Raw genomic sequence first — 251,623 nt, 5'->3', positions numbered from 1 at the left:
AAAGGGCTTTAAAAGCCTCCTGTGAAAAACCTCCTGCAATCAAACTTGACTGAATTTGTTCAGAATTCTGAGAAAACAAACATAGGCTCACCCTGCATGGTTGAAAGTCTCCTTTGCTAATCTGCAGCGAGGGGCCCATTTTAATAATTCATCTTTCTAGTGTGTCCTAGGCATTAAAAGTAATACAAATGTATAGTATTCAATGTATATCACTATATATTGTGATGTGTGTGTGTGTATTCAGTGAAATGTATTTGCAGGCAGCATACTTATTTTGGAATATCAGACTTAAATCCTTGGGGGCCTGGGGTGTGCAGAGGCCCTGGACTTTGGGTGGGGGGGCATTTTAAAATCTTGTCTCTGGGCCCACTCCAAACTTGCTACGCCCCTGCATTCCACCCAAACAATACGAACTCCCAGCATCCAACTTTTTAATACCAAAAAATCTGAGGAGGCCTGCTGAATGATGGAGAGCCTGGTCCACTGACTCAAATCATTCTCCCCCAAATGAAGCACCAATATGTCCGGTGGGGGCCTCCTGGCTAAATAATCACCCAACGCAGAGAGCAACTGATCCCAAAGCATCCCGCGCCTTCCCAGCCAGTAAAGACGGGCCCGCTGCCCCAGACCCAGTTGAGTGCCAAACTGGGAAGCGCTAGGCTTCTTGAAGGCCCAGAAAACCAGCGAGTGGCCGCAGATACGAACTCAAACCATAGCCACTGCTCCCCCAGCACCTGCCAAGAAAACACAGGTTGAGAAACCAGCCATGACCATCCCTTAGCCCACATGGCTTCCATCACGCCACCCCTGTGTGGGTAAGCACAGGCACAGGCCTGGGGTGCACAGGGGCACTATGGCCCGAGCTCCTAGTGCACATAGCATAGGAAAACCTTCGACTGCCAGCGCCCAATCTGCCTGACCACAGCCTCACGTCGCTGCACCAATCCTGAAGGAGTGCAGACTAATCTCACCTACCGGCTCCCCCAGGGATGAGAGCACCCTCTTCAGCACAGACCACAATTGATACTGAGTCAATGGTCCGCCATCGACTCAGTAGTTTTTGGGCCTAATGCACAAAAAAGCATCCCGTGGGGCATGGCCGTAGAGCCACATAGCACCGAAGCACCAACACAGGGCACACCATGGGGTCGCTGGCCCCAGATAACCCAATTACCTGTCCCCTTGCCAGTCTTAGAGGAACACAGGCACAGTCGCACTTCCCTGTCCTTAAGAAGCAGATCCCCAAACTGAAGGCAGTGCTGCCGAGATGCCCCCATGCTGCAGGGCAGCACCTCACTAGGCCTGAATGTGCCAAAAACGGAAACTAAAGTGGCAGCCTGAAAAAGGACAACCTCCCACTCAGGATTAGAGGCCACGGGAAATTCCCTTACCAGTGAACAAACTAGTTCAAGTGTCAGGGGGCGCCTCTGATCAGAATATTTGGGCAGCCCCCTAGCCCACCCATCAAGCATCCTGCGCACCCAAGAATCGTTGGTGGCATCGGGAACCCCGACGGCCTACGCCTCGAATGACAAGGCTGAAAGGGTGGAAGCTGCCCTACCTGCCACGTGCAGCTGCACCAAGAATCACATAATATGTGAAACAGGGATGGGCCACTCTTCAGGAAGGCCCACACCCTGCCTAAAAACACCCAAAGCAGCTACCTTGGCCGAATAGCTAACCCTGGTGCTGGGTGCTAATGATGCCTCAATAGCCCACCGGGCCTCTACTTCCCAAGCTGCCACAGGGCCTCTGGCATGGGCTCTGCTTCTGCCAAGGACTCGGGGGCCAGTTCCCTGAACCTGGCCACCTGAAATCGAGATAGAGTGCGGCGATGTCATTTTGCAACCCAGGGACATGCCGAGCCACAAAGAGGATGTTAAAACTAAGACACCGTAGAACAAAACCCCGCAAGAGGCGCATTACTCGCAGAGGCCGAGAGGTCTGTGCATTGACAACCTGCACCACTGCCTGGTTGTCACACCAGAAACGCAAAGTGGAGTTGGCAAATTCGGGAGTCCATAGATGTACTGCCACTATGATGGGGAAAAGCTCTAAAAAAGTAAGATCCTTAGTAATGCTCTGGACTGCCCAACTCTGTGGCTAGCATGCAGCACACCACCGTCCACGAAAATAAACACCAAAACCAACTCCCCCAGCGGCATCGGAATGGACTTGAAGGTCGGTTTCCAAAAGCAGCTCATTCCTCCAAAAGGAGACCCCATTAAACTCCCTAAGAAGGCTTTCCCAGACAGCCAGGTCCTCCCTAACGCCTAGCGTGATCCGAACCCTGTGCCGGGGGGACTGAAGGCCCCCCATTAAGTCGCACATGCACCGCAAGAATGCACGACTGGGGGCTACGACTCTACAGGCGAAGTTAAGATGCCCTACAACAACTTGCAAGTCCCGTAAGATGGCCTTGCGGGCCTGCCCCAATGTAACTACCAATTCAGGCAAAACCTCCAATTTTTCCCAGGGCAAGCGGGAACAGCCTGCAACAGTGTCTAGCTCGATACCCAGAAATGACAACTTAGTGGCCGGCCCTTCTGTTTTGTCCTTTGCCAAGGGGACCCCCAGCTCCCCGGTCAGCTGTATAAAACAGGTCAGGAGGAGCTGGCATTCAGAAGATGCCGCCCTCCCTATAAAAAGAAAATAATCCAAAAAATGAGCCATAGACTGCAGTCCAGACTGCCACCTTACAGCCCATTCCAAAAAGGTGCTAAAGGCCTCAAATGCCACACACAAAATTGAGCATCCCATAGGGAGGACCCTATCAAAGTAATACTTACCATCAAAAGAAAAACCCAAGAGATCAAAATCTGCAGGATGCACCAGCAAGAGGCAAAAGGCCGACTCTATGTCGCATTTCGCCAAAAGGGCGCCTACCCCACAGGCGCAGACCACCTTAGCCGCTTCATCGAAGGAGGTGTACCGCACTGAACATAAACGATCAAGAATACCATCATTAACTGAAGACCCCCTTGGGTAAGAGAGGTGGTGGATAAGGCGGAACAACCCCGAGGGGGGTTGTTCCCTTCTTAGGAACAACCCTGAGGGGGGACACCCTCAAATTGGGAAATGGGGAGGGGGTGTCCAAAGGGCCCAGAACCCTGCCTGCTGCCACCGCCTTGCTTATTTTCCGCACCACCACCACCTCCTCCATGCCCTCCACGGACTTCAAGTTCCCCGCCATGATGGCCATCCTCTCAGATTCCGATGGTATCCGAAAACCATCAACAAAACCCCTAGCTATGAACATGGCCGCCCCCCTATCGGGATAGTCTCGCAACCAAGATAACAACACAGACAACCTAACTGGGCTGGGGCCATTTTCCCACAGGCGGTGGAGGGGGGGTACCTCTTCTGCCATTACCCTGTTTGCTTCTTGGGCAGGAGTCCCACCCACTTGCCCTGGGACAGGTCGAGCTCGGGGGCCTGGCACCACACAGCCCGCAAGCATGTCGGAACTTACAGGGAGACCTTGCGCGCTGCCCTCCATTATTGAATTCCCAGCAGACCAGGTGGGGTTGAACCCACTGCTGGCCCCCACTGGGCTGGGCCGAGGAGGCAGAAGACCAGGGCAGCAGATGCCCGCTGTCGGACCGCTCTCCTTCAACAGGGCACGAAGGGGACCTTATGAGGGGCCAAGACTCCTGCAAGGGAATGTCCCAGGGCAGTGAGGGGTCTAATGCCGCATGCATATGAAAATTTCCATCGTAGCGTGGCCAGGCAGATCCGGCGAAGTCAGACACCACCCTATGCACAATGTCCAGGTACTTAACTAGAGACAGGCCCCTAGCTGGCTTGGCCCACAATATAACTCCCATGTATATGGTATAACCAGATAATCAGTTATTCCATGTCTTCTCCAAGGGGTTCCTTTTGGTAGCCTCATGGTCCTTACATGACTCCCCCTCCTTATGTTTAACCTCGGGCTCGCGGAAAAGCAGACTAAACATATCAACATATTCCCCCAGCAAAATCTTTTCCTTAGTGGTGGGCAACAAATGATTCCCTAGTGGAAGCCCAACTGCTCCATAGGGTGCATGCTGTGGGGAGGGAAGCACCCCCATTGGGTAAAACCCCTGACCACCTGAAGAACTTACCATAGCTGGTGTGCCAGGAGCCACTATCGCCCCCCAAACCCGTTCAGCTACCCCCTATGTGCTAGCTGCAGGAGCAGAAAAACCCGAGAGAACTCTGCCCTGCCATGTGTGTGCCAACGGGGCCCAACAAGGGGTGCCCCAGCCCTCCAAAGGAGGCATCGGCCAGGGCCTTCAGGGGGTGTAAATGTCATGTGATCACCTGACAACAACTGTGGTGAGCCGCTTCTGCCAGTAGCATCTGCTGGTGCAGGAGGGCTGGGTGCTGGTCCATCCAAAGGTGTAGGAAGAGGCAAACCACCCGGTTTCGCATGCGTAGGCTCCTCCATGATGCTGGGGACAACAGGGGCCGCTCCACTTTCTAGAGATGCTAACCTGTTGGATAGAGACTTCAGTAATTGTGCCTTAACTGCCCCTCTGGTGCGCTTACTAGGCCGGGCCGGCACACCGGATGGGCCCGCTCCCTTATCTGAAGAATCCTTTTTAGCCCGATCGAGGGCCTCCGTTCTTTGAATCAAGCCCCTAATTTGCACCATATCAGCGTCATCCTCATCCGAGGAAGAAGGTTGTGGTGCAGGTTGGCATGGGGGCCTAATAGGCCGGCCCCCAGACTTAGTCTTGGCCCGCTTTGGAGGCATGCCTAATACCAGTGGGGGAGGTGATTCAGCAAATCCCCAGGCAGCAACGCCAGGCCAAGTTGAACCCACAAACAGCTAAAGGCTGTATCAAAAACCCCAGCAGGGGCCCAATCAAACAAACGGGCCAGTGAAGCCAGAAAAGCCTAACCCACTGCAAGCTGCATAAGGGGAAAGCAGGCCACCAGAAAAAGGGGGGGCACAAACCCAGGACAGACCCAGCTAACCAACAGCCCACAGAGAGAGGCCCCCAGCGCTTCAGCCGCAGTCTGAGCCCCAGGCCCAACCCGGGCTAATCTCCCCTGTGGGGTGGTGTCCCCTCCCTGGCCAGTCCACAACGCCCTCGCCCAAAACCACACACCCGAGGATGAGAAAAAAGGGCCGAGGCCCCAAACCCAGGCGCCGCCGCGCCGCCGCTACCACTGTGAAAGCCGCCTCACTCCTTCCATGCTGGCAGGCCCACCAGGCGAGAGCCATGGGCCCAGGATGGTGACCCGCCCCCGACAATGCCGACACTGCTAAAATGGCCACTAATGCAGCCACCGATACTGCCGCCGCGGAGGCCACAGAGGCCGACCACCAACCCCCTCCCCAAGCTGGAGCCCAGGAGGAGCCATTCCAAGCTCCTCCTGCTTCCAAAGCCTGGCTCCAACTGAATGTTTGGGGTGGGGAGCAGCTGAGCTGCTGCTTAAGCCCCACCCCTCCAAACAAGCCCACCAATGGGCAGTCTTCTGGGGCTCGTCCAGAGGCAGGGCTGGGACAAATCACCCTCCCTGCTGCACGAGTCCTTGGGAGGGGCATTCTTATTTTGATCTGTTTATAGATACAATTATATTTTAATGCACATAGTGCTTTTTCCTTGGTGTGTTATCCATGCTTAGCTTGATTTTGTTTACAGGTGATGGATCTTGAGGAAGATAAATTTGTGTAGACTGGTTGTACCATGTCTGGTTTCCCCCTTGGGAAACTTTCTTTCTTTCTTTCTTTCTTTCTTTCTTTCTTTCTTTCTTTCTTTCTTTCTTTCTTAGCATATTGTTTGTTGTGAACCGCCCTGAGACCTTGGGTTAGGGCGGTATAAAAATGTGCTAAATAAATAAATAATAAATAATTTGTATGCTGCCCAAAACTCATGTGTCTGGGTGGTTTGTAATAAGACAATACAGATTAAAAACAAAGTTAAAACATTAAAACAATTGAAAACAGTGATAGATTCCATCAGTCTAATTAAAAGTCTGAGTGAATAAATGTCTCTTAATAGCCTTTTTTAAAGCTATCAGAGATGGGAAGACTCCTTTTTCAACAAGGAGCATACCAAAATGCCATGGCAGCAATGGAGAAGGGTTGTCTCTGAGAAACCACCAGATGAGCTAGTGGCGGCTGCAGATGGACCTCCCCAGATGATCTCAAAAGGCAACAGGGCTCATAATGGAGATGGCATTCTCTTAAGTATCCTGGGCCTTAGGGCTTTATAGGTTATATAACAAACACTTTGTATTTTGCCTGGAGACATATTGTAGCCAGTGTAATTCTTTTAATATAGGTGTAATATGATCTCATTGAGATGATCAGAAGACCAACCTGGCTGCCACATTGTGTACATTTTGCATATGTACTACTGTTCTGAGATACACACACACACACACACACACACACACACACACACATCATTTAAAATGTCACAATGGGAAACTGATGGCTTCAAATTCAAATTCAGGCAAGGAGGAGTATGTACTGGCCCTCTCACAACCGAGGACAACTCCACTGGACAAGACCTTTGCGGATGCAATGTGGACAGAAAAGAATCACTTCTTTGACTCACTAAATTATAGTACTGTAATATTAGAGAACGGTAATGAAGGATAAGTAATAGGATTGTGTTGAGAATCAACTACGATAAAACAACAGTGGTAGTTTTTGGTACCGGTAGAATCAAAAAGTGGCCAGCAGGGAAATGCTTGATTAACAAGCAGAAGGTTGCCGGTTCGAATCCCCACTGCTACTATATCAGGCAGCAGCAATATAGGAAGATGCTGAAAGGCATCATCTCATACTGCATGGGACCCCTCCTGTATTCTACCAAAGAAAACCACAGGGTTCTGTGGGCACCAGAAATAGTCAGTCAGTCTTTATTGTTACGGTCACTGACCAGAACAAGAAGTCAACAAATGAAATTTTTAAAAATAGTTAAGATACAATGTATCATTATCAATAAAATGGATATTATAAACTAAAACAATAAAATTCCCTTATTAATCATCCATCGACGAGTATTAATGGCAGCAGCACAGAATCTAGCAACTCCAAATGTAACTTCAGACTCCGATAGGGATGTGCAAACTGGTTCGGATGAGAACCGGGGGCGGTTCGGCAGTTCGGATCCGAACAGAACCATCCCCGGTTTGGTTCAGATTCGAACCGAACCGGGGGTGGTTCTATTTGGACCAGTTTGGACCAGTCCAGACACCCAAAAATTGCTAGGATGGTAGCTGGCACCCAGGGGTACCTGTCACCCAAACCCCAAAGCAATAGGACACTCGTACGATTTTTTATGATTTTTTGAAAATTATTTTTATTTTTATCTCATAGGATATAATGGGACTCGAATGAGATTTTCAATGAGACACCATGAATCCACTCTAATATGCTATCATAGAATCCACACTCAATACCTCAGAAACAAGAGAACCCTGTACCCCATGGGTTAGAAACCCATGGGGGTGGTTGGCACCCTATGTGCACTACACCACCACTCGCTCTGGGCCACCCCAGCACCCCCCAAGTGCACTTATGGGACTACTGAAAGCTCCATTATAACTTATTATGAGGAAAAACCTTAAAGACGCATAAACTTCAACAATTAACCAAAAATCAGCCCTCTGCCCAAATCCTTTGAAAAAATTCAGGTAGCTTCCTTGCCCCTACCTGGCACTACCACCAACCCCACACTGCTCTAGACCACCCCTTTGCCCCCGACGTGAAGCTATACATTTGCTGACACCTCAATGCTTCTTTATGGAGAAAAACCTTAAAGACGCGTAAACTTCAAAAATCACTTAAAAATCACCCCTTTGCCCAATTCCTTTCAAATAATTCAGGTAGCTTCCTTGCCGACCCTAGGAACTACCACCCACCACACTGCACTCTACGACACCCCTTTCCCCCCGACATGAAGCTATACATTTGCTGCAATCCTCATTATTCTCTATGAGGAATTCAAAAATAATTTAACAATTCACCAATAATCAGAGGAGTGTCCAATTGCCTTGGGATTTTTTGGGTGGTAGGCACCCCTGTCTGTATACCACCCACCCCACTTTTGTGCCCCTAGGTGCTCCACAATAGGGGATATGGACTGGTTTGGGTCCCATTATACTCTATGAGAAAAATAATTAAAAATATTTCAAATATTCATAAAAAATCATCGGGGTGTCTGATTGCTTCAGGGTTTGCATGGTTGTTGGCACCCATGGGTGCGCCACAATAAGGAATAATGGCCTGGTTCGAGTCCCATTATATCCTATGAGGAAAAAATAATAATAATTTTCAAAAATTCATTTAAAAAAATCGTACGAGTGTCCGATTGCTTTGGGGTTTGGGTGACAGGTACCCCTGGGTGCTAGGTACCATCCTACCAATTTCCGGGTGTCCAAACTGATCCAAACCGGTCCAAACCAGTCCAAACCGGTTCGGATCCTAACCAAACCAAGGGGTGATTCGAACAAAACCAAAACCGAACCACCCCCTCCTGGTTCGGACCCGGTTAGGATCCGAACCGAACCGGGTGAACCGGTTTTGTGCACATCCCTAGTGTAGATTTAGGAGGGCCCCTTATTTGGAAAGATTGTGTCCTTGTGGGAATGGTGTTGTTGAAACTGTTGGTTATGTGCTTTTGTATTGCTCTTTTTATCATGATTTGCATCTTAGATTTATTTCTCCTCTTGTTTTTAGATAGCCAAATTATTCTGATGATTTTTATATAAACTTATTTCTTTCTGATACATATACCAATGTCTCGCCTCTGGTGGCCAAATTCTTTAAGGCTACAATTAAGATGTGCACATGGTGTGTTGGAGATGATTAATACAGGCTCTTAATTGGTTTTTTAAAAATCTTATTCCATTTTATATTAATTAGTTCTTAACTGTATATTTTATGTGTATATATACACACACACACGTATAGATATTCATATTTAAGGACCCTTATATCTGGATCTGAACTGTATATAATGATCTATAATCATAATAAACAAACTCACCTTCATAACAATCATTCTTATTAAGTCTTACATATTTTATCCTCATCTAAGTATATATGCTTCATACACAACTTATATTCTGATATACTCAGCACTGAGTAGCTAATATTTGTTAGTTTGTTCCTATTTCTTTTTGGAGAATCCTGAAAACATCTCAAGCTACCAGAAGGGTAAATATGATCACTCTCAGGGGTATTGGTTAAGCATTTTAGATCCATTTAGTCAGTAAGCTTTATTACAACATCACTCACAACATCACTCTTAATAGTAGCTTCAAATGCCACCCATTTAACATTTTTTTGCTTATTCTTGTATTTTGATGTATCTTTTGCCATGCATTTACATTTCATGTGTCTTTTGCTACATTTGACCATCCTTTGATTTGAGCCAGTGTGGTGTAGTGGTTAGAGTGCTGGACTAGGACCGGGGAGACCCGAGTTCAAATCCCCATTCAGCCATGAAACTAGCTGGGTGACTCTGGGCCAGTCACTTCCCTCTCAGCCTAGCCTACTTCACAGGGTTGTTGTGAAAGAGAAACTCAAGTATGTAGTACACCGTTCTGGGCTCCTTGGAGGCAGAGCAGGATATAAATCCTATACCATAAAAGCCTTCGGTGTGTGGCCATGCTGCCCGTGTCTTTTTGGGCCGTTCTGGGCATGCACAGAGCGCATGCCCAGATCGGCCCAAAAAGATACGGCTGCCCAGAGATGGGCGGCCATGTTGGAGCAGGAGAAGCGGTGGTCTAGGAGAAGCGGCTGCCGCCAACGGGAGAAGAGTGCTGGCGAGGCGGTGGCAGAGCCGCGGCCTTGGCCAGAGGTGGTGGTGGCCGCGGCGGGGCGACTGGCCCCGATGGCGGCAGCCGCCGCCACAGTGAGAATGTGGGTGAGGCGGCGGTGGCCGCAGCGGGCGATTGGCCCCGATGGCGGCGGCCGCTGCGGCGGCGAAAATGCGGGTGAGGCAGCGGCGGCCGCGGTGGGCCAACTGGCCCCGACTGGTGGGGGAAGCCAGAAAGGGGAGGCCGAAGGTGGCGGGGCGGACTGGGAAGGACTGGGCCCGCTGGCGGCCACACTCAGGGGGGCGGGGGTGGTCTACTAGCGCCCGTTAATCTAATGGGCTGAAAATTGCTAGTGTAATAATAATAATAATAACAATAATATATGCCTCAAGTCTGAATAAAACTTTTAAACTTTATAAGGTGTGGTCATTGGGCTCTGGGGTTTCAATCATACAAAAAGCCTATTGAGGCAATAAAAGAACTGGATCATTTTAGTATATTTTCACTCTTCATTAATAGAATTCATAGCTGTATCAAAAAGCCAATCTAACCTAATATACATTCTTTATTCAGTCACTGATCAAGAGAAAAAGATAATACATAAAAATCAGAGCATAACAAATTACATCCAACAACTACAGAGAGGTTAAGAGGCTGTAGAAGATATCATAACTTGCAGAGAGGAGAGCTGGTTTTGTGGTAGCAAGCATGATTTGTCCCTTTAGCTAAGCAGGGTCCACCACATATGAAAGGGAGACTTGATGTGTGAGCACTGTAAGATATTCCCCTCAGGAGATAGAGCCGCTCTGGGAAGAGCAGAAGGTTCCAAGTCCCCTCCCTGGTAGCATCTCTAAGATAGGGCTGAGAGAGATCCCTGCCTGCAACCTTGGAGAAGCTGCTGCCAGTCCAGAGTGTAGACAATACTGAGCTAGATGGACCAATGATCTGACTCGGTATATAGCAGCTTCCTATGTTCCTAATCCTATCAGCAGTCTGAAGAAATTTGGCCACATTGTATGTAACCTCAACATCTTGATCTGATAGTAAATAATTAATACAGGATTCATCTGAACAACCAGAACAATATTTTAAATATGGATCAATAAGAACAACCCAGAAATCATTATAAGATATATAAAAGGAGTAATTCACTCAACCACTTTATCTCCACATGGACAAAAGCGTGCTGAATAAGGCACTTCTTTGTACCTGCCCTCCAATACTGCCAATGGGAGTGCATGGAAGCAAGCCAAAGAGAATATTCTCCTACTATTATATTAATTCTCGTAGACGTGCCTCTGTAGGGATGCGTCCCGGCAACCCAGCGGATTGGCTGGGCGGTGGAGGCGCCGGATTGGCTGGTTGGCCGCGTAGGGAAGTGGCCGTTTGGGGAGGAAAAGGAAGGAAGGAAAGCAGGCAAGTGGAGAGGAGGCAAGTGGAGAGGAGAACTGAACGGACTGGGGCAGAAGGGAGGGGAGAGAAAGCGGGGGAGCCTGGCTCGGCAGAGACAAACAGTTGGCCGCTTTGGAAGATGCTCTCTAGAGGGAGGGCTGCAGGAAGGAGCTGGCTGAAGGCTTGGCGGCCCGACACCAGGGACTGGAGGAAGGAGGATGCAGCAACGGCCAGCAGGGAAAACACAAGCAGGCTAAAAAGCGGAGACGGCCGGGGGGGGGGAGCACGAATGAGAGAGAGAGAGAGAGGTGGAAACGGAGAAGGGAGCAAGCTAGGGCAGAAGGCTTGGGGGGAGGGGAGTAGGAGAATTGGCCGGCCCACGCTGGCGGGCCTGGCCTGGCGACCGGTGGTGGCCGCAGACTCTAGCGATTGAGAGAGGTGGGGGGGCGAGAGACAGAGCGAGCGACAGAGGCGCGGGGGGGCGAGAGACAGAACGAGCGAGAGAAGAGCGCGGGGGACAAGAGACAGAGCGAGCGGGAGAGGCGCGCGGGGGGGAGAGACAGGGCGAGCGGGAGAGGCGCGCGGGGGCGAGAGACAGGGCGAGCGGGAGAGGCGCGCGGGGGGCGAGAGACAGGGCGAGCGGGAGAGGCGCGCGGGGGGCAGAGACAGGGCGAGCGGGAGAGGCGTGCGGGGGGCGGCAGCACGAGCGGGAGAGGCGCGTGGGGGCAGCAGCGCGAGCGGGGGAGGCGCGGGGGGGCCAGAGACAGGGCGAGCGGGAGAGGCGCGTGGGGGGCCGAGAGACGGGGCGAGCGGAAGAGGCGCGCGGGGGGCGAGAGACAGGGCGAGCGGGAGAGGCACGCGGGGGGGCAAAGACAGGGCGAGCGGGAGAGGCGCGCGGGGGGGCGAGAGACAGGGCGAGCGGGAGAAGCGCGCTGGGGGCAAAGACAGGGCGAGCGGGAGAGGCGCGCGGGGGGGGCGGCAGCGCGAGCGGGAGAGGCGCGCGGGGGGGCGGCAGCGCGAGCGGGCGAGGCGCGGGGGGGCAGAGACAGGGCGAGCGGGAGAGGCGCGCGGGGGGCCGAGAGACAGGGCGAGCGGGAGAGGCGCGCGGGGGGCGAGAGACAGGGCGAGCGGGAGAGGCGCGCGGGGGGCAGAGACAGGGCGAGCGGGAGAGGCGCGCGGGGGGCAGAGACAGGGCGAGCGGGAGAGGCGCGCGGGGGGCAGAAACAGGGCGAGCGGGAGAGGCGCGCGGGGGGCGAGAGACAGGGCGAGCGGGAGAGGCACGCGGGGGGGCAGAGACAGGGCGAGCGGGAGAGGCGCGCGGGGGGGCGAGAGACAGGGCGAGCGGGAGAGGCGCGCTGGGGGCAAAGACAGGGCGAGCGGGAGAAGCGTGCGGGGGCGGCAGCGCGAGCGGGAGAGGCGCGTGGGGGCAGCAGCGCGAGCGGGCGAGGCGCGGGGGGGCCAGAGACAGGGCGAGCGGGAGAGGCGCGCGGGGGGCCGAGAGACAGGGCGAGCGGGAGAGGCGCGCGGGGGGCAGAGACAGGGCGAGCGGGAGAGGCGCGCGGGGGGCAGAGACAGGGCGAGCGGGAGAGGCGCGCGGGGGGCAGAGACAGGGCGAGCGGGAGAGGCGCGCGGGGGTGGCAGCACGAGCGGGAGAGGCATGTGGGGGCGGCAGCTCAAGCGGGGGAGGCGCGCGGGGGGCGGCAGCGCGAGCGGGAGAGCCGTTGTCAGGGGGCAGAGCAAGTGAGAGAGCTGTGGGATGAACAACCCAACAAATTCTCCCATCTAACCGCCAAAAGGAAGTGAACTACCGCACAGATGCTCTCTGCGGGTTCAGCTAGTATTTAGGAATTACATGAAGCTCACTGAGTGACTCCGGGCCAGTCACTTCTCTCTCAGTCTAACCTACCTCACAGGGTTGTTGTGAAAATAAACATAACCATGGCCAAGTGGAGACCAGTACACATTCAATTTTACACTGTGATTTTTTTTAAGGAAGCCCACTTGAGACTAATCTCCCCCTTATTGTCTAAGTTTTTAGGACACTGACTTTTATTTGAAGTTTTTATTACTTAACCCAGATGAAAAAATTATTAATATAGTTGCCAGGTTTTGTTTTATAATCTGCAAAACTCGATCTGAACTTTAGCAATGCATTTCATAAGTAGTTTATACATTTATCTCCTTTTTTATTTTATTTACATGATGCATTGTTTGTATTTCTTTGTATATTGGTCTATGACCGTAATATAGTTCTGTTCTGTTCATAACCATGCACACAGTACTGGGCTCCTTGGAAGAAGAGTGGGATATAAATTTAAAATAAAATACTGTCAGGAAGTGGCTCATCTGCCTCATCCTTATAATCTACCTGTTCTAGATGGGGTCACGCTTCCCTAAAGGTTTGCATTCTGGGAGTACTTCTGGATTCACACATCTCCCTGGTATCTCAGATTGAGGCAGGGGCCAGAGGGGCTTTTTATCAGCTTCAGCTGATACATCAGCTGCATCCATTTCTTGAGATGAACGACCTAAAAACAGTGGTACAAATTTTGGTAACCTCCAGACTTGACTTCTGCAATGCACTCTATGTGGGGCTGCCTTTGTACGTAGTCTGGAAACTCCAGTTGGACTTCTTTGCTTATAGAGCTAAACTGGCTGCCAATAGGTATCCGAGCAAAATACAAAGTGCTGGTTATCCTCTATAATAAAACCCTAAGTGAGTGTCCGTGGCTTTAGAACGTTGGGGATCTGCGTCCCTGTCTCCCTGGGCTGTTCTGGGCCTGCGCGAAGCGCCGACCCACCAGGCGTCTGGGGAGGGGAGGGAAAGCAGGGGCCTGGCAGGAAGTAGCCTCGCAGCTCGACGCTCCACCACCGCCGGTGCAGCAACCTCTGCCTTCAGCCAGCTGCAGCTCTTCTCCTGCCGTCGCCCCTTCTGAGCGAGCCCTCTCCAAGCTCTACCTTCTCCGGCCGCTGATTGAGCAGACGCGACCTGAGGGAAGGGAAAACGGGCGGCCATGCTGGGGAGGGAAGGGAATAATCCAGAATAATCCAGCCGCCCTCCTCGGTGCCTCCTTGCTTGAGGAGCCCGAAGCAGAGTGTTGCCTTCCCAACCCCGCGCGCCCCAGAGGAGTCCTGATGGCTCCTCTTCAGAAGCCAGACAACTTTGGGCACCTCCCCTCCTGAGCGACGGCCGCCCGCGGGGAAGGGGGGCGGCAGCTCTCTCAAGGTGTGCGGGGAGCGGGGCTCCTAAAGCATGCGCTCCTGCGCCTGTTGGAGCGAGACAGAACAAGTATGTAACGTGGCGGCTGGTCGCTTGGCGCGTGCCAGAGGAGGAAACAGCAGCAGCAGCAGCATCGAGCGTCTCATTACAAAGTAATGAATATTTCAGCGCGAGCTAAACAGTCCCCTTAGCTGATGTCACGGGACTTGCTGCTTTGGCGACTCCACCAATCCCCCAAAGAGAAAGCAGGAGCGCAGGACGCAAACCGCGAGTTCATCTGTGGCAAAGAAATGCTCTTGAACGCTGTCACAGCTGCCCGGGCGAGCCTTTCCTTGCACGAGCTACCTTCAGTTTTTACCTCAGAAAGCACCGGGAAATAGACAGACACCTGGGTTTTTAACTGTATTGCGATTTCCTTTGTGTAAGGGACACATTCCTTCCGCAGGCTTCAAGCGCCCCCTTCCTGCTTTGGGATTATTATTATTATTATTTTTAAAACCCTCGGGGTTAGTAGAGCGCACTTCTCCACAGGCAGAACAAGAAATGTATTGCTGCTCGCACTATTGCTTGCTATCTCACTTCCCTAAAACCAGGCTCTTTTCCAAAAAGGTGTGTACCAGTTTGGTTGCCAAGATTTTTTTTTAAGACTTAGACCTTTAAGGCTTAGTGTGAAGTTGGCCTCAAGCTTGGAAAGAAAGGATATTGGATCTGGGGTTGGAGGACAGAGCTTGCAAACAAGTTTGTGTGTCTCATTTTAGAAATTAAACACTGCTTGATTCTTTTCCTGTGATAATGACTACATTGACTACTTGATTTCTGTCTCACCCCAGTGTAAGGATCCATTGACTTTTGTTTAATCATTTCTGTTTGTCCCTCTTTGCCTCAAGTGTGCTGAGGAAGAAATAGCAAGGTTATCTACTCTAATGGCATGTGGAATACGTTATATTCCATATATATTTTATTAATGCTCTGCTTAATTATTTACTATTTGTGAAGATGACTGTAATGGTTCAAAATTATAGAACTTTCCAATACTACTTTGCATACTGCGCAGAGATCCACAGCTCTGAGATGTGCATGTACTGCTTGCAAGCCACTCCAAAGTGCAGCCACTCTGGGGCCACTAAGCAGTGCATAATTCTAATTGTGAAGGTACTCTCATTTTTCCCAATGGGTGTGCAAAACAAAGACAGAGAGAAAGAGAGAGAGAGAAAGAGAGAGACAGACAGACAGACAGAAAGACAAAAAAATAGACAGACAGCAAAAGACAAAACAAGGAATGAGGGAGGGAGACAGAACAATAGAGAAAAGAAAAGAAATAAAGAAGGAAAAACAGAGAAAAGAGAGAGATGGGAAAGAAAAGAACAAAATAAACAAAGAGAGAGGAAGGGAAAATAAGAGAGATAAAAGTGAAGAACAAAGGGAAAAAAGAGGGAAAAAGAGAAAAAGTGAAGAACAAAGGGAAAAAAGTGAAGAACAAAGGGAAAAAACAAAAGATAGAAAAAGAGAAAAAGGAAAACACACACACACACACAAAAACCAACCCCACAGAACACACCCATTATAGAAAGAAGAGAGAAAAAGATAACGAAGAGAATAAAACATGTAAAAAACAAAACAAAAAAAAGATAGAAGGAAAAGGAGAACAAGAAAAGGAAGGAAAGGAGAGAAAGGAAGAGAGACAGGGGAAAAAATAAAAGCAATAGAAAGGAAGAACGCTTAAAGCGGGCGGGAAAGCTAGCGCCCGTTATTATAACGGGCTTAAAAATACTAGTAAAATACAAAGTGCTGGTTATAACCTATAAAGCCCTAAATGGATTAGGCCCTGGGTATTTGAGAGAATGAGACTATTCACACAATGGCAGAAAATCGCTCCGCAAACCCAGTTTTTGCAATCGTGAGTTGCTGCGCCGCAGCTCAGCACTGCAGCAACTCAAAAGCAGGCCCCTGACCAGGAGGCTGAAAAGCAGCCTCCCGGCTCGGGGGTCTCTCCAGCATGCCCTACATGCTCGTGCAGGGCATGCTGGAGCTTCTGGGGGCCATGTGTACCCCGATCCTCCCAGCCCCCACTGGCTCTGTAACGGAGCTGGCAGTCATGTGGGCAGCCGGTTTGGCTGCCCAGAGCAGGCTGTCTGCTCGTGTGTGGGAAGAGTGGACTAAGCCTGCTCTCCCCGCTCACCACCCCCAGGTGGCTCCCACTGATTGTGGGAACCGCCTCTATGTCTTCTTCACCACCACCACCCATAGAGGTCGTCTGGAGAGGTCCATCTCCAGTTTGCGCTAGCTCAGCTGGTGGCCACACGAGGACAGGCCATCTTGGTTGCTGCCCCGAGAATGTGGAATGCGTTCCCTATGATCGTCCCCATTTCTGACATTTTTTTTAAAAAAGCATTTGAAAACCCACAACTTGAGCCAAGCTTTTTCAGCTTTTTAAATTTTCAGGTTTTAATCTGTGGTTCATTTTTAAATTGTTCAAATTGTTTTAAGTTTTTTGTATATGTGTTTACCTTGTTTTATGTTATTGTTAACCACCCAGAGATGAAAGTTTGGGGCAGTGTACAAATTTGACAGATAGACAGACAATGGTGAATCAGTGTTGAAGTGCACAGGAGGTTTGCAAAGTTTAGCAAAGTGTCCCCCTTTATTTACACCTGTTGCAAGTGAGCAAAATTGACTTTGTCTGCAGAGTCTCCAGATTGGTAGCTGCTCCTTTCCTGCCATTTTCTGGGACAAGCAAATTTAACTATTTGGCAGGCAAAAACTCAAATAATTGCAGAACATACAGATCTATCAGACAAATGTGTATGTTCTTCTTGATAAGCCACATCCAGTATCCTCTGCTTAAGAGCAAGCTTAGCTCACTCACAGCCCCAATCCAGTAAAAGCGTAGGAGAAATACCAAAATGATGCAATTTGTCCTCAATAGAAAGAAGAAGCCTTAACCAAAAACTGCAGGTTAAAAATCCAAGCTCTAAATTCCACCCTGTGCATACCTGCCTCCAAACGTATAAGAGGATTGGATGATACACACCGGGGGACCTGGAACAAACTCCTCTCAAAATTTGATTGAACAACTTCAAGAGATTCCAGGTCCTGATGAGGCAGAAACTCAGGTTGTGGTCAAGAAATGGTTAATAGGGTTTGCAAACTGCTTAATTGCAAATTGTTACTTGCTAGAAGTCATAAATCTCACTGGCCGGAATGCAGGGCGAGAGGCCCTGTTTGGGATCTGGAGATAGCTGGGCACTAACTATGACACCTTCAAGGACACATCATCTGGCTAAGGAAAAGAGTGAATTAGCTGGAACAAGATAAAGGTAGGGATGGAATGCCCAATTATAAGCTAGAGAAAATACTGCCAAATTGTAATATGAGCATGATTATAATAATTGTAATATGACGGATAAATGATGCTAACCAATGAAGATTGTATTTACTGAATGTAATTGAGATGGATATAAAAAGATGGAATCACGATGTAATCTTTATCTCAGGTTGGGAGCGATTCCACTGAGATCAAATTGCCTGGCAATAAATCTGTTTTTTCTCAACTGGTGTCAATCTTCGCACTCCGAACCCGGGCTAGGGAATTCTGCTACACTGAGAGAGGGAAATCTGAAATTCATAGAGTAACTGAGCAAGAGCCTGAGCTTCAAATCATCTAACTTCATGTAGCTAACTTCAGTTGTCCCCCTTTAGATCTACAAGAAGCCAAAATGGCTAAGGGACTTTTTTGCACATTCAGTTTCATGTATTCTTTATGGGGGTTCCAGCTACCTTTAAAATGAAAAATTACACCCAAATATTTATTTATTACTCTGAGAAGAGCAAAAGTGGATTCAGGAGGTAAGCAAGCTTTTCTAAACAAACAAACAAACAAACAAACAACATCAAGCCTTTATCCTTCAAACTAACTAACAAGAGGAGGGGAAACTTTGAGGGACTGATTTCTCTTTAAGGGAGAAGTTCTAGTATGTGTGGCTGTGTTTCTTTCTTGCCAGGGATAGCATTTGCCAGGGCTAGCCTTGGGGCTTCTCTGGCATTTAGTTGTTGTTTCTCCCTGCCTGGAGGGGGAAAGAGGAAGGAGTCAGTTTGGGCTGTAGTGAGTCACAACTGGTGGGAGGGCCCACATTCCTGTGAACTACATTCCTGTAGTTCACAGGAATTGTAGTTTGAATCCTACTCTCTATATAAGAGGTGAAGGCCCGAGAGCTTAGCAAACACGGCATTGGAGTTTTGCGTGGAGTTTAACGGGGATTTAGCAGGGTTTAGTGGGGAAGTGTGCGGGGGAGCCTGAAACATGTCCCCTTGATCACAAGGAGCCCAGTGGGAAGAGAAGGTAAGTGCTACTCCCTCCTTCATATTCTTGAGAAAGGAAGTTTGAACAGTTAAATAGCTGACCAATGGGTACCTACCACCCAACCCAGTTTTGGAGGCTCAAACCAGTTCAAACCAGTTTGAAATGGTTCAAACCAGGTTCAAATTCAAACCGAACCAAAGGGGCGTTCAAGCAAAACCAAAACCAAACCTCCCCACTCCAGTTTGAACCTGGTTTGAATTTGAACCAAACCAGGCAAACCAGTTTTGTGCATATCCCTAAATGGCTCTGTGGTAACCAGGAGATGACACCAACTCAACAGCACAACTTTACATTTAAATACTGTAAACAGCCAACAAAACTAGTTATGAAGACAGAAAGCCAGCAAGGGAGAGGGCACTTCCCAGTGTATTGCACAGAGTGCCAAATGTGTAACTATTTGCTCCGTGGGCAAAAGTCATGGTTGTGTGCTCAATGCAAGTTGCTCCTGGCTCTCAGGGAACAAGTTCATTCCCTCAAGACCAAGGTAGTGGATCTGGAGAAGCTCAGAGAGACAGAGAGGCATGCGTATGAGACCTTCAGGGACATGGTAGAGGCATCCAACTCCAAAGCTGATAGTTCCTCTGCTTGTCAGGGAGTATGAAGGTCTCAGAGAAGGAGGACATCAGTCTAAGAAAGAGGGAAATGCTCCTTTAGAAGGGACCTCTTCCATGGAAGATGAGTCCATATCCTCTCACACAGGGGATACTCCTCCAGGGGGTGGGGGCCTCCTTGTAGTGGGTTATTCAATCAGAGGTATAGCGAGATGGATTTGTGACCCGCGTGTTGACTGCCTGGTGACTTGCCTGCCTGGTGGCAATGTTGCGGACATCACACAGCGTCTAGATAGGCTGTTAGGCAACACTAGGGAGGAGACAGCTGTCATGGTGCACATCAGAACTAACAACGTGGGGAAATGAAAATCAAATCCCCTTGTTGAATAACCTTGGCTGAAGAGACCCCCGCTCCCGCTGGGAAACAGCTCACTGGCTTGGGAGGCCCCAAGAAGGCCACAACCGCAGCGGCGCAGAAGAGCGCAACCTCATAAGGAGACTGGCATATGGCGTCAAATTGCCTCGCCGCACCCTGTAAGGCTTGTGGTGTAATCGGCCTTCACTCATCCTGCTTCAGGGGGTGCTCCTTAGACCAAGCCTCCAGCATTCTCCTAACCCTGAATTGTGCTGTTGGGAAAGTCGTGCGCCTTGGTAAAGAAAGCAAGGGCTGCTAAATGACCTGCCATGGCCCAAGGGGATAGACCTTTAAACTTGATTTGCACTAGATATTGAATAATGTGTTAAGTGGGCAGAGGCCATATCTGACCAATTCCTACCTGTTCCCTAAAGTCCTGGAAAGCCCTGAAATGCCTACTATAAACTGCCGGAGTGCTTGGTGCTAAAGAGGCTAAGACAGCTCTATGCTCTTCTACGTGCCAAGATTCCACAGCCAAGAGGGCATTGCGTCGGGGTATGCTTCCACCTCTGGTTCCAGTTGATGAAAACTGTGCACCTGAAAACAAGACTGTGCATCCACCAAGCTGTTCTGCATCCCTGGCACATGACGGGCCACAAACAGGACGTTATGGGACAGGCAGGCCAGTACAAAAGACCTTACTAATGCCATAACCCTGGGGGATCTAGACATTTGCCTACTGATGACGTGCACCATGGCCTGGTGGTCGCACCAAAAATGTACTGTGGAGTCCCACAGCAAGTCTGTCCAGATGTGCACTGCCACAACTAGGGGTGAGTCCGAACCTGTCCGGCGGCCATTCTAAAGAATGGCTGAACTGCCGGACCGGTTCGGCTCTTGCTGGTCCGGGTCCAGGTGGGGGGTATTGCTTTAAGGGTGGGAGGGCTTGCTTACCCCTCCCGCCTCTTTGCCCCCTCCAGTGCCCGTATTTAACAGACAAACGGGGCGCTGGAAACCAGCCGCCCCCCCCCCCCGCCGCGAGCAGATTTACCCTTCAAAACTGCCAATACCCCTGCCGTCGCCCGCCAGCCCTCCCTCCCTCCCTCCCTCCCTCCCTCCCTCCCAGCTGCCCGCCCGCCCGCCCGAGGACTCACCCAATGCTTTAGAAAAAACAAGAGGAGCTACCGGACGGAGCTCCTCTCGTTACAAAGGCCTGCTGCATACTGAAGGCGCTTTGAGCTCGCGCACATGCGCGCGCCACAAAGCACGCCGATCGCCGGAGGCCCGGTCTACCTGCCGGGCCGGGTAGACCGGGCCTCCGGCGATCGGCGTGCTTTGCGGCGCGCGCAAAGCGCCTTCAGTATGCAGCAGGCCTTCGTAACGAGAGGAGCTCCATCCGGTAGCTCCTCTCGTTTTTTCTAAAGCATTGGGTGAGTCCTCGGGCGGGCGGGCGGGCAGCTGGGAGGGAGGGAGGGAGGGAGGGAGGGAGGGCGGGCTGGCGGGTGACGGCAGGGGTATTGGCAGTTTTGAAGGGTAAATCTGCTCGTGGCGGGGGGGGGGCAGCGGCGGGGGCGGCTGGTTTCCAGCACCCCGTTTGTCTGTTAAATACGGGCGCTGGAGGGGGCAAAGAGGCGGGAGGGGTAAGCAAGCCCTCCCCGCCCTTAAAGAAAGGCCCCCCTTCGGTGCCGGTCCGGACTGCTCCGGACCGTGCACATCCCTAGCCACAACTATTGGGAAAAATCAGCAACGTAAGGTCTCTGGTCACACTCGCAGCGACCCAGGCATTAGGCCACCTTTCGGCGCAGCAGCAACCTTTAAAATAGACCCCCAAACCCAGACCTCCAGCAGCATCAGACTGAACCTAAAGCTCAAACTCTAACAGCTGCAGGCTGCGCCAGAAGGACACCCCATTGTAAGACTCCAAGAATGAGTCCCAAAAACCCAAGTCAGCCCGCATGGGGCAGTGACCCTGAAGTGATGATGCAGTTCCCTAACACCTGAGGTGGCAGTGCAAAGGTGTCTCAAAAAGGCCCGGCCTGGGGCAACTACCCTACAGGGAACATTAAAGTGACTTATTAGCTTCTGGAGCTGATGAAGGGTAATCTTACGAGCCTTCCTGCATGCATCCACCAAGCCCCTCAACACTAATAGCTTTTCCCTGTGAAGTCAAGAGCCCCCCACCTGCATATCTAACTCAATACCCAAGAACGTGAGGACATGGGTGGGGCCCGCTAAGGACACCACCCAAATCAGAACATAATCCCTGAAAAGACTCCAGCAAGTGCGTGCATTGGCCAGTCCCAGAACTTCCTGCAAAAAGGAAGTCATCTAGAAAGTCAGCCACTGTCCCTAAGCCCACCCTGCACCAAACTGCCCATTCCAGCATGGAGCTGAATGATTCAAACGCAGCACAGGAAACTGAACAGCCCATAGGCAAGGCACAGTCGATGTAATATTGGCCCTGAAAGGCAAAGCCAAGGAGATCAAAATCATCTGGGAGCATGAGTAGCAGGTGAAAAGCAGACTCAGTGTCACACTTTGCCAACAGAGCTCCCCACCTGCAAGACCAGACCATTTGAACTGCCGCATCAAACAACATATATCTGACTGGACAAAGCTCGGCTGGAATCCCGTCGTTCACAGAAGATCCCGGAGGGAAAGACAGGTGATGAGTTAGTCTATATTTCCCCAGGGCCTTCTTTGGCACCACACTGAACAGAGAGACCTGCAGGTTGGGCAGAGGAAGTTCATCAAATGGGCCCAACACCCGACCCAGGGCTACCTCCTTCTGAATCTTCCTCAACACAATGTCCTCCATACCTAGCACCAATTTTAAATTTGGGGCTGCATATTACACTCTCAGGAAAGAGCAAGGAATCCTAAAACCAGAACTTAAACCAGCTAACAAATAACCCACCAGCTCCCTTGGGGGTAGTCCCCCAAATTTCGAGCCAGCATGAGAAGCCTAACTGGGCTGGGGCCATTTTCCAGCATTGTTGCCCTGCTGCGCATCTCCTCCTTTCCTGTTGCCAGATGACTGGTCCTTGAGGTGCCCCCACCCCGCCAACCCAGAAACCCTGGCTCACTGGCAGAAGACACTGGCATGCTTTCCCCCACAAAACTTGGGGGAAAGCATGTGGCAGCCTGATTGCTGCCCTATTCCATCTGTGCCTTCTATCTGAGTGCTTGACTTGTTCCACCTGTCCCTAAGGACCAGCGATCTCTCTTGAGAGGAGAGATTTCTGGAGTCCTTGGCAGCATATATTGGAGGAAGGCACTCTAAGAGCATCTGGGAGGTTGGAGAGGATGAAGAGAGGAAGGGGGTAGATTTTGTCAGCTCCCTGACTTCTCATGACAAACAACAGGGTGCTGAGAGTACAGCTGCATTTGCTTGAGCTCTTACTGAAGATAAGGAAAACAAATGAATTAGAGAGACAAAATAGAACCCTAAAATTAGATTAGGACTATGTTTTCCTTCCTCTAATCTTCATTTGTTGGCTGCCGTCACACCCAAAGGTTGGTTTATCTATGTTTGTGTGGACTTACTATTGGAGACTTGAAGAGCTTTTGTTTTATTTTCTTTCATCTCCTTTTTAACATTGCAGTAATTCTCAGAGTTCTAGATAACCCTGCTGTTTTTTCAGCTGCACTAGAGAATCTTGCATTAGCAAACAAATGCTCCTTTTTTCTGAGAGATAAACTGCTAGTATCTCTCCTTGGAAACGGTTCTAACTAGAGCTACATACCATATTCTTGGCATCCTGCCAGCTGCTGCCAGAGTAGTTTTCAAGGAGACAGAAGAAGAACAAACAGGCTTCTATTATTGACTTTTTTCCATTTACAAAGCCCTCTGACTCTTTAATGAGACCCACCGCAGAGATTGAGATTGCCGTTACTTTACAATGGAGAGGAGCTTGTGTGTTGCAAGGCAGAAGGAAGGGAAGAGAAGGGAGGGAGGGAGGAAGTGGCTGGAAGGAAGGAAGTCCCTAAGATTAGCAATCTACATGTCAGAGGGATAGTGTAAGAGTAGTAGAGAAGAGATGACCAATGTCTTGACCCTCTAGCCCTCTGACTCACTAGTCTGTCCTCCTATGTCACTGAGACAAGAGACAGTGCATAGTCCTTCACTTCCAACACCCCCCTCGATGTCTCATGACTCAGTTCACAAGATTCATTTTCTCTCTCAGCTTTTCAAAGCAGCGTCCTGGTAGTGGCTTAGTGAGTAGATCTGCAAGCATTTCATTTGTTGGGCAGTAGATCAGCTTGATTAGCCCATCCTTTTGCAGATTTCTGACTACATGATACTTCACATCAATATGTTTAGTACGCCTCTTTACATCTTCTTGTTTGGAGAGTTGAATGCAGCTTTGGTTGTCTTCATACAATGGAATGGGCTGTGGGACATCTATACCTAGATCTTTCAGTAGCTGACACAGCCATTGTATCTCGTGACAGCCCTGTGCAGCTGATACATATTCTGCTTCAGTGGTTGATGATGCTGTTATGTCTTGCTTGGTGCTTGACCAGCTTATGGCTCCATCTCCATAGAAAATTATGTGAAGGCTGGTGGACTTCCTTTCTGTTAGGTCTCCACCCCAGTCTGCATCTACGTATGCTTCTAGTTTTGGTTCACTGTTTGCTGGCAGCTTGAGCTTAAAGTGTGCAGTACCCTTTAGGTACTTAACAAGTCTCTTTATCATATTCCAGTCCTTGACTGTTGGTGATGCAGTCTTTCTGCAAAGTAAGCCAACTGCTGTACTAATATCTGGCCTAGTAAGTGTACTAATGTATAAAAGCTTACCCAATGCTTCATGATATCTATGATTATCAGATAGTGGCTCAGTTTGATCTTCTTGCTTTATGTAGTTCACTTCCATTGGAGTTGGTGTAGGATTCGCATCTTCCAGTCTGAGCAGGTTTATCAGGTCTTTAATTTTCTGTTGTTGGTTGATGAGGAAACTTCCATCTTTCTCTCTTTGTACTTGAATGCCCAAGTAGTGTGCAATGTTGCCAAGTCACTTGACTTCCACATCTCTGTTCAGATGATGCATTATTTCCTTGCTGTCATCTGGATTCTCATAGGCAAAAATCAAATCATCAACACATGGCAAAATGTAAGTCCATTTGCCATCTCTGAATGTCGTGTACAGGCAGGGATCAGCTTCACTTCTTTTGAAGTTTGTTTGAAGCAGCATATCATGTATTTTTGTGTTCCATGCTCTGGCAGCCTGTCTTAAACCATAAATACTCTTTTGCAGTTTGCATACAAGGTCCTCTTTGCCTTTCTCTAAGAAACCTTGTGGTTGTTGCATGTAAATGTCCTCTTCTAGTTCACCATAGAAGAATACAGTTTTCACGTTGAGGTGTTCAACATGCGTTCCTTTGCTAGCAGCAATAGTTAACAGAGTCCTTACTGTGGTGTGTTTGACCACTGGTGAAAATGTTTCATCATAATCTTCTCCATATTTTTGTGAATATCCTTTTGCTGCTAATCTGGCTTTGTAGCGCTGAATTTCACCATCAGCATCATGTTTGAGTTTGAAAACCCATTTGCAGCCTATAACTTTCCTCCCTTGAGGTAACTTGCAGCCTATAACTTGAGGTAATTTGCAGCCTATAACTTTCCTCCCTTGAGTCCAGGTTTTGTTTTTCTGTAGAGCCTCAAGCTCTTCAATTGCAGCTTGTTTCCACTTTGGGGCTTCTGGTTGTGGTAGCTGGGATATTTCCTCCCATGATGAGGGTTCTTGTTATTCCACCATTCTTGTGAGATAGGACAGTCTCGGGGCTGGAACACCTCTGGTTGAGCATGTTGATCGCCACACTTCACCCTCTGTGGTCCCCTCCATTATCTCAGGTGCGTCTGGTGGATCGCTGGGGGTCTCAGTGTCGAGCGTGATTGGATCTGGATCTGCTGTCTCCTCCTCTTCAATTCTTCTGAGATCAGGAAGCATAATCCAGTCTCAGGGTGTTTGGTCTGGTTGCTTGCTTCGATGTAGCCCCCCTCTGAAGACGTAGCTCTTTCATTCTCATCAAAATACACCAATCTGCTTATGGTTATCTTGTTGGTGTCAGGATCCAGAATTCTGTAGCTTTTGGATTGCACTGAGTAGCCTACAAAAATGCCCTTTGTGGCCCTAGCCCCTAACTTAGTCCTTTTTTCCTTTGGGATGTATGAGTAAGCCGTGCTTCCAAAGACACGCAAATGCATCATGGAAGGCTTATGACCATGCCAAAGTTCATATGCTGTCATTCCTAGAGGCTTTGTGTGCATTCTGTTTTGTATGTATGTAGCAGTCATGATGCCTTCTCCCCAGCGTTTCTGTGGGAGGTGTGCGTCAGCAAGCATGCATCTTACCATATCTAGGAGGCTTCTATTCTTTCTTTCTGAGACTCCATTCTGCAATGGATTGTAAGCTACCGTGGTTTGATGCACAATTCCATGTTCTCTCCGGAACTGCTGTGTGACACTGGACATATATTCTCCTCCATTATCTGTGTGCAGGATCTTTGGCTTCCGCCCAAATTTGTTGTTTGCCATGGCCACGTAGTCCTGGAGTTTCTCGAGCATCTGTGATTTCTCCTTTAGTAGAAAGACAACCATGTATCATGGGAAATCATCGATGAATGTGAGAAAATATTTGAAATTACCTATGGTTGCTGGTAGTGGACCTGTTATATCACTGTGGATCAGCTCCAGGGGTCTTCTGGTCTTCCTTTCACTCTGCTTAGGAAATGGCTTGTTAACTGCTTTGGACTCAAGACAACAAACACAGTTAGTCACAATATCATATGGTACAAAATCAGTGCCATCAGCTAATCCCCTTTCCTTCATGTTCTGGATTGACTCATAGCTCCTGTGTCCCAGGCGTCTATGCCACAGTTGCAAGCAGTTTTCATGCAAGCATGACTGAGCAAAGTTCACTTCATTGGGCTGGCATGCTTCAGGTTTGGACCAGGCTGGGCTTTCTCTGTCTGTCTTTGACACAGGTTGCTCCTGCATGCTGTACAGGCCTATGCATTTAGAGCCTACAAGGCAAACTTCTCCATTCTGGGTAACAGCACATTGTCCATTTCTAATATACCGTTCACAGCCTTGTTTTTCTAGCTTGGATATTGAAAGCAAGGAGCTTGAGAAGTCAGGGATATACAAAACATCCTTCACAAAAAATTCATTGATCCATCTAATAACTTGCAAAACAAAATTCCTCTGCCTTTCTTCTTTGCTTTAGTTGTAGTATTATTGCCCAAATGAACAATCTCTTCAGGAATATCAAACAGTTCAGTATAGAAATTTAAATGATTTGAAATATGGACCATTGAACCTGTGTCCAGAATAAATTTTTCATCGCCTTGCATCAGGCAAACACTGGAATTCTCATTTGAATCTCTTTCTGTAAAGTCAGCTTTCTTTGTCTGATTCTTGGGACAGTTCACCACCTTGTGGCCAAATTGGTTGCACAGAAAACAACTAAAGGCATTAGTCCCAGTTGGCCTCATTCCAGGAGCAGTCTCCCTGCTGGTGGTCATGTGACCTCTCTCTCTCTGGACTGAGTTCCCTTGGCAATGGAGCCAGACCTCTTTGTATGCGTAAGTACATATCCCTCCCTCATATCCCTCATATTCTTGGGAAAGGCTGTTTGGACAGTTAAATAGCTGACCATTACAGTTGAGACCTATCCTAACAAAATATCTAATAAACGGACAATAAGCTCCCTAAATACTGTAAAGAGCTAACTAAAACAGTATGAAGATAGAAGGTCAGCAGGGGAAGGGGCACTTCCCAGTGTATTGCACAGAGTGCCACATGTACGACTATTTACCCCATGGGCAGAAGTCGTGGGTGTGTGCTCGGTGCAAGGAGCTCCTGGCTCTCAGGGAACAAATCCGCTCCCTCGAGACTATAGGTGGCAGATCTGGAGAAGCTCAGAGAGACAGAGAGGCATGTGGATGAGACCTTCAGGGATGTGATAGAGGCATCCCACTCCAAGGCCGGTAGCTCCTCTGTTGTCAGGGAGAATGAAGGTCTTGGGCAAGGAGGACATCAGTCTGAGGAAGAGGGAGATGCTCCTTTAGAAGGGACCCCTTCCGTGGATGATGAGCCCATATCCTCTCGCATGGGGGATGCTCCTCTGGGGGGTGGGGGCCTCCTTGTAGTTGGTGATTCGATCATTAGGGGGATAGAGAGATGGGTTTGTGACCCGCGTGTTGACCGCACGGTGACTTGCCTGCCTGGCGCGAAGGTTGCGGACATTACGCAGCGTCTAGACAGGCTCCTAGGCAGTGCTGGGGAGGAGACAGCTGTCGTGGTGCACGTCGGCACCAACGATGTGGGGAAATGCAGTCGGGAGGTCCTGGAAGCCAAATTTAGGCTGATAATTAGCATTTTGAAATCCAGGACCCCCAAGGTAGCATTCTCAGAAATGCTACCTGTTCCACGCGCAAGTACAGTGAGACAGGCAGAGCTGAGGGGTTTCAATGCGTGGATGAGACGGTGGTGCCAGGAGGAGGGCTTTAGATTTGTTAGGCACTGGGACACATTTTGGGGCAAGCAAGGCCTGTACAAAAGGGACGGGCTGCACTTGAACCAAGATGGAACCAGACTGCTGGCTCTTAAAATCAAAAAGGTTGCAGAGCAGCTTTTAAAATGACACTTGGGGAACAGCCGATGGGAGCTGGGCAGTATCCTGTTTGGCAAAAGCCATCCTTTAAAGTGTGAGGCTGCAAAGAATGCAAATAAAATAGAAGGGGATGGAGCAAAACCGCATAAAGAGCAGATGGGAGCCTGTGCCAGCAGGTCAAAGAGTCAAAAGAGTAGCATACATCAGGGGAGAGATTCAGCGTATAGGGGCTTGTATGCCAATGCCAGAAGCCTCCGAGCCAAGATGGGTGAGCTGGAGTGCTTGGTTGCTAACGCAGAAATAGACATAGTGGGCATAACAGAAACATGGTGGAACAGTGAGAACCAGTGGGACACTGTTATTCCTGGGTATAAACTCTACAGAAAGGACAGGGAGGGGCGCCTTGGAGGAGGGGTAGCACTGTATGTTAAAGAAGGGATAGAATCTAATAAGCTAGAAAACCTAAGTGGACTGGAGTCCTCCACAGAAACCCTGTGGGTGACTATACAAGATCGGAAAGGAAACGTGCTACTGGGGACGTGCTATCGCCCTCCGGATCAAAATGATGACAGTGACAGGGTTGCAGGAGGAAATCAGGGAGGCGTCAAGGAGAGGCAGGGCTGTAATTACGGGTGATTTCAACTACCCACACATAGACTGGGTAAATTCACATTCAAGTCAGGACAAAGAGGTCAAATTTCTAGATACACTAAATTACTGTGCCCTAGAACAGTTGGTCATGGAACCAACCAGAGAGAAGGCGACCTTAGATCTAATTCTGAGTGACACCCAGGACCTGGTGCGTGATGTCAGTGTCATCGACCCTTTAGGGAACAGTGACCATAGTGCCATCAAATTCAGCATACATGCGGGGAGAGAATCACAAAGGATGTCTAAAACGGACATTTTGAATTTCAGAAGAGGAAACTTCTCCAAAATGAGGAGTATGGTGAAAAGAAAGCTGAGGGGGAAAATCAGGAGAGTCACTTCGCTCCAGAGTGCATGGAGTTTACTCAAAACCACAATACTAGAAGCCCAGTTAGATTGTATACCCAAAAGGAGGAAAGGTACCACTAAGTCCAGGAGGATGCCAGCATGGCTAACAGGTACCATCAAGGAAGCCATAAAAGGGAAGAAGACTTCCTTCCGAAATTGGAAGGCCTGTCCAAACGAAGAGAACAAAAAGGAACACAAACTCTGGCAAAAGAAATGCAAGGTGACAATAAGGGAGGCAAAAAGAGAGTTTGAGGAACATTTAGCCAAAGTATCAAGGGGAATAACAAAAACTTCTTTAAGTACATCAGAAGCAGGAAACCTGCCAGGGAGGCGGTTGGGCCATTGGACAATGAGGGACTGAAAGGGATTATTAAGGAGGATATGGAGGTTGCAGAGAAACTGAATGAGTTCTTTGCATCTGTCTTCACGGCAGAGGATACTGAGCACATACCTGTTCCTGAACCAGGCTTTTTAGGGATGGAGGCTAGAGAGCTGAGTCAGATAAAAGTGACAAGGTATGATGTTCTAAACTGTCTGGAAAAACTGAAAGCTAACAAATCACCAGGGCCGGATGGCATCCATCCAAGAGTCCTCAAAGAACTCAAATGTGAAATTGCCGACCTTCTTGCTAAAATATTTAACTTATCCCTGAAATCGGGCTCTGTACCAGAGGACTGGAGAGTGGCAAATGTAACACCGATTTTCAAAAAGGGATCCAGGGGAGATCCGGGAAATTACAGGCCAGTTAGCCTAACATCCGTTCCAGGTAAATTGATGGAAAGCATCCTCAAGGATAAAATTGTAAAGCACCTAGAAGAACAGGCCCTGCTCGGAGTGGGCCAGCATGGCTTCCGCAAAGGTAAATCTTGCCTCACCAACCTTTTGGACTTCTTTGAGAGTGTCAACAAGTGTGTGGATCAAGGTGATCCAGTTGACATAGTCTACCTGGACTTCCAAAAAGCTTTTGACAAAGTTCCTCATCAAAGGCTCCTGTGGAAACTTAGCTGTCATGGGATAAGGGGACAAGTACATGTGTGGATTGCTAACTGGTTGAAAGACAGAAAACAGAGGGTAGGTATAAATGGAGAGTTTTCACAATGGAGGGAAGTAAGAAGTGGGGTCCCCCAGGGATCTGTACTGGGACCGGTGCTTTTTAATTGATTCATAAATGATCTAGAAGCAGGGGTAAGCAGCGATGTGGCCAAATTTGCAGATGATACCAAACTCTTCCGGGTATCGAAATCCCAAACGGATTGTGAGCAGCTCCAAAAGGATCTCTCCAAACTGGGGGAGTGGGCGACAAAATGGCAAATGCAGTTCAATGTTAGCAAGTGTAAAGTGATGCACATTGGGATGAAAAACTCCAACTTCAAGTATATGCTGATGGGATCTGAGCTGTCGGTGACGGACCAGGAAAGGGATCTTGGGGTTGTGGTTGACAGCTCGTTGAAAGTGTCGACTCAATGTGCGGCAGCTGTGAAAAAGGCAAATTCCATGCTAGGGATCATTAGGAAGGGGATTGAAAATAAAACGGCTAACATTATAATGCCCTTATACAAAACTATGGTGCGGCCACACTTGGAGTACTGCGTACAGTTCTGGTCACCATATCTTAAAAAGGACATTGTTGAACTGGAGAAGGTACAGAAGAGGGCAACCAAGATGATCAGGGGACTAGAGCACCTTTCCTATGAGGCAAGACTACAACACCTGGGGCTTTTTAGTTTAGAAAAAAGACAACTGTGGGGAGACATGATAGAGGTCTATAAAATCATGCATGGTGTGGAGAAAGTGGAGAGAGAGAGATTCTTTTCCCTCTCACACAACACTAGAACCAGGGGTCACTCCATGAAATTGATTGCCAGAAGGTCTAGGACCAACAAACGGAAGTACTTTTTCACACAACACGTGATCCACTTGTGGAACTCTCTGCCACAGGATGTGGTGACGGCCAACAACCTGGATGGCTTTAAGAGGGGTTTGGATGACTTCATGGAGCAGAGGTCTATCAATGGCTACTAGTCGGAGGGCTGTAGGCCACCTCCTGCCTCAAGGGCAGGGTGCCTCTGAGTACCAGTTGCAGGGGAGTAATGGCAGGTGAGAGGGTTCTTATGTTCTTATGTTCTTATGTTCTTATGCAAATGTGGGGGGACCATGTGGTTTCCTCTTTCAGCATTTCCTCCCCACCTTGGGTTTCCTCTGGAATGGCCAATTGTTGCCTTAAGAGCAAAGTTATTTGCCAATTCAGCTTCATAATTGAGAATTCAAAACTTGTCTTCTGCTTGCTTCAGAAGATATAGTTTCCTCAGCTCTCTCAAAGGTTAGAGCGATGTGGACTTCCAATTGGCCGATTATATTGCTGTAGCTAGGCGGCATGCTTAGGAACAGAACTTCCAATTTCTGACTCTCTGTAAATTCCTCTCTTGCAGATTTATTTTTATTTTTTTAAAGTCCCATAGCAGTCCTACATGCGTGGCAAAACAGTCCCCGTCTTTATACTGGAGATTCTGCATTTTCTTTCTCAAGTTAAATCTGTATGCCCACCCCTTTTTCATATGCAAGGAATCTAGCTTGCTTAGCATTTCCTTTGAGGTCACATATGAGCCATTTTGGAAGAGCAGTATATAAATCAAATAAACAAACAAACAAACAAATATGGTAGAAAGATAATTTTTACTCACAGAAGCAGCTATCAAAGCTTGAGCTTTTGCATCGTTGAGTTGCCACTCCTCCTTAGCAGTTTTCTTAGCAGCTGTGGTTCCATCTGCGGGGGATCTTCTTCAGTGACTTTCTATAGTCCTTCAGCTCACAATGAAATCCTCAGTCTAGTTTTCCATTCCAAGTAATTGTCTGGGTTCAGGATAGTCAGCCTGAGCTTTCCCTCTAGGTAAGTAGCCATCCTCACTGAGCTCCAAGAAAGGGCAGCTGCTGTAGATCAGCAATTCAAAGTGTCCACGGCTAGATCTCACTGGATCTCCTGGAACAGACTCAACTCTTTAGTTGCAGTACACGCAGCTCAAAATACTGGGCTCCCATAACCTGTTGGGAATTCTCTCTGGTAAGGGAAACACTTTTTTTAATTATAGCAGAGGCACAACACAGCAGAATTTAGTTAGGCATGCATGTATGCTGAGAGTAAAGTAACTTGGAGCCAGTTCATAGTTTCAAATCAATATAAATGATATTTATTAGAGAACTCCATTCTAGATAGGAAAGTGAGGAGTTAGGATCTCTAATCTAGCTAGCTAGCTAGCTGGATGCAGATGGATTCTGCATCTCTGCACACAAGGTGCAGGGAAGAGGAGCTTGCATGTTGCAAGGCAGAAGGAAGGGAGAGAAGAAGGAAGTAGCTGGAAGGAAAGAAGTCCCTAAAAATAGCAATCTACATATCGAAGGGATAGTGTCAGAGTAGTAGAGAAGAGATGACCAGTGTCTTGACCCTCTAGCCCTCTGACTCACTAGTCTGTCCTCCTATATCATTGAAACAAGGTTTGTAGATAATGTGATAGATTTGGCCTCCTCAGAAGCCCCCCAAATACTTCAACGACCCCAACGGTGTCAGGGGCCGGCCGAGGCAAGTGTAATGGTGGCCTTAGCATTCTGGTGGCCACCGCGTTGCGAGCATCTTCGAGACTACTCACACCACTTAACCAATACACTATGGCGGTCCTGGTCCAATTTAGCCGACATAAACTGCTGATTATTAATATTTACCTTCCACCGGAGAAAAAGAAAATTGCAGATTGGAGTAATATGGTCTGAACTGGAAAATTATCTTGTAGATCTTTTTTTGTCCTTTTCAGATGCTTTTGTGTGATTGGTGGGGATTTAAATGCGAGGATAGGTCCAGATGATTCTACTTTATATATACAACAGAAGGCTTTTCCCAATAGAAGTCCCTTTTACACCAGCCTTATACAGAGATTTTGTACCCTCTAACTATTGAAGTTAGGGGTTCATTCTGTCTAATAAGATGGTCATCACATTTGGACCAGGCATTAAAGATCTGCTAGCCTCCAATTATTTGAAGGATATTCGTGCATCCATCCTAAATAATGATTTTTGATTTGCCCCTTTAGCTCTTTATAATACCTTAGTTTCTGAACTTCAACAGTTTTTAATCAGTAAGAAACGTGAGCCCTGTTTGCAGTGTCGGATGGGCTCTCAGCATTGGTTTGACTGGGAATGTGTTAGTGCTAAAAAAGCCCTTATCAATAGCTACCAGACCTATAAAAGTAATCCTGGATTGCAGGATGCACAGAATCTGCTTCTTCAAAAAAGGGACTATAAGTCCTTGCTGGCCCACAAGAAAAAAGAGGCAAGGGGAGAGAGCTAGAAGAGATTCACCCAGGCGGTAAGAACTAGAGACACAACATTATTTTGGTGACTAATTAAACATTCTCCTAGATACGGTCTTAGTCTCCTAAGTTGTCATATTCACCCTGAAATCTGAAACAAACATTCCATGATTTGCATAAATATATGAACGCTGGTTGCAGACATACACACACACAACCCACATGATAGCGAGACCACTCCTCCATGGCCCCCGGTATCGATCTCTGAGATTCGTTGCCTTATCGTTCAACTTAGACCTGGCAAGGCTCCTGGGGAAGATCTTATTCCCCCAGAGGCAATAGAAACAAACCAGACTGGTGGGCTCCAATTTGGGCCTCGCTTATTTTATTTATTTATTTATCACATTTATATACTGCCCAAACTTTCGTATCTGGGCAGTTAACATAAAACAATTAAAACACAGTTAAACAATTCAACAATTGTTAATTCAACAAAGTAAAAACAATTCAACAATTTAAAATCAATCACAAAATTAAAACCAACAACTTTTAAAAGGCTGAGAAACCTTGGTTAAAAAGAAGGGTTTTCAGATTTTTTTTTTTTAATTGCCAGAGATGGGGAGGATCGTATCTTAGTAGGGAGCGCATTGCATAATCTCGGAGCAGCAACCGAGAAGGCCCGTCTCTGTGCAGCCATCCCACGTTTTGGCAGTAACTGGAGACGGACCTCCACAGATGACCTCAATGGGAAGTGGGGCTCTTCTAGTGAAGTGGGGCTCAGATTATTCTCTTTCTAGAAAATATAAGAGATCTGTCGAGCCAACATATACTGTAGCAAATCTTGAATCCAAGAAATATAGTGCCATAAGATTCTAATAAATTTCTATGTAAAAGTAAAATATGGGAACCTATGTGACAAGTCCTATTTCTTCTCTCATCCCATTTCAGGATAGCCCAGTTACGTTATATTACTTGTAACTTAAACATTTAAATTTAACTGGCACACTAGGAAGTGAGTGATAGGATGTAGAATGTTGTAGAGTTCATGCACCACTGTCAGGTTTTTGTCAATATCAAATCTTGTGGTCAACGTACTGAATTCTTTAGAATATGAATTAACAGCCAAAGAAAAGGGTTAAAACAAAAGTGTAACTTCAAACAAAAGTGTAACTCTGCCTTAATGCATTCTTTCTATCCCTATGAAAAAGAATGGCTGAGACCAAGAGCTAATGTGGACCCACCCAAGAACTCCCCCTCCCCTCCTGTTCTTTAGATCCTGTGGTCTCTTGGCATACTGCATCTGATCAGGCCATTTTGGTGACCTTAGATGTAGTATCTCTGTATACCAGTATACCTCTGGAACAGGCACACAATGTTGTGGAGTCTTTATTACTGGCACGACCTGATCCTAATCCCCCCACGTATTTCTTTCTTGAACTAGTGGACCTCCTTTTTTGAAAAGAGCTATTTTAGGTTTCAAGAACTATTTTATAGTCAGATTAAAGGCTTAGCTGTGGGCTGTACATTGGCGCCCAGTGTAGCGTGTTTGTTTATGGCGATGCTGGAAGATAAGTGGATTCTGAATCAGAGAGTTAATCCCTTTTATGAAGATCTGGAAGTATTTAAGCGCTTCATTGACAATGTCTTTACTGTGTTCAAGAATAGGGATAGATTTATGGAATTTGTTAACTGGTTGAATGGTCTGCATACAGACATTAAATTCACCAGCTATTGAGATGTTTAGCAGGTTCCGTATTTAGATACCTGGGTCCGGATGGGCCCGGGGAGATGTCTCACGTTTGCCCCGTATAAGAAACCACTACATAAGAACGCTTATTTACACTTTAAATCTCATCATCCTAGACATCTTAAGCAAGGTTTGTCGTATGGCCAGTTCTTACGTCTTAGACGTAATTCGACTTGGGATGTAGACTTTGGGAGAGAGGCTGAGACTCTTGAGCAACAACTGATCCAGAGAGGATACCCCCCGGGTGTGGTTCAAAATGCTAAAGATCGGGCCAGACAGAGGGACTGAACAGAACTCCTTAAGGGTCAACCTCAGGAAGGAACACATAGAGTCATCTGGTCTATTGACTATACTCCCTGGGCTTTTAGGATCCAAGGGGTCATTCGGAAGCATTGGCATATAATAAATGATATTCTGGGCTGCCAATCCCCACCCATTATGGCTTTCCGTAGGACCACAAGTATTAGAAATATACTCACTAGATCAGACTGTTCAGTCACTCATACACCTTTGCAGGTCACTACAGGTTTTTATCCATGCGGTGGCTGTTCGCTATGCCCTCTAGCAGTACGTACTAGGGGTGTGCAATTCGGGTTTTCAGTTATTCGGTTCAGGACCCAAACCGAATCACCCCCGTTCTGTTCGTGCCCAAATCTGGGCTACCCAAATCACCCCTGATTCAGTTCGGATTTGGATTAAATCCGACTCGATTTAGGTAAGAAAAACGGGTCATGGGGCAAAATAGTGGGGTGGGGTGGTAGTGCCTAATGGATGGAGGCTACCACCCAAATTTCAGGGGAATTGGGCAAAGGGCTGATTTTTGGGGAATTTTTGAAGTTTTAGTGTCTTTGGGGCAGTTCGGGGGCATAGCATGGGATCTGGGCAAAAAGAGTGGGGTGGGGTGGTATTTCCTAAAGGGTGGAGGCTACCACCCCAATTTCAGAGTGATTGGGCAGAGTGCTGATTTTTGGGGAATTGTTGAATTTTACACATCTTTAAGGTTTTTCCCCATAGAGAAGCATTGAGGTGTCAGCAAATGTATAGCTTCACGCGGGGGGCAAAGGGGTGGCTGAGAGCAGTGTGGGGTTGGTGGAAGTTCTAGGTAGGGTCAAGGAATCTACCTGAATTTTTTCAAAGGATTTGGGCAGAGGGCTGATTTTTGGGGAATTGTTGAAGTTTACGCGTCTTTAAGGTTTTTCCTCATAGGGTATGCATGGAGCTTTCAGCAGCCCCATAAGTGCACTTGAGGGGTGCTGGGGTGGCCCAGAGCGAGTGATAGTGTAGTGCACATAGGGTGCCAACCACCCCCATGGGTTTCTAACCCATGGGGTACAGGGTTCTGTTGTTTCAGAGGTATTCTGAGTGTGGATTCTATGATAGCAAATTAGAGTGGATTCATGGTGTTTCATTGAAAATCTCATTAGCTTGATCTAGGTTTGATCTGCGTTGCAGGGCTTTACGTAAACAACTGCTGAGTATCTATAGAGAATACAGATCGGGTACAGAACAAACAGTCCCATCAATCTACTATCAGATTTAAAAGGCATCCAAAAGTAGTCTTAACTATGCTAAACAACAAGCATTGCGAAATGTCTGGAACAAGCTTATCATGGCCACTGCTAATAAAGATAGCCACACTTTTTGGAGATTGGTTTCGGCAACCGGACGGGTTAATATCCCTTGTAAAATTCCGGCTAGATCGTGGGAATCTCACTTTTTTGCTGTCTATAATGATGCCCAGCCTAGCCAGATCTTTGTTCCCCCTCTGATTGGGGTGTTGCCCCGTTGGCCTCCTGTTACGCCCGCTGAAATAACGGATCTAATAAGTCACCTTAAAAATGGAAAAGCTCCTGGTCCTGATCTTATTCTTCCTGAACTATTAAAATCTAATATAGAATGGTGGGCTTTAGTTCTAGCTAATTTATTTACATCGATCAATAGTTCAGGCGTTGTTCCAGAGCAATGGAAATCAGCAATAGTGGTTCCCATATTCAAAAATGGTTCCCATTCAGACCCATCCAATTATCGACCCATTAGTTTGCTGTCAGTGGTTGGCAAATTATATGCTCTGTACCTTTTGGATAAGCTTGAGGCATGGATCTCAGAAAATCAAATTCTCGGGATTGAACAAGCAGGCTTTAGAGCAGGCCGCTCTACTCTCGATCATTGTATGATCTTGCACCATCTAGCAAAGAAATACTCTAGCAGCCCCAAATGTAAATTTTTTGTTGCCTTTATTGACCTAAAATCCGCGTTTGATTCTATCTCCAGATACTTATTATGGTCCAAACTTGAAAAAACAACAATAGATAAGAGATTGCTATTTTTGATTATGCAGCTTTATTCCAGTTCCTCATTACGGGTTAGATATGCTATCAATGGGGCCCTAACTGATTCTATCCCCTCTACTCGAGGGGTTAGACAGGGCTGCGTCTTGGCCCCGACACTGTTCAATCTCTTTATCAATGATTTGGCTCCATTTCTGGAGAGTGTGGACTCCCATGCCCCAAAGCTGGCTAACAAACGAGTGCCCATTTTACTCTATGCCGATGACGCAGCCGTGCTATCCCAGTCCAGATTAGGTTGACAAAGACTGTTGCGTGCTTTTGCCGGCTACTGCAATGATAACAAACTAACAGTTAACTACAAAAAAACAAAGGTCCTGGTTTTCTCTAAATCCAGGAAACTATATAAATGGGTAATAAATCAGAACCACATTGAGCAGGTTTACAACTATAAATATTTAGGCATATCATTTCAATATAATCTAAATTGGAAAACTCAAAGGCTGTCTTCAATTCACAAAGCCTGCAATACCCTCAGTGCCTTTTTGCGATTTTACTACTCTAAAGGGGGCCAATTTGTTCCCATGGCACTCCAGGTATTTTGTGCTAAGATCGTGGCCCAACTGCTTTTTGGAGTTTCGCTATGGATCCAGGGTGTAACATCTGAACTGGAGAGAGTACAGTCTATTTTTCTGAGAGCAATTTTTGCAGTGCCTAGATGTGTGCCTTATTCTGCTCTATGTTTGGAATCTGGGTCTATCTCTATTGTCTGTAAAGCCTGGGAGCTTACTTTCACTAGATGGAGTAAACTCTGTTCTGAGATTCAGGAATTTTCTTTTTTTCAACATCTATGGGTGCATTCTTATCCTAACCCTTGGCTAAAATTTGTAAATAATAAAATTATTCAGCTGGGCCTTTCTCCTTCAGAACTCCTCACTTGGGAATATAATAAGGTGAAGGAAATATTATTTCTCTGGTTGCATGATATTGAACGGCAGGAACTTAGGTCTTCGGCCAATAGGACTTGCTCCCCTTTACATTTTGGGATTTTGCCACCCTGGGGAGATAGAGGTGCTAGTTATTTGACAATGCTACATTTTTCCAAATTTCGGGCTGCATTTGCCCGGGCCCGGTTCAATGTGTTGCCCTCTTCTCTTTTGGATCGGAGGTTTGCAAAAGATAATCCTGTTGCAGTTTTCTGCCCTTGTGGCGTTGGCCTTCTGGAAACTGTCACCCATGTGTTGCTGTACTGCTCGTTGTATTGGGACGCTAGAGAAGAGCTCATTTCCCCTTTGTTACTTAAATTTCCCGGAAGGTGTGATCTCTTTTAAACTTATTACTGCCTCGCGGATTCGAGCCCTGGGACTACAGCAGTTGTGGCTAAATTTTTCTATATTGCCATTAGGTTGAGGTCCCTATTAAGTGCCTAACTGCGAGAGCTGTTTGTTGTTTTTAAATAATGTATTATTATTGATTGTAATCTGTCATATTGTGTTATAGCATTGTTTTATTGACGTATTGTGTATATTTGTTACTACCATTTTTGCTGGCCAATGGCCGTAATAAAACTGATGATGATGACATATTTAGTCTTTTATTTTGGGAGCCAGAAGTCAAGCATAAGGAGGGAGAATCGTGTAAGGAACATGAGGCAACTAAGCGCAAACCAGTTGAGAAGACATGGAACAATTGGTTGTCAGGCTTCACTATTTACATGGGAGTAATAGTGCAGGCACAACCAGCCAGGGGCCCAGCGCTTTTAAAATACATGGGCATCATTCACAGGGCAGTTTCTGACTTTGCGGGCTCCTCCTGGATCTGCTACAATGAAAGTTTCCACATGCGGGCTGCCTTGGACCCCACCTTACCATGGGATGCACCCCTACAGGAGCTCTGGCTGGTGATTATGTCTCCGGCTCGCCCCGTGGAGGGGGACCGGTCGGATAGTGGGCATTTGCTCTCCAGGCCACATGGGATCTCACCATCTCAGCGGCAGGCCCACAGTGGATTCAACCCCACATGGTCTGCTGGGAATATAACAACGGTGGTTGGTGTTCTAGGGCGTCGTGCTGATTTAAGCATGCATGTGGGCTTTGCGGTGCCAAGCACCCGAGCTCCACATGCCCTAGGGCCAGGGTCGGGAGTCCCGACTCAAAATTCAGGCCAGGTAGCAATAAGAAAGGAGGCCCCCCTCCACCCCCTGCGGGTAAAGGGTCCCAGCCCCATCAGGCTTGAGGTGCTTGGGCACTTGCTGAGGACCTATCCCAATAGGTCCATTCAGATGCTGCTGGGGGGATCGGCTTCGGGGTCTATTTTAGGGGGTGTTGGTGCGCTGCCCGCTGGCTGGTAGATTGGGCGCAGCGGGGGGTAACCAGGGACCTGACATTCCTGGAGTTGTTTCCCATAGTGGTAGCAGTGCATCTCTGGGCTGACGAGTTTTCTAACTCGTCAGTCCGGTTTTGGTGCGATAACCAGGCCGTGGTTCAAGTCATTATTACTCAGACTTCCCACTCCCAGAGGGTTATGGGGCTCATTAGGGTCTTCGTGCTGCAATGCCTTCGGACCAACATCTTGTTTCAGTCTTGCCACGTGCCTGGGATTCAGAATGATATTGCTGATGCCCTGTCTCGTTTTCAGGTGAACGGGTTCATGGAGTTAGCACTCGAATCAGCACTGCACCTGGAGCCTATGCCTGCCTTTCTGTGGCATCTTGGCAGGTAGAAGCCCAGCTTGCCATAGCGGCTTCATGGCGCCCAGCACTAGGGCGAGTTATACGTCCAAGATTGAGGCTTTCCCCGTTTTTCGGAGGGTGGAAGGCCTGGCGGAGGTTTGGCCGGTACCGGTTAGTCACTTACAGCAGTTCCTGGTGCTCCTCCATAGGGCGGGGCATGCTGTGTCTACCTTAGGTGGTTATTTGTCCGCTTTGGCATTTGAGGCCCAATCCAGAGGGGTTGAAGATCACTCTGGTGACCCCCGGGTTAGACGTATGCTGGAGGGTTGGTCTAGAGAGTGTCCTGCGGGAGTTGACGCTAGACGCCCATTTACCTTGGATTTGATAGCTGTCCTGCTCGGGCAGTTGCCAGGCTGCTGCAGGGCCCCCTCGGAAGTCCCGCTTTTTCGAGCAGCAGTACTGGTTGCCTTTTTTGGCGCTTTCCGGTCCGGTGGGTTATTGCCAAAAAGCAAGGGTTCCCCCAGGGGCGGTTGCCTGAGGTTTTCAGAGCTGTCCTTTTTGGATGGAGAGGCGCGTTTGCTCTTAGGCCGTTTTAAAACTGACCAAAAGGGTAAGGGACAGGTCGTCCACCTGGCGGCTGGCGGCAACTCTTCACTTTATCCGGTGACTGCCTTATGGCATTACCTGGATTTAGGGCCCTTCCCAGGGGGCTGTTTGTTTGCGCATGAGGATCGGGGTCCCCTTACTCAACATCAATTTCTGGCCATTATTCGGAAGGCCTTGATTGCAGCCAGGGTCCCTGTGGAGGGACTTCCCTTGCATTCAATTCGGATCGGGGCTGCCACCACTGCTACTCGCATGGGATTGCGAGAGGACGCTGTCCAGAGGATAGGGCGATGGAAATCCACAGTAGTCAGGCGCTACATGCGCTGAATGGGGTGTGTGTACCGGAACTGATACACTGTTTTTCTTGGCAGGCGCTGGGGGAGTAGCGGCTCCCGTTCGGGTCCTGGTGTGTGGCCATTTGTTGGTCTTTTAGGCCTTCAAGCGGACCAGCATCTCCCACTGGGGCACTCAGTTGGGATTTAGAAGGAGGGCCTCGGTTTACTGGTTGGGCATGTGGGGTATGCTGTGGAGCCAGCTGCTCCCGGCTATCCGGGACCATTTAGCTAGGTTTCCTGAGCCTGATATTATTGTTCTTCATTTAGGTGAGAATGATCTAGGCAGGTGGACTGGCCTCTCTATCGTTCAGCAAGCCTCTTCTGATCTTGCGATCTTGCAGGGTTGGATACCTGGGGTTCGCATATTATGGATTAACTGGCTGCAACGCAGGGTATAGTGGGGGGTGCAGAACGTGCTGGGCATTGAGAAAGCTCGGCGTAAATCTTCCACTGCCATAGGGAAACTGGTGAGGGCAGCGGCGGGTGAGGTTCTGCTACAGCCTGGGATGTCTGCCCGTTCTCCTGAGTTGTTTCGCCCTGACGGAGTTCACCTTTCTGAGGTGGGATGTGACCGGTACCTTAGCAACATTCGGAAGGGGCTTGCTGAGTTTGTGGAGAGGTATGGGGCAGAAAGGTCGAGCTAGGCTAACCTCCCTGGGTGGCAGTAGCAGTGGGGGGGGGGATGTTAATTTGAGGGATAAAACATTAGTGAGCACCCTTGGATATTTAAGAGGTGGATTGGTCAATCACTCCTTTGTGGTCTGTGTGGCAGGGGGAGAATCGATTGCCATGAAACCGGCTTCAGGACTTCACCAACCTTTGGGCTGAGCGGTCCGGGGGGTGGGGGGTTGAAAACCTTGAAGTATCCAGATCCCCTCTTACAAAAGGGGGGGTTGGCTTTGAAGGAATTGGGCCGGGTATACCTGCCAGTTTCCCGAGACAGGGTGTGTCGCCCAGTAGGGCGCTGGGTAGGACCTCAGAGTCCTAACCCGGTCCTAGTAGGCCCATACTGTTCTCTAAGGGTGATTAATCACCTGATGTTCCAGTCCGCCATGTCTTGTTGATCCATTTAATAAAGTTGTGGCCCTCTTACCCATATTAAGTCTACGTGTCTTCTTGGGCTGGGGTCTGGAGACAAGCTTCCCTTATCTTTGCATACCAGACGTTGGAACCGTCTGGGCTTAACACCAATCTAGACCTGTCCTGCTATTTATAGGGCTACTCCATCTTGATTCTTCTGACCATTGGTTTTACATCTATCCAGTTTTGCCCTGTCACCCCCAGGATTCCCCTATCCTGAATGTTTTGATTTCACATTAGGGATAGATGCCCTGCATACTCAATTGAACTGCCTATTATAGATCAGGATTTACCATCTCAGTTTCCCTCTGGCCTTTGTTTATGAGACCTTTGGTTTAGTAATGTATGCTCCCTTGTTTCCTCTCCATTCTGAGTTATATTTGAGTGCCTCCCCTTTTCCTCCCTTCTCACTTATGTTTATACCTGGCTTTGTCAGGTTGGCTTGTTGTTATTGATGCAGGATGTCCTCAGCTTCCTGAAGTGTAGTATTGTGGGCTCTGTTCCTTTAATACCTGAGGTTATTTACAGTGTGTCAATCTGTGCTAATTGATTTACTGCTGAGTCATCTATCTGCATGCACACATGCTTGATTGATGACGTCATATACAGCTGTGGAAAATCCTTTCTAGACAGGTATAAATTAGAGAACTTTTCACAAGCATATATACCAGATAATATTGTAAGGCTTTATTTAGCTCTAGGAATGTTTTGGAATGGTATTAGGAATGGTATTAAGGAGGTTTGTATGTAATTTTGTATAAGGGTATCTTCTTTGTGACATATTTATTGTCGAGATTCACTATCGGCTGATTGTATTTATGTTTATTAACAGGCTGATGAAGCTTTGCCCGCGAAACGGCAAGTATCTGGAATAGCCGTTCGACTTTGTCTTGTTTAGTTTGCGTTACTCCACAGGGCATGCAGTGGGCTTTATCTTTGATTTATGACATCTTTTGAAGCCACGCTCGACTGGTCTATACAATTTGCATGTTTGTTATTGGGAATTTTCACTCCTGCAAATGATACTGAGCATTCTCAAACAAGCCAGCACCCCTCTTTTTTTTGCTCTGCTCAGCTACATCTCTACACGTTCAGTTTGTATTCTCCTAAAGGGTGTGAGGGTTAAGTTAAGTGACTGATGACTTCCACGCCCTATTGAAACTATGTTTGATGCGGCTTTTCTGCAATTTGGAACTTCCACTATTGTATGGATGACATTGAACTTTGCCCATTTTATTCAGCAGCCCTATTTTGCCTTGCTGGTCATACCTCCTCTGGAAATTTTGGACTGTTATTGTACATGTTTATATTCTTGTATTTTGTATTATGTGATGGTTTGAATATTATTGTACATATCATTATTCTTGTTCAAATTTTGTGTTTGGATTTATGACTTATGGTTCATGAGTATCGGTAATTAGAGATTATTTTACTATTGGTTTATTGTTTCCATAGTTTAGTTGCTTTATATCATTTGTATATATGTTTGCCACAGTCACGGTGGGATTTCCCTTCCCTCTCTTCCTCTTTTTTTTTTCCCGTAAAGTATGAGCATTCTGCCTGTTACCATGACATCTTATGAACCAAAATAGATTTCCTCAGATGCAAATGATTGTTTCTGGCAAAGCCATCAAGGGCACTGTTCCTTCTAACTTAATACTGCAAATTTTAGGTAAAAGTACAACATTGGGAGCCACAAGGTAAATCTCTCTGTTCCCAAAATTGTTTTAAAAACCCATCTTTCTCTGCAGTCAATGGTTTCCCCTCACTTTTCCTCACTGGCCTGAACAGCCCAAGTACTGTGTAACTCTTCAATTTGTCCCAGGGTAGGTTCCTTTACAGGATAGTTTACTAAGATCCCTCTATCAGCTTCCTTTTGTTTAATGTCGCTGATAAATGGCAGTAAATATTGTGTTTCTTCATGAAGCAAATAGTAGCATTATGTTTGTCCAAAAGTAACCTTCTTTACATTCTGCTAGCTGAAGGGCATGCAGTGTGCTTAGCTAGCTGCTGAGGGTGTGGCACACAGGGTGTATTTCAGGCACACCTGGAGCAATGCCTTGGCAGGAGGAAGATCTTTTTAGGCCATCTTTTAAAGCCACCTGTTTATACTTTAATTAAAAAAACAAAACACCACCATATTTCTCCCACCGTTTAATCCACTTTGGAATTGTCATGATGAAAATAAAAACATATATACCAAATCTATGTTTAATACATATTATATGTGCTAAACACACACACACCCCTAGATTATTTGTTGAGTGCATCATCACTCCACCTTGTGAATGTCAAATGTTGTGTATACCTGAAGGAGATCAGAGCCGTTGAGTGCACATGTGGGGTATAATGCCCCAATATGCAGCACTTGACACTTTCTTACTTTGAATTGCAATTTGCAAATTTTGCCACTTTGATGGTTACTCCAACCTTTGGACCACTTTGTTGGCTACTACAACTTCTTGAACAATTTGTGAACAAGTAATGGAGCACTGGCCCTAATACAGAGGGTAATCAGGCTTAGTGTGTACTAGTACAGTGATAAATATCATAAGCAATCACAGTATGGCACTCTTTGGTCAGTCAAACTGTTGGAAAAGAAGAGCCCTGGCAGAACAACAACACCTGCCGGAGAAGAGGTGCCAGCAGCTGGAGAGGACCATCTTTGGGATAAAGATTTTTTTTGTGGGGGAGGTAGGAAGTTTTTGGATAAAGGTATGCACAGAGAAATCTGTTGGTTCAGAGAGTTGCCATACTTGCAAAAGCCACATGTTCAAAAGCAAAAAATAATAATAGTAAATTTAAATGGAATCATGGACAGAAATCAAAAGTTTCAAAGTTACCAAACACAGGAGTAGAGTTAAAAATGGAGCCTTAATGCAGGGAATGTGAAATAGCATGTTGTTTTGACTAGTCAGGCTTATGGGGTACTAACCTACAAAATATTTTTGAGCCCTGGCAGAACAACAACACATTCATTTATTTTATTTTATATATACCCCCACCCAAACTTATGTCTCTGGGCAGCTTCACATGCCAGAGAAGGTGTGCCAGCTGCTGGAGAGGACCATCTTTGGAATAAAGTTTATTTGCAGGGGAGGTGGGAGGTTTTTGGATAAAAGTTTGAACAGATAAATCTGTTGGTTCAGAGAGTTGCCATACTTGCGGAAGTCACATGTTCAAGAGGAAAAAAAGATGTCAGATGCAGGGATGTGTCCGGGGAGCTTCGAGACGCAGCTCCTGAGGGTGGCAGCCCAGGTTCTTTGAAACCATTCACCCAATAGTGGCCCAACCCTGATGCTAGTGTTGCAGCTGCTTAAAACATCAGCCTGCCTTCCCCCCACTTATCAGCAGTCATTTGTTATTACTGCCTTGGGTGGTGAATTCCTGCAATTCCGAGTCCCTGGTGTGCCAGCAGCAAGCAGTCCCATGCAGAGCAGTTCTTTTCAATACAGTTAGAATACTACCAGTTTTCTGTTGTGTGGTGAATGCCTGCAATTCAAAGTCTGTGTCTGTGTGGGAAGGGGAAAACGAATTTGAAAAATTTGGTTGAGAGATCTTCTGCTTCGTTCTGTCACACACTGTCTTGGATGGTTGCTGCAGAGATGCCTCAATATGGTAGTCATCGAGATGGCCCTTTCTGGGCCTTTTCTGGACCTTTCCCAGCTCTGCAATCTGCTTTTTTCAGATGCAGCAGCCATGAAATTCCCTGGGTGATTCTGGACCAATCGCTTCTATCAGCCTAACCTACCTCGCTGGGTTGTTGTGAGGATAAACATAACCAAAGATACTATACTGGACTCCTTGGAGAAATAAACATGTAAACAAACAAACAAACAAACCAAGTGCAGCTGGACCATCAATCTCTATAAGGGCGCTGTGATTCTGGTTGCCTTATTTCCAATCCCTTTCCTAATGATCTTAATGATCCTGAGCATGGACTTGGTCTTTTTCACAGCTGCCACACACTGGGTTGTCATTTTCATTGAGCTGTCAGCAGATCAGAAGTCATGATAATATGCTGGGGGTACAAAACCTCGTGGGGCCCAGGGTAGTTTGCTCCCTTGCTCCCCACCTGCTCTGCACCCCCCACAGCCACCACCCCCCACAGCCACCACCCTGGCATGTTTCTTGCTCCTAGTGCATGTTTCTTGCTCCTAGACAAAACATATCACCCCTGTGCTCAGTTGCCCAAATTCAGGTACAAAGCAAATCACCCCAGATTCTGAACCAAAAGTGGGTTGTGTGGTAGTGCCCAATGGGTGGAATCTACCACCCAGGTTTCAATGAAATTGGCAAAGGGGTGATTATTAAAGAATTTTTGAACTTGGTGTGTCTTTAAGCTTTTCCCCTTAGGGAATAATGGGGATTCCAGCAGCCTTAGATATAACTCCCCATGGGGGGGGGCACCAGGGTGACACAGAGTGGGTTGTGGTAGGTGGTAGTGCTCAATGGGTGCAAAGAAGCTACCACCCAGATTTCAACGCAATTGGGCAAAGGGGTGTTTCTAAAAAAAATTTCAAGTTGGCATGTCTTTGTGGCAGATTCAAGGCAGAAAAGGGGTGGGGGGGGGCAGAAGAGTGGGTCAGGTGGTAATGCCACAATGGGTGCCTGCTACCACCCAGATTTCAAAGAAATTGGTGGAAAGGGTGACTTTTAATTTTTTTCCCCTGAATTTTGCACGTCTTTAAGCTTTTCCTCCATAGGGAATAATGGGGCATTTCAGCAGCCACATAACTCCACTGTCCTCCTCCTGCTCTCTGTAGTCTCTCTCCTCTCGCTGCCTTACTCTTTTTCTCTTCCTCCTTCCCTTCCCTTTTCCCTCACAGCGCCCGCCAGCAGTCACACCACCTGCCAGCCTTTTATATTTATTTTTAAAGTATTTTTTATTTAATTTGTTGCTGCTTGGGGGTGGGTGAGTCACTGCTGCAACTAATGGCTCATTCTGTGCTCACCCTTGCCCCTAGCTGTCTGCCTCCTGTGCCGCCCTCCCTGTGTGGCAGGCAGCCCACTGGTATTCCTGGTTTTCATCTTCTGACCAGTGTGGGGCAGGAGAAGAACCAAAAGAAGAGGGGTGCGTGTGTGCAGACCTTTTGTTGTCCCCACCCCTAGTTGGTAGTTTTAAATAGGGCCTCATTTATTTTGCATTTGGGTGTAGGGTGGGATATATTTTGTGTATTGTTGTTGTTTGCTTGCTGCTGCTGCTGCTGCCTTTTCTCTTGCAGGTTGTTTCTTTTCTGGCAGGTTCTTCTCCTTTTACAGGTTCCCCCCAGGAAATTGTTATTGTTGATTGCTTGCTTGTATTATTGTATTGCTTGCTGTGGGTGGAGTGTGTGGGTAGGCTTTTGTTAAAGGGGTCATTTTAAATAGGCTTATAAAATGTTTTTCAAAAAAAACCCAAAAAATCCCTCCAGATTAAATAAGTATTTTGTTTTGATTTTTAGGTTCCCCAAGATTTGATTTCCTCCTGGTAGGTGGGTGCTCCATAATTCCCCGCCCCATACTTTTTCCCCAAAAAAGCTTTCCCCGCCCCGCTTCTCCACCTGGTTAGAGTGTAGGGTAATTGCCTGCAACCCAGGAGTCTCCCCCTTTTTCACTTTCCCCCTCCATTGGCTTCCCCCCCCCACACACAAAAAGGTTCCCCTCACCTCACCTCAGTTAGCCTTTTTTACCTGCTAAAAGTCTTCCCTTCCCCCCAATTGGCTTTTTTCCCTAAAGAATCCACCCGTTCCAATTAATTGGCTTTCCCCCCTTTTTAAAAAAAAACCATTTTGCCTCTTTCCGGCCTTTCTCCTAAAGTCTCCCACCCTTAATATGTCTGAACACTGTGAGAGCCGTGTTCAGGCCAGGCCTCACAAAAGGTTGCCAGGCAGAGGTGGGAGAGGCTGGGGGTGGGCTGTGCCTGTGGCTGTGGGGCAGAGAGGGAGAGGATGTGGGGAAGAGCCTGATGATACCCCAGTCCTCCCTACTGAGGCATTATTTGCCCCAGCTGAGGCGTTTGTGCGCAGGCATTTGTGCGCAGGCGCTGGATGAGGCCAAGGCCGAGGCACTAGAGCTGTGGTGGGTCCCTCGCTGCCAGGTGGTGGTGCATCATCAGTGGTGGTGGAGACTGGTGGTGCAGGGGAGGAGGCAGAGGGCAGAGAGGACGTGACGGCTGCCAGCGATGCTGCCAGATTCTCCCTCCCTCTTGGGGCCCTTTCTCCTATTATTTCACCACTCAGTGCCCCCCCCCATGAAGCCTGGGGCAGTCATGTCAGGGTCTAGTTGTTGGTCCTCCCAATCTGGCTCTGATGAGGAAGGGTCTGCTGAGGTAGTGGAGAGGCCTGCCTCTCCTCTGCCAGTGGAGCTGGGCCATTCCTCCTCCACACAGGGCAGAAGGGGGTTGGTTAACAGCAGTGGGCAGGCAGTGGCAGCCGCCCCCTCATAGGACTGCAGTCACCCAGGATCAAGAGGACAAAGAGGGCACCCAGGGCGCAGGAGGCCTCCCAGAGCAGCAGTGTCTGGCGGCATTTTGAGGTGCTTGAAAATGCCCCGAACAATGCCCACTGTGTCCACTGCAGGGAACAGGTCAGTTGGGGCAAGGATCCCAAGTGCCTAGGTACGATGCCCATGTGGTGACACATGGAGTGTCATCACCTAGCTCTCCTTGGCCTCGCTGGCAGTGCTAGTGCGCCTGGTGTTCCTGCAACTAGTGCAGACAAGGGTGGTGTGCCAGCTGCAAAAAACAACAACCAGGCAACACTGCCAGTCCAGTGGTGGACGCAGTTGTAGGGCAGCAGGCATGCTGGTCAGGTGGACCATTGTCACCTCACCTGCCTCACAGGGGAGATAATATCAACCGACAACCAGCCTTTTCAGGCGGTCGAGAACTCCGACTTCTGCCAGATTCTCCAGTACCTTGCTCCTGAGTACAAGATCCCCTCAAGGACCATGTTCAGCCAGAACGTGGTCTCCTCCCTGTACCACCTGTTCAGCGAGCTTGTATCAGCCAGGCTGTGGGCAGCACCTGCTGGCACCAACGTGCATTTTATGACTGACCTCTGGACCAGTGTCAGTGGAATGCACGCTGCTTTGCCCACTGGTGGGGCCCAGAGAGAGAGGGGACCTCCGTGGGCACTGCCTCTGGCTCCAGCATGTCTTGCACTACACTACGGCACAGGTGGGCCATTCTGCATGTGGAGACCATGGACATGAGGTACACCATGGAGGAGGTGGCAGCTGTACTCTGCCGCTGGATAGAGAAGTGGATTGTCCACTCCTCTCCACACCTCTCCTGGTGTGTCCACACCTCTCCCGGAGCTTCATATTTACAGACAATGGCGCCAACGTGACCGCCGCTGTCGAGATAGTTATGGGCTGTGTGAACATACGATGTATGGCACACATGCTCCATCTGGCTGTCAGGCACGCCCTCGGCCTTAAGGATCAGAAGGTGTCCTCCCAGGCCCACCCCCTTCAAGGTGCTGTTGCTGCCACGGCCACACTTGTCGAGAAGGCTCGCAAACTGGACGGCCATTTCCACCGCAGCGAGAAGTCCAGGAGCCTGCTTTGCAAGAAGTAGGCTGACCTCGAGCTTCCCCGCCATCTCATCCCAACGGCTGTAGAGACACGGTGGAACTCCAACTTCCTCTTTTTCCAGTGCCTGCTGGAGCAGGAGAGAGCACTTGTTGCCCTGGCGATGGACAAGTCCTTGGCTGTCTGTGACCTCTCGAATGCAGAGTGGAAGCAGATGTCTGAGGCAGTGTTGGCACTTGAGCCCTTCCAGCTTGCCACAAAGGGCTTGTGTGCTGACACCACTCCCTTGAGCCAGGTGCTGCCCACAGTCTGGAGAAGCTGATGGGCCAACTCCAGACTTCTCTGACCATGCCAGAGGGTTGTGCTCCAGTGGCCCAGGTGGAGGGACCTCGTAGTCCAGAAAGTTAGGGAGGAGGAGGTCATTAGGACCAGGAGAAACCAGGAGGGTGGTGGTGGTGCGGGTGCGACTCCCCCGAGTGACCCGCATCCAGCGGCAGTATGGGTGGCCAGGCGGCATCAGCTTCCCCTTCCTAGTCCAGCAGCGTGGCATCCCAGACAGCGGCGCCAAGGCAGCAGGTACTTCCTCCCACCACGAAATCCGCCCAGTTGTTTCAGCGGGTGTGCCTTGGCGCCTTGCCTGGTCTGCAGGAAGCTCAACCTGCCAGGCGCTCCAGTGCTGAGCAAAATGTTGCTTAGTACTTGGAGAAGCCTGAGGAGGAAGACACCTTGATGGACAGCCCAAAGTTCTGGGTGACCCACCGCCAAGTCTGGCCGGACCTGGCGGTGGTTGCTGTGCACCTCCTCTCCTGCCCACCTTACATACTTACATTCTCTTCTCCACCAGGCTCCTTGTGGAAGGCTATTCTCTAGATCCTTTCTTATAAATTGGCACAATTATCAAAATGCCCCAGTCATCAGGAATTTTGGCAGTAGCACCTATGTAAGTGAATAATGCGACTAAAAGAGGTGCCCACCACTCCATGTAATTACAGGTAATTTCTACTGTAATACAATCTGACCCTGGGGCCCGGTTCATTTTATATTTCTTGACCAGGGCCTCAATTTCAGTAACAGTGACCAGGCACCAGGCTGGCAGTTGATCAACATCACAATCTAAAGTAAGAGTGTGAGGTCATACTTTTTTGTACAATGCCAAAAAATGACGCTCCCATACACATGCTGGAATAACCAAATTAAAGTTAGAAGGGGCCTTCCCTAAGGGACACAAAACCAGATGCCAGAATTTTGCCTGGTTTCTAAGTTTTGAGGCACCAATGAGTTCAGCCCACTCAGCTTTTTTAGCCTGGCATTTCTTCTTTCTTAATAAATTCTTATATTGTCTCTTCAAAGTTACTAAGAATTGGGCTTCTAAGGGTGTTAGGGCGTCAAGCCAAGGCAACAAAATAGAATAACTATTAAGGAAGCAGCAGCAATGTTGTTTATGCATTTTCACTCTGAATATGTCAGCACACTTTTATTGCAACACATAATCACATGTTCTATAACACACTTACCTCGTTCCTCTAAAGGGGTGGAGGAGGCCAGTTTGTCCCCCTCCTGAGGAGATGGGTGAGGAAGCACTGGATTTGGTTCAAGAATGTGTTGCTCTTGAATGCACTGGCAGGGGAGGGGGCGTTTCCAGCTTGGCAATGAAACGATTTTTTAAACATGCATTTTCAGACCAATAATTTCTCATTGATTCTTGATTATCTTAGGCATAATATTTTCAAATGGACACAACTGGAAGCAGCACAGGCGTTTTGCACTAGTTACAATGCGGAAACTTGGACTAGGGAAGAAAGGCATAGAGCATCGAATAAAGGAGGAAGCCCAGCAGCTTGTGGAGACTTTTGCACAAGCCAATGGTATGTGATGCCAAGTGTCAAGGTCCAGGCTGTCACAGCCCCTGGTCCCATTAACAACTCTGAGTCAGATGAAGAGGAGGCAGGAGCAGGACCAGCACTGGATCTTGATGCCAGCCCAGAAACCGAGATAGCCCCAGAATTGGAGCCCTCTGAGGCAACCCCTTTGGTGCCTGAGCCCCTTAGGTCAGCATCTTCAGAACCCAAGCCCACTATACACCATCATGCCTACCAATATCTGCACCCCAGCACCAGCCACAAGCAGACAGAGTGAAAGAGGATTTGCCACACTCCAGAAGACTGACCCTTTAAGGCTTCCACTCTCCAGGCTGCGAGGAAGAACCCAGGAGGGGCATCCTGAGCTCAGAGGTTCTTAAGGGCTCAGTCTGCCTCTGGCTGCTGTCAAGTCGGCTTGCTCTCTGGTTCTTCTCCAAGGTCCCGTGGACAGGCCTGTGCCTCTCCTCCTTGCCTCTGCCTCACCTTATGGCCAACCAGGATTGGGCACTAAGAGACTATGGCCTGTTCCACACTGTCATTTGAATCTAGGTTTAATGTGGGTTACTGACATTAGTGGGATTTTGTGGACCCACACCAAGGAGCAGAAAGCACTTTGGCATGGGATCACACAATCTCACTAATGTCGATAACTCACATTAAAGCTGGATTCAGATGAGTGTGTGAACCAGGTCTATGATGCCACATGTCCCAGGCTGCAGAAAGATTCATGTACATTCTCTGCATTTTGGAATTGAGTTTGATGCATTTCCTCTTGTTCTACAAAATGAAATACAAATCATAGGAGATGCCAATAGCATTCTAAGCCCAATAATTGTACCTTCAGTAGAGGCATGATTAATATTGATATGGGTGCAATTACCTTTATTTTTAGGGCAGCCTCTTGATCCTTCATTACCCATCACAAATTCACTCTGCAATGTGATCAGTCTCTTAACTTTTGGACAGCGGTTCTCTCCTGAAGATGAAGACTTCCAGAAACTGGTGAAAGCCTTTGATTTTGTTCTAAAGCTTGTTGGTACCTTCTCGCATATTGTGAGTAATATTTTAATTTCCTTAACAGTTGAATGGGTCACCCAAAGACCCAAATTTATTATTAGTAATTAGAGTGGGGATTGAAAACAAGTGGTTAGAGCTGGGACTTAAGAAAAAGAAGACCCAGGACTAAATCTCTGCTCAGCCTGGGCCACTCCCTGACTGATGGCCTAATTTACCTCTCAGGGCTGTTGTAGGGATGGAAGAGGACAAGGCCATATATACTGGACCCATGCACAGCCCGCAAAGTCAAATCCAACCCAATCTGATATCGATATGGTTGGTAAGGGCCTTGTCCACCATTCCCAACTGGCAGCTCAGATGACCAACAATGTTATGGGACCCTCCACTGTCACTACTGACTCTTCCATCTCTTTCCCCCTGTTTCTCCTTTGCCTCGCCTCTGCAGCACTGCACCCCGTCTCCTCTCCTCTGTCACCTCCCCTCTCTCCACCCTCACTTACCGAACCCCCATGTGGGAATGGAGAACAGAGCCTGGGACCGGATTGGGGTGGAGAGGCTAGGGGACAGGCTGCAGTATATGATCGTCATTCAAGAAGGTGCATGCAAAGAGCTTCCAGGTATTCTGCAGCTTGCATTTTAAAAAGAACAGGAAATATCCTCTTACTTTCCCTCTCATTCCACTTGGAGGCCCTAGAGAAAGCAAAAGGGCTCTCCACCGCCGCCGCCCCCATTTAAAATGCAAGCTATGGAGAACAAGGTAGCTCATCAGATACTCCTTCCAGAATGAAGATCATGCATGGCAGCCTGTCTAGTGCCCCCACCTGGTCACATGCTGTGTTTTGCATTCAGGGGTTGTGGTTTGGTGTGGTGGGGCATGGGGGGGGGCAGAGAGTAGAGGTGGTAGAAGGGGAGATGTTGTGACACTGCAGAGGTGAGGCAGAGATGAAAGAGGAGGAGCAAGGAGCCGGAGAGGGCAGCAAGGGGGGTTGTATCAAGGAACAATGGTGTATCCTTAAGATCACATTGAACCAGCCTCTGCTTTTTCTTCTCTGTTTCTATAATTTAACAAGGCAAGAGCATAAGAAGAGCCTTGCAGGATCAGGCCGAAGGCCTATCTAGTCCAGCACCTTGGTTCATACAGTGGCCCACTAGATGCCTTGGCAAGCCACACAACCAGGATATGAGGGCCTGCCCCATATACTGCCACTGCTATTCTGCAACTGGTATTCGGAGGCATCCTAACTTTTAACATGGAGGGTAGCCTATATAGCAAGGTCTAGTCACTATTGATAGACTTGTCCTCCATGAAATTGTCTAAACCCTGCTAAAAACCATCCAACCTAGTGGCTGTCACCACATCCTGTGGCAGAAAATCCCATAGTTTAATAATGTGCGGTGTGAAAGAATACTTCCTTTTTCGGTCCTAGATTTCCTGGCAATCAGTTTCATGTGATGACCCCTAGTTCTAGGGTTGTGAGAGAAGGAGAATTTCTCCCTTTTCATTTTCTCCAAACCATACATAATCTTATAAACCTCTGTAATGTCTCCCCTTAGTTACCTTTTTTTCTAAACTAAAAGGGCCCAAATGAGGTAATAAGCTTACCTCATAAAGAAGGTGCTCTAGCTCTCTCTTGGTTATTATTTTATTATTTTTATTTTTACATTTCTATCCCGCTCTTCCTCCAAAGAGCCCAGAGCGGTGTACTACATACTTGAGTTTCTCTTTCACAACAAGCCTGTGAAGTAGGTTAGGCTGAGAGAGAAGTGACTGGCCCAGAGTCACCCAGCTAGTTTTATGGCAGAATGGGGATTTGAACTCGGGTCTCCCCGGTCCTAGTCCAGCACTCTAACCACTACACCATGCTGGCTCTCAGTTGCTCTCTTCTGTGCCTTTTCCAGGTCTACAATATCCTTTGTGATATATGGTGACCAGTACTGCACATGATATCCCAAATGTAGCTTCATGGATTTGTATAAAAGCATTACAATATGAGCAGTTTTACTGTGATCCCCTTCCAAATAATCCCTAGCATGGAATCATTAGGAAGCACAGTCTTGATCTTAACCTAGATGCAAAACTGTAACGTCTTTTTTGTATTGGGTACTTGCTAAGAGCAAACAGCAGGTGAGCTATGGAAGATATTCTTTCTACACGTTCTCCATCTCATATCAATCTCTACATACACAGAAAAACTTAAATCCCATACTACAAAAAAGCTTTGTCAAGTTTTAGTGGAAACTACTTAATGAGGCTATTCACACACGCATGCAAAACTGGGTGATGGGAGCCCAGCACGGCTTTGCAAGTGTGTGTGAACCTCCAGGATCGGGCCTGATCCCAGCGGCACTATGGCGGCAAACCTGCTAGTGGAGCCTCCCTCCAAAACGTGGTTAGGAGAGCGAGTGCTCTCCCACCTTCATTTTGTAAAATCTTCTGTCAGCTGCGGCTGCTTCCAGCCATGGCTGACAGACTGTGGCACCCTTGGGTACTAGAGGGGGAATCTCCATAATGCACCGCGCACTCACACACTGCTAGGGATTTTTTGGAGCTCCGGTGGGGAGGGCAATGTGGGGCAATGTGCCCTGGCACCCCAGCCCTTGGATCTACTGACAGCAGCTGGTGCTCATCCAAGGGAAGCCAATGGATCATCTATAGGGAGGGAAGCTTTTCAGGGCTTCCTCCCTGAAAACCCTATTGCCGTTTCTTACTGCTCATGAAAAATGGCTCATAATGAAGCTTTGGTATGAAGGAGGAAGGAAGGAAGAAGTAATAATAGACAAATCACCACTTTGTATGGGTCAGATTCATAGCCTAGTCTTGACTTCTCAGGGATGGGGTACCTATTAAGATGACCTGCCACAGAAGATTATGGATCCAGATGGATTCCTGATGTCTCTGGGGATTTTTCTGCTACTAGTACCAACGACTTTGTCAATGCTCTAGTAGACCTCTGGAATGGGGAAATGGCTGGGTAGACACAATGGCACCTAAACATCCCACTTGAGGCTTAGGCAAATTCTCCAAATAGAAACCTTTATTACCCTTCCTGTTCCCAAGAACATCCTTTGGACATGGCCAGCCCAGGACCTGAGAGCTCTATGTTTTGGCAAGGCTGTTGCAGTTTGACCATCAGCCACACATGGGGATATGTATGCAGAGATGAAGTCTCTTGGCCTTAACCCAGACAATCTGGACTCCTATAGTTGAATCTGGTTGAATCAACAGGTCTGGTTGGATCTACTTGTTGCAGCCATGCCTACCTTCAATCTTAGACATAACTTACTATCTTTTAATTCTATCTTGTCTGCAGAACCTAAACTGGAAATGCTGCACTGAATGGATTGATTTTCCTATATGTCCACTGGACATAAAACATGATAATAATCTGGATTAGTTCTGTGGGACCAGAGGTAGTGAAAGGTCTTATGGAAATTATTGTTGTATTTATTTCTTTTGTCCAGTCTGGGAGGACCATAAATGCCATGTTTCTTTGAATACCATGAATACATAGCAGCTGTAAAATTGGAATAGGGGATGATCTTGGCTGCACACTCTCATTCAAATCTTCCACTGGAGTAATTTCACAGGATCCAGCCGATGTGGGATCCAGAAGAAGCTGTTGAGTCCCGGCTTTGATCTCTCAATGAGTGAAAAATAAATATGCTAGTCTTCAAAAATGATCTATGCCATTATTGTTTACTAGGGATGTGTGAATCGATTCATATTTGAATCAATTTGACTTGAATCTGGCCAATTTGAATGATTTGACTTTGAATCGAATCAGTCCTAAAAGGGGTGATTTGAATTGAAGAAGAATCTAATCAGCCCAATTCGGATCAAATCTATCCAAACTGATTTGACATGTACTGCATGTGGGGATGAGGGAGTGAGGAGGAGTAGAGTCTCTCCTTTCAGCCTTATATTAAAAAAGAGGTGCTGGGGAGCCCAGAAAATACTTTCATTGTGCAGAGCCCACAGCAGGGAGGAGACGGCAACCTGAACCACCATCCCCCTTCAGCCCACCAGCCACTGCTCTTACAAACAAGAGATACAAATGTGCTTTTGAACCACTCCTGGTGGGAACGGTAACTGCAGACCTGGCTGCGGTGGGGAGGCAGCGACCTGATCCACCATGTGTCTTTGCAACCAGCTGGGCAGGCCACTCACATAAGAACATAAGAACAACCCTGCTGGATCAAGACCAAGGCCCATCTAGTCCAGCATCCTGGTTCACACAGTGGCCCACCAGATGATGCTGGAACCCTACGGGCTGGAGTTGTGGGCATGCCCTCCCTCCCGCTGTTACTCCCCTGCAACTGGTACTCAGAGACATCCTGCCTTGGAGGCTGGAGGTGGGCTATAGCCCTCCGACTAGTAGCCGTTGATAGACCACTCCTCTATGAAGTTATCCAAACCCCTCTTAAAGCCATCCAGGTTGTTGGCTGTCACCACATCTTGTGGCAGAGAATTCCACAAGTTGATTATGCGTTGTGTGAAAAAGTACTTCGGTACTGGGCTAAGCCTTTAAATCGCTTCTAAGCATGTGTGGGGAGGCCATTTAAAGGGGTAGCCAGGTGTATTCTTAGCTAGAACACTAGTGTTTTTGCAAAACTAAAAACCACTGGTGTGCTAGTGAAAGAACACCATCTATCCGCTACTATGTGTGGAGTGAAAGAACAGCTATCCGCTACTATGTGTGGAGATGTTTCAAGGGGATTTTCTAGGAACACCTGACTATTGCTTTGAATGGTCTCCACGTATGTGCGGGGTGGCGTATGTACATATGTAGTGGATAGCCCGATGTTCTTTCACTAGAAAACCAGTGGTTTTTTGGTGGTGTTGTCAAAACATCAGTTTTTTACCGAACAATACACCGGGCTATCCCTTAAAATGGCCTCCCCATGCATGCGCAGAAGCCATTTAAAGGTTTAGACTGGTGTGAGAGGCTGGACCAGCCAGCCTCAGGGAGAGATGGCCGGTCGGGCAGCCACCTCCCCACTGCTGACAGTTTATTTATTTGATTGATTGATTGATTGATTGATTGATTGATTGATATACCACCCTTCCAAAATGGCTCAGGGCGGTTTACAATTAAAACAAACCACTAAAACAAATAAAGAGCTAAAACAAATTAAAAACAATATAGCAACAATTAACAATTTAAAAGCATTTTAAAACAACAATTAAACAATTACAGTGATTAAAAGCCCCCAAATCGGGTTAGAATATTAAAAAAGATTTAATATTCTGCAGTAATATTCTGCAGAACAGTAAAGTTCTGCAGTTACCGCTCCTGTCAGGAGCAGTTTAAAGGCGCCTCTGCACCTCTTGTTTGTACAAGCAGAGGCCAGTGGGCCGCAAGGGGGTGGTGGGTCAGGTGGCCGCCTCCCCATGCTTCCCACCACTGCGGGCTCTGCACAATAAAGGCAATTTTTGGGCGCACAAGCACCTCTCTCTCGCTTTCTTTTTTCAAAAAATGCTGAAAAGTGAGGGGCTCCTATCCTTTCTTCCCCCCTCCAACATTTCCCATACAGTACAGGTCAAATTGATTCAGATTCAATTTGAATCGAATCAAGTCTAAATAGAATCAGCTTGTTTAGGGCTGATTCAATTCATATTTGAATAGAAGCAGCACATTTTGATTCAAACTCAAATCAAATCACGATTTTCACTACACGAACACATCCTTTTTGTTTACCTAAAGGAGTTGTGGAGTTTGTTAGTTGAAACTTCACCTGATAATAACGTTTTTCTTTTTCGTGTCTGCAGCTCTATGAACTGTTTCCATGGTTAATGGAACATCTCACAGGGCCTCACAAGAAGGCATTGTCCTCAGTGGAGATTGCAAGTTTATTTGCAAAGAAGGAAATAGAAAAACATAAAGAGTATCAGACACTGCATGATCCACAGGATTTCATTGATTTCTATCTACCTGAGATGGAAAAAGTAAGTATAGGCTTTGTATGTAAATACAGTTCATGCAACAAACCATTACATTTCCTTCTCTGATACAACAGCAACAGTTATGGGGTCATCAAAAAGATTTTCTGGGGCAATATTTAAGGGTATTATACTGAAGAGTGTTAAATAAATACTTTTCATTTAAGAGTTTTGTTTGCTTTTATTCCTCTTTCTTTTGAGATAATGAAGGTTCACTTGGTCTGATGGGTGCAACTGGTAACTTCCATAACTTTCCAGTCAAATGTGGCTTTGGGTACAGACAGGGTGGCTATATAGTCCCAGACAAATCCAACATGAAGAAACAGAATCTACAATCTAATACATACACAAATATCATCTGTTCAGCCTGATGGATGCTCTCCAATTACGAATGGACAGAGGGAGTGTGGTCCTCTTGGATCTCTTGAAGGTTTTCAATTCCATCGACCACAGTATCCTTCTGGACTGCCTGAGGGGATTGGAGGTGGGAGCACTGCTTTGCACTGCTTCTGCTCCTATCTCTTGGGTATATTCCAGATGGTCTTGCATTGAGATGGTTGCCCTTCAAAGCCAGAGCTATTGTATGGAGTTATACAGGGCTCCATTCTTTCTCTAATGCTTTTGAACATCTACATGAAACCACTGGGAAATGTCATCAGATGATTTGAAGTAGGGTGCTATCAATATGTTGATGACATCCAGATCTAAGTATCAACTATGTCAGGAGATGGCTTAACCTCTCTAAATGCTTACTTGGAATTGGTAGTGGGCTGGATGAGGGAAAACAAACTTAAGTTGAATCTAAACAAAGAGAAGGTATTCATGGGAGGCAGGAAATTGTTTAGAACTGCCTGTTCTGGATGGGGTTACAGTACACTCCCCTTGAAAAATCAGGTATGTGGCTTGGAAGTACTTCCTGATCCACACCAATCCCTGATATCTCCGGTTGAGGCAGTGGCCAGGAATGCTTTTTATCAGCTTCAGCTGATACACCAGCTATGTCCATTTCTCATGACAATTGAAAATTAAAAATTAAAATTAAAAATTAAAATAGTGGTGCATATGCTGGTAACATCCAGGTTCAATTACTGCAAAGCTCTCTACATTGGGCTGCCTTTGTACACAGTTTGGAAAATGCAATTGGTGAAAAATGCAGCACCCAGGTTGGTCTCCAGGGCCACGTGTAGAGACCATATCTCTCCTATTTTAAAGGAACAACACTGGCTGCCAATAAATTTCCGGACAAAATACCAAGTGCTTGTTATTACCCATAAAGCCCTGAATGGCTTGGGCCTAGGGTTTTTAAGAGAGTGCCTTCTTCTTTATGATCCCAACCAAATATTAAGATCATTGGGAGAGGTCCCATTGCATTTCCCACTGGCCTGTTTGGTAGTGACCCAAAACCATGCCTTCTCCCCGTGGCTCTGGAACACACTCCCAAATGACCTCAGAATCTCCACATCTCTGACTGTATTTAAATGCCTTTTCCCAAGCTTTTAGTTTATGATGTTTTCAAGTTTTATTTATGGTACTTTTAATCTATTTTATGTTTTTAGGTTTTACTTGCTGTTTGCTGTTTGTTTAAATTGTAAAACCTGAGATTTTATATAGGGCAAAGTATATATTTGTGACAACCAAATAAATAAATCTAGATGCCTCATGATCCAGCTAACACCTTGGAAGAGAGTCTTCTAGCTCTTCTAGCTCTTCTCACTCTTCCCAACCTTCCACACTCTTTCACCAGCACCAGATGGTCTTCTGCCATCCTTCTCATGCAATTTTAGATCCATGACTGCAGAGTCCATTGGCAGCTATTTCACTATTTATGTTGTTGAATCTGGCCTTCAATACCCATTCCCTTTCTTTCAAACACTATTTCTGGGGCCCTTGATTGTGTTCTAGTATTAATAGTAAAATGCCAGTAATTGATTGTAAGAAACATTTCAACTTTCCTATTGTCAATTGCAGACCACGAATGACCCTAACTCTACATACAATGAAGAAAACTTGGCTCACTGTATTATGGAATTTTTTGCCACAGGGACAGAGACAACTGCCACTACCCTGCAATGGGCATTGCTCCTGATGGCGACTCATCCAGATATCCAAGGTGAGAGAGATGTATGAAATGTGAGGAAGGACCGGTCCTGATCCCCATAGGGGGGAAAAAACTTGATCTGCTGAACAGTAGATCTGAATTCCTCTAAGATTTCAGACACATTTCAGATGACCAAGTCCAAAAACATCCAGTAGAACACCAGCTCCAAAATGCTTTTTAGGAAAACTTTTATTGGGTGAACTCAGTTTTCTCATGGAACCACTAACATTATCTGGCCTTGGTTTAGTCTAGGTTTAACGTGGGTTGCTGACACTAGTGTCATTGTGTGAACCCACACCATGGTGTTTATTGCCAAAAATGAATCCAAGATACCTGCCTTGGCATGGATCACACAAACATGTTAATGTCAGTAACCCACATTAAATCTCAATTAAAACAATTGTGTGAACCAGATTATTACATTTTGTAACAAACCTAGATTGGCACCACCAACAATCATTCGATCACAGATCTATCTATTTATCAATCACAGATCACAGATCTATCTATTTATCAACAGTTTCTCCAGCAGCTCCTGGCACAGTTCACAGCAAAAAGGGTTGATCCTGTGCTAGCCTCACCAGCTGCAGTTGCTCGAGCATAGTTAACCATTTCCTGCACACTCCACTGTTTAACCAATTTCACCCAAAGTGTAGTTTTAAGCTGTGATTTGCTGCTGTAAACAGCATTGCCTGCTTCCCCTCTGGGAATCATTTTAACACCTATTGTCCAACATGTGACTCTGCTTAGTAAATGTTCAATTGTTCAATGGTTGCAAACACAAATATAGATATAGTGGGCATAACAGAAACATGGTGGAACAGTGAGAACCAGTGGGATACTTATCCCTGGATATAAACTCTATAGAAAGGACAGGGAGGGGCGCCTTGGAGGTGGGGTAGCACTCTATGTTAAAGGAGGGATAGAATCTAACAAGCTGGAAAACCTAGGTGGACTGGAGTCCTCCACAGAAACCCTGTGAGTGACAATAAAAGGCCTGAAAGGGAACGTGCTACTGGGGACATGATATCGATCAAAATGCTGACAGTGACTGGGAGTTGCAGGAGGAAATCAGGGAGGCATCAAGGACAGGCAGGGGTGTAATAATGGGTAATTTCAATTATCCACACATAGACTGGGTAAATTCACAGTCAGATAATGACAGAGAGGTCAAATTTCTAGATACGCTAAATGACTGTGCCCTAGAACAGATGGTCATGGAACCAACCAGAGAGAAGGTGACGTTGGACTTAATCCTGAGTGGCACCCAGGACCTGGTGCGTTTTGTCAATGTCATGGAACCTTAAGGGAACAGTGACCATAGTGTGATCAAATTCAGCATACATGCAGGGAAAGAATCACGAAGGAAGTCCAACACAGACATTTGGAATTTCAGAAGAGGAAACTTGTCCAAAATGAGGAGTATGGTGAAAAGAAAGCTGAAAGGGAAAATCAGGAGATTCACATCACTCCAGAGTGCATGGAGTTTACTCAAAACCACAATACTAGAAGCCCAGTTAGACTGTATACCCAAAAGCAGGAAAGGTAACACTAAGTCCAGGAGGATGCCAGCATGGCTAACAGGAAACGTCAAGCCATAAAAGGGACGAAGAATTCCTTCTGAAATTGGAAGGCCTGTCCAAATGAAAAGAACAGAAAGGAACACAAACTCTGGCAAAAGAAATGCAAGGTGACAATAAAGGAAGCAAAAAGAGACTTTGAGGAACATTTAGCTAAAAGTATCAAGGGGAATAACAAAAACTTCTTTAAATACATCAGAAGCAGGAAACCTGCCAGGGAGCCGGTTGGACCATTTGACAATGAGGGAGTGAAAGGGATTATTAAGGAGGACATGGAGGTTGCAGAGAAGCTCAATGAGTTCTTTGCATCTGTCTTCATGGCAGAGGATACTGAGCATATACCTGTTCCTGAACCAGGCTTTTTGGGGATGGAGGCTAAAGAACTGAGTCAGATAGAAGAGACAAGAGATGATGTTCTAAACCAGGCATCCCCAAACTGCGGCCCTCCAGATGTTGCTGAACTACAATTCCCATCATCCCATTATGTTTTATGTTTTAATATGCTATGTTAAGTCTGACAGTCATGTCAAACCTGATATGTGCTCTGTTGAGCATTCTCAGAAGGAGTTCTCTCAAGACAGCAAACCCCAACAATCAGAACAGAGACAGATCCATGTCAGGTTAAAACTCTGTGGGAGTTGTGTCATGGCTGTTGGACCCCTGCTCTCTCCTGTTCTCTCCTCACTTTCCTGGCACCAGGTGGGGGTCAGGAGACACCATATATGATAGCCTCATGACTTGCCTTCATCTCACCCATACAGTTCAATGCGTATTCAGGTTTCTTTAATAGAATCTTAGAGATAAATTTCATTAATTTCCTAGTGATTGCCAGAATTTCTTGAGATGGAAATGAAGCTTCTTTTTCCACTGTTTTCCTCAGAGAAAGTCCACAAGGAGATGGAAGATGTGTTTGGTTCCTCTTGCTTAACCTACTATCAAGATCATAAGAAACTGCCATACACTAAGGCAGTAATTCATGAGATCCAGCGTTCCAACTATGTCTTCTTATGTGGGATTCCTAGACAAACTGAAAAGGATGTGAACATGCAAGGTTTTCACATTCCCAAGGTATTGAAGATGGTCATGGCTGCACTCTGAAAAACCGGTTCATTTGTCCCCAGACCCGAGCCCAAGAAGACACGTAGACTTATTATGGGTAAAAAGGGCCACAACTTATTAACAGGAACAACAGACATGGCGGACTGGAACGCCAGGTGATTAATCACCCTTAGAGAACAGTGCGGGCCACTAGGCCCGGGTTAGGACTCTGACGTCCTACCCAGCACCTTACTGGGCGACACACCCTGGCTTGGTAAACGGGCAGGTACGCCTCGCCCAATTCCTTCAAAGCCAACCCCCCCCCCCTTTAGAAGAGGGGATCTGGATACTTCAAGGTCTTCACCCACAGCCCAAAGGTTGGTGAAGTCCTGAAGCAGGTTTCATGGCAATCCATTCTCCCCGTGCCACACAGGCCACAAAGGAGTAATTGACCAATCAACCTTTTAAATATCCAAGGGTGCTCACCGATGTTCTATCCCTCAACTTACCCCCCAACCCGCACTGTTACTGCCATTGTGACCGGCCGAACTCTAACTAAACACCTGGGTACAGAACGGAGTAGGCGGAAAAAAACCCAACAGTGGCCAATGTGTTGGGAGCAAAAAATTCCTACTCGGCCCCCTTGGGTGACCAATCACTAGACCCACTCTGCACCAGGGAAGGGAGGGAGGGGAATGCCCAGGCCGAACTGAGGAGCCTGGGGCATGGATCGGCCGATCACGGCCGTAACCACGCCCCCAAACCTAAAGGGCCAATCAGCCCATTTCTTGGGCCTCATGCAGGGCAGGGCTGGGACAAACTCCCTCCCCTCTGGACGAGGCCAAGGGGAGGGGGATTCTTACCTCAGTAGGTTTTTTTGTATGATCAAACCCCAAACTCAATGACCACACCTTTTTAAGCTGAGAAGTTTTATTCCAAGACTTAAGGCATACAAAATGGTAAATGTGTGGCAAAAGATATATCAAAATATAAGCATAAGCAAAGTATAACATTTTAAGAAGCATAAAACATGTGGCATTTGAAGCTATTATTAAGAGTGAAGTTGTAAGTAATAAAATCCACCCCAATGTTCCCTAAACCTTTTCTATACTAAATGAATCTAAACCACTTAACTTTGACCCCCTAAAGTGAAAGTTATGTTTACCCTTCTAGCACCTTTAGCTATTTTTAGGCTTGTGCAAAAAGGATTCAAGAAAAGACTGAAATAAGAAATTTCATAAAGAATCAGCTGTTCAGTGGATTGATAAGTATATAGGAATGTAATAAGTTACATAGATGAAGTTTGTATACTAGAAGAGAATACTGTTGTTGTGAAGGAAAGAAGGGAAGAGGAAAAAAATAGTCTGAGCAATAAAGCATCTTGGACAGAGATGGGGGAGGTTCAAGAGGATAGTAACAAAGGAGAGATATGCCAGAAGGGAAGGTAAAATATATAGGAACAAAGAAAGATAATAGGCTATTTTCCTACAGACATCATATTTTATACCCCAAAAGTCCAACTTCTCTGTCCATCCACTCAGACCTTGTATTGGTTTCCACTTTTGAACCCAGGATTCTCATTAGCTCTTTGGGTTCCTCATTTCCATACTTATTAGAAATGTAATATTCTGTGTTGATCATGTCAACCTGGATCTTATAACAATCCAATCTCCCACTTTTGACAGGGCTTGTTTACTTCCGCAATAAACTGCTACGATCAGGCCTTGTAATTCTTCTTCTTCATTCCTTGATAAAGTACTAGAAACCATATACCAACCTGACAAGGCACAGGTGGAACTGGTCTTCCAGTCTCCTCCTCACATACATTTTATTATTTATTTATTTTATTTATTACATTTATATCTCGCTCTTCCTCCGAAGAAATCAGAGTGATATACATGCTTATTTTTATCCTCACAACTCCCTGTGAGGGAGGTTAGGCTGAGAGTTACATGACTGGCCCAAGGTCACCCAGTGATTTTCATGGTTGAATGGGGATTCGAACTCAGGTCTTTCTAGTCCTAGTCCAACACACCAACAAGAATTGTTGGGCTTGTTTTCAAACACTCCTTGGCTAAATGGTGCCAAGTTGCACCTTCTCTTGCTCAGAGGCCCTTTTTTCAAGCCAGGTTAGCCTAAGTATCGCCTCTCTGCTAGAGTCTTTCATAGCACATAGCAAAATGTTAATTTTCCCTTTATTAGTCTTCATGTGGTTAAGATTCTGCTCCATTATATCTGTTCAATATGAACTTAAATAGTCCAACATAATCCAAAAATAGGCCAAAGTAACACACTCCTGTAGGCCAAGAGCATTAAGCATCGAAACACCAAAAGTGTTCTTAAGCATGTACCACACTGAATAGTGCTACAAGTGTGTGTGTGTGGAATGTTTGCTGTGATTCGGTCTGAATTCAGAAAGAACCGTGGGTCTATGATCTGGTTTGCTCAAACCAATTGACTGGGCAGGTCAGTTCAATGAATCAGCTTGAACCTTTTCAAATTGGATTGCAATTGAACCATTCAAGCTGACCCACTTTGCCACAGACTCGAGGCCGTAGCCACCATTTTGTGAATGAGTTCAAAGAACCCGGGCCGCCAATGAAAAGGGCGGCCGAAGCCCCATAGCTTGGGCTTCAGAGAAGCCCAGTGTGAACTCCCCCTCCCACGTCCGGGCTGCCCAGAGCCCGGGCAAACTCTCTGTTGGTTATTTCAGGCAGCAATGGTAGCCTGATAGGATGTTTCCCCCTTTCTCTCCCTCCGGGCAGCTGGCACTGCATGACATGACAAGCTGAAAGCTCACTTGGGCTCTCGGCAGCTAAGGACACATCCCCTTTGTGCATGACATCACACACAAAGGGGGTGTGGCCTAGGATACAGAGAGCCTGCGCGAGCTCTCAGCTTGTCATTTCAGGCAGTGCTTGTTGCCCTATTGGACGTTTTCCCCTTTCTCTCCCTCTCTGCCTCCTATTGGGCAGCCAGCACTGCCTGAAATTTTTTAAAAAAGAGCTCGCCTAAGCTCTTGGCAGCCCAGGCGGGAGTGGGGAGTTGATTGTGGGCTCCTCCAGGCATAACTGGAGGGGGCCGCCAAGCGGGGCCAGACCCAGGCCACCATTCAGCTGGCTCTGTGGCTGCACAAACTGATTCAATTGTGAACCAGTTCTGTGCATGCCTACAAAGGACTTGGTGCAGGGTAAGTGACACCAGCTGTATCCTACGTTTGCATATAGGCTGAGTGGTTTCTAGTGATGGGCATCCAAGGAGACCCCAAACAAGTTCTTATATTTAACATGCTTCTCTTGCATTTGCTTGCACGCAGAAGTTCCCAGCTTCACTCCCTGACATCTCTAGGGTAGAGCTGAAATACCGTATTAAGGATGAAAGCAAAATGTACATCTCTGCATACATTCTGAATCAACGGTTTCTTCCTTTCAGGGGACCCTTATTGTTCCAGATCTGCACTCTGTTCTTCTTGATCCTGAACAATGGGAGACACCTGAAAAATTCAACCCAAATCATTTCCTGGACATGGATGGAAGGTTCATGGCTAGAGAAGAATTTCTGGCATTTGGTGCAGGTAAACGCAGAAATTATCGACCCTGTTTATGGGATTGTTTCAGTGAAGTAGAGATCTGTAGTAACCTTTCATTTCCAGAGAACAAGTGGTTGTGGCTATTAAATAATCTGTATTATTTCTTGTTTACACAGTCAGACCGGTGTTATTGACTGGTTTGTTTTATCCAGACATTGAGTCCTTTCCAAGGACCTGGTATGGCTGAATTTTATCATTCATTCATACATTCATTCATTCATTCATTCATTTACACAGACAGGTGTTATTGACTGGTTTGGTTTATCCAGACATTGAGTCCTTTCCAAGGACCTGGTATGGCTGAATTTTATTGTCAGTGTTGTTGCTGTTGTTATAGATATCGTCGCAGAATATAGGCTGTTCCCAGTAAAGTTGCTTTTTGTAATTGGCTGATGGTGATTTCTGTGGCCCCTATGGTGTTGAGGTGCTCTTATTATTATTATTATTTACATTTTATATCCCGCTCTTCCTCCAAGGAGCCCAGAGCGGTGTACTACATACTTAGATTTCTCCTCACAACAACCCTGTGAAGTTGGTTAGGCTGAGAGAGAAGTGACTGGCCCAGAGTCACCCAGCAAGTCTCATGGCTGAATGGGGATTTGAACTCTGGTCTCCCTGGTCCTACTCCAGCACTCTAGCCACTACACCACACTGGCTCATAAAACATGAACTCTTATTATTTCTTAAATGGCACAACTGAAGGCAACGCCTCTCTTTTTTTCACAAGGTCATACAGTCTCCTACTGAGTCAAACCGCTGACCTTGTTCAGTTCAGTGATTGTCTTGGAGGTCTCTGCAGGGGTCTCAGGCAGGCCTGTTTTCCAGCCCAGCTACTTAATTGAGATGCTCATAACCCACCATGCCCAGGACTGAACCTTTGATATTCAGAAGGCAAAGCTATGACTCCTTCCTAATGGCTCCTTCCAAAGCAGTGTTCCACTACCATGGGTCATGTTTAGATGACGGGGGTGGGGGTGGGAAGAGTGAATGGATCGCTCATCAGTGTACATTTAGGCTGTGGCACTTGAAACTCAATGCTCCATGCCTACTTCGCCTATATTAAGGCTCCATACAGACAGACATAGCTTGAGCAGGAGTCTTTCCAAACAGTGATGGAATGAAGCTTTGCTAAACATGCTGGGGGTTGTTTCTACAAGGGGACCATTTACAGCGACATCAGGACAGCGGCAGAAGGTGCCGTTCATACAGCCAGTAGCAATATTCAGCTTTCCCCCCTGACAATTCACAGTTACGGCACATTATAGACGTCCTTAATTCTTGCAGTGTGCAGAATGGCACTTCCTGTTGCAGTAAATCCACCTGTCTGGGAAATCTCCCAGGGATCCCATTCTGGAACTGTAGTCATCCAAGTTTGGATGGCAATCCTGACTTCCAAACTGTATGGAGCATTGAACCACCTATTGTCCTTATTTCCAACAGTAGCAGGAATCCCCCTCCCCTTGGCCTCGTGCAGAGGGGAGGGAGTTTGTCCCGGCCCTGCCCTGCACGAGGCCAAAGAAGCGGGCCGATTGGCCCTTTAGGTTTGGGGGCGTGGTTTCGGCCATAATCGGCCGATCCATACCCCAGGCTCCTCAGTTCGGCCTGGGCATTCCCCTCCCTCCCTTCCCTGGTGCAGAGCGGGTCTAGTGATTGGTTGCCCAAGGGGGCCCGAGTAGGAATTTTTTGCTCCCAATGCATTGGCCACTGTTGGGGTTTTTTTCGCCTACTCCGTTCTGTACCCAGGTGTTTAGTTAGAGTTAGGCCGGTCACAATGGCAGTAACAGTGCGGGTTGGGGGGTAAGTTGAGGGATAGAACATCGGTGAGCACCCTTGGATATTTAAAAGGTTGATCGGTCAATTGCTCCTTTGTGGCCTGTGTGGCACGGGGAGAATGGATTGCCATGAAACCTGCTTCAGGACTTCACCAACCTTTGGGCTGTGCGGTCCGAGGTGGGTGAAGACCTTGAAGTATCCAGATCCCCTCTTCTAAAGGGGGGGGTGGCTTTGAAGGAATTGGGCGAGGCGTACCTGCCCGTTTCCCGAGCCAGGGTGTGTCACCCAGTAAGGTGCTGGGTAGGACGTCAGAGTCCTAACCCGGGCCTAGTGGCCCGCACTGTTCTCTAAGGGTGATTAATCACCTGGCGTTCCAGTCCGCCATGTCTGTTGTTCCTGTTAATAAAGTTGTGGCCCTTTTTACCCATAATAAGTCTACGTGTCTTCTTGTGCTGGGGTCTGGGGACAAGTGCTAACTGTGCAGGATAGTGATTTCCACAAGGGCCAGTCACAAAGGCACTCCTACACTCCAAGAGAAATGTTCTCTCTTAATGACTGACTTGTGTTAAAAGGTACTAGATAAACACTTACCTGGATAAGCATGCTGAACATCCCCACACACACACAAAGCAGTTTTTAAAAAGTTAATAATTGGAATAGGTGGAATAGGTTATTATTTATGTGTTGCATTTCCTCTTCAGGAGATCGTGTATGTGTCGGGGAGCAGCTGGCACGGGTCGAGCTCTTCATCTTCTTCACCAGCCTGCTGAGGGCATTCACCTTCCAGCTGCCAGCAGGAGTCAAAGAACTCAGTCTAGTACCTGCATTAGGAATCACAACACATCCCCAGCCTTATAAACTCTGTGCCATTCCCCGCTGCAGTACATAATAAACCTTATACATGAATGGCTTATAGGGATGTGCACAGACCGCAGAGGCACAGTCTGACGCCGGGGGAGTGTTGCTTTAAGGGCGTGGGGATTGTACTTACCCCTCCCACCGCTCTTCCCCCTCCAGCGCTCCATTTTAAAGCTATATCTTCGGGGCAGCAGCGTTCCTCCCTGCCGCTCCTGCCCCCCCGTTGCCTGCTAAAAGCAGAAGTAACTTCCACGCATGCGTCATCTGCGCTGCCCGTGTGCACACCGCCAATGTACACGCGCAGCGGCGGGCGCATGAGCGGAAGTTAATTCTGCTTTTAGCAGGCAACAAGGGGGCAGGGGCGGCAGGGAGGAACGCTGCCGCCCCGAAGATTTTGCTTTAAAATGGAGCGCCAGAGGGGGGAAAGCGGCGGGAGGGGTAAGAACAACCCCCCCACCCTTAAAGCAACACACACACACCGGCGTCGGACCAGCGAACCAGTTCGCAGGCCTCTAACATGGCCTGCCAACTGGTTCATGCACATCCCTAATAGCTTATTTGCAACTTTAGATTTTACAACTTCCTTATTCCTTTCCCCCTGTGCACAACTTCTGCCTTGATTTGCTCCAATTCACCTTATCCCGGAATGTATCCATTGTCAGATTCATCTTTACAGAGGGAATTCAGGCATCTAACTGCCATCTAATTGCTTGCCAATTCAATCCCTATCCCCTGAGACCTGTAACTCTTCCTAGCTTATTTTCTTATGCAGAAATGCCCAGTACTGAGTTACTGCATTGTATAGCAGTAGATGTGTCTCATTCTGTGCCTTTCAGAGACCAAAAAAAAATCTACTTCAATAAACTCTTTGGTGAAATATACTTTCTCAGCTTTGGGTATATTATGTATTGTATGAGGAGAAGTGGACTGGATGCTTAAAAGAGAAAAGTACTTGTTGTGCCCCAGCCTCCTCTCCTCTGCTCGCCTAACCTCTGAAACAGCAGATCCCTCCACTTGGGAAGCTGATCAAGGGTGACCAATTTGCTCTTACTATAGGGCAAACATAGGGTCACATAGACAGGACAAACATGTGCTGCCGATGCACCAAAGGTTTTGCTGAACCACTCCACCACTCCAGCCCTCAGATGGCCTGCCTGGGCGATGGCTTCTTCAGTGGACAGAGTGGTCTCGAGCTCACCCACCATCTTCTCAAGGAGAAGAGCGGTGGCCAAAGCATGGCTCAGCATTGCTGTCTTGGCACACAAGCTGTTCATGGTGCTAAAGAATGGCTCAAGTGCCAAGTCAGCTTCTGAAAGTAGTGCCCAGTCCAGACTGTATAGGTTGCACACTTCCAAGCCTCTCCTTCTTGCCAGCACGTGGATGGTTGGCTCTTGCTCCTGCAGTTTCCAGAGCAAGAGAAAGGTGGAGTTCCACCAGGTTAGAACATCCTGAGAGAGCAGTTGAATTGGGCTGCATGACATCATCACAAACTATGCCATTGAAGTGTCCCTATGTGTCCCTACAGACGTAGCAAATTTGGTTTAAATCGATTAGGTGATTCACAAGCTGGCCCACTTGAGCCTCAAAAGTTTATACATCTGCCATATTGAATAGGGTGGGTGACATCATCACAAACTATGCCATTGAGGTGTCACTACAACTGTACCCGCTTTGTTTCCTATTGGTCCAGGCATTGCAAAGTTCATGGTGGGAAACACACACACACACACACACACACACACACACACCAGAGTGATCTTATAAGTCTACTGAAAAGTAAACCAAAAAAGAAAAAAGAAAAAGAAAATAAAAGCAGTTGTTGGCACTGCAAATTAAAAGGATTTTAAAATAGACAGATAAGCCAGCAGGCACTTTCTGGTCACATTCAGACGTAACGTCTAATGGCAGTCAAAGTTGGCCAAGGTTCCAATTAACACCAATTCATACCACAGATGTTCACCAAACTGCAGACAGCAAGATAAAGGTTGTGGAAGAGTGGAGCCCCTCCCTGCTGCTCAGCCTCCGAGGCTGAGAATGGGTATGCAGAGTGCAATCTTGCATTTTTGGAGCATTCCACCCACCCTTGGCTCTGAAAGGGCAATGAAAGACCTTTAAACTCTAAACACTACACCACGCTGGCTCTCATGCATCTAGCATGCCCAGATTTGGACCAAGGCATGCACAGGCGTCCCCTGATAGACAAAGTACATAGACAAGCAAAATGATCTCTCCTTCCTAAGTCTGCATCTGCCATTTTTTTCAGGACAATCTAAGCACTTATGCATGTGTGTCCAACTTTGCTCTTCTCCTAATTGTGTTAGGGCATCAAGACAAGGAAGAAAAATGGAAGAGATATTAAGGAAGCAGCAGCAATATTGTTTATGCATTTTCATCATGAATATGTAAACACACTTTTATTACAACAAATGATTACACGTGCTATAATATAATATATGTTTGGAGGATGGCATTCCTGTACAATTTGTCTATGACACCAGAAGCTTTACTTGTCTTTCATAACTGGAACACATAAAAAGATGTAGAACAGTTCATGGTGGCAATATCTCTAATAAATGAAATTATACGTTTATATAACTCACGCGCGAGGTGAGGGGTGGGGACCACACACATAAAATGGAATCTTTAAACTAAGGGCTAAACACTGCAACTGAGTCAGATCGAAACAAGAGATGCAAGACTTCTAGTAAGCAATAGCACATCAGCTTGGAAATATATAAATATATATCTATTAAAAGCTTCACAGCAATCAAAAGGGAAATTAGCAATACAGGAACACTCCGAATGACAAATGTTCAGCTTACAAACAACTGTACTTACAAACAAAGCTCCATTATGTATCACATTAAGGAAGTCCTCAACTTACAAACGCCAACCCAAACATACAATCAAGTCATAGCTCATGCAGACTATACATGTTCTGAGTTATGAACATCTGGCTTAAAAGCAAACTTTTGGAACAGAACTTATTTGTTGGTTGGGGACTTCCTGTAAGCTTAAATTCCAAATAATTCATATAATTTCAAAATTAAAAATAAAATTAAAATACACAAAACCACAGGAAACACATGAGTAGCTACCAAACACAGGATTCTGAATAAGTGCCATGTGTAGGTCAGACCTGGGGAAACCTACATACAAGATGCATCATGTTATAATGAAAGCAATGGTACAAAGACAGGGAACATAATAAGAAACCACCAGTCACCATACTGAGAATTCCATCAGTCACCTCTAGATTTGCCAACCATTCAGGACTGGCCTGAGATCTCCAGCATCAATCTCCAGGCCACTATTGAAAGCAAGCCTGCAGAGCTTATGCCTTGATATTATTAAAGCTTGGGGGTGGGGGGAATCTTCAGGAACAGCTGCAGTCAGAGTTGGAATCTTCATATTCTTTAATGGCAAGTTGATAAAAAGAAATTCAGGCTCTTCACTCAGAAACCAAAAAGGAATCCAATTTCTACTTCATATCACACATTACAGAAGCCAGTGGCATCCTCTCCAACATTTCACAAGTGAAAAGATAAACATGCCTGTCCATAAGTGGACAGAGTCCAGCCAGAAGGTCTGGCAGACCACATTGGAACCCCCAAAACCGAGATTCAGATGTAGCACTAGCAGAATAAAGAAACTAAAAGTGTATGGAAGCTGAGGGTGACAAAAGCAGTGAGGAGAGTCACATAAGACAAGACAAGCCCAATACACAAATTAAATACAAATGCATTATTTAGCTTCTTCCCCTCTGAAGGAATCAGTCCCCATTTACAGCTGAGGAATACTGACATACGGCAAGCGATTATCCAAAGGGCAGGCAGGCAGAGAGCACACAGACAGGCAACACAATAACAACCCATCAGTTTTAGTTACCATAATGAGAATGCATCACTCATATGTAGGTTTGCCAGCCATTCAGGACCGTCCTGGGATCTTTGGGAATCAATAGCAATCTCCAGGTCACTATTGAAAGCAAGCCTGGGGAGAGCTTATGCTTTGATATTACTAATGCTTGTGGGGGAGGGGTGGTCTTATTTCATATTCTATCATCGCAAACTGATAAAAAGAAATCCAAACTCCTCACTCAGTAACCAAAAAGGACTTCAATTTCTCATTGTATGGAAACTGATGGTGACCAAAGCAGTGAGACAAGTCACATAATACAAGACAAGCCCATTATATGGAATACATGCATACATACAAAACACATTATGTTGCTTCTTTGCATCTCGTGGTATTAGTCCCCATTTAAAGCTGAGGAAGGAGACTAGCCAAAGGTCAGGCAGGGACACAAAGAATCTTGAGAGAGAACATCTGAGGAAGAGAAGAGACAGCCTCTGAACAGATGCAGGGTGCTGTTCCCTCACCACTGGCAACTGCAGCTTTTCACTTCTAAAACCTTTAGAATGGAAAAACAGAGCACTTCTGAGCATATCAAGAGTGCTTTCCACTTACCACTGGACTTCTGCAGCCTTCCCTCCCCTCCATGCAGAATTAAGAATAAAAAATTACAGAATGATGAACTGTCTCCCGCAGATGACAGCAGCAGAACTTTCTGTTCTCACTTTGATAGACAAGTGTATGCAGTTAGGTTACCTTCTGTTCCGCTCCCCCCAACTTTTAATGCATTCCTCACTTTCCTTCCAAGAAATCTTCACAAAACAGGTTCCCCTTGAACAATTCCCTCCCTCAAATTCAACTTCCGTACTAGTGCGCTCTCTCTCTCTCTCTCTCCCCCCCCCCACCACCCCGTACTTCCCCAGCAGAGATTCCTCAGTGCTCCACTCCAGAGTCGTTTACTATCAGTTCTGAGTCTTGGAATGCTCTCTACAGGATCTCAGGGCAGAGGGGTAGCCACAAATTGAGGAGTGCAGGTGCTCCCCCATAGTCATTCCCATTCCAATGGACATGCTACCCACTTGGATAGGTGCAATAATGGGGGAGGGTGGGAGGTTGTTCCTCTTACAAGAAGTTGAAGATAGTCTCCTGATCCTACAGAGCTAGAATCTCAAGTGTTTATCATCCAGAAAGGTGTTGTATCTGAACTCCCAGTTCAGTTGGCCATGCAATTGGCCACACAAATTACCTCTGCGCATATGCAGAGGTCACTGAAATGGCCTCCATGCATGCATGGCGGTCCAAACCAGGCCGGAGAATGCCTGAACCAGGCCACCACAAACCCTGGCTACTCGGGGGGGCGGCCGGCAGGGTGGGGGGAGCCACCACTGCCACCATGCCCCCCATGGCTGCTGCCTCAGTCACCTATGCTGTCACCAAATCTGTTGAGCTGAGCCAGTTTGACACTGAGCTTGGCTGAAACCAAGCCAACTCACACATCCCTAGTTTCTTCTACCATCCCAGTACCTTAAAGTTTAAAAGTTTAGTAGCAAAATGAAAGAAGGAACTTTTCTGGGTTTTTAAATATATATATATGAAAAAAACATTAATATCTGACTGTTGTAGTACATCAGGAGAGATGGAGGACAACACAAGCCTTCATTTCATTTATTAATTATTATTTCTTGTTTACACAGTCAGACTGGTGTTATTGACTGGTTTGTTTTATCCAGACATCGAGTCCTTCCCAAGGACCTGGGATGGCTGAATTTTATTATCAAGATTGTTGTTGTGGTGGTTATAGATATCGTCATATAATATAGGCTGTTCCCAGTAAAGTTGCTTTTTGTAATTGGCTGATGGTGATTTCTGTGGCCCCTATGGTGTTGAGGTGCTCTTCAAGTAGTTTTGGAATTGCACCTACGTCACCAATTACCACTGGAATTATTTTGGTCTTCTGCCACAGCCTTTCAATTTCAGTTTGTAGATCTTTGTATTTTGTTATTTTTTCTATATATATTTTTCTATTCTGCTATCACTTGGCATTGCTATGTCGATTATTTTAACTTGTTTTTCTTTCTTCTCGACTACAGTTATATCTGGTATATTATGTGGCAGATGTTTGTCTGTTTGTAGTCTCAAGTCCCATAATATTTTTGCATCTTCATTTTCTACAAACTTTTCAATCTTATGGTCCCACCGATCTTTGGCTATAGGTGTTATTATTGTTGTTGTTTACACAGTCAGACAGGTGTTATTGACTGGTTTGTTTTATCCAGACATCGAGTCCTTCCCAAGGACAGTGTTGTTGCTGTTATTATTATAGATATCGTTGCAGAATATAGGCTGTTCCCAGTAATGTTGCTTTTTGTAATTGGCTGATCGTGATTTCTGTGGCCTCTATGGTGTTTTAAGTGCATCTTCTTCACTGTCCTTTATATATTCTTCAAGGCCGCTTTTTTCCTCCTCTACTGTTTGATGGACTTGCAGCATTCCTCTTCCACCTGAGCTGTGAGGGAGGTATAGCCTATCTACATAACTGCGGGGGTGCAGAGCATGATTGATGGCCATTATTTTCCTGGTCTTATGATCTAGCATCTCTAACTCTGCCTGGGTTCAGTCTGTTATTCCTGCACTGTATCTGATAATAGGTATAGCCAGGTGTTTATGGCTTGTATGGTGTTCCCGCCATTGAGTTTGGACTTTAGGATTTATCTAACTCTCCTGATGTATTCACTTCCATTTTTTCTTTTAACTTCAGTGTGTGCGATGTTATCAGCGTGGAGAATGCCCAAGTATTTGTAATGTGCTCTCTCTTCCAGGTTCTTGATCTTGCTTCCATTGGGCAGTTCTATTCCTTCTGTTTTTCTTATTTTTCCTCTTTTCATTATTAATGCAGCACACTTGTCTAGTCCAAACTCCATTGCTATATAGCTACTGAATATATGGACAGTGTTTAGCAGTGATTCGATTTCTGACTGGGACTTTCCATACAACGTCAGATTGTCCATGTACAGCAGATGGTTGATTTTACTTGATGTTTTAGATGTTTGGTATCCGAGGCCTGTTTTCTTTAGTATTTGTGAAAGTGGGGTCATGGCGATTACAAACAACAGAGGGGATAGTGAGTCCCCTTGGAAAATACCTCTTCTAATGCTAACCTGTCCAAATGTCTCGCCATTGATTGTTAACTGTGTACTCCACATGCTCATTGCTTTTTTTATAAATATCTGAATGTTTTTTCTGACACCAGTTGTTTCTAAACATTTTAGTATCCATGTGTGAGGCAATGAGTCGAAGGCTTTCTTGTAGTCAATCCATGCAACACTTAGATTGGTTTTTCTTCTCTTGCAATTTTCTAAAATCATTTTGTCAATCAGCAGCTGATCTTTTGTGCCTCTGGTGTTCGGGCAATTTCCCTTCTGTTCAACTGGAAGCTGTTTGTTAGTTAATAAGTGTTGCATTACTTCATCTGCTATTATTCCAGTTAATAATTTGAACATGATTGGCAGGCAGGTTATTAGTCTATAATTACTTGGAACTGTACCTTTTGCTGGGTCTTTCATGATGAGATGAGTTTTCCCAGTTGTTAGCCATTGTTCAATATCACCTCCTTGCAAAATGTGATTGAACTGTTTTGATAGTTGTTTATGAAGCCTTGTTAGGTGTTTAAGCCAAAAGCCATGCAGTTCATCGTCACCTGGAGCAGACCAATTTTTAATTTTCTTTGCTCTTTTACTTATTAATTCTGGTGTTATTATTAGACCTTGCATTTGTTGGTTACATTTTTCGACCTCTTTCACCCAGGCTGCTTTTTTATTATAATCTATTGGATTGTCCCATAATTTCCCCCAGAATTGCATTGTTTCTTCTTTATTTGGTGTTTCGATGTTTCTTGCAGTTTCTCCTCCTATGCTTTGGTAGAAACGTCTCTGATTCTACTGGAATTGGAGATTCTGCCCGTGTTGTGTAATTCTGGCTTCGTATCTGCTAATCTTCTTTGACACTGCTGTTATTTGCTGCTTTATTATTTCCAGGACTTCTCTAATTTTCCTTGAATCTAGATGGTATTTTTGGATCAGATACTGTTTGGTATTTTCATTCTTCAGCTTGTCTTTCATATCGTTCAGTTTACTAGCATCTGATCTAAGCCTGGCGATTTTATTTTCTAATCTATTCTTCCTTTTAGGTGATGTACTACTTTCTTTTTTTACAGGTCCACTGATCTTATATCCGAGCTCTTGTGTTATTGTTGCTGCACTGTACATTAGTTGGTTTGTTTCTTGCAAATTCTTGGTTGTTATTTCTGCAAGTGCAGCATTGACATCTTTTAATGCCTGAGCAAGTTGTTTTTTGGCAACTGTTTTTAGAGCTGGAAGTTGAACCCTGGTGGTTGTTTGGTTCATGTGCTCAGTTAATTTTTGCTTTAGTTCTTGTTGCTTTTCTGTTAAACGGCATTCAGGTTTTTGAGGTAAAGGCAAAGGGGAGGTTGCCTGGTTTGATTTTGAAACAGTTCAGCAACAGTGACATCCTCTATTTCCAACACCTTCTCCATCTGTGCCTGAGCAACTTCTTCAGTTGGTGGTAATTCTTCTTCCATTTCTTGAGCCTGTGTTGCTCTTTTCAGTTCTTCCAGCTCAACTTCTGTGAATACTTTATTACTTCTGTGAATACAAATAAGATGGAATCCTGTCCCCAAAGGGCTCACATTCTAAAAAGAAATGTGAGATAGACACCAGCAACAGTCACTGGAGGTACTGTGCTGGGGGTAGATAAGGCCAGTTACTTCCCCACTGCTACATAAAGAGATTCACCACTTTAAAAGGTGCCTCTTTGCCAAGTTAGCAGGGGTATCTTCATAGGGATTCATTATAAGAAGAAGTTGGTTAACACTAGGAATGTCCAAATTGGTTCGATAACGAACCAGGTCAGTTAGGATGTTAGACCTTGAACTGAACAGACCCAGTTCAGTCAGAGGCTGAACCAAATCTTTCAGGCCAATTTTGGCCCATTTCAAGGATAGCAGGTGTGTGTGTGTGTGTGTGTGTGTGTGTGTGTGTGTGTGTGTGTGTGTGAAAATAGTGTAAAATAATGAATTTCTTACGGCAGCCAACAGCTGCAGCAGCATCCGTGGATGAGGTGGCATCTGTGGGGAGGGTCTCCGGTGGTTCCCCCTCCTCCTACGGCCTCCCCCTCCCCAAGTCTCCTGGGCCTGTTCCAGGGCTGTTACAACACATACCACGTTCTTCTAAAGGGATGGAGAAGAACAGTTTGTCCCCTCCTGAGGAGGTGGGTGAGGGAGCACTGGTTTTTGTTCAAGAAGCTGTTGCTGTTGGGTGGCTATGGGGGTGTTTCCAGCCTGGCAACTGAACAACTTTTTAAACATGCAATTTCCGAGCATTAATTTCTCATTGATTCCTGACTATCTTAGGCATAATATTATCAAACAGACACATCTAGAAGCAGCAGAGGTGTTTTGCACTAATTAACCTGCGGAAACTTGGACTAGGGAAGAAAGGCATAGAGCACCGAATAAAGGAGGAAGCCCAACAGCTTGTGGAGACTTTTGCACAAGCCAATGGTATGTGATGCCAAGTGTCAAGGCCCAGGCTGTCACAGCCCCTGTCACAGTAGCAACTCTGAGTTAGATGAGGAAGAGGCAGGACCATGACCAGCTCTGGATCTTGATGCCTGCCCTGGAATATACCTGAGATACACCTAGTGTTGGAACTTCCTGAGGCAGCTCCTTCTGAGCCTGAGCTCCTTTGGTCAGCATCTTCAGAACCCAAGCTCACTACAGAGCTAGCCTCTCACACACATCATCATGCCCACCAATATCTGTACCCCAGCACCAGCCACAAGTACAGAAGACTGCCCCTTTAAGGCTTCCACTCTCCAGGCAGCAAGGAAGAACCCAGGATTGCGATACTGTGAACCCACAACATGGAGCAGAAAGCACTTTGGCATGGGATCACACAATCACACTAATGTTGATAACCCACATTAAAGCTGGATTCAAATGAGTGTGTGAATGAGGCCTATGCTGGCACACAACCCAGGCTGCAGATAGATTCATGTACATTCTCTGCATTTTGAAATGGAGTTTGATACATTTTGTCTTGTTCTCCAAAATGAAATAAAAATTATAGGAGATACCAATAGTATTCAATTGACTTTTGGAAAGCGGTTCTCTCCTGAAGATGAAGACTTTCAGAAACTGCTGAAAGCCATGGCTCTTTTTTAAATATTTGGAGGTACCTTGCCTCATATTGTGAATCATCTTTTAATTTCCTTAATAGCTGAATAGGTCACCCATAGACCCAAACTCATTATTAGTATATAGAGTGAGGATTGAGAACTGTGGTTAGAGCTTGGACTTAAGAACAGGGAGACCCAGGGATAAATCTCTGCTCAGCCTGGGCCAGTCACTGACTGATGGTCTAATTTATCTCATGGGGTTGTTTTAAAAACCTAAGAAACATGAGAACAGCCCTGCTGCATCAGACCCAAGAATGCCTATCTAGTCCAGCATCCTGTTCCACACAGTGGCCCACCAGATGCCGCTGGAAGTCACAGGCAGGAGTTGAGGGCATGCCCTCTCTCCTGCTGTTACTCCCCTGCAACTGGTATTCAGAGGCATCCTGACTCTGGGGCTGAAGGTGTCCTATAGCCCTCCAACTAGTAGCCATTGATAGACCTCTCCTCCATGAAGTTATCCAAACTCCTCTTAAAGCCATCCAGGTTGTTGGCTGTCTCCACATCTTGTGGCAGAGAATTCTACAAGTTGATTATGCATTGTGTGAAAAAAATACTTCCATTTGTTGGTCCTGCATTTCTTGGCAATCAATTTCATGGGATGACCCCTGGTTCTAGTGTTAAATGAGAGGGAGAAGAATTTCTCTCTATCCACTTTCTCCACTCCTTGCATGATTGGAACAACCAGCTCGGAACATTTTGAGTGTTAGTTGCTGAACTAATTTTTGCATTGGCTTCCGATTGGCCTGTGATCTCCTTGCTTCTTGGATGGCCTGTTATCATACAAATCAACAAGAAACAAGGAATCTGAAGCATCAGAATCTGTCCCAGAGACTGCCTCAGATGAAAGAGGGATCAGACCCACAGTCCCTGACAAGTCCACATTCTTTGGGAATGGAGTTTGTTGCCAGTTACAGTGTTACATGTTTCATAAAGTAGTGCCATTTCATCCAACATTATTGCATTTACACATTATTTATTTATTTTTTTATTTTATTTTATTTTTTAATAGCAAGTGAATGGTTAAGTCCACTGCTTTTTCCTCTCAACATGTACTTCTCCCTTTTAAGCATTCAACTCACCACTCCTCATACAATATGTAACATACTCCAAGCTGAGAAAATATATTTCATCCAAGAGTTTACTGAAGAAATAGATCAAATCAAATCAAATCAAATCTTTAATGTTACAGTCATTCGACCAGCAAACACAAAGTGCAAAAGCTTTACATAAAAGTGCGCTTTACATAAAAGCGAACGTGGTCAAATAAAGTAATAAACTGTTAAAACATAAAACAGAACCATAACACCCAAGTTCATCCATTACATAAAACTGAGGGATCCATGGATTATAATAATCTAAAATTTAATTCAATCCAACCCAATATCTCGCTTCTCAACATTTCTTATCCTAGTCTTATCAGCCAGAATCCCCCTCCCCTTGCCTCGTGCAAGTAGGAGGGTGTTTGTCCCAGCCTACGTTCCACAAGGCCCAGGAAGCAGCCCTATTGGCTGATCGGCCTTCGGTGGGCCGGGCTTCGGCCTTGACTGAGTGTTTCCCCACTCAGCTTCTCAGTCCGTTTTTCGGCTTCCCCTCCCTCCCTCCCTGATGCAGAGCGGGTCTAGTGACTGGTCGCCTTAGGGGCCGAGTAGGAATTTTTTGCTCTCAACTTATTGGCTGTTGTTGGGGTTTTTTTCGCCTACTCCGTTCAGTACTCAGTTGTTAGTCAGGTTTTTAGGTTGGCCACGTTGGCAGTAACAGTGCGGGCTGTGGGGGTAAGGTGGTATAGATTATCGGTGAGCACCCTTGGATATTTTAAGGTGGATTGGTCAATCGCTTCTTTGTGGCCTGTGCGGCACGGGGAGACTTCAATTGCCAAGAAACCTGCTTCAGGACTTCACCAACCTTTGGGCTGTGCGGTCCGGGGGGGGGGGAGGTAAAGATCCGAAGCTGTCCAGATCCCCTCTTTTAAAGTGGGGGGTTGGCTTTGAAGGAATTGGGCGGGATGTACCTGCCTCTTTCCTGAGCCAGGGTGTGTCGCCCTTTCAGGTGATGGGTAGGACGATGGAATCCTAGCCCATGCCTAAGTGCCTGCACTGTTTCATGTTGGTGATTAATCACCTTATTTTCAGTCCGCCATGCCTGTTGTTATATTAATAAAGCATGGCCCATTTCTCCCATTATAAATGTCTCTGTGTCTTCTTGGGCCGGGGTCTGGGTACAAAACAATACTTCACCACGTTATAAGATACTACATTCCAATGGTCTGTCAAAAGTAATTCCAGATAGAACTGCTCAGAACAACTGGTATGCTGTTAAAAAAGGACTTATATATATCTCCTGCAAAGTTTGATAAAACTGACAATTCAAGATAAAATGGGCCGTTGACTCTAGGGGTGTGCAATTCGGGATTTCGGGTGATTCGGCTCGGACCCGAACCGAATCACCCCTGTTCTGTTTTGTGCCCGAATCTGGGTCACCCGAATCACCCTTGATTCGATTCGGATTCGGATTTAATCTGAATCCGAATCCGAATCGATTCGGGGGGTAAAAAGGGGCCCAGGGACAAAATTTTGGGGTGGGGTGGTAGTGCCCAATGGGTAGAGTCTACCACCCCAATTTCAGGGGGATTAGGCAAAATCCTGATTTTTGGTGAATTTTTAAAGTTTTAGTGACTTTGGGGCAGTTCGGGGGCATAGCATGGGATCTGGGCAAAAGGAGTGGGGTGGGGTGGTATTGCCTAATGGGTGCAGGCTACCACCCCAATTTCAGGGGGATTGGGCAAAGGGCTGATTTTTGGTAAATTTCTGACAATTTCATGTCTTTGGGGCAGATTGGGGCATATTGGGGCAGAAAGTGGGGCCTGGGGAAGAATAGTGGGGTGGGGTGGTAGTGCCTAATGGGTGGAGGCTACCACCCCAATTTCAGGGGGATTGGGCAGAGGGCTGATTTTTTGAGAATTTTTGAAGTTTCGGTGTCTTTGGGGCAGATTGGGGGCAGAAAGTGGATCTGCCCCAAAGGAGTGGGGTGGGCTGGTAGATAGTGCCTAATGGGTGGAGGCTACCACCCATCCCCAATTTAAGAGTGATTGGGCAGAGGGGTGAATTATGGTGAATTTATTTGTATGAGGTTTGTCTTCATAAGGTGAAGTGTGCTAAACTGATTACTTCCTCATATTATTCATTGTAAAGGAAAGTGTGAAAAAGTGAAAGTGGGGTCATGAGAGTTGTTTAATTGAAAAATATCTCATTTGCTATGATAGAATGAGAATTCACACCTCAGAAAAAACTTATGAGATATTTTTCAATTAAACAACTCTCATGACCCCACTTTCACTTTTTCACACTTTCCTTTACCTATGAATAATATGAGGAAGTAATCAATTTAGCACACTTCACCTTATGAAGACAAACCTCATACAAATAAATTCACCATAATTCACCCCTCTGCCCAATCACTCTTAAATTGGGGATGGGTGGTAGCCTCCACCCATTAGGCACTATCTACCAGCCCACCCCACTCCTTTGGGGCAGATCCACTTTCTGCCCCCAATCTGCCCCAAAGACACCGAAACTTCAAAAATTCTCAAAAAATCAGCCCTTTGTCCAAACCCCCTGAAATTGGGGTGGTAGCCTCCACCCATTAGGCACTACCACCCCACCCCACTATTCTTCCCCAGGCCCCACTTTCTGCCCCAATATGCCCCAATCTGCCCCAAAGACATGAAATTGTCAGAAATTTACCAAAAATCAGCCCTTTGCCCAATCCCCCTGAAATTGGGTGGTAGCCTGCACCCATTAGGCACTACCACCCCACCCCACTCCTTTTGCCCAGATCCCATGCTATGCCCCCGAACTGCCCCAAAGTCACTAAAACTTTAAAAAATCGCCAAAAATCAACCGTGAATCGAATCACCCGAATTTTTTGTGCCCGAAATTCGGGTGATTCGGCTCATGCCCGAAAAATATCGGGGGACATCGGGGGTGATTCGGTTCGGCCCCGAATCACCTGAAATTGTTCATTTCAGGCACAGATCGTTCTGTGCCCGAAATTTTTTGCACATCCCTAGTTGACTCCACTTCCCCAGAACCACAAGGGCAGACACACTCCTTATAGGGGATCTTACAGTATCTCCCCTCCCGGACAGCCATTTCTAAGGCATTACACCGGGACAGCATCAGATGAAGAAGTAGTCTTTTTGTCTCTGAAAGTCACAGAAGGAGACGCATCTACTGATATAAATTGCATAATTCAGTACTGAGCATTTCTGCTTAAGAAAGTAAGCTAGGGAAAGTTACAGTTGTCAGGGGATAGAGATTGAATTGGCGAGCAATTAGACAGAAGTTAGATGCCTAAATTCCCTCTGTAAAGATTAATCTGCCAATGGAGACAATCTGGAAAAGGGTGAATTTGAACAAACCAAGGCAGAAATTTGGGGAAAGGAAAAAGGGAGGAGGGAAATCTACAGTAACAAATAAGCCATTCATGTATAAGGTTTATTATGTACTACAACAGGGAATAGCACAGAGTTTATAAGGCTTGGGGTGGGTTGTGAACTCTCTTACAGATTCTTGATTGAGTTCTTTGACTCCTGCTGGCAGCTGGAAGGTGAATGCCCTCAGCAGGCTGGTGAAGAAGATGAAGAGCTCGATCCGTGCCAGATGCTCAGCCAAACATACATGAGCTCCTGAAAAGGAAATAAGGAACGGCAACTCATAAATAGTAACCTACTAGCTGAACCTGCACAGAGCATCTGTGTACTCTTTGGGGCTGACGGTCCCCGTCCCCCCCCGCCGCCTTCTGCCCCAGTCTCTCCTGCCCTCCTCCCGCCATGTGAGCCAGTCTCTCCTGCCCTGCCCCCACCTTCTGGACATCTCTCTTGCCCCCACCTTCTGCCCCAGTCTCTCCTGCCCTCCCCCGCCTTTTGCCCCGTCTCTCCTTCCTGACCCCCCACCTTCTGCCCCAGTCTCTCCTTCCCTCCCCCACTTTCTGCCCCAGTCTCTCCAGCCCTCCCCCCACCTTCGGCCCCAGTCTCTCCTGCCCTCCCCCACCTTCTGCCCCAGTCTCTCCTTCCCTCCCCCACCTTCTGCCCCAGTCTCTCCAGCCCTCCCCCCACCTTCTGCCCCAGTCTCTCCTTCCCTCCCCCACCTTCTGCCCCAGTCTCTCCAGCTCTCCCCCACCTTCTGCCCCAGTCTCTCCTTCCCTCCCCCACCTTCTGCCCCAGTCTCTCCAGCCCTCCCCCCACCTTCTGCCCCAGTCTCTCCTGCCCTCCCCCACCTTCTGCCCCAGTCTCTCCTTCCTGACCCCCCACCTTCTGCGCCAGTCTCTCCTTCCCTCCCCCACCTTCTGCCCCAGTCTCTCCAGCCCTCCCCCCACCTTCTGCCCCAGTCTCTCCTTCCCTCCCCCACCTTCTGCCCCAGTCTCTCCAGCCCTCCCCCACCTTCTGCCCCAGTCTCTCCAGCCCTCCCCCCACCTTCTGCCCCAGTCTCTCCTTCCCTCCCCCACCTTCTGCCCCAGTCTCTCCAGCCCTCCCCCACCTTCTGCCCCAGTCTCTCCTGCCCTCCCCCACCTTCTGCCCCACTCTCCAGCCCTCCCCCACCTTCTGCCCCAGTCTCTCCTGCCCTCCCCCACCTTTTGCCCCAGTCTCTCCTTCCTGACCCCCCACCTTCTGCGCCAGTCTCTCCTTCCCTCCCCCGCCTTCTGCCCCAGTCTCTCCAGTCCTCCCCCACCTTTTGCCCCAGTCTCTACTGCCCTCCCCCGCCTTCTGCCCCAGTCTCTCCTTCCCTCCCCCACCTTCTGCCCCAGTCTCTCCAGCCCTCCCCCCACCTTCTGCCCCAGTCTCTCCTGCCCTCCCCCACCTTCTGCCCCAGTCTCTCCTTCCTGACCCCCCACCTTCTGCCCCAGTCTCTCCAGCCCTCCCCCCACCTTCTGCCCCAGTCTCTCCTGCCCTCCCCCACCTTTTGCCCCAGTCTCTCCTTCCTGACCCCCCACCTTCTGCGCCAGTCTCTCCTTCCCTCCCCCGCCTTCTGCCCCAGTCTCTCCAGCCCATCCCCCACCCACCTTCTGCCCCAGTCTCTCCAGTCCTCCCCCACCTTCTGCCCCGTCTCTCCAGCCCTCCCCCCACCTTCTGCCCCAGTCTCTCCAGTCCTCCCCCACCTTTTGCCCCAGTCTCTACTGCCCTCCCCCGCCTTCTGCCCCAGTCTCTCCTTCCCTCCCCCACCTTCTGCCCCAGTCTCTCCAGCCCTCCCCCCACCTTCTGCCCCAGTCTCTCCAGCCCTCCCCCGCCTTCTGCCCCAGTCTCTACTGCACACCACCGCCCACCTCCCTGGGCCTGGCCAGGGCAGGTCACCACATCCATTTCGGCTGCCGCTGCCACCTCCCCCGCTGCTGCCACCTCTCCACCGCGGTTGTTGCCAGGCTGCTCTCTTTTGTCCCCAGCTGCTGGCCGCGTTTTCCTTCCCAGTCGGGCATGACTCTGCCTCCCGCCTAGCCGGGCTGCTCTCGGCAGCACAGCTCTACCGCCTCCTCCACTTCCTGGTGGCGCAGCTGCCTTCCCAGGCCGGGCCGCCACCACCACCTCCATTTCCTCCTTTCCCCTGACTCTGCCTTTCCTCCTTTCTTCCTCTGTTCCCCCGAGTCTGCTGATTCCCTCCTGCCTCCCTCACTGCTGCTCCCTCCCAAGGCAATGGTTCCAGGCACCCAGACACATCTTGACGCAGTTCCCTACATGGTCGGCTGTAAGATAATTAAATATATAGATTCCACCTGATTGCCAGTTGGCCACTAGATAGGAAAGGAATTTGGACTGGTGGGTCAAGATAACCTCAGAAAGTTGCCCCCAGCAATTGCCACTGTAAGAACCATTATTTCATCCATAACTCCACTATAGCCCCAAGATTGGCATCCCTCAGGCAACCAAAGGGAAGCAGCAATAGCAGGCCCCAAGTGTAGACAGTTTTTCTAAAAGAAAACCCTAGAGTTTGGCATTCAGGATGTTCAGACAATACTGGCAGCTGCTCAGCTGAGCAATGGTAGGGATATCAGCTGCCACAAAGGGGGAAATTGAGAGATGGAAAAGTGGTGTAGGGACACCACTGGCAGACACAGTTCAGCTCACCACCCTAGCCACACCTGCAGCATATGACATCAGATGCACCTGCGCCTGACTGAGCCATCAGCTCCACGTTTAAGAAGCTCCAGCCAGCGCTGGGTTCACAGCCTGGCCAGGAACGCATCTCTCCGCCTTTCCAAGCAGGGAAAGGAATGCCTGACCATGCTGCAAATGTGGCACTGGCCAAATCTGACTTGCAAATGGGGTGTGCAGCTCCATTTCAGCATATAGCTACACCCCCTGCAACTGACATCAGAAGCAAGGGACATGGCTTGGGTGCCAAGGTTGGCCCCAGGGCCATGTCGGTCTGGATTCTTTTAACCTGTTTGCTCAATAGTAGCTACATCCCTGGCCATTACAATTCCTCATTTTATTCTATTGTGGCACTGAAAATATTTGTTCTAGGATGGGGGAGGAAATCTTTAGGTCTCACAGTCATTTATTCCAAATCATTATTCATCATTCCGGGACACCTGGCTATTTATTTGTTTATAGTTAGATTTCTCTTCTGCTGTTCATAAAAATTATTCCCAAGGTGCTTACAAAGGTAAAAATAAAAGAATAACATCCACAATAGTCAAATCAAAATGACATTAAAAGCAACAATATAAACTTTAAAATGCAGATAGCAGCATCTGTAAAACACACACACACAGAGAAGGGGAAAGGGAAAGACCTGAACAAACAACAAGGTCTTTCAAAAAGTTGCTTTCAAAAAGCAGTTTTTAAAAGCCAGGAAATGGAAAACCAACAGGAGAGCATTCCCAAGTCTGGGGGCAGTGACAGAGAAGGCCCTGTCCTAAGTGCATGGCAATCAAGCCTCTCTTAGTGACAGTACACAGAGCAAAGTCCTCACTGATGACCTTTTCTAGTGAGCAGAACCATTTGGGAATAGGTGGCCCTTCAGGTGTCCAGGCCCCGAGCTGTTAATAGCTTTAAAGGTGAGGATCAGCACCTTGAATTGGATTTGGAAACAAAATGGCCGTCAGCTCAGCTCAGCTCTTGCCAAACTGGTGTAATATGCTCCCAGCAAGCGGCTCTGGACAGAATTCTAGTTTCCACATTTTGCACCATCTGAAGTTCCTGAATATTCTTCAAAGGTGTTATGTACAAGACATCACAGGAGGGAGGATGTGTAAGCCAGCGGAGAACATGTAGGTTATGCCCGTCAGGCCCCTGCCCAACCAAAGGAATGCCCATGGTGCTAGGCCAGGGATTGTTCCAACAGGAAAAAAATAAATGAGGAGAGGGATTCTGTTCTCCCTAATATCTCTTTTATTGCTTAAACAAACAAACAAACAAACAAACAAAACAGAAGCAGCTCAGTCATTGATATAGACGTCAAGGCACACACTTGAACAGGTTTCGGTTTCAGAAGACAGTAGAAAGCCCAAAATAGACCAAAAGAGCAAAGACTAATCAAGCCCCAGAACAATATGCTCTCTGCACCCAAAGGCTTGCTAAAAAGCTTTCCAAATAGATCTCTCCATCCTAGATGTTTTCAAACCCACTTCAATATCCACTCAAGGTGTTGTCCTTCTGTGCTGAGAATACGGTTTCAGGCCTCAGATAAACGATTTGGCTCACTTCCCCTACAATTCAATACACTTCCCCTACAATTCAAAACAAACCAGAAGCTCATGAGCTCACAGTCACAAGCCCAATTTTGTTTTGCCCAAGTTTTGTTTTGACTAGGAGCGAAGGCCACAGCTGATGCGCTCTGCACAAAAAAATCAGTGCAACCTCCACCCAAAATGGCTTTTCTTCGGTCAAAATGACTCTTCTCTGGATGTTTGCCAATTTAAAATCAGACACTCACCAAAAATTGAGTTCTGTCCATAATAAAGGGAACCCATGTAGAGTGTGTTGCAGTAATCAGTCCATGATGGTGTAGTGGTTAGAGTGTTGGACTAGGAACAGGGACAACCGAGTACAAATGTGCATTCTGCCATGAAACTCACTGGGTAACTCTGGGCAAGTCACATCTCTCAGCATAAGCTACTTCACGGGGTGCTCGTGCAGATAAACAGATCCCTGCTCTGGTTCAATGCTCCATTAAGTTTGGAAGTCAGGATTTCTATCCAAACATGGATGACTATGGTTCCAGAGTGGGCTACCCTGGAGCTTTCCCAGGCAGGCTTTAAAGTGGCAGGAAGTGCCATTTTGGGCATTGCACCAAAGTGCTGCTTTTAAAGGATGCATCTAATGTGCAATAACTGTGAATCAGAAGTGGGGGAGCTGAATAATGCCAGTGACTGTATGAACAGCACCTTCTGCCGCTGTCCTGATGTCACTGTAAATGGCCCCTGTCCAGCTACACATCCCTGTTCCCTTTACCAACCTGGCTAGGGTTACCAGGTACGGCCTCAGTTATGCCATTTAAGAAATCATAAGAGAGTTCATGTCTTATGCAAGTCAGATTATTTAACAGCTACAACCACTTGTTCTCTGAAAATGAAAAGCTAATACAGACCTCTACTTCACTGAAACAACCCCATAAACAGGATAGATAATTTCTGCATTTACCTGCTCCAAATGCCATAAATTCTTCCCTAGCCATGAACAGTCCATCCTTGTCCAGAAAATGATTTGGGTTGAATTCTTCAGGTGTTGCCCATTGCTCAGGATCACGAAGAGCAGAGAAGAAATCTGGAATAATAATGGTCCCCTGAAAGGAACAAATGGCTCAGAAAGCATTCAGAGATGTACATTTTACTTTTATCCTTTTTGCAGATAAAATATCTTGTATTTCGGACAAACTGGATTCCACAATTACCTCAAAGACTACTGTGGAGAAGTGTTTCCTCTAAGGCATGTGTGTGTGCACGCAATCACGCTTTTTGGTGTCCGCTCAGTTAATTTTGGATCCCGCTCAGGTTAAATCAGGAAGGCCTCACTCTGAATGGATGTGCATGCACACTGCCTTGATACTGCCACCCAGAAAAAAACCTCATTCTGCACACAGATGAAAACACGTTGTCTTAGTAAGAACTAATCAGGCTACTTTTCTTTCTCTGTCTCTACAACTGGACTAAATTTGGTTCAAATCGAGGTCCACAAGTTAGATCTCTGGCACCTCAAATGTTCATGTGTCCACCATCTTGGATTGGGTTGGATGACATCATTACAAACTACACCACTGAGGTGTCCCTGTGTGTCACTCACAGCAACTGTACCTAATTTGGTTCAAATTGGTTAGAAAGTCCACAAATTAGCCCACTTACACCTCAGATGTTTACATGGCTGCCATCTTGTATTGGAGTGGATGACATCATCACACACCATGTCATTAGGGCGTCCCTATGTCTCCCTACAGGTGTAGCAAATTTGGTTCAAATTGGTTAGGCGGTTCAAGTTAGCTCACTTGTGCCTCAAAAGTTTATGCATCCGCTATCTTGTATCGGGGTGGATGACATCAAGGTTGACTCAGCCTTCCATCCTTCCGAGGTCGGTAAAATGAGTACCCAGAATGTTGGGGGCAATATGCTGAATCATTGTAAACCGCTTAGAGAGCTTCCAGCTATAGAGCGGTATATAAATGTAAGTGCTATCATCACAAACTACGCCGTTGAGGTGTCCCTATGTGTCCCTACAACTGTACTCGATTTGGTTCATATTGGTCCAGGCGTTGGGAAGTTGATGCGGGGACATACACAAAGAATGCCGAGTGATCTCATAAGCCTACAGGAAAGTAGGCTAAAAATTAGAGAGAATTGTCCAGCAACTCCTCTTATGGGATTAGAATGCATCACGATCAGTTTGTGACTCCTGAGAATGTGAACAAACATCCAATCTCAGTTTATTAGCCCACATTCAACCCATCACTGCCTCCAGCCCCCAATTCAGGACATCCACTACCTCCTTAGGCTCTGGTGACAAGAAGAGTTAGAGCTGAGTGTTCAGGGGTGTATCTAGGCAAAATAATGCCTAGGGCAAGCACGGAAATTGCACCCCTATCCAAACATCTGACACCCATCTTTCCGATAACCTTACCATAATATCAGCTCAAAAATACAAGTTCAGACACTTTCAGGAGAAACAGGTTGTAAGCAACACACACATACGACCACACATGTGGTACATATGTGCCAGTCGCCTTCCCAAGGAAGCACAGCACATCCATGTGCTGGGCATGCCTCCATAGAGCTAAGCAGTGAAAGCTTTCTTTAGTCAATGCTCTGCCACTTCAGCACACCTCACTACAGGTTGCTGCCTCCAAGAAATTCAGGGATGGGTTTTTTCTGTCCAAACAGCCTTTGCTTTAAAGGGAGATGGTTGCAATGGGAAAGCCTAGGGGTCCCAAACAATCTGAAATTACCCAGCAGCTTACAATAGGCTTGGATCCAGCAGCCTGATCAGGAAGAAGGTGAAAGTTGCAACTAGCCACAGAACAGCAAAATAGTGAGCCGGGTCTCATGATCAGTGAGAGCCGGTTCGTAAGAGTGAGCGGGGAGAGCGGGCTAAGCCCGCTCTCCCCGCTCACGATCAGAGTGCAAGCCCTGGGCGGCTGGCCGGATTGGCCACCCACACAATTACCGGCTCTGTGATGGAGCTGGCAGGGGCTGGGGAGTTCGGGGCCCGTGCGGCCCCGGAAGCTCCAGTATGTCCTGCGTGAGTGTGCAGGGCATACTGGGAAGACCCCCAGAGCTAGGAGGCGGCTTTTCGCCTCCCCTCCGGGGGTCTACTCATGAATAACCACAGCGTGGAGCCACACCACAGCTACTCACGATCTTTAAAACCAGGTTTGTGGAGCGCTCGCTCCGCAAACCTGGTTTTAGGGCAGGGGTAGTTAGGTGGGTTACCCGCCTAGGAACCACCGGGCTCGCAGCCAAGCCTGGTGGTTCACACGATGGGGCGAAATCGGCCTAGCCTCCGCTAGCTCGATTTCACCCCATTGTGTGAATATCCTCAGTGTGATATTCGAATCAGAAAAATGGTGTGTGTGTGTGTGTGTGTGTGTGTGTGAGAGAGAGAGAGAATTTATAACAGTAATCTACACATTTTCTGTCTCTGCCACACTGCAAAGGTTTGGTAAAAGGTTGCCCCTGCCCCATCCCCTCGGGTTCCTGGGTCTAAAGGTAAAAACAAAACAAAAACCCCAATTCTATTGCACACATATTCCATTTCCTATCTGTCACTGTGACAGATACTAAGGTAGTAAGAGCATATGGCCTGTGATAGTGTGTATTGGATGAAGGACACCAGCCACCTTCATAGCATTACAACCCTTTCAAAAGTGAGCTCTGCCATAAACGAACCAAGTAGGCACACAAATATGGTGCCTTGGATAAGTTACACCTCCCTTGTTCAAGACAGAGGCAGGCAACAGGCAGACTGGACAGTAAACTTTATGTCTAGTTTAACAAATGCACTAGTCAATCAATATCACAGCATGACTATTCAATGTGTCTTTTAAAAATAATTGTGTTCAAAGTAAAAAGGGAGTTGCATTGATTTTTTTAAAAAGACATTCTAAAATATAACTTTTTTAGAAGGCAAGGAAACTTGAGCAAATCTACTTGGGATGCGCACAGGCAATAAAAACCCGAGTACAACTCACTAAATTGAAGGAAATAATTTGCAGCACGTTAACCACTTATTTCAAAAGACAAGCCATTTCTCAGTATGGTAAGACTGCACAACACAGAGATGGCAATACATTGCAAATGCAACATTTCTGGGTGTGAATTCTTACAACAGGGTTTTTTTTTAAGCACCACACTAGTTAAAGTCAGGCACTTTCCAAGTTTAAAATCGCACAAACCTTATAATCAGATTGCTAAATGAATGTGCAGATAAAGATAGAGCTCTGTAGAGAAAATTAAACAGCATGCGAGTGAATATTTCAATTTTATTCCTTGCCTCCCCACCCCACCCTTCAGTTTTGCCAGCTTACAAGGTATTAAACCAACATCTTTTTAAGGGATGTTTTGTCCACTTACTTTTGTGCCATTTATATCTGTTTTTAAAATGCTCGGGTCCCTTGCCAACAACTTTATATACTTCTGACTCCCTAGATTAGTACCCAGAATGTTGGGGGCAATATGCTAAAATCATTGTAAACCGCTTAGAGAGCTCCAGCTATAGAGCGGTATATAAATGTAAGTGCTATTGCTATTGCTATTGCTAGATCAGGGAAAAATCTAGACTTGGGTCTCATAGAGGCCATTTGAGCATGTGTGGTGGCCATTTTTGTTTTCAGCAGGCTTTTTTATATTTTAAAAAATGGCCACCACACATGCTCAAATGGTCCCTGCAAGGTCCTATGCCTTGCCAGGCCTTGCAGAGGCCTTTTGAGCATGTGCGGCAATCTCCAAAATGGCCACCCCTCTGATGTTTGTAGGTCTGAAAATCTGCCTGGGATGGGCTGTAGCAGTGATCTGAGAGGCCAGTGGGGGGGGGGACCTTTGCAGACACACACACACCCCGCGGCCTTTAGAAAGCCCCCCAAAGGGGCTACAGGTGTTATATATTGGAAGGGTGGTATAGAAATTGAATTAATTATATATATATATATATATATATATATATATATATATATATATATATTCCGTGGATTTGGGAGGGGGTGGGGGGCAGCATAGCACCGGCACCCCCCCCCAGTGGCGCCTAGGGCATGTGCCCTGGCTGCCCCCCAAACTAGTTTCGCCTAAGTGAGTGTCATCTGCATATTGCAGTCAACTCAGTCGAAGTCCCCAGGTGACCTCTCCTAGCGGTTTCATGTAGATGTTAAACAGCATGGGGGACAAAATCAAACCACAGGCCATAGAGCTGAGCAGTACTCCTCCAGCACCACCTTACATAGGAATATAGGAACATAGGAAGCTGCCATATACCGAATCAGACCATTTGTCTGTCTAGCTCAGTATTGTCTTCACAGACTGGCAGCGGCTTCTCCAAGGTTGCAGGCAGGAACCTCTCTCAGCCCTATCTTGGAGAAGCCAGGGAGGGAACTTGAAACTTTTTGCTCTTCCCAGAGCAGCTCCATCCCCTAAGGGGAATACCTTACAGTGCTCACACATCAAGTCTCCCTTTCATATGCAACCAGGGCAGACCCTGCTTAGCTAAGGGGACAAGTCATGCTTGCTACCACAAGACCAGCACTCCTCTCAACCTTCCAGACCCTTTCCCCAAGAAATGACTGAAGCCACTCCAAACTGGTCCATCTCAGGTTACCACCGGTACATCTGGTGGCGACTTGCAGCCGGGCCTTTGCTGTAGCTGCTCCTGGCCTATGGAATGCACTCCTGGCAGATATCTGAAGTTTAGGCTCGCTGTCAGCCTTTAAGAGAGCCCTAAAAATTTGCTTGTTTAGCTTGGCCTTCCAAGGTTTATAATTTTTTAAAAGTATTTTAATTAGTTTTAAATGGTTTTTAATTGTTTTTAAATTGTTTTTAAATTGTTTTAGCACTGTTTTAAATTGTGCGTGTTTTAAATGTCTTTTTAAATTTGTTGTACACCACCCAGAGCCTTTGGATGGGGTGGTTTATAAATGTAATAAATAAATTAAATAAATAAATAAAGCAGTGCCTCCAATTCCTATACTCGAGAGGTGGTCCAGAAGGATTCTATGGTCGATGGTGTTTAACACCACTGAGAGGTCCAGCAGAACCAACATGGACACACTGTCCCTGTCTAGCTCCCTGCGTAGGTCATCCACTAGAATGACCAAGACAGTTTCAGTCCCATATCCAGTATGGAAGCCAGATTGAAAAGGGTCTAGACAAACTGGATCATCCACAACTCTCTGCAGCTGGGATGCCACCAAACACTTTATCACCTTGTCCAAGAAGGGAAGGACATCTACACGAACATCTACATGAAGAAACCGCTTGAAGAGATCATCAGGAGGTTTGGTGCAGGTTTATTACCTATAAATCCCTCAATGGCTTGGGTCCAGGGTACTTAAGAGAGTGCCATCTCAGTCATGAATCCTGTCACCTATTAAGATCAACTGGGGAGGTCCAGTTATGGTTGCTGACAGTTCGTTTGGTGGCAACTCAAGACCGGGTCTTCTCTGTGGCTGCCCCATGGCTTTGGAATATGTTCCCTATTAAAATAAGAGCATCTCCTTCTCTGTTTGCTTTTAGGAAGAAGTTTTCTCAGGCTTTTAACTGAAATTAATTGTACACTGTTTAATTCTTTTTATTCCATGAGACTGTTTTAACTTTTTATTCTGTGAAATTCTTTTAATTCTTTAATTAAACCTTTTAATTCTTTTTAATCTGTTTTATACTTGTGCTTTAAATTGTGTACACCACCTAGAGATGCACATATCAGGTAGTATATACATATGGTAAACAAAACAAACAAACAAAAATACTGTCTTCTAACCCTACCTAGAGATCCCAGGAATGAAACTGGGACCTTTTACATACAAGCAAATGGAAGAAAAGCATGCTAAATATAAGAAAAGCATGTTAAATATACATTTTTGGGTCACTAGAAGCCACTCAACCAATATGAATATGCATATAACAAATATTTATATACTACTTCCCAACAAAAAGTTCCCAAAGTGGTTTACATACAAATAAATAAATAAAAATGGCTCCCTGTTCCCAAAGGGCTCACAATCTAAAAATGGAACATAATGCTGTGCTGGGGATAGATAGGGGAAATTACTCTCCCCCTGCTCAATAAAGAGAATCACTACTTTTAAAAGGTGCTTCTTTACTCAGTTAGTGGTTAGTTACCTATATTAAAAGTAGTATACAGATAGTGCTGCTTTCTTTTGTAGAGAAAGGTGCTCTATAAAGTAACTGGACCTAAGCCATTTGGGCATTAAAGTAAGTAACTTTTTTACAATTGTAGATCAGACAGTACAACAACAACAGAAAAGAGGGGAAAGAAGAGAGAAAAAAGAAAAGAAAAAATACTACATGAGACTACAACGTATAGTACAAACAATGTAGCAAAACCTAGCCACATTGAAGGTAATCTCTTTACAAAAATTGGATAGCAAAAACTCTAAGTAAAATACATCAGAGTGCCCTGGAAACTTCCCCAGGAGAAGAGAAATTAGTTTTAAACGAGCATCACTGTAAAATGTACAACCCCTGCTAACTGGGCAAAGAGGCACCTTTTACCGTGGTGATTCTCTTTATTTAGCAGGGGGAGAGTAACTGGCCCTATCCACCCCCAGCACAGTACCTCTCCAGTGACTTTTGCTGGTGTGTATCTTATGTTTCTTTTTAGAATGTGAGCCCTTTGGGGACAGGGAGCCATCTTATTTGTTATTTCTCTTTGTAAACCGCCCTGAGCCATTTTTGGAAGGGCAGTATAGAAATCGAATTATTAATTATTAATTATTATTATTATTATTAATATAAAATAACATGAGGGGTAGTTTCTACAGCACCCATTCCACAGGGCAAATCCTTAAGTTAAATGGAATCCCTTTGTATCTACCATCCCTAACAGCCATCGGAAGGGCGTTTAGGCAGGCAAGAGTAAATGGGCGCCTAAATTTAGGGATAAGAATATTATCTAAATATGCTGCCGGTTTGGAATTAAAGTTAATAACTAGCGCGGAAACATATTGGCAGACAATGCAACTGGCTCCAGGATATCCCATAGACCAGGGATTCTCAACGTTGGGTCCCCAGGTGTTATTGGACTTCAACTCCCATAATCCCCAGCCCCAGTGGACTTTGGTTGGGGATTATGGGAGTTGAAGTCCAATAATATCTAGGGACACAATGTTGAGAATCCCGGCCATAGACCAATCTGGCTGCCGCATTTTGAACTAACTTGAGTTTCTGAACAATGTACAAAGCCCTTCATAGAGGGCATTGCAGTAGTCCACCCTAGAGGTTACCAGTTGCTGTTCCACTGTTTTCAGGTCATTCTCCTCAAGAAATGGGTGAAGTTCTCAAATCAATCAAGAAATGGGTGAGGTTCTCAAATCAAGCTGCTAAAAACACTACTGGCCACAGCATGAGCAGTGTGTGTAGCCTGGGAGGGTTCAGTGGGGAGAGCGGGCTTAGCCCGTTCTGCCTGCAGACAATCACCTGCAGAGCCCTGGGTGGCCGGATCGGCCACCCACATGACTACTGGCTCCACCATGGAACCAGTAGGGGCTGCGGGAATCAGGCGCCACCTGGCCCCCAGAAGTCCCAGGATGTCCCACGTGAGTCTCCTCATGAGCTGCCGTGGTGCAGAGCCATGTCTTGATGACTCATAATCGCCAAAATGGAGTTAGTGTAGCACTCACTCTGCTAACCTCATTTAAGGGGAGGGCTACTTTGGCAGGCTAGCCACAAGAGAACCACCGAGCTCGGCTGCAAGCCCGGTGGTTCTCACGATGGGGGGAAACTGGGCTGGGCTCCTTTAGCCTGGTTTCCCCCCATTGTGAGAATATTAATATTTCAATATTTCCTATCCCCAATTCCCTGAAGCAATCCAGATGAATACCATGATCAATGGTATCAAAAGCCACTGCAACATCCAAAAGAATGAGCACAGTCACACTCCTTCTGTCAATTCCCTGGTGAAGGTCTTCTATCAGACCGACCATGGACATCTCAACCTCGTAGCCTGCTCTAAAGCAAATTAGAAATGGGTCTAGATAACAGTTTCCTCCAAGACTGCTTGGAGCTGGATCGTGAGACCCGGCTCAACATCACACTTAATTTTAGCTTCAAATGCCTCATATTTTATGCTTCTTAGAATGTTATATTTTGCTTATGCTTATATTTTGATATAGCTTTTGCAACATATCTACCATTTTATGTATTTTTTGCCACACAGTTACCAATTTGGATGCCTTAAGTCTTTGAATAAAACTCCTAAGCTTTAAAAGGTGTGATCATTGAGTTTGGGGTTTGAACATACAAAAAGCCTACTGGGGCGTTAAAATAACTGATTTTTCAGAGTGTTGCTGCCACATCCATCTTCTGTACCTTTGGAATGTGAAAACCCCGCATATTGATATCCTTTGTAGTTTGTCTAGGAGACCCAAATAAGAGCAGAACTCTGGTACGCTGGATCTCATGAATTACTGCATTGGTGTATGGCAGTTTCTTATGATCTCGATAGTAGATTAAGGAAGAGGAACCAAACACATCTTCCATCTCCTGGTGGACTTTCTCTGAGGAAGAGGGTGAAAAAGAAAGCTTTATTTTCATCTCAGGAAATTGAGACAATCATTAGGAAATCAATAAAATTAATCTCTGAGATTCTATTACAGAAACCTAAATAAGCATTAAACTGACAGGGTGAGATGAAGGCAAGTCATGTGGCTATCATATATGGTGTCTCCTGACTCCCACCTGGTGCCAGGAAAACAGGAGGGATACAACGAAAATTACACATAGGGTGGAGAGGGTGGACAGAGTGAATTTTTTCTCCCTCTCTCACAACACTAGAACCAGGGGTCACCCCATGAAACTGAAGGTCGAGAAATTTAGGACCGACAAGGAGAAGTAAGTTTTCACACAGTGCATAATTAATCTATGGAATTCTTTGCCATGGAATGTGGTGATGGCCACCAGCTTGGATGGCTTTAAAAGGAGCTTAGACAGATTCATGGTGGATAGGTCTATCAATGGCTACTAGTCTGGTGGCTGTGGGCCACCTCCAGCCTCAGAGGCATGATGTCTCTCAATACCAGTTGCAGGGGAGCAACAGCAGGAGAGAGGGCATGCACAAACCTCTTGCCTGTGGGCTTCCCAGAGGCAGCTGGTGGGCCACTGTGGGAAACAGGATGCTGGGCTAGATGGGCCTTGTGCCTGATTCAGCAGGGCTGTTCTTATGTTATATTCTTATGAATATCATATACTGCATTTCAAAAAAAAGTTCCCAGAGTTGTTTACATAGATATAAAATAAATAAAAATGGCTTCCTGTTACCACAGGGCTCAAAATCTTAAAAAAGAAACATAAAATAGACACCTTCAACAGCCTGGAGGGATGCTATGTTGGGGATAGATAGGACCATCCCCACCACAGGGGAGAGGAGAGAGCAGGAGATGGCAAGGGTCCAACAACTATGTCACAACTCCCACTGAATTTCAGCCCAACAAGGATCTGTCTCAGTTCCAACTGCTGGGGTTTCCTGCTGTCTTGACAGAACTCTATCTGAGAATGCCTAACAGAGCGCATATCAGGTTCGACATGACTGTTGGACCTAACACAGCCCTATTATTTATCTTTTCATCAGCATTCTCTAAAAAGACTATGAGCCGGGTCTCATGATCAGTGAGACCCAGTTTGGGGAGCTAAGTGGGGAGAGCAGGCTAAGCCCACTCTACCTGCATACGAGCAGGGCGGGAGCCCTGGGCAGCCGGATCAGCTGCCCACATAATTGCTGGCTCTGTGACGGAGCCAGCAGGAGCTGGGGAGTTCGGGGGACGCGTGGCCCCCGGAAGCTCCAGTATGTCCTGCGCAAGCATGCAGGGCATACTGGAAAGACCCCCAGAGCCAGGAGACAGATTTTCGCCTCCCCTCTGGGGGGGTCTACTTGTGAGTAGCCATGCCACAGAGCCACGCTGCAGCTACTCACGATCAGAAAAACCGGGTTTGTGGAGTGCTCACTCCGCAAACCCGGTTTAAGGGGAGGGGTAGTTTGGTGGGTTAACCGCCTGGAAGCTACCGGGCTCGCCTGCGAGCCTGGTGGCTCCCACAATCATCCAAAATCGTGTTAAGCTCCCCAGCCCGATTTCGGCTGATCATGGGAATAGCCTCTATAAGTTAGTGTGGCAAAGAAGTGATCCTTTTCTGCCCACATTGTATCTGCAAGATCACTTCCAGTGGAGTTGGCCCAGGTTGTGAGAAGGCTAGTAAATGCCCCTCCTTCCCTGAATTTGAATCTGAAACCATCAGTTACTCCTTGTGACATTTTAATGAGTATTTTGTGGACCACAGAACGGTAGTGCATATGCTGGCAACCTCCAGATTTGGTTACTGCAATGTGCTCTATGTGGAGCTGCCTTTTTATGTAGGGGTGTGCACAAAGTGAAAAATGTGGTTCAGTTCAAATTAGAATCAAATTGAACTTCTCTGTGTTGCTCCAAAGTGGTTCGGTCGAACCGACCAGCTGGTCCAGTTCATTTGACCGAACTAGTTCAGCAGTTTGGACGACCAATATACTTGTAAATGGAAATTCAGGGAGGATTCTCCTTTACAACTACAGCGGGTAAGGGGCCCTTCCAAAGGTAATGGGCAGCTCGGCGGGGGCAGCAAGAGAGGTAAAACCTGCTTACCCAGCCACCGCAACTGCGGCACAGCTGCTCACCGCCATTTGCCCTTCCTGGCATAGCCCCAACAAGTGTGCTCCCCACTCCTTTTCCAAGCTTCTGGCTTGGCGGCAACTCGTTCTGGCCTCCGTGCAGAATCAAGCAGCCATGCAACCTTTTACCTCTCTCACCACCCCACCTGGTTACCCCTTACCATTACCAAACCAGTTTGCCCAAACCAGGTCTGGTTCTGTTCAATCATGGACCGAACTGCCCCGGGTTCAGTCCATGATCAGACCTTCAAACCAGCCCTGGTCCGAGGCAAACCAGTTTGCAATGAACCATTCGTCCATACCCTTATTTGTATGTAGTCAGGATGTAGTCATTGTATGTAGTCACCTGGTTCAAAATGTGACAGCCAGGTTTGTCTCCAGGTCATATTAAAGATATTATATGGCACCTATATTAAAAGAATTACACTGTACAAAATACATAGTGCTGGTTATAACGTTTACAACCCTAAATAGCTCAGCAAGTTATATCACCGCTTTCTAAATAGCAGAGTTACTTCACAATGTGGCAAATGTTTTTAGTGCTGTAGAATGCAACTCATATGCTCCTTGAACAAGTACTATGCAGAGTCACATGTTGGACAATAGGTGTTAAAGTGATTCCAGGCAATGGTGTTTGCATTAGTGAATCACAGCTTGAAAGTACACTTTGGGTGAAATGAGTTACACAGTGGGAGTGTGCAGGATATGGTTAACTGAGCTTGAGCGACTGTAGCTGGAGTGTGTAGCTGCACACTCTTTGCTGTGCCAAGAGCTGCCAAAGAAATTGGAGGATAAGTACTGTAGGTAGAGCGTGTAGTTGGGGAGTAGCTGACAAAGCCTTGCCACTAGTAAGGTGGGACTAAACAGCTTGAGATTGTATCTAGGGACTACATGGGAGACAAAAAGAAGAGGTGGGACACAAATCTTGATTCTGCAAAATCAAGATTGGGTTAGCATCAAGTTTGTTTCATAAAACATAATCTAGCTTTGTTTCATAAAACATAATAGTCTGGTTCACACAATCTTTTAATAGCGGTTTAAGGCGGGTTACTGACATTAGCATGGTTGTGTGATCCCATGCCAAGGAAGGTATCTCGGATTCATATCGGGCCTAAAACACCGTGGCATGGGTTCACACAATGATATTAGTGCAACGCACATTAAACTTAGACTAAACCCAGGCCAGTTAATGTTAACAGAGAGGCTATTCACATGAGTGTACAAAACCAGGCTAAGAGAGCCCAGCCTGGTTTTGCACACTCATGTGAACCTCCAGGATTGCAGCCAATCCCGGTGGCCACACGGTGGCAAACCCACCTAAGCAGCCTCTTTGTTAAATGAGGTTAAGGGAGCAAGCACTCCCTTAACCGCATTTTGTTGATCATGTGTCTGCCATGTGTGTCTGTGTGGCAGGCACACTCAGGGGGGAAGGGGGCTCCCAGTAATGCACCACACACTCACACAGTGCATTATTGGGGCTCGGGGTGGCACCGCACAGCGGCGCTTCCCTGCACCCAACCACTGGAGATGCTGAGTGAACCACAGACAGACTGCAGGCGAAGAGTAAGTGATCGTCTCTAGGGAGAGTGGGTCTAATCTGCTCTCCCCGCAAACCTCCTTCTGGAGCTTCACACTGCTTGTGTGCAACACCTCACCGGTTCCCATGTGACAACTGAGTTCACTCAATGAAAGTTGCTTCTAAGAAGCATTTTTGGAGCTGGGGTTCTACTTGATGTTTTTGGACTTGGTCATCTGAGATGCGTCTGAAATCTTAGAGGAATTCTGTTAAGAAAATCAAATGTTCTTTCCTATGGGGATCAGGACTGGTCCTTCCTCACATTTCTTGTCTCTCTGACCTTGGATATCTGGATGAGTTGCCATGAGGAGCAGTGCCAAAAGCAGAGTAACGCCAGTTGCATCTGTCCCTCCAACAAAGAATTCAATAATGCACTGAGCCAAGTTTTCTTCATTGTAGGTAGAGTTCTGGTCATTCTTGGCCTGTTGTTGACAATAGGAAGGATGAAAAGTCATCTACAATGAATTACTGTCATTTTACTGTTATTACTAGACCGCAACCAAGGGCCTCAGAAATAGTGAGGCGATTCTCACAATCAACCAAAATCAGGCTAAAGGAGCCTAGCCCAATTTCAGCTGAGCGTCAGAACCACCAGGCTTGCAGGTGAGCCCGGATCCTCCAAAGCGGGTAACCCACTTTTGCAGCCCTCCCCTTTGGGACTAGCCATGCTCTGCTAACTGTGTCTATTTGATCGTGTATTGTCGCGGTGCAGCAACACATGAGGAGACCCTCACCGGGAGGCTGAAACAAGCCTCCTGGCCCTGGGGGTCTCTCCAGGATGCCCCACGCACTTGCATGCCGATCCGGGATTCCCAGAGGCCAGGACACATCTTCCCGGCCATGGAGCGGTGTGCCATGGAGCGCTGGTCCTCTGGGAGTGTGGTTCACACTCCCAAAACAAGAACTTGCTTAGCTGGGAAGAAGATGAGTATACCTAGCCTCTCTCCCCACCCGCCCACTTCCATGCCCGCCCAGTCATTTGAGTTACCTCACAATTTTATCATGCTGTATTTGCAGAGGTGATTTTACCCCTGGACTTCCAGACCCAAAACCAGGGCCTCCACACCCCCTGTGGGTCTCTAAATTCACCTTAGTCTGTCCTGGGTGGTGCCCGCCCACCCGCCATTGTGCCTGGTGGCCAAGCATGACCTCTGCTTTGGGTGGGTGTGGGGGAGTGGAGAAAGAAACATATGGGATGGGAGTATGCTGTCTTGTGTGTTGAAATGTTTCTGCTAACGCATGTTTGCATCAATATACCTGTTTTATATCACTACATTCAAAGGAACATAGGAAGCAAAACATCAGCCTAAGAGAAAATTGATATAAGACATCCTTTCATTGGTATCCTTTCATTGGTATACCACTCTGATGATTATTAATAAGATGGATAACAATTACCCAGGAGACTGCTGGAAATGCAAACACCATGCGGGCACGTTTTATCACATGTGGTGGACTTGCAGTAAAGCCCAACAGTTCTGGAAAAAGAATCATTTTAAGATGCAGCAAATCCTAAATATAAACTTATCTTATTTACCAGGGCTCTTTTTGTTAAATGTGAAAACCTAGTATTCTCTCCAAATACACAGAACTATCTTCATATATGATTACTGCTGCTAGTATCCTTTATGCTCCAAATTGGCGATTACTGATAACTCCGACCATGGACAATTGGCTATTGAAATTATGGGAATATGTTTCAATCACCAAGGTTACAGCTTATTAGCGGCATAATTCAGATGATTCATTTGTGTCAACTTGGGAACCTTTCATAAATTTCAATATTTCACAAGTTCGCCACCCACATCGGAAATTTGGCTTCTTTTTTAAAAATGAGGTTAATCCATATTACTCAAACTTTCCTGTTTCTCTTTAGCTTTGTTATTTGATAATGGTTGATAACAGAGTGGAAGAGGTTTCTTTTTCTCTTTTCTTTTTTGGATTGCTATTTTTAATTCATACACAAATTTTGAAATCTGGAAATTCAAGAGATGTAATCATGTTCTTTTTTTCTTTAAAATAAAAATTCTAATTTTTAAAAAAAGGAACATAGGAAGCTGCCACATACTGAGTCAGACCATGGGTTCATCTAACTCAGTATTGTCCACACAGACTGGCAGTGGCTTCTCCACTTGGCTGCAGGCAGAAATCTCTCTCAGCCCTATCTTGGAGATGCCAGGGAGGGAACTTGGAACCTAGGTGTTCTTCCCAGAGTGGCTCCATCCCCGAAGGGGAATATTCTTGTGAGTTCAGTTGCTGTTTATGCCCTCAACAATCTACGTGTTACAAATATTGTGTGTGGGCCCTCCAAAGCAGGGCGGGGCTCCAAAAGCCTTTAGGCCCAGGCTCCAAAATTAACTAGGAGCACCTCTGTGTATTTGTCTAGGACAAATATGGCTTTTGTACCCAAAGGCACATGTGACTGGAAAGTTATGGAAGTTACTAGTTGCGCCCATGAGAGCAGGTACTCTTTCATTCTCTCAAAAGAAAGGGGAATAGACCAATCAGAACACTTAAGAGAAAAGTACTTATTTAATAATCTTCAATTTAATACTCCTAAATAATGCCCAGGAAATCTCATTAATGGCCCCATAGCTGTTGCTGTTATATCACTGCAGGAAAATTAATAATTTATTGAATGACTGTATTTACATAAAAAGCCAACACATACTTTTTCCATCTCAAGTAGATAGAAATCAATGAAATCCTGAGGATCATGCAGTGCCTGATGCTCTTTATGTTTTTCTATCTTCTTCTTTGCAAATGAAAGTGCCTCCTCCAGTAAGGACAATACCTTCTTCTGAGGTCCTGGAAGATGTTTCATGAGCCATGGCAACAGTTCATAGAGCTGCAGGAAAGATAAATGCAAAATGTTGTCATTATCAGGTGAAGTTTCACTAACATGATACATGAGACAGTTCCTTTGGGTAAACAATAATTGTATGGATCATTTTTGAGGACTAGTGTATTCATCTTTCACTCACTGAGAGACATAAGGTGGGACTCAACAGCTTCTTCTGGATCCCACATCTGCTGGATCCTATAAATTTACTTCAGTGAAAGATATGAATGGGAGTTGAGAGCCAAGATCATCCCCTTGTAGCAGAAATCCCCGGGTTCTGAGACAGAGATTGACACCCACGGTGAGAGAAAACAGATTTATTGCCGGCAATTTGGTCCCAGCGGAATAAATTCCAAAGGCTGAGACCCTGTTTACATTGTGTCTTCACCTTTTATACACATAGCAATTTACATATTGTGGATTCAATTCTCATTAGTAAGCATCGTCATCTTACAATTATTACCAATCAGACATTTCCCTACTAACTATAATTAAGCAATTCCCTCCCCTCCTTCTCTCTGCATTATTGCTAAAACTATTTTCACTCCCCTACAGCTTGTGGCCTTGAGAGACTGCTGGCCAGCGGTTTGCTATCTACAGATAGCAAAGGGGCGGGGGGGGGGCTGTCTTACATACCAACAGGAGTTTATTGTGCTGTTAGCAAGTTGTAATTGGAGCAGCTTGGCTTATGCAGACCCTTTTAACCATTTCTTGACCATAAAACTGAGTCTGCCTCACCCTCATCCAATATGTTTTCACTTATGGTCCCACAAAATTAATTCAGATTGTTATCATGTTTTAAGTCCAATGGACAAAGAGGAAAATCGATCCTTTTTACTGCAACATTTCCAAGTTAGGTTATGGGAAAGAGATTTTTATTTTTTATTTTATTTTATTTTACATTTTATCTCCCGCTCTTCCTCCAAGGAGCCCAGAGCAGTGTACTACATACTTGAGTTTCTCCTCACAACAACCCTGTGAAGTAGGTTAGGCTGAGAGAGAAGTGACTGGCCCAGAGTCACCCAACTAGTTTTATGGCTGAATGGGAATTTGAACTCGGGTCTCCCCGGTCCTAGTCCAGCACTCTAGCCACTACACCACGCTGGTGTACAATTAAGATACAATTAAGATACAATTAAAAGGAGGAAGTAGTAGGCTGAGTCTAAGGTTGAAGGTTGGCATGGCTTCAATAAGTAGATTCAGCCAGATACTGTTGATTCAATCAGATTCCATTACAAAAGTCCTGGACTGTCTGAGCTGAGGTAAAAAGCCTTAATCTCTGCATACAGATTCCCCATGTGTGGCAGACTGCTGAATCGCAACAGCCATCCCAAAACATAGAGCTTTCAGATTCTGGGCTGGCCTTGTCCAGCCCGGCTGTTCAATGGATCTCCTTTGGAACAGGAAGGGTATGAAAGGTTTCTATCTGATAAAATTCCCTCAGTGTCAAGGATCTTTTGGTCTTTGTGTGTTGTTTTCTTGACCCCTGGCTTCAGCTTTGACGTCTCCTGATTATGGCTTGGATCCCTGGCGTTGACCTCCTGAGTTGTTTGCTAATCCCAGTTCCTGGTGTATTTCTTTACTCCTGTTCAAGCTCAGTCCTTCCATTCCAGACTTTGGACTTTGAGTTACCCTCTCTCCCCATGGCCCAGCCCTGACAAGGAAGGATGTGGTTTGAAACAATACCCAGAAAGACAGGTAGCAGAAGGCTTATTTCTAGACCAGCCATGACTCTTAGTTAATGTGCTACTACATGAGAAAACTCTCATAGGAACATAAGAAAATAAGAACAGCCCAGCTGGATCAGGCCCAAGGCCTATATAGTCTAGCTTCCTATTGTACACAGTGACCCATCAGATGCCTCTGGGAAGCCCACAGGCAAGAGGCGAGGGCATGTCTTCTCTCTTGCTGTTGATCCTCGGCAACTGATATTCAGAGGCATCTTGACTCTGAGGCTGGAGGTGGCCTATAGCCACCAGACTAGTAGCCACTGATAGACCTGCCATCCATGAATTTGTATAAGCCCCCTTTAAAGCTATCCAGGCTGGTGGGTGTCAGCACATCTTATGGCAGAGAACTCCATAGATAAATTATGAGCCGTGTGAAAAAGTACTTCCTTTTGTTTGTTCTAAATTTCCGGGCAATCAGTTTCATGGATGACCCCTGATTCTAGTATTGTGAGAGAAGGAGAAAAATTTCTCTCTGTCTACTCTCTCCTCCATGCATAGTTTTATACACCTTTATCATGTCTCCCCATAGTTGCCTCTTTTATTTATTTTATTTTATTTATTTATTCAATTTCTATACTGTCCTTCCAAAAATGGCTCAGGGCAGTTTACACAGAGAAACAACAAATAAATAAGAACTAAAGAGCCCAGATGCTGTAGGCTTGCCTCATAAGGAAGCTGCTCCAGGCCCCTGATCTGTGTTGCCCTCTTCTGCACCATTTCCAGTTCTACAATGTCCTTCTTTCGATGTGGTGACCAGAATTGTTTGCAGTACTCCAAGTGTGGCCGCACCATAATTTTGTATAAAGAGCCCCTGGTGGCGCAGTGGTAAAACTGTCGCCCTGTAACCAGAAGGTTACAAGTTTGATCCTGACCAGGGGCTCAAGGTTGACTCAGCCTTCCATCCTTCCGAGGTCGGTAAAATGAGTACCCAGAATGTTGGGGGCAATATGCTAAATCATTGTAAACTGCTTAGAGAGCTCCGGCTATAGAGCGGTATATAAATGTAAGTGCTATTGCTATTGCTATTGCTAAAGGCATTATAATATTAGCAGTTTCATTTTCAATCCCCTTCCTAGTGAGCCCTAACATGGAATTTTTCTTTTTCACAGCTTTCTGCACTTAGTTGACACTTTCAACAAGCTGTCCACCATGTCCCCAAGATCTCTCTCCTGGTCAATCACTCGCATCTCAGATTCCATAAGTGTATATGTGAATTGGCGGGGGGGGGGGGTGTTTTCCCAATATGCATCACTTTACACTTGCTTACACTGAACCACATTTTCCATTTTGTCGCCCACTCACCCAGTTTGGAGGGATCTTTTCTGAGCTCATCACAATCTGCTTTAGATTTTGCTACCCTAAATATTTTAGTGTCATCTGCAAATCTGGACACTTTGTTCCTTACCCTGACTTGTAGATCATTTATGAATCTCAGGTACTACAAGCTGAAAGGAATCTGTGAGAGACTGAAAGGGTGTGTGTGTGTGTGTGTGTGTGTGTGTGTGCGCGCATGTGTGTGCACGCGTGCACCCAAGGTCACATTGGTCATAAACCTTAATTCAGAATGCATATGAGAAAAATGTAAAGCAAACTGGTTACTACAGGCTACCAAATCATCTCTTGCATTATGTTGCAATCCAGATGCTGTTAAGCTCTGCATGACTTCTAGTAGCTCCACTGGCCAACAAGGAGCAGAAGCAATGGTGTTGGAAAAGTCAGATTTCTTCCCTGCCACCACCACCAACTAATCTCAAAAATAAGTTCGAATCTCTGTTAGGCTGGACTTATCACAAGATTTCCTCCAATGTCAGTCTCGTTGTCCCAAACACTTCATTCCTCTAACATCCACTGAAAACCAAAAGTCAGGTTAGGCCTCACCTAGTGGGATGTTTAGGTGCAATTGTGTCTGCACAGGACATTTTCCAATTCCATACAAGAGCATTGATAAAGTTGTTGGTCCTAGTAGCAGGAAAATCCCCCAGAGTCATTAGGAATCCCTGGTTACATAAACCTCTGGGACAGGTCATCTTAATAGGTGCCCCATGCATGAGAAGTCAAGACTCGGCTATGAATCTAACGTCTACGAAGTGGTGATTTGTCTATGATTACTTCTTCCTTCCTTCCTCCTTCATACCATAGCTTCATATTAAGTTGTGTGCACTAAAATTTGACAAAGCTTGATTGTAGTATGGGATATAAGTCTTTTCGTGTATCTCCTTACATTAAATGGAGACTGTCATGAAATGGAGACTGACATGAAATGGCGAATGTGCCAAAAGAGTATTTTCCCCAGCTCACCTGATGTTTGCTATTGGCAACCACCAAGCTAAGTACTACCCAATACACAAAAGAGGTTACAGTTTTGCACCTGGGTTAAGAACAGCAATCATCTTCTTTATGATACCTTGCTGGGGATCATTGGGAAGGGGATCAAAATAAAACTGCTAATATTATAATGCCTTTATACAAATCTATGAGGCCATATTTAGAATACTGTGTACAGTAGTGGTACTCCTATCACACAAAGGATACTGTAGAACTAGAAAAGGTACAGAAGAGGGCAACCAAGAGGGGGCTAGAGCACCTTCTTTAGGAGGTAAGCTTTCAAAATGTGGGCCTTTTTCATTTAGAAAAAAAGGTGACTAAGGGAGATATTATAGAGGTTTATAAGATTATGTTTGGTTTGGATAAAATGGAAAGTGAAAAGTCATTCTTCCTCTCTAACAACACTAGAACCAGGGGTCATCCCATGAAACTGATCACTCGGAAATTTAGCATCGATAAAAGAAAGTGCTTTTTCACACAACACATAATTGATCTATGGAATTCTCTGTCAAAAGCTGTGGTGATGGCCACTTGCTTAGATGGCTTTAAAAGGAGCATAGACAAGTTCACAGAGGACAAGTTTACCAATAGCTACTGGTCCTCATTATATAGGCTACCTTCCATGTTCAAAGGTAAGATGACTCCGAATACCAGTTACAGAGCAGGAGTGGTAGAAGAAGGGGCATGCCCTCATCTCCTGGTTGTGTGGCTTACCAAGGCACCTAGTGGGCCACTCTGTGAACCAAGGTGCAGGACTAGAAAAGCCTTGGACCTGATCCAGCAAGGCTTTTCTTATGTTCTTATCTTGTTACAATCATATAAACAGATCAGAAAAAGCAGATGCTAGTTCAATTTGATCTCTCAGAGCTTAAGGATACATCATTGTTCTTGTGAATTGTTGTTAATTACATGTTACACCCCAGTTCTACTAAGAACCCCTCTGTAGTATATAAGGGATGTACATTGTGTAGGATGCAACAGAAGTATCAACTTTTATTTGTCGGGAATTGCTAAATGGAATTCCGCCAAAACAGCCTGAACTGCAGGGAGACTCCCTGCTGTTGTGAACATAAGAACATAAGAATAGCCCTGCTGGATCAGGCCCAAGGAGGCCCATCTAGTCCAGCATCCTGTTTCACACAGTGGCCCACCAGATGCTGCTAGAAGCCACAGGCAGGAGTTGAAGGCATGCCCTCTCTCCTGCTGTGACTCCCCCGTAACTGGGACTCAGAGGCATCCTGTCTTTGAGGCTGGAGGTGGCCTGTAGCCCTCTGACTAGTAGCCATTGATAGACCTCTCCTCCATGAAGTTATCCAAACCCCTCTTAAAGCCATCCAGGTTTTTGGCTGTCACCACATCTTGTGGCAGAGAATTCCACAGTTGATTATGCGTTGTGTGAAAAAGTGCCTCTGTTTGCTGGTCCTAAATTTCCTGGCGATCAATTTCATGGGATGACTTCTGTGGCAGATCTCTGTTGAAGTTCCGATATCTCTGTCCAAGACCCTCCCACTTTCCTGTCCTCTCCTGCTCTTTCTTCCTCTCTTTCACCTCTGCCACACCTCTGCAGTGACACAATATCTTTCCTCCACCACCTCTGCTCTCTGTCCCCGGACACAGACACACCAACCCAAAATCCCAGAATGGAGAACCCAGCATCTGATCAGGTGGTGGCACTAGACAGGCTGCGGTCCATGATCTTTATTCCAGAAGGAGTATCTGATGAGCTGCCTTGTTCTCCATAGCTTGCATTTTAAATGCTGGGCGGGGGGGAAGAGCCCTTTTGCTTTCTCTAGGGTCTCAAAGTGGAATGGGACAGAAAGTTGTGTTCTCCATTCTGGCATGGGGGTTTGGTATGGGAGGGTGGAGAGAGGGGAGATGACAGAGGAGAAGAGATGCAGTGCAGTGCTGCAGAGGCGAAACAGGGGGAATGAGCTGGAGGAGTCAGCAGTGACAGGGGAGGGTCCGATAAAATTGTTGGTCATCTGAGCTGACAGTTGGGAGTGGGAAACAAGGCCCTTCCTGACAGATTGGGTTGGAATTTGGCTTTTGGGGTTCTGCATAAGTCATATATATATGACTTTTATATATATATATATATCCTTGTCCCCTTCCATCATTACAACAATCCTGAGAGGTAAATTAGGCTATTAGTCAGGCTGAGCAGAGATTTAGCCCTGGGTCTCCCTATTCTTAAGCTCTAATCACTTGTTTTCAGTCCTCACTCTGATAACTAATAACAAGATTGGGGCTATGGGTGACGCATTCAACTATTAAGGAAAGTAAAAGATGACTCACAATATGAGGGACACTACCTCCAAATTTTAGAACAAAAGTGATGGATTTCAGCAGATTTTGGAAGTCTTCATCTTCAGGAGAGAACCGCTGTCCAAAAGTCAAGACACTGATCACATTGGAGAATGAATTTTTGATGGGTAATGAAGGATCAAGAGGCTGCCCTACAAATAAAGGTAATTGCACCCATATCAATATTAATCCAGCCTCTTCTACTGAGAATACAATTATTGGGCTTAGAATACTATTGGCATCTCTTATAACTTTTATTTTATTTTGGAGAACAAGAAGAAATATATCAAACTCCATTCCAAAATGCAGACACTGAACATGAATCTTTCTGCAGCCTGGGACATGTGCCAGCAAAGGCTTGGTTTGAATCTAGGTTCAATGTGGGTTACCAACATTAATGTGATTGTGTGATCCCATGCCAAAGTGCTTGCTGGTCCTTGGTGTGGGTTCACACAATCACACTAATGTCAGTAACCCACATTGAACCTAGATTCAAATGACAGTGTGGACCAGGCCATGGTCTCTTAGTGCCCCATCCTGGTTGGCCATGAGGTGAGGCAGAGGCCAGTCCATAGGACCTTGGAGAAGTCCAAGGTAGCAAGTTGACTTGAGCCAGAGACAGACTGAAGCCTTAAGTACCTCATAACTCAGAATACTCCTCTTGGGTTCTGCCTCTCTACCTGGAGAGTGGAAGCCTTAAGGGGGCAGTCTTGTGGAGTGTGGCAACTCCTCCTCCACTCATTCAGCTTCTGTACTTGTTGATGGTGCCGGTGTGCAGATATTGGTGGGCATGGTGGTGTGTGAGAGGCTAGTTCTGTAGTGGGCTTGGGTTCTGAAGATGCTGGCCTAAGGAGCTCAGGCACCAAAGGGGTTGCCTCAGAGGATTCCAGTTCTGGGGCTATCTCAGGTTCTGAGCTGTCACCACAAGATGTGGTGAAAGCTAAAAACCTGGATGGCTTTAAGAGAGGTTTGGATAACTTCATGGAGGAGAGGTCTATCAATGACTACTAGTTGGAGGGCTGTGGGCCACCTCCAGCCTCAAAGGCAGGATGCCTCTGACTACCAGTTGCAGAGGAGTCACAGCAGGAGAGAGGGCATGCTGTCAACTCCTGCCCGTGGGCTTCCTAGCTTCCCAGCGGCATCTGGTGGGCTACTGTGTGAAACAGGATTCTGGACTAGATGGACCTTGGGCCACCAAAAACCTGAGGCTTGGCTGCTGAAGCATTATGTCAGCACGCAGATGGCAACATAATCATGGTTCCGTGTAGTTTTTGTAACTGCAGTCATAGAGATGGGACCCATATGCACCTGGGATCGTGCCTGCTCTATTCCTGTGCTGCTTCTCACTGGCGGCCTCTCCAAGCACTCACCCTGCCCCTCCTGTCTCCGATCCAACAAAGCAGTTGCCCATCCCATTCCAAGCTTGTCAGCCTATCACATGGCAAAATCATACATGGGCATTCCCTCTTCTTACTCTGTCCTTTGCTCCCCACTCTTGGCAAGCAGGAGGAAAACGGAACGGAATAACAGGATGGGCACTAAGTGCTTTGCTCCTAGAGAATGAAGCGACAATGCTGTATGTTCACAAACACTGCAGGTGGCAACATAAGCAGGGCACCCAATTAGAGCATCAGGACGGAAAGATGTGGCAGGGCAGGGATCCCCAGGTTTAAAAGGAAGCCCCAATCAGGGATTATTGAACAGCCCATTTCTATTTTTCATACAAAAAAGATGGGGAAGGTGGGCCCAACTCCTTCCCCTTGAGGGTACCTGTGACGTCCCCTAGACTTACTCATGAGAAGGGCTGGGCAGCAAGAACAGCATTGACAACACTGAGAGGAGAGATTCCTCATATGTGAGTGTAAGCCCATGGGGCCTGGAGGGCAATGTAACCCAGCCCGTTTGCTCTATATAGGAAAGCCATGGGGACGGATACCCCAGCAACTGCTCTCCCTCTCTTGGTGACTACAGCCAAGCAGCTGACAAATTGTGCGCTCTGCCAACCCATCTGCTCATTTGGACATGTCCACCCTTGCTTGCGCTGCCAAATGGTGACCCTGGTCTCCTGGGGTAGCTGGAAATCCATCCCATCTCCCGTGATTCCCCATGGTGGCAGTTTTGCATACGGTGCAATGCCACCTAAACCTAGGAATTTTAAATGAGAGTAAAGTTCCATCCTCACACCTAGTATTCCCCCTGTCTGCACTTGCACCTATGCTCTGACACATAGGAAGCTTCCATATACTGAGTCAGACCATAGGTCCAGTATTGTTCACACAGACTGGCAGTGGCTTCTCCAAGGTTGCAGGCTGGCAGGAATCTCTCTCAGCCCTATTTTTGGAGATGCCAGGGAAGGAACTTGAGACCTTGATGCTCTTCCCAGAGCAGCTCCATCCCCTAAGGGGAATATCTTACAGTGCTCACATTTCGAGTCTCCCTTTCATATGCAACCAGGGGAGACCCTGCTTAGCTAAGGGGACAAGTCATGCTTGTTATCACAAGACCAGCTCTCTTCCCATGGAGCATCAAAATCTCCTTTGGATCCCTGCAAGGCTTCCCAGGGTTGGAGGGAGTTACAGTGCAAAAATGAGAGTAATTTGATAAATAAATGAGAGTTGCTTAGATAGATAGATAGATAGATAGATAGATAGATAGATAGATAGATAGATAGATAGATAGATAGATTCTGTCATTAACCAGAGAGAGTGGGAGCCCTATGCAAGCAGGGGCCTCTTTACTGGGTTAGCTGAACTCATGAGCATGCAATCCAATGGAAGACAGAGGGTGTTCTACCCTATGGTCATCCCCAGTAAACTGGCCCTCTCATGAGAATACTAGCCTGCCGGCAGCAAGCTGCCAGGGGAACAGGAGTATATTTTGGATGGCATAGACTGCTTTGCTGGGGCTAGCCCTCTCAAGAGCATCCTAGTTCACAGTGGGACAGACACACACACACCGGATCTTTGCCCTCCCTCATATACATATCCCCTCCTAGGAAGTCATCGTGTCCCCTTCCCTTTCCTGAGTAACAGGAAAATAGTGCCTCCACCAAAATCCCTCCTCCTGAAAATGTGCTTGCGTGGGACACTTTTGTTGTGGGGCGGGGCTCTTTGGAGGGTTGCAGTGCAATCGCTGTCAGAAGTGCTGGCATGACATGGCGCTCAAAGGGATTTAAATGCCCCTCCCATGCTGTGGGAGGGTGGCCCATTCCAAAAAGGCACAATCGTGCTCAGCATGCCCCCTTTAAGATCATGGCCAATGGCAGCCGCTCTGGTGACATCCTGATGCCTTGCCCACAGTCTGGTGATGCAGGCACTATGGAGCTTGCTTGGATGCAGACTCAGCAGACCACGAAGAGGGAGAGACTCCCCTCTCCTGAAACCAAAGGTTTCCAGACCATGGTTGGAACAACCTCTGCAATGTGCTTTAGTTTAAAACAGAAACCACGGGTGCATCATCCTCCAGTTTTGAATTAAATGTGAATACGGCCAGAGTTACTACTGTGACTTCCTGAGCCTTGACACTTGGCATCACATACCTTTGGCTTCTGCAAAAGTCTCCACAAGCTGTTGGGCCTCTTCTTTTATTCGGTGCTCTAAGCCTGTCTTCCCTAGTCCAAGTTTCCGCAGGGTAACTAGTCCAAAACGCCTCTGCTGCTTCCAGGTGTGTCCATTTGAAAATATTATGCCTAAGATAATCAGGAACCAATGAGAAATTATTGCTCTGAAAATGCATGTTTAAAAATTGTTTGGTTTATTTATTTATTGTTAAATTTGTATACTGCCTTTTATTAAAACAATCCCAAGGCAGTTTACACAAAAATTAAAACAAGACTATAAAAATGACAATTAAAATATTAAGCTAAAATATAAAACAGGCTGGAAACACCCCTTCCTCCCAGTGCATTCAAGAGCAACACATTCTTGAACCAAATCCAGTGCTTCCTCACCCATCTCCTCAGGAGAGGGACAAATTGGCCTCCACCCCTTTAGAGGAACAAGGTATGTTTGGCCCTCAGAGAGCGGGCTACAGGAGGCTTAGCTGACTGAAGGTGGCCATATCTCCTACCAGAACATATGGTTAGCAGCACAATGGCAATTGCCCCACCCAGACAGCTTCTGGAAGCAAAGAATTATCTGATATCTAGGCTCCACGTTCCCTCCCTGGCTTCTCCAAGATAGGGCTGAGAGAGATTCCTGCCTGCAACCTTGGGAAAGCCCCTGCTAGTCTGTGAAGACAATACTGAGCTAGATGGACCAATGGTCTGACTCAGTATATGGCAGCTTCCTATGTTCCTATGTTCCTGGAAGCAAAGAATTATTTAATTCCCAAGTAGAAATGTTTTGGTCCTACGAAGGGAGCCTTTTTTGCCAACTTTCATGAAGCTTTCAATAATAATTCACATTGACCTTGCATCCGTTTCCAGTAAATAGGCCACAACTGGCACATTCAATGCAAGTCCCACAAATAAAAATGGTTGTTAGAATGGGATTGGACAACTCTTACCTTTCTTATGACTCAACTGCTCTTTGTTTCTTGCCCCATCACCACCCTCCTTTGTCAAATGCATGGAGTGGCCATTTCTCTTTTTTGTTTCAGAAATGTCCTTTCCTTGGAGAGGGCAAGGTAAGGAGGCTTGGACTCTCTTGGATCCCCTGACCTTACTCAGACACTGGACAGCTGGCTCCCCTCTGCTTGGACATTCCAGATCCATCTCCCTGCCTCAGACAAGGGAGACATTCTGCAGCCCCTGCCCCTCTGAAGAGTGGCCAGTTATCTTCTTGTTTTGCTTCTGGCAGGCCCCTGTTTCAGCCGTGCCTTCTTCCTTGATTGCCAGATGAGCTCCACCTGTCCCCTGAGCCCAGAAATCTCTCGTGAGACAAAAGGCTCTGGAGCTCTTGAGGGCATCAAAAGGAAGAGGGTGCACCAGAAGCACAGCCATTGGTGTGGCCAGTGGACCACCTGCAGGTAGTCACCAAAGCCAGTCACCATAGGGGGCTGGCCTTTGCTGCCAGGCGTTCAGTGTAGGGCTGAGGACTGTGGTGGGAGGAGGTTATATTAGTGCAGGGCTGGAGGTCTGGGTTAGAGTTGGCAGCCCTCTTTCTTTATTGGGTTATGTCAGGCCATTTGCTGATACGTGTTTGGGCTCTCTTGAGAGGGATAGTGCAGGGGGTGCATCTGGAAGCTCTGGGGCAGCTAATACTGAAGTGCTGGGCAACAGAAGAATTGGCTCTGGCAAAGCAGTTGACCTTTACAGGGGAAGGGGAACTAGTAATTTAGTAACTTCTGGCTGCTCTGTCACCTCTCAGGCCTTGGGTTTTTTTTAAAATAAAAATAAAAAAATTAAAACCACTCACTGCCAGGTCCATCAGTCTCCAGGGGTGGTGCTGCAGCCATGGAGTGGTCTCTGCCATTTCCGCAGGCCTCCACCTGAAAAAGGGATGTTTCTTCAGATTTCCAGGCCATTCCAGCCCTTTTTCCAGAGGTAGTGGCCAATTTGGAGGCTGCTGCTCAGCTGCCCTGGCCATTTGCGTGACTGGGTCTGGCAATGCAAATGCACAGTGGCCTACCAAATGTCCAGTGTCATGGGAGAAAGGGCCGGAATAGCCCTCGGAAGAGTGAGAGGCTGGTGGGGGAGGGGGGAATGGCAGAGGCCCCTCTGCAGCCGTGGCAGCACCCCTGGAGACCACCACTTCATCTTTGTTGTCGTCATCGTCATCGTCATCATTGGAAATAGCACTCATTCCCAAAATGTCTACCTATAGGCAGTAATGGGCTGGATGAGAGTTAACAAATTTAAGCCGGATCCAAGCAAATCGGAGGTGCTCATTGTAGGGGATCAGAATTTGAGGGGTGTTTTGGGTCTTCTTGTGCTGGATGGTACGAAGCTTGGGAGTGTTCTTGGATCCAGGCCTCACCCTGGTATCTCAGGTAAACATTATAGCCAGGAACGCCTTCCATCAGCTTCAGCTGATTGGACAGCTGCATCCATTCCTTGAAGAGAATTATCTCAAAACAGTTGTGCATCAGCTGGTAACCCCAAGGCTTGACTATTGCAATGCACTCTACACTGGGCTGCCTTTGTACATAGTTCGGAAACTTCTCTTAGTCCAAAATACGGCACCCAGATTGGTCTCTGGAGTAATCCAGAGAGACCATATAGGTTTTCAGGCCTATACTTAAACATTTGCATTGGCTGCTCATATGTTTTCAGGCCAAAAAAAAAAGTGCTGGTTACCTTTAAAGCTCTGAATGGCTAAGGTCTGGGTTACCTTAGAGAGCACATTCTTCTGTATGATCCCCACAGCATGTTGACGTCATCTGGGGAGGTCTGTCTACAGTTACCATCCTGGGCCGTGGAATGCACTCCCAGCAACAATTCGTGGTTTGGCTTCATTGTTGACCCTCAGGAAAGCCCTTAAAACTTATTTGTTTGGTCTGGCCTTCCAAAGTTTTTAAATTGTCCTTAAATGTTTTAAACTGTTTTTAAATATTGTGAGCTGCCCAGAGAACAATTTGTTATGGGGTGGCTAACAAATTTGTTTCATTTATTTATTATTATCTGGTTTTAAACATTTGTTTTTATATTGTTTTAAGCTTATTGTTTTAAATGATTGTTCATTTTTGTTTTGTTGTTGTGCACCACCCAGAGCATCTGGATAGGGTGATATTAAAATGTGATAAATAAATAAACAAATAAATAAACTATCTCCTCAAAACCCAAGTTTTCTACAATGACCTTTAGAAGACCACAATAGGCTCATACCTCCTTGGTCATCTTCTGAGTTCATGTTAAAGCTTTTGTAATAGAAGAAGGGCATTCTGTATACCTAACGAACATAGCTGGTGTAGTGCTTAGAATACTGAACTGTGTCTGGAGAGACCTGAGCTCAAATTCCCATTCAGCCATGAAACTAACTGGAGGACACTGAGCCAGTCACATATCTCTCAGTGTAATCTACCTCACAGGGTAGCTGTGAGGATAAACAAACAAACAAAAAAATCAGCATGCACATCACTCTGGGTTCCTTGTAAGAAGAGAAAGATATAAACGTTAAAATAAAATAAAATAAATTTCTATTAATTTTCCTGAGCCAACCTGCTCTACCTAAAAATTCTCTACTGAAATCTCTACTGAAACATTCAGATTGGTTTGCTCTGGGTTTTTTTAAATTGTTTGAAGCTTCTTTATGACTTCTCTGGAGACAAGATTACTATAATTTCTGACTTACCCCCCAAACTTACCTCGTTCTTTAAATGCAGCTTTTATGAAAGGGGTCTCTGGTCTCCCACTGAAGACTTCTGAATTCATGATCAGCGCTTCTTTCACAGCTTGGAATCCTGAAAGTACTACCATGGGTAAAAGACCTATCCATATGGTGTAAATCTTCCCATATTGCTTTGCCAGCTGCCATTTGGGTCAAATCAGAGAGGAGTCATGTTACATACAAAGTTGATTACTTCAAGTTCATATAGTCGTATGACACTCTCCTGTATATACATTTTCCTTCCTAGTTTTCCTCTCCATCTCAGAAGGAAAGTATCTGGACTTTTGATTTTCCTTCTTCCATGCTTCCAAGTGTGCCCCCCGCTTCTAATCCCATCCTGCCTCTTCTACCCCATCCTAGGATCAGGGCGGCAGAGCCAATTTCTGCCAGAAGCTCTTCTCACTGTTCTAGCATTGCCTTCTGATGGCCCAACACCTCATACAGGCAGGCAAACCCAGCATTCCCACCACCAAATACCTTAATGCCTTGCAATATTGGTGGCTTAGAGACAGTTGGTGGGTCTTTTGGTATGCTCAGGATTGAGGGTTTATCCTGAAGGCCTAAAGAGAATATCGTATCTATAAGTCTGAGAAGACAAGGCTCAGATCAGAGGAGAGAGAAAACTTTTGTTTTCTTTCTTAAAGAAAGGAAATAAATAAACACACAAGAAAACAAGGAGGAAAGGGCAAGCTAAGATTGTTAAGGCTAATCTTTTCTGCAGTTTGATTTCTGGCTGGCTAGAGGTTTGTTCTTGACAGGGAAGTTTTTTCAGTTTTGCCTAGAGAGACAGTGAGGCATTAGCTGCAGGTGCATCACACAGCTTGTGGGAGGGGCCACATTTCTGAGGTGTTTCAGTTTGAAAGCACCTCTTCAGAAGATAAGGCTCAGACAAGTGAAGCTTTGCTCCCACATACTTTGCAAACAGGAGTTTGCAAACAAATACTGAAGGGGTTTTGCATGGAGTATAGAGGGATGTGTGCAGGGAGGCACACAAGCGGTACCCCTTTATCACAAAGGAGATAGCACAAGGAGAAGGTAAGTACTACCTCAATTTTATAATTTTCTTGGAGGACAGAGCTTAAAACATTTAAATTAGCTGACAAGTGCAGCTAGCTTTCAAGTAAACAAGCTCTACATATTGTAAATAGCCAATAAAAACAGCTATGAAGATAGACTGCCAGGAGAGGAAGGGGTGATTCCCAGTGTATTCCCAGTGCACAGAGTGTTGCATGTATGACTATCTGCCTAAGCAGCAGAAGTCGTGGGTATGCACTTGGTGCAAAGAGCTCCTGGCTCTTAGGGAACAAGTTCTTTCACTCAAAGACAAGATGACTGACCTGGAGAAGCTCAGGGAGGCAGATAGGTATGTGGGTGAGACCCTGAGGGATGTGACAGAGGCATCACACTCCCAGGCTGACATCTCACCTGCTGTCATGGAGAATGAAGGTCTCAGGGAAGCAGGACATAAGTTTGAGGAAGAGGGGAATGCTCCCTTAGAAGGGATCCCTTCCTTGGGTGATGCGCCCATAACTTCTCACACAGAGGATACTCTTCTGGGAGTTGGGGGTCACCTGGTAGTGAGTGATTAAATTGTTAGGGGATTGAGAGATGGGTTTATGACCTTGTGTAGACCTCATGGTGAGTTGCCTGCCTGGTGCAAAGGTTGCAGATGTCACATGTCATCTAAATAGGCTGTTAGACAGTGCCCAAGAGGAGTCAGCTGTCATGGTGCACGTTGGCACCAACAAGGTTGGGAAATGCAGTTGGGAGGTCCTGGAAGCCAAAGGCTGATAGGTAGCATACAGGGCAATATTCTCAGAAGTGCTACTGGTTCTGCTTGCAGAGCCAGTGAGACAAGCAGAGCTGAAGGGTCTCAATGTGTGAATCAGATCGTGGTGCCAGGAAGAGGGGTTTAGAATTGTTAGGCACTGGGATATATTTTGAGACAAGCAAAGACTATAGAAAAGTGACAGGCTCCACTTGAACCAGGATGGAACCAGAATGCTGGTGCTTAAAATCAAAAAGGTCACAGAGAAGCTTTTAAAATGACACCTGGGTGATTGCTGACAGGAACTGGGTAGCATCTGGTTCAGCAAGCAAAATTCCCTAAGGTGAGAGGATGAAAACGTTTCAGATAAACCAGAAGGAGACAGAGTAAAACCAGGAGTAGAACAGATGGACAGCTGGTCACAAAAATGACAAAGTGACAGTAAGGGAGATAGCACACGCCAATGCCAGGTAAGAGACTCAGCATATAGGTGGTTTATATACCAATGCCAGAAGTTTCCAAGCCAAGATGGGTGAGCTGGAGTTCTTGGTTGCTAATGAAAACATAGATATAGTGGGCATAACAGAACCTGGTGGAATGGTGAGAATCAGTGGGACACTGTTATTCCTGGGGGGGGGAAACTACAGAAAGGACATGGAGGAAGGGGTTGGGGGTGAAGTAGCAATGTATATTAAAGAAGGGATAGAATCTAACAAGCTAAAAAAACCCAGAGGCCCAGAGTCCTCCACAGAATCATTAGGGGTGACAATATGAGGACTGAAAGGATATGTATTACTTGGGACGTATTATCACCCTGAAGATCAAAATGCTGAGAGTGACCTGGAGTTGGAGAAGCAAATCAGAGGGGTGTCAAAGAGAGACAGAGCTATAACAATGGATTACTTCAATTACCCTCACATAGACTGGGTAAATTCACATTCAGGTAATGACAGAGAGGCCAAATTTCTAGACATGCTAAATGACTGTGCCTAAGATCAGTTGGTCTTGGAACCAACCAGAGAGAAGGTGACCTTGGACTTAATCCTGAGTGGTGCCCAGGACCTGGTATGAGATTTTAGAGTTGGAGAACCATTGGGGAATAATGAGCATAGTGTGATCCATTTCAGCTTACATGCAAGTGCAGCAAAGCCAAGGAAGTCCAACACAAACAAATTCATGGAGGACAATGAATTTGAATAAGGATAATGGCTACTAGTTGGTGCCAAAGGCCACCTCCAGAGTCAAAATGCCTCTCAATACCAGTTGCAGGGGAGTATCAGCAGGAGAGAGGCCATGCTCTCACCTCTTGTCTGTGGGCTTCTCAGAGGTATCTGGTGGGCCACTGTGTGTAACAGGATGCTGGATGAGATAGGCATTTGGCCAGATCCAACAGGGCTGTTCTTATGTAAGTATGTGTGCTGATAAGGGCTGTTTATTAGGAACAGAGAGAATGGAAAGTATGTTGTGCTTTAGCTTGTCTGCTCAAGCTTCCCACAACAAGCTACACATTTATCTCTACACTGATGAGGAGACATTTTGAGGTGTTTGGTGCCAGATGAGAGGGAGATGTTATGGTGCAGCAGAATCTAGGCCACATTGCACTAAGCACTCAGTCATGTACCAGGTGGACAGAAGAATATGTGGATAGAACTGTTAGAAGTGAAGGACTATGCGCTGCCTCATGCCTCGGTGACAGCGGGGGACAGACTAGTGAGTCAGAGGGCTAGAGGCGTCAAGACATTGGTCATTCCTCCTCTCTACTGCTCTGACACTATCCCTTTGATATGTCGATTGCTACTTTCAGGGACTTCCTGCCTGCCTGCCTCCCTTCCTTCTTCTTCCCCCTATCACACATGCTTGCCTTTCTCTCTGCACCATGTGTGCAGAGATACAGACAGCATCTCTCTGCATCCAGCTAGCGAGATAGATTAGAGATTCTATCTCTCCACTTTCCTATCTAGAATGGAGTTCTCCAATAAAGACTCCTCATATTGATTTGAAACTATGAACTGGCTCCAAGTTTCTTTTACTCTCAGCAAACACGCATGCCTGGGCAGACTCCACTGTGTTTTGCCTCTGTGCACTCTGCTGTAATAGAAGGGTATCTCTTACCAGAGAGAATTCCCAACATGAACTGTGCTGTTTCCTTTCAAAGAGAAGTGCAACTCTGATGCATCTTTTTAGATCATCAGCTATTGGAGGACATGTGCCCTCTGAGACATCACTCTTAATGCTCAGGAGTGCTGGAGCAGAAATGGACTTGTGACTTAAGATTTTGGGTCACCTTACAGGAAGTCATGAGGAACATCATCCCATAGATTGTGAGTCGTAGCTTTGTGAGCACTTTTGCTTTTGACATTTCCATTTTGCAAATAAAGCACATTCTGCATTAAAGCTTGAGAAATGCTAACAGACAATGCAGTGCTATTTTTGCTTTCTGTGTCTTTCATGCAGGGGAGGTTCTCAAGATGGGAGAATCAGGGTAGCAGGGCTCTTCTCTCCTTCAACTTCAGTAAAAAGCTGGATAGCTCTGCTGGGAACAACTTGGGCTGGAGGGGAAAACAAGGGGTTCTGATTATCATGAAAATCTTGGTAGACCAATTTAAACAGTCATGTACCAACCTGTTGTCTGTCTTGAGAAAGAAGGATCTGGTATACTAAAGAGCAGTCAGCTTGATGTCTTTACCTGGCAAGATCCTAGAACAGTTTATTAAGAAGATGGTCTGTGTGAGCTTTTAGAGGGAAAATCTGACAAGGAGTCCGAATGTATTTGTGAAGAACAGATTATGCCAGACTAAACTTAACTCCTTTTTCTATTGAGTTATTAGTTTAGTAATGTAGATCATGGGAATGCCAGGATACAGAGTATCTTGATTTCAGCAAAACACAAGTCTCCTGCAAGAGACTTGACAAGCTGATGATACAAGGCAGGCTAGATGATTCTCCATTAGGTGGATTCACAGTGGTTGAACTACTGGACCCAACATGTGCTCATGAATGGCTCTGGGTCAACCTGGAGGGAGGTGCCAAGCAGAGTAGAGCAGGGCTCTGTTCTGGGGTCCTGACTGTTCAATGCTTTTATAAATTATTTGGATGAGGGCATAGAAGGGCAACTTATCAAATCTGCAGACAGCACAAAGCAGGGATCAACTACATAACGAAGGTTCAAAATTATTTTGACAGGTTCAAACCATGGGCTAAAGCCAAGATGAAAATGCCTTTGGTGAGTGCCAATACCATAGCATGGAGGGGGTAAGCTCTAACACCAATGAAAAACCCAAATCATGTGTGAAGTTCTCCCCAATATCTCACACAGACTTCAGAGCAAATCCAGACAATGTGCAAATGCACACCCTCCATTCTGATGAATAAGCAAGCTAAAAGCCCAGTCTGGAAATGCTCCTGCACTTCTGAATTTGTGACTACACTTCTGCCCAAAGGTCCTTTAGAGAGCAGTTCAAGACTCAGAACTGATATTGAAAAAAGTCTCTGGGATGGAGCACCGAAGAATCTCTGCAGGTCACACACTGATGCTGGAGGGGAAGTATGGTTGGGGGTGGAGCGGGGAGAGACAGAGAGAGAGAGACAGAGAGAGAGAGAGAGAGAGAGAGAGAGAGAGAGAGAGAGAGAATTTGCACAAAAGTTGAATGTGGGGGAAAGAATTGTTCAAAGGCAACCTGTTTTGTGGAGATTTCTTGGAAGGAAAGTGAGGACGACATTAATAGTTGGGTGGAGAGGAACAAAAGGTAACCAAAACTCACATAGACTTTGCTACCAATGTAAGAGTGCAACAGGGAGTTCTGTGGCTGTCATCTGTGGGAGTCGAAAGTTTATCATTCTGTAAGCTTTGATCTTAGTTCTGCCTGGAAAGGAGGGAAGGCTGCAGCTGTCCATTGGTAAGTGAAAAGCATTCTTGATATTCTCAGAAGTGCTCTGTTTTTTCCATTCTAAAGGCTTTAGAAGGGAAATGCTGAAGTTGCCTGCGGTGAGGCAACAGCAACCTGCATCTGTTCAGAGGCTCTCTCTTCCTTAGAAGTTCTCTCTCAATAATTCTTTGCCTGCCTGCTTGACCTTTGGTTAGTCACCTTGCTTGTGTCAGGGTTCCTCAGCTGTAAATGGGGACTAATGACTCTAGATGGGAAGAAGCAACATAATGCATATGTATGTATTTTGTGTATTAGGCTTGTACATAGGAAGCTGCCATATTCTGAGTCAGACCCTTGATCTATCTAACTCAGTATTGTCTTCACAGACTGGCAGCGGCTTCACCAAGGATGCAGGCAGGAATCTCTCTCAGCCCTATCTTGGAGAAGCCAGGGAGGGAACTTGTCTTATCTTATGTTACTCTTCTCACTGCTTTTGTCACCATCAGCTTCCATACACTTTTAGTTCCTGTTTTCTGCTAGTGCTACAGTTGAACCTATCAGTTGTTGTTTTTTAAATTCCAATATGGTTTGCCAGGCCATGTGGCTGGAGCCTGTCCATATGGCTGGAGATGTATGCACAGGCATGCTTATCTTTTCACCTGTGAAATGTTGGAGAGGATGCTGCTGGCTTCTGTAACATGTGATATGAAGTAGAAATTGTAGTCCTTTTTGGTTACTGAGTGAAGAGATTGGATTTCTTTTTTTCAGTTTGCCACTATAGAATATGAAGTTTCCATCTCTGACTTCAGCTGTTCCTGAAGACTTTCCCCCCAAGTTTTAATAATATCAAAGCATAAGCTCTCCAGGCTTGCTTTCAGTAGTGACCTGGAGATTGGTACTGATCCCCAGAAATCCCAGGCCAATCCTGAATGGTTGCCAAATGTAGACATGACTGATAAATTTTCAATATGGTGACTAATTGATGGTTTCTTATTGTGTTCCCTGTCTGTGTACAATTGCTTTCATTATAATATGTTGCATCTTGTCTTCAGCTCTGCCTTGAGGGGGAATACCTTACAAATGCAAAATGGTAAAAGCAAATGACTCCGCAAAGCTCCAATTTTCTCAATAGCTAAAGCATGCAGGATTCTCCACCTCTCAATGGGTGATCAATGAATGGATTTTTAAAGCAAAAAAGTATGAAACAGAGCTGCAAAGTAATTGGTATATTAAAATTTAAGGGATCTTTTAAAACAAACAGAAAGAGACTCTTCACTTGTTCTTACTTGTATGCAGAAGAGCAAAATTGTTCTTACTTGTATGCAGAACGTTCTTACTTGTATGCAGAATGTTCTTACTTGTATGCAGAACAAGTAAGAAAAATTGTTCTTACTTGTATGCCCTCCCCCCTGAGCACTTGGGGGGGGCACCTCTCCCACACGTGCTCTCTCGCTCTCCCTCTCCCTCCCTCTCTCTCTCTCTCTCCTTAGCATACAAATTGTTGCTTAATTAGCATGGCTGAGTCTACTTAATTAGCAAATGGCTGAGTCTACTTTGAAAACAGCCTTTGTTTCTGCTGCCTGAGTGGAAGGCTGTAACATGATCTGCAAGGGCGGAAGGCTCTCAAAAGAACATAAGAACAGCCCTGCTGGATCAGGCCCAAGGCCCATCTGGTCCAGCATCCTGTTTTGCACAGTGGCCCACCAGATGCCTCTGGAAGCCTACAGGCAGGAGTTGAGAGCATGCCCTCTCTCCTGCTGTTACTCCCCTGCAACTGGTACTCAGAGGCATCCTGCCTTTGAGGATGGAGGTGGCCCACAGCCCTCCGACTAGTAGTCGTTGATAGACCTCTCTTCCATGAAGTTATCCAAGCCCCTCTTAAAGCCATCCAGGTTGTTGGCTGTCACCACATCTCGTGGCAGAGAATTCCACACGTTGATCATGCGTTGTGTGAAAAAGTACTTCCGTTTGCTGGTCCTAGATTTCCTGGCAATCAGTTTCATGGGATGACCCCTGGTTCTAGTGTTATGGGAGAGGGAGAAGAATTTCTCTCTATCCACTTTCTCCACCCCATGCTGTTGGGGCACATGTACCCCAAACTTAGACTCAAAGGTACCAACCCAGAGGTATGTGGAATTCAGGCCTGTGTCTGGTTCCATTTTATTAAGACAGGAATTAATGCCTGGGCTCAGGGCGAATTGACACCCAGATCTGCCGGGGTAATGCTTGGTAAATGATTTGTAAAGGCAGGGGTAATCTAGCATTGCTTATCAGTGTTTGTGGAACTCACAAGAGACACAATGGGTCAGGCTTAATTACCAGTCTCACACTGCTGAAATTAACCTGCTGTCCAGTAATCCCCTTACCTCACTGACAGGATGCTTCTGCCTTAGTCAAATGTGTTGATTAACTCGCCTCACACATGTACCCCTTTTGATGTTACTTTAAATATTCTTTTGTTATAATTAATTTAATTGCTAACTCCTGACTTTTAACATTCTTGGGACAAGGCAGGAGAAGATGTAGATTTGTTTGGGGGAATGACAATAGAACAATACTCTGCTAACAGGAGAGACCCTGTTTACCCTGGACTGACCAAATAACCTGAGTTAATTTTGGTAATTAAAAGACAATATTCAGAGGAGAGCAGGAATAGACGCCTTTTGTGATCCAGAAGACTCAAATGAACATCAGAGTATGGAACCACTATAAGAAGGAGTCTCTGGACATGGCAGATGGGCAGTCTTGTGCCTACAAGCAATCTTGTGCCTACAAGCAAGATCTGCTCATGAGCAATCCCAGAGTTTGCTGCTAAGCCACGGGGCAACAAGCAGGAACTCTGTCCATGGACAGGAACTGTCTGTGACTTCTACTGCGCAGTGAGAAGTCAAGACTTCACCAGCCATGGTGCTCTGACTCTCAGCCGTGCTCTGAGTAAACTGCATGCTTGATCCAAAAGCTCCTTTCTCCAGCCAGAAGCCTCACTCCTTCAGCTGAAAGATCCATCGCTCTCAAGCCTCTGATCCTGGTAATATGCTGCCTCTACAAGCCTTGGATCCCTTCATCCTTTCCCCTTCTTCTCCCTTCCCCTCGTTCCTCTACTAATTCCTGATCTCCCCAAATCATGCCAGTCCTCAAACTTCCTTACCCCGCCTTTTTTCCATCTATATCTGAATTCTTTTAGGCTCTAGGAAGATTTAATACACACACATATGTTAGTTAGGAACACTGGGTGAATACTGTTGCTGGCTAGGGTTGAAATACTGTTAGTAATATTGATAGAATGTTCTGCTTTCTGCTCAGCTAGATTGATGTTGTTATTCTTTTATACTCAATAAAGCCCATTGAATCATTTAGGATTGGTTTGATCTCCTTTCCTCCTTGCGCCCAGATCCTACATCGTCACTATATAAAAGAACTTGGTCACTTGGTGACACTATGAGACAGCCTAATTTTGTATGCTAGCTAATGAGCATATTTAGTATATAAATCAGGCCTGGACCACAACAATGCATGATTTTATAGACCTCTATATAGTCTCCCCGCAGTCGTCTTTTTTCTAAACCAAATAGCCCCAGGTGTTGTAGCCTAGCCTCATAAGAAAGGTGCTCTAGGCCCTTGATCATCTTAGTTGCCCTCTTCTGCACCTTTTCCAGTTCTACAATGTCCTTTTTTAGATGTGGTGACCAGAATTGTACGCAGTACTCCAGGTGTGGCCACACCATGGTTCTGTATACTAACATTATTATACTAATATTAGCCGTTTTATTTTCAATCCCCTTCCTAATGATCCCTAGCATGGAATTGGCCTTTTTAACAGCTGCCACACATTGAGTCGACACTTTCAACGAGCTGTCCACCACGACCCCAAGATCCCTCTCCTGGTCAGTCACCGACAGCTTTCTATGAAAATGTTCAGCCCAGCCAAGGAGAAGCACTGAAAACAGGTCAGCCAGGGCTAGGGGTGGGGGTTGGGCGTCAAATACAGCTCATGCCACCCTGTAGCTATGGGTCTCTATATGCACTAAAGGCACAACCTTGAGTAATGTAGGAGCAGGCAGGATTACTATGAGGCTCCAGCCTTATCCTGTGTTAAAGGGGTGGCAGACTGTCCAATGAGGTCTGTTCCTAGTAGCAGCAGTAGTTGCTTCCTATCTGTCTAGGAGTACTTTTCCTCAGAACTCTATGCTTTTAATGCATTTCAGTTGCTCTTTTTCAATATACCAGTTTATCATAATCTTTATTACGGTCATTGACCAGCACAAGTTGTAAAACAGTAATACTATACAATAAATGCAATATAAAGAAAGTGTTGCAGTATTACGGAGATTAAAATTGATGTAGCATTAAGACTGAGGGGGAGGGAATCTAAAAATACAAAATTTTAAAACATGATATAAAACACAAACAGAATAGGTAAAATGCATGTAAGCTAAAAAGGACTCAGCCAAACACTTTGTTTCAGTCAAAAAGCAGTATAAAGTCAGAACAAATTTAAAAGAGAGGATAATCAGCATTCTATGGGGTCCTGCTCAGCACAGAGTCACTGAAAATGCTAGTAAAATACTAGTGAAATAGATTAAAATAAAAGGGCAGCTTATTCCTGCTTATTGAACAATTACAGCTCCAAACACAGCTCAACTCCCAATCTGGGAGGAGATATACAATTCAGGGGCTCTATAAAGTGTTAGCATTGAATTAGCTACTTTTAAGCTGGCAATACCTACCCCCACATGCCCAGCTACAACTAGCCAAGATATGAGTACAAATTGCTCTGGCATTGTGTCGTTTATTTGTCTGTTTTTAGGCTCTTCTGAAAGCGAAGGGCTGCACTGCAAAATTTGGCTACCTGTCTAGTGGAAGAGGAATTACTTCCTTCCAGGAGCCTGGCAGTCATCTGAGGTAGATCGAGACCTGGGAATTTGACTGTCAGAGGGTGAATGAAATCCCGGCGCAGGTCTCTGTAGAGCAGGCATTCCAATAGTACATGGGTAACTGTTTCAACTTGACCCTCGCCGCATGGGCAAAGCCTCTCCCCATAGGGGATCCCTCTATATCGTCCCTCTAAAAGGGCTGAAGGCAGGGCATTACATCTTGCCAAGGTGAAAGCTTTTCTAAGAGGGGGCACCTCCAGGGCAGTAAGATAGGGTGCTGGGGCCAAGCAATACCTAACTGATTCCTGGCACTGAAAATCAGGTACCTTTGCCATGTCTGTCTGTCTCTCAATATCCTCAATTCTCTGTTTGATGGACTTCCTAGCTGTCTCCAAACTTTGCGTGAGCAGGGCGGACTGATCGAGGCCCAGAGAAGTCAGCTTTTGGTTCAGTGAACGCTTCCAAGTCGACTGGTATGAGTCCGCTAAGACTAGGCGGCTCAGCCCTATCTCTGAGGAATAGACTCTCAGCCAATAAAACAGCGCCATTTGCCAACATCTGGCCTCAACTCTAATGAGGCCCGCCTCCAGTGTGAGCCTCGCATTGGAGGTGCATTTGGGGGTTTGAAATAATGCTCTCAGAAACTTGGACTGCACCACTTCTAAGGGGAACAGATCTGTATAGGGACCCAGTTGGGCACCGTATAATAACTGTGCCAATGGTTTCGCCTGAAAAAGTTTTATGGCCGCGGGGATAAGATGCCCACCCCTGGATCTATAGAACTGCAGAATAGCTCAGGCGCTGTTTTGAGCGGCCTGGGCCACGTGCAAGGCATGGGCTTGTCTTGAACCAGATAAGTGAACAGCTACCCCCAAATATACAAAGTTTTGGACCTGCTCTATCCTTTGTCCATCAATTTTCCAGACCCGTCTCTTGGGTCTCCTAGCAAAGGAGAGCACCTTTGTTTTCTGGTAGTTGATACTCAGCCGTTCAGTCTTACAATAGACTGCCAGTGCCCCTAAGGCCCTCCTAAGCCCAACTGGGGTTCTAGCCAAAATGGCCGCGTCATCTGCATACAGTAGCACTGAGATACTTCTTCCAGCTAGCTTAGGGGGATGGAATTCACAACTATCTAGCTGGGTCACCATATCATTGATGTATAAATTAAACAGCAGGGGCGCCAGCACGCATCCTTGCCGGACCCCCTTTCCAATTGGAATAGCTCTAGTTAATCCTCCTTGTGGGTTGTACCTAATCCTCATGCTTGGTGATGTGTGTAAAGCTCTAATTAGGGCTAAGAGTCGCCGACCAATAGAGGAAACTCTCAGTTTATCCCAGAGCCTGTCCCGAGGGATTGAATCAAAAGCGAACCTAAGATCGACAAAGGCAACATGCAAGGACTGAGCGTATTTCTGTGCTAGATGATGCAGAACAAAACAATGGTCTACAGTAGACCTCCCTTCTCTAAACCCCGCTTGCTCATCTGCAAGAATGTTGTCCTAAGCCATCCAGTCCCTCAGCTTCCCATAGAGATGTTTAGCATAAAGCTTACTAACTGTACTCAGAAGACTAATCGGCCGATAGTTGCCTGGGTCGCTTCTGCACCCCTTCTTGTAAATTGGTACAATGATGGACAGGCCCCAGTCTTTAGGTATACACCCTGAGCTATCAATAGCAGTAAACAACGATGCAAGCACCAGTGCCCACCAGTCTATATTAGACAAAAACAGCTCTGGCAGGACCAAGTCCGCGCCAGGGGTCTTGCCAGGCTTCAATTGATGTATTAAGTCAGAGACTTCTGCTATGGAAACGGGCGGCCAGTCTGGTAGTGGCTCCTCATTGAAAATGAAGGGGCCTGAAAGGGTCCCTTCCTCCCAGTACAATTTTCGAAAATGCCTCTCCCAAAGCTCTGGATGTATGTGAGCATCAGGCGTTAGATGTCTTCCGAGGGGAATCCCTGCCACAGCTTGCCAGAAAAGGGACTGCTGTCTTGATTGAATTGAGTGCAATAACAGATCCCAGGAAGATTTCATATAGATTCGCTTTTTCTGTTTAATCAGCTGTTTATATTGCTTTTTCTGGAGCAAAAGTTCTTGGGCTGATGTTGCAATAGGATCTAGCTTATAGGATTGGTATCTTTCTAAAAGATGGTGTCTGCACTCCACACACTCTTGGTCAAACCATGGTTTAGAAGGTCTCCATTGACCTTTGGGGGATTCGCGCTGTTTAGAAATGAGATGTTTCTGCAGTTCCAAGGTAATGGAGTTATAAACTTGTAAAGTTTGAACCGGGTCCAAGGGATCGAGCATATCTTGGCTCAACTTCTGTTAATGTTGCGACTGAAGAAGAGTGGAGATTGTCTGAGCCAGACACTGAGACCATCTGATACGACAGCAGTTTTCCTTTATCTTCATAGAAGGGACTGACTGCAGCTGTTTGAGGCCCAGCAGGTTTTGCAGCAGCAGAGTAACTGGATGGTGATCACTTTCCACTTGTGGAACCACCTCCAGACTAGGGGAGTACTGGGCCAGGCACCTCGAGATAATAAAATAGTCAATGGCACTCGCTCTCCTCCCTGCCCAGAATGTCAACTCTGCCAGATGCTCATTATCTACTGAGCCATTTAAAACGAATAAGTCTAAGCCATAGGTCATTTGAGCCAAACAATATCTGCTCAGATTTGAGACGTTATCCTTAGAGAGGCACGGGTACGGGAGCACGTACTCTTCCCAAATAGGGGGACTTCTCTTATATCGTGCATAAAGAAATTCATCACTGGGGCCCATTCTTGTGTTAAAGTCACCTCCCAAAATTATACTTGCATTGGGAGATTCCTCTGTAAGGGCAAGGATGTACCCTTCCAGCTTTCCCCAAGTGTCCTTAATTTCCTGGGCCCTACCTTTCGGTGGGAGATATACATTGACTATCAGCACTACAGTCTGATTATGAGCAACTTCCACAGTCAGTGCTATGTTATCGAAAGAAGAAACCCATTTTGCTGAGGCCCATAGCTTGGTTGAAATAAAAGTCCCGAGTCCTCCGCTGGGTCTGCCCTTTTTCTTGCTCTTGGCAGCCAGTAAAGAAAATATGTAAAAGCCGTTAAGTACCGGGTCAGAGAGTGCCCAGGTTTCTTGCATCAATATGATGTCAAAACTGTCCAGAAAACTCAAACATGAAGGATCCTTGGATCTAGCTTCCCAGCCCCCCACGTTCCAGGATACCAGAACAAGCCCGTGCTGGTCAGCCTCCCTTCAATGAGTGGATGGGGCCTCTCTGCCCCGGGAATAACCTGGGTCAATGTTTCTTGGCCTGTTACTAGGGAGGGGATCTCTTGCTTTTCCTGCGGGAACGTTGGATTGAAATCTATATGAGGAGCTGGAGTTTGTATTGGAACAATAAGGGTATTTGTGTTCATCGTAGCAACTTGGGATTCCAAGGAGGTGCTTTTAGTTGAAGAATCTGGGGTGTTAGGGCAATCTTGTCCTGACTTCAAAAGTGGCATAGCAGCTGCAAAGTGCGGATCAGCCAGTAAATTAAACCACCGATCTTTCTTAGGGGAAATTTCTGGCTGGTTAAATGCTTCTGCAAGGTGTGCCAAAAGTGGGAGATCTGTCTTAATTAGTTCCAGCTCATGCTGCAGGTCCACCCCCATCTGGCCCTGTGAAAAGGGCATGTAGTTACTAGTCTTACTTGGTGAGGAGGAGAGAAAATCTACCTTTTTATCTAACTTCTCCTCAGACTTCCTTCAGGTAGGCTGGTTACTTGCAACAGTCAGCTCTTCTGTCATTGAGGAAGTGCTAATTACCAGAGGATTCGATTCGTTGGTTGTACCATTGATATCCTCTGTGAACTGCATGAAGAGGGAGTCAACTGAGTGAAATTCCATAGGCGAAAGTGGTTTCGGGACATGAGGTACCGTCTCAACATAATTGCGATGCCCTTGTTCATTCGACTGCTCTGGTGTTTTCCTGAGAGGCTTTGAAATTAGAGGCTCCAAGATGGTGTTGGCAAAACAGCGATTAGGAAAAATCTCAAAGCCTTCAAGCCAAGATTTCCTTTGTAGAATCCTATTCGGGATCCAGGGCGAATAGAAGTCTAGCATAAGCCTACTTTGGAAATGGTTAGATGGTAGCCTCTCAAAGCGTTTAAGGTCAACATCTCTCAAACTGCAATTCAAGAGCTGACTTAGAGAACATCTGATAGAATAGAAATTATACCACTTATTGTAGTTTGCCCTATTCAGGTAAACTACAAGGGAGATGCGGTTTGGTTGCAATGTTCTGTTAACTGAGCAGCTTCCTCCTGGAATCACATTGGAGTTGTAATAGGTCTGGTGAGTACCACAGCCATAGCCGCGCTTCTTATCCCCACTAATATCGTTATCGGGCCTCCCCCTCTTAGTCTGCCCTTTAGATAAATCATGCAAAAGCATCTTAACAGTATCCACTTTCCTCTCTAGTTGAGAGTGTCTATCGAATACCGCTTCCAAAAAGTTTGTTTGCAAGTTGGATGTTCCAAAAGTTTGTTTGCAAGTTGGATGTTCATAACTCAGAACACATATAGTTCACAAGAGCAATGAATTGTCTATATGTGTGGGTTGGCGTTTGTAAGTTGGAGACTCCCTTAATGTGATATGTTTTGGAGCTTTATTTGTAAGTATGGTTGGTTGTAAGCTGGACATTTGTCACTCATCGAGTTTCTGTATTGCTAATTTCCCTTCTGATTGCTGTGAAGTTTTTAATATATATTTCCAAGCAAATGTGCTATTACTTACAGGAAACTTGTCTTTCCTCCCTTGTATAAATCTGCCCCAATTTCAGCATTTAGCCCTGAATTTAAAGGTCCCAGTTTATGTGTGTTTTCCCACCAAGCATGAGTCATATCAACATATAATTACATTTATGACAGAATACATAACACTTATAAAACTATCTGTTCTTTTGGTTGGCTTTAAGAGGGGTTTGGATAACTTCATGGAGGAGAGGTCTATCAAGGGCTACTAGTCGGAGGGATATAGGCCACCTCCAGCCTCAAAGGCAGGATGCCTCGGAGTACATATCACATGTCCTAATGATTTATTATCTACAATTATCATTGGAATAGCTCACAGTTCTCTTCACTAATCCTCTTATTAGGCAACTGATTGAGTAGAAAACAGTACCTTGATAGCGGTATTTTGAGAAATTCCAAACCCAGTTCGCCATAGGCCTCCAATGACAGGAAGTGGGAGAGGTCCAGGAGGGTATCGTCTGTGTGTCCAGAGCTGTTTCAGGAAATGCAGAGTCAGGAGGCATACCAACAGAGCAATCAGAAATGCCCGTATCCACAGCATTTTCCTGCCTTCTCTTTCACTGTCTTTGTACTTGTCTAGTGCATCTGAGTTTGCTGAATGTGCTCTCTCTGGTGTCTTTTGTCAAAGATATTGCCACCACTAACTGTTCCACATCTTTTTATATGTTCCTGTTATGGATGACGTGAGCAACGAATGACATTGCTTTTGTTTATTTCAATCTTTGCAGATTCCCCCTCCCCTTGCCTCGTGCAAGTGGGAGGGTGTTTGTCCCAGCCCCGGTAAGCAGGCCCAGGAAGCAGCCTGATTGGCTGATCGGCCTGTGGGGGCAGAGCTTCAGTTCCCCACCGAGCGGCTTCCCGCTCGGCGTCGCAGAGCGTTTTTAGCTTCTGAGGAGGAAGGAGCTCGTTGCTGAGCTCCTTCCTGGGAGGCCTGGTGGGGCGGGTGCGCCCAAAAGTGGGCGAGGTGCTGAGTCGGCGGTTTGTCCGTCGTTGGTGACATAGGTTCCCTGCTGTTCGGGGGTCTCTCGTTCGGGCCCGGGCGGAGCGCGGCGGCGTTTCTCCTCAAACGGCGGCTTGGATCTCCCTCGTCGCGGCGTCCATACAACGGGGCATTGGCCCCTTGGTTTGTGGGGTGTAGTTTCGGCTTGGGGGTGGGCTGCTGTGTTGGGGTCCTGGGGATACTCCTTGCTGCTCCTGGGGGCTCTTGGGGGTAGCGTGATTTGGGGAGTGGAGAAGTGCTGGACCTCCTGCACCACCGGGGGTTGAATGGTGGCAATTAGTGGTGTGTTGGGGCTTGGCTTTTCTTTGTGGTTGGCCTTCTACCTAGAGATAGCAATAAGAGGAATATTGCTAAATAAATACAGAAATAAATAAATAAATAAATAATAAGCAAATAATAATCAATACTTTGCAGTTGCTTTGAAGGGGCCTGGTTTCTTTCCTAACTAAGGGTCCCGGTTGTTGGGCAGTATGCCAGGAAAGGCTAAGGGCAAGAAAGGGGGGTGGCCTATTAGACAGCCCAAACGGCCTGCCCCTCCACAGTCTTCTTCAGAGGAGGAGGAGGAGGAAATGACGCTTATTCGCGGGTTAATTGGCAGAATGGAGGCTTTAGAAAAGGCGAAGGCCACCCCTTCTGATAAGGGGGCTGGCCCCTCGGGAGGAGGTGGGGTGCCACCCCCTAAGGTTCCTAGGAGGACTAGGGGGTCTGTGAAGCACCAGTTGCTAACCTCTCTTTCTAACAGGCTGGCTGCGCTTGAAAGTGGTCTCAATCCAGCCAGACCAGATCCGGCTGCGCCTGTTTTGCCGCTTCCTGCACCTGAGGTTCCGCTCCCGGAGGCGCCTTCGCCATCTTTACCGCCCGTTGGACCGGTTGATCAGCCACCGCTGGATCCTGCTACTCCTCTGGCCCCGGGTGAGCCTGCAACACCTACACCACCCAGCGTCACCGGCCAGTGGCCTTACATTCCCTGGCCGATGCCTGCCATGGGTGCCTGGGGTCCAGTTTCTTTATGGTCCCCATACGCACAAACCTGGGGTCAGGGTGCATCAATTCCTTTTCCTGGGGTGATAGGGGGTCTGCAGGGTGCTGCTGAACAAGTTTGGCTGGGCAACCGTCCCGCCGCTGGAACACTTACTATTCCTGGGTCTTATCCCGCTCCCATATCTGAGGCAGGTGGTTCGCCAGGCTATTACCCGATGGGGGTCTTACCCTCTCCACAGCATGCCCCCTATGGAGGCATGGGTCTTCCTCTGGGCGGCCACCTACTCCCGTCCACTAAAGAGAAAATTCTTAAAGGGGGATACGTGGATATTTTTAGCTTGCTGTTCAGGGAACCTGAGGTCAAGCACAAGGAGGGCGAATCATGTAAAGAACATGTGGCCACTAAAAGGAAGCCAGTAGAAAAGACCTGGAACAACTGGCTGTCCGGCTTCACGATTTACATGGGGGTGATAGTCCAGGCCCAGCCTGCCCGGGGTCCTTCTCTGTTGAAGTACATGGACATCATCCACAGGGCTGTCTCCGACTTCGCCGGATCTTCTTGGATCCGTTACGATGAAAGTTTTAGAATGAGGGCTGCCCTGGATCCCATGTTACCTTGGGATGCTCCTTTACAGGAGTTATGGTTGGTCACCATGTCGCCAGCCCGACTTGTAGATGGGGATAGGTCGGATAGTGGGCATCTGCTATCTCGGGCGGTGGGGTCTTCGACTCCGGCTGGTATGGGCCAGCAGTGGGTTCAACCCCACCTCGTCTGTTGGGAGTATAATTCCAAGGGCAAGTGCTCCCGATCCCCCTGCCATTTCAAGCACATGTGTGGGGTCTGTGGGGCCAGGCACCCGAGCAGCTCCTGCCCTAGGGCTAAGTTCGGGGGGGTTGGGTTCAAGTCCAAGCAGGCAGACAATAAGAAGGGTGCCCCTCCCGCACCCTCTGCGGGTAAAGGGACCTAGTCCCATTAAGCTTGGGGTGCTGAAGCAGCTTTTGGTGGACTACCCGGACCAATCAGCTGCCTCGTATTTGTTGTGTGGTTTTAGAGAGGGTTTTAGGATCCCTTCCTCGGCCCGGAGGGGGTCTCAGTAGCCCTCACAATCTGAAGTCTGTAGTTGGGAAAGAGGATGTAGTCATTAAAAAGATCAGCAAAGAAGTGGCTGCGGGCAGGGTGATGGGGCCGTCTGATAGCCTCCCTTTCCCCGGCCTGAGAGTCCCGCCGCTGGGTGTGGTCCCAAAAAAGGTACCGGGTGAGTTTAGATTGATCCATCATCTCTCTTACCCTAGGGGGTCATCGGTAAACGATGGCATTCCTGATAGTCTTTGCTCGGTTAGATACACTTCCTTTGATCAGGCTGTTACAGTGGTTAGGGGCAGGGGCCCTGGGGCACTGTTGGCTAAATGTGACATAGAAGCGGCCTTCCGCCTGCTTCCTGTCCATCCAGATGATTTTGAGCTGATGGGCTTCGCCTTTGCTGGCCAGTTTTACTTTGACAGGGCCTTGCCTATGGGTTGCTCTATTTCTTGTGCTGCCTTTGAGGCTTTTAGCACATTTCTTGAATGGGCAGTCAGGCGAAAGGCCGGTCTTTTGGGCACAGTGCATTTTTTAGACGACTTTCTTTTTGTAGGCAAAGGCAATTCTGGGGAGTGTCATTACCTGCTGCGCTCTTTTATTGAGCTAGCTGCCCAGCTTGGTGTTCCTCTGGCGCAGGATAAGACCGAGGGACCGGTCACCTGCTTATCGTTCCTGGGGATAGAACTGGACACGGTGTCCGGTTGCTCCAGGTTACCCCTTAGTAAACCTGGGGACCTTCTAGCTTTAGTTAGATCCCTTGGGCGATCACGTAAGGCCACTCTGCGGGAATTGCAAGTTGTTTGGGGCCACCTTAACTTCACGTGTAAGGTTGTTGCCCATGGCCGGGCCTTTTTGCGCCGGCTGTGTGACTTGACGGTAGGTCTTAGGGCTCCCCATTATAGGGTGAGGATTGCCGAAGGGGTTCGGGCTGACTTGGCTCTTTGGGAGGCCTTTTTGCTTGATTTCAATGGGGTGGCTTTTTGGCGCAGTGAGAGGCTTTTGGAGGCAGACCTTCAGGTTCACTCCGATGCTGCGGGTGGAATAGGCTTCGGGGTTTATTTTCGGGGTCGCTGGTGTGCTGCCAGGTGGCCTAGTGAGTGGGTCGAGCAGGGGATGGTTCGCGATTTGACCTTCCTCGAGCTTTTTCCCATTGTTGTTGCTGTACACATATGGGCTGAGGAGGTCCTGACAGGCTGAAGGTTTGGTAGAGGTTTGGCCTGTCCCTGTGGAACAAATTCAACAGTTTTTGGTTTTCCTTCGTAGGGCGGGTAGGGCGACGTCTACCTTGGCTGGCTATTTGGCCGCATTGGCCTTCGAGGCACAGGTTAAGGGGGTTGGTGATGCTACATCCGACCCACAGGTTCGGCGCATGTTAGAGGGATGGGCTAGGGGCGACCCCAGGTCTAAGGATACTAGGCGCCCATTTACTTTGGAGTTGGTTGCTTCCACTTTGATCTGCCTAGACGGGTGCTGTGCTAGTCACTGGGAGGTGGTCCTTTTCCGGGCGGTGATCTTAGTTGCCTTCTTCGGGGCTTTCTGCCCTGGGGAATTGCTTCCCCGCAACGCGACCTCTCCCAGAGAGTCGTGTTTGCAATTTTCTGATCTATCCTTCAGGGCAGGCGAAGTTTCTTTGCTGCTTCACCGCTCTAAAACTGATCAAAGGGGTAGGGGACAGGCGGTGCGCCTGGCCGAAGCTCGGGATTCGGGTGTGTGCCCAGTTACGGCCCTGAGGCATTACGTGGCATTAGGTCCTTTTTCAGACGGGTGCCTCTTTTCACACGAGAACCAGTCCCCCCTCACACAGTATCAGTTCCTTGCAGTGTTACGGCGGGCCCTGTGGGTCGCAGGGGTGCCTATCCAAGGGCTGACTTTGCATTCTTTCTTCACTGGGGCAGCTACTACCGCTATCCGTATGGGGTTGAGGGAGACTGATGTGTGGAAAATAGGTCGGTGGAGGTCCGTGGCGGTCAGGCGTTACGTGCGCTGACAGCGGACATTTTTGTTCCAATGCTGACCTGTTATTTTGTGTTTGCAGGTGCTGGTGGGGCGGCGGTCCCTGTCCGAGTCCTGCTGTTTTGCCATTCGCTGGTCTTTGGGGCATTTAAACGGGCCAGCACCTCCCACTGGGGTTCCCAGTTGGGACTTGGGGGCCGTGCTTCTGTTTATTGGCTGGGCATGCGCGGCATGCTCTGGAGCCAGTTGCTACCTGCTTTAAGGGACCATTTAGATAGGTTTCCCTCTCCTGACATTTTAGTTTTGCACCTGGGGGAGAATGATTTGGGCCAGCGGACTGGTCTGGCCATCTTTCAGCAAACCTCCTCGGATTTGGCGACGTTATGCAGGTGGGTTCCTGGGGTGCGGATAATTTGGATCAATTGGCTTCAGCGCAGAGTTTGGCGAGGGGCTCGATCCAGCTTGAACTTGGAGAAAGCGCGTAGGGAAGTTTCAGCGGCCATTGGGAAGAAGGTCATGGCTCTTGGGGTGTCTGTTTTGCGGGAGCCAGATCTGGCCGCTCGCTTTCCAGAACTTTTTCGCCCCGATGGGGTTCATCTTTCTGAAAAAGGTTGCGACCTGTATCTTCGCAACATCCAGGGGGCTACTGCTGAAAGTCTGGGCTGGCGTGGGGTAGGAAGGTCAAGCGTGGGCTAACCTTCCTTAGTGGCAGGAACAGTGCGGGCTTTGGTAAGTTGGTATAGTTTATCGGTGAGCACCCTTGGGTATTTTAAGGTGGATTGGTCAATCGCTTCCTTGTGGCCTGTGCGGCACGGGAAGACTTTGATTGCCAAGAAACCTGCTTTGGGACTTGACCAACCTTTGGGCTGTGCGGTCCGGGGTGGGTAAAGATCCTAAGCTGCCCAGATCCCCTCTCACATAGGGGGTGGTTGGCTGTGAAGGAACTAGGTGGGATGTACCTGCCTCTTTCCTGAGCCAGGGTGTGTCGCCCCTTTTGGCTTATGGGTAGGATGAAGGAATCCTAGCCCAGGCCTAGGTGCCCGCACTGTTTTCATTTAGGTGATTCATCACCTTACAGTCCGCCATGTTTGATGTTAATTTAATAAACGTGGCTCATTTCTCCCACTACAAATGTCTCTGTGTCTTCTTGGGCCTGGGTCTGGGCACAATAAACTATTTGTCTGCCCTTTTTCTTGCTCTTGGAAGCCAGTAAAGAAAATATGTAAAAGCCGTTAAGTACTGGGTCAGAGAGTGCCCAGGTTTCTTGCATCAATGTGATGTCAAAACTGTCCAGAAAACTCAAACATGAAGGATCCTTGGATCTAGCTTCCCAGCCCCCCATGTTCCAGGATACCAGAACAAGCCCGTGCTGGTCAGCCTCCCTTCAATGAGTGGATGGGGCCTCTCTGCCCCGGGAATAACCTGGGTCAATGTTTCTTGGCCTGTTTCTAGGGAGGATATCTCTTGCTTTTCCTGCGGGACCGTTGGATTGAAATCTATATGAGGAACTGGAGTTTGTATTGGAACAATAAGGGTATTTGTGTTCATCGTAGCAACTTGGGATTCCAAGGAGTTGCTTTTAGTTGAAGAATCTGGGGTGTTAGGGCAATCTTGTCCTGACTTCAAAAGTGGCATAGCAGCTGCAAAGTGCGGATCAGCCAGTAAATTAAACCACCGATCTTTCTTAGGGGAAATATCTGGCTGGTTAAATGCTTCTGCAAGGTGTGCCAAAAGTGGGAGATCTGTCTTAATTAGTTCCAGCTCATGCTGCAGGTCCACCCCCATCTGGCCCTGTGAAAAGGGCATGTAGTTACTAGTCTTACTTGGTGAGGAGGAGAGAAAATCTACCTTTTTATCTAACTTCTCCTCAGACTTCCTTCAGGTAGGCTGGTTACTTGCAACAGTCAGCTCTTCTGTCATTGAGGAAATGCTAATTACCAGAGGATTCGATTCGTTGGTTGTACCATTGATATCCTCTGTGAACTGCATGAAGAGGGAGTCAACTGAGTGAAATTCCATAGGTGAAAGTGGTTTCGGGACATGAGGTACCGTCTCAACATAATTGCGATGCCCTTGTTCATTCGACTGCTCTGGTGTTTTCCTGAGAGGCTTTGAAATTAGAGGCTCCAAGATGGTGTTGGCAAAACAGCAATTAGGAAAAATCTCAAAGCCTTCAAGGGCAGATGGAGCCCAATAATTAGCCCAGTCGAGAGATTTTATGATCAAAGCTTTATTATGCTCTTAAGTAGCAGAGGTACTGCTCTAAGCAGGACAAAGGACCCATTACAGAGAGCATACATTTATACTCTCAGAACGTTCTTCAGAAAAACATGTTGTTCGGCTTTACAGCAAATTCGTCATCATGACTAACCAAAGATCTCTGCCTTATCTGCCTCTGCGTTATCTTTCTCCTCCAACACTTGCAGGTTGCTCTGACTCTAAGGGAAGGGAAAGTTTTCAAACAGCATTTGTAATTGCTGACAGGGACTTCCTATAAAGCTAATCCTTGAAACTAGTTAGCAGGCTGGCATTTTGTCAGGCTACGCACTTCTGTATCTAATTTGCCATACATCATCTCTGTGCTGCGGCAACACATGAGGAGACCCCCGACCATGAGGCTGCAAGCAGCCATTGGGGCTCGAGGGTCTCTCCAGGATGCCCCGCGTACTTGCACGGGACATCCTGGAACTTCCGGGGGCCATGCAGCCCCCGATCCCCGCAGCGCCCGCCAGCTCCGTGATGGAGCCAGCAGTTGCTATCTGGTGATCGTCTCCCCACAAACCCACTTAAGGTGGGTCTCACTGATCGTGAGACCCGCCTCAAAATGTTACAAATTAAAGGTCATCAAAAGTAAAAGGTTATTCCTAAGGATTTTTCTCACTTTGACCAGGATTCAGACGCTTATATTTTGCTCATGTTGGTGTAGGCCTGAACCAGACCGAAGCCATGTTACCTTTCATATATTCTGTCTGTGTAAGGGGGGCCTAGGGGATTCCTTATAAGGAGTTGCTTTTCTGTGCCAAGGAGGGCCAGGAGAGACTAGATAAGGTGATGAGGTATTTACCTAAAAGAATACATGCACAGAAGTTAGCTGGAAATTTACAGAAAGTCCAGACAAAGGAAAGGGGCAGTACCTATGCACCATCTCCTAGGCTATAAATATGTCATGCTTGTAAATGATCGGGGTCTTGGGTTTGAGCAATAGCTGCCAAGACCTTTGTTACTATAGAGAAAAATAAAGCCTTTTAAACCCTTCTCGACTGGTGATGTGTTTGGCTACTGATCCAGAAAAGAACCTCCCTTTGTTGGGGTACAACAATGTCTTTTGAAAAAGCTGCCAAAAGGTGAGAAGTCAGTTAAGAGGAATTTATGAAAATTATTCCCAGCTTAGTTAAAGAAGAATTAGCTGAATTATACAATGACATTCCTGAGGAGAATGCTGGTTCTTATGAGGTGTTCAAAGATGCAGTATTTAAGGGTTTTAGGATGGGACAAGATTACTTCAGAAAAAAATTCAGAACTCTACAGCCCAAAGCTGGCAAAACCTATATAGAATTTGGTTCCCAGTTGAATCAATATTTGAAGAAATGGGTTGAGGGTGCCAAAGTGGACACAGTAGAGAAAATGATTCAACTGATTGGTCTGGATCAATTTTTCACACAACTACCTTATGAGTTGATGGTTAAAGTGAAGGACATGCCCCCAGATTCCCCCTTAAATCCATGACAAACTGTGACACTAAATTGTAGCACTGGCCATGGATACTGTAGGAGTTTTCTTTTAAAATTGAACATATACGGGTGGGGGGGACCTTCTTGCCCTTTCAAGACAAGAAACGTGATAGTGGAACATAGGAAGCTGCCATATACTGAGTCAGACCATAGGTCCATCTCGCTCAGTATTGTCTACACAGAATGGCAGCGGCTTCTCCAAGGTTGCAGGCAGGAATCTCTCTCAGCCCTATCTTGCAGATGCTTCCAGGGAGGGAACTTGGAACCTTCTGCTCTTCCCAGAGCAGCTCCATCTCCTAAGGGGAATATCTTACAGTGCTCACACTTCTAGTCTCCCTTTCATATGCAACCAGGGTGGAACCTGCTTAGTTTAAGGGGACACCAGATAATATTGGTAATCATAATCTTACAGCTCACATTATTTACACTTTAGCCAAGCCTTGTTGTTGTCGAAGAAACCCATTACAAGCAGGGGCGTAGCAAGGTTGGAGTGGGCCCAGAGACAAGATTTTAAAATGGGCCCCCCCACCAAAGTCCAGGGCCTCCGCACACCCCAGGCCCCCAAGGATTTAAGTCTGATATTCCAAAATAAGTATGCTGCCTGCAAATACATTTCACTGAATACACACACACACACGTCACAATATATAGTGATATACATTGAGTACTATACATTTGTATTACTTTTAATGCCTAGAACACACTAGAAAGATGAATGATTAAAATGGGCCCCTCGCTGCAGATTAGCAAAGGAGACTTTCAACCATGCAGGGTGAGCCTATGCTCAAATTCAGTCCCAAATTCAGTCAAGTTTGATTGCAGGAGGTTTTTCATAGGAGGCTTTTAAAGCCCTTTAAGACACATCTCCTCTGGAATGGAGGTGCTGCATTCACATGTTGGCCAGATTTACCCTGAAGTCCCTGCAAGTTATTGGGGAGCAGTTCACACACAAGAAAAATAAAATAAAAGCACCACACATGCTTCACAGTTCTCACTCAGACCTTCTGGGTTGCAAAACAACTTGAACATAAGTGCATTTATAAATGAATGAATGAATGAATAAAATTAATAAAATACTGTTCCAGAAGTTTTTGCAATTTTCTGCCATGAAACAAGCCACTTATAGGACTTTTTAGATAGTTTTTTTTAAGTCAGCAAATTTTCCAAGCTGTTTCAAAATAAATATTCAGAGACTTCTCGGTCCCTCCGCCCCCCCCCCCCATATCCAAGCCCTATGGCAAGCAGATCCCTATATATGGGGGGGGGGCGGGAAAGGTAACCACAAAAAGGAGTTCACACTCTACCTGGCAAATGCTGGTCTGGGTTGAGCAGGGCAGCAAGGGGTCTTCTGCTGCAGAGAACACTCTGGCTGCCTCCTCCTTCCTAGCAGTGTGCCCGAACCGGTCCGGCGGCCATTCCAAAGAATGGCCAAACTGCCGGACCGGTCCAGCCCTGCCTGGTTCGGGTCCAGGTGGGGGGTATGCCTTTAAGGGCGGGAGGGCTTGCTTAGCCCTCCCGCCTCCTTGCCCCCGCCAGCACCCGTATTGAACAGTATAGGGGCGCTGGAAACCAGCCGCCCCCCCCCGCCGCCGCTGCCGCCGCGGCGAAATAACCCCCAAAGTCAGCCAGCCAGCCAGCCCTCCCTCCCTCCCAGCTAGCTGCCGTCTCACCCACCCACCCACCCACCCGCTCGCTCACCCGCTCGCACACTGGATAAAAAACGAGAGGAGCTCCGGCACAGAGCTCCTCTCGTTCGGAAGGCCTCCTGAAGAATGGCGGCTTGCGCGCGCGCGCGCATGCGCGCGCCACAAAGCACGCCGTTCTCCGGAGGCCCGGTCTACCCGCCGGGAAAGGGCCGGGTAGACCGGGCCTCCGATCGCTGAGTAGACCGGGCCTCCGATCGCCGGAGGCCCGGTCTACCCAGCGATCGGAGGCCCGGTCTACCCGGCCCTTTCCCGCCGGGTAGACCGGGCCTCCGATCGCTGGGTAGACCGGGCCTCCGATCGCCGGAGGCCCGGTCTACCCAGTGATCGGAGGCCCGGTCTACCCGGCCCTTTCCCACCGGGTAGACCGGGCCTCCGGAGAACGGCGTGCTTTGCTGCCCTTTTATCCAGTGTGCGAGCGGGTGAGCGAGCAGGTGGGTGGGTGGGAGGGCAGCTAGCTGGGAGGGAGGGAGGGCTGGCTGGCTGGCTGACTTTGGGGGTTATTTCGCCGCGGCGGCGGCGGGGGGGGCGGCTGGTTTCCAGCGCCCCTATACTGTTCAATACGGGCGCTGGCGGGGGCAAGGAGGCGGGAGGGCTAAGCAAGCCCTCCCCGCCCTAGAAACAAGGCCCCCCTTCGGTGCCGGTCCGGACTTCTCCGGACCGTGCACATCACTACTCCTTCCTGGTTTGCTTGGGCCCTACTCGAGTTCAGGCTTCACTGCGGCCTACACGGAGGCCTCCGTGGAAGCCCCGCCCACCCGCCGATCAGCTGAGAGGCGGGAGAAAAGGAGCTCTTTGCAGCTTGCCTGCTGCTTCGATTGAGGGCCAGCAGAACAAGCAGGAGAGACGGCGAAGAGGGCAAGTGGCTGAGAGGCTATGGGGCTGGGCAGGGGGCAATGAGGAGTCACATGAGGTGCCTCTGGGGTGCCCCTCCAGGCAGTGGGGCCCCCAGACAACTGTCTCCCCTTGCCCTATCATTGTTACGTGCCTGATTACAAGCTTGAAGCCCTGCTTTGGCAGAGAGAAACCTTTAAGCTGCTTGTACATAAATAAACTTGATTTTGTTTTATTTAAATGTTCATACTGTGTCCAGTGCGTTATATTTTCTTCTCCCACAACCCTCAGCTCCACTACTAGGGATTGTCAGGATAAGAAGAGCTTGGTGGTGGCAGCAGACTAGATAAAGAGTAGTTGAAATAAATACATACAGTATATATTGGTAATATTGGTACGCATAAGTATAAAGCTGTTAACCTCTCCAGTTTTGAGCACAGACCCCAACAGTGTCCCAGGAAGACGAGCAAGGTGCCACTTGTCACAGTCCACTATAAAATTATTGTTGCATGTACTTTTGGGAACAGCACCTATTATTGGCAGCATACCTTTAATTATTTAATTACTAATTATTTTCAGCTGGTATATAAGCTGTGCTTGAGGAAGATGGTGTTTTAGTAGCCTTGTACCGTATTACAATGTTATAAGAACTTGGTGCTCTTACTGAATGTTCCAGAAGTAATAATAATGTTCCAGTAGTATCATACAAGCTTTTAGCTTGACTTTTTATAAGTTGGTGAACTATGTGCATAATAACTCTAAGCAATTCTTCTACCAAGAGCTCTTTATTACGCAAAGATAAAATACAACCCACCAGATGCTACAAGTTAAAACAAAACCAGTGTCAATGCCAATACACCATCCTCAGTTGCTTACACAAACCAAATATTTCAGTAGTTTTTATATGACTTTCTCAGGAGGTAAGCATTAGGCTGGAGAGAAGAGAGAGAGAACAACAAAACAGCTGCTGAGAAATAACAATTAGCAAGGTGGGGAAGAGGCGGCCTTAATTGTTAATTAGATGCAGTTGTTACATTTTGTTCTCCATTACCCATCTACTGCTTTCTTCATGAGAAAGGGATTTAAGAACTGCTGAGATACTTGGTTTATGTAAGCAACTGAGGATGGTGTGTTGACATTCCTATCTTTATAGGGAAATAATGATTTTCATCCCTATTTTCTTTCTCTCACTTCCACAAAATTCACAACTTTGATACATTTTCATCCCTATCTAGAACCCATGCATAGACTTGAACCAGGGCGTGTATTGGGATTGCCTAATTAATATACAACAAAAAGAAGAAAAAGCACCTCCATCTTTTTTTAACCTCATAGCTGCCAGTTCTCAAGACAGTCAAGCAGATATGGCTACAAGGTCCAGCTGGGCTCTTCTCCTATTTGTGTGTGTGTTCAGTGCATTTAAGGCAGTAAAATGAAATGGATAGTAAGGAACACCCTTACCAACAATATTATTTATGCATTTTGATCCTGAAAATGTCATCACACATGTGTTGCAGCACATAACGATACGTGCTACTATATAATGGGCAAATAAATATACGTGCTACTCTATACCATCCGCACGACCTACTGGGTGGGCGGGTGTGGGGCAGGCTTCCCAAACCTTGCCTTCCCCCCAGAGGATTGTTTGGTACTTAGTGGGAGTGCAGATCATACTCCCACACGATCAGCCCTGCTCCGTACAGCACTGAGCAGGGCAGATTGATCTGAGGCCAGAACCTGTTGTCCCAGCCTCCATGAATCCCACAATGCATTGTGTGACACATACGATGCATTGGGAGATGCCCCCAAGTAATGGGTGCGCTATGCAATAATTCCACCCATCTCTGTGTCCACTGGTGACATGCCAAAATGGCAGTCCTTGTCTGGGTGGTGTAAAACGCCAATCAAGCACACAACCAGAGGAAAAGCTGAACAGTTTGTTTCTGCAAAGAATAAGGCTATTGGGGTCGCACCCAAATCGAGCGCAAAGACCCCTTGTTACAAACAAGTAAACACTTAAAAACCGCATGATCATTCATCACAGTAGTATAGGGGCATACCTGCTGTCAAAAACCATGTGCTTTTGTTTACAAACAAAAGCACGTGGCTGGAGGATGATGTCACAGTTACATCACGGGGGCGGGGCATGCAGCTGTCAAAATGCGCTTACGTCACCGGAAATACGTCATCAGAAGGGGCTGAGGAGACCCCCACGTGACAGGAAAGGGTCAGAATTGGGGGATGCCCTTACCCCCGGAAGTCTGGCACCTACCCTACCACGCCTACCCCAGAATATGTCCAGACATGTCCGAAGGGGTGCATGTGACCCCTCTACGAACACGCCTAGCCACCCTGGAACAATAGGAACAGGTTTCAGGCTCCGGAGAGGCCCGAGTGAGCGGGTGTGATAATGGTTGGGCGGCCATTTTGTGCAACTTTATTGGTCAAAAAGGCCCAGAGGAGACCCCACGTGGTCAGAAAGGGTCAGAAGTAGGGGTACACCCTCACCCCGGAAGTCTGGCCCCCACCCTACCACCCCTTCCCCAGAATATGTCCAGACATGTCCGAAGGTGGACAAGTGACCCCTCTACGAACACGCCTAGCCACCCTGGACCAATAGGAACAGGTTTCAGGCTCCGAAAAGGCCCAAGTGAGTGGGTGTGATAATGGTTGGGCGGCCATTTTGTGCAACTTTATTGGTCGAAAAGGCCCAGAGGAGACCCCACCTGGTCGGGAAGGGCCAGAAGTAGGGGAATGCCCTCACCCCGGAAGTCTGGCACCCACCCTACCACCCCTACCCCAGAATATGTCCAGACATGTCCGAAGGTGGACATGTGACCCCTCTACGAACACGCCTAGTCAGCCTGGACCAATAGGAATAGGTTTCAGGCTCCGGAAAGGTCCGAGTGCGCAGGCGTGATAATGGTCGGGCGGCCATTTTGTGCAACTTTATTGACCGTATCGGGGTCAAGTGAGCTCTCTACGAACACGCCTGGCCATTCTGATTCAGTAGGAATACCCCGTTTCTCTCTGAGCCACTTTGTTTTTGCATACCCACGGTTTGAGCGATCATGGGTTCCCCAGAGAGATCCTTGGAGGATATTGTACAAGAAACAATTGTAAACCCTAGCCCGAGAAAGCGGTATATTAGTACAAGTTCTGATGATGAGAAATTCCCACCAGCTAAGCGTCCTGAAGAAGAAGACCAAGAACTTTATGAAATCTGGCAGGGAATCTTGGAAGATGCAGCGGCAGAATCTTTTGGAGCTCAGGTAAATAAACACTGTTGGTGTTACAGACTTGGGGAGTATGTGAGAGTTCCCAGGGCTGCAACATAAAAACTTTGTTCTTTAATGTTTTCCCAGGAGGGTGAGGACCGCGGCCTTGACACACTGCCTCTAGCAATATGGAACTATACAGAGCCCGGGAACATGCATATCAGGGTGCGTATGGAGAATTTAGGGGTGGGAATATCTCTTTTAAAAGAAAGATAGAAAGAAATAGTAATAACAGCATACCTTCCCCATCCTACAGAATCCTCCCGCTGTGAGAACGCATCAACCCAGCCATGATACTATGCAGAATTTCCTAGGACTACAAGTGGATTATTCAGATTACATACCAGCAAGGAAAAGACGTTCTGCTATGAAAGGCCTTGTCAGAGCGGGGGTATATGGAATTTTAAAATACTGCCTGAAGAATTACATGTATGATTCATGCTACGGGTGTATGGTTCAAGCAGGGGGGCAAGACTCACATGAATGTGTTACTTGGACCGATAGAAATGTTTCCAGATTTATTAGAACATTGTCATCAAGGATGTGTGTGAAAGCAGTGCTCCACATAATTATTATAATTGCTTACAGCTTGAAAATGTTATTGCTATCTAGTGATACCGTGAATCAGACTCTAAACCTCATCAGCAGGGTTAAGGGTTCTGATGACCCGCAGGCTGTGTTAGAAGCTATCCCACAACAGAACGATTCCAGATTGCTCTCTTTTGTGAACTGTGTCCTCGAAAAAAGGGGATACAGACAGTTTCTTGTTCCAGAGATACCTGAATAAATTCCCTCGCAAAAGTCTAACGGAACTGTTGTACACGGCTGCCCTCTAGTGGTATGTGTTTTTGCTTTGTTTTTTGTTAATACATTCTTCCTAGAATACTGACTGTTTTTGTATGTCTATTAAAATACTATATTATTATGTATCAGTTCATAAATAAATAAAATGAACCTGGCTCTAAACAAATGACTGCTTTATTTTTGCTGGGGATACCCTATTACAGATATATTTTACAAGGAACTTCACCAGCCCTGAGGGTTCTGTAGTAGGTTGGGGGGGTAATCCCATCAGCCATCATGAATCTTTTACCACTCCCCTAACCAGCATGCAGGTGGACATCCAATCAGAAAGGTCTTGCAAGACCATGTGGGCATAGAACTCACGTTGATAAAACTAGTTTGAAGCAGGAAGTCTTTCTCTTTCACCCAGAAGCACTCCCCAGAAGCAGGACTCTGCAGAGAAAGAAGTCTGAGGTATGGCTACCCACCATTTTATAACTTGCTTTTTCTAAAATATGCTGCTGGGCCTGGTTTTGAATCTGTTTGATATCTTTGGAATCTTTTGATATTTTAGTATGCTATTATTTTATATCTGGAGAGCATTTTTAAGGGGCCAGGATTGGTTTTAAATGCATGAATCTTTAGCAGTTTACCCCTTTTTCTCTCATTTTTTCTCTAAGCCATGCGGCCTGATTTTGAATCTGCCTGAATCCTTAGTAAATGCTTATTTTATATATGGAGAGCCTGTTTTTAGGGCCTTGTATGGTTTAAAAGTGCATGTAACTTTAGTAATTTACCCCCTTTTCTCTCATTTTTTCTCTAAGCCATGCGGCCTGATTTTGAATCTGCCTGAATCCTTAGTAAATGCTTATTTTATATATGGAGAGCATGTTTTAGGGTCAGGAATGATTTGAATCTTACCCACAGGGTCTTTTTTTTTAAAAAAAAATGAGAACCCTGACCCTTGTTATTTTTAAATTTTTATTCTTAAAACCTATATTTACACAGGCAGTATTATATACAGCATTTTTGATGTACGCCTCAACATCTGTAGAAATCTAGTATTCCAAGGGCAGTTTCTGTTCTCTGCAAAACAGCTCTCCTGCAACAAATAAATAAAACAGGGTCATGCATGCACAACTCACAATCCTGTAAATGGTTTAAATTAAATAAACTCACCCAGCACACGTGTTCATGCCAGCCACTCCTCACAACGTAATCTGTAATAAAAAGGGCCATCTTGTCCATGATTTGCTGGCTCACCGCAGGACATAGACGTTTCGTAAGACTTTTTGTAAGCAAACCACCGAACAGAAAAATAGTTAAAAATCTGCCCTTATTGATTTTCCCATCTGCAAATTCTGCAGCCATCACGGATGTGAAATAGTTCTCAATATCTAGCAAACTGTTAGGGTGAAGAGAGTCCATGTGGGGGCTTAGCTCGGCCTCCATTTTAAGCAGCAAGGGGCCTATCCCCACCGCTTCTGGTTTTCCACAGGCCTGCCGGATACAGCCCACAGCAAGAGAGTAAACATGCCGATATTCCATTTTGGTGACCGTTTAGGTTCTGATTGGGGAGGATATGTCTGAACATGCCCCTGGTTGGGTATTTTTGTATATATTCAACAGCACTCACCAAAAACAAAGAAAGAAAAAAAACACCAACAAAGAAGATGAGCATAAAGGATGATGAGATGAGCAATATCGATATCCCTCAAGATAAGGGTATGGCTATATTCTACTCTCCTCAACCCCCCTTTTTTAGATTGTTTTAAAATGTTATGAAGATATATACATGACTGATTTATATTTGATGTTCTACAGAAACTGTTGTTCAAGCCCCTCGGTCTGGGAGAGCCACTTTTTCGCTCTCAAAGGGTTCGGACCCATATCTCATCCCAAAGGATGAGGTTCTCACATCACAGGCTGTTAGAAACACAGTATCTGGTAAATTACATTTTAAAAATTTAAAATAAATTCTAGATGAGTACTGTTTTGAAGGGTTTTCTGAGTAAGACCAACTCTCTCTCTCTCTCTCTTTATTGTAGATGGCATAGGGCAGAGAAGTGATGATAACATAGGTAAGAACAGGGTTCTCGCCCCCCCCCCAAATCTCTCTGTAATATCTCATTCTAAAATTCATCAAATTGTGTATTATTTCTCTGTGTAGACAGCCCTGAGCCATTTTTTATTATTTATTTATTTTGGAAGGCCGGGGGGGGGGATACAAATAGAATTATTAATAATTATGGTTAATACATGCCTATGTTGTTCACAGTGGATCTGACAAATACCCAGGACGGGTTGCGGAATCTGACTGAGAGTGCTCTAGAGGGTAAAATAGCTTTTATTTTAAAAGCATCCCTGCAAATGTATACGCCGTGTGGAAACCTCAGACTAATTCTATCTAACATGCCCCCTTTTTTCCCCCTACAGAAGAACCTGAACCAGCCGCCACACGTCTAAGCAGATTGAAGAGAAAAGCAAAGAGTAAGGGTAGGAGAAAGAAAGAATGAAATGTTTTAACTATTTTATTTATGTACTAGTGTTTTTTAGCCTGTTGGATAACGGGCGCTAGTGGAGCTGTGCGCTCCAGACCACCGCCGCCATTCCCCCTCCCGCCACCCACCGCCGCCCGCGGCTCCGGCCGGGCCCGCCACCCACCGCCGCCCGCGGCTCCGGCCGGGCCCGCCACCCACCGCCGCCCACGGCTCCGGCCGGGCCCACCACCCACCGCCGCCTGCGGCTCCGGGCGGGCCCACCACTGCCCGGGCCCACCGCCGCATCGTTTTCTCCGCCGCCTCGTCCGGCAGCCATCTTGGGCGGCCAGAAGCAGCCGCCCCGAAGAAGCCGGGTAAGCGGCGGCGGCCAGGCCTCTGCCATGGCTCTGCCGCCTCCTCGGCCAGTGTCCCCCGCCGCCGCTTACCCGGATTCTTCGGGGCGGCCGCTTCTGGCCACCCAAGATGGCTGCCGGGTACCGGCGAGCGTGTCTCCCTTGCCCTGTTCTGCGCCTGCGCTTCGCGCAGGCGCAGAACAGGGCAGGGAGGCACAGACACACACTTGGTGTCCGTCCACGGATGGACACCAAGCGTTTTATTAGAGAGGATAACTTTTATTGATAAAACTGTATGATTCCCTTGTCTGCAGATGTAGTATCCCATGAACAGCATCAACCTGGACACATGGCGCCCAGGGACTCCAACGTGGAGGTGCAGCCAGCCTACAAAAAACCCAGAAAGGCTATCCTGGAACCTGGTAAGACATTTCCACACCGCATGACACAAACAGCAACATACTTCAGTAACACACATGTTTGTACCATGCGGGTAAGACATTTCTGCACCGCATGACACAAACACGCTCACACATCATGCACACACCTATGTGTCATGTTGGGGAGGACCCCCCCCCCCGTCTGCGTGGATTCCTGAAGATGTTCCCTCTACTACCCGACGACAGCTGACCCGGAAGCCCTAGGAGCGGGCAAAACCACAAGACACCCAGAGACCCTTTCAGAAGCCTGGTAAGTCTACCCCCCCCCCCCATGGCACAACACACATACACACACACACACACACACACACGTACGTTCAAACCTACTAGCTGTGGGTGATTTACTCCAGACATACATGGTGACCCCCTGCCCCCCTCTGATCTATCTGTTTCAGAACATGAACCGGGGGTCCGTGATGTCCAAGAGTTGAACTTCCAAGATAACGAGTTCTTGGCCAGCATGGCACGTGTTACAGAACACATAGAGACATTGATAAGGACTAGGGCTGTGGCTTCTGAACGCAAGGCCGAAGCTGAGCAACACCTTGAACAAGCAAAACGCATCATACGTAAAGAAATGGCCGTGATTAGTGATACTTCACAACAGCTACAATGTCTAAAGACACGTGCAAACCCTGTGTGTGATTTCGTAGACAGAAATAAAAAAGATCAACCATACCCTGTCTGCATACAGGTGGGGGTAGGGTCCGCATCTAGCCACCAGCCAGGAGGGTATAGGAATGCTTCTGATTCTTCAGACGAATTTGAACCATCTGAGGAGTCACCTAGTGGCCCCGGTCCTCAGAATGCTTTTACTGAACAGTGTGAAACCCAGAATGGGTCCTCTCTAGGTGAGGCTTCTGATGTTGGCCCGAATGCCACCCCCAAAGAGCGGGCTACCCACAGCGGAGCTTCTCGAGGAGGCTTGGCGTTCGATGTTGGACCTGCAGCTGGTTCCCAACAGTTCTCTTCTGAAGAAACAGCAGGCATTTCTGAAGAAACCCCACCTGTGGATCTTCAGTTTATACAGCGTTATAATAGGAGCTATGCACGCTTTAATGGAACTGAAATGTATTACGAATTCAAGTTTGTGAATTTGGACAGAGTACACTCCTTTTGTGATGCGCTATCTGGGATGCATTCTGCTATTCAAAGGGTTTTGGATAATATAAGCAATCATATAGAACCAGGGGACTTTGTACAGCTCAGATTGCGAGCGCCAGGGATTTCAAACCCCCTTTACTCAGCAAGGAGACAGGCAGGCCATCTGAACGCTGAGGCATTCCTAAGCGCTATATCTAACCTGCTTCAAAGTTATGCATAAATTTTAGCTGATGGTGTATTAACACTGGCTGTGATTGTCATCACACCCCCACGAGGAGCCGGTCGCAGGCATATAAAATCAATACCCTATAGCAGCATTATACAGAAAAAGAGGCTGCATCTGATAGATGTCCCCATGCCTAACACAGCCCTCTGTTTTGCAGCGAGTCTCATGGCTGTTCTAGATTTGAGAGCCACCGCTACACAGATAAAAAAGGGAGCAAAAAAGTTGTACCAGGATCTTGGGTGGAGTGAGCAAAAACAAGTGTCTTTTGCAGACGTGGAAACCGTAGAGACACATATGAAGGTCAATATTGTTGTTGTGCAATGGGGAACTTCTGGATGGAGTATTTTAAAAACTCCTGAACAGAAGTACCTCAAAACCTGTTTTCTGTTACTTCATAAGGATCATTATTATGGGGTTAAGAACATCAAAGGGTTTTTTGGGACCAGAAATTTTTGTTATGTCTGCTACACGCCCTACAGACACACACACGACTGTTTGATGAGGTGTCACCGCTGTTTAGAGGCTAGCTGTGTAAAACACGTGGGGCGTGTAATCAGATGCCCCAAATGCAAGATGCAGTGTAGATCACATGAGTGTCTAGGAAAGCATATGAAGCTCGCCGCCATGGGGCGGGTAGAATGCATCCCGCGTGATCTATGTGAAAAGTGCTTCTGCTATGTCGAGGCGGGTCATGAAGCTGAACGCATCTGTAGGGGAAAGCAGTGCCATGTATGTTATGAGTACCTTTCCCCCGGGGTAGAACATGCGTGTTACATTCCACGTCTACAGTACCCCGAGATATCAGTAAAATATGTGTTTTATGACTGCGAATGCAGGCAGGAGGATGGGATCCACGTCCCAAACTATATTTATGCCAAGGCCTTTGAAGGGGAGACTGTGGAGCCTGTTAAAGCATATCAAGAGAAACAGAAAGATTGGGAGAAGTGGGGGCCCCAAGGGGATTATTGGGAATTTAAGGGAGATAAATGTCTGAATGAGTTTGTATTACGTTTTACATCAGATAATAAGTTTATGGGGTGCACTTTTCTGGCTCACAACTCGCGGAGCTACGATGGCATTTTGATACTGAGAGAGCTAATCAATGAAGGCCTCGATGTAGAGCTGCTTACACAGGGGGGAAAACTGCTGTGTATAACAGTTACAAAAAATGACATAAAATTTATAGATTCCCTGTGCCACCTACCCATGGCTCTAGCAAAACTCCCCAAAGCTATGGGTTTTCAGGGCTGCAAGGGCTATTTCCCACATTTCTTTAATAAAAAAGAAAATGAGAGTTATGTTGGGAATATGCCAGACCCCCAGGACTACAGTGTGGATGCTATGAAGCCTGCAGATAGGGAAGAATTCATGAAGTGGTATGAGGAAAACAAATCAAAAACGTTTGATATGCAGAAGGAATTGGCCTATTATTGTCAGAAAGATGTAGACATCCTGATGCAGGCCTGTACAAAATATAGACATGAATTGGTTGAGATGACATGGGATGTCGTTGATAAACCTATGGGGAGGAAAAATGCCAGGGTGCTGGTGGGTATCGACCCCTTCCAATACCCTACGCTTGCTAGTATGTGCTTAAGAATGTACCGCTACAAGTATCTGAAAGATGAAGAGATCGCCATACCGGTCCCAGATAACTACCATCATCAGTGCAAAAGATTCTCAACTATGTCCATTCAATGGTTGGAATACATAGCCCACAGGGAAAACATACATATTCAACACGCTTTGAAAGGGGGTGAGTTTAAGGTTGATATTCCTCAGGAGCTTCAAGAGGCGTCGGGGGGTGTTAAGGCATATTATTTAGATGGTTATTCTGTGAATAGGGGAAAGAAATGTGCTTTTGAATTTAATGGCTGCTTTTATCACGGGTGTGTAACCTGTAATTCAGCACACAAACAGCACCCCATGTTGTCGGAAACCTATGGTTTTCTCTACAATGCTAGTGAGAGGAAAGCAGATGTCTTAAAACGCATGGGGTTTGAAGTCCGTTGTATATGGGAGCATGAGTGGCGTGACATAGTCAAGGGGGATCAGAAGGTGGTAGATTTTCTGAAGCAGCAGGGATTTCCAGAACCTCTGGAACCTAGAGATGCGTTGTTTGGGGGCAGGACAGGCTGTGTGGGTCTGTATTATGAGGCGAAGGAGGGAGAACAGATTCACTACTCAGATTTTACCTCTCTCTATCCTTTTATCATGCGAAATCGCCAGTTTCCCATAGGACACCCTAAAGTAATTTATGACTATTTTAGACCACTCTCTGAATATTTTGGAATTGCCAAGGTAAAGGTATACCCACCACGCCGTCTCTTTTTCCCTGTCCTCCCTGTCAAAGTGAACGGGAAGCTCATGTTTCCGCTGTGCAGTCTCTGTGCAGACCCACAGCAGCTGGAGCAATGCAGGCACAATGATGAGGAAAGGGCTTTAGTGGGTACATGGTGCACTGTAGAATTGAATGTTGCTGTGGCTAAAGGTTACAGGGTGGCACAGATCTATGAGGTTTGGCATTTTGAAAGGAGTTCTGGCAGCCTCTTTTCAGAGTACGTCAAAACATTTCTCAGGCAGAAGCAAGAGGCTTCGGGCTACCCAGCAGAGTATGTCAGCAGGGAGGATAGGGAGAAATACATTGCTGAGTATTATAAGAAAGAAGGTGTGTGTTTACGCCCCGAGATGATTGAATCAAATCCTGCTAAACGCCAGATAGCCAAGCTTTTCTTAAATTCCTTGTGGGGGAAATTTGCTCAGAGGTCAAACCTTCCTAGGACATCCATAGTAAAAAGCCCTAATGAGCTTTTCCAATACCTCTTTTCAGATAGCTATGAGGTCTCTATGTGTGAATTCCTTGATGATGATACATGTTGTGTGTCTTGGAAAGATGCAAAAGAACGTATAGTTCCACCAGGTCACACAAATGTTTTTCTGGCGTGCTTTACAACCGCCTATGCACGCCTGCATTTGTACTCTATCATGGAGAAGCTGGGGGAACGGTGCCTGTACCATGACACAGATTCTGTGATCTATGTGTCTCGTGAGGGGGAGTACAACCCACCCCTTGGAAACTTTTTAGGGGAGCTGACAAACGAACTACCGGCAGACCAGTACATAACAGAGTTTGTGAGCACAGGTCCTAAATCTTACGGCTACAAGTTGTCAGGGGGGGGATCGTGTATTAAGGTCAAGGGAATTACTCTGAACTTTTCTAATTGTCAAAAAATTAATTTTGACAGTCTGAAAAATCTGGTTTTTGCCTACAATTCGGACCAGAACCCGCCACGTGAGATTGTGGTAGAGCAGAATGGCATCGTTAGAAATAAGAGGAGATGGGAGATAGAAACACGTCTTTTGAGGAAGACGCAGAGAGTTGTGTTTGATAAGCGCGTCATCGTTGAGGGTTTTAAGACTATACCCTACGGGTATTAAAATGGATGTTCGATGGCAACACCCCTTCTCCGCTATCCTTGCAGGACCAAGCAATAGCGGAAAAACGTTTTTCCTTAAAAAAAAATGCTGGACAATGCACACAGTGTGCTATCTGTGATGCCTGAAAAAATCGTATGGTGTTACTCTTGTTGGCAACCTTTGTACAAACAAATGCTCTGTAAATACCCTATGATAAAATTTGTAGAAGGTATGCCTGAGAAAATTGATGATGATGCTTGTTACCCCCAAATAAAATCTGTTTTCTTGTTCTGGATGACCTGATGAGTGCTTCATCTGACAGCCAGCAAATTGAACGCGCTTTCACAGAGTTTGTTCACCACAGGAATCAGAGCGTTTTTCTCATCACACAGAATGTTTTCTACAAAGGGAAAGCGGCCCGCACCATAAGCCTTAATGCCAAGTATATGGTGCTCTTTAAAAACCCAAGGGATAAATTACAGATCATTAATTTGGCGCGTCAGATTTTCCCCGGGGATGTCAAATATTTCACTGAGGCCTACCACGATGCCACACGGGAGCCTTATGGTTATCTAGTTGTGGATTTAAACCCTAGAACTCCTTAGGATTATAGGGTCAGAACGGGTCTTTTCCCTCCCGAATGGCCTGTCGTATACATCAAGAAAAAATCAAAGGGGGGATACAAAAGGGGGTCACACTGATGCTTTCACAGGTATTCCTGTTACCCCACTGCTCTGAGAGCCATCTCTACCCGTGTGAAGAGAAACCTAGCCCTCTTAAAACTCCTTATTCATGCCTCAGCACGGCAGAGGAAAGCCATACTATGTGCAGCTTCTGATGATTTAATATCAGCCATATCCGAGATTGCCCTAAACACCTTAAAAGGAAATATCCCATTGTCTCCGCACCAGTTGCGTGTGCTAAGAAAAAAGCGTGGATTAATTAAAAAACTGAGTAACAAGCGCGTATCTCTGAGAAAGAAGAAGCTTTTGCTCAAGCAGTCTGGAGGGTTTCTTGCGCCGCTGTTAGGTATTGCAATTCCTCTGATAACAAGCCTTTTAACCAAACAATAATGGAGTATGCGGAAAAGATGTACATGGTCCCCAAACATCAGTTAGATCTGCTAAAAGGAAACCCTCCTAAGGAGGAAAACATCCGAGCTGCTACAATCTACGCTTTAGACACTGAAATGCAAGGTGTTCTTCAGAGGTCTGACTTAACAGAATATGAAAAGGCTAAACTTTATGAGGGCCTACTTCAAAAATATTTAACACATGTGAGAATGGGTGATACCGAAAAGGGAAGACTAAACCTGTTTCTACCACAGCCTGAGATGCCAGCTGTTGAAGCTACACACAGCTCTGATCCCTTCTTTCAGGAAATCTTGGACACTCTCCCTGTGCGTTCTAGGAACTCGGCAAAGATTTTGTTAAACAAGCTGAGGCAGAATGCTGCAGTTACAGCGTGGGATGAGCGGGGGCGTTTTGTCTATAAGGGGACGGCTGTTGACGGTTCCAGCATGGTGGATCTGATCAAGGCATTCACTCAAGTTCATACCCTGCGTTCCAAACGCTTCCCTAAAGGCTGGGATCTGTTCATGAATGGTTTGGCAGAGTTAAATGTGCCTACCTCTGTGGCAGGAAACCAGGCCAGTAGGGAGTTTTTGGAGCATATGAAGAATCCTACCCCTGCAGCTAGCCCTCTAACCTTAACACCTACACCCAGGACTTCTAAAATACCCGTGAGAACTCACTGGCTCCAATTGTAACCTGCTACATATATATTAAAACATGTAAAAGTGTCAAATAAATTTTTTCTCTGAAATATATTTTACAGGGTGGTAGTTGCTGCTTTGCGGGTAAGAATGATACAAGCACACACACGTATACTTTTTAAAGACTCAAGGCTTACTTTATTGTTCTGTGAAAATCAGTACAAGATCCACAACCTTGCGTGCTTTGAAAACAATTTGCGACATGCCAAGGCATGCATTTCTTTTTCTTAACATACAGTTCGACCATCTGGTCATTTCTTTCTAAATCCCCAGAATACAATTCTTGAATCTGGTTAAATGTTAATCCCCTACCCCTCTGCAGTAGAAAGAACAAACAGTGGTAGCTACAGGTCACAGAGTCGTGAGCTTGGAGCTGTCGGGGTTGAAAGACTGTCTTAGAGGCATTTTTTCTTTAAAAATTCATTATCACTTTGGGAAAACGTGGGTGATTTGGGGGGTGTCCATAAGAATAAAAAAACTCTGCCTGGTTGTCCTCTGGCAGGTAGATGGCTAACCAATGTTCTCCCGGTAGGGTATGGTCGTGTGTGTTCACTACTAATCCCACAGGTCTTTGTAGCAGTCTCTTTCTAGGCAACCAGTCACTAGGGAAAACTCCAAAGAACGTCTTTCGGGTGCAGGGGCTGGCAGACAGTACGCGTGTTAATTGTATGCTATCCATATTACATATAGTCAAACAGTACATCCCGTCTGTGGTTTATCTCGATGAGATTGTCAAATACCGCATACACAATCATGTTAATGGTCAGTTGAAGCGGTCTGGCAAAACGTATCTCGGCCCTCAGATTCCCTGTCTTAATCAGGGCATAGTGGCTCCCGCATTCTTGGTCAGGCGTTAGATCAAAAGCAAACAGTGTGTAGCCTTTCCCATATTCTTCCCTATTAATGAGCAGGGGTCTGTCTTCTCGCTGCTTGCCTGTGACCTGTAGCAACCCCACATACTCACGGATATAGTTACGCGCTGCAAAATCTGGCTGGTAAGGCTTCATAGGAATGGGAGTACTATCCATATAGAGGCAGGCAAAGTTAATGTCATAATGCTTGAAATTAAAGGGATTTTTGGTATATGAACCACTAAATGCATCGTTATCCACAAAACCAATGATGACAGTTTTTGGCAACTGCCCTAAATACAAATTTTCCTGATTGCAGACACGGCTTCCAGCGGGGATACTGAACACTTTCATACTCACACGGTCCACAGGGTATTTTGCATTGGCTGTGAGCAACGCCTCCGCATGTGCTAACCGCACAGAAGGGTTCAGGGAACATTTCTTGATAAAGAGGGATGCCGATAGTATTTGCAGCTTGTAGCGGGGGTTAGCTCCACCTGCCATCAGACAGAACGTGTCCTTGTTGCGCGTTAGTTTAATTTTCACATCTACACCGTTTGAAAGCAGTTTTTCTTGAAACATAATATCTGTGTGTAGATGCCCCATTAGGTCCACCTTCCGACTTTCAGATGTGAACGCTGCTCTGTCTAGAAATCCTAAATTCTGCCCATCTAAAGCTGTTATCTCGTGAAAGCCCGGGGCATCCTTATAAAATAACCCTGCTGAAAACTGTGTAGATAGAGTGGCCTCACTGTAATTCATCATCGCTTCAATGAAAGCCCTGTAGGGGTAGGTGCTACTGCTCTGACTGACAAGACGGTCTCCCAGGGTCACATCCACCTGGCTAAACATGGCTGCTAGCGGGTAGTTCACAAACCCCATAGCAGAGTCCTGTGCCAAGTTGGTCCCATCCTCCTTGACAATTTTACAACACACATATAAAAGCGTGTTATTCAAATCAAGGTAAAAATCTCCAGACCCCGCAATGAAAAAGTCCAGAGGGGCTGTGTCTGTCAGGGCTGTAAGCGGTGGAACCTCGACATATACGCTTCTCTCGATACTTGTTTGTGTTGGTGCGATTTGGAAAAGGTCCAGTTCCGATTTCATGCATTCTTCAGAGCTGCAATGTATAAAAGCCATTATGACTTAAAAGATGTCACCGGGAGCACGTTTCCTCTTCCCCTTGGGATGCCTTCGCTGCTTCTGAGGCTTTTTCAGGTTCACCCCTTTTCTTTTAAGAGGTTGGGGAGGTCCTAATAGCTGCACACGTGCTGCTTTTCGTTTTCTTTTGATATACATCAGTCCTGACCCCCCTTGTGAGGAAGAAGCTTGATCCATTCTGTTCAGAACTGCTTGGGAGGCATGGCCCACTACATCTTTGGCAATCCCTCGCGCTGCTGTTTTGATGTGTGGCCTAATGATTTCCAGCCCCCGCCTCAAAAGAGGTACAGCTTTCCTGAAAAGGATCCTAAATATACCCCCAATTCCAGCCCCATACATGACAGGGGCCCCCATGAAGCCTGGAAGAGCGCTTCCGGCTTGGGCCCTGTAATAGTTCTTGTAAAGGGCGGGGTCGCCATACGTTTTCAGAATTGGCATTTTTTCTTTCCCCTTAAAGTTGTAGGCCTCTTCTGGGGCGAAAGTGTAGCTTCACAATAACCTTGCCAAAACGGAATGGCACACATTTGTCCTGATCCATCTTTATCTGGACCGTGATTGTATCAATATGGTGCTTGCTGACAGAGATGTAGTGTGGCTTATCATAAACAATGTTAACACATTCACCGTTCAGGCCCTTCACGGTGATACTTCGCAAAAGGGGTACATGGTGGTCTCCCACGATCTGATACTCTACAATGTCTGTATAAACAAACAGAGTGTTGAACCCCCCTGTTATATCTGCAGGAAAAGGGAAACCTTTGCCTGCTGTATCATGAACAAACAGAGTTTTGACCCCACTGGCTATGCTTGATGGGTAAGACAGCTCTTTTGGGTGTGTGTCAGGGAGGAGTCCTAATATGTGTGCTAATTCTGCCCCGGCAGAAAAGGTGTATGCATTGTTAGGACTCATAATCTGTATATATCTAGTAACAGAGTCATAAAGCAGGGTAGTCCCCTCTAGAGCGTTCTGGGTGCTGGTGATTTCATTCATATCGTGCAGCAAATCGTTTATGGTGGAGTAATATCCCTTTCGTAAGTAGAAGGTCCATTTTTTTAACCCCTTGCTATATTGAAATGGGGTGTCTGTCGTGATGGTGTCCCATGTGCACGGGTACTGTATCTCTGAGAGCCCCACCTCCCACTCCCCGGGAAGATCCAGTGGCCTGGCTAGTTGGATGGTGAAATCTGAGCTAGCGTTCTGTGGAAAGGCCTTCTTGCTGGCGTTACTAGGGAGTGTGATGTAAAAACCCCTGTCACCCATTGCAGAGGTCTGAAGCAGGTACCCAGCTATTGAACTTGTCAGGCCACCCCACCCACTTCACTAAATGTCGTTTTACTTTGCCACGGCCTTTTGTAGCTAGAATTTTTTCAATCCTGTACAATTTGCCCTCTCCTGCTTTAACTTTCTGTAATTCTTCATGATAGAAGCTCCCAATAACTGGCTCACCCATGTAGTCTTTTACCAGATAGACCGGGCGTTCAGCTTTTCTGATGACTCGGTCCACTATAAACAATTCTGTGGTGTAGTTCTGTTCATAACCTTTCTCAAAAAACCCTTTAATTTTTGAAATCCTGACGTGATCTCCTTTTCTTAACACTGGAGACTTTGCTTTTTTATGGCTACAGCTTCCATAGACTCTTCTCCAAACAGACAGGTCGTTGCTGGTTGTGACATCTACCGGCCTGCATTGTATGGTTCTGTGAAAGCTGTGGTTATAGCTCTTTAGGAGTTGAGGCAGGACATCAATATACCTGAATGTGTTATGAGCAGTAAAATACCTCCACATACGTGTTTTCAAGGTTCGGTTCAGTCTCTCCACAAGAGCAGCTTTGACATCGTTGTTGGTGACAAAGTGGTGAATACCTTGCTCCTTTAACAGGGTCCCTACAGGTTTATTTAAAAATTCCCTCCCTCTATCTGTCTGGAGCTTGCCAGGCTCTCGGCCTTCTTTGAAAATAGCTTTAAAAGCACCGGCCACTTCCCTCCCTGTTTTATCTTTTAGAGGTACAGCCCAAGCATATCTAGATAGAATGTCCACAACCGTCAAAATGTACTTGTACCCATTGTTGTATTTACAATATTGCTGCATGTCCATTAAATCGGCCTGCCATTGTGCATCCACCCCTGAAACAACAGTCTTGTTTCTTTTAAAATGAATCCTTGCAGGCCTGTGCAGAGTGTAAGCATCCTGCTCTGAAAGCCATGCCTCAACATGTCTTTTACGCAGATCTCTACTCTGCTGTCTGGCCTCTTGAAATAGTGGGTTTACACCTCCAAAACTCCCCACTCTCCCAGGGTTGTAATATATTTTCTTTAAAACTTCTTCGGCCCCTGCCATGGTTCTGTTTAACACAAGTATGGACACACATATTTAAAACAAATTTCTTTTATTGGTCCCCATCAGTACACGCACAGGAAATGCAGGACACATTGACATCCCTGAGTTGCATGTTCTCAACACCCCGTACCTGCACAAAAGAGGGAAATATTTTAATACTAACAGGTTAAAAAAACACAAGTAAACAAAACAAGACTGCTTAAATCGCCTCCAACTCACCAGCTTGCCAGTTTCCGCATTGGGGTCTGGTTCTTCATGCTTTGTAACCACAAGGCCATCCAAGGTTTCCTCCTCCTCACTGCTTTCAGATGATGAAGTAAAGCACACAGCCCTACAGTAATCGGCCCATGGGTCGGTGGGGTCTGGGGTCAGGCAGTCACAAGATGACCAGTCTTCGCTCGATCTGCAGCACTTACGCTCGCAATAGGCAACCCTTGACCGGGATGACTCCTCTATACTATGTCTATTCTGATCCCAAGAATTTTTCCCAAAGATGCCAGTTTTCTTGGCTTTGCTCAGTTTCTTCCCTGGCATCAGGGCACCCCTACAGAGTTACAGTGGGTGGTGGAGGGGGGCACGTCCCTGTCATCTGCATCCCCACTGGGGTTTGCACCCCGTAGCTGACTCCAGCTACTGTGGTTACAGGTGTCAAGACTGCTGGCGGGGATGCTATCTGATTGTTAGCTAACATTGGTGGGTAGGCTGGGACTACCTGGGCCCTCACGGTTATGGCTGCAATTGAAGCAGTCTGTGGGGAAGCTTGCTGTGACCTCTCTAGTGCTTCCATCTTGCTTAGGATCTTATTTAGGGATGTCTCTAGAGTTTGGATAGACAGGTTTGAGTCACAAGGTCCAGTAGTTTCTCTAACTGCACTGCTCTTCCCTTCTCCTGATAACCTTCTGGGGGAACCAACACCTGGTGTTGAACTGGGCGACTAGCCTGTTCCTCAACCTGGCGCCTGAGATCTGCTGTGGCAGCCCCATTCCACCTTTCCATATCCTCTCCATAACCTAGCAGCGAAAACCAAAGCTTGGTCCTTTCAGACATTGGCTTTTGTGGGTGCTTTCCCTGCTTATTGAAGCCTTGGCTTTCTCTCTGTGTTGGGACAACCCCTCCCTTGTTACTGTAGCTTACAGTCTCAGTGACTGCTGCCACTTTTTGGCGGGCAAGCCTTTCTGTTCCCTCTGGATCAAAACCATATTGGGCAGTCACTCTGAGCTAAGTCTAGCATAGCCTCAAAAGTTGCTGGCTCATTCTCTCTCAATAGGCCCAGTTTATCTCTATACCAGGGTAGGAGACCCCGTAAGAGAGCCTTTAGGTCTCTCACATTCCATTGTGCATCAGCGAGACTAGGGGCTGCATGTGGCACAATTAGTAAACTGGCCAAAAATCTTCAAATAGCTGCTCTGAAGAAGAAACTGACTGGATCCTCCCCAGGTTTTTGCCTAGCAGTCACTGCCTTTTCCTGCATTGCCCCAGCTGGCAGTATTACAGAGCACATAGCCTGACACGCACCCCATAAGTCTAAGATCTCTGCCTGGTTAACCCTTGTTACATGCATGTTGAACTTTTGTAAGAGCCTGGCCTGCAATCCTGCTGGAGCAGCAACTCTTAACAAAGTTCTCATTTCCTCTAGGGTCAGCCTCATGTCTGCTTGAAGCCGGACAAATCCAGCCATCCACTCTACAATGGTGTCTGCACATAGATTTGGCAAGGTTTTTGCCAATTCTTTGGCTTCCACAAGGCTCATATTACTAACAGTGATAGATTGTCCCTGGACCAGACCATTTGTGTCTCTTCGTGAAGTGATGCTAGAAGTGAGGGCAGCCATTGTCTCCCTAGGTGGCTGGGGAGCAATCTCCCTAAGAATTTCACTAGCTGGTTCCCTGGCTGGCTCTTCTATGGCTGATACTGCTACCCAGCTGGTCTCAGGATCAATCTCTGTTATGCTTGCAATGTGTAGGGTCTTTTGTTGTAATTCCCTTTTTAACTGTTGGACCATGCAGAAATAATGGTAAGCAACATGTTTGTTGAGGTCGCAGAGGGAACGGTCTGGCATTGGAACCATAAAGTAACGGGAATGAAATCCTGGGGAGTATGGATTCCGGACCAGTTCTATTGCTGATTTTGAGAGCAGGGATTGGACAGGAGAGCTGGGGTGTCTGGTGAGGAAAGAGGGAGGTTGAGCAGAGGGGGTGATGCGAATTCGATGGCGTAGCCAATTCTGACTACGGTGAGTGCCCAGGAGTCTGTGGTGATACTTTCCCAGGCGTGGAGGAACAGGGAGAGTCTTGTGCCCCACCTGAGAGGGGGTGGAGAGTCATTGCCACTTAGTAGTGGGCTTAGTTGTCTTGGGACGTTTAAATTGTGGTCGAGAGGCCGTGAATGAAGAACTTTTCTAGTATGGTTGGTATCAGGAGGACCAAAAGGTTCAGTCAGATTGTTGGTAGTGTGGGCAGTTGAACTGTTGCTGCTGTTGCCATCTTTGAGATTTGTAGGGGCTAAAGGAAGGCTATTGTAAGCTCATGGAGCGAGTGTTGTTACGGAGACACTGGACCTTTTGAAGGGTGTCATCTGTTTTCTCTCCAAACAGGGTATCACCCTCGAATGAAAGGTCCTCTATACGGGCCCTGGCATCAGAGGCCAGGCCCAAGGAGCGCAGCCATGCATTATGTCGAAGGCCAACGGCGGTTGCCATGACTTTAGCAGCCCCTTCGGTCGAGTGTCGGACAGCATGCAGTTCTTGCTTAGTGATCTGAGTGGCCTCACGAAGGATGACCTTAGCAGGACCCTGTTCCTCCTGAGGTAAGTGATCCAGAAAGGGGGCAATACGGTCCCATAAGAATGCCTGATAACGAGCATAATAAGCCTGGTAATTGGCAATGCGTGTAAGGAGTGAGGATACAGAGTACAAGCGCCTCCCAAAGGCATCAAGTTCCCTGCTCTCTTTGTCTGGCAGGGAGGAAGATGTAAATCCACAGCTTTTAGCCCATGAGGATTCCACCGCCACTGAATTTGTTGAAGGGTGTTTCTTTAGGAATGTTGTATTTTCTTTGTTTTGATGAACCATGCACCTTCTAAAAGTTATCCAACTCCTTGGAAGTTTGAGGTAATGTAGAAGGCTTTTGCCAAGAGCCTCTAGCCACCTTGAGAATGGACCCATTAAGGGGGATAGAGACTGGGGGGTGCATGTCCTCCTCTATCAATTGAAAAAGAGGGTGTGGGTCAGCTTTGTCTTCTTGGGAGAGTTGGACCTCTAAGGACAACACAATGCAGGAAATAAAGTCTGCATATAGCTTGTAATGCTCTGATGGAGAGTTGGGCGGAAGGTCGGAGACCAGGTCAAGTGGAGAGGAGCCCAGGAAAAGAATTTCCAATGGGGAGGATTCATGGCGGTCACCATCGGAGGAAGAGTCGGTAGAGTCAGTTCCCAAAGAGATCAGGGAGGGTGGAGCAGCCAATGAGTCGCGCGTGCGCCACGGGATTGAGAGTCAGGAAGTACCATGGCAGTGGCAGCTTGGACAGGATAATTCTGTGGTGGGACTCTGGGTGGCAGTAGGGAGGTTGTCGGCGGAGGAGGTAACGGTGGGACCTTGGTACAGACGAAGTGGTGCATTGGGATCGTGACGTGCACTGGCGAGTGAGATTGAGGTTGAGAATGTGAGTCGGAGGATGAATTCGTGCGCTGGGTAGTCAGATTGTGGGTTCCTCAGAGGTCATGGCAGGAATAGGAGTGGGGAAGGTCCTGCGCTGGCAGTTGATAGCCGGAGTCATAAGCCGCCTGTCTGGCATAGTGTTTGTCCAAAGCTACCTCGAGCTCATGAGCAGTCCAGTGACAAGGTTGCAAGGGTTCATCAGCTTCTGGTTCCGAGATGTGTTCTGATTCATAGACTGGGTCGTTGGGACTCGACCAATAGACTACGGGATCGTCGAGTTTGAGTACCGTCTTGGTTTCGAGAGACCGATGACAATCTCGATCGAGAGCTGGTCAGTACTCTATATCGAGAGTCAAGTGGTGGTCGGCATCGGGGCCCTGTGTGGGAGGTGATAGATGTTTCTTCTTCGGAGGGTGGTCCTCTCGATTACGACAATCTTTCTTTCTTTTCTTTCTCTTAGTGGGCTGCGTCGGGATCAAATGAGCTGACAGATCCGGGGCTGCTGCTGACACGGACGCCTTCCAGATCGAGGTCGAAGAGCCAGGGACGGGATCGATTCGTGAGATAGCCTTGGGTATGGATACAGAGATCCCCATTGGGGAGGTAACGGGCTGTAAGCCCCGGGCGGGCGTAGAAGCCGCAGCCACAGCCTGAATGGCCGGTTTAGAAGGTTGAGATCTCTCCAAGTTGGAGAATTTGAGGGCCTGTTCCCAGAGCCACGATTTGAGGCGAGAAGCACGGTTTTTTCTCACCTGCTCGGTGAATGCCGTGCTGTGGGCGCAAGAATCAGTTTTGTGGGCTTCACTCAAACAAAATAAGCAAAGTTTGTGACCGTCCGAGGAGAGGATTACTGTTTAAAGTTTGTTGTTTTGGCCATAGGCCAGAGAACAGGGTGAAAAAGACCCGGGCCCAGAGGCCGGGCGCGGGGGGCGGGTACTGGGGATGAAATAAAAATGCTAACGAGCAGAAAGAAAAACTAAAAAGTGGAGGGGGGATGAATGAGAGGGAAATAGCAAGTAGTTTGAAGAGATTTTAGCAAGAGTTAGCTCACGAAGTCGATCAGTTCATGGATGAAGAAAGACTGAGGAAGGAGGTCCCTAGTAGCCGCATATATATACGAGGGGTGGGGCTACCACCAAAAATCCAGGATTCTAGCTTGGGAAGCACCGACGAGGTCTTTGTGCAGGCGCAAAGCCCATTCGTGTAAAGCACAGAGACAACGTCAAAGAACTGGCCCTCTCCACCCCCAGCACACTACTTCCAGTGACTGTTCCTGGTGTCCATCTTATGTTTCTTTTTATATGGTGAGCCCTTTGTGGAACAGGGATCCATCTTATTTTTATTTATTATTTCTCTGTGTAAACTGCCCTGAGCCAGTTTTGGAAGGGCAATATAGAAATTGAGTAAATAAATAAATAAATAAATAATGACCCGTTTTGGCCAAAGAGCGAGGTGAAAGTTCACGGAGACTACGATCCTGTGGTTTCATGCTAGGAATGCATTGAGAGGGATGCTCTGTGTGCTACTCCCTTCTGGCAACACTAGGAACATATTGTTCCCATTAGAGACTTCTGTGAGTTCACCTTCCCTCACGTTGCCCCCTTCTCCCACCTTTCTTAGTGTGTGTTCTGCTGCTGCAGAATAAGAATGCCTGTCCTGGTAAAACATGGCTGCTCTGCATTTTAGAGATCCCTGTCCCTTGCCTATGCCTTCCTGCTAAAAACTGCTTTGCCCTCATGATTATCATCTTATTCTGTCCGGCTTCTTCCAATATATATCCAATATATCCATGGTATATTAGGGCTACCATGATTGTCACGGGTCTTCCAGATGATGCACAGACCCTTGCACATATTCCCAGAACATCATGCCCCACATTTGTTAATAACCAGTGATTCTTGAGCACTATTTGTTATGCAACTGTCAAAAATACTGGACGCTCTGGCCCTTACAAGGAACTCAGCAGCCCCTTCCCTTTATGAGATATAGCACAAGGTGGGAGAGGTGGTAAAAGCACTGAGGTCTAGTAGTTCTGAGGTAAAATGAAGCAAATACAAAGCCCAGCAAAGCTCTTCCTTGGCCCCATTCAATGTAACAGGAAACCAGAATCGAAGGAGCCTGAGTTTGAATTTCTAGTGTGTCCGAATGCATGCAGCTGCAGTTTGGACACAAAAGCGACCCTTGGTTTCGTGAAACTCCAGTTTAAACCTTTGGATTTGGTGAGTCTCGCTGCTCCTACCAGAGGTTTCTGTTACATCCAAATGCTTTTGGAGTCCCAGTGAGCTCCAACCAGAGTGGAGGGAGAGAGTTTCTCCCTTGCTCCAGCTGTGATTGGCTGCTGGGGTTGTCTATTCCAGCAGAAAGCCCACCCAGCCAGTTCCCCCTCCTCTCTGTAGTCTTCCTGGCTGCAATTGGGGTCCTGCGGGTTAAATCTGAAAGAGGACAGAACTGCGCTGGGCTGGGGTAGGGGTCCATTACATGCCCCCTCTCTCTTCTTCAGTGTCCCACTCCTGCTAGAACAGCTGGTTCTAGAAATTTCTCACTCCCTAGTCTCTATGATTTTGTTTCTGTTAGTACCAGTAGTTGCTTTGTAGGAGTTCTGTTCCTCAGAACTCTATACTTTCAATGCGTTTCAGTTGCTCTGTCTCAGTGTACTGGTTTATTATTGTTAGTTCCCTCAGAAACTGAACTGATATTATTGCTAATTCCCTTTTTAGTTCCCATGAGCCTTTTAATATATATTTCTTATAAAATTTGCATTAGATGCTTGTCTCATCTCCCTTGTATCTGATTCAATAGCAGCTGTTAGCCCTGTGTTGTTAAAAGATCCCATTTTATAGTTGTTTTCCCCCTGAACAAGTATTATAACAAATATAAGACCTGTAAAACAATCCATTATTTTTGTGCCTGGATTACCAAACACCTCATTAAAGATATTTCTGCTAAACATAAATTCTATACATGTCACTTGTCATAATGATTTGTTATCCAGAATTACCATTAGGAGAAATTAGCTGACAGTTTTCTTCATGATTCCTCTAATTAAGGTGCCTGATTAATGAGAAAAAAGTATCTTGATTAATGTTCCATGCATAACTCCAAACACAGTTCACCACAGACCTCCAATGACAGGTAGTGGAAGAGGCCCAGGAGGAAATTGTCTGTGCATCCAGAGCTGTTTCAGGACATACAGAATCAGGAGAAACACCAGTACAGTGATCAGCAATGCCCATATCCCCAACATTTCCCTGACTTCTCTTTTGCTATATTTGTACTTGTCTATAAATAATAATAATATTTATATAATATTTATAAACCACTTTTCAACAAAAACATCAATAAATAGATAAAATGGCCCCCTGTCCACAAATGGCTCACAATCTAAAAAAGAAACTTAAGACATCAGCAAAACACCACTGGAGGGATGCTGTGCTGGGCATGGATAGGGCCAGTTGCTCTCCCTCTGCTAAGTAAAGAGAATTACCACTTTTAAAAGGTCCCTCTTTGCTCAGTTAGCAGGGTACGTCTTGTATGTCTGAGTGTGCCGAATGTTCTCTCATGGCTTTTGCCAGAGATATTGCAACCATGACCCGCTCTATATGTATTCCAGTTAGCAAAGAAAGGTAAACAAACCGCCTAACTCAGGCAAGGGATGCTCAGCCTAGTTTAGGAGGCATGTAAGAACTGCTGGGATCAGGCCTGATCTTGGTGGGGCAGCACCACTTAGCCCCAATTTCAAACCCGGCTATTAGCTGAGGTTAAGGGAGTGAGTACTCCCTTAACCCAAGCTAACGGCTTGTGTGTTTACTGGGGCTAGGTTTAGCTCCCGTGATATAACAGTGTAAATATGATTAGACCTATAGCCAAAGCATGAACCAAAGTAGAGCCATTTTTGTAACCTCTCTCTGAACTCCTAGTAGCTTCTAGAGAGAAGATGCAACCTGGGCCCCATCTGGGCCTCTCTTTGCATTCCTTCACACACTATAGTTTCCTGATTTCTTGACTTGCGAAATTTGTTGCCTTTTTACACTCCTTCAAGGAAAAGATTCTAGCCTTGAAGATAGCAATAAGCAAGGGGACCTCAGCCTCACAAACTGAAACATAGTTGACACGTAGAAAACAGATAAGAAAAAGAACAAACAAAAAGAGGAACAGAACAGATTGTAAAATGCAGATGTTGGGGATTGTTTTATGTCAATGGTGGTGTCAACTGTTGGATGTTTGATGTAAATGAAGATGCATACGTGTTAACTCACATGTCATCGCACAGGTATTGTGATGAATGATCATGCGGTTTTTAAGTGTTTACTTGTTTGTAACAAGGGGTCTTTGCGCTCGATTTGGGTGCGACCCCAATAGCCTTATTCTTTGCAGAAACAAACTGTTCAGCTTTTCCTCTGGTTGTGTGCTTGATTGGCGTTTTACACCACCCAGACAAGGACTGCCATTTTGGCATGTCACCAGTGGACACAGAGATGGGTGGAATTATTGCATAGCGCACCCATTACTTGGGGGCATCTCCCAATGCATCGTATGTGTCACACAATGCATTGTGGGATTATGGAGGCTGGGACAACAGGTTCTGGCCTCAGATCAATCTGCCCTGCTCAGTGCTGTACGGAGCAGGGCTGATCGTGTGGGAGTATGATCTGCACTCCCACTAAGTACCAAACAATCCTCTGGGGGGAAGGCAAGGTTTGGGAAGCCTGCCCCACACCCGCCCACCCAGTAGGTCGTGCGGATGGTAAAGAGTAGCACGTATATTTATTTGCCCATTATATAGTAGCACGTATCGTTATGTGCTGCAACACATGTGTGATGACATTTTCAGGATCAAAATGCATAAATAATATTGTTGGTAAGGGTGTTCCTTACTATCCATTTCATTTTACTGCCTTAAATGCACTGAACACACACACAAATAGGAGGAGAGCCCAGCTGGACCTTGTAGCCATATCTGCTTGACTGTCTTGAGAACTGGCAGCTATGAAATGTCAACACACCATCCTCAGTTGCTTATATAAACCAAGTATCTCAGCAGTTCTTAAATCCCTTTCTCATGAAGTAAGCAGTAGGTGGGGAATGGAGAACAAAATGTAACAACTGCATCTAATTAACAATTAAGGCCGCCTCTTCCCCACCTTGTTAATTGTTATTTCTCAGCAGCTGTTTTGTTGTTCTCTCTCGCTTCTCTCCAGCCTAATGCTTACCTCCTGAGAAAGGCATATAAAAACTACTGAAATATTTGGTTTGTGTAAGCAACTGAGGATGCTCTTTATTACGCAAAGATAAAATACAACCCACCAGATGCTACAAGTTAAAACAAAACCAGTGTCAATGCCAATACAGCATCCTCAGTTGCTTACACAAACCAAATATTTCAGTAGTTTTTATATGCCTTTCTCAGGAGGTAAGCATTAGGCTGGAGAGAAAAGAGAGAGAACAACAAAACAGCTGCTGAGAAATAACAATTAACAAGGTGGGGAAGAGGCGGCCTTAATTGTTAATTAGATGCAGTTGTTACATTTTGTTCTCCATTCCACACCTACTGCTTACTTCATGAGAAAGGGATTTAAGAACTGCTGAGATACTTGGTTTATATAAGCAACTGAGGATGGTGTGTTGACATTCCTATCTTTATAGGGAAATAATGATTTTCATCCCTATTTTCTTTCTCTCACTTCCACAAAATTCACAACTTTGATACATTTTCATCCCTATCTAGAACCCATGCATAGACTTGAACCAGGGCATGTATTGGGATTGCCTAATTAATATACAACAAAAAGAAGAAAAAGCACCTCCATCTTTTTTTAACCTCATAGCTGCCAGTTCTCAAGACAGTCAAGCAGATATGGCTACAAGGTCCAGCTGGGCTCTCCTCCTATTTGTGTGTGTGTTCAGTGCATTTAAGGCAGTAAAATGAAATGGATAGTAAGGAACACCCTTACCAACAATATTATTTATGCATTTTGATCCTGAAAATGTCATCACACATGTGTTGCAGCACATAACGATACGTGCTACTATATAATGGGCAAATAAATATACGTGCTACTCTATACCATCCGCACGACCTACTGGGTGGGCGGGTGTGGGGCAGGCTTCCCAAACCTTGCCTTCCCCCCAGAGGATTGTTTGGTACTTAGTGGGAGTGCAGATCATACTCCCACACGATCAGCCCTGCTCCGTACAGCACTGAGCAGGGCAGATTGATCTGAGGCCAGAACCTGTTGTCCCAGCCTCCATGAATCCCACAATGCATTGTGTGACACATACGATGCATTGGGAGATGCCCCCAAGTAATGGGTGCGCTATGCAATAATTCCACCCATCTCTGTGTCCACTGGTGACATGCCAAAATGGCAGTCCTTGTCTGGGTGGTGTAAAACGCCAATCAAGCACACAACCAGAGGAAAAGCTGAACAGTTTGTTTCTGCAAAGAATAAGGCTATTGGGGTCGCACCCAAATCGAGCGCAAAGACCCCTTGTTACAAACAAGTAAACACTTAAAAACCGCATGATCATTCATCACAATACCTGTGCGATGACATGTGAGTTAACACGTATGCATCTTCATTTACATCAAACATCCAACAGTTGACACCACCATTGACATAAAACAATCCCCAACATCTGCATTTTACAATCTGTTCTGTTCCTCTTTTTGTTTGTTCTTTTTCTTATCTGTTTTCTACGTGTCAACTATGTTTCAGTTTGTGAGGCTGAGGTCCCCTTGCTTATTGCTATCTTCAAGGCTAGAATCTTTTCCTTGAAGGAGTGTAAAAGGCAACAAATTTCGCAAGTCAAGAAATCAGGAAACTATAGTGTGTGAAGGAATGCAAAGAGAGGCCCAGATGGGGCCCAGGTTGCATCTTCTCTCTAGAAGCTACTAGGAGTTCAGAGAGAGGTTACAAAAATGGCTCTACTTTGGTTCATGCTTTGGCTATGGGTCTAATCATATTTACACTGTTATATCACGGGAGCTAAACCTAGCCCCAGTAAACACACAAGCCGTTAGCTTGGGTTAAGGGAGTACTCACTCCCTTAACCTCAGCTAATAGCCGGGTTTGAAATTGGGGCTAAGTGGTGCTGCCCCACCAAGATCAGGCCTGATCCCAGCAGTTCTTACATGCCTCCTAAACTAGGCTGAGCATCCCTTGCCTGAGTTAGGCGGTTTGTTTACCTTTCTTTGCTAACTGGAATACATATAGAGCGGGTCATGGTTGCAATATCTCTGGCAAAAGCCATGAGAGAACATTCGGCACACTCAGACATACAAGACGTACCCTGCTAACTGAGCAAAGAGGGACCTTTTAAAAGTGGTAATTCTCTTTACTTAGCAGGGGGAGAGCAACTGGCCCTATCCATGCCCAGCACAGCATCCCTCCAGTGGTGTTTTGCTGATGTCTTAAGTTTCTTTTTTAGATTGTGAGCCATTTGTGGACAGGGGGCCATTTTATCTATTTATTGATGTTTTTGTTGAAAAGTGGTTTATAAATATTATATAAATATTATTATTATTTATAGACAAGTACAAATATAGCAAAAGAGAAGTCAGGGAAATGTTGGGGATATGGGCATTGCTGATCACTGTACTGGTGTTTCTCCTGATTCTGTATGTCCTGAAACAGCTCTGGATGCACAGACAATTTCCTCCTGGGCCTCTTCCACTACCTGTCATTGGAGGTCTGTGGTGAACTGTGTTTGGAGTTACGCATGAAACATTAATCAAGATACTTTTTTCTCATTAATCAGGCACCTTAATTAGAGGATTCATGAAGAAAACTGTCAGCTAATTTCTCCTAATGGTAATTCTGGATAACAAATCATTATGACAAGTGACATGTATAGAATTTATGTTTAGCAGAAATATCTTTAATGAGGTGTTTGGTAATCCAGGCACAAAAATAATGGATTGTCTTACAGGTCTTATATTTGTTATAATACTTGTTCAGGGGGAAAACAACTATAAAATGGGATCTTTTAACAACACAGGGCTAACAGCTGCTATTGAATCAGATACAAGGGAGAAGAGACAAGCATCTAATGCAAATTTTATAAGAAATATATATTAAAAGGCTCATGGGAACTAAAAAGGGAATTAGCAATAATATCAGTTCAGTTTCTGAGGGAACTAACAATAATAAACCAGTACACTGAGACAGAGCAACTGAAACGCATTGAAAGTATAGAGTTCTGAGGAACAGAACTCCTACAAAGCAACTACTGGTACTAACAGAAACAAAATCATAGAGACTAGGGAGTGAGAAATTTCTAGAACCAGCTGTTCTAGCAGGAGTGGGACACTGAAGAAGAGAGAGGGGGCATGTAATGGACCCCTACCCCAGCCCAGCGCAGTTCTGTCCTCTTTCAGATTTAACCCGCAGGACCCCAATTGCAGCCAGGAAGACTACAGAGAGGAGGGGGAACTGGCTGGGTGGGCTTTCTGCTGGAATAGACAACCCCAGCAGCCAATCACAGCTGGAGCAAGGGAGAAACTCTCTCCCTCCACTCTGGTTGGAGCTCACTGGGACTCCAAAAGCATTTGGATGTAACAGAAACCTCTGGTAGGAGCAGCGAGACTCACCAAATCCAAAGGTTTAAACTGGAGTTTCACGAAACCAAGGGTCGCTTTTGTGTCCAAACTGCAGCTGCATGCATTCGGACACACTAGAAATTCAAACTCAGGCTCCTTCGATTCTGGTTTCCTGTTACATTGAATGGGGCCAAGGAAGAGCTTTGCTGGGCTAGTTACCTCAAGAGTTTAGGTTTGGTTTTGTTTTAAGCCTAAAGAACCAAATGTTTAGAGAGGCTTTAATGTTTTAACTTAAGCTTTCTAATGCGTAACTTTTACATTAATTGGATCTTGTTTTTACTTAATTTCTATTAATTTTATATTTATTTTGTCTGTTTTACTAATTTTATCAGCCACCCAAAGCAGTAGTGTACTAGAGGAAAGGGTTGTTGTTTTCAGGCACAGACTGGCCATTGGGCAGTTCTGGCACAAACCAGAACGGGTTGCTGCCTCTCCAGCCCCTCTCTGATCCCTCTGTGCATAACAGTTGGGAACCTCATCCCTCCCCTGCCTTCTCTGCTTCCTCAAAAAGGCAGAGGACAGCATGGACCAAAAGGAACTATACAGGAAATGCATCTCCTTCTCCCACCCACGTGTGAAGAGATGACTAATGTGGAATGGAAAATTCCTAGCTGGGGAAGATTGCTGAGTTACTTATCTATCAAGGACAGACGAGGCTGGGGACGCGCTGCAAACCTTATTAGCATAGGCGTCGAATGATAGGTTCTTTCAAACTGTAACTGTTCTGTTTCTTGGAATGTGGAAGCGTCTTCTGTTAATTAGTTATCTGTCTGCTGAGAAACCGAAACTTAAGGCAAAGTCCAGCCTTAAGGCAAATACATGCACAAATGTAATAAACTAATTGGTCCCTCGGGCTGAATGTTGATGCCCAACTGTGTAGTTATGCCAAAGTATAAAAACTTGTGACCCAGGCAGCTGCGCGCGTCTCTCTGACTAGCTGTTAAGCTCAGAGAGGGGCCACCAGCGCTGGTTTTTCAATAAATGGTGATTTTGCTTCCTTCAATCATCCTTGTTCGGTTTGTGGTAACTGGGCCTCCCAGGTAACATAAACTGGTGCCGTTCAAGCTCGGATGGTCTGCTGGTGATTACCTGCCCATCAGTGGCTACTTGGGGGTCCCTTTTCTCTCGTCGCAGGTGAGCAACCCTTCGGCACCACTTCTTCTGTTTGAGAGAAGGAAGGTCTTGACCCCCTGCGGAGTGAGACCTAGACTCCCAAGTGCACCGAAGACGGGCGCGGAACGAGGCACACCAATGGGAGTCCCAGGACGGGTAGGAGACCAAAGGAATAGCCCACCCTAGGTCAAGAGCCGCTGCAGGCAGAGGGCACTGCCTAAAAGCAGGACAGGCTCTGGGAGGAAGAACAAGGGAGGAGTTGGTGTGAATCTGTGCAGTTTGAAAGTTTGGTGAGTGCAGAGGGGGACCCCAAATGGGGAAACCCACCCCAAGTGTGGCCCTGCACTGGCAGAGGCGGGACTCCTGAGTACGTTTTCTGTCCCAGCGACGGGAGGAGAGCGGAAACTGGAGGTGCGAAGTGTGAATTTGTCTGTCTAAAATCCTTTTGTGCCTCACTGCGTGGATCCCTTACCCGCAGTCCGTTCCCCCCCACTTGTCTGTTTGTTCAGAGTGTAAGAGAGCACGCCTCTGGGAAAACAATGGGAGGGGAAGGGTCGATGCTGAAGAGCTTCAAGCCAGGCTTGGGGGGGCTCTGAGGGACTTCAGGCTACAAGAGTCCCGAGAGCCAGAGGCCCAAGCCTGCCAGGACCGTGTGAAGCACTTGGGGTTCCGTATCCCCAAGGCCAGTGGGAATTAGGAACACGGTAGGAAGGAGGCAGTTTGCTCTCTCCCCCAACTCAGAAATCAGGAAGGCAGGAGATTATGGGATCATCATGATCATGGCCAACTGAAGATGTTAGTAGCCCAGAAGGTGTGGAATATAGTACAGGGGACCTAGGCTAAACCCCTACATAGGTACCAGGTTGGTCCCGGAGACCAAATGCCTTTCCCCATGGCTCGGGAGCTGTTGCAAGCAACAGGCAACCCTCTCTGTAGCCATGAGGGCAGAGGCCCAGGCAAGCAGGCTGGGACCATTTGCCCAGCAGAGATGGAAGTAAATCTCAAGAGGAGAAGTGCAAGTTGCAGGAGATTGGCACAGATTCACTTTGCCATTGAAAAGGTTTTTGTATTACATTTTTGTATCAAGGAATAGATATGCTGAATATCTGGAATATCTAAAAGCTTAGAGACTAAGTGGAGCAGAGAAAACATGAGAAAGAATTAGAGCAGGAAAGGCTCAGGGCAGAACAGAAAAGGCTCAGGTTAGAGCACTGGGAACACAAAGGCAGCGAGAAATTGAGAGATTGAGGGCAGAACAGGAAAAGCTCAGATAGAGCAGGAAAAATTGAGAGACCAAGAGCTGCAGAGAAAACATGTACAAATTAACATGTGTAACAGAGAAAGAGGCAATTCTCACGATTGCCAAAAAGTGGGCTAAGAGAGCCTAGCCCATTTTGGTGATCGTGTGCTGCAACGCGAGCCGCGAGGCTCCCGGCAGCAAACCGCCCAAAGTACCCCTCACTTTAGCCATGGTTAATGGAGCAAGCACTCCCTTAACCTTGGCGTTTTGATCATATTTATTTATTTAACCTATTTTTATACTGCTCAAAACTTACATCTCTGATGTATCGGGGTACCCTGACCCCAATATGGGAGGTTCGTTCCTGGGCAGATGGAGCCCAATAATTAGCCCAGTCGAGAGGATTTATGATCAAAGCTTTATTCTGCTCTTAAGTAGCAGAGGTACTGCTGGCTCGCGCTCTAAGCAGGACAAAGGACCCATTACAGAGAGCATACATTTATACTCTAAAAACGTTCTTCAGAAAAACATGTTGTTCGGCTTTACAGCAAACTCGTCATCATGACTAACCAAGATCTCTGCCTTATCTGCCTCTGCGTTATCTTTCTCCTCCAACACTTGCAGGTTGCTCTGACTCTAAGGGAAGGGAAAGTTTTCAAACAGCATTTGTAATTGCTGACAGGGACTTCCTATAAAGCTAATCCTTGAAACTAGTTAGCAGGCTGGCATTTTGTCAGGCTACGCACTTCTGTATCTAATTTGCCATACATCATCTCTGTGCCGCAGCAACACATGAGGAGACCCCCGACCATGAGGCTGCAAGCAGCCATTGGGGCTCGGGGGTCTCTCCAGGATGCCCCGCGTACTTGCACGGGACATCCTGGAACTTCCGGGGGCCATGCAGCCCCCGATCCCTGCAGCGCCCGCCAGCTCCGTGATGGAGCCAGCAGTTGCTATCTGGTGATCGTCTCCCCACAAACCCACTTAAGGTGGGTCTCACTGATCGTGAGACCCGCCTCAAAATGTTACAAATTAAAGGTCATCAAAAGTAAAAGGTTATTCCTAAGGATTTTTCTCACTTTGACCAGGGTTCAGACGCATATATTTTGCTCATGTTGGTGTAGGCCTGAACCAGACCAAAGCCATGTTACCTTACATATATTCTGTCTGTGTAAGGGGGGCCTAGGGGCTATAAATATGTCATGCTTGTAAATGATCGGGGTCTTGGGTTTGAGCAATAGCTGCCAAGACCTTTGCTACTATAGAGAAAAATAAAGCCTTTTAACCCCTTCTCGACTGGTGATGTGTTTGGCTACTGATCCAGAAAAGAACCTCCCTTTGTTGGGGTACAACAATGTCTTTTGAAAAAGCTGCCAGAAGGTGAGAAGTCAGTTAAGAGGAATTTATGAAAATTATTCCCAGCTTAGTTAAAGAAGAATTAGCTGAATTATACAATGACATTCCTGAGGAGAATGCTGGTTCTTATGAGGTGTTCAAAGATGCAGTATTTAAGGGTTTTAGGATGGGACCAGATTACTTCAGAAAAAAATTCAGAACTCTACAGCCCAAAGCTGGCAAATCCTATATAGAATTTGGTTCCCAGTTGAATCAATATTTGAAGAAATGGGTTGAGGGTGCCAAAGTGGACACAGTAGAGAAAATGATTCAACTGATTGGTCTGGATCAATTTTTCACACAACTACCTTATGAGTTGATGGTTAAAGTGAAGGACATGCCCCCAGATTCCCCCTTAAATCCATGACAAACTGTGACACTAAATTGTAGCACTGGCCATGGATACTGTAGGAGTTTTCTTTTAAAATTGAACATATACGGGTGGGGGCGACCTTCTTGCCCTTTCAAGACAAGAAACGTGATAGTGGAACATAGGAAGCTGCCATATACTGAGTCAGACCATAGGTCCATCTCGCTCAGTATTGTCTACACAGACTGGCAGCGGCTTCTCCAAGGTTGCAGGCAGGAATCTCTCTCAGCACTATCTTGCAGATGCTGCCAGGGAGGGAACTTGGAACCTTCTGCTCTTCCCAGAGCAGCTCCATCTCCTAAGGGGAATATCTTACAGTGCTCACACTTCTAGTCTCCCTTTCATATGCAACCAGGGTGGAACCTGCTTAGTTTAAGGGGACACCAGATAATATTGGTAATCATAATCCTACAGCTCACATTATTTACACTTTAGCCAAGCCTTGTTGTTGTCGAAGAAACCCATTACAAGCTTGAAGCCCTGCTTTGGCAGAGAGAAACCTTTAAGCTGCTTGTACATAAATAAACTTGATTTTGTTTTATTTAAATGTTCATACTGTGTCCAGTGCGTTATATTTTCTTCTCCCACAGCCCTCAGCTCCACTACTAGGGATTGTCAGGATAAGAAGAGCTTGGTGGTGGCAGCAGACTAGATAAAGAGTAGTTGAAATAAATACATACAGTATATATTGGTAATATTGGTACGCATAAGTATAAAGCTGTTAACCTCTCCAGTTTTGAGCACAGACCCCAACAGTGTCCCAGGAAGACGAGCAAGGTGCCACTTGTCACAGTCCACTATAAAATTATTGTTGCAAGTACTTTGGGAACGGCACCTATTATTGGCAGCATACCTTTAATTATTTAATTACTAATTATTTTCAGCTGGTATATAAGCTGTGCTTGAGGAAGATGGTGTTTTAGTAGCCTTGTACTGTATTACAATGTTCTAAGAACTTGGTGCTCTTACTGAATGTTCCAGAAGTAATAATAATGTTCCAGTAGAAGCTTTTAGCTTGACTTTTTATAAGTTGGTGATACTATGTGCATAATAACTCTAAGCAATTCTTCTACCAAGAGCTCTTTATTACGCAAAGATAAAATACAACCCACCAGATGTTACAAGTTAAAACAAAACCAGTGTCAATGCCAATACACCATCCTCAGTTGCTTACACAGACCAAATATTTCAGTAGTTTTTATATGCCTTTCTCAGGAGGTAAGCATTAGGCTGGAGAGAAGCGAGAGAGAACAACAAAACAGCTGCTGAGAAATAACAATTAACAAGGTGGGGAAGAGGCGGCCTTAATTGTTAATTAGATGCAGTTGTTACATTTTGTTCTCCATTCCCCACCTACTGCTTACTTCATGAGAAAGGGATTTAAGAACTGCTGAGATACTTGGTTTATATAAGCAACTGAGGATGGTGTGTTGACATTTCATAGCTGCCAGTTCTCAAGACAGTCAAGCAGATATGGCTACAAGGTCCAGCTGGGCTCTCCTCCTATTTGTGTGTGTGTTCAGTGCATTTAAGGCAGTAAAATGAAATGGATAGTAAGGAACACCCTTACCAACAATATTATTTATGCATTTTGATCCTGAAAATGTCATCACACATGTGTTGCAGCACATAACGATACGTGCTACTATATAATGGGCAAATAAATATACGTGCTACTCTATACCATCCGCACTACCTACTGGGTGGGCGGGTGTGGGGCAGGCTTCCCAAACCTTGCCTTCCCCCCAGAGGATTGTTTGGTACTTAGTGGGAGTGCAGATCATACTCCCACACGATCAGCCCTGCTCCGTACAGCACTGAGCAGGGCAGATTGATCTGAGGCCAGAACCTGTTGTCCCAGCCTCCATGAATCCCACAATGCATTGTGTGACACATACGATGCATTGGGAGATGCCCCCAAGTAATGGGTGCGCTATGCAATAATTCCACCCATCTCTGTGTCCACTGGTGACATGCCAAAATGGCAGTCCTTGTCTGGGTGGTGTAAAACGCCAATCAAGCACACAACCAGAGGAAAAGAATTTTCCTCGTTAGAATTTTTATTTCATCCCCAGTACCCGCCCCCCGCGCCCAGCCTCTGGGCCCGGGTCTTTTTCACCCTGTACTCTGGCCTATGGCCAAAACAACAAACTTTAAACAGTGCTTCCGTTGTAGGGCCAAAATCCTCTCCTCGGACGGCCACAAACTTTGCTTATTTTGTTTGAGTGAAGCCCACAAAACTGATTCTTGCGCCCACAGCACGGCATTCACCGAGCAGGTGAGAAAAAACCGTGCTTCTCGCCTCAAATCGTGGCTCTGGGAACAGGCCCTCAAATTCTCCAACTTGGAGAGATCTCAACCTTCTAAACTGGCCATTCAGGCTGTGGCTGTGGCTTCTACGCCCGCCCGGGGCTTACAGCCCGTTACCTCCCCAATGGGGATCTCTGTATCCATACCCAAGGCTATCTCACGAATCGATCCCGTCCCTGGCTCTTCGACCTCGATCTGGAAGGCGTCCGTGTCAGCAGCAGCCCCGGATCTGTCAGCTCATTTGATCCCGACGCAGCCCACTAAGAGAAAGAAAAGAAAGAAAGATTGTCGTAATCGAGAGGACCACCCTCCGAAGAAGAAACATCTATCACCTCCCACACAGGGCCCCGATGCCGACCACCACTTGACTCTCGATATAGAGTACTGACCAGCTCTCGATCGAGATTGTCATCGGTCTCTCGAAACCAAGACGGTACTCAAACTCGACGATCCCGTAGTCTATTGGTCGAGTCCCAATGACCCAGTCTATGAATCAGAACACATCTCGGAACCAGAAGCTGATGAACCCTTGCAACCTTGTCACTGGACTGCTCATGAGCTCGAGGTAGCTTTGGACAAACACTATGCCAGACAGGCGGCTTATGACTCCGGCTATCAACTGCCAGCGCAGGACCTTCCCCACTCCTATTCCTGCCATGACCTCTGAGGAACCCACAATCTGACTACCCAGCGCACGAATTCATCCTCCGACTCACATTCTCAACCTCAATCTCACTCGCCAGTGCACGTCACGATCCCAATGCACCACTTCGTCTGTACCAAGGTCCCACCGTTACCTCCTCCGCCGACAACCTCCCTACTGCCACCCAGAGTCCCACCACAGAATTATCCTGTCCAAGCTGCCACTGCCATGGTACTTCCTGACTCTCAATCCCGTGGCGCACGCGCGACTCATTGGCTGCTCCACCCTCCCTGATCTCTTTGGGAACTGACTCTACTGACTCTTCCTCCGATGGTGACCGCCATGAATCCTCCCCATTGGAAATTCTTTTCCTGGACTCCTCTCCACTTGACCTGGTCTCCGACCTTCCGCCCAACTCTCCATCAGAGCATTACAAGCTATATGCGGACTTTATTTCCTGCATTGTGTTGTCCTTAGAGGTCCAACTCTCCCAAGAAGACAAAGCTGACCCACACCCTCTTTTTCAATTGATAGAGGAGGACATGCACCCCCCAGTCTCTATCCCCCTTAATGGGTCCATTCTCAAGGTGGCTAGAGGCTCTTGGCAAAAGCCTTCTACATTACCTCAAACTTCCAAGGAGTTGGATAACTTTTAGAAGGTGCATGGTTCATCAAAACAAAGAAAATACAACATTCCTAAAGAAACACCCTTCAACAAATTCAGTGGCGGTGGAATCCTCATGGGCTAAAAGCTGTGGATTTACATCTTCCTCCCTGCCAGACAAAGAGAGCAGGGAACTTGATGCCTTTGGGAGGCGCTTGTACTCTGTATCCTCACTCCTTACACGCATTGCCAATTACCAGGCTTATTATGCTCGTTATCAGGCATTCTTATGGGACCGTATTGCCCCCTTTCTGGATCACTTACCTCAGGAGGAACAGGGTCCTGCTAAGGTCATCCTTCGTGAGGCCACTCAGATCACTAAGCAAGAACTGCATGCTGTCCGACACTCGACCGAAGGGGCTGCTAAAGTCATGGCAACCGCCGTTGGCCTTCGACATAATGCATGGCTGCGCTCCTTGGGCCTGGCCTCTGATGCCAGGGCCCGTATAGAGGACCTTTCATTCGAGGGTGATACCCTGTTTGGAGAGAAAACAGATGACACCCTTCAAAAGGTCCAGTGTCTCCGTAACAACACTCGCTCCATGAGCTTACAATAGCCTTCCTTTAGCCCCTACAAATCTCAAAGATGGCAACAGCAGCAACAGTTCAACTGCCCACACTACCAACAATCTGACTGAACCTTTTGGTCCTCCTGATACCAACCATACTAGAAAAGTTCTTCATTCACGGCCTCTCGACCACAATTTAAACGTCCCAAGACAACTAAGCCCACTACTAAGTGGCAATGACTCTCCACCCCCTCTCAGGTGGGGCACAAGACTCTCCCTGTTCCTCCACGCCTGGGAAAGTATCACCACAGACTCCTGGGCACTCACCGTAGTCAGAATTGGCTACGCCATCGAATTCGCATCACCCCCTCTGCTCAACCTCCCTCTTTCCTCACCAGACACCCCAGCTCTCCTGTCCAATCCCTGCTCTCAAAATCAGCAATAGAACTGGTCCGGAATCCATACTCCCCAGGATTTCATTCCCGTTACTTTATGGTTCCAATGCCAGACCGTTCCCTCTGCGACCTCAACAAACATGTTGCTTACCATTATTTCTGCATGGTCCAACAGTTAAAAAGGGAATTACAACAAAAGACCCTACACATTGCAAGCATAACAGAGATTGATCCTGAGACCAGCTGGGTAGCAGTATCAGCCATAGAAGAGCCAGCCAGGGAACCAGCTAGTGAAATTCTTAGGGAGATTGCTCCCCAGCCACCTAGGGAGACAATGGCTGCCCTCACTTCTAGCATCACTTCACGAAGAGACACAAATGGTCTGGTCCAGGGACAATCTATCACTGTTAGTAATATGAGCCATGTGGAAGCCAAAGAATTGGCAAAAACCTTGCCAAATCTATGTGCAGACACCATTGTAGAGTGGATGGCTGGATTTGTCCGGCTTCAAGCAGACATGAGGCTGACCCTAGAGGAAATGAGAACTTTGTTAAGAGTTGCTGCTCCAGCAGGATTGCAGGCCAGGCTCTTACAAAAGTTCAACATGCATGTAACAAGGGTTAACCAGGCAGAGATCTTAGACTTATGGGGTGCGTGTCAGGCTATGTGCTCTGTAATACTGCCAGCTGGGGCAATGCAGGAAAAGGCAGTGACTGCTAGGCAAAAACCTGGGGAGGATCCAGTCAGTTTCTTCTTCAGAGCAGCTATTTGAAGATTTTTGGCCAGTTTACTAATTGTGCCACATGCAGCCCCTAGTCTCGCTGATGCACAATGGAATGTGAGAGACCTAAAGGCTCTCTTACGGGGTCTCCTACCCTGGTATAGAGATAAACTGGGCCTATTGAGAGAGAATGAGCCAGCAACTTTTGAGGCTATGCTAGACTTAGCTCAGAGTGACTGCCCAATATGGTTTTGATCCAGAGGGAACAGAAAGGCTTGCCCGCCAAAAAGTGGCAGCAGTCACTGAGACTGTAAGCTACAGTAACAAGGGAGGGGTTGTCCCAACACAGAGAGAAAGCCAAGGCTTCAATAAGCAGGGAAAGCACCCACAAAAGCCAATGTCTGAAAGGACCAAGCTTTGGTTTTCGCTGCTAGGTTATGGAGAGGATATGGAAAGGTGGAATGGGGCTGCCACAGCAGATCTCAGGCGCCAGGTTGAGGAACAGGCTAGTCGCCCAGTTCAACACCAGGTGTTGGTTCCCCCAGAAGGTTATCAGGAGAAGGGAAGAGCAGTGCAGTTAGAGAAACTACTGGACCTTGTGACTCAAACCTGTCTATCCAAACTCTAGAGACATCCCTAAATAAGATCCTAAGCAAGATGGAAGCACTAGAGAGGTCACAGCAACCTTCCCCACAGACTGCTTCAATTGCAGCCATAACCGAGAGGGCCCAGGTGGTCCCAGCCTACCCACAAATGTTAGCTAACAATCAGATAGCATCCCCGCCAGCAGTCTTGACACCTGTAACCACAGTAGCTGGAGTCAGCTACGGGGTGCAACCCCAGGTGGGGATGCAGATGACAGGGACGTGCCCCCCTCCACCACCCACTGTAACTCTGTAGGGGTGCCCTGATGCCAGGGAAGAAACTGAGCAAAGCCAAGAAAACTGGCATCTTTGGGAAAAATTCTTGGGATCAGAATAGACATAGTATACAGGAGCCTTTGAAACAGGGTGTTGCCAAGACTGATGGCAGTTCCGCCACACCAACACAGAGAGACAAATTTACAGGAACTTGGCACGCCAGCCAAGCTGTATCTGCCTTGACAGCAGACGAGGAGGAATTCTGGAAGAGACAGGTTCCCAAGTTGGTTTCCACAGAAGCAGGGGCAGGAGTAGCCCCTGTTACTGAGGAATTGTTGCAGCAGAAAGATTGGCACGCCAGGCAAGCTGTCTCGGCTTTGCCAGCAGAGGAAGAGGAACCCTGCAAGAGTCAGGTTTCTGAGGTCAGTTCAGAGTTGTCCTGTGAACTGGCTTCTGCAGAGGCAGCCCCTGTTAGTGAGGAATTGTTGCAGCAGAAATTTATAGGGGCTTGGCACACCAACCAAGTTGTCTCTGCTTTGCCAGCAGAGGAAGAGGAATCCTGCAAGAGTCAGGCTTCTGAGTCCAGTTCAGAGTTAAACTGTAGGCTGGCTTCTGCAGAGGCAGAGGCAGCCCTTGCCACTGAGGAATTTTTGCAACAAAGGGTGTTGCCAGTATTGGAGTCAGACAGATTAGTTGAGTCTTGTGAATGCACACAACAGTTTGGTGAGGGGTGGGAGTCCCCATCTGACATACTGGCAAAAACCCAGAAGTTTGGAGAAGTCCAATTGGCCCCAGTCCAATCACAACAGGAAGTTGATGGATTGGTAGTGGTTCAATTGAACACCCCTGAAAGCAGTCATTTGAGAAATACAAAAGTACAGGTAAAACCTCTCAGAGACAGCACTAACCAGATCATGCTTTGCACAAGAGAGCTGTGTCAGAGAAATGAAGTCACAAAATTAGCAGAGGAGGGAAACAAACCAGGAAGATCCATTCCAGAGATCTTTGGAGGAAATAATTGTAGTGTAAATAAAAGACCCATTGATCCAGGATGGGCTTAGTAAGGCACACTCCCCCTGCAGGACATTTGGGCACATTTTGCAAAGCCAGAGATCACAGGAGCCAAGTTAGTCCAGCAGACACTAGTAGCACAAAAACCATGATCCCCTGGAGCAAGAGGGGGAAACTTGGCACAGCTCCAGCTGTTCTGGAGCAAGAGGGGGGAAACTGGCACAGCTCCAGCTGTTCCAGCTCAGGATGCATTTAGTCAAAGCCATCTAGACACTGGCATCCAAAGGTCAGATAAATTGATGAAACAGAGGGCACCACCCCCACTGATTTATCTTCAGATATCTGCACATTGCTTTTCTCTTCAGAGTTACTCCTCCTGATCCCTAACCCTAACTTTATTCCTAGCCCCTCTATTCCTCTGCACCCTATCTGCTTGCTAGAGCTCCCCTACTCCCCTCTTTGTCCAGTCTGGTGAGAGGCCATGGCAAGCAGACAGAGAGGACTGAGAGGAGATTAAGACTGAAAAAAGACTGAGTGAGGGAAGAATCTTTTTTTAACCACCCTACGCCCTGTTCCTGATGAGACCTGTTCCTGAAGTGATGTGCCCATTTCCTCCTGATGGATGCAAGGCACGCCAACCCTGAAGAGTAGGCCACCCATTCTGCCTGGACTGCACAGCTTGAAGATCCTCCTGATTTTCAGAGCCCCGGCCCACTCTGCCACTCCTAGGCCACAGACTGACGTGCTCATTTCCTCCTGATGGATGCAAGACACGCCAACCCTGAAGAGTAGGCCACCCATTCTGCCTCGACTGCACAGTTTGAAGAACCCCCTGGTTTTTCAGTGACCCCGCCCGCTCTGCCACTCCTATACCACAGATTGAACTTGAAGGACAGCCCATACAGGACTGCGCACCCCAATTGCAACTATCCCTAGTTCCTGCAACCTGATCCCCTCCACAACCTACACTGATATCAGCAGGAATTATTGCTTGCCAATGCTTGCCAAATACAGAAGAAACCAAGAGGGGGAGAGACAGACAGAAATAGATTATGAACATGTTTTCTTCTGCATTGTGCCTGGTTTGGACACTCATTCTGTGTCACTGTATATTTTGCCTCATTCTCCTTTTATTGAACTCCCTCCCCAACCTGAACACTGAACACTGAAGTCCTTCGCAAAATGTATTGGTGCATATGCATTCATGTTGTACACTCAGTTCCTTGCAAAATCTATCTGTCTGCACATATTTACTAATGAGTTTAGTCTATGTGCTAGAGTTCCTAGATGTTGGGTACATGCCCAGATGTTGGGTACATGCCCCCTGGTGGCGCAGTGGTAAAACTGCCGCCCTGTAACCAGAAGGTTACAAGTTTGATCCTGACCAGGGGCTCAAGGTTGACTCAGCCTTCCATCCTTCCAAGGTCGGTAAAATGAGTACCCAGAATGTTGGGGGCAATATGCTAAATCATTGTAAACCGCTTAGAGAGCTTCCAGCTATAGAGCGGTATATAAATGTAAGTGCTATTGCTATTGCTATTGCTACATAGGAATGTATAATTGAATGAGTGTATATTTGATGGAGGGTATATAGATTCAAATGTATTAAAGCACTTGGCCTCTTGGATTGCAGGACTCCACTCTGCATGGATCCCTGTGAGCTGGGAAAGCCAAGGACAAAGAGCAATTGACAGACCTCTGTTGCTGTGGGATCTGTGAGGTTGTAAACTCTGTCACATTTGAAGGCAAATGCTTGGCAAACTATTTGGCCATATAAAATGCTCTCTCAGACACGTGCTTGTGTGACTACAGTGAGTGTAACTGGGAGATGTACTCAAAAGAAATTGGACAAGAGGGGGTGCTCCCTTCAAGAGGGGGTGCTCCATTCTGATGACACTCTAGATCACAACAGCAATATTGAGGATATGTTTATCTTTAAACTGTAACTTCAACAGCACAAAAGGTACAGCAGTGGAGGACTCTGTATTGGAGCTACTGCTTAACACAATCTTTTTGTTTGTTTGTTTTTGTTTTTAAAGATGCCACTGCATCTGCTTGTGAATATATTTTTTTAAAGCCCTATTGGGTCAGCTGCTGACAGAAGCAGGTACAGCTATTGAGACTGTCCACTGCTGTCTTGTGAACATGCAATCAGGGAAAACAATCATTACTATGAGTTTGGCCTAAGTATTGTCTGTCTTATAAATTTCTGCCTGGAGCAAAAAATGTATAAGAAGAGGGGGAATATGTTGGAGAATATGTTGGAGATCCCCCCCCCATTGGGGACGCCCCCCCCTTGACCCCAACATTCAACCCAGAGATACCAGCCCAGAATTATATGGAATTCAGGCCTGTGTCTAGTTCCATCTTATTAAGGAATGAATTACTGCCTGGACTAAAGGTGAACTGACACCCAGGTCTCTTGCCTGCTTCATGTACTGCTCTGTGAAAGAGGAGGCAATCCAGCATTATATTGTGAAATGGGTACTCAAGGAAGCACAAAAGCCAGGACAGAACAATCCAAATGCTAAAATGTGACTCATTATCAGACAATGTCTGTGGAAGAGGCCAGAGGCTGATCTCCCCTTTCCTGTTGCAAGAAGTCTATGTTAATCTTTGTCAATGGTTGACTCAATTGCTCTCTATAGAAATTCAACATAGGTAAATGCACACAAATAAAACACCTATAGACTTTCATTCTTATTTTACTTTATATTTTATTTATTTATTTATTTTCATTCATTCATTCATAAATGTACTTATGTTAAAGTTGTTTTGCAACACAGAAGGTCTGAGTGAGAACTGTGAAGCATGTGTTGTGCTTTTATTTTATTTTATTTTATTTTTCTTGTGTGTGAACTGCTCTCCAATAACTTGCAGGGACTTCAGGGTGCATCTGGCCAACATGTGAATGCAGCACCTCCATTCCAGAGGAGATGTGTGTTAAAGGGCTTTAAAAGCCTTGTGTGCAAAACCTCCTGGAATCAAACTTTACTGAATTTGTTCAGAATTCTGAAAAAACAAACATAGGCTCACCCTGCATGGTTGAAAGTCTCCTTTGCTAATCTGCAGCGAGGGGGCGTTGATACACTGTGTTCTAGGCATTAAAAGTAGAACAAATATATGGTACTCAATGTATATCACTATATACTGTGAAATGTGTGTGTGTGTGTGTATTCAGTGAAATGTATTTCCAGGCAGCTTACTTATTTTGAAATATCAGACTTAAATCCTTGGGGGTCTGGGGTGTGTGGAGGCCCTGGACTTTGAGGGGCTGGGGCCCATTTTAAAATCTCATCTTGGCCCATTCCAACCTTGCTATGCCCCCGGTGGTCACTACACGTGACAGATTTTAAGCAAAGTGACGCGCTCAGGGTAGTGTGGCCGTCGACGCTTGCTCTTCCTGCTCTCACCGATTTTACGCAAAGTGGCGCCAGTGACTCCGCCTACCCCCAAGGGAGACAGCAACACCGGCTCGCCTCTCCGTTCCACTCAGCCTGCTTCCACCCAAACAGGACCCAACTCGCGCATCCCCCCACATACACTCCCTTCAAATGCTGCTGCTGCTGCTGCTTCTGCAAGGCACAGTCCAGGGCCAGAAATCCACCTGCAAAAATTGCCCTCGGGCACCGCTGGGCAGCCCGCTGCTCACCGCTGCCACCCATGGCTGGCATGGCATCTCCTCTCCAGCTCCGGCGGCACCCCCTTCACTCGCGCAGGCACAGCAGCAGCGCACATGCGAGCACTCCGAGTCTGGGCGGGGTGGAGGGCCGGCGAGCATGCCCACAACCCGACCACGTGGGTTGAGGCAGGAAACTGAGAGAGAGTGAGCGACTAGCAGCAACGGCTGGGGCGCGTGAGCTTCATGTGCTGTGCTGCTGTTTTCATTGTTGTTCCCGACTGTTTCTGTTTTTGCCCTCGAGCCAAAAGGGCAATAATTTTACTGCCTGCCCTGCATTCTCTTACTTCCCCCAAGTCCCAACAAAAAGTAAGTAAACTGCTCTCCAGTGAATTAGAATTGATTAGAAAACAAGTGAATGCTGAGGAAAGGAAAGAGGCAGCATCGACTCTGAAGCGGGTTTTCTTTTGAAGTCAGTGGGGGGAGATCGTCTCTTATAGCTCAGTCTTATGCAAGTTTACTTAGAAGGAAAGTCCTTGTGTTCACAGGGCTTACTCTGTGAAGACTCAGAAGTCCCTTAATGTGGATTCCTTGAAGGTAATGCGGGCTGGGCTAAGCTTGTAGCAATCCAAGAACAAAAAAGCAAGTGGGCGGCAGAGAGACTGGAGAGTCTTTCTCCTTTCCTATCCTTGGGGAGTCGACCGGCACTTGGATCTGCTGCTGCACCCTGCTGATGAGCCCAACATTGTCTTGCTGCTCTCCCTCTCTCTGTGCCTCTTTGTAAACCCACCATTTAAAAAAACACCCACCTTGAGTGGGCAAGGCAGTCACAGAGAGTGAGAGAGACACCGAGAATCGGGCACTCACAAGGAGCCTTCCCCTTCTGACGAGCGGAGCAGAGCAGGCACCACCAGCAGAGGCATATCTAGGGAAAATAGCGCCTTGGGCAAGCACTGAAATTGCGCCCCCTGTCCAAGCATCTGACACCCATCTTTCAGATAACTTTACCATAATATCAGCTGAAAAATACAAGTCAAGCTCATTAATCTTTTATTATTTCAAAAACTATTTAGCAGTGGACTTAGCCAGACCAAAAAATGCTGGAAAACTACAAATTTCAGTATGTGGGGGCTCATGAAATACCCAAATACTATGTGGAGATGTACTTGGAAAACTAAACAGAAGTGCCTGTCTAATTCTCTACTATGCATTGTAGCATCACCATTACATAAGTTTTAAAAATCAATGGAGAATTTGACTTTTCCCAGATACTCTGAAAATAATTAAAGGATATGCAGAGTAAACTGTGTCACTGCTTGGAATATATTCTAGTATTTCAGAAACACAGTTAAAATGAGAGAAAGATAGCAAGAAACTCCCAGTGGGCCTTAATATTAAGGGTTTCACACTGATTCAAAGACAAACTCACCATTAATAGCCATATTAGCAAGACATCACATTTAACTCACTTATCACAAGAAGCAAAGTAAGAGCAAATGAATACAATCCTAGCTCTTAAGCGTCAGCTCAGTATTCACAAGCCTTGATTCTCTGTACATAGTGCCAATCTGAATATGTGTACAGTGTCTTATATTATATTTTTATTATTATTATTTTTACCCGTAGCCCCTTTGGGGGGCTTCCTAAAGGCTGGGGGGGTTGCAAAGATTCCCCCTCACCCCGCTGGCCTCTAGGGCCTCTCAGGGACCATTTGAGCATGTGCAGTGGCCGTTTTTAAAAATAATCATTTTTTTAAAAAAAAAGGCCACTGAAAACAAAATGGCCACCGTGCATGCTCAAATGGCCTCTGCAAAGCCTGGCATGACCTAGAGCCTCACAGAGGCCATTTGAGCATGCACGGTGGCCATTTTGTTTTTGGCAGCCATTTTTTGTAAAAAAAATTAATTTTACAAAATGGCGCCCCCTTCAAGTGGCGCCTGGGGCACGTGCTCTGCCTGCCCTACCCCTAGATACGCCCCTGACCACCAGGCAGCACGCCTGCTGAGTTGCTGCTTATCCTGGCAGCAATTTCATTAACAAAGGGAGGGAAGGGGAAAGTCTATTTTAAAACTCTCCCCTCGCAGTTTCTCCTCTTCCCACCCCCCGTGTGTTGAGCTGCCTGATTTCACTGACTTTGGTCTCTCAGGCTGTATCCTGAGGGAATGAAATAAAAAGGAGAACGAACGCCAAAGAGGGGTGGGGGGGTGGAGCGGAGAGGGGGATTTTTTTTTTCCCCTCCAGGCAGCGTTGCTCCAACCAATGCATTTGTTTCTGTGGCTAAGGAACAGGAGGCTGATTCCTCGAGCATTCAAAAAGGGAGGGGCATGTGGCTAAGAGTGGGGAGTGACCGCTTTTGGTCTCCTGACGACGTGAAGCCTTGTTATCTTGGGAGCTCCACTGAGAGAGGGAGAGGCTGTTTCCTGAGAAGTGAGTTCTTCTTAAAACGTGTGTATTAGTTGTGTTCAGTCCAATCACTTCCTTCAAAATAAATCATTTAGGTTTAATAAATATCTTCCAGGGGGGAAATAAACAAATCATGGCTCAGTCCTCTTTGGGGTTTTAGGATGGACTTCTCGTCCCCAGTCCAGATCTTGAAAGCATTTGGAGTTATTTTCATACTGTTTTGCCTTGGGATGGGCAGGCTCTTCCTGTGACTTCCCAATAGGTATTTCAAGTTGGATTTCCCTATCACTGCCCTGCCCCAAGCACTTATAGTGCACTGGTTGCACCCCAGTTTTGCGAGACACAGGTTTGCCATCGTTGTATCTAGTGTGGCCCTCTGAAACAGACGAGCTGGGAAATTAATTCAAGCTGTGTTCAAACGAGAGCTTTCCAGAGTACAGAATGTGCACTGTCCTGCTGTCATTGCCATAGGTCCATTTTTTCTGTCTCGTGACTGTGATGGTCTCTGCTCAAAATGGGTTTTCAAGTTTCTGTAGTGTGTCAGCCAGTAAATTGGAAAGAAAACAGTGAAAAGCCAAATTGAACTCCCAGTAGTGTGGCTGACCTTACTGCAGTACCTTTGTACCTTTTATGTATGTGTACCTTTTTGATATAGCTATTGAATACCTATTGTATAGTTCCTGTGATGAGTACTGCATTATCTCTGCCTCTATTCCCAACCAGCTACAGAGGCTTATTGGAAAGTTGGTAGTCCTGGTGTGGCTTGTTGTGCTATCAAGTTGGTTTTGACTCCTGGCACCCACAGAACCCTGTGGTTTTCTTTGGTAGAATACAGGAGCAGTTTACCATTGCCTCCTTCCACGTAGTATGAAATGTTGCCTTTCAGCATCTTCATATATCACTGCTGCCCGATATAGGTGTTTCCATTCGAACCCGCAACCTTTTGCTCCCTAGGCAAGTTACTTCCCTGCTGTGCCATTAGGTGTGGCTTTTATTCCTTGTAAATCTAGGAGTAGGCAGTTGTGGGGTGTGTGTGTGTGTGTGTGTGTGTGTGTGTGTGTGTGTGTGTGTAGGATCTTGATTATGGAAGTTGTCTGAGTGTCAGGATGAGACAGGTGTCTTGTGTGTGTGCTGCAGTAGTATTTAGGAACATAGGAAGCTGCCATATACTGAGTCAGACCATTGGTTATCTAGCTCAGTATTGTCTATCCAGTCTGGCAGCGGCTTCTCCAAGGTTGCAGGCAGGAGCCTCTTGCAGCCCGATCTTGGAGATGCTGCCATGGAGGGAACTTGGGACCTAGATGCTCTTCCCAGAGAGGCTCCATCTACTGAGGGGAATATCTTCCAGTGCTCACAGTTCTAGTCTCCCATTCAAATGCAAACCAGGGTGGACCCTGCTTAGCTAAGGGGGCGGCCGGGGGGGGCGCAATTTCAGCGCTTGCCCCGGGCACCGTTTTCCCTAGTTATGTGGCGCCTCTGGGAGGAGGCCCTGGCAGCTTCTCGGCTAACTAACTGATGGTGCCATCTCCTGCTGGAGCAAAAAGCCAGGCAGACGGATGAGGCAAGCCACCTGCCGAGCCAACTTCGGCCAGTGGGAGGCGCAAGGACACCCCACCTTTCCAGGCCTCTTCTTCTGGGGCCAAGAGAAGGAGGAAGGAGGCCACCTTGGAAGCAGAGGCGGGAGAGCGGAGTGGAAGAAAGAGGCCAGCCACACGGCCAAGGCAAAGGGCTCCATCCTTTTCTCATCTCCCCCACCCCCAGACAGAGCTGAAAGGGGAAGCGAAGGTTGGTCTCGCGGGCGCAGGGGGTGTTGGTGTTTGAGGGGTAACAGGGAAAGATGTTGTCCACTAGGAAGTGTGCCAAAAGCAGCAATCATGACTAAAAAGCCTACAGCACCCGGTATTCCCAGGCGGTCTCCCATCCAAGTACTAACCAGGCCTGACCCTGCTTAGCTTCCGAGATCAGACGAGATCGGGCGCGTTCAGGGTAGTGTGGCCGTAGACGCTTGCTATGCCTGCTCTGACCGATCTTAAGCACAGTGGCGCCAGTGACGCCGCCTACCACCAAGGGAGACGGCAACACAGGCTCGCCTCTCCCTGCCGCTCAGCCTGCTTCCACCCAAACAGGACCCACCTCGTGCACCCCACAAGTTGCCGCCGCCACCGCCGCTGCTGCTGCTGCTGCAAAGGCCCAGGCACAGCCCAGTGCCAGAAAGACAGCTGCATTGGCTGGCTGCGCCTGCTGCCAGCTGCAAAGACCCTCTGCGGCGTGCCTCTGGCCCCCGGGATGGTGCTGGAGTCTGCCTGCGAGTCGCAAGCAGGACCACCGGGCCACCGGGACCCAGCCCGGGAGTCTGGAATCAAGACCGGGCCTCTTCTTCCTCATGCAGAGGTGGCTCGGGATGCTTCTCGGCTAACTCCCAGTGCCATCTCCTGTTGAAGCAAGCAGCCGGGCAGGCGGATGAGGCAAGCCGCCTGCCCAGCCACCTTCCGCCAGTGGGAGGCGCAAGGACACCCCACCTTTCCAGGCCTCTTCTTCTGGGGCCAAGAGAAGGAGGAAGGAGGCCACCTTGGAAGCAGAGGCGGGAGAGCGGAGTGGAAGAAAGAGGCCAGCCACACGCCAAAGGCAAAGGGCTCCATCCTTTTCTCATCCCCCCCCCCCAGAGACAGTGCCGAAAGGGGAAGCAAAGGTTGGTCTCGCGGGCGCAGGGGGTGTTGGTGTGTGGGGGCTAACAGGGAAAGATGTTGTCCACTAGGAAATGTGCAAAAAGCAGCAATCATGACTAAAAAGCCTACAGCACCCGGTATTCCCAGGCGGTCTCCCATCCAAGTACTAACCAGGCCTGACCCTGCTTAGCTTCCGAGATCAGACGAGATCGGGCGCGTTCAGGGTAGTGTGGCCGTAGACGCTTGCTATGCCTGCTCTGACCCATCTTAAGCACAGTGGCGCCAGTGACTCCGCCTACCACCAAGGGATGCAGCAACACCGGCTCACCTCTCCATGCCCCTCAGCCTGCTTCCACCCAAACAGGACCCACCTCGTGCACCCCCCCACCCAAACTCCCTTCAAATGCTGCTGCTGCTGCTGCTTCTGCAAGGCACAGCCCAGGGCCAGAAATCCACCTGCATGTCTCTCTGCGCCTCCTCCCAGGTGCAATGACCCTCTCCAGCGTGCCTGTCTCCCCCTCGGATGGCAGCGCTGCAGTCTGCCTCCAAGTTGCAAGCAGGACGCTCCCGCCCACCGTGACCAGTGCCCTGCAGCCCGCAAGCAAGAGCTGGCCTCTTCTGCTTGGGGAGGCGGCCCTGGCTGCTTCTCGGCTAACTAGCTGATGGTGCCATCTCCTGCTGGAGCAAAAAGCCAGGCAGACGGATGAGGCAAGCCACCTGCCGAGCCAACTTCGGCCAGTGGGAGGCGCAAGGACACCCCACATTTCCTGGGCTCTTCTGCTGTGACGGGGAAGGCGGGCTGGAAGCAGAGGCGGCAGACGGCTTGCAAGCAGAGAGCGGAGATGAGGAAAGAGGAGAGCAAAAAGGGAACAGGACTCCTTTCTTTTCCCATCTCCCCCCCCCCCCGAAGCGGCGATGAGAGGGGAAGGGAAGGTCGGTCTCGGGGGCGGGGTAACCGGGAAAGATGCTGTGAGATGCAAAAGGTCAAAAAAGAAAGAAATTAAAAGCCTACAGCACTCGGTATTCCCAGGTGGTCTCCCATCCAAGTACTAACCAGGCCTGACCCTGCTTAGCTTCCGAGATCAGACGAGATTGGGCGTGTTCAGGGTAGTGTGGCCGTACACCCGTGCTGTGCCTGCTCTGACCGTTCTTGAACAAAGTGTCCCCAGTGACTCTGCCTACTCCCAAGGGATGCAGCAACACCGGCTCGCCTCTCCATGCCCCTCAGCCTGCTTCCACCCAAACAGGACCCACCTCATGCACTCCCCCCCAACTCCCTTCAAATGCTGCTGCTGCTGCTGCTGCTTCTGCAAGGCACAGCCCAGGGCCAGAAATCCACCTGCATGTCTCTCTGCGCCTCCTCCCAGGTGCAATGACCCTCTCCGGCGTGCCTGTCTCCCCCTCGGACGGCAGCGCTGCAGTCTGCCTCCAAGTTGTAAGCAGGACGCTCCCGCCCACCGTGACCAGTGCCCTGCAGCCCGCAAGCAAGAGCTGGCCTCTTCTGCTTGGGGAGGCGGCAGGGGCGTATCTATAGTGGGGGCAGGGGGGGCACGTGCCCCGGGCTCCACTTGAAGGGGGGGCGCAATTTCTTAAAATTAAATAATTAAAAAAATGGCCACCAAAAACAAAATGGCCACTGGGCATGCTCAAATGGCCTCTGTGAGGCCCTAGGGCATGCCACGCCTCACAGAGGCCATTTGAGCATGCACAGTGGCCATTTTGTTTTCAGCGGCCATTTTTTGTAAAAAAAAAAAAAATTAATGACCACCGCACATGCTCAAATGGTGCCTGTGAGGCCCTAGAGGCCAGTGGGAGGAGTGGGGAACTTTGCAGAACCCCCACAGCCTTAAAGATGTCCCCTGAAGGGGCCACAGGTAATTTTTTTAAAAAATTAATATAATATGTCACTGTACACATATTCAGATTAGCACTATGTACAGAGAATAAGGGCTTGTGAACACTGAGCTGAAGTTCATGAGCTAAGATTTATCCATTTGCTCTTACTTTGCTTCTTGTGATAAGTGAGTTAAATGTGATGTCTTAATAATATGGCTATTAATGGTGAGTTTGTCTTTGAATCAGTGTGATATCCTTAGTATTAAGGCCCACTGGGAGTTTCTTGCTCTTTCTCTCATTTTTACTGTCTTTCTGAAATACTAGAATATATTCCAAGCAGTGACACAGTTTACTCTGCATATCATTTAATTATTTTCAGAGTATCTGGGAAAAGTCAAATTCTCCATTTATTTTTAAAACTTATGTAATCGTGATGCTACAATGCATAGCAGAGAATTAGACAGGCACTTCTTTTAGTTTTTCCAAGTACAACTCTGCATAATATTTGGGGATTTCATGAGCCCCAGCATACTGAAATTTGTTGTTTTCCAGCATTTTAACCTGAGCTATCCAAACAAATTAATGATAACCCCACAATTTGGATAGTTTTAAAAAATAAATCTCTAGTGGTAGATAGCAGCTTGACCACATGTATGATATTGGTAATTTTTGTAATTTTTTAAATTTTTAAAATAAAACTTTTCTGAAACATGTGTGTCAGTCAGATGTATGTTGGGGGGGTGGCGGGGAGGCGCAATTTCAGTGCTTGCCCTGGGCGCCGTTTTCCCTAGTTACACCACTGGGAGGCGGCCCTGGCTGCTTCTCGGCTAACTAGCTGATGGTGCCATCTCCTGCTGGAACAAAAAGCCAGGCAGACGGATGAGTCAAGCCACCTGCCGAGCCAACTTTGGCCAGTGGGAGGCACAAGGACACCCCACTTTTCCTGGGCTCTTCTGGTGCGACGGGGAAGGTGGGCTGGAAGCGGAGGCGGCAGACGGCTTGCAAGCAGAGAGCGGAGATGAGGAAAGAGGAGCAGGGGCGTGGCAAGGTTGGAGGGGGCCCAGAGACAAGATTTTTAAATTGGCGCCTCGCTGATATACACACACAAACACACTTCACAATTTAGGTTTTTTTACTCTCTGCTCCTGCCGATCTCCAAGAGACTCAACATAATTCACAAGGGCTGCAACATGGGCGGGTGGGGAGTCATGTGATGTGCCTCTGGGGGGCCCCTCGAGGCAGTGGGGCCCCAAGACGACTGCCTCCCCCTGCCTAATGGTAGTTACGCCCCTGAAGACGAGAGCAAAAAGGGAACAGGACTCCTTTCTTTTCCCATCTCCCCCCCCCCAAGCGGTGATGAGTGGGGAAGGGAAGGTCGGTCTCGGGGGCGGGGTAACTGGGAAAGATGCTGTGAGATGCAAAAGGTCAAAAAAGAAAGAAATTAAAAGCCTACAGCACCCAGTATTCCCAGGCGGTCTCCCATCCAAGTACTAACCAGGCCTGACCCTGCTTAGCTTCCAAGATCAGACGAGATCGGGCATGTTCAGGGTAGTGTGGCCGTAGACGCTTGCTATGCCTGCTCTGACCGATCTTAAGCACAGTGGCGCCAGTGACTCCGCCTACCACCAAGGGAGACAGCAACACAGGCTCGCCTCTCCCTGCCGCTCAGCCTGCTTCCACCCAAACAAGACCCACCTCGCAACCCCCAAGTTGCCGCCGCTGCTGCTGCTGCAAGGGCCCAGGCACAGCCCTGTGTCAGAAAGACAGCTGCATTGGCTGGCTGCGCCTGCTGCCAGCTGCAAAGACCCTCTGTGGCGTGCCTCTGGCCCCCGGGATGGTGCTGGAGTCTGCCTGCGAGTCGCAAGCAGGACCACCGGGCCACCGGGACCCAGCCCGGGAGTCTGGAATCAAGACCGGGCCTCTTCTTCCTCATGAAGAGGTGGCTCGGGATGCTTCTCGCCTAACTCCCAGTGCCATCTCCTGCTGAAGCAAGCAGCCGGGCAGGCGGATGAGGCAAGCCGCCTGCCCAGCCACCTTCCGCCAGTGGGAGGCGCAAGGACACCCCACCTTTCCAGGCCTCTTCTTCTGGGGCCAAGAGAAGGAGGAAGGAGGCCACCTTGGAAGCAGAGGCGGGAGAGCGGAGTGGAAGAAAGAGGCCAGCCACACGCCAAAGGCAAAGGGCTCCATCCTTTTCTCATCTCCCACCGCCCCCCCCCCCCCCGAGACAGTGCTGAAAGGGGAAGCGCAGGTTGGTCTCGCGGGCGCAGGGGGTGTTGGTGTTTGGGGGGTAAGAGGGAAAGATGTTGTCCACTAGGAAGTGTGCCAAAAGCAGCAATCATGACTAAAAAGCCTACAGCACCCGGTATTCCCAGGCGGTCTCCCATCCAAGTACTAACCAGGCCTGACCCTGCTTAGCTTCCGAGATCAGACGAGATCGGGCGCGTTCAGGGTAGTGTGGCCGTAGACGCTTGCTATGCCTGCTCTGACCCATCTTAAGCACAGTGGCGCCAGTGACTCCGCCTACTACCAAGGGAGACAGCAACACCGGCTCACCTCTCCATGCCCCTCAGCCTGCTTCCACCCAAACAGGACCCACCTCGTGCCCCCCCCCCACCCAAACTCCCTTCAAATGCTGCTGCTGCTGCTGCTGCTGCTGCTGCTGCTGCTGCTGCTGCTGCTGCAAGGCACAGCCCAGGGCCAGAAACCCACCTGCATGTCTCTCTGCGCCTCCTCCCAGCTGCAATGACCCTCTCCAGCGTGCCTGTCTCCCCCTCGGACGGCAGCGCTGCAGTCTGCCTCCAAGTTGCAAACATGATGCTCCCGCCCACCGTGACCAGTGCCCTGCAGCCCGCAAGCAAGAGCTGGCCACTTCTGCTTGGGGAGGCGGCCCTGGCTGCTTCTCGGCTAACTAGCTGATGGTGCCATCTCCTGCTGGAGCAAAAAGCCAGGCAGACGGATGAGGCAAGCCACCTGCCGAGCCAACTTCGGCCAGTGGGAGGCGCAAGGACACCCCACTTTTCCTGGGCTCTTCTGCTGTGACGGGGAAGGCGGGCTGGAAGCGGAGGCGGCAGACGGCTTGCAAGCAGATTGCGGAGATGAGGAAAGAGGAGATCAAAAAGGGAACAGGACTCCTTTCTTTTCCCATCTCTCCCCCCCCCCTCCCCGAAGCGGTGATGAGAGGGGAAGGGAAGGTCGGTCTCGGGGGGAGGCCTGGAAGCGGAGGTGGCAGACGGCTTGGAAGCAGAGAGGTTCTGCAAGCACAGGCGGGGCAGTCGCCCCTAGACTTGGCTGCACACAAAGCAAATTGGAACATTAACAACACACACACTTTTTATCTTTTGGCTAACAAGTTTTCAGTGAGCTTCGGCTGTTGCCGGCACAGGGGCAAATGGGCAGAGCTACTGACCATCAGGCATTGCATACGCACAGGAAGGAAGAGAAGGGGCACAGACGGCGTAGCGTTCACACTGTGTGCCTACCGCAAAATTAGATTTGGGTGGCCCTTATGTACAGCTAATTTCCTTTGGGTAAAGAGTGGGAAGGCTCTCGGCACCTTGGTCCCTCAGCTGCTCCTCTGCCTCAGCTAAGTTCCTTTAACTTGCGTGCCTCTCCTCCTCCTAAGAACACCCTGCTAGATCATGCCAAAGGCCCATCCAATACAGCATCCTGTTTCACACAGCAACCCACCAGATGCCTCTGAGAAGTCCACAGGCAAGAGATGAGGGCATGCCCTTTCACTTGCAGTGCCTCCCCTGCAACTGAGATTTAGAGGCATCTAGCCTCTGAGGCAGGAGGTGGCCTATAGACACCAGACTAGTAGCCTTTGATAAACATGCCCTCCGTCAATTTGTCTAAGCCCCTTTTAAAACCAACCAAATTAGTGGCCATCTCCACTTCCCATGGCAGATTAATTTACACGCTGTGTGAACAAGTACTTCCATTTGTTGGTCCTGAAATTTCCAGCCTACAGTTTCATGCGATTACCCCAGGTTCTAGTGTTGTGAGAGAGGGAGAGAGGTTTCTCTGTCCACCCTCTCTACTCTACTCCATGCATAATTCTAATCAGCTTTATCATGTCTCCCCATAGTCGTCTTTTTTCTAAACCAAAAAGCCCCAGGTGTTGTAGCCTTGCCTCATAAGGGAAACTGCTCCAGGTTCCTGATCATCTTGGTTGTTATCTTCTGCACCTTTTCCAGTTCTATAATGTCCTTGTTAAGATATGGTTACCAGAACTGCACACAGTACTCCAAGTGAGGCCACACCAGAGATTTGTATAAGAGCATTATAATATTAGCAGTTTTATTTTCAGTCCCCTTCCTAATGATCCCTAGCATGGATCATTAGATTCCATTATATCCCCTCTCTCAGTATAAGCACAGGGCCAGGATGCAGGAGAGAGAGAGAGAGAGAAGGAGAAAGCAAGCAAGAGGGAAAGGGGATGGGGCAGGTTTGACAAGAGAGAGGGGGGATGCAGGCTTGATAATAGAGGGAGGGAGAAAGGAAGGAAGGAAAGCGAGGCTTGAGGAGGGGGGAGAAAGGGAAAGGGGATGGGGATGGGGCAGCTTGACAAGAGGGAAAGGGGAGGGGCAGGCTGGATAGGAGGGGGGGAGAAAGAAAAGAAAAGGTGACGGAGTCGGGCTGTTGGGGGGTGACCACCGTGGCAGGGCTGTCCTTAGAAAGCCTTGGCAGGGTGTGGGCCCCCTTCCAATTAATTCTAAGGTGTTTAAAAGAGTGGGGCCCTGGCAGTCACCCTGCTTGCCATGCCCTAAGGACAGCCCGGGGGGCGGGCGGGGAGAAAGGCAATGCAGGCTCAACAAGAGAGCAATTCCCAGACGCCAGAGCACACCAACAGGCAGCAAGGCAGGCGCAGGCAGCAGCGACGGCAATGCCCACATGCATAGGCGGAACTGGGGGGGCAGGCAGGGCACGTGCCCTAGGTGCCACTGAGGAGGGTGCACCATGCCAGTTCCTGCCACCCCCACCCCACTGCCAACCTGCCCAGCCCCAGGGCCCCTCAGCCACTTGCCTCCAGCTCCGGCCTAGGATCGATAACGAGGCCTAGGATGAGAGCAGCCTGCAAACTGCAGAGGTTTCTCTCCCCGCCTCTCAGCTGATCAGTGGGTGGGCAGGGCTTCCAGAGAGGCCTCCGAGTAGGCCTCCCTGAAGCCTGAACTCGGCAGGCCAAGCAAGCCAGGAAGGAGGAGGCAGGCAGAGTTCTGCAGCAGACCCTCTGCCCAGACCAGCCAGCACAGCTTTTGCCAGGTAGGCTGTGAATTCCTTTTTGTGGTTGCACCCCCACACACACACCATATATAGGGATCTGCTTGCCATAGAGCTTTGATATGCAGAGGGGGAGATTGAGAAGTCTCTGAATATTTAATTTAAAACAGACTGAAAAATGTGCTGGCTTTAAAAACAAAAACTATCTAAAAAGGCCTATAAGTGGTTTGTTTCATGGCAGAAAATTACAAAAACTTCTGCAAAAGTATATTTTATTTTATTTATTTATTGTCATTCATTCATTTATAAATGCACTTATGTTCAAGTTGTTTTGCAACCCAGAAGGTCTGAGTGAGAACTGTGAAGCATGTGTTATGCTTTTATTTTATTTTTCTTGTGTGTGAACTGCTCCCCAATAACTTGCAGGGACTTCAAGGTGCATCTGGCCAACATGTGACTGCAACACCTCCATTCCAGAGGAGATGTGTGTTAAAGGGCTTTAAAAGCCTCGTGTAAAAAACCTCCCGGAATCAAACTTTACTGAATTTGTTCAGAATTCTGAAAAAACAAACATAGGCTCATGGTTAAAAGTCTCCTTTGCTAATCTGCAGCGAGGGGGCCATTTTAATAATTAGCGTTGCTACACTGTGTTCTAGGCATTAAAAGTAGCACAAATATATAGTACTCAATGTATATCACTATATACTGTGAAGTGTGTGTATTCAGTGAAATGTATTTCCAGACAGCATACTTATTTTGAAATATCAGACGTAAATCCTTGGGGGCCTGGGGTGTGTGGAGGCCCTGGATTTTGAGGGGCTGGGGGCCAATTTTAAAATCTCATCTTGGCCCATTCCAACCTTGCTATGCCCCTGGCGGTCACTACACATGGGTTTCTGCACAACACCTGCACAGAAGAAACTTCCATGTAGAAAATGTGTCTCTTGTAAATTGACCCTGAATTTTCCATCCATGACTGGGATATCTGAGAGTTAGAGTCAATAATAAAAGAACAGCACACTGCTTGTGACAGGAAGGGGCAAATTACAATATATTCTTGGTCTGGCAGCGGCTGGTGTTGGCCCTGGCAGAACTTGGCTGTCTGCTCCTGTTGCAAATTCCTCTGTCTAGTGTGGCAAACTAATGTATCCTCCTCCCTCTTGGTGTCAAAGTAAACACTAGTGTGTTGAATGTACATATACCCCATCATGAGCCAACAGTCATAATAAGACAAAGGCTGGCAGGAATCATTCACTGGTTTATAGACACCACCACCACCACCTTCTTCTTCCCCTCTTTTGCTAGTGGCTATTTGGGCAGGTGATCCTCTAGGACAAAGTCATGTTTTCTAAAAAGAATGAGATGAGACAGAGAAAATGACACTTGGGATCCTCGCATAACTCCTGACTGTTGTTCTAAGTCTTTTACAGAGAAGGCTCATGTTTTCAGGTTTTGATCAACAACCATGTCTAGATGGTACTGTGCTCCTTTTTTTTTTTCCCCCATTAAATTTTTATTGTTTTTAACAATATCTTGAACATCTCATTACATCCAATTAAACAAAAATTGACTTCCAGCTCACCAATCAGCGTGAATCACTAACTATACAATTAACCCTTGCTATAATAATTCAAAACATATAACCTATATCTTACCAAACTCGATTTTAGTCTACTCAACCTGCTAATATTACTAAATTTCAAACCCTGTTGAAAAATCAATATTAGGAAAATAGTTCTTTAGGTACAGTAAGAATGATTTCTAATCTTCTTTAAAACCTTCCAAATTTTGATCTCTTATCAGTACTGTAAGTTTTGCCATCACCACATATTCCAAAATTCTTATCAGCCAATCTTCTTTTGTGGGCAGTTCATTGTCCTTCCATTTCTGTGCATATACTATTCTGGCCGCCGTGGTTGCATACATGAAGAATGTTAAATTGCTTGTGGAAAACTCTCCTTGCGTTATTCCCAACAGGAAGGATTCTGGGCTCTTAGGAAATGTCATTTAATTTTTTTTAAATTCATTATATATCATGTCCCAAAAGGCCTTTGCCTTCCTACAAAACCACCACATATGGAAAAATGTTCCTTCACAATGTCCACATTTCCAACATTTGTTTGAAACATTTTTATACATTATCGCCAATTTCTAGGCATCAAATACCACCTATACATCATCTTATAATAATTTCCTTTTAAAGTGTAACATGCAGTGAACTTTAAATCAGTTTTCCATAATTTTTCCCAAGCTGCCATATCTATATTATGACCCACGTCTTGAGCCCATTTTATCATAGTCATTCTAACCACTTCATCTCTTGTCTCTTCCAAAAGCAACAGCCTATACATCTTAGACACTAATTTTTCATCATTTTCACATAGCTCCTTCTCAAATCTCGAGATTTGATCCTCAAATCCAAGTTTGTAATCCTTAAAAACTTCATTTAACTGATGGTACTGAAACCAATTACTAACCAGATTTTGTACTTCAATTAAATTTTTTAACTTACAGCCCTTTTCTTGAAAACACAACAGATCCCTATAGGTACCCCATTGCGGTTACATAATGGTACAGTGCTCCTTTTAAGAGGGATTTCCAGATATTGTTGACTACAAGTCCCATTATTCCTGTTTGGACAGGAGTGCAATTTCAGTGCTTGCCCTAGGCGCTATTTTCCCTAGTTACGCCTCTGCCCACGGGGTTCACGGCACTGGCTGCTCTCTCCGCCACTGCCAGCCGGCTGCCACGCGGGTGAGTCGTCTTCCTAGTCGCAAGCAGCAGCCGCTCCCGGTGTAGCACAGTTTTTTCATACGCATCGAGGAGTGTTACACTATGCATCTGAGCATGCTCCAAAGCATTGGAGCATGCTCAGTATGGTTAAATGAAGCTCCTTTTTGTTTTCTGCCCAAAACCCCTATCAGATTTTCATTTCTGATTAAAATATCAAAGAGATGCAATCCAGATTCTGCAAAAAAAAATCACATGTGATTGGATGTGCAATTATGTAACAAAATTACTCTGAAACATAAAGAAGAATGACTACAATAATGCATCCCAAGGATGAATGTTAATTTCTGTGAAAGGCCTAAAGAGCTGGCAAGAGAGCAGGAAGAAGCGAGCAAGAAGGGAGCATGCTCAGTCTCTCCAGTTGAAGCCAGTGCCCTTACCCTGAAGGTCAATCTATCAACGACTGACATCTTGAATGCTGGCAAAAAGAGAGCATGCTCAGTCTCTCCAACACCTGTCAGAAGCTCTTACCCTTGTTAACTTTAGAATTAGTAAAGAGACTTGTGTACTCCACAATTAACTGCATCTGTAATGTACCCTTATGAGCAGGTGAGGAGCTGTCATTGTGTGCTGTGGCTCTGGGCCAGTCACTTCTCTCTCAGCCTAGCCTACTTCACAGGGTTGTTGTGAGGAGAAGCTCAAGTATGTAGTACACCACTCTGGCCTCCTTTGAAGAAGAGCGCAATATAAAATGAAATAAATAAAAAAAATTATCTTTAAAACATTAAAAAGAAATTGGTGCTTTGGGAACAGGTGTTTAGTAATCTGGGCAGGGCCTGCAAGTGTTTCATGTTGCAGGAGCATGCCCAAGCCTAATCCACTCTGCAGCTTTGCTAGCTGCAACTGTCACGTCCCCCTATGAGCAGGTGAGGAGCATAGGTTCAGCTATTAGGTGTTTGGTTACTCACCGCACAGGTGTTTTATAAAGATGATGATGATTATTAATAATACATTTATACCCCGCTCTTCCTCCAAGGAGGCCAGAGGGGTGTACTGCATGAGTTTCCCTTCACAACAACCCTGTGAGGTAGGTTAGGCTAAGAGAGAAATGAGTGGCCCAGAGTCACCCAGCAACGCTCACGGCTGAATGGGGAGTTTGTACTCTGGCCTCCCCATTCCTAGTCCAGCACTCCAGCCTAATCCACCGTGCAGCTTTGCTAAAACTGCATCTGTCACGTCCCCCTATCAGCAGGTGAGGAGCTCTCATTGCGTGGGGTTGCAGCAGAGGCACTGCTGTTTGCACGCACAGGTAGGTCTTCGGTTCCAGTCCTGGAATCCAGTCCCGATTGCACTGCCCCCAACATATTCCTTGGGCACAGGTTCTGCTATTAAAGGTGTGGTTCCGCCAACCCCACACAGATTTCAACCAGCCGGGCTTTCCTGGTGCCTCTGCATCTCTGGTGCATGAGGCCGTCAGGCTTCCCTCTCCCTGTCAGATGGCACCAACCAGGTGGGCTCTTCTGATGGGTCTGCATCTCTGATGCATTAGGCTGTCCTGAGTTCCAGTCCTCAACTTGGCTCCAATCAGTTCCCAGGCACCATCCTTCCACTCCTGGGCGGGGACCCAGCAGATCCCACTACCCCTGTCCCTGTCAGATTGTGCCACCAAATCTGGATCTTAAAAGCGTCCTCATCTTGGATGCACAAGGCTGTCGGTTTTCCCTGTCGCTGTCAGTTTGTCCCAACCGTGCATGCTTTTCTGATGGGTACCATTTTCTGATGCCCTAGCCTATCAGTTTTCCCTGTCGCTGTCAGTTTGTCCCAACCATGCATGCTTTTCTGATGGGTACCATTTTCTGATGCCCTAGCCTATCAGTTTTCCCTGTCGCTGTCAGTTTGTCCCAACCATGCATGCTTTTCTGATGGGTACCATTTTCTGATGCCCTAGCCTATCAGTTTCCCCTGTCGCTGTCAGTTTGTCCCAACCATGCATGCTTTTCTGATGGGTACCATTTTCCGATGCCCTAGCCTATCAGTTTTTCCTGTCGCTGTTAGTTTGTTCCAACCATGCATGCTTTTCTGATGGGTACCATTTTCCGATGCCCTAGCCTATCAGTTTCCCCTGTCCCTGCCAGTTTGTCCCAACTGTGTAGGCTTTTCTGATGGGTACCATTTTCTGATGCACTTGGCTATCAGTTTTCCCTGTCGCTGTCAGAATGCCCCAACCCTGCAGGGCTTTCTGATGGGTTTCCTTTTCAGATGCACAAGGCCATCACTTTCCCCTCTCCCTGTCAGATTGCACTACTCACCAATATATTTCTGGGACACAGGTTCAGCTATTAGGTGTATGGTTACTCACCGCGCAGGTGTTTATTAACCTGTACAGGGAGGGGCAGAAAACGTTTCGTGATGTGGGAGCACGCTGTCATGTCCCCCTATCTCCAGGTGAGGAGCTCTCATTGCATCAGGTTGCAGCAGTAGTCCTGCTGTTTGCACACACAGGTCCCCAGTTCCAGGCCTGCACTGGGCTCCCACTACTTTGCAGGGACTATGCTTTCACTCCTGGGCCAGGACCTAGAATTTCACACTCCCCGCCTCCCTTTTCAACTCAGATGAGTGCTCTTTTCTGAAGGACTCTCAGGGCTCAGCACCCTCTCATATTCCACCAAACCCACACAGATTTCAGCCAGCCGGGCTTTTTTGATGGCTCCGTAGCTCTGATGCACCAGACCATGGCTTTCCCTTCTCCCTGTCAGATTGCACTACCAGCCCACCAACATATTTTGTGGACTCAGGTTCAGCTATTAGATGTGTGGTTACTCTCCGCACAGGTGTTGATTAACCTGGAATGTCAGGGGCAGAAAATATTTCGTGCTGCGGGAACATGCCACAGCCTAATGCACTGTGCACCTTTGCTAAATACATCTGTCCTGTCCACCTATCTCCAGGATAGGAGCTCCCATTGTGTGAAGCTGCATCAGAGGTACTGCTGTTTTGCGCGCACAGGTCCTGAGTTCCGGTCCTGCACTGGGATCCCATTAGTTTGCAGCGACTGTGCTTCCACTTCTGGTCTGGGATCCAGCAATTCACACTCCCCACCTCCCTTCTCAACTCAGATGGGTGCTCTTTTCTGAGGGACTCTCAGTGCTCAGCACCCTCTCATATTCCACCAGACCCACACAGATTTTAGCCGGCCATGCTTTTCTGATGGCTCTGCTGCGCCGATGCACGAGGCCATCACTTTTCCCTATCCCAATCAAATGGCACCACCCAGGAAGGCTTTTCTGATCACTCCGCATCTCTGATGCACAAGGCCATCACTTCCCCCTCTCCCTGTCGGATTGCACTACACTATAACAATCCATCGAACATTTTGAACTTCTTAATTTTGAGTGGTTGCTAAGGCTTAGTATTTTGCTTGCCGTTTTGACATCATTTTGCGTTATGTAGGAGCTGGTCATGTGACCACACAGCTGCCCATTTCTGTTGACATCAATAAATTGCTGATTTGGGTCTCTCTCTCTCTCTCACACACACACACACACGTTTTTTAATAATCCCTTAGCTCTTTATTCTTCATTGTCATCTGCACTGCACTGGGTAGGGAGAGCACAGAGACAAGACATCGGCGTTGCAGGAACTGCTAGCAGATTTGCTGGGCCACTGGCATGTGCCACACTCAGCCTTCTTTTCTTTCAAATTGACTGACACTCCAGCAGGTACACATCTGCTGTGTGTGTAGCGCTTGCACGATGGACATTCCACCTGCAACACAGAAGAGATCACATATTTGTTGTGTGCCCCAATGCTGCTGTGTTGCGTATTTACAGCGTAGGGTGTGGTATTGCTTCAGCTTCAAACTAAGAAGGTACCTAGTAGAGGGGACAGGCTTACATGCACTTCTAGTCCACTGCACACATGCAAGCATGACACTTCAAGTGTGGATCATGAACAGACAAGCTTGGAGAAGATGTTCTCAGAGGGGGACAGTATACAGTGAGGGAAATAAGTATTTGATCCCCTGCTGATTTTGTCCGTTTGCCCTCTGACACAGAAATGACCACGCTATAATTGGAATGGTAGGTTTATTGTAGCTGTGAGAGACAGAATAACAACAAACAAACCCTCAAAAGCCCAGTGCCCAAAAGTCAGCGATGGATTTGCATTGTAGTGAAGGAAATAAGTATTCGATCCCCTATCAACCAGCAAGATTTCAGGCTCCCAGGTGTCTTTTCAGGTAATGAGCTGAGATGAGGAACACCCTCTGAAAGGAAGTGCTCCTAATCCCAGCTTGTTACAGTACCTGTATAAAAGACACCTGTCCATAAAAGCAAGCAATCACTCAGCTTCCAAACTCACCACCATGCCCAAGACCAAAGAGCTGTTGAAGGATGTCAGGGACAAGGTTGTAGACCTGCACAAGGCTGGACTGGGCTACAAGACTATTGCCAAGCAGCTTGGTGAGAAGGTGACTACAGTTGGCACGATAACTCACAAATGGAAGAAACACAAAATAACTGTCAATCTCCCTCGGTCTGGGGCTCCATGCAAGATCTCACCTCGTGGAGTTGCAATGATCATGAGAACGGTGACAAAGCAGCCCAGAACTACACGGGGGGAACTTGTCAATGATCTCAGGGCAGCTGGAACCATAGTCACCAAGAAAACAATTGGTAACACACTACGCCGTGAAGGACTGAAATCTTGCAGTGCCCGCAAGGTCCCCCTGCTCAAGGCAGCACATGTATAAGGCCCGTCTGCAGTTTGCCAATGCACATCTGAATGATCCAGAGGAGAACTGGGCGGAAGTGTTGTGGTCAGATTAGACCAAAATCGAGCTCTTTGGCATCAACTCAACTTGCCGTGTGTGGAGGAGGAGGAATGCTGCCTATGAGCCCAAGAACACCATCCCCACCGTCAAACATGGAGGTGGACACATTATGCTTTGGGGGTGTTTTTCTGCTAAGGGGACAGGACACCTTCACTGCATCGAAGGGACGATGGACGGGACCATGTACCGTCAGATCTTGGGTGAGCACCTCCTTCCCTCAGCCAGGGCATTGAGAATGGGTCGTGGATAGGTATTCCAGCATGACAATTACCCAAAACACACAGCCAAGGAGTGGCTCAGGAGGAGTGGCTCAAGAAAAAGCACATGAAGGTCCTAGAGTGGCACAGCCAGTCTCCAGACCTTAATCCCATAGAAAATCTGTGGAGGGAGCTGAAGGTTCGGGTTGCCAAACATCAGCCTCAAAACCTTTCTGACTTGGAGAGGATCTGCAAAGAGGAGTGGGACAACATCCCTCCTGGGTTGTGTGCAAACCTGGTGGCCAACTACAAGAAACGTCTGACCTCTGTGATTGCCAACAAGGGTTTTGCCACCAAGTACTAAGACATCTTTTGTGAAGGGATCGAATACTTATTTCCCTCACTACAATGCAACTGACAGGGACAGGAAAAATTGATAGGCTAGGGCATCGGAAAATGGTACCCATCAGAAAAGCATGCATGGTTGGGACAAACTGACAGCGACAGGGAAAACCGACAGCCTTGTGCATCCAAGATGAGGACGCTTTTAAGATCCAGATTTGGTGGCACAATCTGACAGGGACAGGGGTAGTGGGATCTGCTGGGTCCCTGCCCAGGAGTGGAAGGATGGTGCCTGGGAACTGATTGGAGCCAAGTTGAGGACTGGAACTCAGGACAGCCTAATGCATCAGAGATGCAGACCCATCAGAAGAGCCCACCTGGTTGGTGCCATCTGACAGGGAGAGGGAAGCCTGACGGCCTCATGCACCAGAGATGCAGAGGCACCAGGAAAGCCCGGCTGGTTGAAATCTGTGTGGGGTTGGCGGAACCACACCTTTAATAGCAGAACCTGTGCCCAAGGAATATGTTGGGGGCAGTGCAATCGGGACTGGATTCCAGGACTGGAACCGAAGACCTACCTGTGCGTGCAAACAGCAGTGCCTCTGCTGCAACCCCACGCAATGAGAGCTCCTCACCTGCTGATAGGGGGACGTGACAGATGCAGTTTTAGCAAAGCTGCACGGTGGATTAGGCTGGAGTGCTGGACTAGGAATGGGGAGGCCAGAGTACAAACTCCCCATTCAGCCGTGAGCGTTGCTGGGTGACTCTGGGCCACTCATTTCTCTCTTAGCCTAACCTACCTCACAGGGTTGTTGTGAAGGGAAACTCATGCAGTACACCCCTCTGGCCTCCTTGGAGGAAGAGCGGGGTATAAATGTATTATTAATAATCATCATCATCTTTATAAAACACCTGTGCGGTGAGTAACCAAACACCTAATAGCTGAACCTATGCTCCTCACCTGCTCATAGGGGGACGTGACAGTTGCAGCTAGCAAAGCTGCAGAGTGGATTAGGCTTGGGCATGCTCCTGCAACATGAAACACTTGCAGGCCCTGCCCAGATTACGAAAACCTGTTCCCTAAGCACCATTATCTAAAATGTTGTAAAGATAATAAATGACATCGTTCAGAAAAAACCTTTCAAAAATCTGAAACAATTTTTTTTATCAAGCTTGTATGATTTTAAATTTGATAACCAAACCGTTATAATGCATTAAACATAATAAATGGCATTTGTATGAGTTTAAATTTGATAACTAAACTGTTATAATGCATTAAACATAATAAATGACATTGTTCAGGAAAATACCTTTCAAACATCTGAAACATAATTTTTAACCTATGTTGTACAATTCTTAATCTGATAACCAAGCCTTTCAAACAAAGAAAAATTCAAACGTCTTAAATATAGTTTTTAACAATCTCTAAAATCATTTTTTTCAAAGATGCATTACATTTCTCAAAAAGGCCAAGACACAACATTTCATACATTATTTGCAAACATGTAATTTTTAACAATGTTGTATAATTTTTAATTTGATAACCAAGTTTCTTACTATCTCTAACATCATTTTTAAAAAGATGCATGGGCAAAGAAAGTGCTAGTGGTTACAAAAAGGGAGACTGAGCATGAGCAACGACTATGGGCAAGAGTGGCTACAAACAGGGAGACTGAGCACGAGCAATGACACAGAAGTTTATCAGGAAAGAGGAGGAGGAGGAGGAGGAAGTACTGAAATCTGATGGTGCCTATCAGAAAATCCTACAGTGTACCACTCCTCGATACGTATGACAAAACTGTGCTACACATGACATGTCGAAAACCACAATATGAATTTCAGGGGGCCCTGGAGGTGGGGGGAGGGGGAGGGGGAGGGGGAAGGCCCTTCCCCTCTTTGCCCCCTCCCATCCACCAGGCACGGCCTTGCCTCTTCCCAGCGTCCTTCGCGTCTGAACTGTGCTGCTGACCAAAGAGATAGGAAAAGGCGGGCTGAGAGGGAGGGGGCGGGAGGAGTCCTTCCCATCCTTCCGTCTCCCGGCGGACTACATTTCCCAGAAAATCCCGCGCGGCCCAGCCAGGTTGCGTGCGGCCGGTGACGGAGGAAGGCCCAGAGGCCGGGCGGCGATGGCGGCCTCCTGCGCGGAGATCCTGCGGAGGGAGTTCCCGGAACTCGACGGGGAGATGTTCGACTACGTGACCGGTGAGGCGGAGGGCGGGGTCAGTCTGATCGCGTCTGCTGTCCCTTCTAGCGTGGTCGTCGTCGCGCCCTCCCTGAGGCAGGCAGGCAGGCGGCGACCTGCCTGGCCTGTCCTCGACGAGGGGGCATGGGAGGCTTCGCTTCCTCTCCTTCTCTCTGCTGCCTGGCTGGCTCCTCCAGAAGGAGCAACTCCGCGCCTCTCGAAATCGCGCGATTGGCGCGGGCAATCACGAGATCCTAAAAAAGATTTCTAAATGCTTCTTGCAGAAATCCAGACGTGTGTGATGGGATCCCCCCTGCCCACACACACACACACACACGGGTTTAAAGTCTAGGGAATCCTCCTGCTGTGGTAAAAATCCTTCCTTCCCTGGGGGTTTGCCCCCTCCATTGTAACAGATCAGGTTCAGGTAAAGGCGTGTCACTCAGCGAAGGCTCTTTAAAGCATTTATTGCAATTAATCTGGCTATTTCGACTTTAGACTGCTTTAAAATATTGCAGTGAGTTAGCGGAGGTGAGGTTTGGGGATTGTCTTTACAGAGACAAAAGATTCTCAGCCAAATATGATGCTGCTAAAAATGGTTGGCTGTTGGGGGAATAGTCTTCTCCAGCGCATTGTCTGAATGGAGAGAGGGAGGAGGAGTTCCAAGTAGGGGTGTGCACGGAACCGCCAACTGCGGTCCGGCACTGGGGTGGGGGGTACCTTTAAGAGCAGCGGGAGGGTTTACTTACCCCTCCCGCCGCTTTCCCGCTTGGCACCGTAAACCTCTGTGTAACTGGGGCGGCAGGACACCTCCCTGCCACCCCTTCCCCGACGTTACTTGCAAAAAACCCCAGCAGTCCTTTGCGTGCGTGTGTGCGTGCATGTGCGCAAAAGACTGCTGGGTTTTTTTGCAAGTAACGTCGGGGAAGGGGTGGCAGGGAGGTGTCCTGCCGCCCCAATTACACAGAGGTTTACGGCGCCAAGCGAGAAAGCGGCGGGAGGGGTAAGTAAACCCTCCCGCCGCTCTTAAAGATACCCCCCACCCCCGGACCAAACCACCCAGCTCCGGACTGGTCCGGAGGCTTTTTTAATGGCCTCCGGACCAGGCCGGGCCCATCCCTAGTTCCAGGTGGTTGGCAGCTATGCCATGCATAGTGAAATCCTTTAATGGGAGATAAATCTGTTTTAACCGGTGAGTTAGATCAAACCGTGATTAATCCCTTGCCTACTTAGTCATCTGTTGCCAGCTGCAGTACAGCTACATATTTTTCTTACATAGAAATGCTTATGAAGTGACGAAATATGCCAGGCCTTGATAAACTTCCTTTGGATCTAGGTGCCAGCCCCAAAATTTAGTATCCGTACAAGGGACACTTGACAAAATTACTAGAGTTAGTGACGGACATTGGGGAAGGGGAGGTTTAAATGGGCCTCTCTTTATCCCCTTTACAAGCAACATGCTTAGAACAGGAAGAGGGCTGCCTGGGATAAAGAGAAATACAAACTGTACCTCTGAATGGCACAGCAAAGAAATTACTTGACTAGCAAGCCAGAAGTTGCTGATTCAAATCCCCACTGGTATATTTCCCAGACTATGGGAAACACCTACATCGAGCAGAAGCAATATAAGAAGATGCTGAAAGGCATCATCTCATACTGCGTGGGAGGAGGCAATGGTAAACCCCTCCTGTATTCTATCAAAGACAACTACAGGGCTTTGTGGTCGCCAGGAGTCCACACCAACTTGATGGCACACTTTACCTTTACCTCTGAATATGCTAGTCTAGGTGCCATGGTTACATTTCTAGGCACCATGGCTCCCTGGAGCCTGAGATTTGTCAAGCCCTGAAATATCTATATATATATAATTCTCCTGGGTGTGCCCAGGAGAAATGCGTCCCGGCAGCCCAGCTGATTGGCTGGGCTGCAGGGGGCGCCTGATTGGCTGGCAGCACACCCAGGAGAATTCGCTTGCTGGGCGGCTGCGGAGGCAAGGCGGCGGAGCCCAGCGAGGCGGTGGGCCCAGCAAGGTGGCGGCGGCCCCGGCCGTGAGGCGGGGCGAGGCAGCGGGCCCAGCGCGGTGGCGGCGGGCCAGGCCGTGGTGGTGGGGCCCAGCGAGCGGCGGCCCAGCGAGGCGGGGCAAGGCGGCGGGGCCCAGCGAGGCGGCGGGGCCGGGCCCGGCCGCGGAGGCAAGGCGGTGGGACTGGCTGGGCTGGGCCCAGCCGCGGAGGCAAGGCGGCGGGCCTGATGACGGCACTCTGGGGCCAGCCGCGGCATCGGCGGCGGCACTCTGGGGCCGGCCAGGCCCGCTGGCAGCGGCGGCCACACTCTGCCCCGCCGGAGACGGGGGGCGGGAGGAGAGAGAGAGGTAGCCTGGCCTGGCCGGGCCCGGCTGCGGAAGCAAGGCAGCGGGACTGGCCGGGCCCGGCCGCGGAGGCGAGGCGGCGGCGGCGGCAGCACTCGGCTCCCGCAGGGTGGCGGCAGCCGCACGGGTCAGCTAGTGCCATTATAAAGCAGATGAACCTGCCTACTGACTCGTATTGATTCATCTAGCCCAGTGTTAATCTTCTCTGACTGTCAGGCGCTCTCCAATAATCTTGGGCAAATGCCTTGCTTCCTAAAATTCTTTTGCTGGAGAAAAGCTGTTGGTTAGACTATTTGCTGGTTATGCTGCATTAAATGAGCATGCCAATGTGCTGGAATAGATTGTGGGAAATTTTGAGGGTGTTCTTAGTAGAGAACAAGTGTACCATTGTGGCTAAAGCTATATTCAGGCATTAAGTTGTGTGAGTGTACAGATATCTGTACACTCATACATGTTTGTGTGTGAATGACTGTACTTGCGTTCAAGTTAAAAATGAACCTGGGTACAGGCCCCTCAAGTGCATGGCACAGATAAAAAGTGTACTGCGGTACCTGTGTTCAGCATCTCAAACTGCCTTGAGATTGTTTTAATGAAAGGTAGTGTAAAAATCTAACAGAAATAATATGCAAATCACTGTAACTGTGCACACTGTCTGAATAGGGCTTAAGAGATTGCTGTAATGGCAGTTTAGTAGTTTTATCAATAAAGTGATTTGATTTGGTTGATATGTGTTAGGAAGGACTGGGTTCAAATCTTACCTCCACTGTGAACTTACATTGTGTCCCGAAGCAAATCACACTCTCTCAACTTCAGCCCTCCCCCCACATCTGCAAAATGGGCACAACAGTACTATTTTACAGGCTAGATCATATTCTGAATGCTAGAAGACACTGTAGGTATCCTCACTAACTGGGCACTATCAAGTCTTAGATCTCTGTCCTGAATGCAGCAGAGTGGGGGAGCTCTACTTCTTCCTAGAGTTGTTGATATTGGGTCTGATATAAGACTACAAACCACATGAGAGTGCATGGTTGTATATTCTTTGTCCCTCATCCTTCCAAGATCCATATGCCTGCCAGTCTGGAAAGGCTCAGGTTTCCCACTTGCTTAACATGCAGAGGATTTACTCTTCCCTAAGTGTAATGTTGCATGTCCCCAACACCATGTGTGAAGCTGCTCCCTGTCCTTGACTGATCCAGGCACTGTTGTAATAATTGCTCAAAAATCTGTAGAAAGAAAGGAGTAAGAGAGGCACAGATCAGGCAGCACCTGATCATTCTGAAATTCCTAAGTAACTATCTGAAGGTATTTTTAAAGGGACAAGAATTAGAAAAACACACACTTGGACCCATCTTTTTGGACAGAGTTGCCCTTAGTTCTTGCCTCATCCTGTGTTTTCCCCCCCTCTCTCTCAACTGAGTACTGGACCCATCACTTCTCTTATTTATTTTGTTTGCACCCCAGTCCTAAACCTGTTTGTTTGGAAACCAGTCAAATTGATTTCATTAGGATTTACTTCCAGCTAAATATTTTTAGGATTGCAGTCTTGCCATGTCACCCCTTCTCCAAAGTCCTGGATCACAGACTCCCAGGACTTGTACTTTGTGTTCCAGAATGACATAACATTGCCTGTTCTCTGCCTGTCACTTCTCTTCCCCCCATACTTCCAAGTCTTATTTAGATTCTGGGAAACTGTTACAGTGCCGGGATCAGCCAAGGCCTGGGGGCTGCTCCACAAATGGAGGTGTAACTTCCTACTTGGGGGAAAGTAAATTGCAGATAATTGGCCTCTACAGCTGAACAAACTTCCTTTTTTCCCCCGAGTAGGAGAGCCTCAGACTGGGTAATCAACTGCGCATGCTCGAGACAGAACTGGAAACTTGTGATTGCAAGTAGGCGTGGTTACCTCGTAGCCCCAGTTCCAGTTCTGTCTCGCTCGGGATAGGACTGTGTTGGAGAGAGCTCTGGTCGATTAGGTATTAGATTTCTTTTTCTGGCTGTTTTTTCCATCTTACGCTGTCTTCTCCTGCCTTCTCTTCACCCTGGCTAGTGTGCAAGGGGGGGAAGGGAGCAGTTCTCGATTGGATCTCCAAATTCTCAGCTCTAAAATTCCTTTTCATTTTTTCTAATATCGATTGGCCATCCAAATTGCTTTTTTGTTTTTTCGTTATTAAACCATCCACTATGGAAGCGGCTCATGCCGAGGACCTGATGCAGGGTTCCCTCTCGGAGAGCGCCCAACTGCCGCAGAACCTGGGCAGTCCGTCGCTTCAAGCGACTTTTCTAGCAGGTCCCTCGCTCCCTGCTGCAGCCGCTCAGTCCCCGACCGCGGTTTCAACCGCTCTCTCGCCGCCGCCATTTTCTGTCGCCCCGGAGCAGCCCGGGGCTTCTCAGACTAGCGGGCAACGTCCTGCTAAGGCAACAAGGAAATCTAAACATTTGACTGACCAGTCTTCCCCTGTTAAAAAGAGGAAGAAGCGCAAAGAATCGGGGCATTTTACAGAAGGTCGCAAACGTTTGAGTGAACGCCTTCTGATTCAGGCGGTTTGCCGCCGCTCAAAGGTTAAGGCGGGCAAAAATGGCGCCAAGGGAAAGGAGAGGACTAAGGAGCGCGCCAAGCGAACTGGTACTGAGGCCGGAGTCCGGAGCCCGGTGGGCAACTTGCCGGCTCCTGTGCATTCTCTTGAGAGGGAGATCGCGGTTGAGGGGGAACCGGCTGGTCCGCGCCTTCCCCCCCCCCCCGCTTCAAAGCAATTCCCAGGCTAACTCACCTCCCGCCCAACCGTTGACTTCCACAACTGTGAGTAAGGACCCCTTTTCGCCGCGAGCCACACAGTGGCTTCGCAATTTCTTTGCAAGGGAGTTTAACCTTGAGCCACCTGCGGCTCCGTTGACCGCCCAGGGGGAGCATTTGAGTGCTATTGATAACACAGACAAGGTGGTAATGCCCCATGCAATAAACCTGCGGGAGAGAGGGCGCAAGAGGTCCAGGAGGCAGGGCACTGATCGCCTCTCCTCTTCATCACCAGACTCCAGCCCCCGTCGCAGGGCTATCCCGCTTTGGGAACGAGGGCTGTTTATACCTAGACCGCCCACTCACAGGGCAAAGAGCGGGCGCAAGGGGTACGAATCATCCTCGCCTTCTTCCCCAGACAGAAATAAAGTCACACCTAGACAGACCCAATCGGTGGGCCCTCCCCCTGCTCCTCCCATGCCTGGCAATCCAAACCCCCCCCCCGTCCTCCCTGTCAGGACTCCTGCCCCGGTGCCTCCACTATCCTCCACAGGAGAGGATTCCTCTAGCTCACAGCCAATGATCCCTAGGGATCCCATAGAGTCCGAAAAAGAGGAAGGGGAGCTTTCAGAGGAGGAGGTTCCTCCCCCCATATCTAGTTCCACGAGACTCTTTTCCTCCTCGGATTTTGATGTATTATTGGCTAAAGCAAAACGCACTATCAAAGACGTGTCACCAGCGGGCACCGCGACGGAAGCTAACTCTACTGAACTTGACCAGCTGGTCTTTCCCCCCGCAGAACCGGTTAATCCGATGGTCCCTTTCCCACCCTTATTTAAGAGAGTAATGTTTGCGGAGTGGCAAAAGCTCACGTCAGCTAAACCCATTGGCAGCCTGCCGAAAAAGCACTATATCCTGCCAACAGAGGTCTCTAATCTCCTCGCAACACCAAGGGTGGATCCCCCGGTGGTCCAAATGGTGTCTGGCACAGTGGTCCATTCAGAACACCAGGAGCAACTGAGGTCACAGGAGGACAGACGCTGTGACGTTCTCTTAAAAAAGGCACACGAAGCATCCGCCTCCTCCATCAAAATGGCCACCACCAATTCTATCTTCGCTCGGGCGACGGTCCTCTGGGCCAAAGAGCTGCTTCAGTTGGTGCCTCCTGAGCTGCCTAAGCTGCGCCAAGGCATTAATAAGATGGCCAAGGCCGCAGCACTAACCGCGGACTCCAGCCTTGACATTATACAGCAATCCTCTAGGGCGGTGGCGGCAGGGGTGGCGGTTCGCAGAATTCTATGGCTCAAGCCCTGGAATGTAGACGCCAAATCTAAGTTCGCCCTAACTTCAGCACCCTTTACGGGTTCTTCCCTCTTTGGCAAGGCATTGGATCCTGTTCTAATCAATACAAAGGATAAGAAGAAGGCCATGCCGTCTACGAGAAGGGACCTCAGGCCGGCTTTTCGTGGGGGACACAACTCCTTTCGTCCCTTTAGACAACACACCTACTTCAATCAATCCTACCAAGCAAGGGACTTCCGACCCCAGTATGCCAGAGGGTTCAATAGGCCACAGTGGAGACAACGTTCCAGGGGCCCAACGCGCGGTGCGACAAACAGACCCTTCTCCTCTTTCTACCGACACCAAAAACAATGACTCCATCCCTGTGGGGGGAAGGCTGTCGCAATTTGCTCTCACTTGGATGTCGACAGCAACGGACCAGTGGGTTTTAGACACAGTTGCCAGAGGTTATACCATAGATTTAATATCCCCCCCTCCCTCCCGCTTCATCCCCACACCAAAATCTTCCCTCCCACAGAAGCACCATCTGATGCGGCAAGCGATACGTCATCTTCTCCAGATCAGTGCAATCGAATATGTCCCCTCCACACAGGTATTCCAAGGGATATACTCCATACTGTTTCTGGTACCAAAGAAGGACGGTTCTTGGAGGGCGGTATTGGACCTCAAGGCTTTCAACCGTTTTGTACAAAAGAAAAAATTCCGGATGGAGTCCCTCCGCACAATAAAGGAGGCAGTGAGGAAGGGAGACTACTTGGCATCAGTGGACCTTTCGGAGGCCTACCTCCACGTTCTCATCAGACCCTCAGATCGGAAATTCCTTCGGTTTGCCTACGATGGGAGACACTACCAATACCGTGCCCTACCCTTCGGTCTGGCGTCGGCGCCGAGGGTGTTCACCAAACTAATGGTCTCCCTTGTGTCCTTCCTTCGTCTCCAGGGGGTGGGGCTCCATCCGTACCTGGACGACTTACTCATCAGAGCGCCCTCCAGAGGCCAAGCCGTCAAGCAGGTCCACACCACTCTACAGGCACTGAGAGATCACGGCTTCGTGGTCAACCATCAAAAAAGTCACCTGGAGCCATCACAACAGCTGGTCCATCTGGGGGCACTATTCAACACGGCCCAAAACACAATTTCGTTACCACCGGAACGCAGAGAACGCATTGTCCAGCAACTTCGCCCACTACTGTTCAAGCCAAGGGAAGACGTCATGAGGTTGGCCCAGTCCCTCGGCTCCATGATAGCTTGCCTGGACTGTACTCCTTGGGCGAGGTGGCACTCCCGTCCACTCCAATGGTTACTTCTTCCCTGGCAGGATCAAATCATGGCAGCCCAAACACACCACATCGACATCTCCCAGGCAGTCAGGCGCTCGATACATTGGTGGCTTTCACCTGCTCTTCGCAGAGGTCTACAGTTGACGGAACCCAGGCGGATCCTAATCACAACAGACGCCAGTCTGTCTGGGTGGGGAGCACACTGTCAGGGACAGTTCATACAGGGCACATGGTCAGCGACGGAAGCTGCGCTACCCATAAATTGGCTGGAGCTTCGGGCCGCACGTCTAGCCCTTATACATTTTCAACACAGCCTGCGAGGCCAGCACGTATTACTACGAACCGACAACATCACTGTAAAGGCACATATCAACCGTCAAGGGGGGACGAAGTCTCAGGCCCTGATGCAGGAGACCGATCTCCTGTTCAATTGGGCGGAATACAACCTACGGTCCCTCATAGCTGAACATCTCAAGGGCGACAACAACGTATTGGCGGACTGGCTCAGCAGGGAGACGGTGGATCCGGGAGAGTGGTCCCTACACCCGGAGGTATTTCTTCAGATTACTCGGATTCTAGGCAACCCACAGATAGATCTTTTTGCCGCACCGGGCAACAACCAGCTGCCTCGGTTTTTCACGAGATACCAGACTCCGTTGGCAGAAGCGGTGGACGCCCTACACACGCGGTGGCCGGACGTCCTACTGTATGCCTTCCCTCCGTTGGCCATCATCATGAAGGTCATTCAAAAGCTACGCCTAGAGAAAGCACGGATGATCCTGGTGGTCCCCTTTTGGCCCTGCCGCCCGTGGTTCCCAGATCTAATCAGCCTAGCAGAGGCTCCTCCTTGGCATCTTCCCAGCCGCGTGGACCTCTTGCGCCAAGGTCCTCTGTTACATCCAGATCCTCAGTGGTTACAGCTAACCGCTTGGAGGCTGAACGCGCAAAACTAGCGGCTAAGGGCTATTCTAAGGGCGTACAAGACACCATATTGGCTTCACGGCGACCGTCCACTATTAGAGTGTACCAGGCGACCTGGTCTGCCTTTGCGCGCTGGGCCAGGGCTCAGGGAAGGGAGCCCTTGACGGCAGGAGTCGCGGAAGTCCTCGATTTTCTACAGGCGGGTCTAGACATGAAGTTACGGCCCAATACCCTCAAGCGCCAGGCTTCAGCCTTAGCCTCGGTATTGCAAATTTCAAATTCCACCTCGGGCCAGAGTCGCCTTCACCCTCACCTATCCAGGTTCCTGAGAGGAGCCACTAACCTGGCTCCCCCACCACTTAACCGTTCCCATCATGGAATTTAAATCGCGTGTTGAATGCACTCACGTGCGAACCATTCGAGCCTCTTACTGCTGTTCCTTTGAGAACTCTTTCACTGAAGGTAGTTTTCCTGGTGGCAGTGACCTCTGCCCGTAGGGTCTCGGAGTTAGCGGCTCTTTCAGTGCGTAAGGAGTTTTGCACGTTTCACTCCGACTCCGTGGTCCTACGCTTGGATCCGACCTTCCTTCCCAAAGTCAACTCCATATTCCACAGGGTACAGGTTCTTGTCCTTCCGTCCTTCTGCCCTGCTCCAGCACATCCGAAGGAGAGATTGTGGCACAAACTCGACGTGCGTAGGGCGATAAGGATTTATATTAAACGGACTAAGGACATCCGCAAGTCGGACTCACTATTTGTCTCCTTTCGCCACGCTAATCTCGGGGAAAAGGTGTCTAAGTCGGTTCTGGCCTCCTGGATAAAGGCCTGCATCCGTATGGCCTACACTGCACTCCATCTTCCCACTCCGAGTGGGCTTACGGCACACTCTACAAGAAGTACCGCTGCATCAACGGCTTTTGCCGCTCATGTTCCCTTGGCAGAAATATGTAGAGCGGCGACCTGGTCATCATCCACACCTTTCATAAAACACTATAAAATATCTGACTTCACACAAGACCAGGCCGCCTTCGGGCGCACTGTTCTACAGCAGGTGGTCTGAACACATCCGTCCCTCCCGGGGCATTGTCGCTGCTTTGGCATGTCCCAGTCTGAGGATCTCCTACTCGGGGGGAAAAGGAACATTGGTCTTACCGTGAAGGGTTCTTTTTCCCCGAAGTAGGAGAGCCTCAGCCCCACCCCGGATGTGTCAGCTCAATTGGGGAGGGGGAGACTCCTTAGCGTTACTGAGACTGCTCTCAGGGTTTATAGTACATAGTTTTGTTTGTTGTGTTCTAACCTTGCTCTTGCTATGTCTCTTTTCCTCAGTATATTTCTTCCACGTTGCTAGTTTTGAGCTCTCTCCCGTTATGGCAGTATACCTCGCTCGTCATTCCTGGAACTGGGGCTACGAGGTAACCACGCCTACTTGCAATCACAAGTTTCCAGTTCTGTCTCGAGCATGCGCAGTTGATTACCCAGTCTGAGGCTCTCCTACTTCGGGGAAAAAGAACCCTTCACGGTAAGACCAATGTTCCTTTCTTACCTCAGATGCCTTGGGGCATGGGGCCTGTAGCTCAGTAGTAGATTGCCTGCTTTGCATGCAGAAGGTCCCAGGTTCGCTCCCTAGCAGCCTCTCCAGGTAGGGCTGGGAAAGACCCATGACTGAAACTTGCAAGAGCTGCTGCCGGTCAGGATAGACAATACTGAGCTATATGAACCAATGGATTGACATAATGAGACAGGAGAGGAAAAGGAGGGAGGTGGAAGCATGGATATTCCAGAAAAGGATCTGCAGCGATTGCAGTTACTTATTCTTGAGCGAAGTTAAATAGGGGTTGGGAATTAAGGGGTTGTGTCAAAGAGTTCACAGCAAAGATGGGCTTTGAAGGACATAAGAGAGGCAGCATCATGCAGGAATTCAGAGAGGCATTCAGGAACCTGTCCTCTTGTGTGTTTAGTGCTACATAGATACATATTGTGGATGAAAGACCCATACCTTTGTTGCACATTTGTACTGTGACAGGAAGAGAAAGAAAAATCCACCAACTTCCTCACCACCAACAGGTCAATATGTCACCAGCCGGGTGATAAGTATAGGTATAAATACATGCTGAGAAGCAAGTAATCTGTTTCCTTTAAAAAGAAAATCTTTTACTCATAATCTCCTCTTCGGCTTTTCACTGAAAACATCCAAGGCAGGAGACTCGCATTCTTCCTGCTTCTCACAAGGTTTATTCATAAAAGTCCTACACATTTAAACGAACCATTTTTTTACAGTACTCCGAAGAACCTGGTGTGGAGGACAGTCTGCCTCTTAGAAGCATAAGAAGTTGCCTTCTACTGAGTCAGACTATTGGTCCATCTAGCTCAATATTGTCTACACTGACAGGCAGCAGCAGGAGTCTTCCTCAGCCCTACCTGGAGATGCAGCCAGGGATTAAACAAGAGACCTTCTGCATGCAAAGCAGATGCTCGACCACTGGGCTACGGCCTTCTGCAGTGGTGGGTTCTCCTTTGCTGGATGATTTCACAGGCCATCATCTGTCAGGGATGCTCTAGCAGTTTCCTGCACTGAGTAAGGGGTTTGGACTAGAAGACCTCCAAGATTCCTTCCAGTCTAAAATTTTTTGGTTCTGTGCAGTTTGCAGCATCTTTGGGACTGTCTGAGACTTTGCAACAGTCAATTTGGGGGCAGATTGGGGTTTTGGCTGTTCATCAAAACTATTTACAAACTAAGATCATAGACTATAAAGTGGAGAGCAAAGGTGTTCAGCCAGGGGTCCACAAACTTGGGATTAGCTCCCTAGCTAGTCAGTATTTGCTCTCGCCACCACCAATCTTTTTTCTTCCCCCAAATCCTTTCTGACGCCCAGGCAGAGGGCTTGGGATAGAAGCGGGTCTTCTCTCATTTGCACTGGGAGGTGAAGAGGATAAGAAACAGTGGGAGCCCCTCTCTTGCTGCTCAAAAGCGATTCCTGTTGTTTCTTAACTTTTCAAGAATGGCATAAGAAATGAGAACTTTGGGAAGGAGATCTGTTTGGTGCTGGGTGCCATGCTCATCAGATCGCCAGGGGCACTCGCCCCTGGTAATCTGGGAAGTGGATTTGTGGATGCCTGTGTACAAGCATGCATTAATAGGGTGCTGTTGTCTTGGCAGGGGTTCTGCATAGCGGCGGCTCAGACTTTGAGTCGGTGGACGATCTGTTTGAGGCCGTTGGAGAGCTCTTGCAAGATGTGTCCAGAGACTCCAAAGATGACGATGACATCCGTGCAATCTGCCAGCGGATGTACAACACCCTTCATATGTAAGCTTCCTCTGACTGATCCTGGGTACAGTTGGGTGAGGGAGGAAGCATGAGATGCTCACTGGAAGAAGCTGTGAACTGGCAGAAGGGATTGAGCCCATGCTGACCAATAGCTGTCCAAAGCAGCCTACAAGGATCTGGATCCTGCCTGGAGTTTTACGCAGGCAAAATTGCAGATCGTGAACCACCCCCCTCTCCTCCATGCTTTTGTATATGGCGTACCACAGTTGGTGGCAGAATGCTGGGTGATATGGCCCTCATTTTTGTCAAGTGAGGCTGTTCACCCAAAGTGGGAGAGGAATCCATGATCAGTGGGATGAGGAGAAATGCTGGGGCCTCTAAAACTAATTTCTTTGTGACTGGCAGGGAAAGTGAAGATCCCCAGAGAAACAGGCAGGTGCTCCTGGATGCCCCAATTCAGATTTCTAAGATCACAGACGCTTATGGTGAGTATTATTGGCGGAGATCTATGCTGCCCAAGTTGTGGCCAGATTCTGCTGACCTGAGAGGACTCCATTCTGGATCGATCTTCTAGCAAGGACAGGGATAGGAACTGGGGTGAAAGAGCCAGGGTGGGATGTACTAGTTGGAATGTCAGGCTGGTGGGGTGACTAGGTTCTGTTTCTTAGTCGTGAAATTCAGTGGGTAACCGTAGGCGTATCCCTGTCTCTACGTATTTCACAGGGCTGTTGTGAAGGCAAAAAATAGTATAGGAGTGTTCCTGAACTCCTTGGGGGAAGAGAAGAATATAGATCTAATGTGGCAGTATGGCCTTCTCTGTGCCCCTCTGTATGATTTCATTGATTTTTCATTCTCTGCCTGCCTTTAAATTTGTCCCCTTGTAAAATGGATGCAGAAAGCTTGTTGACGTAATGAGAATACTGACGCATCTAAATGTTTTTACCATCTGCCTATGGGATGATTGATTAATCTGGAGGTTCCTAGCCTTGGGTCCCCAGACATAGTTGGTGGATGGCCTTTGGCCATTGTGGCTGGAGATGATAGGAGTTGTCTTCCAACAATGTCTGGGGACCCAACATTGTTAGCCCTCGGACTAACATTGTTAGACCCCGGATCCTTGGAGCTTGATCTCTAAGGTCAAAGAGAGCCCTGAAACTCCCTGTCTATTAACTGAACTATGGAACATAGGAAACTGCCATTTACTGAGTCAGACCATTGGTCTATCTAGCTCAGTATTGTTTTCACAGACTGGCAGTGACTTCTCCAAGGTTGCAGGCAGGAATCTCTCTCAGGCCTCTCTTGGAGAAGCCAGGGAGGGAACTTGAAACCTTCTGCTCTTCCCAGAGCAGCTTCATCCCCTGAGGGGAATATCTTGTAGTGCTCACACATTAAGTCTCCCATTCAGATGCAACCAGGGCAGACCCTACTTAGCTATGGGGACAAGTCATGCTTGCTACCACAAGACCAGCTCTCCTCTCCCTGGGTCCTCTTTCTTTTTAAACCTTGGAAGGGATTTACTGTCATCCCTAAATATATGCAATCTTCCCTGCTCTGTTCACTGACTCTTTTTTTTTTTTTTTTTTTTGGTGGGGGGACATTGTCTTTGGTGGGGGGACATTGTCCCATCAGATAATCTAGCACTAGTTAATGATCTGTAAAATTTCATGTGTTAGGAACATTGGAAGCTGCCATACACTGAGTCAGACCATTGGTCTATCTAGCTCATTATTATCTACACAGACTGGCAGCAGCTTCTCCAAGGGTGCAGGCAGGGATCTCTCTCAGCCCTGTCTTGGAGATGCTGCCAGGGAGGACACTTGAAACCTTCTGCTCTCCCCAGAGGGGCCCCATCCCCTGAGGGGAATATCTTACAGTGCTCACACATCAAGTCTCCCATTCATATGTAACCAGGGCAGACCTGCTTAGCTAAGGGGACAAGTCGTGCTTGCTACCACAAGACCAGCTCTCCTCCCTGTTGTGGGGGAATGTTCTTCCCCTATTCTATTACCCTTCCTGGTCTCCCTTATTATGGTGGAAGGAGATCTTTCCTTCTTCATACGAACATATACAACTGCCACATCCTGGTTCAGACTATTGGCCAATCTAATTCTTCATATCCCAGTGCAGTCGCTGGGGAGAGGTGCTAGGACCCCCTACGGCTATCCGGAACCCCTAATGGCTAACTGCTCACTGCCTCCCTTGTTGATTGCAGATTCTAGCTTGGAGCTGCTGCCAGGGTTGCTGCTGAAGAGAGACCAAACCTCGGTAAGGGCATCAGAGTTGGTGGGTCTTATTGCGGTTACCTCCAAACTGCTGAGTTAATGAAGGTTTTAAAGCTTCTGGGGTGGCACATGTCTTACTCCCCACAGTTCTCCAACTGCTTAAAGCATTCTGGCTCCCCCTGCCCCGGTTTCCATGCTAGATTAGGTCATGGCATTGTCTCTTTCTACTACTGCAATACTAAAACATGCCCACATGTCATGGCCTCTTTCCCCAGACACAGGATCTGTTTACATTGGTGTACCTGCTCTTGTTAACATGGCGTGGAGCAAGAAGAGACCAAAAGGCCAACTCCTTACTGCAGGGGAGAACTACCCACACCTCCCTCTTCCCCCACCTCCTCAAGCCACCTATTCTAGTCTACAGCACACTGCAGATGGATGGAAGGGGAATAGATGGCTCCAAGATGACTCAAACAAGTCATTCCTTTGGAGATGGGGTGCACTTCCGAGGTTTGCTTCTCCTCTGACCTCACTCTTTTGCATTGCAGCTGGTGAATGCCAAGAAGCTGGAGAAAGCAGAGGCTCGCCTCAAAGCCAAGCAGAACAAGAAGCAGGAGCGAGACTCCGTGAAGTCTGGCAACCCATTGTGAGTGAGGGGGCTTGTGATTGTCACTTGGTAGGACCTGGGAATTGGGGTAATTTGACAAGGTCTTTGATGTTGGTGGGCAGGATGTGGTGGTGGTGGTGGGAATATTGGCCCAGTGGATATGCCAGGTAGTATAGATAGAGTGACTTCAGAGCAGATGGACTGAGCTAGTGGTTTTTCATTGTGAATGTGGTGTCTTGTCTTGACTCTGAGCTTCAAGAATAGCTTCCAGTGCACAAAACATAAAGGCCATTGTTATGAATAGGTCTTGTGCCAAAACCCATCTAGACAAACTTGTACTGATTGGCATAATAGATGTATGTATTTATTTATGGATTTTTATCAGTCCTTTCCTGGCAGTTAACAATAAATGACATAAATGCAATATAATACTAATGCAATACTAAAATGTATCTAAAAACAGTAGATCAAACCAATCCGAATGTAGCTGCTGAAAACCTCAAAACAGAAAGGACTTGCAGAATAAAAACATTTTTGGTCTCCATTCAAAAGTAAAGTGGGAGCCAGATGACCCTCTTTGGGGAGGGCTTGTGGGAGGGTGTGTGTGTATGTGTGTGTGTGTGTACGTGTGTGCGCGTGCTCACATTACTGAATACTCCTCAATACAAAACAATTCCCTGTTGTCAAGGAGAAGGATTCTGACTTTTTTTTCTCCTTGATATAGTAGTTTTCTATTTGTAGGAATCTCTTTAAATTTGGGAACATTCTGTTACATGAGCCCCCACCAATAGACTGATGTGGTACAACAGAGGAACAGGCTTACTATCTTGGGAAGAACTAGGGCTAAGCATTGGGAGGCCAATGTATTTCATGAGAATTGTGGGAAGATGCTACATGAATAGCCTCCTTTATTTTGTGATAGGGTTCTTGAAGAGGCGTCCGCCAGCCAAGCTGCCAGCAAGAAGGAGACCCGTCTAGAGACGTCTGGCAAGAACAAGTCCTATGATGTGCGCATTGAAAACTTCGACGTGTCCTTCGGTGAGCGGTGAGTCGCTGCAGGCAACTGGAGGAGAGGCTTGTGGGTAGTCTGTGTGGCGAGAGTGAACCTGTAGACTGGGTAGGGAGCTTTGAACCAGGATGTCTGGGACGAGTTGTTGGAAGGCTGGGCAGCTGGGGCTGAAGGAAGAGGTGGTGGGGTCAGAGTTGAAAAGAGCCCAGCACTGGATACTGCTGGGGCCGAGTTGCATCCAGTTCTTAAGAACTTTGTTGCTTGCTTTTTCTTTTTAAATCTCAAAAGAACACATGTCCTGCTTTGTCTACAGTCTGTGGCACAAAATGGCTACAATATATTTGAAAGCATCAAAACTATGTACAGCACAGTAAAAATGCTACCCGAAACAATAAACAGCCCCCAAACAGCATTTTGTAGAGACATAAAAGCCCTATTCACATCTTATGTTCAACACTCGTACAATCTGTGTACCAGGTACACAGGTATAGTTACACCTTGAGGCTGTTACCACACACAGCCTAACCCAGGCTAGGGACAGGCTGGCTGCGCATGAGAACTGCCGGGATTGGGCCCGATCCTGGCAGGGCAGTGCCGCCTAGCCCCGCTTCTTATCCCAGCTGTTAGCTGAGTTTAAGGGAGCGAGCGTACCACCCAGGCTGTGAGTGGTCGTTTGCGGGGAAGTAGGTTGAACCCTGCCTCCCCAGCCCCAGTTGTGTGAACAGCCAGAATATTTATTTATTTATTGTTAGATTTATATACTGCCTTTCATTAAAAACAATCTCAAGGCAGTTTACAAAAGTTAAAACACATAAGACAAATGGATTCAAAGTATTTAGCTACAGTAGTAGCTAAAAGTACAGTACAGTATTTTAGAATACAAAGTACAGTACAGTGCAGTAGTACATTTCTGACCTGTGCCATGCATTTGTGAGTCCTGTACCCAGGTTCACTTTTAAAATGAACACCTGTACAGCCATTTGCACTGGACGTCGGTACAATATAATATCTGAATAGGGCTCAAAAGAGAGAGAACTGTACCGCCATACAGCAGTAACCCTCGCCCTAATTCAGATGCCTTTGCCAAACTTTGGAACTTGGAGGAGGAGCTTTTTAGGCAGGCCACTGCATGCTAGCCTAGCTGAAGTTCCACACACAAGGTGCTGTGACTTTTTGTTGCCACATGGCAAGGGGGGAGCCTACAGGCAGTCTGCCACAAACACTCCCTGCTACTTCCTCTCGTGAATGGCTTATGTTGCCTGTAGTAGTGAGGGAGAGCAGCTGGGTTTTGTCCGGAGACTCGGCTGGGCTGGCAGCTGAGACTATCCTGAGGCCTGTACGTTCTCTTGTTTCAGTGTCCTCCTCACGGGTGCAGACTTGAACCTGGCGTATGGCAGGCGGTACGGCCTGGTGGGCCGGAACGGGTTAGGCAAAACAACCTTGTTGAAGATGATGGCCAGCCGTAGCCTGCGCATCCCCTCGCACATCAGCATCCTCCATGTAGAGCAGGAAGTGGCAGGTGATGACACGCCAGCCCTGCAGAGTGTGCTGGAGTGCGACACCACCCGCGAGAGCCTGCTGAAGGAGGAGAAGGATCTGACTGCCCGGGTCAACTCTGGAAGGTAGGAAAGAACCCTGATCTTGAGTGCCTTGTCCAACTCACCTGGCTTGGATGGAGGCATCCTCTGGCCAGAGCTGGCCTTCTTTTGTCAAGCACAAACAGCCACCCTGCTCTTACGTTCTGTTCCAGGGGAGAAGGCACTGAAGGTCCCAGGCTGTCAGAAATCTACGCCAGACTGGAAGAGATTGAGTCGGACAAGGCCCCAGCGAGGTAAGACGAGGCTCTTTTTTATTAGGGGCAAATGCAAATAGCTGTGCTTAGTTATCTAACGGGGTCTGGAGTAAGCATGATGAATGTGGGTTTCGGGTAGTGCCGGCTCCAGCATGGGTGCCACGAGGTGATGCCACTGGCCCAACCCCCTCCTGCCCACACTCTGACATCAAAGGCAGGGCCATCTTGCCCCTCGGTTTGGTCCTGCCCTTCCCCATCCGCTGACTTGCAAGCGTTTTTGCGAGCCACCCGGATGCAGAGGTGTCGCAAGGGCAGAGAGGGCCTGCGATCAGCCACTGAACACAGGCACCCCCTCTCGCTTGCGGTGTGCCCCGCCTCCACGGCAGCGCCTTGCTGCTGCTCCTACCGCCTCCGTCATCACGCCCAGCCCTGCTGCTGCTCCCTCTCCTGGTCTTCCCCTCGCTGCTGCCACCATCCAATTCCCAGATGATGCAGGCACAAAGCCCCCGTGTGCCTTCCTTTCCCATCCAGCTCCCGTCGCCGTTGGCGGCAAGAAGACCCCATTTGGGAGCCAGATGGCGGTGGTGGCAGCAAGGGGAAGGCCAGGAGGAGCGGCGGCAGGGGGAAGGGGGAGGTCAGGAGCCATGATGCTGGTGGCCAGAAGCAGAGCAGGGATGGGCGGCAGGGCAACAACACAAGAGCAGCAGAGGGAGGAGGGAGCAGGGACCCCCCAGAGAGAGGGCCCATGTTCCAAGGACATGTTGCAACACTGGTAGCTTCGCCTCTGCCTGGAATGGCTTTTTCTCTCACTCTCTTCCTGTGGGAGAAGAGAAAGAGAGAGGAAGCCAGCCATCCAGATGGCTAGCAAAGCACTTGCAAGCCCACAGATGAGAATGAGCAGCCATGAGGCGCCAGGGAGCAACGGTCACAGGCAGGGGAGGTAGTGTTCATAGGTGGGGGTGGGACTCCTGCACTGGCCACCCCAGGACGCAGGCCCTACCTGAGGCCATCGCCTCATGGACAAGCCACACTGGTGTCAGGATTTGGGCCACTCCATGCCCCAAATCCACCATGGTGATGGTTTTTTGTGATGCCGGCATCGAATGGATGTGCTTGCAGCATTGCTAGCCGGAGGGATCCTGCTTCGCTCCACCTGTGTAGCGGAGTGCAACAGAGTGGAAACTGAGGCTTGTTAAGTTTATTGAACAAAGTTACATAAAATTGAGTTTGCAATGTGTAGGATATATGTTTTGAATTACTATAGCAATGGTTGACTTGTATAGTTAATGAATCGCGCAGATTGATGAGCGGGAAGTCAATATTTACTTAATAAGATGTAACGGGATTGTTAAGATATTGTAAAAACCAATAAAAAATTTTAAAAAGCAGAACAAAGTTACTAAGGTTTATTACTTAATGATTGCCAAATCATAAACAGCAGCCCTACTCTGAGTGAAAGAGCATCCTAACAGAAAAATAACAGCCTCCAACATCCAATAAGAAATACAAACGGACCATTCGGTCTACAGGACTGAGGACTGACACAAACATTCTAAACTTCACCCCAAGCCTCTACACTGATCTGCAAAGAATACATCAGTGGCAAGAACAAAGACAACGTGTATACTGTACATACACACACCCCAACAATCTGTAGCTCCTACCATGTGCCACAAACCAAGATGACGAGCGTAGCAATTTCTCTCTTTCCTCTCTTCAGACTTGAGCTCTGGCTTTGATGGGTTATAGAATCACTACCAGCAACAGTGATCAGAAGTTTTCTAAGCTGATTAAACTCTGACAGAGTTGCCACCAGCTGCCTGTTAAACACAAAGGGAGACCCAACTTGAATTGAAATTTGTATGCTGAACTGAGATGAGCCCTGAGACCATCCAGTTCCTCAAACTCCCCTTAAAATGCTAAAGAGCATTTTGGTGGCTTGTGATTTGCCATATTCCAAGGCAGAGTTGCACAACTTTGGCCCTCCAACTGTTGTTGGACAACAACTCCCATCATCCCTGCTATTGGTCACTGTGGCTGGGGATGATGGGAGTTGTAATCCAAAAGCAGCTGGCGGGGGGGGGGGGCAAAACTGTGCAGCTCTGTTGGCTTGGGCAGTATAACACAGAATAGACCCCTGCCCCCCTCAAAACAAGCCAGTGGTCTATCAGAGGGGGGGATAGCTAAGTGTTAAAAACTTCTATGGCACAGAAGTTTGGCACTAGAAAAACAAAGACTTTTTTCCTTAAATGGGGTCCGAATATTTAGTCAGGATAACTGATTTTTAGAAATTTTCGTAAAAATGCCACCAACTAATTAGGCAGCATGTTTGTGGAAAATAAAGATGATTTTTCATGCAAGAAGTTACAAAGGCTGTGGATAGCAAGTGCCCATCTAGGCATTCCCTCTTCCCTCCTGCATACACGGAAATGGCTCTTTGAGGATGTAAACTAAACATAACACGGGACTTCCATGTGTGGAATTCCCAATGTCCTTTTCTTTTTTTCAAAAAGCAGCTGAGGGGGCGGGGGGGTTGAGGCAAGGGGTGGGGGTCATATCCTTTTGCCTCTGCACTGCTGCCCTGATCACCACCATCACGCAGCTGCTACTGGCTATAGAGGGAAAAAGCTCTATGTAATTGTGCCTGTGTTTCCCTCCATGGTCAATAACAATTTAGGGGAGGCAATTTGGATCAGGATTTCTTTGTAGAGGCAAAAGGTAGGAAACCCCACACCCAGCAATGCTGCAGCCCCAAATTGTTCCTCTGGCCCCGGAATTTTCATTAGATTGCCCCCAAAATGGTCCCTGCTGCAACGTGTGTGCATCCTTCTTAAAAACGTACGTGTGTGTGTTGTATGCTTCAGAAATATTTTATTCATATGAAACACTATGCTCTGATAGACAGTAAAATGGGTTTCCTTAGGAGCTAAAACTCAATATGTGGGTCCAAAGGTACAGTGGCTGATGGTCAGACTAAGCTACTCATGAGTAGTCCCATTGCAAATGTTATTACTTAAGTTAGTCATTAAGAACTTGTCACATTGATTTCATTGGGGCTGCTTACGAGCAACTTAGACTGGATGTGGTGGATGTTTGTGTGAAGAGGAGGAAGCAGGGGACTAGGCAGAAAGGATACAGATGTGCTGCTTCCTCATCCACACCCCATGGGTTCTGTCTGGTCCAGCCTCAGGGGTACAAAGAGGCTTTTGATAACTTTTTCCCTTCTTCACTTGGTGGCTTCTATTCTTCTAAGCTCTGTTGAAGTAAGTGTTTGGACAAGAGAGAATGTAGCAAATAATTCCAGGTGCTTGGAACCTTTCTTGGTAGAGATATTAATCTCTGTGTCTCTCCCTCCTTCCTTTTCAAAGCCGTTGGTTGGTTGGTTCTCCTCAGGCCTTGGGGAACTGATGCCAGTGAAGCAGAACATTAGAATGTTAGTGCAAAGCAACCCCAAAGTCAGCCTTCAATAGAAGTGTGTGGTGGGGAGGAGGAGGAGGAGCTTCCTTTCCCTACCCACTGTTTACTCAAAATTGCCCTCTTCAAACTGCTTTTCCTACCCATGAGGGAAAAGATACAGGAACCCTGCATCTTTTTCTCCATGGGTGGGAAAGCACCAGGGAGATGGCCATTTTGAGCCAATGGAAGGAAGGGATAAGATTAAGCATCTTACCCACCTCCTACAGTTGTGCCATTCAGACTGGGGGCCTCTGGAGTTGTCTTGCACTCAAAGCAAGCAAACTGGGCAGGGCAGTGGGAAGGAGGAGTAGACGGGCATCAGTTGCGTAGCTTGAACCTGCCACCTTCTCTTGGTGCAACATTTGGTGCTTCTAGTCTTTTGTGGCGTGTTTCCCATTTACAGTGTGACGTTTCCAGAGTGTAATCGCAGGAATACTCGAGAGATTCTGAGAACATTGGAACTTGCACTGGTGGAGGCCCTAGTGCTAAGGCTCTATGACGTTACATCAGTGCCCAGTAACTACATGAGGGTTTTGTTTTTAATTCCTTGTCCTCTGAGTGGGCTCAGGGCAATGCTGGTCCAGTGGCCAATTGAAAGTGTTGGAATTGCTATGACTTTAAAAATGGGACAGAGTTGCACTGGATATAGCCTCTTAAGAAGACATTTAAATGCCTTTAAAATGATGCAGCTGCGTTTATACATGTTTCTTTCAATGGAATTTTATGGGAAAGGCTTGTTGCTTCTGTCCCCCAAGCTACTGACTTCCTTCATTGAGATTTTTGCTCCTTCCCCCTTTACAGGGCATCTGTTATTCTGGCTGGGCTGGGATTCAGTGCAAAAATGCAGCAACAGACAACCAAGTAAGTGGTTTCCTCCCTAGGCTGAATCTGTCTGTGGTCTGAGCTGTTGGGAGTCCTAGAATTTTTCCTTTTCCTTTTAAAAAAACAAAACAAAACTTTGGAGATGTATTTGTCACCTTTCCATCAAAATAATCCCCAAGGCAGCTTATAGTAAATTATACAATAAATACCTGTGCTCTTGTGGCAGGTAAGAGAGATGCTGTGGGAGGCAGGCATCTCCCCCGCCCCCGCTCCCATTAGCTGCTGTTCTTTAGGGCCCTTTGGTGAGCCTGAAGCTCTCCCTCCCCTTGTCCTCGAAGCGTGGAACACAGGAAGCGGCCTTATTGCGATTCAGACCATGGGTCTATTTATTTCCGCAGCTCTCCAGGGTTTCAGGCATGATGCAGCCAGGGATTGAACCTGGGACCTCCTGCATGCAAAGCAGATGCTCTGCTACTGAGCTACAGCCCCACCCCAAAATGGAAGTTGAAACTGCCTTATACTGAGTCAGATCATTGATCCATCTATTTTTGTATTGTTTACACCAGGGATAGGTAACCTTGGGTCTCCAAATATTGCTGAACTACAATTCCCATTATCCCCAGCCACAGCTCTGCCACAAGTTGTGGTGGTAGCCAACAGCCTGGATGACTTTAAGAGGGGTTTACATATATTCATGTAGGACGGGTCTATCAATGGCTACTAGTCTGGTGGCTTTAGGCCACCTCCAGGCTCAGAGGCACGAAGCCTCTCAATACCAGTGGCAGGGGAGCAACAACAAGAGAGAGGGCATGCCCCCCCCCTCACCTCTTGCCTTTGGGCACCCCAGAGGCATCTGGTGGGCCACTGTGTGAAACAGGATGCTGGACTAGATGGGCCTTGGGAATTGATCCAGCAGGGCTGCCCCTATGTCCTTATGTAACAGCTGGAGACACAAGGTGGCCTACCCCTAGTCTACACTAATTGGCGGCAGCCCTCCAAAGTTTCAGGCAGGAGTCTTTCCCAGCTGTATCTGGGACCTTCTGCATGCAATGCAGATTCTCTACCACTGAGCTACGGTCCCATCCCCAGGCAGCCCCAGAGGAATTGTCACTTTAGTCTGGGGCCTCTCTTCCTCACCCAGGCCAAGATGGAGTGCAGCTCCTGGCTCATCCTTGGTGTTGGGACAGGTAAGAGAGATACCAGGGGACATGGTGTTCAAGCTTCTCCCCAGCTCTCTGGTGTCCCTCCTCCTCCTGTCATTGCTGTGGTTGGGTTCTGAGGGGTGGGAGAAAGATGGCGGGGGCGGGGAGCTACCAGCAATTTGGTGGCCCTTCTCTTTTAGCCATCCAGGATGGGTTATCTCCTCCTCAGAGGTAGGGTGCAGATTGAACTCAAGCTTTTGTGGTGTCCATCCTTGTCCCATGTGGGCAAAATCTTGATCACCATATGGCTCTCTACAGGCTCATTGGTGTCCAGTTGTCACAGGGTATCTGATGCCGCCTGTATTGTTCCTTCTCCCCAGAGAGTTTTCGGGAGGCTGGAGGATGAGGCTGGCTTTAGCTCGTGCTCTCTTCGCCAGGTACGTCTTGTTGATTCTACTGTATTTATATCCGTAAATTGCATTTAACATTGATGCTGGCAGGCTGAAAACTAGCTTGAATCCTTGACTTCAGCAAGGTGTGCCCAGGAAAGTCAAGGGTCTAAGCATATGCCTAGCTGCCATTTTAAATTAAAGGGTGAATTCAGCACAGGGGTCAGCAGTGTTTTGGATCATGCTGGGCAAATCTCTCTTTCCCTCAGCTTAAAATAGAGGGCCAGTGTAGTGTAGTGGAAAGAATCGGAATTGGAGCAGGGAGACCTGGTTTTGAATCTCAAGCTGAGCCTCGGTACTAATGCAGTCATCTGCTTCTCTCTCTCTCTCTCTCTCTCTCCCCCCCTCTCTCTCACCCCTGCTCCTTGTACTGCTGCTTACATCTTCAGACCTGACCTTCTCCTGCTTGATGGTAAGTATTTTCCAGATATGTTGAGAAGGAAGGGAAGCAGCACATAGCACTAAGGGCCCCTAGTGCTCAGCACGTATGAGCTGGACAGAATTGTGCCTGGAGTACGCCCATCTTGATGTCACTGTAGGACCTCCCGACACACTGCCAGGACATCATTACATCGCATGAGAGGCATTCATCCGAATCGCCCCTCTACACATGCTACAAAACTCTGTCCTGCTCACACGTTGGGGCTCGTGTACATCTGAACTGGCCCTAAGGACTGGGCATGTGCCAACCAGGGCTTGTGTTACTCCCCTTGTCCTCATCCATTTCAAGGTTGCTCTAATTTGAGTTTGGTGTGCTATCCGGCAAACTATGGTTTGCAAGTTAGCATTAACTGTAGCTTTCAAACCCACTTAAGACCATTGTTTCTCATTATGGTTTGGAAGTTAGCACTAGCCATTGTTTGCCCACTTTGGACTTTTTGGCAAACTGTTTAGAACAACCTGGAAATGGAAGAGGGAATTTATATTGAAGAGGGGGCATGCTGGGGAGAAGGGATACAGACAGGGATGCAATTATGCATTGCAAGTAGCGGTGAGGAGTCACTCCACTTGAATTGGCCCTAAATGCATGCACATTAGTTGTCCGAGCAACCTTGACCTGTGGAAAGGCCATTTAGACCCTGCGGTACTAGCATGTGTCACTGTGCTGTGGTGAAGTCATGTCCACACTGATGATGGGGCTTCTGAGGGAGCCAGCATATCTGATATGAACAGCTAGATCCAGACATAGTGAAATGTAGCCTGTTGTGGTGGCCTTTATTGAGCCATACAGTTGGAAGACACCAAAGTCATATTCAGACATGAGTGAATGATGGTACATCATCTAAAGGTGATCCTGAGTACAGGCCTCCTCAAATGTAGAGTAGAGACAGGAAGTGTGCTCCTGTGTGTGCATTGACCATAACTTGAATAGGGCTCAAAATGCCATATAATCCTTCCCACTGTGTTGCAAGGCAGGTTCATTCATCCTGATAAATCAAGTTGTGCAATCCACCAAATCAGTAAAATCCCTTTATTTGGTCCTAGTAATGTTTATGATACCGTCTGGATGCTTTGGCGTTAAACAGAATGCTTCCTCAGGCTGGATGTTCAACCCCAAAGCTTGCATATGTAATTGTGCATGCACTGTGTATGCTTTACTGTAGAACTGCAGCCCTGTTTTGCCAGAAATTGGATCCTGTTTGGAAAATAGTTGCTGTTCCATGTTTTTAAGTACCATACTTCCTCAACTACTGCCAAAGAACCTCCTTTCTGTTCCCTTCCAGAGCCAACCAACATGCTGGACGTGAGAGCGATCATCTGGCTGGAGAACTATCTGCAGGTCGGTGTGGCAACAAAAGTCATAGCATCCAAGATTATTGTATTTGATGGGGGTCATAAGGCCATTGTGTGGCTCTCTTTGGGAACTAATTTCCATCCTTTGATCGGGCTGAGATTTCCACCCAACTAAGGCTGCCTCTTGCTTGCTGGCCCTCCCTAGACCTGGCAGTCCACCATCCTGGTGGTTTCCCACGACCGGAACTTCCTGAATGCCGTGGCCACTGATGTCATCCACCTGCATTCACAACGGCTCGACAGCTACCGGGGCGACTTTGAGAACTTCGTCAAGATCAAGGAAGAGCGACTGAAGAACCAGCAGCGTGAATATGAGGCCCAGCAGCAATACCGGGAGCACATTCAGGTGCAAGGGCTCACATGAGGTGTTTGGAGATAGGGTCGTAAGCACAGCGGAGTTGCGTGAAGTGTAAACTCCTCCTTTGAGCGGTGTATATCTGCTTTTTGCACAACTTATTCCACACTGTCTTGCACAATTCATTCTGGTTTGTTTGTCATAGAGAGGGCCAGGAGGCTTGCAGAGCATGCTTTCCTGCCCCCAAGCCCTGGAACCATGTTCAGCCACACCCTTCTGTAGGTGCTGCCCCCATCACTCACTCACCCGTAAAGACTAGAAGCATTCTTTTTAAAAAGATGCCTCAGAATTCTTGGAAGCCTGTGCCCAGTCCCTGCTCTGTCCTTTTTCTTCACTTCCATGAATTACAGCATTACAGCAAGTTTAGACCAGGGTGATGATTACTCTCTAAAGTAAAGTGTGCCGTCGAGTCGGTGTTGACTCCTGGCGACCACAGAGCCCTGTGATTGTCTGCCTCTAAGTAAATTAGGACTGTAATGTTCAGTTGACTACCAGATTGCTTAAATGCAAATAAACTGTTAATCAACTAAAGTCCATAAGAATAATAAACTATAATTTATTTAATTAGGTGACAGTCTTTTTTGCAGAGAGATCAGATACTTGAAATCATAACAGCATAGTCAATGGCTCATCCTTTCGGTTAACAAGAAGGAAATTTAAGGAGCCAAGTTAAAGTAGAATAAAACACCTGAATCAGATGGGCTTACATCTGAATTTTGCAAAAACTACAAAAAAAATTGTTATCCGCCCAGAGACATATGTTTGGGCATGATATAAATTGAATGAATGAATGAATTATATGTCAGTTAGTCCCAATATTGAGGAAACGGTTTAAAGAAATTATTAGTGATTTAGATATTTCAAAAACATGATTGGAAGTGACAACTGTTTTGATTCCCAAGTCAGATAAAGATCCTTTGCAAGTTAGCTCCTATAAATCTACATTTGTTTTAAATGTTGATTATAAAATACTAACTGCAGTTTTATCTGAGAGGTTGTATGCTGTGTGTTAGTCTTTGCTGGAGGCTTCTGCCTGAAATACAATGATTTTTCTCTTCCCTTGTAGGTCTTTATTGATCGATTCCGTTATAATGCAAATCGGGCATCTCAAGTACAAAGCAAACTCAAATTGCTGGAGAAGCTGTGAGTATGCATCCCAGCTGGACTGTGCTTTGTGGGTGGGGAGAGAACGGTCAGTAACATCGGCACAGGATTCAATTGCACAGTTCTGTCGAGACAGAAACCTTTAGGATCTGCAGATTGGCAGGGATGATCTGAAAGGATAGAAATGGGGGACAGGGTCTCTGGGCTGCAGCTCAGTGGTAGACAATCTACTTTGCATGCAAAAGGTCCCAGGTTCCATTCTTAGCTTTAGGCAGAGCTGGGAAACACCTTCCTCTGAAACCTTGGAGAGCTGCTACCACTTAGCATAGAAAATACCTACCTAGATGGACAAAGGATCTGACCTAGGTTTAAAGGTAAAGTTGTGCCGTTGAGTCGGTGTTGACTCCTGGCGACCAGAGAGCCCTGTGGTTGTCTTTGGTAGAATAAAGGAGGGGTTGACCATTGCCTCCTCCCACACAGTATGAGATGATGCCTTTCAGCATCTTCCTATATCGCTGCTGCCCAATATAGGTGGACTCAAAATAAGCAGCATTGCATCTTCAGCTGCCCAGGTAGAAGTAATTTTTTTTTAAAGCCAAGGAAGTAGCAGCGACTAGGACAAGATTCCTAGAGGTCTTCATGTTGAGCCAGGAAAGCTGCCCAGACTCTTTGATTTACTGCCTTTGGAGTCTGGAATATGTTCAGTTAAGGGGTTGGAGGAAACTGTGGGGTGCTTGGGGGGGGTGAGTTGCAGGGGCAAGGGATGTATTTTCACAGACTCCAGTGAATCTGGGGTAGGGAGTGATGTGCTCTGGCCTGAAGCCCCCTCTGCTTCCCAGTAGCTAAGAGTGGGGCTTAGCCTACGATGCTCTACCCTTCTTTTATTGTAATAGGTTTGCTCTTTTTATCTCTTAGGCCAAAACTGAAACCCGTGGACAAGGACAGTGAGGTGATAATTAAGTAAGTGGATCTTAACTGAAACGGGAAGCCTGTTTGTGTTCCTCTCTCCTCCTCATGAACAAGAGCCACCACCCCCCTCGGCCTTTTCAAGCACACTCTTCACTTTATGACCAGCAGTTTAAGAGTCAGTTGGTCTTGCAACCTCCGGTGTACCTTCTAGCCAATAGGCAATCCACTAGCTTGAGGCTTTGCATGTTACACTCTGCAAATGAGTGAGTAGATACTTGTGTATTTGGAACAAAGCTGAAACCTGGCTGCAAGGTGTTAAATTCCTAGTTGGAATTGCTTGCATTGGTGCTTCAGATGTTTCAGTGGTGGGCTCAGGCTCCCAATACATTCCACTTGGAGAATGTAGTGGCTGAAGAGACTGAGCTACAAGTTGGAGACTCCCCGATTTCGGGCTGGCCTGTGCCATGAGCTCAGTTAAGTGGCCTTAGGCAAGCTGCTATCCCCTCTCTGCCTCCGCCCACCATCTGCAGCTTGGGAGTAATGATGCTTTACCTAGAGGGTGGTTGTACAGACTGCAACAAGATCATTTATTTATCACTACCCTTACAATCCTATAACCAAGCCTAAGCACCTGTTGATGGCATAGCTGCATCTTCTTCCCCCAGTTTATCCCTGCCTCCACTTCCTCTTCCCCTGGCTTGGTTGCCTCTCTGGTGTTTAGATTGTGAGCCCCTTGTGGCAGGGATCTACACAGAATGAGACCACTTCCATGCACACAGATGGAGCTATATAAACAGTACTAGTATTTATTTATGTACAACATTGATATCCTGCCTTTAGGAACATAGGAGGCTGCCTTATGCCAAGTCAGACCATTAGTTCAGTATTGTCAGCATGCAGATGCTCTTCCCAGAGCGGCCCCATCCCCTAAGGGGAATATCTTCCAGTGCTCACATGTAGTCTCCCATTCAAATGCAAACCAGGGTCGACCCTGCTTAGCAAAGGGGACAATTTATGCTTGCTTACTTACTACAAGACCAACTCTCCTCCCATTTCTTCCATGGAATTCAAGGCAGTATATATAGGGTGCCATTCAGGCACTGACTTAGACCCAGACCATGTTGCTTCAGACCATAACCCAAATAGTGGGTGGGTAGGGTGGAGAGAGATATCTGTGAAGCGTTCCAAAAGCACTATACATGTGCGGTCTTGCTACCACTGAATGCTTTTGCCAGCACAGCAGTAGGCACGGTAAATAATACAGAAGTGACTCTATGCAGTGGCGTAGGGTGGCCCCGGTTCCGCCAGCAGCCCCCCAGCCACACCCCTTGCATCTGATGTCAGACACAGGTGCAGTGGTTTCGCTTGCAAACGGGGCTGTGTGCCCCGTTTGCAAGCAAATTCCGGCCAGCCAGGAGCGACTTTCCCTGCTTTAAAAGGCGGGGGGAGGGGGGGGCAGGGTGCATTTCTGACCAGGCTGGCTAAGCTGTGTGGCTCCGTTTTTGAGAAGCTTAGCCAGCGCCGGCTTCCCAGCCCTGCCAGGATCACATCTCCCTTCCTTTTAAAGCAGGGAGCGCTGTGCCTCAAATGCCGGAATTTGCTCGCAAATGGGGTGCATGGCCCTGTTTGCAAGTGAAACCACGCCCCCTTCCTCTGATGTCAGACGCAGGGGGTGTGGCTGGGGTGCGAGGCACGGCCCCTGAACACAGCAGCCCAGGTTCTATTAACCTGTTAGCGCAATGGTGTCTCTACCCCTGATTCTGTGCCATTCCTTTGCGTGCTCAGCCCCCTTGTCCTCTTTCCTACAGGTTCCCAGATGGCTTTGAGAAGTTTTCTCCTCCCATCTTGCAGCTAGATGAAGTGGACTTTTACTATGAGCCCGGCAATGACATCTTCCGTTCCCTTTCTGTTTCTGCCGACCTGGAGTCCCGCATATGTGTGGTATGGCGGGGGGTGGTTCTTACACCAGTGGGGGTGATACTGGTAAAGAAAAGACCTAGCAGAACCCAGTATGGTACTGCCTGTGAAGTTAGAGCTCTGACAACAGGTGGGGGTGGGCCTGGGATGCCATTTTTGTTCAGAAGGATCCAAAATCATTCAAATGATAACCACTCACAAAATAAATAAAATTCTTCCCAAACTACTGCTATTCAGATCCTTCTGCAGAAAGGAAAGCCTCTTTTGGGTGCATCTTGAGAACCCTGCTTTCCAGCTGGCTTTGGCCTTTTGTAGCCAAATCACTAATACTTTCCCCACAAAAACCACATAGTCTTCAGTTAGCACTGCTTATCACTATTTTAACTAGAACTAGCCTGGTTGGGTTTTCTCACAGACAGGTGTGTGCTGCCCTTGTTTCAACCTGCCTATCATCATGTCTGATGTGCAGCCTTGTCTTTTGTGCTTCACTTTGGCCCCCTTGGCTATACTCTATATTATCTACAAAGGAGAGTGTAGGTTTGTTTAGTGTGAAGCAGTCCTGGCCTGGCCAAAGATCGCTAGCCAATGCTACCACTGTATCAGACCCAAGAGCAGGGTTCTGGAAGATTTCTCATTTGTTCATCCTTTCCTTCAGGTAGGAGAGAATGGAGCTGGAAAGTCCACTATGTTGAAGATCCTGATGGGAGACCTGGCACCTGTGCAGGGGATTAGGCATGCTCACAGGTATTTTCAGCACAAATAAGAGGCCTGGTGAAGCTATGGGGGCGTGTTTATTTAGCATATATGTATTTGTATACTGCCAAAACTAACATCTCTGGGCAGTTTACAATAAAACACAGATCAAAAACAAAGTTAAAACATTAAAACCATGAAAAGTTGCTACCTTGTAGCTGAATTTTGGAAGCAACTTAAGATTCCTATTGGGAATGCTGAGTGTATGCGTCATATTGCTTTGTCTACCATTGGGAATCCTCCAGCATGTATGAAAACTGCTGAATTTGTCTGCTGCCAAGTCTGTATTCTACCAAAGAAAGCCACATGGCTCTGTGGTCACCAGGAGTTGACACCAACCTGACGGCACAACTTTACCTTTAAGTCTGAAATTTAAATTCGGGGAATGTGGAATGCACTCCCTACTGAAATATGAGCCTCCCCATCTCTGACAACTTTTTAAAAGCACTTGAAGACTTACCTCTTTTTAACCTGACTTTGGTTTTAAATTGTTGCAAAGTTTCATTTTCTGTGTTTTAACCTGTTTCATGTCACTGTAAACCTCCCAGAGGTGAAAGTTTGGGGTGGTGTAAAAATTTGATAGATAGATAAATGTTCAAGGGGGATTAAACTGAGAGAATAAGTTTCTAGTTCTCAAAAATGCAGGAGTGAATAAAAAGCCTCTGGTAATATGGCAAATAGCTTCAGCCTAAATCCCTAGAATTTTAGGCATTAGAGGAGCTGTGAGAAGCCAGGTATCAGGCTTCCTGTGCTCTGCAAAGTTTCTTATCGCCCACCCTAAAACCCCATCATATTAAAAACCCTTTGGTATTCCTCCTGGGCAATCATTATCTTGGCCCCTTATTGAGACCAAAAAATAAATTCAAAAAATCCAAAATTTTATTTATTGTTAAATTTATATACCGCCTTTCATTAAAACAATCCCACGGTGGTTTACAGCAAAATTTAAAAACAAGATTGTAAAAAAGACACAATTAAAATATTAAGCTAAAAATATAAAACAAATCTGATTAAAAATTTAAAACAAAGGCATAAAAGCAATACAGAGTACAAATAGCGGCAGTAGAGACAATCAAATAAAATTATTTGGTAAATTTGGCTTTTGGTAAAAATCCACGATTTAACATGCTTTCTAAAAGCTGTGATGGAGACCGAGGAGCGGATACACAAAAATTGTGTTTTTGGAACTGGAATTAAGTATGAAGATTGCATTAATATGTAAAATTCTATCTAACAAGCCGACCCCCGCACAGAGCATCTGTGCGTTTTTGGGGGCCGGCTACCTCTCTCCCCCCCCACCCCAGTCTCCGGCCAGCCGGGCTGCTGCCGCCTCCTCGCCGGGCCGGATCCACCGCCTCTCTCCCCCCGCCCAAGTCTCCGGCCCGGCCGAGTGCCGCCACCGCGGCCGGGCCCGCTGCGGCCGGCCTCCGCGTTCGGGCCGGGCGCACTGCGGCCGGCCTCCGCCACCTCCCTGGCCTCCATGGCCCGGCAAGGTCCACCACCGCCTCTGTCCTTCACCACTGAGACGCGCCTCAGCCAATCAGGTGCGTCCCTCCGCTCCGCTGCCCAGCCAATCAGCTGGGTTGCCGGGACGCATCCCCACAGAGGCTGAGGCACGTCTACGAGAATTAAATATATAGATATGTGAAATTCCAATACATCAAACTATTCCAATGACAACATCAACTCATTTGAGTAGATTCTGTAGCCCATGATTCTAGACCTTGTGTGCCAAAAACTAAAACATTGCCCTGTCCACCCTTGGGTGGGTGGATCTTCAAATCTGGTCACAGCTAGCAACCTCCACTGCCCTGGATGCCCAGCACAAAGACCCCATACCCCCATTCTCATTCTCTCCATGCCCTCTGGCAAAGGTTATGTGCAATGCAAGTCTAGTCTTGCTTCATGCTGAGCTTTGGAGAAGGCAGAAGCAGTGCAAGCCTCTCTTGCTGTCCCTGCTCTTTTCTTTAAAGCCCAGCACAGAGTGAGAGACCACCAATGCTGTCCATTCCCCCAAGTAGTTATCTGAATGTGCCAGGGGATGTGGGGGATGGGATCTATGGCAACCACAAATAATGGCTGACTTAAGAAGTCACCTTAAGTGGCGCAGCGGGGAAATGCTTGACTAACAAGCAGAAGGTTGCCAGTTTGAATCCCCCGCTGGTACTGTATCAGGCAGCAGCAATATAGGACACTGCTGAAAGGCATTATCTCATACTGCGTGGGAGGAGGCAATGGCAAACCCCTCCTGTATTCTACCCAAGAAAACCACAGGGCTCTGTGGGCGCCAGGAGTCGAAATCGACTTGACGGCATGCTTTACCTTACCTAGTAAGGCAAAATTGGGTTGTACCTTAAGTCTGTGAACCACCCAAAGACTTGTGTTTTGGACAGTATATAAATGTGTGAAAGAAAGAAAAAAAAGAAAGAAAGAAAGAAAGAAAAAGATGGAAGAGACATGGGGACGGGTATCAACCTCTGCTTGTTCTAAATTCGGGAGATCTGGCAGCTTTGTTGCCCCAGCAGGGCAAATTTGGAAGCTGCAGTCAGTAGGTTGCCTTCAGCAATTGAGGAGCAGTGATCAGATTGTATTTAGATTCCCTCCTTCCAGAAAGGAGGCAGTGCATTTGTCCATTGTGGGAGGATGGGAGAAGAGCTTCTTTCTACAGCTTCAGCAAGGGAAGCTTTGCTAGGTCACTGCTTTGCTGGGTCACTGCTGTCCATAATAGCACGCTCTCTCTCCGTCTTGGCAGGAACCTTAAGATTGGCTATTTCAGTCAGCATCATGTGGATCAGCTGGATCTGGACATCAGTGCCACAGAGTTACTAGCAAAGAGGTTCCCAGGTGAGGTTTAAGGATTCCCATGAGATTGGCTGGTGGTATGTGCAAGGGGAAAGCATGCACTTCATTGGCCTTTAGTATGCTCTGTCTCTAGCAAAGCCGATGCATTATTGGTGAGCATTAGCCAGGGGTTCTGAAACTTGGGTCCCCAGATAATTTTGGACTACAACTCCCATTATCCTGAGGGCCATTGTGGCTGGGGATTTTGAGAGTTGTAATCCAACACCACTTGGAAGACCCAAGTTTTAGAACCCCTGATACACACACCTTTTGTATGACTAGTTTGTGCTGACTGGTTGTTTGTTATTGAATGGGTCCTCATGACCTGTGCAATGCTGGCAAACCAGGAAAGAGATTTGTGAGGTATACACGCTCCCAAGTTTCAGTGATGCCAAGTTGGCAGCTCACCAACCTTACATTTAACTGGGATTGGCATCCTTGGACCAAATCCTAGAGTACCAATCCAGGTTAAATGTCAGATTGGTGAGCTGCCAATCCAACATCACTGAAAATTTCCACATTCTCAGAACTGGAAATCAGGAGTGTGCACACCTCACAAATTTCTCAGTTTGGTGACATTGGGGAGTTTGTGAAAACCCACCCATTATTGTGTTCAAGTGTCTATCCTGCAATTACCCATTAAGGACTAGAAAGCCTGAAATATTGTGTTTTTCCAGCCTCCGCTTTTTTCTCCTCGTCCTCCTAAAGTCAGGCATGCAAGAATCTGCCTAGCTCTGATGACCTAAAGATGCTGTCAAATAAACTTACCTTCCAGATCTTGTAGCCTGGGGCCACCTTTTCTAACTGTCACTCAGATTTGTGTGTGATGCTCTTGACGAATTTCCTACCTGCCTTATTCTGAGCAGTGCACCGTCCCAGTAATCATATGCTGAGATCCAGTTTGCCACTCAGCTCACAAAGGCCTTGAAGAATGACCCTGACCCTGACACAGAGCAGTCTTGCTGGAACGGACCATCTATTCCAGCATCCTGTTTCTAACAGTGGCCAACCAGATGCCCCGACAATAGCCTCCTCTTGCTTCCCAACGGAAGAGGCATTCTGCCTCTGAATAAGGAGTGTCTATTTATGTCTTGCCTACTACCATTGATAGACCTATGCTCCATGAATTTGACACCTTCTTTCTGTCTGTGGGTTCCAGGGAAGACAGAGGAGGAGTACCGTCACCAGCTGGGGTGCTATGGCATCTCCGGAGAGCTAGCAGTCCGCCCAGTTGCCAGCCTGTCTGGAGGCCAGAAGAGCAGGGTGGCCTTTGCCCAAATGACCATGTCCTGGTAATGTTCACATTCCCTTCCATAATGTATTGCTGACTCTGAATCCCTAATGTGGGGAAAATCAAACTTGTTGCTTGGCCTATGTTGTACCTTTACTCCCTGAACAGTAGCACACTTTAAGCTGCCTTAGAAATAAGATACAGGGCAGGTTTAGACTGTCCTCTAAACCAGGGGTATATCCTGGAAATATTTTTAGGGCTTGTAGGGAGCACTCGGTGCCTTCCCAACTAGTGATCAGGATGCAGCTTCATTGCCTCCTAATTTGTCTGGATGTAAACCAGTGACTGTAATAGTCTGTCTCATAACTGTCACATAGATTTTTGTGCAGGGGTGTGTGTATACACACACCTGCACAAAAATCTAAGTGTGACAGTGTGTGTATGTATACACGTATACACACACACACACACACACCCCTCTCTATGGGGGTACCAGAGCTGAGGATTTCAGACAGAAGCTGTACACTTGTTTTAAAAAGGTTGAAACTCCATGATAGTCACAGATGAACCCAGGAGAGCCGTGGGTTTGTGCGCTCCCCTTCCTTTCTCTTCTTCTGTGCTGGAGAAGGAGGTTGAAGTTCCTGGTTTCAGTTTTAAACTAACCACATCTTGACATGTTGTCCAAATCCAAGGAACTGTGGTTAGTGTCAAATGACTTGTTCGAACAAACCGTGGTGAAACTGTGGCTTCAGATCAGTATTAAAGCTAAGCCACCTTTTAATAGTGGTTTACACCAATGGTCCTTCTGACTGCCAAGTTTTGGGCAGGGGTCCCTTCAGCCCTGCTACCCAAGACCTTTTACACTGGTGGTGTCAGGTGTTGCTTCTAGGAGTCCCTCCTCACAGAGCAAGTGCTCTACCACTGAGCCATGGTCTCTCCATTCTTCCTGTAAGGAAGGTCCTTAGCCCAGCATTTTTTCTTTCCATACAATCATCACAGAATGCTTTGGGATATTCTTATGCACTGCTGGGTTTGACAGCCAGTGGAAACCCAGTGCTCTAGACTTCTTGTCAGACAGCAGAGATGAGCATTCGAGGCAGGGACTCTTCCAGGCAGATACCAGATTCACTGAATTTTTCCCCCCACTTCCAGCCCCAATTTCTACATTCTGGATGAACCAACGAATCACCTTGACATGGAGACCATTGAGGCTCTGGCAAAGGCACTCAACAAATTTCGGGTAAATCTTCTCTATATGGCTGTTAGTGTGGGTGTGCTTGGGCTGTGCAGTTGATGCTGTCTTACCCCACTATGAATAGTAGAGTTTCCAGCTTACACAATCATTTGGAGACCAAGGGACTATTAAAAAACAGCAGAGTGGTCCAGGCAGGGAAATGCTGGGTCCAAATGACCACTTTTTTCCTCCTGGGAAGGAGGAGTGGGCCCACCACAGTCCTCTGGGATGCAGCAGGACATCCATCCTCATCAGTGCTGCCTGAACAGGATTTTTCAACCTGTCTTCAAAGGAAAGGAAGAGAAGTGGGCATTTCAGGCATCAGGTTTCCCTCTTGTTCTTTGTCACCTTTGCATAATATAGACGTGGTCAGGGTCTCCCACTCTGTTTACAACTGATGGAGAGTGCAGGCTCCAGTTGGGCAGTCCATCATTCAGCTGAGCTGTTGGGCTAGCGAGTGCTGCTGCATCCGATGATGCTCCCTTCACACTGATTTAGGGGAAGTCTGTTGGCACACCCCATGGCCAAACAGCCCAACCATGTCCTGGTCGCCTTGGCAGTAGAACCAAGCTGAAACTAGCCAAGAGAGAGATGGGAATAATCGACTTGCTTCTTTTGTAGAGCAATGGAAATGCTTCCTTCTACCAGGAAATACAGATGTTTCAGGGAGTTTGGCCAGGGTACGGGATTGGTCAAGCTTGTAAGCTGGCTGTTCAGAAGCTAGCCAGGCATTGGCAAGGGAGGATGCGCTCTAGAGCGCTCCATCAGCCCAGGAAGAAGCAGGAGGGAATGGAAACAAGAGAAGATGACAACTCAGGGAGACTTCACCACCTCCCCTCTCACAGCTGAAGCTGGCATTGGGAGTGAGCCCCAAGGAAGTTGGGCTAGTTACCATTCACCCTACACCCCACAGCCTGATTTATTTCTGGCATGTGAGTGGTGGTTCCAGAGAAATGCACATGCCTCCCTGCTGTGACCCCCAAACATAGGCAACACACCTGCCCTTCTCCATGACCCACATGGTGCAGCACACAGAGCAGAGTACCTCCCAAGCTGTTCTGTAGGTCTGTCAGTGCTGACAGGTCAACGGAGCAATTGCCCACACACACCTCTCCCAAGCTTTTTATTTATTTATTTTTTATTTATCAAATTTGTACACCGCTCCAAACTTTTGTCTCTGGGTGGTTAACAATAACATAAAACCAGTTAAAAACATATACAGAAAACGTGAAAACAATTTAAAAGTAAACCAGAGATTAAAACCCCAAATTTTTTAGAAAGCTTGGGTGGAAAGATGGGTTTTCAGGTGTTTTTTGAAAATTGCCAGAGATGGGGAGGATCGTATCTCAGCAGGGAGCGCATTCCACAATCTCGGGGCAGTGACCGAGAAGGCCTGTCTCTGTTTAGCCACCAAACGAGTTGGCGGTAACTGGAGACAGACCTTGTTTGTTTGCTTCTCTGGGCATTTTAAATCCTGCCATGCACCTATGTGCTTTTGCTCACTACTTGTGCCTCATTTTATTGCAGTCTGGACCATATAGACTGGCCTGTGTTAGAGCAGCCAGTAATCCTTCAGTGTCTGCCATCTCCAACTAATCCACTAGCCTCCTGTGCCTTTTTCCTATTTAACTGTAGCCAGCATAGGCTAAACTATGTTATGTTTCCCCTTAATGAATGTTTTACTTTGTTTTTATTCTGTTGTAAACTGCCCAGAGACGTAAGTTTTGGGCGGTATAAAAATGTTTGTTTCAATAAATAAATGAGTGAGTGAGTGAATGAATGAATGAATGATGTGAAGTAGGTTGGAAGGGACCACAAGCAACAGGAGCCCTGGACTTGGCTGCAAAGGCATGCAGGGGGTGATGGTTAGGAGGCTGGTTGGGCCTGTGAGTCCCCATCCCTGGCATAGAGAGCCCCTGGTGGCGCAGTGGTAAAACTGCCGTCCTGTAACCAGAAGGTTACAAGTTCAATCCTGACCAGGGGCTCAAGGTTGACTCAGCCTTCCATCCTTCCGAGGTCGGTAAAATGAGTACCCAGAATGTTGGGGGCAATGTGCTAAAATCATTGTAAACCGCTTAGAGAGCTCCGGCTATAGAGCGGTATATAAATGTAAGTGCTATTGCTATAAAGCAGTCTTCCTCCTTTTTGTTCTAGGGCGGTTTGATCCTAGTTTCCCACGACGAGCGCTTCATCCGGCTGGTGTGCCAAGAGCTGTGGGTGTGTGGGGATGGCAGCGTGCAACGCATCGAGGGAGGCTTTGATGAGTACAGAAGCATCCTGCAGGAGCAGTTCCGGAAGGAGGGCTTTCTATAAAGTGGGTGCCTGGACTGTGTGCGTGAGCTGGCTGAGAGCAGAGTAGGCCGTACAGCAGCCCTCATCCGACGTGGTGGTGCAGCAGGGACTTCACCTACATCATGTGAACATTCTCTGTGCAATCTCCTGTGGGGTTGACCTTCTCCCTCAGGGTACCTGCTGGGGGTTGTGGAGGGGAGTAGGAGGCAGAAAGTGAACAGAATTGCACTCTCTGCTGCTGGGTTTGTGCCAAGTCTCTGCTGGGCAGGGGCCAGAGGCCAGCAAAGAGAGAGGCGGGGAGTGTCCAGTGCTGCTCTAGTGGCAGGGAGTGTGGGGTGTGTGGTTATGGGGATCTGCTGCAAGCAGTTCCTTCTCTCTTTCCACCTGTCCATCATAGGGCTGAACCTGCTGCTGTCACGTTCCATGATCACAGAGGAGGTTTCGGGGTGCAAATGCTGCTAGGTGTCACACATTGAGTAGCTTCTTCAAAGGAGGCGGAGCTCCAAACCCAGCTTTGGAATAGTTGGGGTGAGGGTTTGTCCTCCTCCCCGCCGTGGCAAAGAGGTGCCGCCTCTTCATGTGCCTGTCAAACACACAAGCCAGATCCTCTTATGAAAGCATTTCTCTCTTCATTGTTTAGCCTTAAATTGCCCCTTTTCCCCTGCTCAGATGATACTTTTGTATTTTGTGTCCTCCTTCCCCTTCACCCTGGGCTGTGACCTTGGAAGGGGAAAGCATTATGTAAGCCAAAGTGCTCTGATGGGTGAGTGGTGGAAGCACAGCAGCCAGTGCCACCGTCTGCCAGGAAGTGGCCATCTTAGCTCTCCTGTTGGGGACTTAGGTCTATAGCTTCTGCAGGAGCTAATGGTCCACATACCGCCTCTGGTCTCTGAGCTTTTAAAGGTCTAAACTCCATACAGGACTAAGTTCTGTGCCAGCTAACGCACTATGTCTTGGAATAATAATAATTTTGAAAAATGGTTTCTGTTGCAAGCTAAACTTTCAAGCACCTGAGTGAAGCTCCGTTCATCAGCATTGAGGCTGCTGTGTAAATAAAATGGGATCTCTCTGGCTTTGGAGTTCTTTTATTTCCTACCTTCAGTGTTACACAGTCTAACCTTGTCTTCTGCTGCTGCTTGAAGAGGAGGGCCAGTGGAGCTCACTGCCACCTCACAAGGTGCCTTGCACCTAGAAATTTAACCATGGCAGGATATTCAGAGGTAGAGTTATTTAATATCTTTTTGTCCCAGGTTCTAAGTATGCTACTTCTGAACGGAATATCAAGAGAAACCCTTTCATATGACTTAGTCTGTGACTAATGCCAGTAATTTCGTCAAGTGCCTGTTGTCTGGCTACTAATTTGCAGAGCTGACTCCTAGATCCAGGCTGCTCAGCTCTGGCCCTCTTGTAAATGTTGGACTCCAGCTTCATCATACTGACTATTGCTGCTGTAACTGGGGATGATAGGAACTGTAGTC

At 47.3% G+C, this 251,623-nt stretch overlaps 4 protein-coding genes, 4 non-coding genes and 1 pseudogene across 18 annotated transcripts; 3 read left to right on the top strand and 6 right to left on the bottom strand.

Annotated features, from left to right (window-relative positions):
- The first annotated feature begins 18,585 nt into the window (after window positions 1-18,585).
- On the top strand, window positions 18,586-69,698 carry LOC128351307 (cytochrome P450 2J2-like). 3 transcript variants are annotated; one of them, XM_053310752.1, is made up of 9 exons: window positions 18,656-18,722; window positions 50,645-50,792; window positions 51,516-51,665; window positions 52,552-52,712; window positions 58,447-58,623; window positions 60,586-60,727; window positions 63,176-63,363; window positions 66,766-66,907; window positions 69,397-69,698. In XM_053310752.1, exons 3-9 carry the CDS (start codon window positions 51,575-51,577, stop codon window positions 69,582-69,584), a joined length of 1,089 nt encoding a protein of 362 aa, XP_053166727.1. In that variant the 5' UTR covers window positions 18,656-18,722; window positions 50,645-50,792; window positions 51,516-51,574; the 3' UTR covers window positions 69,585-69,698. The 3 variants fall into 3 exon arrangements, with proteins under 3 accessions (XP_053166725.1, XP_053166727.1, XP_053166726.1); XM_053310750.1 differs by lacking the exon at window positions 50,645-50,792 and having other exon boundaries at window positions 18,586-18,722; XM_053310751.1 differs by lacking the exons at window positions 18,656-18,722; window positions 50,645-50,792 and adding an exon at window positions 22,957-23,165.
- A 13,839-nt stretch (window positions 69,699-83,537) lies between these two features.
- LOC128351116 (cytochrome P450 2J4-like) lies at window positions 83,538-134,038 on the bottom strand. Of its 2 annotated transcripts, XM_053310267.1 has the most exons (9): window positions 133,716-134,038; window positions 118,024-118,186; window positions 114,317-114,466; window positions 110,770-110,930; window positions 104,249-104,425; window positions 101,858-101,999; window positions 97,676-97,863; window positions 89,298-89,439; window positions 83,538-84,347 (listed from the first exon to the last, which is right to left on the bottom strand). In XM_053310267.1, exons 1-9 carry the CDS (start codon window positions 133,884-133,886, stop codon window positions 84,160-84,162), a joined length of 1,482 nt encoding a protein of 493 aa, XP_053166242.1. In that variant the 5' UTR covers window positions 133,887-134,038; the 3' UTR covers window positions 83,538-84,159. The 2 variants fall into 2 exon arrangements, with proteins under 2 accessions (XP_053166242.1, XP_053166243.1); XM_053310268.1 differs by lacking the exons at window positions 118,024-118,186; window positions 133,716-134,038 and adding an exon at window positions 116,136-116,192.
- A 15,065-nt stretch (window positions 134,039-149,103) lies between these two features.
- Window positions 149,104-157,007, top strand: LOC128349050 (uncharacterized). 5 transcript variants are annotated; one of them, XM_053304929.1, is made up of 8 exons: window positions 149,104-149,166; window positions 150,322-150,417; window positions 150,517-150,639; window positions 150,741-150,773; window positions 150,971-151,027; window positions 151,129-151,182; window positions 151,840-151,947; window positions 152,361-157,007. In XM_053304929.1, exon 8 carries the CDS (start codon window positions 153,425-153,427, stop codon window positions 156,731-156,733), a length of 3,309 nt encoding a protein of 1,102 aa, XP_053160904.1. In that variant the 5' UTR covers window positions 149,104-149,166; window positions 150,322-150,417; window positions 150,517-150,639; window positions 150,741-150,773; window positions 150,971-151,027; window positions 151,129-151,182; window positions 151,840-151,947; window positions 152,361-153,424; the 3' UTR covers window positions 156,734-157,007. The 5 variants fall into 3 exon arrangements, with proteins under 5 accessions (XP_053160904.1, XP_053160906.1, XP_053160902.1 ...); XM_053304927.1 differs by having other exon boundaries at window positions 151,129-151,188; XM_053304928.1 differs by having other exon boundaries at window positions 150,517-150,773; window positions 151,129-151,188.
- A 37,222-nt stretch (window positions 157,008-194,229) lies between these two features.
- LOC128352737 (5S ribosomal RNA) lies at window positions 194,230-194,348 on the bottom strand. The gene has a single exon (XR_008320631.1). It is a non-coding gene; the product is annotated as a 5S ribosomal RNA (ribosomal RNA).
- A 785-nt stretch (window positions 194,349-195,133) lies between these two features.
- On the bottom strand, window positions 195,134-195,252 carry LOC128352735 (5S ribosomal RNA). The gene has a single exon (XR_008320630.1). It is a non-coding gene; the product is annotated as a 5S ribosomal RNA (ribosomal RNA).
- Window positions 195,253-196,016: 764 nt separating this feature from the next.
- LOC128352608 (uncharacterized) lies at window positions 196,017-196,135 on the bottom strand (annotated as a pseudogene).
- A 2,158-nt stretch (window positions 196,136-198,293) lies between these two features.
- LOC128352605 (5S ribosomal RNA) lies at window positions 198,294-198,412 on the bottom strand. Its single transcript, XR_008320534.1, has one exon. It is a non-coding gene; the product is annotated as a 5S ribosomal RNA (ribosomal RNA).
- A 782-nt stretch (window positions 198,413-199,194) lies between these two features.
- Window positions 199,195-199,313, bottom strand: LOC128352734 (5S ribosomal RNA). Its single transcript, XR_008320629.1, has one exon. It is a non-coding gene; the product is annotated as a 5S ribosomal RNA (ribosomal RNA).
- A 12,880-nt stretch (window positions 199,314-212,193) lies between these two features.
- Window positions 212,194-251,217, top strand: ABCF3 (ATP binding cassette subfamily F member 3). 4 transcript variants are annotated; one of them, XM_053308363.1, is made up of 22 exons: window positions 212,265-212,369; window positions 223,228-223,452; window positions 224,108-224,255; window positions 224,622-224,701; window positions 226,429-226,481; window positions 226,987-227,084; window positions 227,968-228,090; window positions 229,410-229,676; window positions 229,805-229,885; window positions 234,104-234,163; window positions 235,647-235,703; window positions 236,105-236,127; window positions 237,440-237,495; window positions 237,655-237,855; window positions 238,931-239,007; window positions 239,884-239,928; window positions 241,686-241,818; window positions 242,450-242,538; window positions 245,300-245,391; window positions 246,548-246,680; window positions 247,772-247,859; window positions 250,008-251,217. In XM_053308363.1, exons 2-22 carry the CDS (start codon window positions 223,419-223,421, stop codon window positions 250,164-250,166), a joined length of 2,097 nt encoding a protein of 698 aa, XP_053164338.1. In that variant the 5' UTR covers window positions 212,265-212,369; window positions 223,228-223,418; the 3' UTR covers window positions 250,167-251,217. The 4 variants fall into 4 exon arrangements, with proteins under 4 accessions (XP_053164337.1, XP_053164338.1, XP_053164339.1 ...); XM_053308362.1 differs by lacking the exon at window positions 223,228-223,452 and having other exon boundaries at window positions 212,194-212,369; XM_053308364.1 differs by lacking the exon at window positions 224,622-224,701 and having other exon boundaries at window positions 212,269-212,369.
- The last annotated feature ends 406 nt before the right edge of the window (window positions 251,218-251,623 follow it).

The sequence above is a fragment of the Hemicordylus capensis genome, chromosome 3, assembly GCF_027244095.1.
Source record: "Hemicordylus capensis ecotype Gifberg chromosome 3, rHemCap1.1.pri, whole genome shotgun sequence".
Classification (NCBI taxonomy): domain Eukaryota; kingdom Metazoa; phylum Chordata; class Lepidosauria; order Squamata; family Cordylidae; genus Hemicordylus; species Hemicordylus capensis.
The sequence above is the reverse complement of the archived record's forward strand: the minus strand, read 5'-3'. Positions and strand labels throughout refer to the sequence as shown.

Bases quoted from the DNA above. Each gene is read 5' to 3' on its own strand.
- LOC128351307 (XM_053310750.1), top strand. From the start codon at position 51,575: ATGCGGAAACTTGGACTAGGGAAGAAAGGCATAGAGCATCGAATAAAG. The intron at 51,666-52,551 runs GTATGTGATGCC...CTTTATTTTTAG, and splicing joins GACTTTTGCACAAGCCAATG to GGCAGCCTCTTGATCCTTCA. The intron at 63,364-66,765 runs GTATTGAAGATG...TCTTCCTTTCAG, and splicing joins AAGGTTTTCACATTCCCAAG to GGGACCCTTATTGTTCCAGA.
- LOC128351116 (XM_053310267.1), bottom strand. From the start codon at position 133,886: ATGCTGTGGATACGGGCATTTCTGATTGCTCTGTTGGTATGCCTCCTG. The intron at 118,187-133,715 runs GTACTGTTTTCT...CCCAAATGGCAG, and splicing joins CTCAAAATACCGCTATCAAG to CTGGCAAAGCAATATGGGAA. The intron at 110,931-114,316 runs GTATGTGATGCC...CTTTATTTGTAG, and splicing joins GACTTTTGCAGAAGCCAAAG to GGCAGCCTCTTGATCCTTCA.
- LOC128349050 (XM_053304929.1), top strand. From the start codon at position 153,425: ATGCCTAACACAGCCCTCTGTTTTGCAGCGAGTCTCATGGCTGTTCTA.
- ABCF3 (XM_053308362.1), top strand. From the start codon at position 212,294: ATGGCGGCCTCCTGCGCGGAGATCCTGCGGAGGGAGTTCCCGGAACTC. The intron at 224,256-224,621 runs GTAAGCTTCCTC...TGTGACTGGCAG, and splicing joins ATGTACAACACCCTTCATAT to GGAAAGTGAAGATCCCCAGA. The intron at 226,482-226,986 runs GTAAGGGCATCA...TTTGCATTGCAG, and splicing joins TGAAGAGAGACCAAACCTCG to CTGGTGAATGCCAAGAAGCT.